The sequence below is a fragment of the Eschrichtius robustus genome, chromosome 12 (assembly GCF_028021215.1).
Source record: "Eschrichtius robustus isolate mEscRob2 chromosome 12, mEscRob2.pri, whole genome shotgun sequence".
Classification (NCBI taxonomy): Eukaryota; Metazoa; Chordata; class Mammalia; order Artiodactyla; family Eschrichtiidae; genus Eschrichtius; species Eschrichtius robustus.
In genome coordinates this window covers 85,345,284-85,622,956 of record NC_090835.1, presented here as the reverse complement: position 1 = coordinate 85,622,956, position 277,673 = coordinate 85,345,284, and the positions used below count along the sequence as shown (strand labels likewise).

General features: G+C 47.0%; 17 protein-coding genes, 1 long non-coding RNA gene and 1 other non-coding gene across 42 annotated transcripts in view; 9 read left to right on the top strand and 10 right to left on the bottom strand.

The window, feature by feature from the left end:
• LOC137772982 (HLA class I histocompatibility antigen, alpha chain G-like) overlaps positions 1–44,722 on the bottom strand; it is a 75,005-nt gene extending 30,283 nt beyond the window's left edge. The window contains 8 exon segments of the mRNA XM_068557236.1: positions 15,077–15,218; positions 15,339–15,572; positions 15,575–15,613; positions 16,671–16,946; positions 18,884–18,939; positions 18,941–19,136; positions 23,648–23,743; positions 44,672–44,722. Of these exon segments, the coding sequence (XP_068413337.1) occupies positions 15,077–15,218; positions 15,339–15,572; positions 15,575–15,613; positions 16,671–16,946; positions 18,884–18,939; positions 18,941–19,136; positions 23,648–23,743; positions 44,672–44,714 (1,082 nt within the window). The 5' untranslated portion in view covers positions 44,715–44,722.
• On the bottom strand, positions 42,902–43,040 carry LOC137774308 (small nucleolar RNA SNORA70). The gene has a single exon (XR_011075835.1). It is a non-coding gene; the product is annotated as a small nucleolar RNA SNORA70 (small nucleolar RNA).
• Positions 44,723–59,401: 14,679 nt separating the features above from the next.
• TRIM39 (tripartite motif containing 39) lies at positions 59,402–72,629 on the top strand. 2 transcript variants are annotated; one of them, XM_068557233.1, is made up of 7 exons: positions 59,402–59,925; positions 62,006–62,465; positions 63,811–63,906; positions 67,752–67,982; positions 69,166–69,188; positions 69,765–69,880; positions 70,625–72,629. In XM_068557233.1, exons 2-7 carry the CDS (start codon positions 62,013–62,015, stop codon positions 71,170–71,172), a joined length of 1,467 nt encoding a protein of 488 aa, XP_068413334.1. In that variant the 5' UTR covers positions 59,402–59,925; positions 62,006–62,012; the 3' UTR covers positions 71,173–72,629. The 2 variants fall into 2 exon arrangements, with proteins under 2 accessions (XP_068413334.1, XP_068413335.1); XM_068557234.1 differs by having other exon boundaries at positions 59,402–60,628.
• Positions 72,630–73,852: 1,223 nt separating this feature from the next.
• Positions 73,853–77,163, top strand: RPP21 (ribonuclease P/MRP subunit p21). 2 transcript variants are annotated; one of them, XM_068557242.1, is made up of 5 exons: positions 73,853–73,971; positions 74,072–74,148; positions 74,243–74,325; positions 75,335–75,460; positions 75,606–77,163. In XM_068557242.1, the coding sequence occupies exons 1-5, from the start codon at positions 73,915–73,917 to the stop codon at positions 75,701–75,703; spliced, it is 441 nt and encodes a 146-aa protein (XP_068413343.1). In that variant the 5' UTR covers positions 73,853–73,914; the 3' UTR covers positions 75,704–77,163. The 2 variants fall into 2 exon arrangements, with proteins under 2 accessions (XP_068413343.1, XP_068413342.1); XM_068557241.1 differs by having other exon boundaries at positions 73,854–73,971; positions 74,048–74,148.
• A 27,173-nt stretch (positions 77,164–104,336) lies between these two features.
• On the bottom strand, positions 104,337–116,572 carry GNL1 (G protein nucleolar 1 (putative)). Of its 2 annotated transcripts, none has more exons than XM_068556948.1 (12): positions 116,395–116,572; positions 115,813–115,978; positions 115,312–115,448; positions 114,995–115,146; positions 114,806–114,877; positions 113,617–113,824; positions 113,374–113,469; positions 112,770–112,964; positions 110,028–110,206; positions 109,787–109,949; positions 109,408–109,548; positions 104,337–107,220 (listed from the first exon to the last, which is right to left on the bottom strand). In XM_068556948.1, exons 1-12 carry the CDS (start codon positions 116,465–116,467, stop codon positions 107,171–107,173), a joined length of 1,632 nt encoding a protein of 543 aa, XP_068413049.1. In that variant the 5' UTR covers positions 116,468–116,572; the 3' UTR covers positions 104,337–107,170. The 2 variants fall into 2 exon arrangements, with proteins under 2 accessions (XP_068413049.1, XP_068413048.1); XM_068556947.1 differs by lacking the exon at positions 104,337–107,220 and adding an exon at positions 108,675–109,030.
• Positions 116,573–116,692: 120 nt separating this feature from the next.
• On the top strand, positions 116,693–122,743 carry PRR3 (proline rich 3). Of its 4 annotated transcripts, none has more exons than XM_068556951.1 (5): positions 116,693–117,028; positions 117,599–117,727; positions 118,433–118,495; positions 120,884–121,174; positions 121,459–122,743. In XM_068556951.1, the coding sequence occupies exons 2-5, from the start codon at positions 117,622–117,624 to the stop codon at positions 121,563–121,565; spliced, it is 567 nt and encodes a 188-aa protein (XP_068413052.1). In that variant the 5' UTR covers positions 116,693–117,028; positions 117,599–117,621; the 3' UTR covers positions 121,566–122,743. The 4 variants fall into 4 exon arrangements, with proteins under 4 accessions (XP_068413052.1, XP_068413050.1, XP_068413053.1 ...); XM_068556949.1 differs by having other exon boundaries at positions 116,693–117,112; XM_068556952.1 differs by lacking the exon at positions 118,433–118,495 and having other exon boundaries at positions 116,693–117,112.
• Positions 122,744–126,396: 3,653 nt separating this feature from the next.
• Positions 126,397–139,420, top strand: ABCF1 (ATP binding cassette subfamily F member 1). Of its 4 annotated transcripts, none has more exons than XM_068558006.1 (25): positions 126,397–126,518; positions 130,186–130,232; positions 130,432–130,530; positions 130,690–130,816; positions 130,967–131,004; positions 131,089–131,199; positions 131,872–131,946; positions 132,028–132,141; positions 133,095–133,199; positions 133,462–133,584; positions 133,963–134,063; positions 134,161–134,246; positions 134,562–134,701; positions 134,787–134,935; positions 135,234–135,317; positions 135,518–135,642; positions 135,833–135,945; positions 136,069–136,240; positions 136,343–136,417; positions 136,501–136,571; positions 137,814–137,846; positions 137,931–138,099; positions 138,301–138,365; positions 138,460–138,532; positions 138,678–139,420. In XM_068558006.1, the coding sequence occupies exons 1-25, from the start codon at positions 126,446–126,448 to the stop codon at positions 138,842–138,844; spliced, it is 2,535 nt and encodes an 844-aa protein (XP_068414107.1). In that variant the 5' UTR covers positions 126,397–126,445; the 3' UTR covers positions 138,845–139,420. The 4 variants fall into 4 exon arrangements, with proteins under 4 accessions (XP_068414107.1, XP_068414105.1, XP_068414106.1 ...); XM_068558004.1 differs by having other exon boundaries at positions 135,189–135,317; XM_068558005.1 differs by having other exon boundaries at positions 130,687–130,816.
• A 5,798-nt stretch (positions 139,421–145,218) lies between these two features.
• On the bottom strand, positions 145,219–181,842 carry PPP1R10 (protein phosphatase 1 regulatory subunit 10). Of its 3 annotated transcripts, none has more exons than XM_068558479.1 (20): positions 181,822–181,842; positions 160,957–161,480; positions 154,563–154,681; positions 153,799–153,885; positions 153,517–153,652; positions 153,051–153,102; positions 151,155–151,232; positions 150,833–151,006; positions 150,509–150,614; positions 150,296–150,408; positions 149,707–149,807; positions 149,303–149,450; positions 149,068–149,226; positions 148,719–148,965; positions 148,493–148,556; positions 148,192–148,386; positions 147,962–148,037; positions 147,617–147,730; positions 146,745–147,455; positions 145,219–146,471 (listed from the first exon to the last, which is right to left on the bottom strand). In XM_068558479.1, the coding sequence occupies exons 3-20, from the start codon at positions 154,667–154,669 to the stop codon at positions 146,362–146,364; spliced, it is 2,778 nt and encodes a 925-aa protein (XP_068414580.1). In that variant the 5' UTR covers positions 154,670–154,681; positions 160,957–161,480; positions 181,822–181,842; the 3' UTR covers positions 145,219–146,361. The 3 variants fall into 3 exon arrangements, with proteins under 3 accessions (XP_068414580.1, XP_068414579.1, XP_068414578.1); XM_068558478.1 differs by lacking the exon at positions 181,822–181,842 and adding an exon at positions 162,019–162,058; XM_068558477.1 differs by lacking the exon at positions 181,822–181,842 and adding an exon at positions 161,703–161,749.
• MRPS18B (mitochondrial ribosomal protein S18B) lies at positions 162,287–168,297 on the top strand. Of its 2 annotated transcripts, none has more exons than XM_068558851.1 (7): positions 162,287–162,414; positions 163,592–163,700; positions 163,808–163,905; positions 164,346–164,414; positions 165,748–165,814; positions 167,082–167,141; positions 167,728–168,297. In XM_068558851.1, the coding sequence occupies exons 1-7, from the start codon at positions 162,337–162,339 to the stop codon at positions 168,021–168,023; spliced, it is 777 nt and encodes a 258-aa protein (XP_068414952.1). In that variant the 5' UTR covers positions 162,287–162,336; the 3' UTR covers positions 168,024–168,297. The 2 variants fall into 2 exon arrangements, with proteins under 2 accessions (XP_068414952.1, XP_068414953.1); XM_068558852.1 differs by having other exon boundaries at positions 162,298–162,414; positions 167,833–168,297.
• On the top strand, positions 168,810–181,025 carry ATAT1 (alpha tubulin acetyltransferase 1). 7 transcript variants are annotated; one of them, XM_068558274.1, is made up of 13 exons: positions 168,810–168,933; positions 169,409–169,469; positions 169,583–169,674; positions 169,795–169,855; positions 169,979–170,092; positions 170,281–170,382; positions 175,051–175,096; positions 175,216–175,284; positions 176,878–176,949; positions 177,119–177,362; positions 180,157–180,233; positions 180,325–180,367; positions 180,721–181,025. In XM_068558274.1, the coding sequence occupies exons 1-13, from the start codon at positions 168,827–168,829 to the stop codon at positions 180,893–180,895; spliced, it is 1,263 nt and encodes a 420-aa protein (XP_068414375.1). In that variant the 5' UTR covers positions 168,810–168,826; the 3' UTR covers positions 180,896–181,025. The 7 variants fall into 7 exon arrangements, with proteins under 7 accessions (XP_068414375.1, XP_068414374.1, XP_068414376.1 ...); XM_068558273.1 differs by having other exon boundaries at positions 180,154–180,233; XM_068558279.1 differs by lacking the exon at positions 168,810–168,933 and adding an exon at positions 168,954–169,222 and having other exon boundaries at positions 180,154–180,233.
• On the top strand, positions 181,349–185,039 carry C12H6orf136 (chromosome 12 C6orf136 homolog). Of its 2 annotated transcripts, none has more exons than XM_068558480.1 (6): positions 181,349–181,526; positions 182,847–183,248; positions 183,533–183,621; positions 183,797–183,997; positions 184,586–184,655; positions 184,734–185,039. In XM_068558480.1, the coding sequence occupies exons 1-6, from the start codon at positions 181,455–181,457 to the stop codon at positions 184,845–184,847; spliced, it is 948 nt and encodes a 315-aa protein (XP_068414581.1). In that variant the 5' UTR covers positions 181,349–181,454; the 3' UTR covers positions 184,848–185,039. The 2 variants fall into 2 exon arrangements, with proteins under 2 accessions (XP_068414581.1, XP_068414582.1); XM_068558481.1 differs by lacking the exon at positions 181,349–181,526 and adding an exon at positions 181,806–182,056.
• Positions 185,040–185,088: 49 nt separating this feature from the next.
• On the bottom strand, positions 185,089–200,536 carry DHX16 (DEAH-box helicase 16). The gene is made up of 20 exons (XM_068558476.1): positions 200,164–200,536; positions 198,344–198,594; positions 198,085–198,247; positions 197,712–197,768; positions 194,060–194,314; positions 193,667–193,870; positions 193,396–193,587; positions 192,645–192,755; positions 192,357–192,472; positions 190,490–190,700; positions 190,200–190,298; positions 189,935–190,087; positions 188,160–188,300; positions 187,806–187,968; positions 187,592–187,710; positions 187,412–187,479; positions 186,526–186,688; positions 186,259–186,420; positions 185,834–186,007; positions 185,089–185,317 (listed from the first exon to the last, which is right to left on the bottom strand). Exons 1-20 carry the CDS (start codon positions 200,368–200,370, stop codon positions 185,189–185,191), a joined length of 3,138 nt encoding a protein of 1,045 aa, XP_068414577.1. The 5' UTR covers positions 200,371–200,536; the 3' UTR covers positions 185,089–185,188.
• Positions 200,537–203,052: 2,516 nt separating this feature from the next.
• PPP1R18 (protein phosphatase 1 regulatory subunit 18) lies at positions 203,053–211,700 on the bottom strand. The gene is made up of 4 exons (XM_068559292.1): positions 211,634–211,700; positions 208,923–210,562; positions 204,618–204,828; positions 203,053–203,949 (listed from the first exon to the last, which is right to left on the bottom strand). Exons 2-4 carry the CDS (start codon positions 210,534–210,536, stop codon positions 203,930–203,932), a joined length of 1,845 nt encoding a protein of 614 aa, XP_068415393.1. The 5' UTR covers positions 210,537–210,562; positions 211,634–211,700; the 3' UTR covers positions 203,053–203,929.
• LOC137774164 (uncharacterized) lies at positions 211,282–215,481 on the top strand. The gene is made up of 3 exons (XR_011075780.1): positions 211,282–211,556; positions 214,270–214,353; positions 214,958–215,481. It is a non-coding gene; the product is annotated as an uncharacterized lncRNA (long non-coding RNA).
• On the bottom strand, positions 212,541–215,594 carry NRM (nurim). 2 transcript variants are annotated; one of them, XM_068559295.1, is made up of 4 exons: positions 215,340–215,592; positions 214,583–214,779; positions 213,801–213,977; positions 212,541–213,445 (listed from the first exon to the last, which is right to left on the bottom strand). In XM_068559295.1, exons 1-4 carry the CDS (start codon positions 215,470–215,472, stop codon positions 213,164–213,166), a joined length of 789 nt encoding a protein of 262 aa, XP_068415396.1. In that variant the 5' UTR covers positions 215,473–215,592; the 3' UTR covers positions 212,541–213,163. The 2 variants fall into 2 exon arrangements, with proteins under 2 accessions (XP_068415396.1, XP_068415397.1); XM_068559296.1 differs by lacking the exon at positions 213,801–213,977 and having other exon boundaries at positions 215,340–215,594.
• Positions 215,595–218,103: 2,509 nt separating this feature from the next.
• MDC1 (mediator of DNA damage checkpoint 1) lies at positions 218,104–233,051 on the bottom strand. Of its 4 annotated transcripts, none has more exons than XM_068559288.1 (16): positions 232,935–233,049; positions 230,852–231,530; positions 228,422–228,563; positions 227,485–227,865; positions 227,330–227,399; positions 225,560–227,034; positions 224,982–225,047; positions 224,727–224,816; positions 223,525–224,322; positions 223,372–223,415; positions 220,915–222,873; positions 220,714–220,833; positions 220,406–220,588; positions 220,058–220,183; positions 219,849–219,959; positions 218,104–218,882 (listed from the first exon to the last, which is right to left on the bottom strand). In XM_068559288.1, exons 3-16 carry the CDS (start codon positions 228,558–228,560, stop codon positions 218,715–218,717), a joined length of 5,730 nt encoding a protein of 1,909 aa, XP_068415389.1. In that variant the 5' UTR covers positions 228,561–228,563; positions 230,852–231,530; positions 232,935–233,049; the 3' UTR covers positions 218,104–218,714. The 4 variants fall into 4 exon arrangements, with proteins under 4 accessions (XP_068415389.1, XP_068415392.1, XP_068415390.1 ...); XM_068559291.1 differs by having other exon boundaries at positions 224,101–224,322; XM_068559289.1 differs by lacking the exon at positions 224,727–224,816.
• A 123-nt stretch (positions 233,052–233,174) lies between these two features.
• On the top strand, positions 233,175–237,643 carry TUBB (tubulin beta class I). The gene is made up of 4 exons (XM_068559293.1): positions 233,175–233,412; positions 234,824–234,932; positions 235,202–235,312; positions 235,599–237,643. Exons 1-4 carry the CDS (start codon positions 233,356–233,358, stop codon positions 236,654–236,656), a joined length of 1,335 nt encoding a protein of 444 aa, XP_068415394.1. The 5' UTR covers positions 233,175–233,355; the 3' UTR covers positions 236,657–237,643.
• Positions 237,644–238,424: 781 nt separating this feature from the next.
• FLOT1 (flotillin 1) lies at positions 238,425–249,748 on the bottom strand. The gene is made up of 13 exons (XM_068557542.1): positions 249,586–249,748; positions 249,197–249,253; positions 248,822–248,897; positions 248,644–248,734; positions 248,274–248,417; positions 248,017–248,136; positions 247,833–247,928; positions 247,475–247,627; positions 240,812–240,993; positions 240,609–240,654; positions 240,350–240,487; positions 239,936–240,100; positions 238,425–238,814 (listed from the first exon to the last, which is right to left on the bottom strand). Exons 2-13 carry the CDS (start codon positions 249,237–249,239, stop codon positions 238,785–238,787), a joined length of 1,284 nt encoding a protein of 427 aa, XP_068413643.1. The 5' UTR covers positions 249,240–249,253; positions 249,586–249,748; the 3' UTR covers positions 238,425–238,784.
• A 482-nt stretch (positions 249,749–250,230) lies between these two features.
• Positions 250,231–251,534, bottom strand: IER3 (immediate early response 3). Its single transcript, XM_068558984.1, has 2 exons — positions 251,271–251,534; positions 250,231–251,171 (listed from the first exon to the last, which is right to left on the bottom strand). Exons 1-2 carry the CDS (start codon positions 251,478–251,480, stop codon positions 250,911–250,913), a joined length of 471 nt encoding a protein of 156 aa, XP_068415085.1. The 5' UTR covers positions 251,481–251,534; the 3' UTR covers positions 250,231–250,910.
• Positions 251,535–277,673: the final 26,139 nt, after the last annotated feature.

The following is a 277,673-nucleotide window of genomic DNA, read 5'->3' as shown; positions in this document are numbered from 1 at the left end:
GGAATTGCTAGATCATATGGTAGTTCTCTTTTTAATTTTTTGAGGGATCTCCATACTGTTCTCCATAGTGGTTGCACCAATGTACATTGCCACCAACAGTGCACAAGGGTTCCTTTTTCTCCACATCCTCGCCCACACTTAAAGAAGATTTAAGTAAGTCCAGATTATCAATTATTTCTTTCATGGATTGTGCCTTTGGTGTTGTATCTAAAACGTCATCACCATACCCTAAATTCATCAAGGTTCTCTCCTATATCATCTTCTGGGTGTTTTATAGTTTTACATTATACATTTAGGCCTATCCTCCATTTTGAGTTAATTTTTGTGAAGCGTGTAAAGTCTGTGTCGAGACGGACATTTTTTAATATGGATGTCCAGTTGTTCTAGCACCATTTGTTGAAAGAGGTTATCTTTGCTCCATTGTATTGCCTTGCTCTTTTGTCAAAGGTCAGTTGACAGTATTTATGTGGGTCTATTTCTAGGCTCTTTATTCTGTTCAGTTGATCTACATTGTCCCTCAGCATCCACAGGGGATTGATTTCAGGACCCCTCAAAGATACCAAAATCTGTGGATGCTCAAGTCCCTTTTACACAATGGCATAGTGTTTGCATATAACCTACACACATCATCCTGTGTACTTTAAATCATCTCTAGGTTACTTCTAATACCTAATACAATGTAATTGCCATGCAAATGGTTATAAATACAATGTAAATGCTATGAAAATAGTTGCTGGTATATAGCAAATTCAAATTTTGCTTTGGGGAACTTTTTGGAATTTTTTTTTTTTAATCTTGGGGGCAGTAGTTTGCCTTGTTTCCTCTCCTCTTTTACGAATCTGAGAAGAGTTGGTGATTTTTCAGTCTGTTCAGCTTTTTACTTGGTTTAAGGACAGAGAGGTGATTTCCAAGCTGCTTATGTGTAGAACCAAAACCAGAAACTCCCCAAAGATCTTTTCGCTGAACTATTTTGGCTTAAATTTTCCATTTCTAGAAAAGATTGGCTATAGTATATGGACAAATCCTTCCACTGAAAAGAGGTACAAATGCCATGTAAAACTCAAAAACCATCTTCTTAAAAGCATCAAAGAGTTGACAAGATAGTAATAAATGACCTAGCTCCCCAAAGAAGGGAAAGATCCTGCTTGGACTTCATAGAGAACAGTGTCCTGAAAATGGAGAAACAGCTCTGTAAATTTATTGCCCCAGAGCCCAGACATAGCAGTCCTGCACTTCCAGCTCTTTGTCCCAAACTCCTGACTTTTCTACCCATCTGCCTTCCCTTTAAAATTTTAAACCAAGCTTTTAAAATTCTGATTATAATGTATATGGATAGTGTATAATATATGATAATGTATATTCACTATAGAAAATTTACAAAATGCTGAAAATAATAAATGACAGTAAAAATAACTGTAACCCTCACACATGGAAATATTTTGTTGCATTTTCTTCTAGTTTATTATATAACCTGCTGCTGCCCAAGTGCTGAAACTCTAAGTTGATGAGCACAGACCTCAGTGGCCCCAAGCTCTGTGCCTGTATCTCTGCCTTCCAACCAGTTATGATGGATGGTCCCACTCCTATCTAAGGTCACCCCTCAGCTTGGGCATAAGATTGGGCCCCTGCTTCCCCCGAGAATCAATTTCCTAGTCTCTACTGTATCATTCATTCTTTTTTTTTTTTTTTAAAGAAATCTCCATTTTAATTTTTATTTATTTATTTATTTATGGCTGTGTTGGGTCTTCGTTTCTGCGCGAGGGCTTCCTCTAGTTGCAGCAAGCGGGGGGCCACTCTTCATCGCGGTGCGCGGGCCTCTCACTATCGCGGCCTCTCTTATTGCGGAACACAGGCTCCAGACGCGCAAGCTCAGTAGTTGTGGCTCACGGGCCCAGCCGCTCCGCGGCATGTGGGATCCTCCCAGACCAGGGCCTGAACTCGCGTCCCCTGCGTCGGCAGGCAGACCCTCAACCACTGCGCCAGCAGGGAAGCCCCTCATTCATTCTTGCATACAAATGTGCTGTAATACCTCTCATTAAAACAAACAAAATGGGGCTTCCCTGGCGGTGCAGTGGTTGAGAGTCTGCCTGCTATTGCAGGGGACACGGGTTCGAGCCCTGGTCTGGGAAGATCCCACATGCCGCAGAGCAACTAGGCCCGTGAGCCACAACTACTGAGCCTGCGCGTCTGGAGCCTGTGCTCCGCAACAAGAGAGGCCACGATAGTGAGAGGCCCGCGCACCGCGATGAAGAGTGGCCCCCGCTTGCCACAACTAGAGAAAGCCCTCACAGAAACGAAGACACAACACAACCAAAAATAAATAAATAAATAAATAAAATTTAAAAAACAAAAAAAAAAAATGAAACTAAATAAATGAAAACAAAAAACAAATCATTCCAGGACTTCCCTGGCGTTCCAGTGGTTAAGACTCCGCGCTTCCAGTGCAGGGGGCTCAGGTTCGAACCCCGGTCAGGGAACTAAGACCCGCATGCCGTACGGTGTGGGCCAAAACAACAACAACAACAACAACAGAAAAAAAATCATCCCATCAAAATCCACCACCTGATCCCACGTCCCCCACCCACCAGTGCCCCATTTCTATGACACTCCTTATAGAACAGTCCCTGAGTCCATTCTCTCACCTACTAGGTTGTCTTTTCGTTTTATCAGATGCATATACGCACATATCTTGAAAAGTAAATACCTCTACAAGGCTCGTTAAGGAGACATACATCCCCAGTCTTCCATGCATCCCATTTCCGATCCCAGAGCCAACTTCTGTCTGTTTCTCTTATTGTTACTTCTGTTGTCTACATAGCACGTTTGTAGTGCTCCTTTTTTTTTTTTTTTCAGTTTGTGTATCATTTTAGTGGATTAGCTCTCTTTAACATACCACAGTCCTCCAAATAGTTATTTTATAATTTTGATTAGCTCAGTGTTCAATATCTACATTATTATAACCATGTAAATGCTATTCACAACTAAGCATTTAGTAGACTATGATTATTTTTTTCCCTTGAATTTTTAAAAAATTTTTCTGGAGTAAATAAATGTCTTATTCCTTCATTTGCTTAGTTTCTGCTGTATTCATTACGAAATCATTCCCAAACTTTCCTCCACCATCTAAATATTTATGAATATATTCAAGCACATCGGATATTCATTCTACCAGCTTCGTCTCTTTGCACAGACTCTCCCATAGACCTCGATGCTGCCACACGGGGACTGGTTCCCTGCACACCTGGGGCAGGGCTGACGTCCCACATCTCCTTCACCTCATCCTGGGCAGCCCTCTGGCCTTTCTCTCCTACTGGCTTCCCTGTTGCCTGGATCCCATGTGTTCCTCTTTTTGGTTTTCTCAAACATTTCCCCCCTACTTCATCTAGTTAGTATCCTGAGAAAGGGAACATGTAAAGTAAAATATTGAAACCCTTAATATCTAAAAATGTCTTCAGGCTATGCTAACACTTATTCACATAGTGACTTGGTATAGAATTCTGTGTTGGAAATAATTTTCCTCAGAATTTGGAAGGCACTGCTTCAACATTTTCTAGCTTCTCCAGAGCAGATTTTCTTGCCTCTTGAAGTTTTCAGGTTCTCTTCTTTTCCACCCTTTTCCTGAAATTTCATTTGTGATGTATCTTCATGTGTATCTGTTTTCATCTCCTGTGCTGAGAACTTGGTTGGGACCACTCAAAATGTAAACTTTTGTCTGTCAAACTCTGAGAAAATTTCTTGAAATTTTAAAATTATTTGCTACTTTCCATTCTTTTTGAAACTTGTATTATTGATGTGTTGGAATCCCTTGATTGATAACCCAGAATTCGTATAGTTCTTGTCTCCTTCTTGCCATTACTTTTCCATTTGTAGCACTAAATGGAAGTACAACTTAATTTTCCAATTCATCTATTGAATTATTTATTTCTGTGATATTTCTAATTTTAAAGAGTGCTTTCTTCTTCTCTGACTGTATACAATTGTATGTAATTCTGTTCTTGTTTCATATGCCGTATCTTTTTTACATCTTTTAGATATTATTGATTATAGTCATAGGGAATCCGTTAGTTCTCCTGGTTATCTGCTTTCATGATTTCTGCTAAATGTTCATTTCCCTCACAACAGTGAGATCTCCATAGCACCAGGGCCTTACTCTTGTTCTTCACTCTGTCTCCAGGAACTAGCAGATCCTGATCCACTGGAGGCCTCAAAGCATACGCTGGATGATGGACTTTAGTGTGGCTTGGGCAGTTAAGTCACACTGCCGCTTGATGACCTCCTGAGTTCTGAGCCTAGCAGTTTCCTATCACAGAACATTCTGGAACACTGCAACAGTTCATTTGCATGGGATGCAGAGTCATGCCTGCCACCTGATGGACAGGGAACCAAAGGAAGATGGGTCACAAAGGTCTCTGAGAGAAGATATCCTGGGTTCAACCCCAACTCTACCACCTCCTTAACCTCCCTGAGTTTCCCTTTCCCTGTCTGTACAAAGGGATCACAAATTGGGTGCTTCATGGGTTTGCTCCGAGGATTAAATTTGACTCTCCATGTAAATCACATGGCATTATTGCCTGAGAAATGTGTTCCTTTATTCACAGTTACCATCATTACAGCATTTAGATAAGTTCCACTGTTTTGCTTTTATAAACCACAATTCAAGAAACATCCTTGAACACATTTTTGAGACATGTGTGATTATCTTCTTAGGATAAATTCTTTTTAGGAATTAGTTATTCCTTTTCTTTTTTTTTTTTTTTGGCTGCATTGTGTGGCATGTGGGATCTTAGTTCCCCAACCAGGGATCGAACCTGTGCCCCCTGCATTGGAAGCGCAGATTCTTAACCACTGGACTGCCAGGGAAGTCCCAGGAATTTAGTTATTTCTGCATTAAAATGTAAGCATACTTAAATTGTTGAGATGATTTGCAAAAGTGCCCTTTAGAAATTTTACACTACTTATCTTTATTTCAAAGCTGAAAAAAGCCTAACAGTTTATTAAAACTTAATGTACTCATTAGTTCTATTATTTTCCCCCCAAATTCTATACTTCAGGATAGAGATGAGCAAAAGACTCTGGATTTTAGACGGCTTTCTTTGAATAGTTAAGAAAGTCAGCTTTGTGCTTAGCACACTAAAAAATAATTTTATATTATATAATCTTTTGGTATCATTTATATTTAGACCATGTCTGGGGAATCTAATATTCAATTACTAAATTAAATGTTCTCTTTACTACTTACTTTGTAACCCTATAATATTCTAAGAGTAAACACAAATTAATAGAGTTGGTAAGAAGAGGAGAAAAAAAGAAATTTTGTATTCCAGTTTTTAATCCCATCAAGCTTTATGACCAGTATATTTTTTCCCTATACTGGCAATATCCTCCTCATTCATTTTCATCTTTGCCAAGCTGATAGATTTTTTCATTCTTTTTTTTTTTAATTAAATAATTTATTTATTTTTGGCTGCGCTGGGTCTTTGTTGCTACGCGCAGGCTTTTCTCTAGTTGCAGCGAGCGGGGACTACTCTTCGTTGTGGTGCGCGGGCTTCTCATCGTGGTGGCTTCTCTTGTTGCAGAGCACGGGCTCTAGGCGTGCGGGCTTCAGTAGTTGCAGCACACGGGCTCAGTAGTTGTGGCTCATGGGCTCTAGAGCAGGCTCAGTAATTGTGGCGCACAGGCTTACTTGCTCCGCAGCATGTGGGATCTTCCAGAGCAGGGCTCGAACCCGTGTCCCCTGCATCCTCAGGCAAATTCTTCACTGCGCCACCAGGGAAGCCCCCAAGCTGATAGATTTTAATTTTTATTTCATTTCTTATTCCACATTCTTGTTTTTGTTCACATTTATTGCTAATATATTTGTTTGACATTTAACCTATGTGTCAAAGAATTTACACAAATACTTGCACAAGATAAAGGAGCAGCTTGGAGCAGGAGATGTATAAGTACAAGTGGGCAAAAGACAATACAATTGAGAACCACAAGAAACAACAGATAGTACAAAGAGGCTCATAAAACTTCAATATTGTAATTATAAAACATAGAAAATAAAACAACCTGGATTATTTTGTATAAAGAGAAAAATGACAAGCTTGAAAATGCCATGATGGAGTATCAAGGATCAGATTTACTCTCCTGTCTTAAACAACGACAAATTCAGATAAATATATGAAACAACAGTATTCAGACCTTGGGCATCAGGCAGCACAAGAACTGTGACTCCTATGAGAAGGGAAACGAAAGCAGCAAGGCCTACAATTGTCCAGCTTCCTTCCTGGAGAGAGTTTCCAGGACACAGCGCGGGTGGGGAGGAGCCCTAACACAGCCCAGCAGTCTCAGTGAGTTAAGGGGACAGAGTTATGAACTGTGAGGACTAGGATGTTAGAATTAGCAGACAGTGACATTAGAAGTTATTATAAATGTACTCCTTATGTTCAAAAAGTTATATAAGGACATGAAAGGTATATAAAAGACCACAATCAAACTTCTAGAGATGAAAACGTCTGAGATTAAAATACAATGGATGGGACTTCCCTGGTGGTGCAGTGGTTAAGAATCCGCCTGCCAATGCAGTGGACACGGGTTCGATCCCTAGTCCAGGAAGATCCCACATGCCACGGAGCAACTAAGCCTGTGCGCCGTGCCTGCGAGCCACAACTACTGAGCCCACTCGTTGCAACTACTGAAGCCCGTGTGCCTAGAGTCCGTGCTCCACAAGAGAAGCCACCGCAATGAGAAGCCTGCGCACTGCAACGAAGAGTAGCCCCCACTCGCCGCAGCTGGAGAAAGCCCACGCACAGCAACAAAGACCCAAAGCAGCCAAAATAAATAAATAAATAACTTAAAAAAAAATACACTGGATGTGTATTGGTAGATTGGTAGATTGTGTTTGGATGTGTAATGGTAGACTTGATATTGCAGAAGAAAAGATCAGTGACCTTGAAGGCATAAAAATTATACGAAGTAATAATTAATTATTACAGTGTATTACTAAGTTTGCAACATATGTTCAAGCAACATTATTCATAATAACCAAAAAAACAGAAATAACCTAAATGTCCATGAATAACACACGAGGTGACTATTTTCCATGGAGGGACCCAGAGGATACTGTTTATCAGGCAATAAGGAATGTGCAGGCAAGGGGAGTATCAACCTCATTGTGCCTGTGCTTGGTAAGCCGGGCCTGACTCTAGGAGATGATATTACAGAACCTGGCTCCTTAGCATTAATGGGGATAATAGGATCCCAGAAAGCCAGAGGACAAGTGACAGCAAGTTAGAAACAAAGTGGGCAGAATTGCCAAAATAGCCAGCAATGTCAGAACTGAAGCCAGAAAATTCTGACTGCAAGGAATTTTGGAAATGGGTAACAGACCATTGTACTCCTAGGGGCAAGATAAATGGGCAGCCTACAAGAGTGTTGCTTAATATTTTAACCAATAGAAGAAAAATGAATAAGCTGAAGGCTGAGATTAATGGCTCCAATACAAAGTTATGATTCCTTGGGACTTCCCTGGCGGTCCAGTGGTTAAGACTCCATGCTCCCAATGCAGGGGGCTCGGCTTCGATCCCCGGTCAGGGAACTAGATCCCGCATGCCACAACTAAAAGATCCCGCGTGCCACAACTAAAAGATCCCGCATGCCGCAACTAAAAGATCCCACATGCCGCAACTAAAAAAGATCCCGCATGCCGCAGCAAAGATCTCGCATGCAGTGACGAAAGATCCCACGTGCCGCAACTAAGACCCAGCACAGCCAAAATAAATAATAAATAAGCAAATAAATGAAAAAAATTTTTTTAAAGTTATGATTCCTTGACCAGTTTCCAGACCCAAGCCAGATCTCAGACACAGAATCCATTAATTAAAGGAGAGGCCAGGTCCCCTGTTGAAGTCCCGTGCAGCACCATGTCAAGTGTACATCAGTAATTCCCCAAGCCCATTACTAAAGGAATCAATGGCCATTTATTCATACACTGAAGAAAGAAAATACCCTGATCCTTGCGAGGTTTATTAGACACAGGATCCAATTTGACACTAATTCTTGGGGAACCAAAGCACCATCATGGACTCCCATTAGGGAGAGGCATATGGGGACCGGGAAATAATTTGTTTCCTGTCTCAGGTGCACCAATATCTCAGTGGGTCCTCTGTGTCCACACATCCACTTGGTGGTTATTTCCCCAGTTTCCAAATGTGTCATTGGAATGGACATGCTTAACAATTGCCAGAACCCTCACATTGTTTCTTTGACCTGTGGAATAAAAGCCTGGTAGTAAGAGAGGCCAAGTGGAAGCCCATGAATTAGCCTTTGAACCTCAGGCAGGATAGAAAATTAAGACAATATTGTATCTTGAGGGCAATTAAAGAGGTTAATACCACCCTCAAATACATAAAGGATGCAGGCGTGGAGGGTAGTCCAAACATATTAAGTTAATTTGCTGGTCTGGTTCTTGCAAAAATTGGATGGATCATGGTAGATGAGAGGGAACTGCTAGAAATTTAACTCAAATTAGCCTAATTGCAGCAGATGTGCTGAATGTGATATGTTTAAATAGAGCAGATTTATGCAGTTTCTGGTACATGATATAAGGCTATTGAATACCTAAAGGGAATTTTACCTCAATTCAGTTGCATAAACAAATGGCTCAGGCCTTCATGTCACCTACCACTGTTGTGCCTTTCTCTTTTCCTCATTTCTCACCTATGACCTAACGGGGAGTTCCTATGACCAGTTGACATAAGAGGGGAAAACCTGAGCTTGGGTCACAAATGTGGCAGCTCAGTATGTCGGTGTGAGCCAAAAGTGGACTACTGCTGTGCTGCACCATAGCCCCACTCAGGGATGACCAAAGACAGTGCTGAGGGGCCGTCCTTCCAATGGGCAGAACTTCAGGTGGTGCTCCTACTTACCCACATTGCATAAAGAAAAAGAAGTAGGGCTTCCCTGGTGGCGCAGTGGTTGAGAATCTGCCTGCTAATGCAGGGGACATGGGTTCGAGCCCTGGTCTGGGAAGATCCCACATGCCACGGAGCAGCTGGGCCCGTGAGCCACAACTACTGAGCCTGCGCGTCTGGAGCCTGTGCCCCGCAACGGGAGGGGCCGCGATAGCGAAAGGCCCGCGCACCGCGATGAAGAGCGGTCCCCGCACCGCGATGAAGAGTGGCCCCCACTTGCCGTAACTAGAGAAAGCCCTCGCACGAACCGAAGACCCAACACAGCCAAAAATAAATAAATAAAGTAGCTATAAAATTTAAAAAAAAAATAAAAAAAGAAAAAGAAGTGGCCTGAGGTAAGACTATGCACAAACTCAGGCAGTGGCGGTGGCTTAACTGGAGGGGCCTGGGAGGGACCTAAAAGGAGCAAGATTGGAAGATCAGGACAAGAATATTTGGGAAGAAGCATATGGTAGGCACAAAGTGTTAGGATAAGCTGTATCACATGTTAATGCCCATCAAAAACTATCTACTACGCAAGAGACACTAAACAACCAAGTGCACAGAACGACTCAGCCAGTAGACATTAGCCAGCCTCTGTCCTTAGCTAACTCAGTGTTTGCACAACAAGCTATAAAAGGAATATCCATGGTTGGGCTCCCTTTCACCCAGGCTGATATAGTTACTGCTACAACTGAACAGCTGATCTTCCAGCAGCAAATAAACTCCAATGTGGTATTATTCCTTGAGGAGGGCAACCAGCCCCTTGGTGGCAAGTTGATTATGTTGTTACTCTTCCACCTTGGAAAAATCAGGGATTGATCTTGATCTAGGCTGACATGTATTCCAGGTAGGATTTTGCCCTTCTTTCCCACAGAGCATCACTCAGAACTATTAACCTAGGGCTCACATAGTAATATAAGTATCCAAGGCTATACTTCTAGTCATTAGACTAGTCATTAGACTAGTCATTGGGTGATGAAGAGAACACTAAATTCTGCTGGGCTCTCATTAAAAAATAACAATATTTGCATCATTGTGGCAGGACTCCTTCAGTCACAAGTTAACAGTTTTAGCAGAACAGATTGAGCATGTTGATCTACCTGAGAGGGCAGGGATGAGGCTGACTTGAGACATGACTGGATCTAGGGAATCAAACTTGTCATCAGCTCTCTCTCTCTGTTCCTAAGGAAGGTAGCCAAGATCATCTCTAACCTCCCTCACATTGCGCCACTTTAACAACTTAAGCAGAAAAATAAACATCTTTCTCACAGTGTCCATACATAAAGTACCAGAGAAGGTTACCTTTGGACCAATCCCTGTTGCCAGGCAGATGTGGTACAATGTGGTACACCCTGATTGGTCAGGTCTGGGTCATGTGCCTCTCCTGGTACATCATAATATTTCCTAAGCTATTTAAGGTCATGCTGATTATTAAACCATGTAACTATAAATAAAAAGAACTTTCAGAATTCTTTGGGCCACGAGAAAAATGAGAGAACATTAGCTATTAGCAAAGTTGGCTTTCCTTTATGTTTCTTTTTAAAATTAATTAATTAATTAATTTGGTTGTGCCAGGTCTTAGTTGCAGTTTGCAGGCTCCTAAGTTGTGGTATGCATGTGGGATCTAGTTCCCTGACCAGGGATCGAACCCAGGCCCCCTGCATTGGGAGCGTGGAGTCTTAACCACTGGACCACCAGGGAAGTCCCTACCTTTATGTTTCTAGCTAACAAAACTGACTCTTTTAATCACAAAACTGATTCACCTTTCTAGGTGGTAAACAGACAGACTCTCAGATATTCCCAAAGATCTTCATCTCCTGGCATCCATGCCCATGTATAACCTTTACCCTTAGAGCATAAGCTGGAGCTAGTGACTCACTGGTAGCAAATAGAATTCGGGAAGTGAGCGATGGAATATTTATTTTGGGATGACCGGGGACAGGATATGAGGGAACTGAGGTCAGTTGTCTCAAGTTCAGCTGTCCAAGCCAGGCTGGGGAAGCACAGACTCCCAGTGAAAACCAATGTCAAGTGGCTCTGCATTCCTTTTCCACCTGAGGAGTTTCTCCTCTAGATCTCAGCCTCCACAGTCACTGCCTCGAGACAGGAGGAGGAGGAGGAGGAAGAGACCACCAGCAGTGATTCTGATGCTGGCTAGGACCGTTGTAAATATATTGGTTTGAAATGATTTCAAATCCACTTGTTTATACCTTAAGTGGAGTTGTTTTAATCCACTTGTTTATGGTAAGGACCAAAAAAAGTTGTTCTTCAAAGTAAAGTTGTTTTGACATAAGAATGAAGTAAGTTGTGTCAGGATGTCATCATGTCCTCTGCTGTTGACTGATAAGCACTTAGCAGCCCAGCTGCTGACGGGGGCCCTCTGGGGGCTTATCAATAAGAACATGTGGAGAAGCAACTATGGCAAAGGGACATTTACAATATAAAAAACCAACAGTTAGGGAGGAATATCTGAGAGTTTCAGTCAGGGCAAAGCTACCCTTCACGGATCTAGCTCTCTGAAGATACTGAGACACTTGCTCCTGCCCTGGCCAAGGCAACTCTTTGGTCAGCAGCGATGTTCAACCACGCAGCAGTCTCAGGAAGGGAAGGGACACCTGTTCCTGCTTCACCGAGGCCCTCCTGGTTGGCAGTGACATGAGCCATGCAATGGTCCCTGGAGTGATAACCCTCGGAGCAGCCTCGCCTGCCCACCAACACAGGCTCCAACGTTCCCTAGCAACATGCTCTAGCAAAGCCTTCTCTCCCGAGAAAACAAACTCCTATAAAAGATGCACCTCAAAGTACATTTGGACATTATTTCTGTAATCTCCCCTTGCCCAGAACAACAGTGCAATTAATCATTTGTTTGGAGTATGTTATTTCTTTATTAGCTTATTAAAAGACATTATCCTGTATGCTATTGGCTGATGAAATTATTATAATTTCCACAGTGAACCTGTGTTAAATAAACTATTGGCAAAGACAATCTCAGTCTCTGAGCACAATTTGCTGCCTCCAAACCAAATCATAAAACAAACAAGGAATCTGATCTGTAGTGAAAACAGGAAGTGAAGAAACAAAGACTCCCAAACCTAGCACGTGGTGAGCCCCATGGCTAGAAAGATGAGCACCAACATTTCCAGCCTGGACACTGCACTATTTCCTACAGTTTCCACTGCTGCATTGTTCACCCTTCACTTCTCGATTCTGTTCTCAGCGCAACAGCCAGACTGATGCTTCTAAAAAGAAGTCATACCAGGTCCCTCTTCTTCCAAAACTGTCTTGGAGTGCTACATCTTCCTCAGAGAAAAGTCAATCCAATATTCTCAAAGCCCACATGATCTGGCCGGACACTGGATTTCATCCCAGTTCCTCTCTCCTCCAGCTACGATGGCCTCCTCACTCTTCCTTGAGCACGCAGACACTCTCCTGCCCTAGTGCGCTGGCACTGGAGGCTCCCCTGCCTGGAGAGAACTTGCCCCAGACATCCTCGTGGACATTCCTTCATGTCCTTCGCATCTTTACTCAAAGGTCACCTTCTCAATGAGGCCCACACTGACAATGATGCCCTAGTAAAACAGCCACCTTCCCTGTCCCCACACACTTACATGCTGGGTCTCCTTCCTCAAAGCATTTACCAACCTCTAAGGTAAACACTTCCTTTATTACTCTGCTTATAGTACCCACTCTGCCCCTTCCCACCAGAACATGCTCCACAGGCCAACAACTTTGCCTGACTTTAGTTTTCTGAAGTTTCTTAGATGCAAAAATAGTGTGTCATGTATCTGACACACAACATATATATCGGTTGAATGAATGATCAGTGGATAGCACCTCCGTATTCTAAAGGCAGTATCTTTATTAATGTAGCCTAAGGCCACATGTTGTTCTGTGGCAGCTACAGCACGACATCTACTCTCACTGGTGTCAATCCTGCCTTGCTTTTCTCACAAGTGCTGCTCTCCCTCCCTCCCTCCCTCCTTCCTTCCTTCTTCCCACACCAACCCTCCTGCACACCACAGCACACAACTTCTTTCCCTCTTGAGAAAACAATGGTCCTTGACCTATGCGTCCTATTTTCCAATCCACTGTAAAGCTAAATTAGACTCAGCTTCATAAATCCATGAGTCTGGCCTGAAGCCAGCACTAGCACTACTAGAGCTAAGGGCAGGGAGAAGGAGTAGTGAGCAGAGAAGATAAGAGGAATTTCTAAGATGAGAAACTATCAGATCCCTCCTCTCTACTAATTCTGGGATCTGGTTCCTTAAAGAAAGGTTGGGGAAAAGACGGAAAGAACAATCCAGAAAATAGCCTTAGAAGGAGGGCAAGAGCTGGATGAGTCAGAAAACTCATTTCTGCAGACCACTGACACTACAGTGAGCAGGGAGCTCCTAGGCCTTGTGGGGACAATGACAGGCAAAATCACTCCTGCTCCTGTCAAGAGATGGGGGACACCCAGAGTAAAATGAGACTAGAATTCATACCCAAGAACAAGAAGAGGCGTAATTCTCTATAGAAACAAATAAAAAATAATAATAAACACCCAAAAGATGAGGGCTGAGGGCCAGACCCAGTCCTGAGTCCTGGCTGACCCAACCAGGTAAAGTCCTCACTGCCCAGAGTCCAGAAGACAAGACAAGGTCCAGGTGATGTCCGAGTCCCTGTGATCACAAGTCCTGGTGGGACAAGGTTCTACTGAAGGGACAAGGACAAAGAAGCTGAGAAGATGTGACCAGGAGTGACCACATCAAAGCCCACAATGCAGTGAGCACGGAGTGGGCACAGGCCGCGTCCACGCTCGGCTCCGCACAGCCTCCTCCTGTCCCACCTGCAACAGACAAAGCACAGCAAGCACACGGATTCTGGAAGGTTCTCAGCACTTCCACTTATTTCTCGCAAAATTTAAGAATCTTCCTATCTTTTAATTAACCCACCAACCCCACCTCACGACAAGAATCAGAAGAAACAAATTAATATCCAGATTCCTATTTTCAATAAGGAGTAAGAAGCTGCAATTCAGTGCAACGTGAAGTTAAGACAGGGATGGAGGTGGCCCAGCCCCACCTCTGCTGGAACAGGCAAGTGGATCAGGGAAGAGAACACAGGTCAGGGTGGGGAGGGGCCGTGGTGGGCAGGGGTGGGCCAGTCTCCCCACCTCCTCACATTATGCTAAGAGGAACACAGACACATTCAGATGCCAGCTGCAGAAACAGAAGTCAGGGTATCCAAAGTCACAAAGGAGGGGGGTGGGGCATAAACAAATCTTACATCACTCAGTCCCACACAAGGCCATTCTCTCATACTGTGAAAGAAAATAATCATGAACAAATTCAGGTCAATCACCGTTAAGTGGTCCATTCTTAACAGCCCCCCACATGCTCAAAATGTCCCACTCAAAGAATCTCCATAACCCAGTGCGTTCCCTCTGCCCCAGCCTCTCTCCCATTTTGGGGCCTTTAGGGCCTCACCTTTAGAATCAGTGAGAGCATCAGAGCCCAGAGCACTGTCACTGCCTGGGGGAGAACAAAACAGAACGTGGCCAGAGCCCAGAGATGTGACTAAAGAAGGAATCATGGGGTGGGTGAGCTCCCCCATCGGCTCCCGTCTGCACTATCCCAAGGATCTCAGGGTTCACCCTCCACCACCACCTCTGCTCAATACTTACTTGCAGCCTGAGAATAGCCCCCTCTTTTTCCACTTGAGGAAAGAAACACAATGTCCTGTGAGAAGCCAGGGAGAAGGCAGGTCATGAGGCCCTAAAGGAACCCCCTAGTCCTGAACCCCAGGGAAGTTTCCAGAACTGTGACTGAAAACCCAGGGCAGGATCCAAAAACATGAAGAAAGTAGATGTGCAGGGACTGGACCAACCACCCTCCCGGAGGCCTGTCCTCAGTAGTGACATTCCCTGACCTTCAAATCCTAGGAATCATGTCCCCGTCACCAGATTCATCACGTTGATATTGGTCTCGATTTTCACATGTGCCTTACAAAGAATAAGTGAAAGCAAAAGGTCCCAAACTTACTAAGCACACATGTGTGGATGGTACTTCCCAGTAACGAGGCAGGCAGACTTCTACGTGGGCTTGAAACCCCACAGCGGGACAAGAAAACTCAGATTCCCTCCCTCCCTTCCCTACCTGATTGATTCTTCCTGCACATCAAAACCACCAACCACCACAGCTCCAGCTGCCACAGCTCCAGCTGCCACAGCTCCAATGACCATAAAGAAAACCACACCAGCAGTGTTGCCCTTGATGGAGATGGGAAGGAAAGTTGGCTCTGGGAAGGAAAGAGAAGGGAAGGGGCCCAGACCTCAGTCTTTAAGTCCTGACCTTGATGAAGTTCTCCAGAAGGGCTTCTGCTTCCCTGAGAATCTCCCCGCTCCATTCCCCTCCTTACCCCATCTCAGCGTAACGGGTTCAGGCAGCCCCTCGTGCTGCACATGGCACGTGTATCTCTGCTCCTCTCCAGAAGGCACAAGAACAGCTGCCCACTTCTGGAAGGTTCCATCCCCTGCAGGTCTGGTCTCCACAAGCTCCATGTCCTGGGTCTGATCCTCCCCATCACGCTGCCAGGTCAGGGTGATCTCTGCAGGGTAGAAACTCAGGGCCCAGCATCTCAGGGTGACCTCCTATTAGGGCCGGTGTGTTGGGCCACGTGTGTTTTGGGAGGCTCTGTGGTAGACAAAGCAGGGAGGGCTCAGGCAAGGGCTCACTGAGTGGCATCGACTCCAAAGACCAAGACACCACAACTCCTGATGGTTTGGCTGCTGACCAGGGGGAGACAGGGAGCTTCCTCTATCTGAAGGTAGAGGGACCCATATTAAGCTGAGCCAGGTTAAAGACAAGGGTGTGGGAACTCAATCTAACATTCTCCTCCAGGATAAGAGCCTCTTCAAAGACTCTCCACTCTTATCAAGCCTTTGGTCAATGTTTCTAGATACAGGTGTGTATCTAGTGAAAAAGTGCCAAAAGGGTGAAAAACCTCCAAGGTTCTATGAAGTAGCTCTGTGCCCTCCTGAGAGTAGTTTCCTGAGCCTAATAAGAATGGGTGGGTCGGGACTTCCCTGGTGGTCCAGTGGTAAAGAATCCATCTTCCAATGCAGGGGACGTAGGTTCAATCCTTGGTCAGGGAACTAAAATCCCACTTGCCACGGGGCAACTAAGCCCATGTGCCACAACTACTGAGCTCGCACGCCTCAACTAGAGAGACTGCATGCCGCAAACTACAGAGCCCATGCACTCTGGAACCCGTGCGCCACAACTACAGAGCCCATGTGCCCTGGACACTGCGTGCCACAACTAGAGGAGAGAAAACCCGCCCGCCACAACTAGAGAGAACCCCACGCACCGCAATGAAAGATCCCACATGCCTCGACGAAGATCCCGCATGCCACAACTAAGACCCAATGCAGCCAAAAAATTAATTAATTTTTTAAAAATCGGTGTTTGAATCAAAGCTTTAAAAAAAAAAAAAAAAAAGAAGAATGGGTGGGTCAGATGGCACCGTCCAGGAGACTCAAGATAGGAAGCCCCCCAGTCCACATCTCTGGCTTGCAGGGAAGTCATCATCAGCACATTGGCCCCAGCCATCCCACACTAAATATCTTACACCCCTGCGCTGGATCAGTTCTGGAGGAGACCCCCTCACCTCACCCACACTCTGGAGAGAGAATGGCCCAAGCTGGGGATGGGGGAAGGGCTGAGTGGGTGGGCTGTGGGAGGTCATTACCAGTGCGGTTCAAGCTCTCCCCTCCAAATTTCAAGTATCTCTGCAGCCACAGGACGCACTCTTTCTCCAAGTAGTTCTTGTCTCTCTCAGTGAAGTTCCCACCAGCCTCCCATTTTCATTTGGTGTACCGAGCAATGAATGGTGCTGCTGTGTATTGCAGAGAGTCCGTATGCAAGCTCAGGTAGTCCTCACCATCATAGCCATACTGCCAGTGCCCCGTGGGCCTGCCGTCCTGCTGGAGCTCACAGCCGAAGGTGAAGTGGAGGGTGTGGGGACCTGCCCACCCCCAGGGACCAAGCAGTGTCAGTCAGGCGGAGCCTGCCTCCAAGGCCTCCGCATCCATGGTTCCAGCTCCCCCACGCCTTCCCATCTTATCTCTTATCTTCTCCTTAGAGGCCATTCACATTCTATAGGCAAACTAGTTTTGTCCTGATACTGATCTCTTTTATTGGCTGTCAGCTCTGCTGTGGGGAGTGGCCTATGGTTGGTTCCAGGAGGTACTGAAAAAGCCATGGATGGGGAGTTACAGATTTGGACTTTGCCATGAACTGTGTTATTTGGGCAAGTTATTCAACCTCCAGGGTTCCACATTTATCTTGTGTAAATGGAGGGTTAGATTATGACCTTACAGGTCTCTTCTGTGCTAAGAGTCTCAGATTCTAAGCACAAGTTCCTGAAAACAGGATCACACTACACAGCATTAACACAGGAGGGCACAGAGTGCTAAGTACAGTTTTCCTTGAATGCTATGGACTGAATTTTATCCCTCCAATATTCATATGTTGAAGCCCTAAACCTCGATGTAACTTTATTTGGAGATTCTAGGAGGTAATTAAGTTTAAATGAGGTCATGAGCATGGTGCCCTAATCCAACAGGGATTAGGGGGATAGGGAGATCTCTCACTCACTCCATGTGCATACACCAAGGAAAGTGAGAATGTGGCTGACTGCAAGCCAGGAAGGGAGCCCTCACCAGAAAGTGAACCCTGCTGAATCTTGGTCTTGGACTTTCCAGCCTCTAGAACTGTCAGAAAATAAGTTTCTGTTGCTTAAATCATGCAGTCTGTGGTATTTTGTTATGGCAGCCTGAGCAGACTAATACACGAGGTACTAGAGAATGCAAATAACATCAATAAGCCCAAACTGCTGAAAAATTTCTTGAATGAATTTCAAAGTCAAATATAAATAAATCTGAGATCACTGCAGCCTGGATTCACCACACTCTCCTCTGGGTTCCCACAGTCTCCCAGCTCAAACTCCTAGTCCAACACTGACATACTCTAACCTTATTGTGTATCATCACTCTCCTCTTATGCTGTGAGCCCTTAGATGGCAGGTACTATGTCAGTGCCTGTGAAGTAACCATCTGATAGACCTTTGTTGAATTCATGCTCCTAGAAGGATCAACTGGTAAAAGCTGAGCAGCCTCAGTATTCAGCTTGAATTGTACTTCTCACGGGTTTATGCCTTGATTTGGCTTCAAGGCCCTTTACAAACTTGTTTCAACAGAGCTAAACTCTCAAGAGCCATTAACTAGAAATGATTAAACTTCAGTCTATCCCCTGAACTCACTATGCCAAATCCCACCCCACACCTTGCTGCACCCTAATTTCCTACTGCTTGAAACATCTTTTACTTTCTTCATAGACCTAAGTAATACACATCCATCAGGTTCTATATAAAGTTCCGCCTCATTCAGGAAACTCTGACCACTGGGGTGTGTTGCCTATGAACCTCAGTAAACTATTTCTCTGCTTCTCGTTTGGCATTTAAGGAGGTTCCTGTCTTTGACATCTCTGGGTATGCATCAAAGGGTTAATAAAGTTTTCACAGAAGTGTGAGTACCCTCCCATATTAATTGTAAGCTCTCTGAAGACAAACACCAGGTTATACTTTTCTGGATCCCCACCTCCAGCACCCAAAAGGGACATACTAAGCATATGTCCATGACCCAATAAAACTGCTTAATTCATCTATTTATTAATTATTAAGTCATGTCAAACAGACCCTATGCCATTGTGACCAGACTAGCCCAGCTTTCATTCTCAAGTGTTAACTTGTACACGTTCTCCTGCCCCAGCCTGATCCTATGGGAACACTTGTAGAGAGGGCCTTTCACCCATGGGGATTGGTGTGATGTGATAACCACCACTTCCCTCTGCTTTTTCTGAAGCACCTACCTGTTTGCTTTTGTGCCAGCGCTTTGTTCAGACCATCCTCCATGGTTTGGTTGTAATATTGCTGCACATTCCTCAGATTTAAGTGGAAAATCTTCATCCGACTTGGTCTCATCCTCAAAGTAACTCGGCTCCTCCATCAACCACTGAACAGAAGACTTTGCCTTCATCTCCTCACTGTCATAGCGAATGAAGGGCTGGTCATCCACGAAGTCAAAAGCAGTAAATGAAGGGACTACTGGAGCTGGCTCAGACACAGCCGAGTAGAAATAATGCAGAGAGTGCGATCCTGAGGTAAGAACAAGAGACAGTGGGTCAGAGCAAGCTCCAGAATTTACTGAGTGAGGATCTAGGGAATGAGCGTGTGTGCACATGTGTCTAATAAGAGACACACGGCACACAACATAAAACAATGAAACAGACAATTACAACACTCGGCATAAGTGAATTCAAATCCCACACAGAGTACGCACTGAGAGAATTTGAAGAAATAAATATATACACACACATATGTATACACATACAAATACATATGTATACACATACAAATATATATGTATATATATATTTACATACATACAGAGTAAGAGATTGATTTACTTTAAGGAATTATTAGCTCATGCAGTCTTGGAGGGCTGGCAAGTCCAAATCTGCAGGGCAGAGCTGCATGCTGGATACCTAAGGAAGACTCGATGTTGCAGTTTGTGTCCAAAGGCAGTCTGGAAGCAGAATTCCCTCTTCCTCAGGAGACCTCAGTCTTCCCCTTAAGGCCTTCAACTGATTAGACAAGGCCTACCCACATTATCACTAGGGTAATTTACATTACTCAAAGTCTACTGATTTTTTTTTTCTTTTGGCCATGCCATGTGGCTCACAGGATTTTAGTTCCCTGACAAGGGATCGAACCTGGGGTCCTGGCAATGACAGTGTCGAGTCCTAACCACTGGACCACCAGGGAATTTCCAAAGTCTACTGATTTACATGTTAATTTCAACTAAAAACTAACTTCATAGCAAAATCTAGACTAGTGTTAGACCAAATAGCTAGGTGCCAGGATCTAGTCAAGTTGACACATGAGATTAACCATCGCAAGCACTTAGCACAAATACATAATTACATAGTACATATACAAATGTATATATAAAAATATATAATATGTGTATTATACATATATACACCATATGTATATGAGAGGGAGAGGAATAAGTGAAAAATCCATATACTTTACAAAGGTACCAGGAACATAAATTCATGTATAGCAGATATATAATATAGAAAGTACAAATGCCCCATAATAATATCCAAGAGAGAACCACTATTAACTATTTGTTCTATATTTCCCCCCTTTTTCCCCTATTCATACATTAGTAAAGATGGATGGAAGTTTGAAATAAATGTTTCTTCCAATTCAGATTGTTCTACAACTTTTATTTTTAATTTATCATGTGGACATGTTTCCTGTCCATATATATAGACTCTTATCTTTTTTCCTAATGACAAGTGTGGCATTGCACTGTATGCACATAGCATATTTAACTATTCCAGTACTGTTTTTCCCAATTATTCACTAATATACATAATGCCTCAAAAGTATTCTTGCACTTATTTCTTTGCATACTAGAGAAAGTGTTTCTATGAATTCTTAATTTAAGTGGAAATGTTGAAACGAAGCTTATGAATAGTTTGAATATTAATAGGTAGTACCAAAGTGCTCCACAAAAAGATCGTCAATTTATACCCACATTAACAGGAGAATTTGCAATATATAGTTTTTTGTTTGTCACTCAACAGATTATTTAATAAGCAAGTTTCACTCAATAGATTATTTAAAAAGTCAACAAAAACTTGGGAGGGACTTTTCTACAGAATTAAAGTGTGTTTTTTGTTTTTTAATTGAAGAGTTGCTTTACAATGTTGTGTTAGTTTCAGGTGTACAGCATAGTGATTCAGTATTTTGGCAGATTATATTCCATAATAGGTTATTATAAGATAATGGGTATAATTTCCTTTGCTATACGATAAATCCTTGTTGCTTATCTACTTTATATATAGTAGTTTGTATCTGTTAGTCCCATACCCCTAATTTGTCCCTCCCCTCTTGCCCTCTCCTCTTTGGTAATCACAGATTTGATTTCTATGTCTGTGAGTCTGTTTTGTATATACATTCATTTGTATTATTTTTTAGATTCCACGTATAAGTGATGTCATATAGTATTTTTTTTGTCTGACTTATTTCACTAAGCATAATATTTTCTAGATCTATCAACATTGCTGCAAATGGCAGTTGAAATATATATTTTTTAATGTACTTATGTTGTAATTAGAGAGGTTGAATATAACTTCATGTTTACTGGGCAACTGAATTTATTCTTCTGTAAATTACTTATTCATATCATTTATATGCTTTTAACGGAATTGTTTTTCTCTGTTAAGAAGAACCTCTCCATTTTTACCCCTTGGTGTGGTCTCCTCCTTTGATGAACAAGTCCCTCTCACCGTGAACTGACTCTGACCCCACTCAGATCTAGACTCCATGAAGAAGCACCTGCTGAGTCAAGTCAAGAAGTCCTTCCTGAGGAACCAAGACAGTGGACATGCAAGCCAGCGGTCCCTCTGTCTGTTCTCTGCCAATCCCTACTGTGGCCCTGCACCTGAACAGGGGCTATGCAGGGAGCAAGGCTGTTGTTAGATGTTCAGAGACACTGAATTCCAGGGAATGATGGTGAAGAGAAAGAAAAAAAAAACAAGAGCAAAAGAAAGACGAAAGACACTGCATACAAACTCCCCTTTATTCTTTCTAAGGTTCAGTCCAGCAGCCATATCCTGGATGACTTGGTCCATTCAGGCAGACAGGAAATGTACAAATATGGAAAAGTTCACACCTTACTCCCATTAAACACCCTCACCAAACCAGTTAGGTTTGCACAGAAATAAAGTCTGTTTCCTAAATATTATCACTGTGTTGGAGCATTTCCTCTGTGGTCTGCTATTATTTCTTTGTTTTATTTTAATTCTTTTAATAACTGTATGAAGTGACATTTAAATTCCACGTTAGAGGTGAGAAAACTGAAGCTTAGTAGCAAAGCTTTAATTAGAACACATCTCTCTCTCTTGCTCATAAATAGGTGAGACAAAAAAAAAAAAAGAGTGAAACCGACATCACATTCATGCTGCCAGATATGAATGTCAAAAATTTGTTTCATTTTCCATCGAGTTTTTCCTTGCTAGTCCAGAAACATTTTAATCAGCAATTAAGTCATGAGCCTGGCTTTCTATCTGGTTTTCTTAGCACACCTCTAGACTCTGAAGTTTAACAACAGCTGCTGAGCAACCATGCATAGGACACCTGAGGCTGGAGACAACGGTTTCTCATTAGTTTGCATAAAGGAAAATCCAAAAATAGCAGCTTGGGGTGGGGAGAGCTTTACATAGTTTCGGGTCGGGGTTTTCCTGGATGAGTCATATTTAACGAGTACATCAGTGAAGCACTTCTTCCAACTGAATAAATGTGAATGTGCGTGTTCTCTCTTTCAACTCTGTCATTAACCAAGCTTCTGATAAATAAAAAGAAGTTATTTAAAATATTTTATCCCATCTTTTTAGATTTCTGTTTTTGTAAATTTTTATAATGTGCATAATGTATTGGTACAATGGAACATCTACATACTTTATAAACACACACTTTAAACTGTAAAGAAAGATGATTTAAAACCTTGGACACCATGGATCCCAAACTCTTGCTTCTGGCTGTGGCTCTGCCCTTCGAAATATTCAACAAGCCTCTTTTCTAAGTGGCTTTGAAGAACCAGAAACATCTATTCTGAGGAAGAATACATAATTCGTAACTTCCAGCCTCGTTCAGAGATCTGCCAGCTTCCTTCTTGTTTGCACTACATGCCCTTCTTTGACAGAGCCCGCACAATAGTAAGCCTGTGACAGCCTGCACCAAGATTTTGGAAAGTCACCCTTGAGCTTCCAGTGCTCTAAAGTTCCATTCTGGAGTTCTCCTCTGCCGGATTCGGTTTCCCCTGCAACTCTTCCCAGCCCGCTGCCCCCAGTTCCCCACTCAACGGGCTCGGGTCTCTGGCAGGAAGGTCAGGAAGGACAGGAAGGAGTGAAAGAGGACAGGGGCCCACAGCATCGCCTCAGCTGTTATGATTGGCCCCAAGGCTCCCCAGCACAACCGGGACGGGGCACTCAGCGCCGGGGCAGCCAGCTTCACTCCAGCTCTTTACCCAACAGGGCGGGGCCTTAGAGGTACAAAAACTGCTGAGGGCGAACAGGAAAGGGTTGGGGAGGGAAACTAGAGCACCAGCCAGAGAGAGATAAGCACTGCAAAAACGCTCTCTGGAAAAGTCCCGCTGGAATTGGTTTCGGAGAAAGTCCCAGATGAACAGGAAACGCTCCCGGTCCCGCATAGCCAACGCCACACCAAGTCAGCCAGTAGCTCAGGGCTGGTCTAGAGGCACCCACCCCCTTATTGGACTTCAGATCCTAGGCAGGTCTCTCAGCTTAGGAGCCTTGGTTCCTTCCTCACCCAATGTAAATAATGTTCATCTATACATGGAAAACCACAGAGAAGTTAAAAGAGTGATTAGCAACTTGGAAAAATATAGCCATATATGGAACGTAATAAACATACAATTAAAATTGAATTGGACTTCCCTGGTGGTGCAGTGGTTAAGACTCCGAGCTTCCAGTGCAGGGAGCACAGGTTCGATCCCTCGGCTCGGGGAAGTTCCGCAGGCCATGGGGTGCTGCCAAAACTTAATTAATTAATTTAAAAAAGAAAAAACAAACCTGGGGACTTCCCTGGTGGCGCAGTGGTCAAGAATCCGCCTGCCAATGCAGGGGATATGGGTTCCATCCCTGGTGGAGGAAGTAAGATCCCACATGCTGCAAGGCCACAGGGAAAAACAAAATTACATATTTAGGGGGAAAATCGGCAATAAATACACAAAAATAATGTTCTGATTTGGGGTGATTTTTTTCCCTCCAGTTCCAAGTTTTATGGAATGCACTGCCTTTGACTTATAACAGCTAATTAATCAGTCACATTGGCAATCATTTCACAGTACATACATATATCAAATCATTATATCCTACACCTTAAACTAATATAATGTTATATGTCAATTTTACCTGAAAAACTGGGGATAAAAATAAAATGTCCAATTCAAATAAGTTCAGCAGGAGCATTGTTTGTATAAGACAGAAACTGTTATGAGGAACCTGGGAGGGGCAGTTACCCTGCCTACTCCGGGCAAAGTGAGAGGACTGCTGGGTCACAGAGTTGCCTCAGAGGGTGAGGGAAGCTCTCCTCCCTGGTTTGGCGGTTCAAGTGGACCAGGTTCAGACCCCCACAGTGGGTTGCTGGGGGTGAGGGAGGTTGGTAAAGCTTGGGACAAGGACGTAGAGCCAAGAGAAAGATTAAAAAACAAAAACAAAGGACATCCCCTTTCCCTTTCCACCCGGCTTCTCTTTTGCTCACATCTGGATGGTTGAAAGCATACCCTGACAGGAGCCAGCAGGGACCAGAAGTCAGGACTTCTACCTTCTGTTTCTCTAATCTCCCTAATCCTGCCTCCCATAAATCACCACACCCCCACCCTACCCTATCCCAACGGCCATACTCACTGGCAAGAATGGCCTTCAGCATTCCCTGGAACAGCAGCAGTAGGAGGTGAGCCCTCATCACTCCAATTCTTATTATCAAGCGCAAGGTCATTCAGGGGGACCCAGTACAACACAACCTGCAACTTGTAGCTAAAGCCAGGGGAGCAGAAGGAACAAAGATGTGGGCTAGTCCTCAGCAGAAAGCAAAGGGTTTAGCAGCCAATAGTTCCTGTGATATATAGTTCCTGTGACTATCTTGATAGCTTCAGCTTTGTAGTAAATTTTGAAACCAGGAAGTATGAGTCTTCTGATTTTGTTCTTCATTTCAAGATTATTTTGGCTTTTCTGGTTCTCTTTCATTTCCATATGAATTTTAGAATTAGCTTGTCAATTTCTGCAAAAGAAGTTAACTGGGATTTTATAGGGATTGCATTGAATCTGTAGCTCAGTGTGGAGAATATTGCCATCTCAACAATATTAAGTCAGGACTTCCCTAGTGGTCCAGTGGTTAAGACTCCGTGCTTCCACTGCAGGAGGCATGGGTTTGATCCCTGGTCGGGGAATTAAGATCCCAAATGCCACACCGCCAAAAAAAAAAATATTAAGTCTTCTGATCCTTGAAAGTGGTAAGTCTCTCCATTTATTTAGATCTCCTTTATTTTCTTTCAGCAATATTTTTTTTCATTTCAGAGTATAAATTATACACTTAATTGTTATATTTATTCCTAAATATTTTATTCTTTTTGATGCTATCACTCATGGAACTGTGTTCTTCCGTTTATTTTGAATTGCTCATTGCTACTGTATAGAAATACAACTGGGGGGACTTCCCTGGTGGTCCAGTGGTAAAGAATACGCCTTCCAATGCAGGTGACTTGGGTTTGATCCCTGGTTGGGGAACTAAGATCCAACATGCCCCGGGGCAACTAAGCCCGAGCACCATAACTACTGAGCCCGCATGCCGCAAACTACAGGGCCCACGCGCCACAACTAGAGGGAAGCCCGCACGCTGTAATGAAAGATCCTGCCTGCTGCAACTAAGACCTGTCACAGCCAAAAAAAAGAAAATAAAATAAAATGTCAAATAAACTTTTTTCAAAAATACAATTGATTCTTGTATATTAACCTTTGTATTTGTTTTCTGTTGCTCTGTAACAATATTATCACCAACTTGGCTGCTTAACACAACAGTATCTTATCTCACACAACTTATCTCACAGTTTCTGTGGGCCAGGAGTGGAGTATGATTTAGCTATGTCTACTCAATTTTGGACCATCCCATCCAAAATGGTGTCAGCAGGGCTGGGGTCTTATCTCAAAACTTTACTAGGGAAAGACTGGTTTCCATCTTACGTGGATGATGGCAGAATTCAGTCTCCTGTGGTTTTGGGGCTCAAGGTTTCAGTTATTTGCTGGCTGTCTGCTGGAGGCTGCCCTTGGCTCCTAGAAGCTGGCCTCAGATCCTTGCCACATGAACCTCCCAACGTGACCACTTGTTTCATTAAAGCCAACAAGGGAGGAAGTGTCTTTGCAAATTTGGGATCACAGTCCTATGTAACAAGGTGTAACAAGTGACATCACATCACACATGCTGTATTCTATTGATCAGAAGCAAGTCACAGGTCCTGCCCAAACTCAAGGAAGATAACGCAAGAGTGCAAATGCCAGGATGTGGGGCTCATGGGGGCCATCTTGAAGTCTGTCCACCAGTCTGTCATCTGACCCCTTATAATTCATGTCCATCCCATATGCGTAATAAATTCACCCCCTCCATGAACACCAAAGCTCTCATCCCATTACAGTATCAGCTCAACATCCAGAACCTCTTCATATAAATAAATCAGGTCCAGGCATGGATCAAGTTCCATGAATATAGTTCTTTTCAATCTGTCAATCTGTAAAACTAAAAACAAATTATCTGCCTCACACACTCCAACATAAAATGGTAGGACAGGCGTCGGATAACAGCTGTAAACATTCCCATTCAATATGGGGAGGGGGGATAATGGAGATACTATTGCATAGCAATTCTGGTATTCAGCTGGGCAAATGTTGGACGGGATGGTCCTGATTAAGTTTCGAGACCTGAGAATAATTCTCAGGGTTTTTGGCTCTGCACTGTGGACGCTTGATTCCACCCTCTTAGTCATCCTTCCTTTTTCATGAAAGGCAGCTCTTGTTTTTACCTGAGTCATTTTAACAGCTTGTTTCCTACCAACAGAATCTGGGGGGGTCTGACAACAACCTTTCCTTCCCGTTCTGCATTCTCTTCATCCTTTTCAGTACGAACTGCCAGTGATTTTATTGACTAACCTTCTTATAAAACACTGTGGGCCTTCCATGGATTTCACTGGTGTTCACAATTAGACAAAAGCCACAAACACAGATCTTTTCAAGATCTTGGGCTCTTGCTGAGATGGCTGAGGGACAAGATATTTAAGCTTCCTAGAATTGCTATGGTTTAACTGAGAGGTTCTATGAGGCATACACTTAGTATTTTTAAAGGGCCTGTTTAACTGAGAGGTTCTGTGAGGCATACACTTAGTATTTTTAAAGGGCCTGTTGTGTGACTGAATTTTACTTGATGCTTAGGTCTTTCTGAGGTTATTTATTTATTTATTTACCTATTTATTTATGTCTGTGTTGGGTCTTCATTGCTGCACGCGGGCTTTCTCTAGTTGCATCAACCGGGGGCCGCTCTTCATCGCGGTGCACATGCGTCTCATTGCAGTGGCTTCTCCTGTTGCAGAGCACGGGCTCTAGTCGCACGGGCTTCAGTAGCTGTGGCACGCAGACTCAGTAGTTGTGGCACACGGGCCCAGCCGCTCCGCGGCATGTGGGATCCTCCCGGACCAGGGATCGAACCCATGTCCCCCGCATCGGCAGGCAGACTCCCAACCACTGCGCCACCAGGGAAGTCCCTTTCTGAGGTTTTAACTAAAATTGTAGAGTCATACCCTCAGCTTTTTCTCTATGCCATGCTTTCCTGATAGTGCTGAAAATTCATTTCTAATTTTAATGCTTTTTGTCATCTGGAGAGGCTGAGAATTTTCAAAATAATCAAACCCTGGTTCCTTTTTTCTTTAGCTCTTCTTCCCTCAATTTATCTTTCTCCTCTTACATGTTACTATAAACAGTAAGAAGAAAGCAAGCAGCACCTGCAACACGTTGCTCGGAAATCTCCTTAGCTATATAACCAGGTTCATTGCTTACAAGTTCTGCTTCCCACATAACTGTAGGAGATAATTTAGCTAAGCTTTCCACTACTACTTAACAAAGACTTCCTCTTCTTCTAGTTTCCAATAAGATGTTCCTCATTTCCTTCTGAGCCCTCATTGGCAGATTAAAGCCCAGGTTTCTACTAAGTGTGTTCACAGAAATGTAGGCTTTCTCCAGCATGCTTCTTTCTTTCTTTCTTCCTTTCTTTTTTTTAAATTTAAATTTATTTATTTATTTTTCATACAGCAGGTTCTTATTAGTTATCTATTTTATACACATCAGTGTATACATGTCAATCCCAATCTCCCAATTCGTACCCCCAACCATCACCACCCCCACTTTCACCCCTTTGTGTCCATACTTTTGTTCTCTACATCTGTGTCTCTATTTCTGCCCTGCAAACCGGTTCATCTGTACCGTTTTTCTAGATTCCACATATATGCATTAATATACGGTATTTGTTTTTCTCTTTCTGACTTACTTTACTCTGTATGACAGTCTCTACATCCATCCACTTCTCTACAAATGCCCCAATTTTGCTCCTTTTTATGGCTGAGTAATATTCCATTGTATATATGTACCACATCTTCTTTATCCATGCGACTGTAGATGGGCATTTAGGTTGCTTCCATGACCTGGCTATTGTAAACAGTGCTGCAATGAACATTGGGGTGCATATGTCTTTTTGAGTTATGGTTTTCCCTGAGTATATGCCCAGTAGTGGGATTGCTGGGTCATATGGTAGCTCTAGTTTTAGTTTTTTAAGGAACCTCCATACTGTTCCCCATAGTGGCTGTATCAATTTACATTCCCACCAACAGTGCAAGAGGGTTCCCTTTTCTCTACACCGTCACCAGCATTTGTTGTTTGTAGATTTTCTGATGATGCCCATTCTAACTGGTGTGAGGTGACACCTCATTGTAGCTTTGATTTGCATTTCTCTAATAATTAGTGATGTTGAGCATCTTTTCATCTGCCTCTTGGCCATCTGTATGTCTTTTTTTTTTAATATTTATTCATTATTCTACCTGTGTGATTTGTATCATTGTATTTTTTTTTAATTTTATTTATTTATTTTTAGCTGTGTTGGGTCTTAGTTTCTGTGCGCGGGCTTTCTCTAGTTGTGACAAGCGGGGGCTACGCTTCATCGCGGTGCATGGACCTCTCACTATCGTGGCCTCTCTTGTTGCGGAGCACACGCTTCAGACGCGCAGGCTCAGTAGTTGTGGCTCACGGGCCCAGTTGCTCCGTGGCATGTGGGATCTTCCCATACCAGGGCTCAAACCCATGTCCCCTGCATTGGCAGGCAGATTCTCAACCACTGCGCCACCAGGGAAGCCCCCATCTGTATGTCTTCTCTGGAGAAAAGTCTATTTAGGTCCTCTGCCCATTTTTTGATTGCGTTGTTTGTTTTTTTACTATTGAGCTGCATGAGCTGTTTATATATTTTGGAGATTAATCCTTTGTCCGTTGATTCGTTTGCAAATATTTTCTCCCATTCTGAGGGTTGTCTTTTCGTCTTGTTTATGGTTTCCTTTGCTGTGCAAAAGCTTTGAAGTTTCATTAGGTCCCATTTGTTTATTTTTGTTTTTATTTCCATTACTCTAGGAGGTGAGTCAAAAAAGATCTTGCTGTGATTTATGTCAAAGAGCCTTCTTCCTATGTTTTCCTCTAAGAGTTTTATAGTGTCCGGTCTTACATTTAGGTCTCTACTCCATTTTGAGTTTATTTTTGTGTATGGTGTTAGGGAGTGTTCTAATTTCATTCTTTTACATGTAGCTGTCCAGTTTTCCCAGCACCACTTATTGAAGAGACTATCTTTTCTCCATTGTATATCCTTGCCGTCTTTGTCATAGATTGGTTGACCATAGGTGCGTGGGTTTACCTCTGGGCTTTCTATCTTGTTCCATTGATCTCTGTTTCTGTTTTTGTGTCAGTACCATATTGTCTTGATTACTGTAGCTTTGTAGTATAGTCTGAAGTCAGGGAGTCTGATTCCTCCAGCTCCGTTTTTTCCCCTCAAGACTGCTTTGGCTATTCACAGGCTTTTCTGTCTCCATACAAATTTTAAGATTTTTTGTTCTAGTTCTGTAAAAAATGCTATCGGTAATTTGATAGGGATTGCATTGAATCTGTAGGTTGATTTGGGTAGTATAGTCATTTTCACAATATTGATTCTTCCAATCCAAGAACATGATATATATCTCCATCTGTTTGTGTCATTATTTTTTTCAGAGAGAAATTTTTTTTTTCACACACACACTGTATTTTATTTTTACAAGAGATAAACAGACTGACATCAAGCATTGTACACGGATGACCACAAAAAAAGCAACAATGATTGCAATTACCAAACATGAAACACACTCATACTATGTCATAATATTGACATTCAGTCCAGTAATCCTCCACTGTAGCAGCTCCTTTACTTTGCAGTGAAAACTGATTTGTATATTCTTTGCCTCTGAGTCCTTGTGGGATTTTTTTTTTAATTCAAACAGAAAGTCACAAAAATTATACTCATCCTCATGAGTTCACTCAGTCCCATGTAATTAATTTTTTTTTCATCTTGATCTTTTGTTAGCACTTTTATGAGTTCATCAGTTTTTCATTAGAGTTCTGAAAATGCTTATTTATTCAGTTCAGCAGTACAGTCAGTTACCAGAAACCTGTACTTGTCAGAGTCTTTTCCATGAATTTCTTGAAGATGAAACCCTTTTATAGGAACATGTTTGCAAAAGCATCAGAGTACACCCAGAACTGTCTGTAAATGACAAAAGAGTTTAAAATGACCATGGTTAAAGATTTGATGAAAGTTCATAATAATGCAGTTGACAAGAAAATTAGTTATTTCTGAGATATACATTTTAAAGTAATAACTAGGATTATGACTTATAACATTATACCAGAACATATAAGATTTTTAGGAATTTCATGTAATGTCTGAAACATTTATATTAACATATTTCCATACAAATAACCCAATGAAAGTTTAGTATTAGTTGTTTTGTTTGTTTGTTTTTTTATACTGCAAGCTCTTATTAGTCATCAATTTTATACACATCAGTGTATACATGTCAATCCCAATCGCCCAATTCATCACACAACCATCCCCACCCCACCACAGTTTTCCCCGCTTGGTGTCCATGTCTGTTCTCTCCATCTGTGTCTCAAATTCTGCCCTGCAAACCGGCTCATCTGTACCATTTTTCTAGGTTCCACATACATGCGTTAATATACAATATTGGTTTTTCTCTTTCTGACTTACTTCACTCTGTATGACAGACTCTAGATCCATCCACGTCTCAACAAATGACTCAATTTCGTTCCTTTTTATGGCTGAGTAATATTCCATTGTATATATGTACCACAACTTCTTTATCCATTCGTCTGTTGATGGGCATTTAGGTTGCTTCCATGACCTGGCTATTGTAAATAGTGCTGCAATGAACATTCGGGTGCATGTGTCTTTTTGAATTATGGTTTTCTCTGGGTATATGCCCAGTAGTGGGATTGCTGGATCATATGGTAATTCTATTTTTAGTTTTTTAAGGAACATCCATATTGTTCTCCATAGTGGCTGTATCAATTTACATTCCCACCAACAGTGCAAGAGGGTTCCCTTTTCTCCACACCCTCTCCAGCATTTGTTGTTTGTAGATTTTCTGATGATGCCCATTCTAACTGGTGTGAGGTGATACCTCATTGTAGTTTTGATTTGCATTTCTCTAATAATTAGTGACGTTGAGCATCTTTTCATGTGCTTCGTGGTCGTCTGTATGTCTTCTTTGGAGAAATGTCTATTTAGGTCTTCTGCCCATTTTTGGATTGGAGTGTTTGTTTCTTTACTATTGAGCTGAATGAGCTGTTTATATATTTTGGAGATTAATCCTTTGTCCGTTGATTCGTTTGCAAATATTTTCTCCCATTCTGAGGGCTGTCTTTTCGCCTTGTTTATGGTTTCCTTTGCTGTGCAAAAGCTTTGAAGTTTCATTAGGTCCCAATTGTTTATTTTTGTTTTTATTTCCATTACTCTAGGAGGTGGATCAAAAAAGATCTTGCTGTGAGTTATGTCAAACAGTCTTCTTCCTATGTTTTCCTCTAAGAGTTTTATAGTGTCCAGTCTTACATTTAGGTCTCTAATCCATTTTGAGTTTATTTTTGTGTATGGTGTTAGGGAGTATTTCATTCTTTTACATGTAGCTGTCCAGTTTTCCCAGCACCAGTTATTGAAGAGACTGTCTTTTCTCCATTGTATATCTTTGCCTCCTTTGTCATAGATTAGTTGACCATAGGTGCGTGGGTTTATCTCTGGGCTTTCTATCTTGTTCCATTGATCTATGTTTCTGTTTTTGTGCCAGTACCATATTGTCTTGATTACTGTAGCTTTGTAGTATAGTCTGAAGTCAGGGAGTCTGATTCCTCCAGCTCCGTTTTTTTCCCTCAAGACTGCTTTGGCTATTCGAGGTCTTTTGTGTCTCCAAACAAATTTTAAGATGATTTGTTCTAGCTCCGTAAAAAATGCCATTGGTAATTTGACAGGGATTGCATTGAATCTGTAGATTGCTTTGGGTAGTATAGTCATTTTCACAATATTGATTCTTCCAATCCAAGAACATGGTATATCTCACCATCTGTTGGTATCATCTTTAATTTCTTTCATCAGTGTCTTATAGTTTTCTGCATACAGGTCTTTTGTCTCCCTAGGTAGGTTTATTCCTAGGTATTTTATTCTTTTTGTTGCAATGGTAAATGGGAGTGTTTCCATAATTTCTCTTTCAGATTTTTTATCATTAGTGTATAGGAATGCAAGAGATTTCTGTGCATTAATTTTGTATCCTGCAACTTTACCAAATTCATTGATTAGCTCTAGTAGTTTTCTGGTGGCATCTTTAAGATTATCCATGTATAGTATCATGTCATCTGCAAACAGTGACAGTTTTACTTCTTCTTTTCCAATGTGTATTCCTTTTATTTCTTTTTCTTCTCTGATTGCCGTAGCTAGGACTTCGAAAACTATGTTGAATAATAGTGGTGAGAGTGGACATCCTCATCTTGTTCCTGATCTTAGAGGAAATGCTTTCAGTTTTTCACCATTGAGAATGATGTTTGCTGTGGGTTTATCATGTATGGCCTTTATTACGTTGAGGTAGGTTCCCTGTATGCCCACTTTCTGGAGAGTTTTTATCATAAACGGGTGTTGTGTTGAATTTTGTCAAAAGCTTTTTCTGCATCTATTGAGATGATCATATGGTTTTTATTCTTCAATTTGTTAATGTGGTATATCACATTGATTGATTTGCATATATTGAAGAATCCTTGCATCCCTGAGATAAATCCCACTAGACCATGGTGTATGATCCTTTTAATGTGCTGTTGGATTCTGTTTGCTAGTATTTTTTTTTAATTAATTAATTTATTTATTTATTTATTTTTGGCTGTGTTGGGTCTTTGTTGCCGCGCGCGGGCTTTCTTTAGTTGCGGTGAGCGGGGGCTACTCTTCATTGCGGTGCGCAGACTTCTCATCATCGTGGCTTCTCCTGTTGTGGAGCATGGGCTCTAGGCATGCAGGCTTCAGTAGTTGTGGCACGTGGGCTCAGCAGTTGTGACTTGCAGGCTCTAGAGCTCAGGCTCAGTAGTTGTGGCGCATGGGCTTAGTTGCTCCACAGCATGTGGGATCTTCCCAGGCCAGGGCTCGAAGCCGTGTCCCTTGCATTGGCAGGCGGATTCTTAACCACTGTGCCACCAGGGAAGCCCTGTTTGCTAGTATTTTGTTGAGGATTTTTGCATCTATATGCATCAGTGATATTGGTCTGTAATTTTTTTTGTAGTATCTTTGCCTGGTTTTGGTAACAGGGTGATGGTGGCCTCGCAGAATGAGTTTGGGAGTGTTCCTTCCTCTGCAACTTTTTGGAAGAATTGAGAAGGATGGGTGTAAGCTCTTCTCTAAATGTTTGATAGAATTCACCTGTGAAGCCATCTGGTCCTGGACTTTCGTTTGTTTTAAGATTTTTAATCACAGTTTCAATTTCATTACTTGTGACTTGTCTGTTCATATTTTCTATTTCTTCCTGGTTCAGTCTTGGAAGGAAAACTTTCTAAGAATTTGTCCATTTCTTCCAGGTTGTCCATTTCATCGGCATAGAGTTGCTTGTAGTAGTCTCTTAGGATGCTTTGTATTTCTGCCATGTCTGTTGTAACTTCTCCTTTTTCATTTCTAATTTTATTGATTTGAGTCCTCTCCCTCTTTTTCTTGATGAGTCTGGCTAAAGGTTTATCAATTTTGTTTATCTTCTCAAAGAACCAGCTTTTAGTTTTATTGATCTTTGCTATTGTTTTCTTTGTTTCTATTTCATTCATTTCTGCTTTAATTTTCATGATTTCTTTCCTTCTACTCATTTTGGGTTGTCTTTATTCTTCTTTCTCTAGTTCCTTTAGATGTAGGAACCTAAGATTGTTTATTTGAGATTTTTTTCTTGTTTCTTGAGGTAGGACTGTATTGCTCTAAACTTGCCTCTTAGAACAGTTTTTCCTACAACCCATAGGTTTTGGATCATGTTTTCATTGTCATTTGTCTGTAGGTATTTTTTGATTTCCTCTTTGATTTCTCCAGTGATATCTTGATTATTTAGTAACATATTGTTTAGCCTCCATGTGTTTGTGTTTTTTACGTTTTTTTCCCTGTAATTGATTTCTAATCTCATAGCGTTGTGGTCAGAAAAGATGCTTGATATATGATTTCAGTTTTCTTAAATTTACTGAGGCTTGATTTGTGACCCAAGATGTGATCTGTCCTGGAGAAGGTTCCGTGTGCACTTGAGAAGAAAGTGTAATCTGCCGTTTTTGGATGGAATGTCCCATAAACATCAATTAAATCTATCTGATCTACTGTGTCATTTAAAGCTTGTGTTTCCTTATTAATTTTCTGTCTGGATGATCCGTCCATTGGTGTAAGTGAGGTGTTAAAATCCCCCACTATTGTTGTGTTACTGTTGATTTCCTCTTTTAGAGCTGTTAGCAGTTGCCTTATGTATTGAGGTGCTCCTATGTTGGGTGCATATATATTTATAATTGTTATATCTTCTTCTTGGGTTGATCCCTTGATCATTATGTAGTGTCCCTCCTTGTCTCTTGTAACATTCTTTATTTTAAAGTCTATTTTATCTGATATGAGTATTGCTACTCCAGCTTTCTTTTGATTTCCATTTGCATGGAATATCTTTTTCCATCCTCGCACTTTCAGTCTGTATGTGTCCCTAGGTCTGAAGTGGGTCTCTTTAGACAGCATATATATGGGTCTTATTTTTATATCCATTCAGCGAGCCTGTGTCTTTTGGTTGGAGCATTTAATCCGTTCACATTTAAGGTAAATATCGATATGTATGTTCCTATTACCATTTTCTTAATTGTTATGGGTTTGTTTTTGTAGGTCCTTTTCTTCTGTTGTGTTTCCCACTTAGAGAAGTTGCTTTAACATTTGTTGTAGAGCTGGTTTGGAGGTGCTGAATTCTCTTAGCTTTTGCTTGTCTGTAAAGCTTTTGATGTCTCCGTCGACTCTGAATGAGATCCTTGCCAGGTAGAGTAATCTTCCCTTTCATCACTTTAAGTATATCGTGCCACTCCCTTCTGGCTTGTAGAGTTTCTGCTGAGAAATCAGCTGTTAACCTTATGGGAGTTCCCTTGTAAGTTATTTGTTGTTTTTCCCTTGTTGCCTTCAATAATTTTCCTTTGTCTTTAATTTTTGTCAGTTTGATTACTATGTGTCTTGCCGTATTTCTCCTTGGGTTTATCCAGCCTGGGACTCTCTGCACTTCCTGGACTTGGGTGGCTATTTCCTTTCCCAGGTTAGGGAAGTTTTCGACTATAATCTCTTCAAATATTTTCTCTGGTCCTTTCTCTCTCTCTTCTCCTTCTGGGACCCCTATAATGCGAATGTTGTTGCATTTAATGTTGTCCCAGAGGTCGCTTAGACTGTCTTCATTTCTTTTCATTCTTTTTTCTTTATTCTGTTCTGCAGCAGTGAATTCCACCATTCTGTCTTCCAGGTCACTTATCCATTCTTCTGCCTCAGTTATTCTGCTATTGATTCCTTCTAGTGTATTTTTCATTTCAGTTATTGTATTGCTCATTTCTTTTTTTTTATTATTCTTTAATTCTTCTAGGTCTTTGTGAAACATTTCTTGCATCTTCTCGATCTTTGCCTCCATTCTTTTTCTGAGGTCCTGGATCATCTTCACTATCATTATTGTGAATTCTTTTTCTTGAAGGTTGCCTATCTCCACTTCATTTAGATGTTTTTCTGGGGTTTATCTTGGTCCTTCATCTGGTACAGTCCTCTGCCTTTTCATTTTGTTTGTCTTTCTGTGAATGTGGTTTTCGTTCCACAGGCTGCAGGATTGTAGTTCTTCTTCCTTCTGCTGTCTGCCCTCTGGTGGATGATGCTATCTAAGAGGCTTGTGCAAGCTTCCTGATGGGAGGGACTGGTGGTGGGTAGAGCTGGGTGTTGCTCTGGCAGGCAGACATCAGTAAAACTTTAGTTCGCTTGTCTGCTGATGGGTGGGGCCGAGTTCCCTCCTTGTTGGTTGTTTGGCCTGACCCAGCACTGGCGCCTGCAGGCTTTTTGGTGGGGCTAATGGTGGACTCCGGGAGGGCTCACGCCAAGGAGCACTTCCCAGAACCTCTGCTGCCAGTGTCCTTGTTCCCACGGTGAGCACAGCTACCCTCCGCCTCTGCAGGAGACCCTCCAACACTTGCAGGTAGGTCTGCTTCAGTCTCCTATGGGGTCATTGCTCCTTCCCCCAGGTCCTGATGCACACATCACTGTGTGTGTGCCCTCCAAGAGTGGAGTCTGTTTCCCCCAGTCCTGTCGAAGTCCTGCAATCAAATCCCACTAGCCTTCAAAATCTGATTCTCTGGGAATTCCTCCTCCCGTTGCCAGACCCCCAGCTTGGGAAGCCTGACATGGGGCTCAGAACCTTCACTCCAGTGGGTGGACTTCTTTGTTATAAGTGTTCTCCATTTTGTGAGTCATCCACCCAGCAGTTATGGGATTTGATTTTATTGTGATTGCCCCCCTCCTACCGTCTCATTGTGGCTTCTCCTTTATCTTTGGATGTGGGGTATCTTTTTTGGTGAGTTCCAGTGTCTTCCTGTCAATGGTTGTTCAGCAGTTATCTGTGATTCCAGTGCTCTCACAAGAGGGAGCCTTCCCTTCCTTCCTTCCTCCCTTTTTCTTTTCTTCCCTTTCTTTCTCTTCCTTCCTTCTTTCCTTCCTTCTTTTTCTTTTTCTTTCTTCCTTTCCTTTCCTTTCCCTTCCTGTGAAAGCACTGAGTCCTAACCACTGGACCACCAGGGACTTCCCTCCACCATGCTTTTTTTTTTTTTTAATATTTATTCATTTATTTGGTTGCACCAGGTCTCAGTTGCAGCAGGCGGGCTCCTTAGTTACAACTCACAGGCTCCTTAGTTGAGGCATATGAACTCTTAGTTGCAGCATGCATGTGGGATCTAGTTCCCTGACCAGGGATCAAACCCGGGCCCCCTGCATTGGGAGCACAGAGTCTTAACCACTGCACAACCAGGGAAGTCCCCCACCATGCTTAAAATTCTCCTAGCCTCTACCAACTGCCTGGTTCCAAACCTGCTATTCCATTTGTAGGTCTTTGTTATAGCAATATCCCACTTTCAGGTACTAAAATACATATTACATTTCTACTAATGCCTAACAATATTACCATCAATTCAATGGCTAAAACCATAAACATTTATTATCTTGCAGGCTTTGTGGGGCAGGAATCTGGGCACAGATTAGTGGGTCCTCTGCTTAGGGCCTCACAAGCCTGCAATCAAGGTATTGGCCATCTCAAGACTTGACAAGAGAAGGATCTGCTTTCAAGCTCCCAAACTGTTGGCAGAATTCAATTCCATGTGGCTATAGGAAGAAGGGCTTCAGCTTGTTGCTGATTGCTGACCAGAGGCCACCCAAGCTCCAAGAAGCAGCCCTCAATTACTTTCCATATTCCTCCCAACATGGCTGCTTGCTTCATCAAAGCCACTAGAGAAGAAAGCCTCTTTCTTAGACGTGACAATCCTATGTAATGTAATCACATAAGTGATATCCCATAACCCTGGCCATAGTCTATTGGTCAAGAGCCTCAAGTGTAAGTTATCACACAAATGAATGAACACCAGGAGGCAGGGACTATAGGGGCTACCTTAGAATCTATCTGCCACAATCTTGTACTGTAGTACCTGGCTGAATTAATTTATTCATTCCAGTAATCTGTGTGTTTGGGAGGGTACTTTAGGGTTTTCAAAATGCAGGATCACATTATTTTCAAATAAAGATAGTGTTATTTCTTCCTTTCCAAAGTAGATGTCTTTTTTTTTTTTTTTCTAATTGCACTAGCTATAACCTCTAGTACAATGCTTATAGAAATGGTGGCAGCAGACATACCTTGTTCTCAATCTTGGGGGAAAGCATTCATTCTTTCACCATTAAGATGTCAGGTTTTTCATAAGTGCTCTTTATCAGGTTAAATAAGTTCTCTCTGTGGCAAACTCTAAGATGACCCCTAATGATCCTCATTTTCTAATATTTATGCCCTTTTATTATAACCCTCCCCTCGACTGTCTCTGGGACCTTTGACTTGTTTCTAACGGAGAGAATATGGCAAAAGTGATGGGATGTCATGCCTATGATCACATTGCTACAGAGTCTGTTTTGCTAGTAGACTTTCTTGAGACACTCTCCTGTGCTGGCTTTGAAGCAGCAGCCATGTTGAGAGTCTCATGTGACAAGGAGCTGAGGGTGGCTAATAGGAGCTGAGGGCAACCTCCAGCCAACAACCAGCAAGAAGTCAAGTCCCTCAGTCTTATAACCACAGGGAACTGAATTCTACTGACGTCCTTAGTGAGTGTGGAAGTGGATCTTACAGTCAATCCTCCAGCTAAGAACACAACTGACACCTTAATACAGCCTTGCAGAGAACCCAGCTGAGGTATACTTGGAGTCCTGACCCACAGAAATTGTGAGATAATAAATGTGTGTTGATTTGGGGGCCAGGTTTGTGATCACTTATTATGTAGCACAGAAAACTATGTATGTTTAATCCATTCACATTTAATGTTATTTTTTATCTGAGTGGATTTGTTTACCATGTTTTTTTCATTTTTTTATGTATCTCATGTCTTTTTGTTCCTCTGTTCCTTCTTTATTGTCTTATATTAGGTAGATATTTTGCTATGAGCCATATAAATTATTTTGTTCATTTCTAAGTGTAATTCTGAATTATTTTATAGTGGTTTCTTTAGGAATTACAATCTCTACCTTAACATATCACAGTATACTTCGGATAAATACTAATTTAATTCCAGTAAGCACAGAAACCTTGCTCTGATATAGTTTTGTTATGACTCCTCTCCTTCGTGTTATTGTCATATATATTACATAGCTATATTAGTAACATAGCGTCATAAATATTGAGTTATGTAATTTTCTTTTAAAGAAGTTGAGAAAACAGAAAAAACATACTTGAGCCTTTCATTTTAAACTCTGTATTTAGCATTTCCAGTACTCTTCCTCTTGTGGATTCAAATTACCATTTTTGTCATTTCCTTACTCCAAAAGAGTTCCATTCCTTCCTCCATCCTTTGTCCAATTATTCACATGAATATATATTACATCTGAAGATGTTGTAAGCCCAACGCAATAAATTTATTATTGCTTTATATAATTTAAGTCAGATAAGAAAAGATAAAAATAAATTTATAATGTTTTTCATAATTATGTTCATATTACCTTTCCTGGTGCTCTTTGTTTTTTTCATGCAGATTGGGGTTATTGTCTGGTGTCATTTCTTCTCAGCCTAAAGAACTTAACTATAGTATTTCTTGTAAAACAGATCTGCTAGCAATAAATCCTCTCAGTGTCTTTGGGAATGTCTTTGTCTTCAGTTTCAAATCATAGTTTTGCTAGATATAGGATTCTTTGTTAACAGGTTATTTGGTGGTTTCTGTGTTTTTGTTTAGCTTTATTTTGCTTTTCATTTTGAATGTATCAATGCTTTCTGGCCTCTATTGTTTCTGATGAGAAGTTAGCTGTTATTCTTATTGTGTGTGGGTGTGTGTTTAATATGTAATGAGCTTTTTCTCCTACTGCTTGCAAATTTTTCTCTTTTCTTTTGTTCACGATCTTTTGACCATAATGTGTCTTGGTGTGGATCATCTTACTTGGAGTTTGATACATCTCCTGAGTGTACAGATTCAAGTTTCTCATCAAATTTGGGAAGTTTCAAGCCTTTATTTCTTTATTTTTTCTGCTTTTTCTCTTTCCTCCTTTTCTGAGACTCCTATTATGCATATGTTGGTATTGATGTTGTCCCACAGTATCTGAGGCTCTGTTCATATTTTTTTATTCTTATTTCTTCCAGTTCTTCATACCAGATAAACTCTATTGAACTATCCTCAAATTCTTTCTTCTGCCTGCTCAATTCTGCTATTGAGTCCTTCTACTGAACAGGTTTTATTTTGCTTTTTGGGGTTTTTTTTGCTTTGTATGTGTATTTTTTTTTAATTTTTTAGAAGATTTTATTGTTTTAGAAAAGTTTTAGATTTTCAACAAAATTGAGAGGAAGGTACAGAGATTTTCCATACACCCTCTGCCCCCACACTTACACAGTCTCCCCCATTATCAACACCACTCACCAGAATGGTACATTTTTTACCAAGGATGAACACATCATAATCATGAAGTCCATAGTTTTCCTCAGTGTTCACTCTTGGAGTTGTACATACTATGGTTTGAACAAATGTATGATATATATTCATTATTATTATAGCATACAAAGCATTTTCATTGCCCTAAAAATCCTCTGTGTTCTGCCTATTTATCTCCCTACCTCACCCCACCCCACCCCACCAGTTACCACTAGGTTTTCTTGTCTCTGTAGTTTTGCCTTTTCCATATGTCATATAGTTGGAATCAACCTTGCATCATTTATATTCCCACCTAGTTCTCCCCACAGTACATGCTGGATATTTTAAACAAAATTATAGATATATCATTTCATCTGTAATATTTTTAATGTATCCCTAAAATTAATTTTATAAATTTCATAATTACAGTATCATTTCTAAAAATAACAATTCTTAACATCATCAAACATTCAGTGCATGTTCACACTTCCCTAATTATATTTTTTTCTTAACAACTGAGGTGTTTAAACCAGGATCCAAAGAGATGTACTCATTGATTTTGGTTGCTATGTCTCCTAACTTACTGATTCCCTCTCTTCTTTTTGTTTTTTTCTCTTGAAATTTATTTGGTTAGAAATCAGCCTTCACTTCTAGCACAGCTTACCTACAGCTTCCTGTTTCCTGCCCTTTGAGGTCACAAAATTACTTCTTAGTTAAGATACTGACATTTTCTTCGAAACTCCTTTCTCTTAAGTTTATTTAGTACCTTCAACAACTCTTTCTCCTCATAGTGAGATTTCAAGTGTCTAGAAAAACACATCCCTACATAAGGGGGTCTATAACCCACTGTCCTAACCTCATTAATTCACTCTAGTGTTGTTCTATTATCTTTATGATGCAAGAAGCAGAACTGTCTGAGAATAACACTGCGAACTCATGCTGGGTAGCCTGAATAATAAGCTAATTAGAATCTGGGGTTCCTTCTTCTCCCAGCGAGTGGGGCTGCAAGAAATCACCATCCAGTTGGATCAGTGGTGTTTTTAACACTTGGCAAAGGAGTCTATAATTTGCCATGGGCCCCCAGGCCTCCAGTTATTGGGCAGCTGGCATTTCCGTACATCTGCAATATATTATCTATTACTGCATAACAAATTATCCCAAACAAGAGGATCTCACAGCATCTCACAGTTTCTGTGGGTCAGCAATCCAACCACAGCATAAGCTGGGTCATCTATTTCAGGGTGCCTACAAGGCTGCAATCAAGGTGTTGGCAAGAGTGGGGCTCATAAAAAGAAACGAAATTGAGTTATTTGTAGTGAGGTGGATGTACCTAGACAGAGTGAAGTAAGTCAGAAAGAGAAAAACAAATACTGTATGCTAACACATATATATGGAATCTTAAAAAAAAAAAATGGTTCTGAAGAACCTAGGGGCAGGACAGGAATAAAGACGCAGACGTAGAGAATGGACTTGAGGACACGGGGAGGGGGAAGGGTAAGCTGGGACGAAGTGAGAGAGTGTCATGGACATATGTACACTACCAAATGTAAAACCGATAGGTAGTGGGAAGCAGCCGCATAGCACAGGGAGATCAGCTCGGTGCTTTGTGACCACCTAGAGGGGTGGGATAGGGAGGGTGGGAGGGAGATGCAAGAGGGAGGAGATATGGGGATATATGTATATGTATAGCTGACTCACTTTGCTATAAAGCAGAAACTAACACACCATTGTAAAGCAATTATACTCCAATAAAGATGTTAAAAAAAATGCAGATGATGTCCAAATAAAACTTTCTTTTCACTTCAAAGTTTGACTCAGCTTATCTTGGGAATGTGAGGAGGGTGTTGAGGAAGAGTCTGTTAGAGGTTCATGGGAGAGGCAAGTGGAGGGGGCAGGGGGAAGAGGTGGTGGGGACAAAGGGAGAGACTGAGCAGACTGGACGGTATCCAACAGTGCTCTGAGACTAAGGAGGGAGCACCATGAGCGGTGTTAGGTGCCATAGAGAAGACTAAGGAAAGGCCTCTGAGGACCACTGGAAGACAGTGTAAATTAAGTGGCGAGAAGAAGTGGGACTGCAGAAGTCAAAGAAAGATGAGAATTTTTTTTTTGACAGGAAAGTGGGATTTATTGGTGGGCATGAGTAAGGAGGGGACAGCGCCAAAGCTCTCAAGAGTGCAGGGCCCACCATTTGTCCAGGGGCCACAATTAGGGATGCATTTGACCACACAGCTATCCGGGATGAGCCACTTTTCTGCCACCATGTTTTCAAATTCATCCCCATTAAACAGTAAATCCCCACTTCTTGGAGATGTGGATCTTCTCGTGGCCAGGGAACTTGAACTTGGCCCTGCGGAGGGCCTCAATCACATGCTCCTTGTTCTGCAGCTTGGTGTGGATGGACATTATGATTTGGCCAATGTGGACCCTGGCCACTGTGCCCTGGGGCTTTCCAAAGACACCGCACATACCTGTCTGGAGCCTAGACTGGGGACAGCATGCCAGTCATGAATGTCCACTGGAAAGGGCTGTCTCCAAGGTCCCTTAGGGCAACCCATTCAGGCAACAGGCTGCATACACTACCGAGGAGGCTGCTGTTTGCAGCCATTGCACACTGGGCCCCCATGGGGAAAGATGAGAATTGAGGAAAGTAAAATAAATGCAGACCACTTCTCTCACTGCAGCAAAGGGAAGATTGTTGCTACATAGGTCAGCCGGGCCAATAAAAGCTTTGTTAAATTCTGATTTGAAAGCAAAAAAGAGGAAGCACTATAAAGACTGATAAAAGAAAAAAGACTATGAAAACAATAACTCTAAAGGAGTTACGAAAAAAATAAAAAATAAAGGAGTTATGATCAAGACTACAGTTAGTTTGGAAGTGGCTATATCTCTGGAGAAACATTCTGGAATTAGCTGTCTCTTTTCCCAGCTATGACCTCAGATTCCTGAAGGGACTATGTCTGTCTTGTTCACTGGTATCCATGGGACCTAGCACAATGCCTAACACAGTCTCTCAATAAAAGTTTGCTACTGATGGACTCTTCCTTCAATATTTGATGAGTACATGCTTAATAAGTGTCCTCAGTGGTCCATGGCCCACCTCTACTGCAAAGAGAAAGAGTAATTTCCATGAGCAGTTTGCAAAGATCTTGGCTTCCCTAGAAAGTGCTCAGTTTGACAAACGAGAAGGATCACTTTGCTCCTTTCACCAGCCAAAACAAAGACTGTAGAAAGCTGTTTTAAACTTTCTCTCCTTACATTTGAATGGGACCACATATGGAATCCCCCATATACCTAAGTGCACAAAGATGCAGTGTCTATTTCTCTACAAGTGGTCTGTTCTTCCTCACAAATCTCCCACCTATAAAGTTAGGACAGCCCATTGGACAAGATCATAAAGAGCCTTGTAAGCCATTCCAGAGAGATTTAGGTCTTACCCAATCAGTGAAGGATAAAAGTCATCATCAAAGATGACTGAGTAGGGGAATACTACAGAGTTCTGAGTCAGAAATATCACCGAGGAGGCAGTACAGAGGAAAGACTGGGAGTGAGGCAAGGGAGTGAGACCAAATGCTCAGATAAAGGTAGGGAGTCAGCTGCCACAGTATAGGAAGGGCCTGAAATAGGACAGTCAAAGTGGAAAAGGAAGGAGGGGACAGCTAAGATGTTTAGAAATGTCAGAAACTGGCAATTAATTAAATGGGAGGGATACAGGAGAGGAATTACAACATAATTAACAAAGCAGTGAAGCACTGGATATCAACAGCAAAGAAAATGCCCTTTAAAAAAAAAAAGGAAGAAAAAAAAATCTCATCCCAGTAGTTTCACATCCTAAGGGTCAGGATCTCCACCTGGAATCTTTCTGCGGTGCTCTATGGGAACAGGGAGAGGATTTTAGAGGCTATCACTTTTGGGTCACTTCCTAAGCAGTGGAATTCTTAGGATGGGAGGGAGGACATTCTAGTTCCTCAGGGATTCACTGAAGTGAATCAGGGCATGATCAGTGACAACACTGTGTTGCTCCCAGAGTGGACAAAGGTCTGAGTGTGAGAGATACAGAGCTCCTGAAGTCTCTCTGACAGATAAACCCATCAGCCTCTGGAACCTACCTAATTCTTCTCCAGTCCTAATCTCCTTAATCCTAAATCTGAGCTCAGTTCTGCCAGCACCTCTAGAGTAAATCATAAGGTCTGAGACCTCAGCAACAAGAGAAGCAGAGTTGGACTCACTGAGGCAGCCAAAAGAAAGAGGGAGAGATGGAGAAATGCAAAATAACAGAAGATCTGACTCTACCACCTGGGTAGTGCCTTTCATTCTCCTGTGTTTTCCAGTAAGTCATTAGCAGGTCATCTGCCATCTTCTTTTTCTTCAAGAACCAATCAAAACTCAAATTTGCATTTGGGAAACAGAAACTTTCAGAAAACCCAGAGACATCTTTTCAGGACCATGGAGAGCAGAAGGTGGTCGCTCCTGAGGAAACGTTCCATCGCAACATGAAGATGAGGGAAAGAAAGAATAAAGGGTAGTGGAGTCATTAATGGAGAGCATTCAGGTGAGGTAGAAAGACTTGCAATATAAAATCCAAAAGGGCCTTATAGAGCACCTAGTCTGAACTCCTCATAGGAGGGATACTCTTGAGCCAGAAAAGGAAATTCTCCATACCTTCATTATAGCCAACAGTTCTCTTCAGCGATTTATCTTAAAAGGTATCGATAGGGAGTTGAGACTTTTTCAATTTCCTTGGAAGAAATGCATACAAAAAGAACCTTTGACTGATGGTCCTAAAAAGAGCATTACAAACAAGAACCGAAATATTGATACCATAAAGGTAAAGAAGCTCACCTAGGTAGGATGACACAAGAGCTGCCAACTCAAGGTTAGTCCTTGGGTCTCCTGACACCCGTGCAGTGTTTTCTTCTTTCTAGTTCTTGAGTGGTTAAGGATCTAGATTCTCCTCTGGCTCTGCCATACACCAGCTGTGTGACCTCAGGCAAATTACTCATTCATTCCAAGCCTTGATCTCCTTCTTTAAGCTAAGGCTTCCTGTGTGTCAGACACTGTGAAGCAATGGGAAAACAAAGACAATTTCTGCTCTCAAGTAGCTCCTACTCCAGTGGAGGACAGATGTAAAAAACATCAATAGTTCAAGAACACTATAAAAGTACAGAAGTTTTCCAAAGAAAAATATTAACAACTTGGAGGTGGGAGCAAGATTAAGAGGAATCCAGGAAAACAAAGGCATCAAGCTGTGAAATAGGGCACTAGATTTAGGGAACTACAAATAACAAAAACTTAGTTCTGATGGATGATAATTTGGCAGTGGGGAGAGCTGGAGTAATAAAACCTTCCACATACTAATGTTGTGGAAGTCAAAGGAGACAAAGCACTATATAGATAAATATTAGCTATGTATTATGCCAACAGCTACCCCTATGAGAAAAAGATTCTTTAATTCAACAAACATTTATAGAATACCTACTACATACTCACTGTACTAGGAGAAGCCACTTCTCCTTTTGGTCCCCTCCCTAAAATAGAGCCAGCTTGAGAATCAAGAAAACCAAATTCTGCAATCTTTCCTGGAGGTAAAAGTGCCTCTTCTATGCATATCAAGCAAGGGGAGTGGAGGAGAGCTTGACAATCCCATGATTCCTCTACTGAAGTGTCACTTAGATAAGCACATCTTGCACTTGTGTGATTTGAAAAAGGCTTTGCCTACAGACCAAAGAATACCAGGGATGACCTCTGGTATGATCCCCTTGGCACCAAGTAATCAAGCAAGGTGGTATCATGACACAGAGTCAGATGATCAAAAGTGGCAAATTTCCCAGGCTCAGCTGACAATGAGAGCATACGTAAAAGTGGTTAGAAAAATCATCTTTATGCCAGTTACTATTTTCAACTTCTCCTACTTAGTACTAATTCTCTTAGCTTCCCATAACCAAATATTTGCATATGAACAAGTAGCAGCCATGGTTCTACAATCTGACTAGTCCACTGACCAACTCAATGTCTACATCAAGGACATCTGGATATTGCAGTGTCATGTAAACTTCTCTCTGGTGAAGTGTCTACAGACACCAGTGAAATTTAAAATTTATACCCTATATTGGGTTGAATAGTGTCCCCCCAAAATTCATGTCCACTAGGAACCTCAGAATGCAATCTTATTTGGAAATAGGGTCCTTGTAAATGTAATCAAGTTAAAATGAGGGCATACTGGATTAAGATGGGCATTAATCCAATGACTGATGTTCTTTTTTTAGAAGAGGGAATTTTGGACACAGACACAGACACACAGACACACACACACACACACACAGAGAACACCATGTGACAGTGGAGAAAGAGACTGCCAAGGAACACAAAGTATTGCCAGCCACCACAAGAAGCTAGGAGAGAGGCATGGAACAGATTCTCCCTCAGAGCCTCCAGAAGCAATCAACCTGACCAACACCTTGATTTCAGTCTTCCTCCAGACCTGTGAGAGAATAAATTTTGTTCTTTTAAGCCACCAGTTTGTGATACCTTGTTATAGCAACCCTAGGAAACTAATACATACCCCCCTCCCAGTACATGTTTTCCTTCTATGTGCCCTAGGATTTAGGATTTTTTTATCTTCTCAGACAGAAAAGGATAGATATCAACGCTAGTAACTGTATTAGCACATGGAAAGGGGTACTCGTGAGAGCAACAGAATGACTGAGCAATTCAAACCAAAAGAGCACCTTCACAGGTGATGTAAAGGGCAGGGAAATTTACTTCTGAAGGCTCTATAAATTGAGACCCTTTAATCTCTGCAGTAGTTTTTTAAATACCTACAAGTTCTTTGATACTCTAGGGAGGGAGAGAAGGGCAGCAGTTAAGAAGAATTCCTGGAACTCAGTAACACATTAGCTGTGAGTGAGAGGGAAAAATCTCAGTTCATACATGTTGAGCTCCAGATGTGTGAGTTTCAGGAGAGACATATAAGCCAGAAACAAATTTTGAGAATCTTTAGCATACAGATTAGCAGATCTCAAATGAGCTTCTCTGGCCAAATGCACAAGAATTGTCTGGGGAAACCTATGAAAACACGGAGTGCCAGTTAATACTTAAATGAACTCTATAATTAAAAATTTACTACTATTAGTAAGAGATTGTGACGGGGGTCTAGATATAAGAAATAGTCAAATATCAATTATTTCTTACTTCTTTATCCAAGCAATGAAGCACCTGGTATGCTTATCAGAAACTGGGGGAAAATCTCCACTCATAACAGCCAAAAAAATGCTAAATGAATCTGTTTTTTAAAAATGAAGATTTTGGGACTTCCCTGGTGGCACAGTGGTCGAGAATCCACCTGCCAATGCAGGGGACACGGGTTGGAGCCCTGGTCTGGGAAGATCCCACATGCCGTGGAGCAACTAAGCCCATACGCCACAACTACTGAGCCTGCACTCTAGAGCCCACGAGCCACAACTACTGAGCCCGTGTGCCACAACTACTGAAACCCGCTCGCCTAGAGCCCGAGCTCCACAACAAGAGAAGCCACCACAGTGAGAAACTCGCGCACCACAATGAAGAGTAGCCCCCACTCGTAGGAACTAGAGAAAGCCCGTGCACAGCAACAAAGACCCAGCACAGCCAAAATTAAATAAATTTTTTTTTAAAAATGAAGATCTTACTGAAGAAATAAAACAAGACCTAAATAAATGGAAAACAAACCACATTCTTGGCTGGGAAGACACATAAAAAATACCAACAATACCCAAGTTAAATTATACATTTAATGTTTTTCCGTTTAGAATCACAATAGGTTTTTCTCTTTTTCTTTCACGGGAGAGAACAGTAAAAAATGATTTCAGAGTGTATAGGGAATACATGTCCAAAAACATCTAAGAAAAAGTATAAAAATAACAGGAAAGAGAGACTTGCCTGTCTAGATTTCAGAAAATACTATAAAATCAATGAAATAAAATCTATGGTGTTGGTGTAAGAAGAGATAAATAGAAGATTAGAATATAGAATCAAAAATCCAGAAACAGATCTCACTATGAAAGAATTTCAGATATGACAAGTGTGATAGTTTAATTCAATGAAAAGAGAATGATTATTTAATAAATGTAGCTAGTACAACTAGCCATCCATCTAAGCCATCTAATGCATGCTATTCAACAGTAACAACTAGCCTCATGTGGCCACTAAGCACCTAAAATGGGCCTAGTCTAGAATTGAGATTTGATATGAGTGTAAAATATACATTGGATTTCAAAGACTTAGTCTGAGAAAACATAAACTATCCCACTAATAATTGTTTAAAATGGATCACATGTAAAAATATTTTTGATATAATGGGTTAAGTTGGTGAAATAAAATATTATTACAATTAATTTCACTTCTTTTTACTTTTTTTTAATGCAGCTTTGACTAGAAAACTTAAAATTACATAAGTATCTTGCATTTTATTTCTACTGGACAGCACTGCTCTAGAGAAAAATAAAGATCTTCTCTTTACATCATATTTTAAAAAACAAAGATAAAGGGCTTCCCTAGTGGCGCAGTGGTTGAGAATCTGCCTGCCAATGCAGGGGACACGGGTTCGAGCCCTGGTCTGGGAAGATCCCACATGCCGTGGAGCGACTAGGCCCGTGAGCCACAACTACTGAGCCTGCGCGTCTGGAGCCTGTGCTCTGCAACAAGAGAGGCCGCGACAGTGAGAGGCCCGCGCACCGCGATGAAGAGTGGCCCCCACTCGCCACAACTAGAGAAAGCCCTCGCACAGAAACGAAGACCCAACACAGACATAAATAAATTAATTAATTAATTAATTAATTTTTTAAAAAAACACAAAAAAACAAAGATAAAGACTTAAATGAAAAAAATAAAAAACACTGTAAGAAAACCTAGGAAAGTAAATTAGAATCTGAGGGTCAGGCTAGATTTCTTAATGAGGACAGTATGTCAAGTGTGTGTATGCATGTATGTATAAATTGATAAGCAAAAGACAGACAACCCAACAGGAAAAACAGGCAAAAGACAGGATTGGAAATGCACAGAAAACAAATCCCAATAACAAACAAACAAACAATAACAACAAAAAGATATTCAAAATTACTAAGTAAGAAAAAGTGTAATTCAAATAACCAAGACATTTTTTACTGGCCAGAAAAAAAATAAAAACAGATAATAACTCTCTCTCCTGGGGACGCGGGAAAGGGGAAAGCTCATACACTGCTGCCAAGGTAAATGTAAAGAATAACAGCCTTCTTAAAAAGCAGTAAGGGGGTTTCCCTGGTGGTGCAGTGGTTAAGAATCTGCCTGCCAATGCAGGGGCCACAGGTTTGAGCCCTGGTCCGGGAAGATACCAGATGCCACAGAGCAACTAAGCCCATGCACCAAAACTACTGAGCCTGCACTCTAGAGACCACGAGCCACAACTACAGAGCCCAAGTGCCACAACTACTGCAGCCCGCACACCTAGAGCCCATGTTCTGCAACAAGAGAAGCCATCGCAGTGAGAAGCCCACACACCACAATGAAGAGAAGCCCCCGCTCATCGCAACTAAAGAAAGCCCACGTGCAGCAACAAAGACCCAACACAACCAAAAGAAAAAAAAAAGAAAAAAATGCAGCAATGAAATATCCATAAAAATTAGTACTACAGTTGTTCCACACAGATACCAAAATCCACTGATGCTCAAATCCCTTCTAAAAAATGGCAGCCCTCTGTATCCACAGATGCAGAACCTACAGATACAGAAGCCACAGATACAGAGAGCTGATTGTAAATAATACCCTTCAACCCCGGAACCGTTTTCACAGTAATGAATCCACTAGCACATAAGGACAAATGTTCAGAGAATCTTTAGTCTAACACTATTTATGCAGCAGCAAAATAAAATAAAGAGGAAACTAAGGCAAAAGAAAGGAAACTAAGTAACAACAGGAAACTAAGTAAATGCCCATCTGCTAATAAAAGACTGGAAAATGTATGTCACCTGCAGAACAAGACCTGTTATGCAATCATCACAATTTTAATGAAAAAAATAAGCAAAAATTTTTAAATATGAAAATGTCAACAGTGGCTCCACTGTAAGCAAACAGACTATCTCATAATATGCTGGTGTGGGCAGGAATCGGTACAACCTTATGGGAAGGAAACTAGAAGACAATTAGAATTTTAAATTTCCATGCCTTTTGACTCAGTAGCTCAGTTTCCAGAAATCTGTCCTACTAATACAGATGGTATGACAATTTAAAGACATACGTGCAGAGCAGAAGCAAGAAGAACTACAATTCTGAAGCTTGTGGACGGAAAACCACATTCACAGAAAGATAGACAAAATGAAAAGGCAGAGGACTTTGTACCAGATGAAGGAACAAGATAAAACCCCAGCAAAACAACTAAATGAAGTGGAGATACGCAACCTTCCAGAAAAAGAATTCAGAATAATGATAGTGAAGATTATCCAGGACCTCGGAAAAAGAATGGAGGCAAAGATCAAGAATATGCAAGAAATGTTTAACAAAGACCTAGAAGAAAGAACAGAGATGAACAATACAATAACTGAAATGAAAAATACACTAGAAGGAATCAATAGCAGAATAACTGAGGCAGAACAACGGATAAGTGACCTGGAAGACAGAATGGTGGAATTCACTGCTGCAGAACAGAATAAAGAAAAAAGAATGAAAAGAAATGAAGACAGTCTAAGAGACCTCTGGGACAACATTAACTGCAACAACATTCACATTATAGGGGTCCCAGAAGGAGAAGAGAGAGAGAAAGGACCCGAGAAAATATTTGAAGAGATTATAGTCAAAAACTTCCTTAACATGGGAAAGGAAATAGCCACCCAAGTCCAGGAAGTGCAGAGAGTCCCAGGCAGGATAAACCCAAGGAGAAACACGCTGAGACACACAGTAACCAAATTGACAAAAATTAAAAACAAAGAAAAATTATTGAAGGCAACAAGGGAAAAACAACAAATAACTTACAAGGGAACTCCCATAAGGTTAACAGCTGATTTCTCAGCAGAAACTCTACAAGCCAGAAAGGAGTGGCATGATATATTTAAAGGGAGTGGCATGATATATTTAAAGTGATAAAAGGGAAGAACCTACAACCAAGATTACTCTACCTGGCAAGGATCTCATTCAGATTCAATGGAGAAATCAAAAGCTTTACAGACAAGCAAAAGCTAAGAGAATTCAGCACCACCAAACCAGCTCTACAACAAATGCTAAAGGAACTTCTCTAAGTGGGAAACACAAGAGAAGAAAAGGACCTACAAAAACAAACCCATAACAATAAAGAAAATGGTCATAGGAACATACATATTGATAATTACCTTAAACGTCAATGGATTAAATGCTCCAACCAAAAGACGCAGGCTCACTGAATGGATACAAAAACAAGACCCATCTATATGCTTGTCTACAAGAGACCCACTTCAGACCTAGGGACACATACAGACTGAAAGTGAGGGAATGGAAAAAGATATTCCATGCAAATGGAAATCAAAAGAAAGCTGGAGTAGCAATATTCAGATCAGATAAAATAGACTTTAAAATAAAGAATGTTGCAAGAGACAAGGAAGGACACTACATAATGATCAAGGGATAAATCCAAAAAGAAAATATAACAATTTTATATATATATATATATATATATATATATATATATATATATATATATACATATATATATATATATGTATATATATATACATACACACACACATATACATATATATGTGTATGTGTATATATATATATATATATAAATATACATATATATATATATATATATATATATATATATATATATATACGTACCCAACATAGAAGCACCTCAATACATAAGGCAACTGCTAACAGCTATAAAAGAGGAAATCAACAGTAACACAATAATAGTGGGGGACTTTAACACCTCATTTACACCAAGGGACAGATCATCCAAACAGAAAATTATAAGGAATCACAAGCTTTAAATGACACAATAGACCAGATAGATTTAATTGGTATTTATGGGACAGTCCATCCAAAAACGGCAGATTACACTTTCTTCTCAAGTGCACACGGAACCTTCTCCAGGACAGATCACATCTTGGTCACAAATCAAGCCTCAGTAAATTTAAGAAAACTGAAATCATATCAAGCATCTTTTCTGACCACAACGCTATGAGATTAGAAATCAATTACAGTGAAAAAAACATAAAAAACACAAGCACATGGAGGCTAAACAATACGTTACTAAATAACCAAGAGATCACTGAAGAAATCAAAGAGGAAATCAAAAAATACCTAGAGACAAATGACAACGAAAACATGATGATCCAAAACCTATGGGATGCAGCAAAAGCAGTTCTAAGAGGGAAGTTTATAGCAATACAATCCTACCTCAAGAAACAAGAAAAATCTCAAATAAACAATCTTAGGTTCCTACACCTGAAAGAACTAGAGAAAGAAGAACAAACAAAACCCAAAGTTAGCAGAAGGAAAGAAATCATAAAGATCAGAGCAGAAATAAATGAAATAGAAACATAGAAAACAACAGCAAAGATCAATAAAACTGGTTCTTTGAGAACATAAACAAAATTGATAAACCATTAGCCAGACTCATCAAGAAAAGGAGGGAGAGGACTCAAATCAATAAAATTAGACATGAAAAAGAAGAAGTTACAACAGACATGGCAGAAATACAAAGCATCCTAAGAGACTACTACAAGCAACTCTATGCCAATAAAATGGACAACCTGGAAGAAATGGACAAATTCTTAGAAACGTATAACCTTCCAAGACTGAACCAGGAAGAAACAGAAAATATGAACAGACCAATCAGAAGTAAGGAAATTGAAACTGTGATTAAAAATCTACCAACAAACAAAAGTCCAGGACCAGATGGCTTCACAGGTGAATTCTACCAAGCATTTAGAGAAGAGCTAACACCCATCCTTCTCAAACTCTTCCAAAAAATTGTGGAGGAAGGAACGCTCGCAAACTCATTCTATGAGGCCACCATCACCCTGATACCAAAACCAGACAAAGATACTACAAAAAAAGAAAATTACAGACCAATATCACTGATGAATATAGATGCAAAAATCCTCAACAAAATACTAGCAAACAGGATCCAACAGCACATTAAAAGGATCATACACCACGATCAAGTGGGATTTATCCCAGGGATGCAAGGATTCTTCAATATACGCAAATCAATCAATGTGATACACCATATTAACAAATTGAAGAATAAAAACCATATGATCATCTCAATAGATGCAGAAAAAGCTTTTGACAAAATTCAACACAACACCCATTTATGATAAAAACTCTCCAAGAAGTGGGCATACAGGGAACCTACCTCAACGTAATAAAGGCCATATACAATAAACCCATAGCAAACATCATTATCAATAGTGAAAAACTGAAGGCATTTCCTCTAAGATCAGGAACAAGATGAGGATGTCCACTCTCGCCACTATTATTCAACATATTTTGGAAGTCCTAGCCACAGCAATCAGAGAAGAAACAGAAATAAAAGGAATACAAATTGGAAAAGAAAAAGTAAAACTGTCACTGTTTGCAGATGACATGATACTATACATAGAGAATCCTAATGCCACCAGAAAACTACTAGAGCTAATCCATGAATTTGGTAAAGTTGCAGGATACAAAATTAATGCACAGAAATCTCTTGCATTCCTATACACAAATGATCAAAATTCTGAAAGAGAAATTAAGGAAACACTCCCATTTACCATTGCAACAAAAAGAATAAAATACCTAGGAATAAACCTACCTAGGGAGACAAAAGACCTGTATGCAGAAAACTATAAGACACTGATGAAAGACATTAAAGATGATACAAACAGATGGAGAGATATACCATGTTCTTGGATTGGAAGAATCAACATCGTGAAAATGACTATAGTACCCAAAGCAATCTACAGATTCAATGCAATCCCTATCAAATTACCAATGGCTTTTTTTTTTTTTTTAAATAGTTGTTTCATTTCCCCAACTCAATCGTTTGGGTTATTTTACTTTTTTTGTCTTATTTTTTTTTTTTAATTTTATTTATTTATTTATTTATTTATGGCTGTGTTGGATCTTCGTTTCTGTGCGAGGGCTTTCTCCAGTTGCGGCAAGCGGGGGCCACTCTTCATCGCAGTGCGTGGGCCTCTCACTATCGCGGCCTCTCTTGTTGCGGAGCACAGGCTCCAGACGCGCAGGCTCAGCAACTGTGGCTCACGGGCCCAGTTGCTCCGCGGCATGTGGGATCTTCCCAGACCAGGGCTCGAACCCGTGTCCCCTGCATTGGCAGGCAGATTCTCAACCACTGCGCCACCAGGGAAGCCCCCCAATGGCATTTTTTACAGAACTAAAATTAAAAAATCTTAAAATTTGTATGGAGACACAAAAGACCCCGAATAGCCAAAGCAGTCTTGAGGGAAAAAAACGGAGCTGGACGAATCAGACTCCCTGACTTCAGAGTATACTACAAAGCTACAGTAATCAAGACAATATGACAGGGCTTCCCTGGTGGTGCAGTGGTTAAGAATCCGCCTGCCGATGCAGGGGACACGGGTTCGAGGTCTCGTCCGGGAAGATCCCACATACCGTGGAGCAACTAAGCCCATGCGCCACAACTACTGAGCCTGTGCTCTAGAGCCCGTGAGCCACAACTACTGAAGCCCGCACACCTAGAGCCCGTGCTCCACAACAAGAGAAGCCACTGCAATGAGAATCCCATGCACCACAACGAAGAGTAGCCTCCACTCGCCACAACTAGAGAAAGCCTGCGTGCAGCAATGAAGACCCAACGAAGCCAAAAATAATAAATAAATAAAAATAAAATGAAAAAGAAAAAGAAGACAATATGGTACTGGCACAAAAACAGAAATATAGATCAATGGAACAGGATAGAAAGCCCAGAGATAAACCCACGCACCTGTAGTCAACTAATCTACGACAAAGGAGGCAAGGATATATAATGGAGAAAAGACAGTCTCTTCAATAAGTGGTGCTGGGAAAACTGGACAGCTACATGTAAAAGAATGAAATTAGAACACTCCCTAACACCATACACAAAAATAAACTCAAAATGGATTCGAGACCTAAATGTAAGACCGGACACTATAAAACTCTTAGAGGAAAACATAGGAAGAAGACTCTTTGACATAAATCACAGCAAGATCTTTTTGATCCACCTCCTAGAGTAATGGAAATAAAACCAAAAATAAACAAATGGGACCTAATGAAACTTAAAAGCTTTTGCAAAGCAAAGGAAAGCACAAACAAGACGAAAAGACAACCCTCAGAATGGGAGAAAACATTTGTAAACGAATCAACGGACAAAGGATTAATCTCCAAAATATATAAACAGCTCATGCAGCTCAATGTAAAAAAAGCCCAAACAACCCAATCAAAAAATGGGCATAAGACCTAAATAGACATTTCTCCAAAGAAGACATACAGATGGCCAAGAAGCACATGAAAAGCTGCTCAACATCACTAATTATTAGAGAAATGCAAGTCAAAACTACAGTGAGGTATCACCTCACACCAGTTAGAATGGGCATCTTCAGAAAATCTACAAACGACAAATGCTGGAGAGGGTGTGGAGAAAAGGGAATCCCCTTGCACTGTCGGTGGGAATGTAAATTGATACAGCCAGTATGGAGAACAGTATGGAGGTTCCTTAAAAAACTAAAAATAGAACTACCATATGACCCAGCAATCCCACTACTGGGCATATACTCAGAGAAAACCATAACTCAAAAAGACACATGCACCCCAATGTTCACTGCAGCACTATTTACAACAGTCATGTCATGGAAGCAACCTAAATGCCCATCCACAGTTGCATGGATAAAGAAGATGTGGCACATATATACAATGGAATATTACTCAGCCATTAAAAGGAATGAAATTGGGTCATTTGTAGAGAAGTAGATGGATGTAGAGACTGTCATACAGAGTGAAGTAAGTCAGAAAGAGAAAAACAAATACCGTATATTAACGCATATATGTGGAACCTAGAAAAATGGTACAGATGAACCAGTTTGCAGGGCAGAAATACACAGATGTAGAGAACAAAGGTATGGACACCAAGGAGGGAGAGTGGCGGGGTGCGGGGTGGTGGTGGTGGGATGAACTGGGAGATTGGGATTGACATGTATACACTAATATGTACAAAATGGATAACTAATAAGAACCTGCTGTCTAAAAAAATAAAATAAATTTCAAAAATTCAAAAAAAAATAAAAGATGCATTCCTTATTGAGAAGTTAAAAAAAAAAAAAAAGACATCGGGGCAAATATATCAAATCATTACATTGTACACCCTAAACTAACACAGTGTTATACGTCAGTTATATCACAATAAAACTGAGGGAAAAAGATATATGTACAAGAATGTTCACTACAGCCTTTATTTAATAAGACTTGGAAAAACCCTAAATGTCTTCTCTAAACAAAATGGCTGAATAAATTATACGTCTACACAATGAAGCAGTGATATAGACTTGAAAAAGAACAAGGTAGTTCCAATGTTACTGAATTGGGAAGATAAAAGACAGCCAGTATAAAGTATAAAAAGCACAGTGTGTAAAGCATAAAAAGCACAGGATAAAGTATAAAAAGACTGACGACTGTCTTTCTGCAGTTTAAATTTTTTATAATTTAAAAAAATGGTGGGGGAAAATTAGATGCTTTGCCTTTTTCTGAGGAAGCATTTCGGAAGTCTGGACAGTTGAACCCTCTCCCTCCCCAACCTACCATATCTCATATCTGACCTCAACCAGTTTTCTACCTGCACTGCTAATACATCCTTTTCCTCTATATGACTCAGTGGTTCCAAGATATCTTCTGATATAAAAGATATATCAGATATATCTTTTACTGATATAAAAACAATATTAAAGTGTATATTTAATTTTTTTTAAATTATCATTCATATGACTATTATTCATTTTTGCATATTCCTACGTTGGAAATCCCTTGTTGATATAAATCAACATCACAATTCAGTGTTATTCCACCTCTCCTGAACTGCAATCCCTTTTAATTTTAGACAACGAATACCTTTCCTTGTTTAAAGAATGTACTTGTATCTTAGTATATTCATAAATCTCAGCCGACCAAGTTTCACAGGTCATAACAAATTTGTGTTAAGATTTCAAATTTCCTTTATTATTATTTTGTGTGTTATTATATAGACAGATGGGAATAAGAGATCATAGCATTGTGTTCACCCACTTTCCCAGGCATTCTCTCTTGAAAAATATTGGGTACTTCATTACTGTTCTATGTCAGGGGTCAGCGAACTATGGTCTGCTACCTGTGTTTGTACAGCCCACAAGCTAAGAAATGTGTTTACATTTTTAAATGATTGGGGGTAAAATCAAAAGGAGAATAAAATTTCAAGGCAAGTGAAGAATTTATATGAAATTCAAATTTCAGCAACGCTCACTCATTTAGTATAGTCTAACGCTATTTTCATACTACAAAGACAGAACTGAGTATGGGCAACAAAGCCAAAAATATGTCCTATTTGGCTCCTTACAGGAAAGGTTTGCCAAACCCTGTTCTATGACATAGTACATGCCCTTCATAATTTTATAGTTTTACCTAGACATTCTCCCCCTTTCCTTCCATACTGAGCATAAAGTCATCTTAATAATCTATTAGTCTCCAGGCCAACACATTGTTCATATTCCTCAGAAATGCACTTCCTCCTGGAAATTTGCTTAATATTACCACCCCTGGCCACCTACAAACAGAAAGCCAGAATGAAGTGCTAGCCAACACCTTAAAAGTTACAAATCATAACCAGAACCAAACCTCACCACGCTCCCTATAAAGTAAGGATAAAGAGGCTGACCCCTCAGTTTGTGGCTTTCAAACTACCCTACCTTAGAACTGAGGCAGTCCGTGAACTAGAAAAAGTACTGCTGCTAAAATTCCCAATGGTCAAATAACAATGAGGGGAAAAGAAGTTAATAAATGTAATTTTATCAAGTTTAATCCTCTTCAAATCACTGCTACTGAAAAAAAGTGAACAAAAAGCAAAGAACAGTGAAGAAAAAGCAGACCAGCTGTATTTAGCATGCCTGACCCTAAATCTTTATACCTCCCACACGAGATATTTTCTGCAAATAAATAGTTCCTGGCTCCCAGGATGAGAGGTTAAATACTGCACAGCGTTTATAAACAGCACCACAACTTACACAGGAACAAGTAGGGCCATTGGGCTATTTCACCTGGAAGGGTACACCAAAATGTGCTCATTTCTTTCGGTTAGCATTCTGTATGCCAAGTGTTGGCAGAGAGAAGGCGGGGCGAGCTGCGTTTCCTACCAGCAGTGTCCACTCTTAGCACTAACTCCTGCCCAGCCGCAGCACACCTTTCCCCAGCCCCAACTTCTCCCCAGTCCCACCACCCTTTTACCCAGCATCCACTCCTCCCCAGCTCCATCAACTCAACTCAGCACCTCCTCCCAGTCTCATCACACCTCTGTCCGCCGACTCTTCCCCAGCCTCATCATCTCGCTCTCGTCCTCCAAAGTCACAGGGCTGCGAAGCTTCCAGCAACAGGAGAGGAAAGTAAGGAGGCTATAACGCAGGAGTCCGGAGTCCCCGCACAACCACCATCTGCTCTTGAGGAGAAACTCAAGCCAAAGCCACAAAACTGGAAAAAGACGGGATTGGCTCGCACCCAGAACGGGTGCTCACGGCGCGCTCGCTGCGGTCGGGCACCGAGCGAGGAGCTGAGGACACAAAGGTGAGCAGCAGAGTCACAGTACCAGCTCTTTCGAGGCTTCCACTCCATCGGAGAAGGTAGATTATTTCCGTAAAGCTCGCCTAGCAAGGACAAGGTGACCAGCATCCTAAGTCCACGGCAGGGAAAACTGAGCTAATCCTTGAATGTTAAAAGGCTTAAACTCAACTTGTCGGAAGTGACGTGCCAGCTTAGACCCGCAGGTCCACCACGTAATTGGCCGCCGACTCGGCGAGCCACCTTCTCCCGGGACTGGCCTGGAGAGAGGAGCAGTGTAGCTCAAAGTCCGCAACCCGCCCTTGTCCCGCCCCCGGCGGCTCCCAGCCCCAACCGGGACCAGCCCGAGCCGGGTCAGAGCCCGGGCCCACACCCTGGGCGGGACGGTCCCGCCTGCCCCGGCGCCCGTAGACGCCCTGTGGGCAATGGGCTTCAGCGCTCCGCCACGCGCATGCGCGGCCCTCTTTCTCCAGAGTATTCCTCGGGTCACCTGGACGACCGCATTTCAGCCACCTGCCCCTCCGGGTCTCTTCTCGCCCTTAACTCCTGCTGCTGGTTTTCCCCTCCGGCCCCCCGCCTTCTCCTTGTTCCGCAGGCGCCGCTAGGCCTTCTCGCGGCCGCCCGCCGATACCCGGCCTTCCACTGACACGAACCTCTCAGCGCGGCTTCCGCTTCCGGCGAGTATTGTGTGTCGCGCTGCGGGGCGGGGGCGGGGGGAGGAGGAAGGAGGGAGGCAGCGCTCCGGCGGCTCTGCGCCCCGCACTCCCGGACCCGAAGCCGGGAAGGTAGGTGCTGTCCCGCCGCCGCGCCGGGGCCTTGGGGCCTGTCCCCGCTGACCGGCTCCGCAGCCGCGTCCTAGCGCCCCGCGACTGCGTCACCGGCCCCCCGCACGTAACCACAGCTGCCTCCGCCCGCCTCGGGCCCGGGCGGACGTTTTGCCGCCCCGGCGACGTCAGCGCGTCCGGCGTTGCTTGGCTACCCCGCCGTTCCCCCGTCCCGCTGCCGCTCGCCTCCCCGGGTGAAACTCTTACGCCGTCACCGCGGCTCTCGGCTGCGTCATAGCGGCGGGCATCCCACCTTCACGTCACACCTCCTCCTCACCTGGACACACATCCCTCCCTCCCTGCCAACAACGACGTTTCCTCTCCCCCCACTCCAGTCCCCCTGCGCCAGATCTGGCGGGAGAAGATGGAGACGGGGGTGGGACCGAGTTGTGGACCACGCTCAGGAAAGGGTCGCAAGGTGGGACCCCCGACAGTGGTAGAAACAAAATGAGGACGGCTTTGAAGTTTGCCCTTCTACTGAGACACGAGGAATAGAAGGGAAAAAATGACCAACCCAGAGACACCGAAGGCCTCACTAGTGCTGTAGCTCCAAGTCCTCTCCCCATACCTCCCTAACCTTTCCCCGTCTCTCTTTCACACTACTTCTTTGCTAGTCTAGATCCATCCTGCTCCCTAACTCTGCAAACAGTTCAACTCACCCCAGGTGAGGAAACCACCTAATTTCTAGAAGATTAGGGAAAGGGAAGGGTTACGCGTCAAAGTTGGATTCCCGTAGGTAGAGAAAAATCGTCTGACTGAACTTCTCTCCTGGTTGAGGGAGGAAATTCAGATCCAAATAGGTTATCAGTTCCTACTCCAAATTAAATACTTTTCACGTGTGCCGTCAACATACACAGGAATAATCATTGTTAACCCAACTCATTACATGGCCACTTCTCTCTCAATACATAGACTTACTAAATTTCCTTCTGTTGGGTCCCTTAGGGAGGGGGTTAAGGGGATAGAGAAGTCAGCTATTTCATGGATAAAAGTGGTGATGTATTAAGGATGGAATAGAGGACCAGCCTTCTGCTTTATAAATCTCTTAGATGCATTTCCAATTCTTTTGAGGCTTCATTAGAAGTTTTTGATTGCCTCTTTACTTTTCTCTCTCTTAATTCCCAACCACTCCAGAACCTATTAGTTGGAGGTACAGTACATCCAAGGAATTAGTTATCGATAACTATTTCAAAAGACTCCAGTCACTGCTGAATACTTAAAATAGACTTGTCGGCTCTCTCTTCAAAAAATTATTGCCCTGGGCTCAGTAGTAGACTTTAGTTGCCGTGAATTTATCACTTTTCAGCAGTTCCAGATGTCCAAATGCACACAAATAGAAATGAGTTGTTGTATGAATCATTTCATTCCAAGAAAAGGGCACACTTCCTCTAGGCTAGCCTGATAAAAGGAAGAATAATTTCACACTTTCTGAAAAGAAGAGGTTGTCACCCTTGCCTAACTCATTCTATTTATCACCCTTTGAAAGACTGAGAGAACAGTGGCAGAGAATCAAGCTTAGGCTCCAATGGGCTATTGTGGTAAAACTCTTCTGTAATATTAAACTTTAAAATATACTTAATTTAAGAAATCGTAATTAATGTTTTGACTTTTGTGGCACTCTTCGCTTTCCCATACTGTTTTCTCATCTATTAGAAGAAGATGTCACACTAGGAATACATTGGTCTGAAACTCTTGGTTCTAAGATACAAGTGGAATGAACCTGGATCAGGAGAAGTACTCAGCTAGAGTTGAAGGAAGCCTCTGTTTCTAGCAAGAGAAAGCAGTGGTAAAAGACAAGATTGAGGGTTGTGTGTCATTTTGCTGAAGAGAAAAAAAAAAATTGATGGCTGGGAGTCAAAAGTTTTGGAAATGGAGAAACAAAAGAGGTTGATGTAGTGGAAGAGAAGATGTAAAATACCATGATGGGGCTAAATCTGGACTTAGGATTTAACATGGGGGTAACTGTCAGGCCAGGGATGCAAAAAAAACTAAACCTCCAACCAACATTTTTTTTTTTCTCTTCTCCCATCCTAACCTCAAGTTAAATAATGGCAGAGACAAGCCTGTTAGAGGCCGGGGCCTCTGCAGCCTCCACAGCTGCAGCTCTGGAGAACTTACAGGTGGAGGCAAGTTGCTCTGTGTGCCTGGAGTATCTGAAGGAGCCTGTCATCATTGAGTGTGGGCACAACTTCTGCAAAGCTTGCATCACTCGCTGGTGGGAGGACCTAGAGAGGGACTTCCCTTGTCCTGTATGTCGAAAGACGTCCCGCTACCGCAGTCTCCGGCCTAATCGACAGCTGGGCAGCATGGTGGAAATTGCCAAGCAGCTCCAGGCCGTCAAGCGGAAGATCCGAGATGAGAGCCTCTGCCCCCAGCACCATGAAGCCCTCAGCCTCTTCTGCTATGAGGACCAGGAGGCTGTGTGTTTGATATGTGCAATTTCCCACACCCACCGGGCCCACACCGTCGTGCCACTGGACGATGCCACACAGGAGTACAAGGTAGGGAACCAGACACATGATGCCAATGCAAGGCAAGAGGGAGGAGCACAGAGGATGGGAGACTCCCTGGGTAGAGGATCGTAAGTTCCTGAGGGCAAGACGGTATCTGATCCTCACTCTATAGTCCCTTCAGAGCTATGTACACCGGGGCACACAGTATGTCTGATCAATTATCCTCAGGCATGAAGAAAAGCAGTAAGGAGTACCCCCAAAACTTCTGTCTGACTTTTATAACACATTTGAGTATGTGTGGTCTTGGAATGTATCATATTTTTCATAAATGAATGAAACCATGTGGAGAAGATCAAACTTAAGAACTGAAAAATGGCCTGGTTTCTTCATTCTGTCCCCCTGCTCAGCACACCCCTTGTTTACCCACTGGTATTGGGAACAGGTAACCTCACTTTAGAATGATCCCCACCAGGCTAAGCTGAACCAGTCTGTTTGCATCTTCCCCCAATAAAGGATAATACGGCATCTGGTTTAACTTACTACTGGGACACAGGGTAAATGTTTGAGTAATAGGAACTAGAGATTTTAATGTCTTAGCACTTTATCAGGTACTTTGCCTAATTAATAAATGTTAATAATGTTAATAAAATCTTGGAAATAAGACTTTACGGTAGTTTGAAGAATAAGTAATAAAGATTTTATTATATTTGCAAGTGGTTAGAATTGGATAGGAAAACAAGTTTAAAGAAAGATATCAGGGTACAGGAGGTCACTTTGACAGTAACAAGCAGTTCCTTGAGTTAGAAAATTAATAGGGCTGGGGAAGGACAGAAAGTTGGTGACAGTGGAACAGTGAGATTCAGTGAAAGGAAGGTTTCAGAGCAAGGAAGGTGATGGAGACAGGCTGGTGGCAGGAGGAGGGACCTGTAGGAAGCTGACACCTCAAATGACAGGCCAGGAAGGGAGTTGGATCAAGAGGCAGTGAGATGGATAGGAAGCAAACAAATGGTTTAAAACAAATAGGTTAGGGCTTGCCTGGTGGCGTAGTGGTTGAGAGTCTGCCTGCCAATGCAGGGGACGTGGGTTCGAGCCCTGGTCTGGGAAGATCCCACATGCCGCGGAGCAACTAGGCCCGTGAGCCACAACTACTGAGCCTGCGCGTCTGGAGCCTGTGTTCCGCAACAAGAGAGGCCGCGATAGTGAGAGGCCCGCGCACCGCGATGAAGAGTGGCCCCTGCTCGCCGCAACTAGAGAGAGCCCTTGCACAGAAACGAAGACCCAACACAGCCAAAAATAAAAATTAATTAATTAATTAAAAAAAAATAGGTTAGCCTCTGAACGTAGGATGTACTAGCCAACTCCAAATGCCATTTTCCCACTTCTCACCCCTCAGGAAAAACTGCAGAAGTGCCTGGAGCCCCTGGAGCGGAAGCTGCAGGAGATCACCCGCTGCAAGTCCTCTGAGGAGAAGAAGCCTGGGGAGCTCAAGGTAAAGGCAGGCAATCCCATTTGGGCTGCTCTGCAGGCAATTAACTGAACATTAACCACACGTTATTTAATCCACCAGTTCTGGTTTATTAGAAAAATGCTGTTCTCTCAAAAACAATGATATTTTATTAAGCTTGACTGTGATTAAACATTGTACTTAAATTGTCATGGATTAAGAATTGAGGAGAAGGATGTAAGAGGTGAAGGACAGAACATCTTATATCTGGCGAGTTGAGGGAGTTCATGCCCCTTGGCCTCCTTTTCTTTGTAAAGCAGGGAAGGAGGCTCTCTGCTGAGAGATCCTTAGAGGGATTGAGGAAAGGAGAATGTGGAAGGTGCACTGGGGAGGAAGAATGAAGGAGCTGCCCAACAGCGCCCAGAAGAACCCCCCAGCGACATTAGGACCACATTCTCTTAATTCAAGTAAGCTCAAGTATGCTAGATGATAATGGTTCCTAGAATGTTCTTACCCTCCTCATCCTCTACCTATAGGATCCTGTCCATCCTAAGATGAAAACCACTTCCAATGTAGCCTTTCCTGACCCTTTAGAAATTAGCTTTCTTAATTTTCATACAGTTTCACATCTCTTCCATAGCATTACCATATTTGTAGCATGGTATTTTGGTATCTGCCTTATTTCTTCTGTTGGACAGTGAAACATGTGTTAATTATAGTGGTAATAATACCTAGTATTTATTGAATCCTGTGCATTAATTCATTAGGTGTCCATGACATTCCAAACTTAGAAGATTGTATTAGGTCTTAGGGTTCTGCCCAGTTTTAAGTTCTAAGAGTTCAGGCTATACTTGGCCCAAGTGGGACATAGAGGAGGTACAAGACAAGGAGAAGGGAGTCCAGGAAGTCATATTTGACAAGAGTGAACTTAGATACCCTGTAAGGTAAGTATTGTTATCCCCAGTTTACACAGTAGGAAACAGAACTTGGATAAGTGTCTAGTCCAAGATCATATAGCCAGTATGTGCAAAAATCAGAGATACTAATTCTGCAGAAATCAGTTAATATTTACTAAGCTTCCAGTATAGGCCAAACCCTGTCTTTGACACTGGGGAACAATGATGAGCAAAAGCACAGTCCCTGCCCTCCTTGAGCTTACAGTCAAGTAGAGAAAATATAAATGACATGGCACAAAAAGCACAGTTGCAAATTCCTAAGAAGACAGCAGAGAAACTTGATGTCATTAAAGGCTTCCAGAAGAAATAATGAGTTTTTGGAGTTGAGATTTAGGGATCACCAGAAATTAAACACAGGTTTGAAATCCATAGAAACACTAATTTTTTTTTTTTAACAATGACATTTCAACAGGAAGCAAGTATTATTACCTTAGTCCTTTATACATTTTAACAAACAAACATTTGAATTTTTTTAAAATTTGAACTAATTTTGATTGCAAAGGTGAACGTTAAAAAAAAAAACGTTATTTGTCCTTTTGGAGGGCTCCTGAAGAACTTAAAATATGTGAAAATGAAGCTTATTCCCAGTCATTAGCTTTCCTCTTCCTGTTGATCACCTTCTTAAAGGTAAAGGATGGAGAGGGGAATAAAAATTTTAAAAACCTGCTAAATGCTTGAACAGAACTGTGGTGTGTTTTTTTTTTAAATGTAAATTATCATTTCAGTGGTCTCGGAAACTCACCAACCACCAGCATTCCTTCAGTGACCTTTTGAATTCTCTCCCTCATCCCCACCTCCAGACCCAATGCCCCTTTTAGAAATAAATAATTTGTAATTAATCATGCTGAAATGAAAATTATGGATAAAATGATCTATCCACATAATTTTTAAAAGAGGCTATCATGCCCAAATATAGTATAATACAATATAACATAGAAGTCATTTATAATAAAATCTGGTATGTAAACATTTAGGCATGACTACCCTGAAAGACACAACAGTGTAGTTTTATCCTTGCACCTATATCAACAATGCAACAAATACAAATTCAGACTGACGGAATTGTGTAGTACTGTTGACTCAAATGCCACTAGCAGTTTAGCTGTTGGTGCCATAATTTTTCAAAATGATAAATAACTTACAGTAAAGTTCTAAGAAAAACAAAATACAGTCTTAATGAGTTTTCAGCCATTCCTGAAAAATTCAGGTATATTAAAACCATATAAGAATTACTCTGTGTTTGTATATAAAGTGGCATTCAAGTCCAGGACTCCATTTTTTTAATATCCAGCAGAACATTAGAAAATGGTGCAGTTCATCTTACTGGGTTGTCTTCACACATTGGAGGAGTGTTAGCATCCTTCCCAGGAGCTCCCCGAATCATGGCAAACAGAAATGCCCCCTGTTTCCAAAACATCCCTAGAGGGAGGTAACACTCTGATTAAGAACCACTGCCCTACAAAATAGAGGGAAAAAAAGAGAAGGGATTATGAGATTATAAGAGAGCCCTTTGCTTTCTTTTTACCACAGTTACTTACCTAAATTCTACCCATACATCACCCCTAAACACACAGACACACAGGAAGAAAGGCTGTGTTTTACTTAATGGTAATTGTTGTGAGAATAGATTTTGTTCCAATATGCTCCTGAGGAGGCAGCAGTGAAATGGGAAGCAGCAAGCAGCTCTAGAACTGGAGCTAGTCCGCCTCTGCTGGAAACTAGCTTGAAATCCAGAAACACAAGCTTGTAAGGCCCACCTGGCTTTGCAGCCCCACTCTCTATTCACCCTCAACCCTGCCTTCCAGGCCCTATCTACTTCCTCCTTCCAGAGTCCCAGTCTCTGCTTCTAACTTAGCTTTCCTCTTGGGCTGATTCCTCCCCATCAGACACGTGATGCTTAGGGAATCCTTTGGGGAGATCACTTCTTGTTGCAGTTGAGGTGCAAAAGGGAGGATATGTCTGCTGATAACTCTCAGAATGTGTTATGGCTGGAGTTTGAGTCATATGTTATCCAATTTCAGAAATGTTAGAGGTTTAACTGAAAGAAAGCATGTTTCAAATTTCAAGCAAATAATTTACTCACAAACTTCTATAACCTGTTCCTGGGGTGTGAACTGTCAGTCTCTGAAGTGACTTGAAGCTGTTTAACAGGTTCAGCCCTGAAATCTACATTTGTATTTTGTAACAACCCATTTCTAAAATATTGTTGATTCTGATATTTTTCCAGTTGCTTCTCTGATTTTTATCAAGTAAATGTCTTGCAATGTACAAATGATAACAATCTCTGACTTTCCAGTATTTGTACTTTCCTTTTCTTGACAGATTGCATTAACTAGAACTTTAGAGTAGGCCATAGCAGAGGTATCTCTGATATCTGTAATAGTACATGTCATATTATTGGGTTCTTATGTCTTGAATATTTTTACTAAAATATAAAAGTGTAGCTTTTTTAGAAGCTAATTTAATAAAGAAGATAAATTTTTTTAACATTGGTTTATTTTCTTATCTCCCCAATGGTCTTCATCCCATCATCAGTAGGGGTGACAATGAGGATGGAGCCATTCTTTTCTTTTCTTTTTTTAAATTTTTATTGGAGTATAGTGTAGACTATTTTGTTCATTTCTACTGTACAGCAAAGTGAATCAGCTATATGTATATATATATATATATCCCCTCTTTTTTGGATTTCCTTCCCATTTAGGTCACTACAGAGCACTGAGTAGAATTCCCTGTGCTATACAGTAGGTTCTTATTAGTTAGGGATGGAGCCATTCTTTACAAAAGGAAATTCCAATGGAGAGAAACATGCGTGTCCTGTTAAGCTCTTTCCAATGACGCTGGAAGTCTGTGTGAATTCATACACATGGTGGGTGGGGAAAGGCACTTTATGCCCCACTGGCCCTGTTAAACATAATACCCACCCTCTGTTCTCAGAGACTAGTGGAGAGTCGTCGACAGCAGATCCTAAAGGAATTTGAAGAGCTTCATCGGCGGCTGGATGAAGAGCAGCAGGTGTTACTTTCACGACTAGAGGAGGAGGAACAGGACATTCTACAGCGCCTCCGAGAAAATGCTGCTCACCTTGGAGACAAGCGCCGGGACCTGGCCCACTTGGCTGCTGAGGTGGAGGGCAAGTGCTTACAGTCGGGCTTCGAGATGCTTAAGGTTCGACCTTTGCCCCTGCATAGCCCCTCAGGCCAAGCGCAGTCTAGCTTTGCACAGGCCATTCTGTCAGCCTGCAATGCTCACTCCTCCGCTCTGCCTCTCTAAATCCAATTCATTCTTCCAGACATGCTCAAAGGATCTTTCTCTACAGAAAGCCTTCTCTGATTTCTCCCATCCCCTTCTGATCATTTCTGTGTTCTTATGTCTTGTCAACGATTATGTGCTTAACTTGTACCAAAGAAAAAATTCACTCTTTTGAGAGGAGGGCAGTCTAGTCTGAATTAGTGAAAAAACTATGCATTAAAAATTGTGTAAATGCAGTAACCGTTACTTTTAAGTCCTGGAACTTGATTTACCTAGTGCACAGAAAGAATAGAATCATAGTTTGAAGGACACTTGAAATAATGTGTAAGTAATATATTGCTTTTGATATGTAAATGGTGCCTCTTAAATGTTTGAAATAATCTGTTTTCTTAAGCAAATGAATGGTGTTAGCAAGGCTGTAGGAAACATATTTCTTACCTTAGAGATCACATTACCAGCATTTGAATCAGTGAGGCTTCGTTGTACATTTATCTGCATGTTATATATTGCTTGGTATTTACTCTTGTGTCCTTTCATGTATGTGTGTTCTGCCTTCCACATTAAACTGGGAAATCCTTGGGGGGCAGAGATTTGTCTTCTTTGTCTTCTGGACCCCAAGTATTCACAAATCAGGATTGGCACACAGTTACTAATATTTATTAACCAATACTAGGCAAGGGATACCAAACCACAACGGGAGAGTGTGATTCGTTCCTATGCCAGCAGTCTGGAACTATCTGTACTGATCCTCAAGGAGACAGGTGTGTGGTTGGTACTTGGGGGACAGAGTAAAGAGCAGACACAATCCCTGTCCCTGGCATTGAGTCCCAGTGTTCTTGAGGAACAAAGACAAGCACCCAAGAAACTATTTGGAAGTGATATCAATTACCAAGCTTCATGATGACTGAGAGTTGAAAGTGGGGGTTAGGTTGGGAGAGATGTACTCAGATCCCTCTGGAGCTCGTCCCCTTGCACTGTGACCCATAGTTTGCCTTATGCCTATTTAATAGATCTAGAACTTTTGGGAGGAGGGGAACCTTTTGCCTTTAGGACCCTTGACTACCAGGACCAATATTGCTTTCTTTTCTCCTTCCTCTAGGATGTCAAAAGTACCCTGGAAAAGTAAGTGATTCTTGTATCTCTTTGAGTGAGTTAGGTCTTGGCTTAAAGAGTAGGGCTACAATGAGGAGCTGGGGGAATAAGGATGGGAAAGTCATGCAGTGTCTGGGTAGAAAAAGGGAGAAGGTTTATTGCATCCATGAAGCCAGTTAGCAAATCACTGGGAGTACTAGTCCCTTACCTTTTCCCCTTTGAGCATCAGGACTTCCTAGATACAAAGATAATGAAATAGAACCAGATTCTACCTGGGCCTATGGGTGGAATTGTGTCCAAACAAGATGGAAGGAGGAACTGGTTGGGGGCGGCGGGGGGAGGTGGTTATCTATTTGCATGAAATATAACAGTACCTCCAAAAAGTTCTAAGACTGATTATTAAGATAAGGGTTTGTCTAGGGGACCATATGGCTTTCCATAGATAGGCAAAAGAAAGCAATAAGCAAGTACTTGTCTTGAGGGAGGAGAAAGTGTGAGGATGGAGAATTTTAGTTTCTCCCTAGAGATGACAACATCTGAATACTCACTAAGCTGGAGCTTCCCCTGACCCTGCCCTTTCTTCCCCTATCTTCCCATCCCTCCTAGATGTGAGAAGGTGAAGACCATGGAGGTGACTTCAGTATCCATAGAGCTGGAAAAGAACTTCAGCAATTTCCCCCGACAGTACTTTGCACTAAGGAAAATCCTTAAACAGCTAATTGGTGAGTTGTTCCCAAAAGGAAACTAGCAGAGGGAATTGACAGAGAGAAGAGAGTCTTTAGGTCCTACTTTATCTGGACTTCAATTATCCCCTCTGTCACTTTTCATGTCCATATCCACACCCACTCCTTTACCTGGTTTTCAATCTCACTCTGAGTCACAGAACTAAAAGTGAGAAGCTTCAGGTGTCATCTACTCTTAGTCCCATACTTTTCTAAATAGGGACCCAGAGAGGTTAAATAATTTGCTGAAACTGGTCCCCTCTTGAGAGTGAAAGGGAGTCTTATTAATACTTACTTGGAAAATAGTCATAAGCCAGACTGTTCCAGGAAAACAGACACATGGTCACCCTATCGCTAGACTATAATGCTATCTTGCTCTGTACCCTTCTTAACATTTTTATTTTTTCTAACCGTTGGACTGTGCCTTGTGCTTCTCCACACAGTGAGATGGATGATGATGTCAGGGGGGATGGAGGGAGGCCTAGTCAGGAGCCTAAACCACCAGCCCTTGCAGAGTCAAGAGATCATTACCTGTTTATTTTAGGGCCAGGATGAGAAGTGAAGCCATTGTTCCCTCCCCTCCTCTCCCTTAGGTGACACCGAGGATTGAGAAAGTTAAGCAAACCATGGGGTTCTGGGGGCTTTCAGGGAGCAGGCTCTGCAAAGGCAGGCTGGAAGAGTGAGGCAGGGGCGTTTAGCTATTCCCGTCCTCATCTAGCTCCCCACTCTGGCTTCTCCCGCCAGCGGATGTGACCCTGGACCCTGAGACTGCTCATCCTAACCTAGTCCTGTCGGAAGATCGTAAGAGCGTCAAGTTCGTGGAGACAAGACTCCGGGATCTCCCTGATACACCACAGCGTTTCACCTTCTACCCTTGTGTCCTGGCTACTGAGGGTTTCACCTCAGGTCGACACTACTGGGAGGTGGAGGTGGGCGACAAGACCCACTGGGCAGTGGGTGTGTGCCGGGACTCTGTGAGCCGAAAGGGCGAACTGACCCCACTCCCTGAGACTGGCTACTGGCGGGTGCGCCTGTGGAACGGGGACAAGTATGCAGCCACCACCACACCTTTTACCCCTTTGCACATCAAGGTGAAACCCAAGCGGGTAGGCATATTCCTAGACTATGAGGCCGGTACACTGTCTTTTTACAACGTCACAGACCGCTCTCATATCTACACCTTCACTGATACTTTTACTGAGAAACTTTGGCCCCTCTTCTACCCAGGCATCCGGGCTGGTCGGAAGAATGCTGCACCACTTACCATCAGGCCCCCAACAGATTGGGAGTGACAGGTAGGGACATGGGAATAATCAGGGTGAGGCAGGGTCAAGAGCTACGGGCCTTCCTTCCTGTGACCTGCTGGAACGTCTTCGTGTCTGCCTGGTTCCAGTCCTGAACCATCTGGGAGAACACCTTGGTTTCTAGAATGGTTTATGGGGAGGAGTAGTTAGGACTGGGCTGGGACGAGAGCACTGCAGTGTCTCCCTCCTCACTGTTAGGGTGGAGAGCTGGTTCCCAGGGGGTAGTCTCCTCTGAAGTCCATCAGGTTTTCTATTGCACAAGGATGGGTTGGAAGGAAGGAGAGGCTTTTCCAGAAACAACAAGTCTGTCGGAGGGTCTGACTTGCTCAAACCAGAGGAGGAAACAGAAACCCCTGTACATCCTTTTAGGGGGTTTTTTGACCCAAAATAGTCTTGTTTTTTTAGGAAGATCACAGGGGTCTTTGTACCTCTAAATTGAAATAAAGATGAATGACAGTTGCTCTCGTGGGTGTAGAAGTTGAGGAGTTATTTTCAGGGCAGAGATTGGGCATCAAGAAGGTTAGAAAGAAGGTCAGGAAAGGGGGCTAAATGAACAGATTCCTAAAGACTAATGAAGGGGAGAAGGGTTTCTTTGGTTGCCATTATGAGTAGGATTGGCCAGAGGTAGGAATGTGGGGAGGAGGGGGTTGGAAGAAAGAGAACCCAGGTCCCTGCCTTAGCCTTCAGCAGAGATGGCTCATCGCCCACCTGCTTGTAGTTGCTCATCTCCAAGAGCTGTTACCTTGCTCATCTGGAGAGGCAAGATGCAAGAGATCCTGCAAGACACATCTACCCTTTCACTGCTTTCCCAAGGGAACTTGGAAAGGAGAGAGTCAGGTATTAGAGGAAAGAGAAAAGTATTCCTATCCAAAGCCCTGGCCTTAAAGAATGCTACTAAGTAGCTACTCCCAAGTTGTCAGCCTTGTTACCTGGCTAAGGTGTCCAAGCCAGACAGGGAAAAAGAAAACGGAGTCTTCCTCACCCTGGGGACAGGGTAGAAGAGGGTGGTATGTATAGGGAAGGGCCAGATAGGCAACTTCCTTTGGCCTGTGTGCATCTGGCCTGGAACTAGTGTTCCCAAGAGCCGGATTTTGTTTGTTGCCATCCTTCACCTTTTGCCATTTCTCATATCAGAGAATGTAAATCATTTTAATGTTAGGCCAAAATAAATAACCTGTAGGGTACATATGTTGTCAAAAAAGGTAAAGCAATGCATGCCAAACCAAACTAAAATGACTGGATTATCTGCTACTTGGGTAATCAGGGGTTCACAGAAGATTAGGACAAGAAACTGCAGTTCATTGAGGGCATTTCAGCTCCTCCTACCACCTCAACAGGACTTTGTCCAGACTCTCCTCTTACCTTTGTGCCTTGACTGTGGTTCTTTGTGGCAAGATGCTTTGGTTGGTAAAACATAATATGGAACAAAGGATCCACTGAAGTGATCTATGTGTCCTGTGTTAATTTGATGATAATCTCTGTTGATGTGTAAGAAACGGTTAAAAATGCATGTTCCTTGGAATTCCCTGGCGGTCCAGTGGTCAGGACTCCACGCTCTCACTGTCAGGGGCCCAGGTTTGTTCCCTGGTCAGGGAACTAACATCCCACAAGCTGCACGGCGTGGCTAAAAAAAAAAGTTGTGTGTTCCTGGGGCTCACCTTCAGTGATTGATCGAGGTCTGGAGTGGGCCTGGGCATCTACCTTTTAAACACTCCTCATTTGAGCCTGAAGACCCTTGTGAAACTAATCTGAGAGGAAATTTCAGCCATTTCCTTCAAACTGGAGGCCTGGTTGGTTCCCTGTCCAGCCTGATGGGGGGCGGGGAGGAGGGGGTCTGGGAGAGGAGAGAACCCTCATTCTCCCCTGACTTAGTCTGCCCTCTCCCCATCTCAGGATTTATTCATCCTCTACTTAACCTCAGGAACGAGTGGTTATTAACTATGAAGCAGAAGTGAACACAGGATGTCAAACAGAGCAAAGGAGAGACAGAGGTCTAAGGGAGGGATGTGAGGAAAGCATGTGAAACACTACAACGGATATTTTTTCGGGGGCTGGGGATGCTGTTGACAGGTTTCCTCCAGTACCTAAGACCAGGAGTTAGTGAGGATCACCTACTTACTGTGTGTCCAGCACTGCATTTTGGTAAGTGGAAACGATTGGGAGTAAGCTGTGCTTTCTAAGGGGCAGGAGCCCTCTTCCCTCCCTCCACTGCCCTCAAGATCCTTTCCAATTTCACTGGCACTGGCACTAGTGGTTTTTTTGAATGTATAAACTGCTCCTTCAGTCTGTAGGTCTTCCAGGCATCTGTCTTTGGCTTCAGGAGCATAGGGCAGGAAGTCTAGCTGGGTATATATTGCACATAACCATCTCCCCAACCTATCTGCGTAAAGAGACCAGTCTTCTGTCATGAAGATGTTTAGCAGTTTAAGATTCTCTCCTGCTCCACTAACCTCTCCAGTCTCTACCTAATATAATCATGGGCTTGAGGAAGACTAAAAGGAAGCCAAAACTCATAAAGGAACCCCTGGCTTGGATTGCAGGGGATGGTGTGGGTTTGCAAATAGATGGGTCTGTGAGGCCGCAGGGTGTCGCCAGAGTAAGGACGGCACGGGAGCGCGCACGGCCCCAGGAACTACAGTTCCCAGGAGGCCTTGCGCGGACGCCCGGGAGCGGGGCTACCCCGGGGTGGGGCCTGTGGACTGCGGCGTGTGGGGAGCTAACGCGGCTCGGATGGCCGGGCAGGTGAAGGACCGTGAGGCCTTCCAGAGGCTCAGCTTCCTGTACCAGGTGAGTCCGCGTTGCGGCGCACGCACGGGGAGGCGGCCCAGTGCGGAGGGACCCCAGTGACGGCTCCTTTCCTCAGGCTGCTCACTGCGTCCTCGCGCAGGACCCCGAGAACCAGGCACTGGCGAGGTTTTACTGCCACACGGAGAGGACCATAGCGAAGCGGCTCGTATTGCGGCGGTGAGAGGGGTGGGGAGCCCGGCGGCGGGCTGGACGGGGGAAAGAGGGGAGAGGGAGAGCGGGCGTCCAGACCACCACCTACCTCCGCCCCCAGGGACCCTTCGGTGAAGAGGACCCTCTGTCGTGGCTGCTCTTCCCTCCTCATCCCGGGCCTGACCTGCACCCAGCGCCAGAGACGTGAGTGCTCCCTCCTGCCGAGGTGGGAAGTTTGAGGAACACCTGTGGGCTGGGGGAGGGCACGGGCAATGATCCCTTCCTCGATGTAGATGGGTGCCAGGTGTGGGATTTGGAGGCGTCGGCTTTCTCCAGCTCTGAGTTGATAACTTAACTCCACTTGGACAAACTAGGTCTGGGCAGTAGAGAAGTGACGTTGCCATGAGAAGCAACCTCGCCCGTGCATGATAATAGATGTTATTTGACATCTTGGAGGACATGATTCCCATATTCATTCATTCATTAAACAGTTATTTTTCTGAGATGTGTCAAGTATTGCTTTAGAGTCATTATTCTCATTGAAATTATAGTCTGATGGGACAGACTAAGACAGAAACAATTAGAATAGCATAGAAAAATGCTTTAATTAGGGAAGTAGAATACTAAGTTACTTAAACCAGTGATGGTGAGGTTCATTATAAGGGAAGGGAGTGGGAGATGGAAATCCTAGGCATTTGTGAGGCCGCAGACAAGAGAGCTTGTGGTGCTGTCAAGGAACTGAGAGCCCAGGAGGCTGGCTTTGATGTGGGCAAGGGCAAGTCAGGAGGCCGGAGAGGGAAACAGGGCAGATCTTGAAGAGTCTTGTTAAGGAGTTTGGACTTTATCTTAAAGGGTACCAAGAGGGACTTCCCTGGTGGTCTAGTGGTTAAGACTCCGCACTCCCAATGCAGGGGGCCCAGGTTCAATCCCTAGTCAGAGAGCTAGATCCCGCATGCAGCAATGAAGATCCCGCAGGACCGACCCGCACGCAGCAACAAAGATCTCACGTGCTGCCACTAAGACCCGGCACAACCAAATAAATAAATAAAGGGTACCAAGAAAATGACAGACTTTATGCAGAGACCTGACACCATCAAATCAAAGTGGGGAGGGAGTAGAATCCCTACTGGAAAACGGTGGAGGCAAAACTGGGTGCAGGAGACCTTTTCTTCTCCTAAACCTGGGCACTCTCTTTTCCCCACATGCACCCCAGGCTGCAAGGCTCAGCGCTGGACTGTACAGACCTGCCTGACATGCCAGCGCAGCCAACGGTTCCTCAACGATCCTAGGCATCTGCTCTGGGGAGACCGACCTGAGGCCCAGCTGGGGAGCCAGGCAGGTGAGAGGTGGTTGAGAAAATGGGGGGTACCCCAGGAGGGTAGGGACAGTGGGTAACATAGAGCTGCAGAGGACACATGGGTGGGTTCTGGGTTGGTGTGAAAGGTGCCACAGTCTTAAAAAACTAATTCTGCTCATCTACTCAGATCCCAAACCACCACAACCCCTGCCAAACACAGCCCACCGCGTTCCAGCCCACCTTCCTGAGGAGAAAGTGCAGCCTCAGAGTTCCAATCGCCAGTGATGGATTCACCCTGTCTTCCAAATAAATTTTAACTCTCTTTAACTTTGCATGATTCTGTTCTGTATTTCAGCTCTTAACTCCATTTTCCTCTGTTTCTGTCTGTATTTCTCTGTCAGCAGCTAACCTCTTCTTTGTCCTTTTAGTCCTTTGTCGTTATCATCCTCATACTCCCACCATTCAGGGAGATCCCAATTACCACTTGGCCCCATGAAGCAGCTCCCATTTCCAGGACCCTGCCTCCAGTGCCCCTCCACCCCTGCTTCCTCAGTGCAGTGCCACGATTGGAACTCAGGCTCCGGGCTTGTCTGCGAGGCCCTGATCCTTCTTAAGGCAGTCCATTTTTAGGTAGCCCTGACTGTTGACTAAAGGGCTGGACAGACAGACTGCTGATGCCACTGATGCTGTTTTTAAAGGAGGGAAAAAATGTTTGGGTGAGGTTGGTGGAGGGAGGGTTTAGATTCTCCAGGCCCCCTTCCTTTTGGGTCTTTTCCCAATCTCTGTGTTTTCTTCTATAAAATTCTAATAAGAGTAGTGTACAACCTGAACTAATAAAGTCAAAGGTACTAACAAACGGACACTGGCAGATATTACACAAGTAAGTTCTGTAGGTAAACCTTCAAGGTTTTCTTGAGAATCAGTAAACAACAAAAATTGTTTTATTTGATATCCCTGGACAATTTACTCGAAGTCAGAATTTCAGACTGACCTCTTTGCTAGGTGCCAGCTAATCAGTTTACCCCAAAAGTAGAAAAACAAAACTCACTATTCCCAGAATGCAGTTTCCTCTCTTCCCTTTCTCTTGTAAATCCTGGTTGCACTTATTCATTGCTGCATAAAAATCACTGCATAATGTTGTAGCTTAAAACAACAATGATGTGTTATTTCCCCTGATTCTGTGGGCTAGACTGATTGAGGGCCTGTCTGGGTGGTTCTTCTGTTCCGTATGGCATCAGCTGGAATCACTCAGCTGCATTTAGCTGGAGGCTGGTACCTGGTCTGGAAGACTCAAAAAGCTTCATTTGCATGTTTGCACCTCATTGCTTCTCCATGTGGCCTTGCTCTGTAACTGGCCTTGACGTCCTCACAGCATGGCTGTCTCTGGGTGGTTGGACTTCTTACAAAGCTTCTGGCTTCCACAGAGAGTATTCCAAGAAGACAAGCTCCACGGTGCAAGTGCTTATCAAGCCTCTGTCCTCGTCACGCTTGCTAATGTCACCTTGACCAGAGTAAGTCATGTGGCCAAGCCCACGTTCAGTGTGGAAGGGGCTACACTGGGGCGTGGATACTGGGAGGTTCATTGGTTCCTTGAGGACCACCAGTGTAGCAGTCTACCACATCCTTGTTTTGCCTTTGTCCCTGACTCATTCTCTTCACTGATTCCTTCACATGCCAGTACGCTGTTTGCATGGAAAATACTTATCAGTGTGCAAGTAACTAAATGTTTCTGAGTTATTCTTTGATGTTTATTTCTGGAGATAGTATTCAATGGGTCAACTGTAGCAGCCAACACAAACATGTAGCCTGAAGATGCACCCCATGCAGGCCTGGACCCTTTGTGTCCTCAGCTCACCTTCCTTGGTTCCCTCCTTGAGTGTCATTTCTGAGCTGGTTGGTTCTTACGCACTAAATCTGATTCTTGGCCAAGTTGTTTTGACTGTGATTATGATTGCACATGACTGAACATGTCCACAGTGGGATAGCACTGGGGTTCCTCTAACTAGAGATCATAGCCCTCTTCCTCCTCCCAAAACTCTGTCCTTTTTCATGTTTACTTATTATGATACAATAGTTGTCAGTATGTGCAAAAATGGATTTCCTATAACAAAGAGGAAATCAAAGCCCTATTATTCAATAGTCAGTTTTCTTTAATGTTTCTAAACAATTCAGTAATTCAAAATCTGTGCTCTTTTAGGACCTGTTAGATAAAATTAAATAGAGGAGAGAGAAGAAACTTATGTCATCCCAACTGAATCAAAAAAACAAGGTCTGGGAATCCCCTGGCAGTCCAGTGGTTAGGACTCTGCACTTCCACTGCAGAGGGCTCGGGTTCCATCTCTGGTTGGGGAACTAAGATCTGGCAGGCCGCATGGTGTCACCAAAAAAAAAAAAGAAGAAAAAAAGATTTGGGGAAGGTAAGGGATCTAGTCATTGTTGGTTCAAAACCTCAGGAGCTTCCTAGGTAAAATCTGAAACCAGCCCCTGTACATGGAGAGCAAGGAGAGATCAAAGAAAGAGGCGGACCACTCCAGATTGGTAGGTGGCAGGTTTAAAATAAGCAAGGAAACTTACATACGAGGCTTTGTCTTGGGCAGCAGCAAGACGAGTAGACCTCCACACTCACCCACCAGAATCTTAAAAAGTTTATATAGAGGCCTTAATAGGGTTCAGTCATGCCTTCAGTCCAGATGGTCTCAACAACACCTTGCTCTCTCAAAGTTGTGCCCTTGGAACAGCTCCCACTGTGGGAACAGTGGGCAGAACTCACACTCCAAGGACAGGGGAGTGGGCGAGGAGCCCCTGATTGCCCGGGTCCAGTTCGAGGGTCAACCAGTAGTCATGTCCTCATGATTACCTCCTTCAACAGTCATGCTGATATCTGGGAGAAACTTCCAGGCAGAGGGAACAGCTCGGGCAAGTGTCCTGAAGAGGGAGCCTGCGCAAGAGCCTGCGTATTCATAGTTCGCAAGAGGCCAGTATGAGTGAACAGAGTGAGCCAGGTGGAGAGTAGTAAATGTGGCCAGGAGATAATGGGAGACCAAGGATCTCTAGGCCATCATAAGGAAATTGACTGGTTCATTGGGAGGCCATTGGAGGTTTTTAGCAAGAAATGACATGATCTGGCTTAACATTTTAAAAGGATCACTCTGATCTAACAGTAGACTAGGAGAGCAAGATTGGAAGAAAGGAAAACAGGGAGCTGTTGTGGTCACCCATGTGAGAGATGATAGTGGCTTGGACAAGGGTCTTCACAGAGGGAGAGCAGTGTTCAGATTTTAAATCTAGTTTGAAGGTAGAACCCATAGATTTCCTGATGGACTAGCAGAGGGATGTAAGAAAAAGGACAAACAATTCCACAAAACTAAAGTTTAAACGGTCTCGTGATATGTGCTATAATATATTCAGAACAAGATATTGGTCTGTACTTTGAAAATATTCTCTGTAAAGGATATTTTATGAATTCCTATTTGATCCAAATGTACAGAGTCCAATATATCTCCAGCCCTGATGTGTGTATTAGTTTCCTAGGGCTGCCATAACGAAGTGCCACAAAATGGGTGGGTTACAGCAACAGAAGTTTATTCTCTCACAGTGCTGGAGGCTAGAAGTCAAGCCATCCACAGGACAACGCTTTCTCCAAAGGCTCTGTAGAAGGAGTCTTCCTTGCTTGTTCCTAACTTCTGATGTTTATCAGCAATCCTTGGTGATCCTTGGCTTGTAGATACGTCACTCCAGTCTCTGCCTCCAACATTGTATGGCATTCTCCCTGTTTGTCTTCAGACAAACAAGGACATCAGTCATTGGAGTAGGGCCCACCCTAATCCAATATGATGTCCTCTTAACTTGATTATATCTGCAAAGACCCTATTTCCAAATAAGGTCACATTCACATGTTCTAGGTGGACAAAAATTTGGTGGGGGACATTATTCATCTCAGTGCAGGGTGGAAGTTGGGTTTGGAATTCAATCTAATCATTCCCAGGGCTTCTGGAAAGTACACTGTATGTAGAATGGAGAGACATGCCATCACTTCTGTAACTCTCTATGAACTTTTCTCTCTGTAATGTTAATGCTATAAGGTTCTTAGCATATATCCTCTCATTATAAAGATAAAATACCTGATGCTGTCCATTGAGCCTTTTGAGGATCTGTTTTATAAATCAGGGGGAATATTTTCTGATTTCAAAGAAGAATGAGACAGAACAATAATTCACTGTGTTAATGAACTAAAAGAGAAAAAAAAAATCATATAATTTCAGTAAATGTAGAAAAAGCATTTGACAGAATCTAACATTTATTCCTAATAAGATCTCTCAGCAAATGAGGAATAGATGAAAAGTTCCTCAACCTTAAAAGGACATCTATGAAAAAGCTACAACTAGCATCACATTTAATGGTGAAAAAATGAATGCTTTCCCCCTAAAGTCAGGAAAAAGACAAGGTTGGCCACTGTCACCTCTTCTACTCATCATTGAACTAGTGGCTCTAGCCAGTGCAACAAGGCAAGAAAAAGAAACAAAAGGCATCCAGATTGGAAAGGAAGGAGTAAAATTGTTTTAGTTTGCAGAAGACATGATCATCTATGCAGGAAGTCTTAAGACATCACTTGAAAAGCTCGTACAGGGACTTCCCTGGTGATCCGGTGGTTAAGACTCTGCACTTCCACTGCAGGGGGCGTGGGTTTGATTCCTGGTCCACATGGGTTTGATCCCTGAATGCTGTGCAATGCAGCCAAAAAATAAATAAATAAAAATAAAAAATAAAAAGCTCGTACACCTAATAAGTGAGTTTAGCAAGAGTGCAGGATATAAAAAAAAAATTGTATTTCTACGTACTAGAAATTGTATTTCTATACACAATTAGAAATTAATATTAAAAACCAATACCATTTACAATAGCATCCAGATATTAAATACTTAGGGATAAATACGACAAAAATTATGAAAGGCCTATATACTGAAAACTACAAAATATTGTTCCAAGACCCAAATAAATGGAGAGATATAACGTGTTCATGAATTGGAAGACTCAATATTATTGAGATGTCAATTCTCCCAAAACATGTCTCCCTAGATTTAAAGCAATCTCAAGCCCTTTTTTTTTTTTTTACTCTGAAAGTCATAATAGCCAAAACAACTCTGAAAAAGAATAACAAATTGGAGGAATTAAAGACTTGAGTTCAAGACTTATAAAGCAATAGTAGACAATATAGTCTTGGTGTAAAGATAGACAAATAGATCAATGGAGCAGAATAAAGTCCAGAAATAGATCAATACATGTATGGATAACTTATTTTGGGCAAAGGCAAAAAGACAATTCGGTAAAGAAATGACATTTCTTTACAACAAATGATGCTGAAACAATTGCTTATCCATATGCATAAAAAGGTAACTTCAATCCACTGGTCTCCTCAGCCCTCCGCTCACCCATCTCCTAGTCACTGCCTTTCTCTATCTTGCTGCCCCTTTTCTGTCTCAGGAACCCCTTCACCCCCTACCCCTTCCCTGCCCCATCAACCTTGGACCCCAGGAAGGAGGGTCAGACAAGGTATCAGCTCCTCCCTACCCCCAGGAGGTATTTCTACAGAATCTGAGGATGGAGCCTTGAGCGCAGGGTGGAGCGGGGAGGGCTGGAGTATTGAAACCCAAAGACCACAGATCTTCAAGGGTTAAACCTGAAGCTCAGCACCTTTCACCTTCCCTTCTAAGAGCTGCTTTCCTGGCCTGTCATATCCAAGACCATCATATTCCCTGTGCGAGTCATTATCCTCCCACCTATGGGACTTGCCTTTATCTTCTTGCTGTTACCTTGATGCTTGTTATAGGGAAGAGAAAGAGTCCAGGTAGGAAAGAGAGCCCCCATTTCCTTATGGCTTCCCCACCCTAAGTGGCGGAATTGCCCCATTTTCTGCCCCCGTTACCGCTGGGCTAGAAATGACTACACCTAGATATGCAGCAGGCTGTAGGAAGGAGACTGGCTCTCAGGTGGGCAAGGCCTTAGCCTAGTTGAGCAACCACTGCCTGGGGGGCCGAAATCTGCAGGGAGCCAGGCTCGCTGGGACTGGGTACTTGGGGTAGGAGTTTTCTGCATTAGAAGCTTGATTGTCAGGTGGGCAGACTGAGAAAGTTTAGGCTAGAAGCGGAGCAGGGAGGCTGCTGCCTGTTGAACCATAGTCCCTGCATCCCAGGACTTTCTGGGGTCAGACTGCTGCTTCAGCAGAGCGGGCCACTTCGTGATGTTTACAGGCCACAGAGATCTGTTTGAAGCCAGATTTCCCCTGCTATCCCCTTGAGGTCTCTGCTCAGTAGGTCTGGGGTGTACCTGAGAGGTACCCAGGATGCCTGGAAATCAGATTTCCATAATACAGTTCACCCTCCTATAAATTCTGTCCTTGGTTTTTATAAATTTTTTATATGAAGTTAAATGTTAGCATAACAGATATGTGAATAAGTGAGAAAATTTGGTGAACGTGTGTACGTAGATGCCTCGCAAGCTTAAGCATTAGGTGAGGATGGCAGGTTAACTGTAGCCAGCACAGGTGAGGACAGAGGAACAGAGCTCAGGCCACCAGAATTGGGTGTCCTCCCTGTTTTAAAAGGTACCTGGGATTTTGCTTCTACTCTGGTATGTATGGTGACGCCAACAGATCAGGAGATGATTACCATTGAAAAGATAGTTTTACTCTGGTTCCCAAGAAGTGAGGAGGGGGCGTTGCACACCACACTGAGCAGGGCCACAGGCAGAACACTGAGGTCGAGGTCAGTTGCAGATAGAGAGCAAGCGGAACAGCAGGAATGCCTGTATTGTGGTTTTTGTGGGAAGGAACTGGTGAGGCAGGGCAACAACGGGCCGACTAGGTTTGGCATTGCTAGTTTGAATAATCTTAGCGAGCTCCAAGGTGTAGCCCTAGTTGTCTGATGCCTGGTGCTGGGGCGGTTAGGGCCTAGGGTTAATGTCTCACAAGCTTAAGAGGGAATAAAGCAGGCGGGTGAGAGGGTGCAGGCTCCAGATTGGTTAGTTTGCATGTCAAAGGGTGAGCTCCTGGGAGAGTTGATTGCTATCTCTAAGAGTAGGCTAGCCCCGGGAGGGGCAGTCCCTCCCTAATCTGCAAGGCCCAACAGGTCAAAAACTTCAGAAACTAGAAAATATGGTTAACATACTCACACCCAGAAGTTACAGGTCAGAGGCCTAGGGTCTCTGCCGCAGTATAGGCTTCGGGAGAGCAGCTGACTAGTCCCAGTGAAACAGGAGGGAAGGGGGCAGGGCACAATCTTTAAAAGAATGATAGAGCCCGAGGACATGACATAAACTGATTAGAACCAAATAGGTCCAAGATGGCAGACAAGTTGACTTCCACTAGACCTTGAGCCGCAGTATATGCTCACTGTAACACACCAGCAAGCTAAATGACACACTCACAGGTGCCATGGCAGTTCCAACGCCGACCATCAAAGGCCAAAAAAGTGGGTGGTGGCCCGATTTCTGGAAATCCCCACAACAGCTGGAATACTCCTCCCACTCATTAGCCTATGAAATTACCCACTCCTATAAAAACTGACAACCCCATACCCTGGTGCCACTCTCACCTTCTGAGATGGGCCACACTCTGTCTGTGGAGTGTGTTTCTCTCTAAATAAATCCACTTCTTACCTATCACTTTATCTCCCACTGAATTCTTTCTGCCATGAGACATCAAAACCTGAGCTTCATTAAGTCCTGAAACCAGGTGTTAACCTGAGATCAGGCCTTTTACCTAATCTCAGATAAAAGACCGTGGGGGCTTCCCTGGTGGCGCAGTGGTTAAGAATCCACCTGCCAATGCAGGGGACGTGGGTTCGAGCCCTGGTCCGGGAAGATCCCACATGCCGTGGAGCAACTAAGCCTATGCACCACAACTACTGAGCCCTCATGTGGCAACTACTGAAGACCGCGCACCTGGAGCCCGTGCCCCGCAACAAGAGTAAGCCACCACAATGAGAAGCCGGCGCACCGCAACGAAGAGCAGCCCCCGCTCCCCGCAACTAGAGAAAGTCCATGCACAGCAACAAAGATCCAACACAGCCAAAAATTTAAAAAAACAAATAAATTTATTTTAAAAAAAGACTGTGGGTTTTGGTCAGGTTCAAGTCCCAATCTGGGTTTAGGCTGGGTTCGTGTCCCGGCACGTGGGTTCAAGTCCCCATCTGAGGTGCACGGTTTCACCAACACTTCCCTTTCCCGTATTGCTTCCTGATCCTGCCCTAGTCTGGACTGAGATAGTTCTGGAAACTCCACTGGGGCCCAAGACTAGCAGCTCCTTAAGAGTGTTCACCCTGGCATCTCACAGGATGTTTTCTCCTCATAAGGGGTAAAGACTGGGACTTTTTTTCCCTGAAACTGAGTAAGTAGGTAGGAGGGTCAGAGAAGGAGCCTTAGGATGAGGGAGACAGGAGTCCAGAGGAGGATTCTGTCCTCAGAATCTGTAGGCTGTGACCAGATTTATTTACAAGTTTCTGTTTGAACACCTGTTTTCAGTTCTTTGGGGTATATACTTAGGAGTGGAATTGTGGGATCATATGGTAGTTCCGTTTTTTGGGGAACCACCAAACTCTCTTCCACAGCTGCTGCACCATTTTACATTCCCACTAGCAATATACAAGCATTCTAATTTCTCTCCATTCTTGCACTTGTTATTTTGTTTGTTTATTATAGCCATCCTAGTGGGCGGGCATGAAGTGCTATCTCCTTATGGTTTTGATTTGCATTTCCCTAAGACTAATGATGTTGAGCATCTTTTCCTATACTTGTTGACCATTTGTATATCTTTGGAAAAATGTCTATTCAAGACCTTTGCCCCCCCCCCTTTTTTTTTTGTCACTCTGCAAGGCTTGCAGGATCTGTCATAGCGCTTGTGGGTGTGTCATTTAGTCTGCTAATGTATTACAATGAGCGTATACTGAGGCTCAAGGTCTACTGGAAGTCAACTTGTCTGCCATCTTGGACCTAGTTGGTTCTAACCAGTTTTTGTCATGTTCTATGTCTATGTCATTCTTTTAAAGGTTGTGCCCTGCCCCCTTCCCTCCTGTTTCATTTCCACTTGTTTCTCCCAAGGCCTCTCGCCTTCTGAGACGGCCCACACTCTGTCTGTGGAGTGTGTTTCTCTCTAAATAAATCCACTTCTTATCTATCACTTTGTCTCTCACTGAATTCTTTCTGCAATGAGACATCAAGAACCTGAGCTTCATTAAGTCCTGAGACCAGGTGTGTGATCTCAGTTAAAAGACCATGGGTTCAAGCCCCAATCTGAGTTGCACGGTTTCAGTTCCTCACAGTCCATCAGTGTTCTGGCCTCTTAAAACAATTGCTCATGTAATAAGCACTCAAGATTGTCTTGAAATTCTGACTTGGTTTTTGTTTGTCATTTCTTGCATCATTGCTGTTTTCCTGATGTGTTTCAGCACTTATCTCATTACATCTAGATTATTAAGCATGTGACTGATCCTTGAATTTCTGTCTCAGCTGCTGCCTTTGGGTTCTGCCCTTTCTCTCTGTCTTATTACACAAGGATTAGGAAGCATTCCCTAAACAAAAGAATTTTCCACCATCTCAGGGTTGAATATGAATTGCTATTAACATCTGAATTTATATTTAGAGAAGGTGGGTGTTGTACAACCAAGCCTCTTAAACTTGCAAGCTCTCCAAGGTCATCTAAACCACACTGTTGATCTTCCTCCAGTGTACAGTTACCCTGGGGAGCCAATGACGTCATAACATCCATTCCAGAGATGTGTTTTTGCTGAAGTGAATGATCCTGAAGTGTTTTGGGTTCTGATAAGTATATAGCCAAAGTGGATACTGACTCCAGGAATCCTGATCTTGTAACATTCTCCCATTAAAAATCACCGGGAGCTATCTATGATTTAGGCATTTAGAGGTTTTTTTCATCAATTTCTGTCCTCTTCGGGGCTTCACAGCGTTGTTGAGTCTTCCGCTTGGCAGAGCCTTGCCAAAGCAGGGCAGAGCTGCGGGCTGGGAGAGGCGGCTGGGACGGGCCCCAGGCGAGCAGGGACGGAGGCCTCGGGGTGCGCGGATCCACCTGCGGCTGGCCGCGGTGCCAACTCCGCGACACCAGGTCGGTGTCTCTGCACGAGTTCCTGGAGTTTTGTACCCGCACAGTCCAGCATCGCGGCTGGCGGATAGAGGATGTTAAATAACCGTTGGTTGATTTAAGGAATGAGCGACGCAGTGATGCGTCTGAGCTGCACAGCCGGCAAGCCGCAAACACTCCCGGGCCACTTTTGGGTCTGGCTGTCTTTTCCAGCTGCTGAGATTCTTCCTTTCCCTTTCACTTCCACTTCTCGACTTCGCTGGGAGGTCCTGCTCTGACTCCCACCTAAGAGCTTCCGCTGGTCTCCCCCTATTGTCACGCTTCTCAGACACCGCTCCATCCCCGCCACACACACAGAGATATGGGACTTGTCTTGCGAGGTTCACGGTTCTCCCAGCTCAGATGTGTTCCCCAAGCTTGGACATGCCTTTTGCTTCCCAGAGGTGTAGGGAAGAAGCAATTCGACTTTGTCCTTTGAGCTTCTTGTTGTGTCTGGGAAGCGTGGGACGCTGTGGGTTAGTGAGAAACCAGAGGAGACTCAAGGGACAGAGTTCACGGTCCTTATTGTCCCTTATTGGAAATTTGCAATATCTCAATAGGAGGATTTTTCCTCAATATGAGGGAAAAAGTCAAATTGGAGAAAGAGCCGAGAGGAAGAAGAGAAGATGATGGGCTCCGGTGCTAGAAAATAATTCACGAGAAACCTAACGCAGTCTAAAACCCGGAAGAAAAGTGGCTTTGCAGAAGTTCCTTTGCAGTTGCATTGGTCACAGATTGTCAGTTTCCCTCGCCCAGAGTCCGCTCCTTTGGCGCCACCTTGTGGCAGCTCCACCCTGCCTGAATTGCGGCTCTTGTTCTCCGCTGATTGCGCGGCCCTTCCCTCACACAGGGCCCCTCAGCTACCCCAGCTCATTCCAAGTACACAAATAGCACTCAAACCTGATTTACGCAAGTGCCCCAACCCAGGAGATCCATGTCCCTTTCGCCTCGGGACCTCTGACAGCGCGGGCTTCTGCTCTAGCAGAACCAGAGACCGCTGCCCTGGTCTGTTCTGCCTTCCCTTCTACCCTTTGTGGCTGCTTCATCTCAGGCATTTGCCCTTGGCTGGGATGCCAGTCTCAGTGCGTGGCCACTGGCCTAGCTGAGATCGTCATTATCTGTCCCTGAGATTTCTGCCAAGTTTTCCTAACACATTTCTTTTCTTCCAGTCTTACTCTCCTCCAAAGACTCTGCCAGCCACCAGAGAGATATTTGTAGAGCAAGATGTCATTTGATCCTTCCCCTACTTAAAAATCTTCAGTGGCCCACACAATCATTTCGAGAAAACATAGCCCTAAATTGCATATAGTCTTGAATACATATAAAGCAAAAGCTATCAATATGTAGTATACATCTGTAAAGCATTTTAATTGCAGAAAATGTATGCCAAAGTCACAGTAAATAACATTGCACTACAAACTATAGGATGTCAATAATTTGCTTCCCTTTAATCATTCTACTTACAAATTACTACTGGCCGTAGGCTGACTAATGGCCCCTAATCACATCCTAATGCCTGAAAACTGTGAATATTGCCTTAGATGGCAAAAGGGACTTTGCAGATATGATGAAACTGAAGATCTTGAAAAAGGGGGGTTATCCTGAATTTGCAGGGTGGGCCCAGATGTAATCATAACAGTCCTTATCAGAGAAGGAAGGAGGAGTCAGAGTCAGAAGAGAAGGTGATGTGATGTGGAAGCAGAGATTGAAGTGATGTACTTTAACGGTGGAGGAAGGAGCTACAAACCAAGCAACATAGGTAGACTCTAGAAGCTGGAAAGTGTAAGAGAATGAGTTTTTCCTTAGAGCCTCCAGCAGGAACCAGCCCAGCTGACACCCTGACTTCAGTCCACTGAAACTAATTTTGGACTTCTGACCTCAAGACCTGTAAGAGAATAAATTTTTTTGCCCCTCAGGTGAGCCCCTAAGACTTGGAGGATCCAACACAACTTTTCCAATTCAAATATATGGTTCTGACCTGGCTAGAACAATGGTCTTTCAGGATCATTCTTGAGTCATACTGGGGAAAATCAAGAAAACCATGAGTTACCTTGACACATCATAGCTACCAAAAATGTTTACCGAATTTATGGGGACTTCCCTGGCGGTCCAGTGGTTAAGACTCTGCACTTCCACCACAGGGGTCACGGGCTGGATCCCTGGTCAGGGAACTAAGATCCCACATGCCACACAGTGCGGCCAAAAAGAAAAGAAAAAAGAAAAAAAGTGTTTGCTGAATTTAAATGGATCTCTTAAATACATCACTGGTTTACATCAGCTTACAGAACCTTTGCTTGTCCACCAGGGGCCAGCCCACCCTCCTGCACTTGCCATTATTAATCAACGTGCAGAATTGTATCCTACCAAATCAGCAGCCCCACTTCTAGCACGTCTGCAGAAGAGAACCCAGGGAATGTATGTCCCAGCATCCCCATAGCTCAAGTTCAAGTTTTCCAGTGGGAGAGACTTGCATGAGATATGGGGCCCAGAAGAGGGAGATCTCGCTATCCATCAGGCACATGAGTGAGCAGGCACATGTGAAATTCTCAGCAGCTACTGTACCAGGTTTGACACCCACCTGCTTTGCCTTGCAGACTGAGACACAGGATGGGAGTTTTCTCACAGGTTCTAGAGAATTACAGCAATCTCCCAGAAAGCTTGTGAGAACCACCCATCAGTGCTTTGAGCTGAGATCTCCAGCATTTGCTTCCCTAACCTTTCAACTTCAGCTCCTCAGAATTTTAGTGGTGACTGGTATTATTTTCCTATATCTGCCATAGCAAATTACCACAAACTTAGTGGCTTAAAACAACATGAATTTGTTATCTTACAGTTCTGGATGTCAGAGTCTGAAATAGGTTTCACGAGGCTAAAATCAAGATGTCGGAGAGGCTGTGTTCCTTCTGCAGCCTCTAGGAGAGAATCTGTTTCCTTGCCTTCTCCAGTCTCCAGAGGCTGCCTGCATTTCTCAGCTTGTGGCCCCTTCCTCCGTCTTCTGAGTCAACAATCAAATCACTGTGACCTCTGACTCTGTCGTCGAATCTCATTCTCTAACTCTAACTCTCCTGCCTTCCTTTTTTACTTGTAAAGAACCCTGTGTTACATTGGACCTGCCTGTATAATCCAGGATAGTACTCCCATCTCAAGAAGCAAAAAGTCCCTTTTGTCATATCAGGTGACATTTTCACATGTTCCAGGGATTAAGACATGGGCTTCTTTAGGAGACCATTGTCACGCCTACCACATGACTTCACTGATGTTTGCTCCCCAGATTTTCAACTGTGGTGGAAACTGTTATTCCTGTGTTAATTTTTTTATTCCTGGAATACCAGAGTAGGGCTGTTTTTCTGAAAAAGCCTACACTGATACAAGAAGAGCTGAAAAATTGTGCTCCTATTATCCGGACGTCTCCAAATGGTGCTGATTTCTTAATATGCAATAGGTATAAATTAGGCAATGATCTTGCCGGGGCAATGGAAGGAGGAAAAAAAGGAATCATCAGAAAGCCCCTGTCCCTTGTCCATGGTGTCTGGTCCTCTTGGGCTCTGGGCTGCAATTTTCCTCTCACATTGACCCCAGCCAATTCCTGACTGAAAGGGCTTTTCACATGATTTGTGTTCAGTTCTTGGATTTGTCATCTTCTCTCTGTCCTCTCGTGTATCTTCATGTTTGTGTTTTTCTTCTCTTCCAACACTGTAGTCCTGCCTCGATTCTTATCATTGTACTCTTCCTGGCTTGCACACAAGTAAGCCAATTCTCCAAGAAGAAGAAATTCCAGTCACCTCTTCATTATTTGTTAGTTACTGTTTTTAGTTGGCTGCAGAGTTTACGGGGCAAGCTCTCAAGTTTCTTAACTTTCTATTTTACAAAATTGACTATAGGGCTTCCCTGGTGGCACAGTGGTTAAGAATCTGCCTGCCAGTGCAGGGGAGATGGGTTCAAGCCTTAGTCTGGGAAGATCCCACATGCCGCGGAGCAACTGAGCCCGAGCGCCACAACTACTGAGCCTGCGCTCTAGAGCCCATGCTCCGCAACAAGAAAAACCTGTGCACTGTAATGAAGAGTAGCCCCTGGCTCGCCACAACTAGAGAAAGCCTGCGCACAGCAACAAAGACCCAATGCAGCCAAAAGTAAATAAATAAAATTAATTAATTTTTAAAAATTGACTATAAAAATAATGCATTCACAGGAAATGAAACAATCAAATTTGTATAAATATATTTTTAAATCTCTGCCATCACTAAACCCACACCCACTTTATTGAGGTAATTAATATTATCAGTCTACTCCCTATATTTTCGATTTCTCCATTTTCATAAACACTTGTATTGAGGGACTTCCCTGGCGGTCCAGTGGTTAAGATTCTGTGCTTCCACTGCAGGGGTCACAGGTTCAATCCCTGGCCTGGGAACTAAGATCCCGCATGCCACATGGCGTGGCCAAAAAAACAAAAAACAGAAAGCAACAACAACAAAAAAACTATATTGGGTGTTTTTCTCTCATAGCTTCTGTTTTTAAGCAAAGAAACACACTAATTTTACTTGACACAATCATTTTTAACAACTTGAGATATAAATCACATACCATACAATTCATGCAAAGTGTACAATTCGGTGGTTTTAATATATTCACAGAGTTGTGCCACCGTTAGCACAATCAATTCTAGAACACTTATCACCCACGAAAGAAACACCATACTCATTAGCTGTCACTCTCCATTTCCCCCAAGACCCCAGTCTTAGGCAATTACCAACGTATGTTTTATTTCTACAGATTTCCTATTCTGAATATTTCATATAAATTAAATCATACAATATGTGGCCTTTTGGGTCTGGCTTCTTTCACTTAGGATAATGTTTTCGAGGTTCATCCTTTTTGTAGCATTATTAGTACTTCCTTTCTTCCCTTTCTTCTTCCTCTTCTTCTTTTTCTCCTCTTCCTCCCCTCCCCCTTCTTCTTCCTCTTCTTCTCCTCTCCTCCTCCTTCTTCTTCTTCTTCTTCGCTGAATAATATTCCATTGTATAGACATACTACAATTTGTTTATTCATTTATTATTTGACAAACGTTTGGATTGTTTCCATTTTTTGCTATTATAAATAATGTTGTTATAAACACTTGTGTACAATGTTTTTGTGTGGACATGTGTTTTTATTTCTCTTGAAGTGCTTACTTTAGTCTAAATGCTGTTACACTGTAGGTTCACTGTAGATGGGCTGTCTGGCAGAACAGAGGCTCAGGTGACTTATTGCCTCTGTGAGTCACTTCCTCTTCTGCCCAAACTGGCTCTTCTATTATAGTGACATCACAGTTAATGATGTATTGGAAGCGGGGTAGATTCAGAATTTGAGACTGTGATTAATGACTGTGTTTAAAATCACAATTTCATGACCATTAGGGTTTACCTTAAACTTTCCTCTCTGGTATCCCATTGTATCCAGTTTAGAGGGAACTACAGCTTCCTGTACACTAGGACATGTAGATCTGTCCACAGTGCTGAAAGTCTTAAATTGGCAGATTCCACCAACTCCATGAATGGCCTTCTTATTGTGGAAAATTGCTCTACGGTTGAATTTGTACATTCGTTATTTATAAGTTTAGAGCATCTGGGTTACTGAAAAATCCAGCAATAAGTTGGGAAGATAACATACAGAAAGATCCACAAAATATTATCTTATGCTCTATACTGAAATGTACAGAACAAAACAAAAATAGACCACATAATGAGTGAGAAGTTTATCTTTAAGTTTTTTATCAGGATATAAATAAGTTCAGTATTATTGTGGAGGAAAGAGAAAGAATTCAGATTTCAATTAACTTTGATTATCCCCTCCCAATTTATATCCTTTTTAACCTCACAAGACATTTCAATTTTTTCCATAGTTTATCTTCATTCAATGTTATGCACACACTTACCCTTATTTCTTGTTTATTTTTTATTTAAACTCACACCCTCCTCCTGAGACCTCTCCTTTTGCCTGAAGTACATTCTTCAGGGTTCCTTTAGTAATGGTCTGTTTGTGTCAAATTGTCTGCCTTTGGAAAATCCCATTGAAATTTTAGTTTTAATTATTGTGGTTTTTTAAATTAATTAATTAATTTTGGCTGCGTTGGATCTTCGTTGCTGCTTGCAGGCTTTCTCTAGTTGCAGAGAGCAGGGGCTGCCCTTCGTTGAGGAGCACAGGCTCTAGGCGCGCGGGCTTCAGTAGTTGTGGCTCGCGGGCTTAGTTGCTCTGTGGCATGTGGGATCTTCCTGGACCAGGGCTCAAACCCGTGTCCCCTGCATTGGCAGGCGGATTCTTAACCACTGCGCCACCAGGGAAGTCCCTGTATTTTCATTTATAAAATGTTGTGTATAATTCTTTTCAAATTTTCTTGGATATTCTTTACAATTTCTTATTAACTGAAAATATTTAAAATTTTGTCTTTTATTCACAGTAAGAATATGCTATTTTATAACCTATTTTTATTACTCTAATTTCAAAGTTACAGAATTCTGTTGTTTGTTTTTTTTCTGTTTCTTCTTTCAAGGTATCTTGTTTCTTGTGAACATATATTTTCTTTTTTAGTGTTAAGTATTCATTTTGCTTATGAAATGATTTTTGGAATTTTCAAAGCATGGATGATAGTAGATTCCTCCAGACCTCTCTTGTGTTTGCTTTCACCAGATTCCTTGGAGTATGGCCTTCTTAATGTTGAATTCATGGCATGGTAATATTCAGAACATCCATGTAATGTGAACTTGGGTTGTCAATCCATAAGAGAGAACACCTGTGGTTTAAACTTAGGCTGTGGTATTATTCTGCTGCCTGCTTGGGAAATCAGTATAGGAAAAATTCAGACTCTTTATGCATCAGGAGAGGGGCCACCTGTACTCCTTGATGGGGATCTTCCTGTGACACACTTGTTCCTGCTGGGGGTGACCATGACTCCCAATTCCATCCCTGTAAAACAGTAAAAAAAAAAAAAAAAATCAGACATGAGAGCATCTAAAATTTTCCTGTGAACCCCTTTTTGGGAAGTAGAGGGATGTGCTCCAGGAAGAGGAGGGCATATACCAAAAAAGAGGAAGATGTGGGATCTGGGAAAACAGGGCATCAACCTATGAGAAGGGAAAGGGAGTCAACAGGAAGGCAGAGGGGAGCCTTAACCAAGAAAATTACCTAGGCAGCAACCATCATGGTTTTGAAGGGATTGAGAAGGGATTCCCTTAACTGGGGGGAGTGTTGGGGGGATACATTTATAAAATTAAAACATCATGGAAAGTAAGAAAATGAAAACATCAGGCAATTATTAAATCCCTGACAAACACCAGTATGTGTGGAAAGGACAATTAAGAGAGTTTTACATGTGGCTCAGGCATGAGTAGCATTCCCATAAGTAAATAATTGTAACTCTGACTCTCAGTCCAGTCAGCTGGACTACCTACCCTAAGAGGATGAAATTACATTTATTGGGGGGTGGGGGAGTTGAAAGTGTGGGAGGAAGGGATGTTGGCATGTCAAAGATAATTTCTATCAATAAAACTGAAAAATCAAACGAAGCACGAATGTATGCTATCAAGAGACATGGAGGTAACAAACAAAACGTAAGCTAAAAGGCTTGAAAATAGTTGTTTTCCAGAAAAGGGGTAGAAGGGAATGGTTGGGAGAAAGTAGAGGAGAGATGGTATTTTGCTACTGGCAAGGCACTGTGTAACTTTTTCTGTTTTTTCTTTTTTGCCGAGCCACTTGTGGGATCTCCCTGACCAGGGATGGAACCGGGCACTCGGCAGTGAAAGCGTGGAGTCCTAACCACTGGACCACCAGGGAATTCCTGAGGCATTGTGTAACTTAATGAAGGGGGAAGTGGACAGGGCAGGCAGCCAGCCTCACTCAGAGAATAGGGTTCCAAGGAGTGGTGACGGGTCTGTGGGTTCCTGAAACCTCTTCTTCTGAGCCCGAGCACGAGCAGGACTGCCCTTGGGGCTGAGGCCACCAGCACCCAGGGCTAGCAAGGGCACTGAAGCTGCTGTAATATGGAGAGAGGCAAGAGGAGACTCCAACCTTTTGACCTGAGTGGGTCGGCATACTCTAGTCTCCCTGGTGTCTCCATTCCTGGAGTTAATATGACAAATTGCCTCTAAATTCATCCACTTGGATGGAACTCCTCCCCCCACTTCCTATACCCCTCACCACCACCATTTCCTAGAAGGGTTGTTCTGCACGTTGTTCATCGATTTGTTTTTGCCTGCTGGAGAAAGGATAGAAGGGAAGTCCACCCAGCACAACCAGAGGGAGGCAGCTCCGAGGACCCCTGCTTGAGGTGCACAGTGAGATTTTTCATCTCCAGAGGAGAAATCTCTTGTAGGGCCCCAGGAGAGTCAGTGCTGTGACGGGGGCGGGGGGCGGGGCGCGGGGCGGGTGGCCTCCGGCCGCGCATCCCGGCCACTCTCTTTCTGGTCTCCCGGCGTTTCAAAATAGTGAAATTGAAAGGACTGGGATTCTGCCGCTTCTGTCCAGGCCCCTTTCCCCTTTACCTGAGCGTGAGGTCATCACTTGGGGCGAGGCAGGGCGGGGGGTTCAGGGTGTGGGCGGAAGCTCGGAGCTGGGGATTGTCCCCAGAGACAGAAAATAAGTACCCTCGACCATTGTAGTCAATTTGGAGTGCATAAGCTAAATTTAGATTCCTCAAAGCTTGGTTCGGAAAAAAAAAAAGGTTTAGTTCACCAACAAGAGCCCCCTTTCCACCCTTTCTCCACCTCCTGGCTGGCTTTCAAATAGGGGTCTGGCTGGCCGGGGGGACCTGGAATGAGTCCTTTGAACGGAAGTCCAAAAAAGTCGTGAGGGCGAGTGAGATTACACGTGAAGAATGGGGAGACTTGGGGCCGCAGGTCTGGGCTCCTGGAAGGGATGGGAAGCCTCCCCCGACTCCACCGAGAGTGACTAGGCTACGGGCGTCACCAGCACAGAAACGCCGGCGCCCAGTTGGAGCCTTAGCGGTGCAGTTTTATTCCGTAACTGACCGCCCGAGGGTCAGCAGTTCTGTCCGCTGCGAGTTCTGGCTCCTTCGGGGGAGAACCGAGCCCGAGATACTTTATTTCTCCGGAAGAACAACGCTCGAGGCAGACCGCTCTGCGTCCAGGCAAGGAAGCCTTTGAAAATAGTTACACGAAGAAAAAAATCAAATTCAGTTTTGCTTTGCCTTACTGAGTACAGCTTACCTCTTAACTGGTCCCAAGGGAGACGGTGCCCGGACTAAAATTGATCTTCTGGGTTTCCATCCAGCGCCTCCCCATAAAGCCGGGTCTCCCCTCTTCCTCTGGGAAAAAAGTGACCGCACCCCCCAACCCCCCTCCCCCGCCCCACGGGAATATCAGTGGCGTGGCCCGCACGCCCCGCACCGCCCATGAATGGAGAATCACACCGGGCGGAGATTGTAGTTTAAAAATCCCTGAACTGCGTTGCGGGACGCGGTGAGTGCAGAAGGGTACAGGCAACTGTTTGGCACCCGGGACGCAGTTGTCTGACGCAGACTGCCCTGCAGCTCCTCATGGGGCCTATTCCAGAGCAGAAAGGACCGCCCTAGGAGGACAGGAGAGGGCAAAGGCGAGTTTGAGGTCGCCTGGACTTTGCTGTATAACAGGGCAGGGAGGTGAGAGGTGAGGAACAGTGACCCTGGCAAGGAAACCTAGACCACGGTGGGGTAAGGGAACGGGTGCGTTTGCAACTCAAGGCTTTGGGAGTCTAGACAAGCAAAGCAAGGGAGTGAAGAAAAAAAAAAAAAAAAGCTGGAGAGGGGATTCGAGCCGTAGGCACCCCCAGTGAGGCCAGCCAGTTGTCAATTGTGGGCTCTTCCGGAGGCGTCCCAGGCCCAGATGCCTCCGAGGCAAGTGACTAAGGGTCCTCCTAGGCATTGTATCTAGGCGCTCTAGAGAATCAGACCTTTATATTCTGGGGAGCACTGATCGCGCCCTCTGCTAGTGGTTGGGACTCCAGACCCTGCTTGCCCTCTCAGAGTCCAGGCTTGGAGCAGTGCCCCTGCAAAAACCCCTGGACATTCCGCAGAGGGGGACGTCCGGCCTCTAGATTTTCCCATAGACGAAAGAGTATTCTGTTCACGCAGAAACATACTCTCCTAATAAATAACTTTGAGGCTGGAGGGAATGACAGTCTGGGAGGGGGGGAATTTGCACAGCGATTTTTTTTTTTTTTTTGAGGTTGTGCTACTCTTTCTTTGCTGCTGATTTTTTTTATATATACAAATTTATTTATTTTTGGCTGCATTGGGTCTTCATTGCTGCGCAGGCTTTCACTAGTTGCGCGCGGGCTTTCTCTAGTTGCGGCGAGTGGGGGCTACTCTTCGATGCGGTGCGCGGGCTTCTCGTTGCGGTGGCTTCTCTGGTTGCTGAGCGCGGGCTCTAGGCGTGCGGGCTTCAGTAGTTGTGGCTTGCAGGCTCTAGAGCGCAGGTTCAGTAATTGTGGCGCACGGGCTTAGTTGCTCCGCGGCATGTGGGATCTTCCCCGACCAGGGCTTGAACCCGTGTACCCTGCATTGGCAGGCGGATTCTTAACCACTGCAGGCACCAGGGAAGTCCCTGTTGCTGATTTTTAGTTTTGTTTGTTTACAGAGCTGTGGCAAAAACTAATTCAGTTGTCTTCCTCTCTTAAAGTATTGCTGTTGACAACACACTGTGCCTTAGTATCATTAGTGAGGACCAGTAAGAGTAGTACCCACCACAGAGGGGGGCTATGAAGAGAAGATGAATTAATATTTATTTGGCTCTTACACTGTTAGCCTTACAAATGATTTTAAATATCATGAAACACAGTTGATTCTAAGTTTTGATTCTGTGGGGAGGGGGAGGGGGGCAATGAATAGATGGGGAATCAGTTGTGCAAACTGGGTAAGGTTCCTGTTTGGTAAATGTGCTAGGAGACTGTAAAGTACATTTCTACTTGATGTGATATACTAAGCCAGCTGCAGTTCACATCGAACACTTTAGAGCCGTATTTGACACTCTAAAAAAAATTTTTTTAAGAAACTATACTTTTGTTCCATTAGCATTATGCCATGCATGTCCAAAGAAACTTGAACTATATGTACCATAAAGGACAATTTAGGTATCTTCTTTTTTATATTTTAATAGGAAATGGAATGATACTGTGTTACTCCAAAGAGTGCCCAGAAAATATTTTAGAAATAGAACTTCCAGTGGATGAAGGGGGTCAAAAAGTACAAACTTCCAGTTATAAAATAAATAAGTCATGGGGATGTGATGTACAGCATGTTGACTATAGTTGATAATACTGTATTACATATTTGAAAGTTGCTAAGAGAGTAGATCTTAAAAGTTCTCATCAAAAGAAAGAAAATTTTATAACTACGTAAGGTCACAGATGTTACTAGACTAGTGGCGATCATTTTCCAATGTATACAAATATCAAATCATTATGTTGTATACCTGAAACTAATATAATGCCGTATGTTAATTATACACCCATATTTGAAAAAGAAATAGAACTTCCATTTAAAATAGTCAAGTAGTTGGGGTTACACAGAAATGCTCCCACAAATAAGAATGCCTTTCAAAGGGGGCAAATCTGCTTTAAATCGTGTTGTTTGTATCTTTTCTTAATGCTATGTCAAAATGACTGCAGATGTTTTCATATATTTAATAATCATTGTCTGTAAAAATCATATGATCATTTCAATAGATGCAGAAAAATCATTTGACAAAATTCAACATCCATTTGAAGAAACCTCTCAACAAAGTGGGTATAGGGGGAATGTACCTCAACATAATAAGGGCCATATATGACAAGCCCACAGCTAACATCATACTCAACAGTGAAAAGCTAAAAGCTTTTTCTCTAAGATCAGGAAGGAAACAAGGATGCCCACTCTCACCACTTTTATTCAACACAGTATTGGAAATAATTGCCAGACCAATTAGACAAGAAAAGGAAATAAAAGGAATCCAGATCATAAAGGAAGAAGTAAAACTGTCGCTATTAGCAGATGACACCATATTATATATGGAAAATCCTAAAGTCTCCACAAAAAACAAAACAAAACAAAACAAAACAAAAAACCTGTTAAAACTAATCAATAAATCAGTAAAGTTGTAGCATAAAAAAATCAATATACAATCTAATCTCACTTAAAATTGCATCAAAAGAATAAAATACCTGGGAATAAATTTAACCAAGGAGGTGAAAGATCTTTACACTGAAAACTATAAAACATTAATGAAAGAAATTGAAGTCACAAATAAATGGAAAGATATTCCATGCTCATGAATTGGAAGAATTAATATTGTTAAAATGTCCATACTACCCAAATGCAATCTATAGATTCAATGGAATCCCAATTAAAATTCCAGTGGCATTTTTTACAGAACTAGAATAAACAATCCTAAAATTTGTGTGGAACCACAAAAGACCTCAAATAGCCAAAGCAATCTTGAGAAAGAAGAACAAAGCTGGAGGTATCACACTCCCTGATTTCAAACTATATTACAAAGCTATAGTAATAAAAACAGTGTGGTACTGGCATAAAAATAGACATGTAGATCAATGGAAGAGATAGAGAGCCCAGAAATAAACCCACACATATATGGTCAATTAATTTCTGACAAAGGAGTGAAGAATATACAATGGGAGAAGGACAGTCTCTTCAACAAATGGTGTTGGGAAAACTGGACAACCACATGCAAAAGACTGAAACTGGACCACTATCTTACACCATATACAAAAATTAACTAAAAAATGGATTAAAGACTTAAACATAAGGCCTGAAACCATAAAACTTCTAGAAAAAAAACATAAGTGGTAAACTCCTTGACATCAGTCTTGGAGATGGTATTTTGGATTTGACACCAAAAGCAAAGGCAACAAAAGCAAAAATAAATAAGTGGGACTATATCAAACTGAAAAGCTTCTGCTCAGCAAAGGAAACCATCAACAAAATGAAAAAGCCCAGAAATAAACCCTCATATATATGGCCAAATCACTTTTGACAAGGGTGCCAAGACCAGCCAATGGGGAAAGGACAGTCCTTTCAATGAGTAGTGCTGGGAAAACTGGATAGCTTCACGAAAGAAAAAAAAAAATGAAGTTGGACCCTTATCTAACATGATATACAAAAATAAACTCAAAATGGATCAAAGACCTAAACATAACAGCTAAAACTATAAAATTCTTAGAAGGAAACATAGGGGGGAAACTTTACAACATTGATTTGGCAATGATTTCTTGGATATGACATCAAAGGCAGAGGCAACAAAAGGAAAAACAGACAAATTGAGCTTCATAAAAATTAAAAACTTTTTGTGCATCAAAGGACACTATCAGTGGAGCAAAAGTGCAACCCATAAAATAGGAGAAAATATTTGCGAATATCAGATATCATATATATGATAAGGGATTAATAACCCGAACATATAGAGGACTCCAAAAACTGAACAACATAAAAGCAGACAACCCAATTCAAAAATGGGCAAATGACTTGAATAGACATTTCTTCAAAGAAGATATACACGTGGCCAATAAGCACATAAAAAGATGATTAACATCACTAATGATTAGGGAAATGCAAGTCAAAACCACAATGAGATACCACTTCACACTCATTAGGATGGCTACTAAAAAAAAAAAATAGAGGACTTCCCTGGTGGCGCAGTGGTTGAGAGTCTGCCTGCCAATGCAGGGGACACGGGTTCGATCCCTGGCCCGGGAAGATCCCACATGCCGCAGAGCAACTAAGCCCGTGCGCCACAACTACTGAGCCTGCGCTCTAGAGCCCGCAAGCCACAACTACTGAGCCCACATGCCACAACTATTGAAGCCCGCGAGCTCTGCAACAAGAGAAGCCACCACAGTGAGAAGCCTGCGCACCTCGAGGAAGAGTAGCCCCCGCTCTCGGCAACTAGAGAAAGACGGCGTGCAGCAACGAAGACCCAATGCAACCAAAAATAAATAAATGAAATTTTTTTTAAAAAATAGAAAGAAAGAGGGGGGGAAGTGGGGAGCGGTGGTGGTGGTGGGATGAATTGGGAGATAAGGATTGACATATATACACTATGTATAAAATAGATAACTAAAAAGAATCTGCTGTATAAAAAAAATAAAATTTAAAAATTTTTTAAAAAAGAAAATAACAAGTATTGGCAAACCTGTAGAGAAAGCAGAACCCTTGCAAACTGCTGGTGGGGATATAAAATTGTGCAGGATAATAGAGTACAATTTAATGAGGGGATTATTTTAATAGATGTGTGTGTGAAAAGGGTGTGAGCAGTTACCAGTTCTCTTAGAAAGAGCGGGGACTCCGAGCTTTCACGGAGGGGCCACGGGTTTGGTCCCTGGTCGGGGAAATAGGATAGCCGCGTGGCGTGGCCGAAAAGATAAATAAATAAATAAATTTTTAAAATAATAAATAAATAAATGGGTATGTGTGGTTTTATAAAACACTGGCAGAGAGGCTATACCTTTTTGCATTCCCACCAGCAACGAATGAAACTTCCTGTTGTTCCATGTCCTCACCATCATTTGGTGTTATCAGCGTTTTGGATTTTAGCCATTCTAATAGATGTGTAGTGGTATTTCATTGTTGTTTCAATTTGCAATTACCTAATGATATATCATGTGGAACATATTTTCATATACTTATTTTCCATCTGTATATCTTCTTTGGTAAGGTGTAAAGTGTCTGTTCAGATTTTTTGCCCATATTTTATTGGGTTGTTTGTTTTCTTATGGTTGAGTTTTAAGAGTTCTTTGTATATTTTGAGCACCAGTATTTTATCAGATATGTGCTTTGCAAATGTTTTCTCCCAGTCTGTGGCTTGGCTTTCATTCTTTTTAACAATGTCTTTTACACAGCGGAAGTTTTTCACAAGTTCAAGTGCTTAGCAGACTCCAAGCAGGATAAATACTGTATGATATGGCTTATTATGTGGAATCGAAAAAATACAACAGACTAGTGAATATAACATAAAAGAAGCAGACTCATAGATATAGAGAACACGCTAGTGGTTACCAGTGGCGGGGGGGCAACTTAGGGCTGGGGGATTGGGAAGTACAAACTATTGGGTGTAAGATAGGCTAAAGGATGTATTGTACAATGTGAGGAATATAGTAATAGTTGTAAATAGAAAGTAACCTTTAAAATTTTTATAAAGTAAAAAAAATTTAAGAAAATAAAAACTTTTTTTTAAAATTTATTTATTTATTTTGGCTGCATTGGGTCTTCGTTGCTGTGCGCGGGGCTTTCTCTAGTTGCGGTGAGCGGGGGCTACTCTTCGTTGCGTTGCGCGGGCTTCTCATTGCAGTGGCTTCTCTTGTTGCATGCAGAGCACAGGCTCTAGGCGTGCGGGCTTCAGTAGTTGTGGCATGCGGGCTCAGTAGTTGTGGCTCGAGGGCTCTAGAGTGCAGTCTCAGTAGTTGTGGCGCACGGGCTTAGTTGCTCCGAGGCATGTGGGATCTTCCCGGACTAGGGCTCAAACCCGTGTTCCCTGCATTGGCAGGCGGATTCTTAACCACTGCACCACCAGGGAAGCCCAATAAAAACTTTTAAGTCTGTATAATGCTACTCTTTGTATAAGAAAGACTAAAAAATATTTATAACATGTGTGTTTATTTTTGTAAAAAGAAACTCTGTAAGAATAAAACAGAAACCAATAAAAATGGTTACTTAAAGGGAGAAGGAAGAAACTGATGGGGAGTATACGATAAACATACTTCTCTGAGTACTTTTTTTTTAAATTAATTAATTAATTTTTTGGTTGTGTTGGGTCTCCGCTGCTGCGCCCGCGGGCTTTCTCTAGTTGTGGCGAGCAGGGGGCTACTCTTCATTGCCATGTCTGGGCTTCTCATTGCAGTGGCCTCCCTTGCTGCAGAGCATGGGGTCTAGGTGTGCAAGCTTCAGTAGTTGTGGCTCGTGGGCTCAGTAGTTGTGGCGCACGGGCTTAGTTGCTCCATGGCATGTGGGATCTTCCCCGACCAGGGATCAAACCCATGTCCCCTGAACTGTCTTTTTTTTTTTTTTAATTAATTTATTTATTTTATTTATTTTTGGCTGTGTTGGGTCTTTGTTGCTGTGCGCGGGCTTTCTCTAGCTGCGGCAAGCGGGGGCTACTCTTCGTTGCGGTGCGCGGGCTTCTCATTGCGGTGGCTTCTCTTGTTGTGGAGCACGGGCTCTAGGTGTGCGGGTTTCAGTAGTTGTGGCTCGTGAGCTTAGCTGCTCCGCGGCATGTGGGATCTTCCTGGACCAGGGCTCGAACCCGTGTTCCCTGCATTGGCAGGTGGATTCTTAACCACTGCGCCACCAGGGAAGTCCCATGAGTACATCTTTAAAATCTTATTTCTACTTTTGAACTTTGAAAGTATTTTACATATTTTAAATGAACTTAATATAAAAAATCAGTCTAAAATTGAAAACTAAAACATATGAACCTATTTATTTGCATATTTTGAGGTAACCATTAAGAGAAAATAATTATTTCAGGTGACTTTTGAATACAGTACTCTGTACATCCTTCATGGTAAATATTCTAAAGACTAAAAGAACAGCTAGTAAATATTAAATTTCACTTAGTAATTTTGTTAGTAGTATTAAATATTGCAATTTTGAAATTATTTTATGTATATTTTAGGATAAAGCGAAAAAATACATCAAAGTTATTAAGATTTTCAATTATCCTGATAAAAGATATAAAATACAAAATTAAAGAAGTTGAGAGAAAACTACAATGTAAAATTTGAATTGGAAATATCAGTATGAATTCATGATTTCTCTAAACACTAAAAGTGTCTTAAAGCAGTGATACCTCTGTAGCAATGAGCTCTCCCAGAACCTAAACAGTGGTTTCCATATACCATTCTTCGTTAAAAGAACCAGTGCTCCTTGGAGAAATGGCCGATTCCATGTCTGAAGCTTGGGAAAGCAAAAACTGAGCCTGGGACATCATCATGCCAGAAGCAAGAAAGTGGTCAAGACAACTTTGGGGCATGTCAAAAGGACACAGGAGTCAGCTTAAAAGGGCTCTTACTGGACACATTTGATACAGTTTGAGCACAAAAGGAATAATGACTGTAACTGATTATAAAATACTAAATGGATTAAAAACCCTGGATCTATAGTTTAAAAAAAAAGACTATAACTTTCTACCCTTGTAGATTAATATACCACCACCTTACTCTGAAAATTGGTAATTAAATGGAAATAATTAAGCATTTGTCGTGGCTTTTTAGAAGGAACCCTACTTTTCCAGTTGATGAGGGAAAGCTCCTCTCTAGATTAACATCCCCTTATAAATGGGGGAGTGGGAGAAGTCGAAAAGCACCATTTTGTAATTCCTGATGAAATAACTCATTCAGGCAAGGATCACTATGGATGCCAATTATTGGGTGAAAGCTTTTTTAGAATATTCAGTGTCAGGAATTCCCTGGTGGTCCAGTGGTTAGGACTCCATGCTCTCACTGCCAGGGTTTGATCCTTGGTTGGGGAACTAAGATCCTGCAACGTATGTAGTGCAGCCAAAGAAAAAAAAAAAAAAATCACAGTGTCAAAGAACCATGCAGATGACTTGCTAATTGCAAAGGGGAACACTTTACTAGGACAGATCGGACAGTATCCACCTTAACCAAGTGATTACATTTAGCATCATTAGCTGCGGCATGACCTCGTATTACATGCATTCCAATGTGAGGCAATGTGAAGAACGCAGAACTTTTGAAGAATTAGTCCCAAAATTGGGTAACTAGAATCTTATTTTTTTAATTAAAAAAATATGAGCTAGAGGAACAAGTTAAATGACAACATAGAAACAATAAGACAAATCCAGAATGTAAGACATTCTATAGAAGAGACTGGCCTAGTCTCTTCAAAGAGTCAATTCTATGAAGAAAAAGACTGGATTCTTCTGGATTAAAAAGAAAAGGGGAGGGACTTCCCTGGTGGTCCAGCAGCTAAGACTCCGCGCTCCCAATGCAGGGGACCCGGGTTCGATCCCTAGTCAGGGAACTAGATCCCACATGCCACAACTAAGATCCTGCATGCCACAACAAAGATCCCACACGCGGCAACTAAGACCCAGCACAGCCAAATAAATAAATAAATAAATAAATATTTTTTTTAAAAAAAGAAAAGGGCAAAGAGGAGGACATAATCACAACAAAAGGCAATCTGTGGAACTTGATTCCTGGTTTGTTTCTTTAATGCTGTAAAAGACATTTAAATTGGGAAAGCTTGAATATGATATTAGATTATATTAGGAATTATTAACTCATTAGACATGATAATTCTAATGTGGTTGTGTAAGATATACACTGATGACTTAGGGATGAATGAGCATGATGTCTGCAACTTGCTTCCAACTGGTTCAGGAAAAAAAAAGGATAAGTAGACAGACAAATAGATGGATAACAAGATAGAGACTAGTAAAGCAAACGTGGCAAAATTATAGGATTTGTTGAAACCTTGTATGAATGTTTGGCTGTTTACTGTCCTTTTTTTCAGTTTGTGTGTTAGACAATTTTCAAAACAAAACGTTGGAAAGAATTTCCATATTATTCTTTTTTTTTTTTTTAACATAGTAACAGAAGACATTCCAGGCAGCAGCTCATTAAATTATTTCTTCTTTTTTCTCCCGTGGAACCAAAAGCTTCTCATTTATGATATTTCTGAAGGCACATTAAGAAACATGTTCAAACTTTGTTATCTCTTTATTCAAGTTTGGCTTTAATATTTTATTAAAAATTCTTGAATTTGTAAATATTAAAACACTGCAGTTTACTACGGACACAAGAGTGACAATGAACTAGCAATAAAATCAAAGTAGAAGCTAAACTACTTAGAAGCAATAGCAACTCCATAATTCAAAGATAATTTAGACAGGTAATTTTAAAGAGTTTATTTAATAAGGCTCAAAGCAGCCGCTCAGCCTGCAGCGATGCTGCTCTACCGGCAGATGGCGCTGCAAAGCGTCTCAGGTGCAGCGGGAAGCCCGTTTACCAATGGCTGTCGCAATCTCTTAATTACTTGAACTGATGAGTTCATATTATAATGTTTTATTAATTATTTTTACTGCTTATTGCAGTTACTCTTATACTACTTACTAACTGGTACAGAAGTGTTTTAACAACTGGTTGAGCAGTACCAGTGCAAACCGGCTGAATGTCAGCGCTGTTTCCTCCTATTACGACAGAAGCCACCAGGCTCCTGCGGGAGAGTAATCCCTGCACCGGGACTGTCAGTGCCACCCCCGCCTGCTCTCCAGGGCTTGTTCCATCACTAATCCCCACTTTCCTGCATTTTCAGCCTTTCCTCCTCCACTTGACCCTTGTAAACAGCCCGTGAAAATGTTCAAAACTTTAAAAAACTGTTTTCCTCGATTTTATATACTCTGCTCTCTCCGTTTTTCTCTCATTGCAAACACAACCAAACTTCTTGAAAATTATATCCTTTTCTCCACTGCTTCCACTTCCTTCCTCCAAATTATTCCTCAATCCCCTGACATCTGGGAATTCTGACCTCACCTGTCCAGTGGAACTGCTGCCACCAAGATCAGCAAGGCTTTTTACTAAATCCAGTGGACACTCTTCATTCTTGTCATCAATCCTCAGCAGCATTCTACACTGCGCCTTTCCTTCCTCCTTCCCTTAGCTTTCAATGCACCACACTTCCTAGGTTTTATCCTGTCTGCTGGTTCCTCTTTCCCTGCCCTCCCTTTTATATTCTCCATGTCCTTCCTCAGCCCTCTTCTCTTCTCATGCTACACACTTTCTGTGGATGATCTCAGTTACCCTCCTCCCACCTATATGTTACTGACGCCCAAATCTCTGTGTGCAGCCGCACCTCTCTTCCCCCAAACCCCTTAATTCCAGTTTCCATTCTGTCTCTGGGATCTCTGCAAAAGCCTCTGATCTCTCTCCCCTTTCCAAACCAGTCTCCACACTCCAATCAAAGTGACCTAAGGCACAAATCTCTCCTTCTTGGTCTCAGTGCTCCTCTGGATAAAGCCTTAATGTTTAGCATGGTTGACAAGGCCCAGTGAGAGCTGACCCAAGCCTACCTCTCCAGCTTCACCTTTCGCCACTTCTCCCTTGAACCCTCTGCCCCAGCCACGCTGAACGTGTTAGTCTTCCAAAATTGTTACGTGCTGTTCCTTGTCCTTTGCTGTCCCCTCAGGAATGCTCTTTCCCTCTCAATGCCTGGCTTACTCCTGCTCAGTTTTCAGGCCTCAGCTTGGACCTCTGTTCCTCTAGGAGGCTTCCTCTGACTCACCAAGACTGGCCCCTGCTGGGTGTTCCCATAGCAATTCTTTACCACAGACCACTGATTTTTTCTCAGTCTTATATAACTTGCTATACAATCACAGCTCCCAGCCCTGTCCTCCACTCCTTTCTGACCAGCATCACAAGACCCTTCTATATGGAGCCACCACTATCCCACAGGACCCTATTCCACCCTTCTGACAGCACTTATCACACTTTTTTGGTAATTATCTATTTAATTGTTTCCATAGTCCAATAAATTGTGAGCTCCACAAAGGACCATTTCTGTCACTTACCACTTAGCAGTGACTGGCAAATAGTAATTGCTTGACAAATGGACAAATGTTCGATTGGTGAATGAATCCTTGGGGTGATTATAGTTCTACCCACCTTACTTAGTTACAACTCAATAGGCTCATTTACAGCAATTCTTTTATAATTTACATATGCTATGGAATTACTGTATTAGTGTCTGGCTGTTCTATTCTTGGAGGGTAAGGTCTATGCCTTACTCAATTTTTTTGTCCCAGAACTCAGCATGCCTGACACACATTGTTTTCAACCAATTTCGTTGATTGTATCAATGATAATGAGAAATAAAGAAACAGAGGCCCAGATAATTGAACTACTCTGGACCACACACAGCTACCTTGTCCCAGAACCAGGACTGGAACTCAGGCTAGAAAAATGGAAGCTCGGAAGAAGTTGTGCAGCATCTAAATAGAATTCCAGCATGAATGAGAAGCACTAGTTTCTCACCATCAAGAGACTGGCCAGAAGCTGTGGGAACTCCCACAGCCCGAGACCTCCATGGTCAAGTATCTCCATAGTGGATGCGACCCAGGAAGGGCGTGAGGACAGGGGTCCTGGGTATTTCATCATGGTGGGGAGACTGGACCCCTGGTTTCCTTTGTCCTTTTTAGTCAGTTTCAAGCTCAGCCTCAGACAGTGGTCTTTGGTTATTATTTACCCTTCTCCTCCCAAATCTATTTGTTGCTAAGATAGTTCTTCTCCCAGTGTTACTTTCCTACAGAGTGAGTATTGACAGGGGCCTGGGAAGAATCATTTAGTCTGGCCCCTTGGGGATGTTAGAGTTGCCTCCTTCCAGGTCTTCAGCATGAAAATCCCCCTTCTCAGCTTCCCCTCCAGCACCAGGTCTCAACTTTCACCCCCACCCCCAGATCTCCCAAATGCCCCTGGTGAAACTCATGAGAGCAAAAGATAAAGACAGTGAAGAGAAGCAGCACAGAGGCAGGTGTACAAACAGAATCTGATTTTTCTTTTCTCCACTTTTTGAGATGATTCCAACGTCCCCAACCCACCTCTAGCAGCAAAGAAGTCCCCTGTGCTTCCCTGATCATCATGAACCTTCAGAGGATGCTGAGTCGGGGTCCTCTTTCTTCCATCAAAAGACCCAGCCCTGAGGGTAAAAAGCCCAAGATGGGAGACAGGTGGGTTTTTCTCTCCACTGAAACTTTTTCTCTTTTACGGCACATTTTGGGCAACCTTCAGGCATATTCACATGCTGGTAGTATTTAAACTTTGCATTGGAGTGCAAATTCCAGGATTTATGCCCTCACTGGGACCAGTGGAAGGGGGAACTGGAGGAAATGTGTGGCCCAAACACCTCAGCCTCTTTTGCTCCTGGGGTGACAGGGTCTCTGCTGGAATTACAGAAACTGACCCAAGACCCAGAACCTGAATAGAATGCTTTAGAGTGAAGCGAGGAATCTGGCACGCCCTCTTCTCCTCACCCCTACACCTAACGGCTAACCTATCAAACAACACTTTTTGCTACCACCTGACCCAGACAACATTGTGGCATCCAATAAACCAAAGCCCATTCTTCCTTTTCTCCAAGAATTAAATCTAGGAGTCCAGCTGCTTGCTTGACAAGGGAGAAGTACAGCAAGGCCTAAAGTGCCCTGACTCACAAGAGACCTGACCCCTGCTGAAATGTGCCTGACACTGTAAGCCAGCTAAGAACCTGCACTGGGTTTCCTTGGCTCCATCTCTAACCAGGGTAAGTGGGATTCAGGAAGCTGGCTCTATGCCCTCCCCTATGAATCTAGTACCCCCTAGTGTTACAGGCTTTTAACTAGTTAAACTTGACACTGCACTCAAAGGGCTCTTCTGCTCAAATCATAAATGTGCATGCTACTTTTTTGCCAGTAATTAAGACTACTCATACACGTTTAAGTAACATTTTCACAAGCATCGAGTCTTAACTAAATACCTCCATCAACAGGAAGTTCTAGAGTTATACTATATGAGCCCTAAGGATTTGGAGGACATTATACACCCATCTTAATCCAAAAAGCTAGATGCCTGATTAATGGGGTCTTGATCACGGCCAGGCAGTATATTTAGGTCAGGCCTATTTGTGCAGCTTTATATGTTCAGTGTTTAGCGTAAGTCCAGACACACAGTCAGACCTCAATAAATATTTGTTGAATTTGAATAAATCCTGTAAATATCTCACTTGGAGACATCAGCTGTGACATCTTCTCTTACTGCTTCTTCTCCCAGAAGCTCCTCGTATAACCCAGGTCTGACAGCAGGGGGGGCACAGGGGGCTGCTCCAATCCCAGAGAGACTGACACAAATTCCCAAAGGGGGCTGAATTTAGACCAGGCCTCAAAAGCCTGAAGTGACCTCCCCTCCCCATGTTGATGACGGGGTTCGTAAGGTGCAAGTGGGAGAGTGAGCAGAGGAAGCGGGTTTCAGGCCTTAGAACCCACTGAATTAACTCCTAAGAGAACTCTTCCTTTGCAGAGAGAATGCACGAAAAAAGAAGGGAGAAAAGCAGCGGAGCCTCCCACAGCTGTCAGCCTGAGACAGCTGCTCTCACCTCAGTCCATCTGGGGAAGGGGCTACAAAGCAGACAATCTTTATTCACAATTGGGGTGGCAGACGGGAGAGACCCCCAGGTCAGTCCAAAAGCAAAGATATGGGCGGGGAGGTGGGGAGATGGAGCAGGGCAGGGACTCAGCACTCGTCCTCGCCCAGCAGGGCGTAAGGGTTTCGGGCGGCCAGGCTGGACCCTGGAGCTGAGGTTGGGGTGTCCTCATCCCCTTCCCCCTCCTCATCCGCATCCCGGTCCTCCTCTCCCTCCTCCTCACAGGAGCTGCTCAGCTCTTCCTCCTCCTCCTCCTCCTCGTCACCTGCTGGCCCCACCCTGCCCTGCAAAACCACCAGCTCCATGGTCTCTGGGTGGGACTCCCAGGTGCCTGGGGAACCAAAACAAGAAAAAGAATGGAGAGTTTTGAGCAAGAAACTAATGCCAGGCAAAGGTGGGGAAGAGGCAAAGACTAAGAATAACAATAACTTTTATAGCTGCTGGCATTCATTTGTTCACACATTCATTCAACCTCTCGTGTACTGGGCACAGAACAGAAGCTCTGCACACATTAACTCCAATCGTGACCACCACCTTGCCAGGAGGCAACTAACCACCCTGGTTCTGTAGAGCAGGAAGTCATCTCAGAGCTGCTTAGTAACACAGAGCTGGCCTATGGGTACAGAATCTGAATCCTCACACCTACAAAGCCCACACCTTTTTGCCTCCATCACCGCAGGGGCTAGGGAAGAACACTGGCTGACTGACCTTTCTGCTCGCTGTAGCCTGGGGGCTGAAAACACAGGCTGAGGCGGCCATCCAGTGCCAGCCGCAGGAGGCTATTGGCCGCTCTGTACACATCATTTCGGGCCGCCTTGGCTGTCTTGTAACCACGTTTCTCTGCCCAGGCTGGAAGGAGAAAAGAATGGGGAGGGAAGACCATCAACCAGGTCCAGTCACAATCATCCCACTCTCCTAACACAGTCCTTCCAGTTTCCCCCAGAATATTCCAGGCCCGAGATCTTGCTGGCCCTGAGACAGAAGCCTAGGGGTGACTGGCTAGCTGCCCCATCGATGGCAGGACCTCTGAGGAAGGAGAGGAAAGGAGATAGGGCAAGGGGAGGAAAGCCAGGCGTGTGGAGCCCACCTTCACAGATGTCCCAGGCACACCACGGGTGTTCTGCGGAGGGGTCCTCGGCCTCTGGGTGGCGCAGGTGGAGCAGGGCCTGCACAGGGACCCGGGAGGCCAGGTAGCCCACAGCGGTGTATGGCTCCTGGATTTGGGCGATGGGGTAGACCCCTGCCAGGACCTGAGGGGAAACAAGAGCACTCAGCACCTTCCTCCATCTCCTGCCTTCTCCCCGCCTCTGGCCCCTCTGCCCTCATACCTGCAACTGCCTGGGCAGAAGCGAGGGGAATATGAGGCCTGGACAGTCACAGAGCTTCACGGAGGGGGTCAGAAAGTAGGTCTGAAAGTATCGGGTGTGGCCCGGGGTTCTGGAGACACTCACGACCTTCCGCCCCACCAGCCCGTTGATCAGCGAGGACTTGCCCACATTGGGGAAACCTGAGGAAGACAAGGAAAACTAACACCTGACAGATCCTTACTCTGTGACAGGCAGGACGCCGTGCTATAGCTATAGATGAACGGAGAACTAAGGTGCAGAAAGAAAGAAAGGAAGTGGTATAACATCACAAGTTACGAATCAGGCTCTGGGCTGCCAGGGCTGAATCCTGGCCTCCCCATTTACCTAAGCTTTGTGACCTCGTGGCAATTTACTTAATTTTCTGAGTCTCTGTTTCCGCATTTTACAGAGCAGATACCTCCAACCTCAGAGCGGTCAGGATGAAATGAGAAACAAATACAATCGCGTGGCACTGTGTCTGCAGAAGTCTAAGTGAGACATGCATCTCGTGATTATCAAACTTCTCCAAGGAGAAGACTGAGAGCCCAGGGGCTCACTGCCACTCTCTTCATGACCACCACCTTCCACCACACATCTCCGCTACAGCACTCTGGCCTCCCAGTGCCAGAATCTCCCTCCCAAAGGTTTCTTTCATCCCACCTCTGTGGTCTTACCCTGGACCTGTCACTTCACGCCTTGCAAATCTCACCTGCAAGCACCCCTCTCTCTGCCCTGACATCTCGTCTTTCCAGCTCACTTATTCTGGTTCCTCCATTCCAATAAGTCTCTGACACTGACTAGCTTGGGAACACTATTCAATACCCGACTCATGTCCTCACTTCCCTTCTTATGCAACTTAGATTCCGTGATCCAGCTCTACAGCCAGTCCCCCTCACAGACCTTCCACTCCCTGGTCCCGCCTCTCCCCTTCTTCTTAGTCACCTGGCAAAACTCCAACCCTGTAAAATGCAACTCTGGCCATTCAGCAGCTGACTGAGGCTGGGCAAAGATGCACCATGGTGCTGACTGCACTCTGTTTACAACCCACTCAAGTACAGTTGGCCCTTGGTATCCACAGAGGATAGGTTCCAGGAGCCCCTGTAGATACCAAAATCCCTGGAGGCTCAAGTCCCTTATATAAAATGGCGTAGGGCTTCCCTGGTGGCGCAGTGGTTAAGAATCTACCTGCCAATGCAGGGGACATGGGCTCAAGCCCTGGTCCAGGAAGATCCCACATGCCGCGGAGCAACTAAGCCCGTGCGCCACAACTACTGAGCCTGCGCTCTAGAGCCTGCGAGCCACAACTATTGAGCCTGTGCGCCACAACTACTGAAGCCCGCGCACCTAGAACCTGTGCCCCGCAACAAGAGAAGCCACCACAACGAGAAGCCCGCGCCCCGCAACGAAGAGTAGCCCCCGCTCACCTTGACTAGAGAAAGCCCACGCGCAGCAACGAAGACCCAACGCAGCCAAAAATAAATAAATAGATAAATAAAAATTTAAAATATAAATAAATAAATAAATAAAATGGCATAGTACAGTCGGCCCTCCGTATCCACAGGTTCCTCGATTGTATCTCCTCTCAAAAGGGGGTGGGGGGATAAGACTCTCCTTTGACAACCCCCGCCAGCCTCATTCCTCTCTCCTCTTTAAAAGAGTTTTACTGTAAAGTGCCACAACTAGAGAGAGAAAACCCGCACACCACAACTAGAGAGAAGCCCACGCACCACAATGAGAGATCCCGCATGCCGCACCTAAGACCCAACGCAATGAAAAATAAAAAAAAATTTTTTAAATAATAAATAATAAAATATTTTTAAAAATAGGGAAGATTCTCCTTAAAGAGTTAAGACCCAGAAAGAAACTGACACTTCTAAGCTACTACTATAATTTAATGATCATTCTATGATGGACTAATTACTACAACTAAAAAAGTTAATATGTAAATCATATAACCGTGCCTGGTTCACAGCAAGCATCACATAGATGTTAATTTTTAACAATTATTATTATTACTATTATCACTATCTGTCAGGCTTTGTTAAGCTCTCTCTACACTATTCCCTCCATTCCTCTCATCCATTCTTTTTTTTTTTTTAATATAAATTTATTTATTTATTTATTTTTAATTTGGCTGCGTTGGGTCTTCGTTGCTGTGTGCGGGCTCTCTCTAGTTGTGGCGAGCGGGGGCTACTCTTCGTTGCAGTGCGCGGGCTTTTCATTGCGGTGGCTTCTCTTGTTGCGGAGCACAGGCTCTAGGCGCCACGGGCTTCAGTAGTTGTGGCACGTGGGCTCAGTAGTTGTGGCTTGCGGGCTCTAGAGCACAGGTTCAGTAGTTGTGGCGCACTGGCTTAGTTGCTCCGCGGCATGTGGGATCTTTCTGGACCAGGGCTCGAAACTGTGTCCCCTGCATTGGCAGGCGGATTCTCAACCACTGCGCCACCAGGGAAGTCCTCATCCATTCTTTTAATTGAGCATCATTGTCCTCATTTTTCAAATCAAAGTCACTAAGACTGACAGTGGGTAAATAACTTGCTTGAGATCAATACGCTGAGAAGCAGAATTTAACTCAGGCGTGCCGTGATCCTTCCACGACAGCAGACAGCCTCCTCTGCCCTCAGAGACCCTGGAGCCTAATGGGACCTCACCACCTTCCCTCAATTCCAAATATTGAAACCCTGTGCCTCCTAGGAGGCCGCCACGCGTGGGCCGCCGCTTCCTTACCCACACAGCCGATGGTCACCACCCCATCCTTGTAGCGCTCCCGTGTGGGGCCTGCTGGCTCCATCGCTGAGTCAGTCTGCTGCTCCACCAGGACGGCTGGCCCATCCTCCTCTTCCTCCTCCTCCCCGGAGCCATTACCCCAGGTGGCTCCAGCCACATCCCGGGCAATCTTCTCCCGCCAGCTGCTCAGGTCCACTGCGCAGGGAAGGAAAGAAGAAGAAGGTTCTCCCCAGGGCCACTGTATACGATGGCGCAGACCATGCACTGCACAGCTGGTGTAAGTGGCGCCCTCTGGATTGGGTAGGGCCAAGCTGCGCAACAGCGACTCGCCCCAGCCTTCACTTGACTCCACCCCGGAATCAGGTGCATTTCTGAGTTTCTGAAAAGCACTGGCAACACTGAAGGCAGCAAACCACTCAGGCTCCTGCCTCCCTGCTGCCTCTCTTGTCCCACCAAGTCAGGCTGCTCCCTCTCCCACCCCACCCCATGGCCTCTCACCTGAGTCCATAATAGAGGGACTGAGTTTGGGAAAGGTGAGCAAAATGACTTGGGGCTTTGGGTCTCCCCCACGGCCTCCCACAGCTCCCCTCTAAGGGGCACATACCTTTCCCCGCAGTGATAGCTTCACAGGCTCTCAGCAGCTGCTCCGGCCCCAGAGCCCGAGTCCATCCTCTCCCCCGCCTCCGACTCTTCTTCAAGACTGAGATCAGAGGGCACAAAAGCGTGAGCACACCCCATGGGGCCTATGTACCCCCTCTCTCCCACCACCCTCAGGCCCTAGATCAGGTCCCCCTTTGTCCCTTGCCACCCCACCTCTCCCACGCTGCCCTCCTCATTGCCCACTCACCACTGCTAGGGTCCTGTGGGGTGCGGGGATCCCGAGGAAAAGAGGTGAAAAGAACAATGTGGAGCTGGGGATAGTGTTGATGGAAATAATGCTTCCAGGCAACCACGAGAGCTGGCGGGGCCAGATCCACCTTGTTCAGGACCAGCACCAGGGCCAGCCCTAGCTCTCCAGTCACGTACTCATAAAGTGCTGGTGGGAAATTCACAACCTGGAACAGGGATGGTAAGAGGAGGGAGTGATGCGAGGTCAACCCAGAGTTCTCTGCCTCCAGCTCCCCACACAGCAGGCACAGCTTGGAGACAAGACCCTGGTGGAAGCAGATTCTGGGACAACAAGGATAAATCAGCCAAACTGAACTAGGAAGACAAAGCAGGCGTAAGTAACACCTATGTGTTTGTCTCTGGGGGGCTTCCTGTAAGGCCTGATTAGGAATGGAAATGAGCTAAAAAGAAGACAAGGAAACAGAGACCCCCAACACAACTGGGCTAAAGGCTGGGATCACTCACAGGGCTGGGAGTTGGGATAGAAATTAATATCTATTTTCACATGTACGCAACTGTCTACATGTGTACACAAACGTGTGTGTGCACGCACACGTGTGCATGTTTGTGTTGAGCACGTGTAGCTGCATAAGTGAGCATGTGAATGCACATGTATGTCTGTGAGTACGTAGGAGTGCGTGTGTACATGTTAAGGACCTCCAACCTAAAGGTCCGCACAGACTCCAGACCTCCCTTTCTCCCACTGGAGGACAACAGTGAAGTGGCACAGCCAGGTCACACAAGGGCTGCCTAGCAGCAGAGTCTAGAGCCTTAACCACTACCCTAGCATCCCAGGTGAGAACGAGTTCTGTAGTAACCGATATGGCAGGGAAGCCCCCTTCACAGAATCCCCTGGAGCTCCACACTGGGACTTTCTATTTAGCCCTAGTGGGCTAGGAAACAGGATGTGTATGCAGTTTTCCATCAAAGAAATAAAGGAGAGGAGAGGCAGTTGGCCAGGGGAGGAGTGACAGGCTCTGACGCTGATGAATAAAGACTGAGTTCCTGACTGCAGACACCAGGATGGAGTAGAGGAGACTGGAAAAGAAGAGGTTACCTCTCTGACTCCCAACTCCTGCCTCTGCCCTTTACCCGGCAAGAATCTTCCCCCCTCCTGCCCCTTACCCACCCTCATCCCCAGGACTCACTGGATGTCGGATATCAGTAATTAGCAGAACAATGTCAGACATCTCTAATACTCGCCACAGCTGCCTCCACGTCTGAAAAGACAAGGTCAGTGGAAGAGAACCTGAGCCCAGAGTCGTTCTCCTGCATGACCCCAGACCAATTTGACCACGGGTGACTATGCCCCACTCCTGTCCCCACTCTAGTCTCACCTCCAGATTGTGCTCAAAGTAGCTGAGTTTCTCAGAGGTGTAAGCCCCATGAATCTTCCCAAGATACTCCTGGAAGCTCCGTTCCTCCTGGCTCATCAGTTGCTCCTTGGACATCTCATAGCTCCAAGGAGGACGTCGGGGAAAGTCCAGGACTGAGAAATCAAGAAAAAATCCAAATAAGTCTGAGGATAGTTTCAGGACTCAAGGGTGCATCCATCCCAGACCCCTTCTTCCTCCCGGTCAGCTCTTACTCTTCCAAACTCCTTTCCCCAGCCCACTGCCTGCCCCAAGCAACCAGGCGTTGAGCTCTCACTCACCGGAGCCGGGCTGATAGACCTCCCAGATGTCCAACACCAGCAGCTCAGCACTGATGGGCTGTAGCACTTGCTCCCGGGCTGCTCTCTTTCTCCTCTCCACCTCCTCGCGGCTGTCTCGTTCAAAATGCAGCCGGTATCTACAGGACAGGGACCACGCCATCCATCACAATCCTTGGCCACGAATTCCCCTCTTGGGCAGGCAACTTCGCAAAGCTTTCACTCCAGAGTTCAAGTTTCCCCTCTGAGTCGGCCCTCTCCCAAATCTCTTTCACGCAACAGCAGGCCTTCCCCTAAGTTTCGCCCTTCTGAAAGCCAAACTCTCTCCAGCCCCTCCAGAAGGGAAGATTGTGGACCGCTCCGGTGACCCGGCGGCCCGCGGAGAACCGTGGCAACCCAGCCCCACCAGTTTCAAGCCTCCCCCAGCCGCAGCAGGTTTCCCCCAACGCTCTGACTTCCGGGTAGGCGGGGAAGCCCGGGCCAGAGCCCCCTGTCCACTCTCACCGATTTGGGTCATAGCCTCGTGAGCCCAGCGCCTGGGAAGGCTGCTGGTTGAGCCTGCGGATGTGATGGGTCACAGACTCCCCGTCCGAGGTGTCGGTCTGCTCCTCCCGCCGCTCCCGGCTCCCGCTACGGCTGTTGGAACTGGATCGCAGCCCATCTTGAAGCCCTGCGGGGAGGAGCCGGTGACGCCAGGGCTGGCCAGCTCTCCTGGGCCAGAAGACCCCAACCCGGTCGGCCTGGCTCCTCCCCACACCACCCCAGTCTTTTGAGGCCGGGCCCTCCTACCTACTCTGCTCAGGACCCTCCCGGATGTGCGTGGGGGGAGGCACTCCTCCTCCAGGGATCTACTGGGATGACGCCCCGTTGGAGCTGGAGGGATTCCCCTCCCCCAACTCTCCATCCTTCCCCACCCCTTCCAGATGTAGGGGGCTGGGGTGAGGGAATCCCCTCCGCGGTCGCCCACGCGCGTCGGCGCGCGGCCGCCACCCCCTCTCACGCCTCCCAGAGGTGAGGCAGGCACACCCCTCCTCCCAGATGTGCGGGAGTCCGAGCCCCGCCCCCTCCTCTGGCTCCCGCACTGACCTCGCTTCCGCTCCCGCTTGTCCTGCAACTGCTTCTTCTTCTGCTTCACGCTGAAAGGCTTCTTCCTCGGCATGGCCCGGACCAGTCACCTGGCCCGCCCTTCGCCGAGCTCCCGCCGCCTCAACTGACTCCCCCCGGGCCAGCCCCCGCCGCAAGGGCCCGGGACACTGGAGGGGGCGGGACTGGAAGGTGACGTCAGCGGGCGGGCCAGGCCGATGCGCCCAGGCGGCCCGGGTGGAAGGCAACCAGGGGGAAATACAGTCACTTCCCACTGGGAGCGAGGCGAGAGGATGATGCGGGGTGGGCTACCCGCACGTGAGAGCCAGTGGAGCTGAGAGGGCGCAGCGGCGGCGAGGAAGGAGGCGCGCGTGGGAGGGTCGGGCTAACTTCGTCACGGACGCTACCAAATCGCGTTTGGAGGAGGGGGGACGCGTGTCATCACTACCTTGCGAGCCGGGGAGAAGCTACCACTCACCTGGAGGGGACGGTGGAGCGGAGGGCGGGTCCTACCACCTGTGAGATAAAGGGGCGTGGACGAGCAGAAGCTACCAATCCTCCGGCTGGACATTAGAGGAAAGTCGCGACTGTGCGTCCCGGGAAGGAAGCCAAGTTGATGGGCTACACTGGGGACAGGGTGAGAGGTCTTGAGGGGCGAGTGGTGGTCTGGAGAGCCCTGGGCACCGCCCTGCTGGGACCCAAATTCCTCGTGGGAACGATGGTAAGCAGCAGGTTTACAGATCCTAAGTGCAAGCGCGCGGCCGAGGAGGGAAACCCAGGTGGAACAAGGATTTTTGGAGGGAGGTCATAGGGCACGAAGTTGTGCCTGCAGCTGTTACCATAGAAACCGGGGACCGGATGTGGCGATCTTAGGGTGCGACAGCCGTCTTTTCTCAGGCCTTCTGGCCAGAGCCTGTCGACTCTATGGCACACTATGAGGAGCCGGCTGTAGGGTTTTCTAAGCGAGGGGAGGAGCGAGCAACTTTTTCCAAAGCTTTTATAGAAACGCAGCAAAGGAAAGGTTTGAGATTGCTGCCATGCCTGGCAGAGACTGAGGGAGGCGGCTGATCTGAGAACAGCCACCCAAAGTTTCCCCGCAGCCTTCCGGAAGTGAAATGGCGGGAGCCTCAGCCTCACTGTCCACTGCCCCCCCGGAAGCGGAAACAGAATCTCATTGTGCCCCTTCCTCACTGCCCTCCAAATCCAGCTGCAGCCATTGCCGCAACCACGATGCCGAAACGAAAGAAGCAGAATCATCAGCAGCAGCAGCCGCAGCAGCAGCCCCCACTGCCAGAGCGGGAAGAGACTGGAGATGAGGAAGATGGGAGTCCCATCGGTGAGGAGCCCGGGAGTTGTGTGCACATGCCTGTCAGCCGGCCGAGGCGAGGGGTTGGGGGCTGAAAAGGTGCGGGGGAGGGGGCTCCAACGGAAGGAGGAAGGGCGCACGCGCTGGGGCTGGGGCTGGGGCTGGGATGGAACACTAAATGAGTTCTCTTACTTGAACCCTCAACTTCAAACCAGCCACTAAACCTTTCTAAAGAAGGCAGGGGAGAAGATAAAGAGCTTGTGTGCGCAGCCGCAAAACGACAGGGGAGAGGGGCCCTAGAGAGGTTGTAGGTTGCGATGACTGGGATGACAATTTGTGACCAGACGTTCACGGGGAAGGTGGAAGTGCAGACTTCTGTAAACTACTCGGAGGTGGGGTGGGGGGGGGGAGCTATCTGACTGGTCAGCAGTGAAAGAGAGGAGTTGGATTACCTCTGGAATCACTTGGGATCTTTTGGGTAGCAACAATGTAAGGGAAAGAGAAAGTTTGTAGGTATCCTTCCCTCATTATCCCCCTTGACTTGGCTGAGTCTCCACTTTGCAAATCCTGAAAACGCTTTGGAAATAGATGGGGTGAGAACTCATAACACTGCTGAGAACATACCTGGCTTTGCTGGTTAGATTAAGAAATGAATAATAGAAGAAAAACATATAAGAACAGGATCATCAGTTTTTTAGTTCATTCTGATGACCATGTTTTCATGTCTGCTCTTAGGACCACCCAGCCTTCTGGGCCCTCCCCCCATGGCCAATGGAAAGCCTGGTGACCCCAAGTCAGGTGAGGAGGAAGGGGCCCTGATCCTTTGATTAGGTCCTGAGAAGGCAGCAAGGGAGGGACTAAAACCCAGAAAGGACTTAAAATTAAAAGATCAGGAATTTTGTACTTAAATGAATGGAGAGATGTGTATTGACAGCCTGGAAAAACTCAATGTTGTAAAAATGTCATTTCTTCCCAAACTGACCTGTAGATTCAGTGCACTCCCAATTACAATCCCTACAGTGTTTTTGTAGAAATAAACATTCTACATTATTGTATGGAAATGCAGAGGATCAGGGTGAGAGACTGCAAAGATAATCTTGAAGTGGAAGGGCTTACTCTGAATATCAAGACTTATTGTAAACCTGTAGTAGTTGTAACAGTGTGGTATTGGCCCAACAATAGACATATAAATCAACAGAACGGCATAAAGAGTCCAATAACAGGCCCACACATATGTGGCCATTTCATTGTTGATGAAGATGGAACTGAAATAGTGGTCTTTTCAGTAAATGATGCTGAATTAATTGGATATTCATGGGTAAAGAAATAATTCTAGAAAACAAATGTATTTCATGGGCTTAAAGTAGATGAGAGCTTTTAAACAGACAAGAAACACACACACTAACCATAAAGGAAAGATAAACTGAACTATGTTAGAAAATATGAACTTCTGTTAATCAAATCACACCATTAAGAAGTTAATAGGAAGCCACAGAGTAGAAGATACTTGCAACAAATATAACCAATAAAGAGCTCATATCTTGAATATATAAAAACTCTCTGACAACCTGTTAGAAAAATGGGCAAAAGACCAGAACAGCCACCTGATAAAAACCGATCTCTAAATAGCCAAAAACATGAATAAGAACTCAACATCAGTAGTCATCAAATAAATGCAAGATAAAAACACATAAGTTTGAAACTGAGCCCTTTGTGTACTGTTCGTGGGATTGTAAAGTGGTGCAACCACTATGGAAAACATTATGGAGATTCCTCAAAAAATTAAAAATAGAACTACTGTATGATCCAGCAATTCCACTTCTGGGTATTTACCCAAAAGAATGGAAAGCAGGATCTTGAAGAGGGATTTGCACACCCATGTTCATAGCAGCACTGTCCACAGTAGACAAGAGATGGAGCCACCCAAATGTCTGTTGATGGATGAATGGATAAACAAAATGTGGTATAATCATATAATGAAATATGATCCAGCCCCCAAAAGGAAGAAAATCCTGTAACATGCTACAGCACGGATGAACCTTGAGACCATGCTAAATGAAATGAGCCAGTCACAAAAAAAACTGCTCTATGTTTCCACTGATCTGAGGTATCTAAAGTAGTTAAATTCATAGAAACAGAAATTAGAATGGTTGTTGCCAGGAGCTGGGTGGAGGAGGGGGAAAAGAGAGTTGTTGAGTAGCTATAAACTTTCAGTTTTGCAAGATGAAAAATTTCTGGAGATCTGTTTCCAACAAGATGAATTTACTTAACACTACAGAGATGTACACTTAGAGGTAGTTAAGATGGCAAATTTTTTGTTAAATGTTTTAACCACAATTTCAAAACAAAACACTGCTTTTCACACTCACCAGAATGGCAAAAATGAAAAAGATCTATATTACCAAGTGTTGTCAAGGAACAACAGGTTGTCTATGGAACAGCTGCTGGTGGGAGTGTGAGTTGGTACAACCACTTTGGAAAAAAAAAAGTTTGACTTCCTTAAACTTGAGTATACATACACTTGAGGACCCAGTAATACGTCTGCTACGTATACACTCAACAGAAATGAATCCATGTGTGTACCGAAGACATGTATAAAAATGTTCATAGCAGCATTTTTCGTTATAGCCCCACACTGGAATCCACCACAGTAGAATGGCTAAATAAGTTGTTGTATGTGCATGCAATGGGATACTACACTGCAATGAAAATGAAGGAACTCCTGCTACAGGCAACCTGGATGAATCTCATAAACATGATGTTGAGCAAAAGGATCCAGACACAAAAGAATGCAGACTGTATGATTTCATTTATGCAAAGTTCAAAAACAGGCTAAAACTAACCTATGATGCTAGAAGTCAGGATAGTTGTTACTTTTGGGGAGTAGGGTGGGATAGTGGGGGAGGAGGGGCACAAGGGGGTGGGGCTTCTGAAGTGCTAAAAAGGCTCTATCCCTTCTCTAGCCTGTGTTAGTGGAAACACAGGTGTGTTTACTTTGGTGATGATTGAGTTGTGCACTTAAAATTGTGTATTTTTTGGTATGTATATTGTACTTCAATAAAAAGTTTTTAAAAAATCAGGGCTTCATTATCTGGATTAAGCTGGCCATTGATCACCTTTCCATGTTTCTCTCTCTCTTGCTCTCTCTCTCCCTCTCTCCCTCTCCCTCTCTCTCTCTCTCTTCAGCTCTTCACAGAGGTCCTCCGGGATCAAGGGGACCAATGATCCCACCACTGCTGAGTCTCCCACCTCCTCCCCGGGGCAGAGGCCCAATTCGGGGAGGCCTAGGCCCCAGGTCTGGCCCATATGGTCGTGGTTGGTGGGGGGTCAATGCTGAGCCTCCTTTTCCTGGACCAGGCCATGGGGGTCCCTCCAGGGGAGGCTTTCACAAAGAGCAGAGAAATCCTCGAAGGCTCAAAAGCTGGTCTCTTATCAAGAATACCTGCCCACCCAAGGATGGACCCCAGGTTATGGAAGGTGAGGTCCATTTTTTTATGCCTGCACACATTGAACACCCATCACTCCCAAAGTGACCTCATGTCCAGAATGCCCATGGCTCTTCTTCTTTGGGCTGTCCTTTGTCCTTTTGAAGTAGGAGTAGCCCTGGATGTTTTTTCTCCCAGGAGAAAGACTACCATTCCATCATATCTGGAAATGGTAGTGAGTAGGAAATCTGACTGCCTTCTCTATCTCTGCTTTTTGTTACATTTGTTTTCTTTCTTACTCACATTTTAAACTGCCCGGTTTTCGCTTGTTCACAGACAAATCTGACCGCCCCGTCTGCCGACACTTTGCCAAAAAGGGCCACTGTCGATATGAGGACCTCTGTGCCTTCTACCACCCTGGCGTAAATGGACCTCCTCTGTGAGACTGTGCCTTCCCATCCAGACTGGAAGGAGCCCTCTGACTTGGCTGCCATATACTTCCCTGTGGCCCTGTGATGGCTACCGCGAGGCCGTTCACCTGCCGCCCTCAGTCAGTGATGCCCAGCTCCATCGCCACCTCCCCCACTCGGGGTCCAGAGCTGTGTTCCGTGACTGGTGCACGGTGTGCACTCTTCCTTCTGATGCAGCCTCCAGAGACTCGTCTCCGGGACCCCATCTTTGCTCCATTCAACTGCCTCCTGGATCCTCTTCCCCCTCGCCAGCTGACTGCAGAACAGGAAACCTCTTTGGTGCTGTTTCTTGTGCATCTGTCCACCCAGCCCCGGGTAGCGCCCTGGATTCCTGAGAGCCCTGGAGCAGTTTCCTACCATTCCTTTCTCGCTGCTTGTTTTAAGTCCTTTTTATGTGACACCCCCTTCCCCCAGTGTTGTCAGCTGCTCTGTGACACTCACCAGCTTGTCTGACCCGGGGTCAAGTTGGGATGACTGGTGCAGAGTCACTCCTGAGAGGCCACGTTCCCTGCTTTTGGATTTTGTAGTTTCTGTGTCAGTAGCATGATCTCCACCGCTATGGTCTGTGATCACTGTGCTTTGTGAGACTGTGCATCCCCTCATAGCCTTTCTCAGTGTCCATGGCATTTTTGTGACTTCCCAACGCTAGAGTGAGTTTTTCTGCCAAAATGTGTGGGGCCGTTGGTGCCCTCTAGACTTTCCCCACCTCCCGACGTGGGAGAACTGTGAAACTTCCACAAGGCTGCCTGCCTGGTCCTCCCCATTCTCCGGGTATCGGTTTCTCTGGGTTTGACACAGGCCCGAGAGACGTCCTCTACCCTATCTCCTCTCCAGCCCGTTTTAGTTAGACTATGTCATTGTGAGGCCACCAGCCCTTTCGTTTGAATTCTGTGAATCTCCACCTGGTCTACCTGTGGGTGGAACTTGGACAGTACTGTCGCCCTCTTCCAACCTTCTTCCCCTGCATCCCTGGCACTGGTTGTTTTCTGTGAAAACGGCAGTGAACAGGTTCAGTTTTGAACTGGCCCTGGGGAAATGGGTCAGGAGTTGTGTGGGCAAGAGGAAGGGATGAGAGCCGTTGGAGAACTGAGAATGAATTTTTTTTTCTTTCTAACATGTTTTTATATTAGTAATAAATGCAGCGGAAACAAGCATTTTCTTTAATCCCTGTGTTCCAGTCATCTCCGGAGGTGCAGGTGAGGCTGTTCTTGTTGGAGTCAGTTTATTCTTCATTTAGTTCATACGCAGTGTTGCTAGAAGTTTCTTCCAGTCTGAGGAAACCGGTGGCGTCCCATTAACCTATGGGAATCAACCCGACCAGGTTGCATTTTGTTCAAGGGTAAAGTTTTGTTGAGAGAAAGGAAAGGCCGGGTATCCATGGAGTAATTTTTAAACATTTTACCTGCATTTATGGTTTGAGGTTTATGGAGTGGTAATGACAAAGCAGTCTTTCAGCAAATATCTGTAGCGTGCGTGTGGGCCAGGCAATGTACTAGACGCTAGAGAAAATGGAGAGCCGAAATCAATGAATTTACAAGAGGAGACACGTTAGTGAAAAAGTCACCAGTATGCGTGAAGTACCTGTCAGAAGTGCTATGAAAAAGCGAGACGGGGACTTCCCTGGTGGCACAGTGGTTAAGAATCCGCCTGCCAATGCAGGGGACACGGGTTCGAGCTCTGGTCCGTGAAGATCCCATACGCTGCAGAGCAACTAAGCCTGTGCGCCACAAATACTGAGCCTGCACTCTAGAGCCCGCGAGCCACAACTACTGAGCCCGCGTGCCACAACTAGTGAGCCTGCGCGCCTAGAGCCTGTGCTCTGAAACGAGAAGCCACCACAGTGAGAAGCCCCAGCTCGCGGCAACTAGAGAAAGCCCGCGCGCAGCAACAAAGACCCAATGCAGCGAAAGATAAATAAATAAAAAATAAATACATTTATATTTTAAAAAAAAGCGAGGCATGGTGGGGAAGCATGTAATAAACGGAGTCTGGGGAGATGGCAGGTGAGACAAGCTCTGAGCACAAGCAGGAGGTGAGGTGGGAGAGCAGAGTCCAGGCAAAGGTGTTGCTAAGAGGAGATGGGGAGAATGAGAGGCGAGGAGAAGGAGAAGGAGCTAGACCACTCGGTGGTGGTATAGACTTGGGTAGCAGAGTGGAAGAAACGTGAACATTTGGAAATAAAGAGACCAAAATGAAAGTATTTTAGGCTTCCCAGGGTCGGGTCATTCTGGCTCGCATAACCAAATGCTGTTTGAAAAGGTATTAGAAGAAAACAGGCAGAATGCCACTAATTTGCTTTTGGAATGGTTGCATCTGAGCTGCCTTTTAAGACATCCAATGAGAGATATAAAGTAAGTAGTTGGATATACAGATTTGGTACTCAGATTAAAACTAGAGACATAAATCTGAGTTACCTGCATATAGGTAGTGGTTGAAGCTATGAGCGTGGATACATTCATTCACTCTAAATATTAAGCACCTATTATGGCCCAGTTATGAGTTTTAAGTTCAGTTGTAACAAACCAAAATTAGTCTTAAAGCAAGATAGAAGTTTATTTCTCTCACAAGTCAAGAAGTAGTACAAGGCATGTGTGACAATCATGCCACCACAAGGTCCCCAGGCATTCAGAACCCCTGCTCCCCCCAGCTCTCAGCTCCATGATTCTTGGGGCCAGACCCTCCTACTCACAGTCTGCAGTGAAACTCTAGCTCACTTATCCATGCTCCAAGCCTCAGGACAGAGGAAGGGCAGAGGAAATTACCTCCAAGCTAACATACCCTCTTTAACTTACACATCACTGGCCATAACTTGGCCAATCCTTGGCCCCAGTGAGGCTTGAAAAGTACTCTTTATTCAGGCAGCCATGTACTAAGCAAACTCTTGGCCCTTCAGCAGGTAAAAACATTAGAGGAGGATGAACATCCTCTACCAGTGCCTCCCTGCTAGAATTTGGACATGAAATAGAGAATAAGACAGTAAAAGTGTCAGTGCCCTCCAACCAAAGACCACACAGGAACCACCTCTAGTTAAACAAAGTTGGGTTTATCACCTGCAGAGATCTCACTAAGAGACGGTTAGGAGTGACAGGATTAGGGTTTGTGTTAGGTGATTTGGGGGAAGATTCAAGGAAGTGGGGAATCTAGATTGAGTGCTCCCAGGAAGTGGGAGCAATTCTATGATTTCACATTTTAATAGTCATCCCTCGGTATCTATGGGGAATTGGTTCCAGGACCCCCTCATGTGCCAAAATCCAAGGATGCTCAAGTCCCTTGTATAAGATGGCATAATATCTGCGTATAACCTGCACACATCCCCTCCTATACTTTGTCATCTCTAGATGACTTATAATACTGAATACAATGTAAATGCCATGTAAATAGTTATAAATACAATGTAAATGCTATGTAAGTAGTAGCTGGTATGCAGCAAACTTAGATTTGCTTTTTGGAATTTCCTGGAATTTCTTTTTTCCCCTAATATTTTGATCCTAGGTTGGTTGAATCCGAATATGTGGAACCCACAGATAACGGAGTCTCCTCTGGGGGGGAGAAATGAAACATGGCTGAAGCTGTAATTGGCAAAAAAGCAGCCACTACTCATTTTAGCTGAGAGGGACCTGTTTAGAATTTATGGTTTGCATAGTAACCTTGTTTTTGTCTGCACTTACACAAGATTATAGACTCTGTCTTACTTCCTCACAGTCACAGATTGGCCTTGTCTGGCATGGGTGTTCTGAGGTTATGTTCAATGTGAGAGCACTATGGCCTAGATGTGAGGGCCAGCCCAGCTCTTAAAAACACCAAGGCCGGGGGGTGAGGGTGACGGGGTGAGGCTGGCGGGGTGGGGTTGGCGGGGCCAAAAAAAAAAAAAAAAACACCAAGGCCGGACTTCCCTGGTGGCGCAGCGGTTAAGAATCCACCTGCCAATGCAGGGGACACAGGTTCAATCCCTGATCCGGTAAGATCCCACATGCCGCGGAGCAACTAAGCCCGTGCGCCACAACTACTGAGCCCTTGCGCCTAGAGCCCACATGCTCTGCAACAAGAGAAGCCACTGCAATGAGACGCCCACACACCGAAACGACGACCCAACACAGCCAAAAGTAAAAACAAACAAATAAATACATTTACTAAAAAAAAAAGTCAGGAAGTTCCAATGAATCCAAGAGTCACACACACACAAAAAAGAAGTGACCCAAATATTGATTGTGGTGGTGATTTAACAGGTGTGTACATGTCAGAACTTATCAAAGTGTACACTTTGCAGTTTATTGGCTGTCTACTGTATATGCAGTTTATGGTAACTCAATTACACCTCAGAAAAGCTGTTACCAAAAAAAAAAGGTGAACTGAAGCTCCACCGCACCGTGATTTCTGTTTGTTAGGCTAGAGTTCCTCCTCGTTTACACCTCTACACCTCGGGATTTTGTGACACATCTCAACACTTGACCGACAAGGCCTCTGCCTGAGTCGGTGGACTGCGCCTTCCTGCTCCTAACCAGACATAAGGGGCTGGTACAAGGTAGCATTCAGTTTCTTAAAAAAAGAAAAGACAAAAGATGACTTCACTCTTTCATACTAGTCGGAAATTATTATGTTCAGTCGTTAGTCACGCGGCGTCGCGGAGTCACTGGGTTGGGGTTCCCCAACCGTCATAAACTTGCTGTCGCGACCCGAGCGGGCGGACCCGCGCCGCAAGCGCTCCCGGGAGATGAAGGCGCGGCACGCTTGTGGGCCGTCCGGGGGCGGGGTCGACAGCGCAGGCGTAGAGAGCCCGCCTGGTTCCGGGCCCCAAGCTGCCGGAACCGGAAATAGCACCCGGCGTCGCCAAGATTGCCGTAACTGCCACCGCGATGCCGAAGGGGCCCAAGCAGCAGACGCCGGAGCCCGAGTGGATCGGGGACGGAGAGACCACGAGCCCCACAGGTGAGGCTGGTAGGCAGAGAGGGAAGGAGATAGGAAAGAGAAGAAGAGAGAGAAGTGTGTGCGTGTCTTAGGAGAGGGTCACGGGGCGCGAGATTGACCGGGCCGTGCGAGGGCTACTGCGCATGCGTTCAGTGGGGCCGGGAAGAGTTTGCCCTGGCAGGAGGGCTTTTGGGGTGCCGGCGAAAGAAGAGGTGCCGGGGTGTCACGCAGGAACTTCAGTAAGACTGGGAAAGAGACGAGGAAGAGCGTATGGTACCGAGGGAGAGATGGGGAAAACTGAGAAAGTCCTGTTTTCTTCTCTTTTGGACATCTTCCCCACCACACGGTATTCCACATCCAGCACTTACATATTGATACAAGCTGTGCCTCGACCTCCTCTCTCTCTCTCTCTCTCTCTCTCTCTCTCTCTCTCACTTTCTCTCTCTCTTACTTTCTCTCTCTCTCTCTCTCTCTCGCGCACACACACACACATACACATTCTCACACTCACACTCTCACCCGTGGAACCCATTATCCCACCTGCTTCTTAAGAGAGGATGACTCCTTGCGCTCTTTCGTAAGACATCTTTCTGACTCAACTGGAGCAAGAGCATAGATACTGGGTGTTGGAATGGAGGATTAAGGTTTACTTAAAAGCAGCGGATGTTTATTGAGTACCTGTTTTTAATTATGCAGTGTAAATGCTGTGCTTTGGGGAGGGGAGAAAAAAATACGAAGACATCCTACCAGGCTTGAAGGTACTTCAAGAGGGAGATAAAATGGACACAAATAATTATAGTAGGTATACAGTGACTAACTTTACAGGCATTTATTGGATGCCTACTTTGTACCTGGTGCTGTGCAGAAGAACTGGAGGTGTAGGGATGAAAGATAAGCCTTGCCTATCGAGAAGGGGCAAGTGTAGTGGAGGGGACAGAGCATTAATCAGGCAGAGGCTGACAGAGTGTGATGAATGTCTTGAGAATGCTATGGGACTAGCATAGAGAGGGGCAACATCTATCAGATAGGGCGGGAGTGTCAGCAAAGCCTCCCAGGAATATGTGATAGCCGAGTTCGTTCTTGAAGGATCAGTGTGAGTTAGCAAGGGGAAGAACATCCTAAGTAAGCAGAGGGTGCAGTTAGTGCAGAGGTAGAGATGTAGTTGAGCCTGGCTGGTTCCCAGTATTGTGTGACTAGTGTTATGGGGTTGGGAAGACATGCGGGAGACAGATAATGAAAGGCTTTATACACTACTCCAAGGAACTTAGTCCTAAAAACATTAAGAAGGAGGACCCATTGAAGTGCATAAGGAATGGTTGGAGAGAGGGAGACCATTTAGGAGGCTCTGGTAATGATCCAGGTGAGAAGTGGTAAGAGAGTAAGCCAGGGCATTGACTAGAACTGGGAACCAGCTAAATCAAGGGAGAAGAATTAAGGCTGACACTCACTTGAATAATGCAGCGGTTAGTAGGCTATTCATTGAAAGCAGTAGTGGGCTGTGGAGTGGGGAGTGGGAAGAGGTAAGGTCAGCTTTTGAATGCTGAGTTGGAGATTTCTGGGGAATTTTAAGAGGAGATGGCAAGGAGAGAGTTTGTTCGGTGGCTGTGGAGAGAGCTCTAGACTAGGAGTAAGGACACAGGTGAGTGTAGTTGTACGGGGCATCCCCTAGAGAGTGTATGCAGATTGAAACGAAAAGACGTAGAAGGTGGGAACCCAAAAGAACCTCAACAATTAAGGGAAGTAAGGTAGAGAAGGAGGCTGAGGAGATGAGACCGAGAAAGGCGAGCAGCCAGAGAAACTAGAGGCAGACCAGCAGCAGCAGGATCCCTGACACTAAGTAGCAACAGGAAAGGAGAATTAAAAGGATGAGGAGGTCGGTAGCATGGAATGTTGCCAAGTAATCAAGCAAAATAAGGACTACAAAGAAACCTTTTCGGGTTGAACAACTAAGGGGACAGTGACAACTTTGAGAAAAGTAGTATTCATTAGAAGATGACAGCTGAATCAGGTTGCAGTATGTTCAAAAAGGAACGGGAGATGAGCAGGTGGAGCTAGTGTGGACTGCACTTTTGAGACTCAGTGAAGACAAGGATAGAAACAGTAATTGGGGGAGGAGATTGTAAGGTTACGGAAAGTGCTTTACTTGGCTTTGAAATTAGGAGCCACTTCAGTGATGTACTTACTAAGGGGAGGAGCCGTTAGAGGGGGAGACGTGGAGGATATAGCATAGCTTTAGCCACACTTAGCCTTTTCCTGTTCCTTGCTGATAATACTTTCTCACGCTTGAACCTGTGCACAGGCTTCTCTCCCGATGGTCAGGAGGTGTGGTTGTGTTAGTCCTTGGAGATACATTAGTGTCTGAGTCACTTCTCAGTGTTGTCAGGGTGCGCTGATCATGTCATTCCTTCTCGTGTACTGCAGTGAGTCCTCCTTCTTAATGGCTTTAGGATTAGACTCCTTGGAATAGCTTATAAAACCTTTCTCCTGCACATCTTTTCAGTTCCATCACGCTAGTCACCCAATATGGGGATCAGATTTTGAAATGTGTTCAGGATGGAGGTCACAGATTAAGCAAAGACAGGCACAAGCATGCCTGGGAGTTAACCAAGGAGCGAGGAGAAGCCAGTGTCCAGAACACGGGTATGGATAGGGAAACAGAGATAGACAAGATAGGATGCGCCCTTTTAGTCTGTGAGGCCCTAAGTTACAGGGATTGTCCTTTATTATCTCCAGTTTTTGACACTGTAGATGCTCAGTATCTGAATAAATGATTACTGTGGACTAGGTGGAAATCTGGTCTGAGAATACTCAATGTGGTAGATAGCAGAAAGCCTTTGTTTTGGGGTTTTTTGGGGAAGAAAAACCTAAGTGATTGCAAGAGTGCTTTTGGATAGAATTGGGTAGCAGTGGGTGGATGGGATGGTTGGGAGACGAATGTGATAGTGGATAGGCCTGGGCGTGGAGAGAAATCACGAGGCTGCTGGCTGCCTCCCAGTCTGATGTGGGAGGGAGTTAGACCTAGTCCCCTGCCTTCAGGGAAATGGGGATGGACAGAAAGGAGAAGTCGGAATTTGTTCAGTCAGTAAACTTTTATCGACTTCCCACTTTGCTCCCTGGGAACACAAGTTAAGCAGTCTCTCAGGTTGCTCTCTAGGATGAAGGACCGATGCCCAATTAAGTACAACAAGCGTGATTTGTGCTAGAAATGCGAGTGGAGCAGGTGCGGCATAGACCCAGGTGTCTGTTGACTTACCAGATGGCTCTGTTTCCATGGCCTGCAGGTTCCAAAACTGACATATCCCTAACTGAATTCATATTTTTGTCCTACCTTTCTCCCCCATGGGTGGTAGGGGTGGGGAGAGGGGTCCTTCTCTTCCAGTATATCCTGCGTTAATCAATGGTACCAATAGCCCAGCTAATTTTGCCAGCTAAAAACATTGGAGTCATCTCTGAATACTCTTACTTCTCACCTCTGCCATCACTCTGTGAATTCTCCTTCTCTGCCTCTCACTGCTAGCCTAGACCAGCCACCATTGTCTGTCTTGTGGGACAGTGCCAATGTCTAGGGAGCGGTAGTTGAGCTAGAAAAACAGTAAATAGGGTGGGGACCACTGAGAGCTTGGCAGGAGAGATCAGGGTGCTTTGGAATTTGCAAATCATCATTCACAATGTCTGCTTAACCTTCTAGACAAAGTGGTGAAGAAAGGGAAGAAGGACAGGAAGACCAAAAAGATGGTGAGGAGAGAGGACTGTGGGTGTTTCCGAGCAGAAGGTGGCCCTTTGAAGGCGGTGGGGGCCCAAGGGAGGGGACGAGGTCTTGTCAGGAGAGGGAGCAAGGTGGGATGGAGTGGAAGGTCCCTGGGCTCGTGTGTGGTGGTGAAGGGCTTGGTTGGTTTCTGAGCCATGTTTACCTAGATCTTAACTCCCGTTATAGTTCTTCGAAGAGCTGGCAGTAGAAGACAGACAGGCTGGGGAAGAAAAGAAAGTGCTCAAGGAGAAGGAGCAGCAACAGCAGCAGCAGCAGCAGCAGCAGGTACAGGTGTCCGGGCCCCACCGCTACATGGAGGCCTCCATGGGTCCGCCAGCCCCTCTGCAGCCCGCACTGGGTCACTCAGCTGACGGAGAGCTCTCTCTGGAGCAGAGATACAGCAGCGGCCTGGGCTTCATTCTCTCACTGTTTGGCTTTTAGCAGCAAAAAAAGAAGCGAGACACTCGAAAAAGCCGTCGGAAAAAGGATGTGGATGATGACGGAGAGGAGAAGGAGCTCATGGAGCGTCTTAAGAAGCTCTCAGTGCCGGCCAGTGATGAGGAGGAGGAGGGTAAATGTCCCGAGGGGAAATGGGTACCTGGAACCCTTTAGTCATGAAGAGTCAGGAGCCTCATTCCTTGCTTTTGGAGCTGGATTAGATTAAGGAGCAGGACATTGTAATTCTCCTTTCCTGTCTCACCTTCTCCCCTTGTCATTTCAGTACCTGCCCCAGTACCCCGAGGAGGGAAGAAAACCAAAGTAAGCCATCTGTGTGGTAGACAGAGACCCCAGGGGTGCAGCCTTGACCATCCCGCTGACTTCTCTGGCCCTTTCATTCTCCAGGGTGGTAATGTTTTTGCAGCCCTGATTCAGGATCAGAGTGAGGAAGAAGAGGAGGAGGAAGAAAAACATCCTCCTAAGCCAGCCAAGCCAGAGAAAAATCGGATCAATAAGGTGATAGTGGTGGCTCTGCCAGTCACTCCCACCCTGTGTAGCACCTCTGGCCACAGTGTGGTAATTTCCTGGCTTCTTTTCCTGCTTTTCAGCTAGCTCTTCTAGGCCAGTCTTGCTTACACTGTCAAAGTCAGCTTTTTAAAATACTCTTCATCACTCGGAAATTTACAGTGATCCTGTTGCTTTCAAACTCAAAATATAAAACAAAGGCCTTCGGGTCTTTGCCCTTCCACTTGGACCCCTCTGCAGGGTTACTTGGGACTTCTCCATGTATACCTTTCAGATTAGCCTGATCACATCTTGGCATCCAGCTTGACTGTGTGTTGAAACCTTTGTTCTTTATGCCTTGTCTTCCCTCTTCCTAGAACACCTTCACTAAGCCCACATCCATTACCTCTTCTCGAGATTTGTCCTCTTGAGGAAGCCCTCCATTGCTAGGGCCATCTCACCCACGTGGCTCACTTGCCTGACTCACAGTCCCTTAGCTTTGCTGATATTCTCTAGTCGCCTCTTCACTATCTTTATCCAGCCGGAGACTAGGGTTTTTCTGGGTCTCATTTTCTCCCTGGCAGACTCAGTATAGTTAACTGCTACTCCTAGACTCCCTAGAAACTCTTGTTAAGCTACAATATAGCAAATTAATTTGTGTGTGTCTGTGTGTGTCTTCTCCAGGCTGTATCTCAGGAACAACAGCCAGGGCTCAAGGGCAAAAAGGGAAAGGAGGAGAAGTCAAAGGGGAAAGCCAAGGTGAGGGAGTATAGGCAGGAGGAGGGGCTGGGTCTCAGGAATTAGAGCATTTCATCAAACTTGCTGTCTTTTCCCTGGTAGCCTCAAAATAAATTTGCTGCTCTGGACAATGAAGAGGAGGAGGATGAAGAGGAAATAACAAAAGAAGAGGAACCACCCAAGCAAGGGAAGGAGAAGGCCAAGAAGGCAGAGCAGGTTTGTATTTTGGTGTTGGGGGAAGGTGGGCTGAGGGACTAGGACTCTGTGGCCCTTGGGCAGGGGGCAGGATCTGGGGGTGCTCTTACTCTCCAGAGCAGGAGTTGGCAAACTTTTTTTTTTTTTTGTCCCTGCCACGCGGCTTGCGGGATCTTAGTTCCCCAACCAGGGATTGAACCCGGGCCCATGGCACTGAAACCATGGAGTCCTAACCACTGGACCACCAGGCAAGTCCCAGGCAAACTTCTATAAAGGGACACATAATAAATATTTTTGGCTTTGTAGGCCATATGCAATCTCTGATGCATATTCTTCTTCTTTTCTATTTTTGGAAAAATTCCTTGAAAATGTAAAAACCGTTCTTAGCTCAAGGGCCATCATTGGCAACTCCTGATCCAGAGAGGAAATGATGTGGGCCTTAGCCTCAGTCAGTCTGAGTTCTGGCTCTTGCCACTCACTGTGTGACCTTGAGTACATTTTTCCATCTCCTTGGGTCTCAGTTTTCTCATCTGTGTGATCTAGTGATCTCTGAGCTCCCTCGTACCGTTAGCACTTGCTAGTTCTGATTTTGCTGGATTTCTCAGTGACTGTATGCTAGGGCTTCCAGACCTTTTCCCTGCATGTTAATGTGTAGGCCACTGATACATGAGAAAAAGAACCTCATATAACCCTCAATTACACTGTATTGGCAGTTACATAGTTACAGTACATAGTTACAGGTACACATACATTATTACATTTCATACATAAATACTCATACCATTTCTGGTGGCAAAAATGGATACAGGGCTGCAAGGAGAGCAGGGCGGGTATGAGAATGGGAGCAGATCCACCAGTGTATTTCAGGACCCTGGTGGAGAGAGACAGAGCTGACTGTGGAACTGGGGGTACGTGATGTGAAGTCTGAGTTCTAGAAGGGGTCCCTTGTTTTTACCATCCCCTGGTTCTCACAGGGCTCAGAGGAAGAAGGAGAGGAGGAGGAGGAAGAAGGGGAGTCCAAGGCTGATGATCCCTACGCTCACCTTAGCAAGAAGGAAAAGAAGAAACTGAAGAAACAGGTAAAACCTTGGGTTCTTGGTGGTCAAAGGTGGGAGAATCTGATTTTTTTTTTTTTTTTTTTCCTTAATGCTTCAAGGGGGGACATGTGAATTAGGGGACAAGAAGGAGCGCTTTGGGTGCTATGTCAAGTAGAACAGTTGGAGTAAGGAAATAATTGCGCTCTGTGAGCCTTGTCTCGGTGTCTGGTGACGTGGGGCTGTATTGTGGTGATGGGAAAGTGGCAGGCAATAGCCTCAAATGTGATTTTTCCTTCCTTCTCAGATGGAGTATGAGCGCCAGGTGGCTTCATTAAAAGCAGCCAATGCTGCTGAAAATGACTTTTCCGTGTCGCAAGCAGAGGTGTCTTCCCGCCAGGCCATGTTAGAAAATGCATCTGACATCAAGGTAAGATCTGAGGGGGCCCCTCTACCAGCTCACCCAGGGACATGCCACTTCTCACCTTCCCCTGAGTGGCCACGGCAACCGAGGAAGTGGGTATGAATGGGAAGTCCATTGGGAAGAAAGCTTGGAGCCATTCTCTACACCTTGAGTTCTGCCAACTTGAGTGAGAAGATAGAAGAACCAGCATAAGGGTCCACCCTTGGAGGGAAGCAAGGCGGGACAGGCTGGCCGCGCTTAGGATCTGGAGACTCCGATTAGAGGCAGTGGTTGGGGAAGGGGCCGGTGTGGTGAGAAGAGGGGACTTCCCTGCAGAGAGAAAGCTGCAGCTGCTGTCTGGAAGGGAGAGTTCTCATGTGCTCGCTCCTTCCCTGACAACTGCAGCTGGAGAAGTTCAGCATCTCCGCCCACGGCAAGGAGCTGTTTGTCAACGCAGACCTGTACATTGTCGCCAGCCGCCGCTATGGGCTGGTGGGACCCAATGGGTGAGGAGAGGAGGGGCTGGAGCTATGAGAGGGGCGGGGCTAGAAGGAGAAGAGACTTCTCTGAGGCGGCCTGGTCCTAAAAGCTCTCATCCCCCAGCAAGGGCAAGACCACTCTCCTCAAGCACATCGCCAACCGAGCCCTGAGCATCCCTCCCAACATCGACGTGCTGCTCTGTGAGCAGGGTGAGGCCGCTGGTGGGAGAGGGGCTTGGTGGGGAGGTGAAACCGAGGGGCCTGAGGGGGGCCGCCACTGGGGTACAGGAGCCAACCAAGAATAGAAGAAACCGTGGTTGTAGAGTTGGAAGGGTTATGTGGGGAGACTGGGCACTGGGAAATGGTGCTAAAGAAGGGGGAGAAGAGATGAGAGACTGGAGAATATTTTATTTGGAACAAGTACAAAGAGCTGGGCAGGGTCAGGCAAACCAGAAACAGAGCTGCAGGGAAGAGGGAATAGGAGGCTTGGCCCCTGGGACACCCTGACTTCTCCCCTGCCCCCAGAGGTGGTAGCCGATGAGACGCCGGCCGTGCAGGCTGTTCTCCGAGCCGACACCAAGCGCTTGAAGCTGTTGGAAGAGGAGCGGCAGCTTCAGGGACAGCTGGAGCAGGGCGATGACGCGGCTGCCGAGAGGCTCGAGAAGGTAGAGGAGATGGCGCAGGGGACATGGGCTAAGACTGGGGGCTCCTGGGACCTCGCAGCATGTGTCCCCTTCTCCCTCCTCCCAGGTGTATGAGGAATTGCGGGCTACCGGGGCGGCAGCTGCAGAGGCCAAAGCCCGCCGGATCCTGGCCGGTCTGGGCTTTGACCCTGAGATGCAGAATCGACCCACACAGAAGTTCTCGGGGGGCTGGCGCATGCGCGTCTCCCTGGCCAGGTGGGACCCCCCTCACCACCCTCCCTTCCAGCCTCCGTCCACCAGGGCTCTTTCCCTTCTTCCCGTTCTTCTAAGGCCATCTTCTCCCTCCCTTACTGTCTGCCTTGTCAGACTCGGGGTCTTTTCTCCCTCCCTGGGGGTGTATTCTGTCTCTGTGTCTCCTGCTTGGGAACTGTCTAAGGAGAGATTGGGAAGGAGTGTTCATGGTCTCAGGCTCCACTTACCAGAGGCTTCTCTGGGTTCTCTGAGCAAGGGTCGTCTTCCCCCTGACTCTGCATTCTGCTGCCGTGCCCTCTAGGGCGCTATTCATGGAGCCCACACTGCTGATGTTGGATGAGCCCACCAACCACCTGGACCTCAACGCTGTCATCTGGCTCAATAAGTGAGTAGCCCTTGATTACAGCCTTTGCATCGTTGGTTCGCATTCTGCCCTCATTTCCTCTAGCTGGTCTCCACTCTGCCCTTGACAGCTCGCACTCCAGCCCCCGCTCTTTCACTCCCTGCCCCCCATGCTCTGTCTGCTTCCCCTGACTCCACCCTAACCTGGCCATTGTGACATTTCCACACTTCTCTAAAACCCAGCTACCTCCAAGGCTGGCGGAAGACGCTGCTCATCGTCTCCCATGACCAGGGCTTCCTGGATGACGTCTGTACCGATATCATCCATCTTGATGCCCAGCGGCTCCATTACTACAGGGGCAATTACAGTAAGGAGGATCGTTTGGGGGCAAGGAAAGGGGTGGTTCCTGGAGAAAGGCCTGGGAGGGAGGGCCTGTAGGGTTGTGGTGATAATTCTGAGTCTTTCAGAATTCTAGACAACGACGCCTGCCCCCATCCTCCCGCATCCTGCTGGGGAGAGGGACAACCATCGATGCCCATTCCCCTCTCTTGCCCCAGTGACCTTCAAGAAGATGTACCAGCAGAAGCAGAAGGAACTGCTGAAGCAGTATGAGAAGCAGGAGAAAAAGCTGAAGGAGTTAAAGGCGGGCGGCAAGTCGACCAAGCAGGCGGTGAGCACCTGGGTCTTCCTGGGATGGGGTCTTCTCAAGAGAAGGAGCGAGACTCGGGCCCTGCCTGCCTTTCGAGGCCTTCTGTGAAGGGTGCGGATGTCTCCCTTTCCCCTTCTTCCCCAGGAAAAGCAAACAAAGGAAGCCCTGACTCGAAAGCAGCAGAAGTGCCGGAGGAAGAACCAGGATGAGGAGTCACAGGAGGCCCCCGAGCTCCTGAAGCGCCCCAGGGAGTACACCGTGCGCTTCACGTTCCCCGACCCGCCGCCGCTCAGCCCTCCGGTGCTGGGCCTGCACGGTGAGCGGCCGCGGCCCTGCCTTCCCTCCACGCCAGGACATTCGGGGCACCCTCGGGGGACTCTGAAGAGAAAATAAAGTGCTTCTTTTCCTGGCCTCTCAGGTGTGACGTTTGGCTATGAGGGGCAGAAACCACTCTTTAAGAATCTGGATTTTGGCATTGACATGGACTCAAGGAGTGAGTTGGCAGGGGAGGCTCAGGAGCCCCGGGGAGAGTTTCTGGGGACCTCGCCTCTTTGACCTCTGTCTTCCTTCTGGCAGTCTGCATCGTGGGCCCTAACGGTGTGGGGAAGAGCACCCTGCTGCTGCTGCTGACAGGCAAGCTGACGCCGGTGAGTCCGGGAGCCAGGAAGGGGGGACGGCGACGAGCGAGCGAAGCGTGAGCACACGGCTGTGCCCCAGAGGCTGCAGTCGGGGGCCCCTCTGTGCCGTGGAGAGTTAAATATAGAACTTGTCATGGATGGTGTGTTTCCTTGAGAGGTGCTGTAGAGGAGGACAGTTTAGATCAGGCGGGGAGAAGAGCCAGGAGAAGTGGGGCCAGGCTAGGGGCACGTGCCTCCCCCTCTGCCCCCTGCCATGTGTTTCAGTTATGCAAGAAATACATGCCCATTGTAGAGAGGTTAGAAATTGCACAAGCCAGGGAATTCCCTGGCGGTCCAGTGGTAAGGACTCGGAGCTTTCACTGCCATGGGCCTGGGTTCAATCTCTGGTCGGTGAACTAAGATCCCTCAAGCTGCGCGGCGCAGCTGAAAAAAAAAAAGAAAAATTGCGTAAGCCAGAGAAAAATCTAGAGGTCACCTGTATTAATTTTGATGGATTGCTTTCCCCTTTTTTCCTTTACAAGCGTGCATATAATTTTTTTTTAACGAAAGTGGCCTATCGTGTGAATTGTTCTGTAACCAGCTTTTTCCAGATAATGTACATCAAGCGTTTTTCCATGCCAGTAATCCTATGTGTGCATTCATTTCGTATGGATCTGCCATAGTTTATTTGATGTCAGTCGTTTAGATTATTTCTGATTTTTCACTAAAGGACAAAATTATAGTAAATGGTCGTATTATACCTGTTCATGAATTTAGTTTTCCTTAGGATAAATTCCCTAGAATTGCTTTGGGGACTTTTGCGGCGTTATGTAGTGCTTAGGTGGGTTGTAGCCATCTGTCCGCCCTCCAAGAAAGTGTTGAGAGGGCCCATTGCCTCATACCCACAGAGAGTAGATCTTCAGAAAGGTGTTCTAGATCCTCCCACAAACTGTCTCTTAATCCCCATCTGAGGTGGAACCCTGAAAACATCTTGCTGGAAGGCGGGGTTGGGGATGGGGGTCCTTTACTTGTGGTCAGTCTGCTCCTGGTTCTGAATCTCTGCTTTTTGTCTCCCCCTCCTTGATTCTCTTCTTGCTTCTGATTTCCTGGGCCTGCCTTGGTCACGTTCAGGAGCACGCCCGTGTCCCCTTTCTCACACTGGCTTGTTCCCAGCCCGGTTCTGGTGTTTAGCTCCCCTTCAGAAAAGTTGGGGTGTGGAGCTGCAGCTCCTTTCCCCTTCCCCTTAGCTCCCCCCTTGCTTTTTCCTTGCAGACTCGTGGGGAAATGAGGAAGAACCACCGGCTGGTAAGTGGCTTTGGGAATCAGGGAGTAAGAGGCCGACAGAGGAAGTATGACTTTGACCGACCACCTCCTTCTCCTCTCGGGCAGAAAATTGGCTTCTTCAACCAGCAGTACGCAGAGCAGCTGCACATGGAGGAGACGCCCACCGAGTACTTGCAGCAGGGCTTCAACCTGCCCTACCAGGATGCCCGCAAGTGCCTGGGCCGCTTCGGCCTGGAGAGTCACGCCCACACCATACAGATCTGCAAACTCTCTGGTACCAGGGGCCAGGGCAGGTGTCCCCGTCCTTAGCCTTCATACCTGCAGACTGTCCCTAGAGGCAGGAGGAAAGAGGAACTGGGACTTGGGGGACCTCACTGCGTGCGCACGTGCACACACACACACACACATTCAGGGTTTACCTGGAGAAATGTTAGGTGGTGAAAGGTGCGGTGGATCTCCTTTCCCTTTGCTACAGGTGGGCAGAAAGCCCGAGTTGTGTTTGCAGAGCTGGCCTGTCGGGAGCCTGATGTCCTCATCTTGGTGAGTGAGCTGGACTTCAGGGCTGGGGTAAGGGTGACAGAAAGGAAAGGTAGGAGTCGTAACTCTCAGTCACGGGATGCCTCCTCCCCCATAGGACGAGCCCACCAATAACCTGGACATTGAGTCTATCGACGCTCTTGGGGAGGCCATCAACGAATACAAGGGTGGTGAGTCAGCTCAGGGCGCGCCCTCCTCCTCCCCGCCTTGGGGACGGGGCTGTGGTGTCTTTCGGCTGGGCGCCCTCCTCTCAGGTTCTGATTCCCCTCTTCCTCCTTCCTCCCTGCCCTCCGTTCTCGCCATCTTTCTTCAAAGCTGTGATCGTCGTCAGCCATGATGCCCGACTTATCACAGAAACCAACTGCCAGCTGTGGGTGGTGGAGGAGCAGAGCGTTAGCCAGATCGATGGTGACTTCGAAGACTACAAGCGGGAGGTGTTGGAGGCCCTGGGTGAAGTCGTGGTCAACCGGCCCCGAGAGTGAGCTTTCCTTCCTGGACATCCCCTCGTCTCCTCTCCACTCGGAAGCCTGCTCTGGTCTGCAGCTGGCGCAGCAGCTACTCGGGTACATGAAGGCGGAGCGTGGTCTTGATGTGACCAGGATACCGCTTTGATTGCTTCCTCTTCTCTGAAAGACTTGTCTGATTGCTCTCTTCAGATAACTGAGCTGGCCTTGTCCTTGAAATCCCTCTGTACAAGCAGAGGTGAGCTTTGTTATGGGGTTCCATCCAGCCAAGCTCGTGTGGCCAGTTGTCTGAGACTCTGTCCTCACTCAGAAGCCTGCGTCTGGTCCGCCTCAAAGCTTCAGGCCCAGCTGCTGCCCTGTTCTGTGAGTGGTGCTGCTTTTTTCTGGTGGATTTAATGCTGGCCTAACTGGTACAAACAGCTGGTGCAGCTCAGAGCTGGAGGAGAGTTCTGAGGCCTGTGCTGTCACCCAGGATTTGGTGCCTGCAGTCTCTAGTCTGGTTGGGGACTTGGGGGCAGGAAATGAATGCTGCTGAACTCGAATCACCCTTTACAAGGGGAAGAAATAAAGGAAAGGAGTTGCACCGCCCTGTCACTGTTTGGAGATTTCGTGGGAGCTGGAACTGTTCTTACTCTTGATTTGCTTTGTTCGGTTTACTAGCAGCGGTTAGTATCCTCTCTTCCCCACCAGTACACGTGGGTCTGACTTGCAGTCTTACTGCACTTTAGATGGTGCTCACTGTTTGAGGGGCCTCCCTCCCTTCCCACAGCCCTTCCGACAAGGACAAGGGAAAGTGAGTCATCCCTTCCAACTAGGACACTCGGGTTTCTCACTATCCAAGCTCCGCCCTGGTATCAGGGACCAGAGAGCTGATCCTCCCAGACGTTACTAAATCAGCCAACATGTACAGCACCGTGCGGTATGCAAAAAGGGAAGAGACGAGGTCTGCCTTCATGAATAGTCTGGATAGAGAAGACTTAGAAAATAAGACATGAGTGTATAGCGTGATACGATTAATTGCCAAATGTGTGGTGCTCTAGATTCTAAGTTGCCTTGAGCTCATAGAAGAGAAAGATTATCCAGAACTTGGTTATTTGGCGGGATGACTTGAGGGTGGACCTTGAAATAGTAAGGATTCTTTTTTAAAAATTTATTTATTAATTTATTGTTGGCTGCGTTGGGTCTTTGTTGCTGCGCACAGGCTTTCACTAGTTGCGGCGAGTGGGGGCTACTCTTCGTTGTGATGCGCGGGCTTCTCATTGCGGTGGCTTCTCTTGTTGTGGAGCACGGGCTCTAGGTGCGTGGGCCTCAGTAGTTGTGGCACATGGGCTCAGTAGTTGTGGCTCGTGGGCTCTAGAGCACAGGCTCAGTAGTTGTAGTGCACGGGCTTAGGTGCTCCGCAGCACGTGGGATCTTCCCGGACCAGGGCTTGAACCGGTGTGCCCTGCATTGGCAGGTAGATTCTTAACAACTGCACCACTAGGGAAGTCCCAGGATTTTAGTAATGAGGAACAGGGAGCCATTTTTGGAATGTAGGAAAAGAGCAGGTCTAAGGCAGATCTAAAGAAGAAAAAACTATTTGAGAGTTAATGAGAGAACATGGCTGGTGTGGCCACTTTTCTTATTAGAGTTAGATTGGAGAGATGGGTTTGGAAAGTAAAACCCAAGTGGCAAGTGGTTGGTTGGTAGTGATTTCAGGTAGTGATGGGCGAGGTGGACTTTAGAGACTTATGGGACGGGCCCCAGAACTTTCGTTATGGGGATGAGGTAATAAATCCTGAATTAGGATACGAGAGAGAGGGATAGAAGGCAAGGACAGATGGAAAGAGCCAGGTGTGGGAGTTGGAGAGAGGATGGTCAGATGTGTGCAGTTCCGGGGGAAATATGAAGAACCATTTAAGATTTACTAACTTGGGATGTCTAATTTTGGGAAGTTATTTTCTGGCCAAATAATACTGGACCTCAATTATGAGTCTTACGCTAAAAGTGAAGGTTTGGTGTGAAGACGATTGCAGAGGTGCCGTTGGGTACATCTCCAAGTTAGATATAAAGGAACACCCCTCATGGAATTTGAGGGAAAAGCATCAGGGTCTTGTGCCAAGTAAGATGTTACATGTGAAAGTATTCTCCAGAATTCCACGAAGTTGGTCTGTCGTAGAACAGTGGGAGCAGGCTTCAAGTCCACTACTAACGGGGTGACCTTGGACTTAGCCTCTTGGTGGTACCTGTTTCCTCATTTGTAACATGAAGGTGATAAAAAGCACCTACCTCACAAGGTTATTAAGGGATTAGATAAGTATTTGTGAAGTGCTTTAATTTTTTTTTTTTTTACTTTTGTTACATGTACTTCATGTACACTCTACACTTTGCACTTAAATTTTTCAGTTCCCTAGTCTAGATGAGATGTTACACAAAATAGCTGGGAATGTTGTTTATAAAATGAACACCAACATTTTGCATTTTAAGTGTTTGACCGCTGATTTCACTACAAATACTTCAGATGCTCCAAAATAACTTCCATCCATGGACACAAGTTTTATTTCTTTCCTCAATATATATACTATAATAATGCACTTTAAATATGGGCAAAAGAATGCCACTTCTTCAAAAAGAGCAGCATAGAAATGGAACTCGAAAGGAAAAAATTACACATTTACACAGTAGTACAGTATGTGGGTAACCCAAAGCCTGAAAACTGGAATTTAGTTAACAATTAAATATTTTTATTCACGACAGTCTTTGTCACCTACAAATCATGCACTAAATGTGGTTCATAATGAGCACCGTAGAAGTGTTTAAAAAAATTAGTTACTCTTCTCCACACCTTCCTAATGAGGAAACAGACTCAGAGACGCTGACGTGCCCATGGTCACCCAGCCTGGAAAGGAGAGTTCCTGGGCTGGGGGCCCTAGTTTTCTGATGCCAGTGCCCTGGGCGTTCTCACTCATCTGTAGAATGTGGACAGGATGGCCAAAGGATGAGTCCTTGAGGGGCATGAGAGCCAAGGCAGGACTGTGTTTTAGGAACATGTGAGAGACGTTTTAGGGAAGACTGTCAGCACTACAGTGGGAAAGATGAAAGTCGGGAAGGAGCCCTGTGGCCGTACACAACTCAGAGGAGGCCTGGGAATGTGAGAAGTTGCCCTTGTGCTGCCGGTGCTGGTGCAGCAGCTGAAACGCTTGAACGGGTGGCTGCTCTCGGGCAGTGGTTCTCAGCGTGTCCTAGACCAGCGGCAGCATCACCTGGAGTTTGTTGGAAGTGCAAAGGTAGGACTCAGTGGTGCCTTTGGAGCATGTCACAGGAAACATGGTGTTAGGAAAGAAAGGGTAGGGGTCACCTTTAGCTTGAGTGATTAGGGAAGACTTCTCAGAGGAAGTGACATTAATTAAAACCAAAGCCTAGGTGGAGAAGGAACCAACTAGATGGGTGAGAAAGAGCCTTCAGGAAGGCACCAGAATGTGCAGAGGCTCAGAAGCTGAAAGGAGCTTGACTTGGTCAGGAACATGGCTTGAGCTTAGAGCTTGAGCAGCGGCCAGAACACGTGGGGTCTTACAAACGTTGATAGGGAGTTAGGATATGGTTCTAGGAGTAATAGAAGGCAGTGTGTACGCAGGAGTGTGAATTGACCTGGTTTTCATTCTCACAAAATTGCTCTGGCTGCTGAGTGAAGAGTGGTGGGTGGGAGGGAGACAAGGAGAGGAGATGCCAGGAGAGGCGAGCAGGAGGAGATACCCTCCTTCCTCTAAGAAAGGAAAGGAGATAATGTAGACCCAGGTATTTTCAGGTGAAGAGAAGGGGAAATGGTGCTCACATAGGATGGGTCTCACTTTCTCAGGAGATTTGGTGCCAGAGAAGGGAGAGGAGTTAGGAGTTGCCAGGCAGCAGTGAATGTTGAGTCAGTGCTAGTAATTTGTACTGGGCAAAGATGGTAGGATTTCGTGGTTTTTCAACATTATGTTTACTGCCTGGGAGCAGGAACGGGAGAAATAGAATAATGGTGATTCAGAATTGGAGATTGCACTGGTGTGCTTGGGGAAGGGTTGACAGAGAAGTCAGAAGTTAATAGGGGCTTCCCTGGTGGCGCAGTGGTTGAGAATCTGCCTGCCAATGCAGGGGACACGGGTTCGAGCCCTGGTCTGGGAGGATCCCACATGCCGCGGAGCAACTAGGCCCGTGAGCCACAACTACTGAGCCTGCGCGTCTGGAGCCTGTGCTCCGCAACAAGAGAGGCCATGATAGTGAGAGGCCCGTGCACTGCGATGAAGAGTGGCCCCCGCTTGCCGCAACTAGAGAAAGCCCTCGCACAGAAACGAAGACCCAACACAGCCATAAGTAAATAAATAAATAAATAGTAAGTACGTTAATAGGTTATTTAGGGGTGGGGGTGGAAATGGAATAAGAGAGGAAGAACAGGGCTTCCCCTGGTGGCGCGTGGTTGAGAATCTGCCTGCTGATGCAGGGGACACGGGTTCGAGCCCTGGTCTGGAAAGATCCCACGTGCCGCGGAGCAACTAGGCCTGTGAGCCACAACTACTGAGCCTGCACGTCTGGAGCCTGTGCTCCGCAACAAGAGAGGCTGCGATAGTGAGAGGCCCACGCACCGAGAGGAAGAGTGGCCCCCGCTTGCCACAACTAGAGAAAGCCCTCGCACAGAAACGAAGACCCAACACAGCCAAAAATAAATTTAAAAAAAAAAAAAGAAGAACAGACCAACTGAAGCAGTTGGGAGAGGTGTGCCTGCAAGGCTTGGTGAAGAAACAGAAATGGGTCAGTGGGTACAGTGAAATGGATGAGATGCTCCAACTGTCTCCCTGCCTAAAAAAAAAAAAAAAAAAGGAAAATCTAAGTAACAGGTAATTTGGATTTTCATGGAGAATTTGAAAGAAAATGGCTGAACTCATTTTTAAATTAAAATAGAAAAAAGCTCTCTGTAAAGGTTCTTGTGGCCTGTTGCAGGAGGTGGAGGGAAGAAGATGAGAAGCAGGCAGTAGATGGAACCAGAAAGAAAGAAACACAAGTTAAAGAATTTTTTTTTTTTAATTATTTTTGGCTGCGTTGGGTCTTCGTTGTTGCGCACGGGCTTTCTCTAGTTGCGGCGAGCGGGGGCTACTCTTCGTTGCAGTGCGCGGGCTTCTCATTGTGGTGGCTTCTCACTGCCGAGCCCGGGCTCTAGGCGCGGAGGCTCAGTAGTTCTGGCTCACAGGCTTAGTTGCTCCGCGGCATGTGGGATCTTCCCAGACCAGGGCTCGAACCCGTGTCCCCTGCATTGGCAGGCGGATTCTTAACCACTGCGCCACCAGGAAGACCAAGTTAAAGAATTTTAAACTTTTTTTCACTTGAGTTGTCTACTTCGTTGGTATTTCACCTCTTAGCTTGGCCCTTAGATTACATCTTTTCAGGACCTCTCCGAGTGTGAAGAGCAACAGTAGGCTGACTGAACACCCTCTTTCCAGAGAAGGGGCAAAAGGGAAGATAAAATTAGCACCACTGGCCTAAGTGTAGGTGGGGCCTGTGAGGTTTAGGAAGTTGCTCCCCTCTTGTGGCCAATCTTGGAAACAACAGCCAAGAAACGTGTTCTAGGGCCGTGTCTTTTCAGTGTTTTCCAGATCAGCAGTCAGCAACACCTGGGAACTTGTTAGATATGCAAAATCTCAGAATTCATCCCAGACCTGATGAATCAGAAAGTTTGCTGAACCCCACCCCCAATCTCTTTTAAAAGCCCTTCAGATGATTCTGATGAATGCTGCAAGTTTGGAAACCACTATTCTCAACCTATACCCCAATATCCCTACCCTCCCTTTCCCTCTCCCCCCAAAATGTAATCTCCTAATTTCTAATTACAAGAATAGCAGAGCTTCCTATTTAAAGTTAATCCTCTCCCTCCATATTCTGGACTCCAAAACCTCCTGTCTCCCCAGGAATCTTTCTTTTTTTAAAATATATCTTGATCCTACATCTTCTAGCAGCAGGCCTATTTCTCTGTACCCTGCAGAGCCCCTTTTTTGGGGGACAAGCAGGATCCACCTGTTTTTCCTTCCTTCCCCAGAAACTGCTCTTAGATTTTTCCTTTTTCAGCCACTCTTCCCTACTCCTCCCTTCTGCCCACCCTCACCTCACGTAAATCCCTTCCCTAAGCTACTCCACGGGGCTGGTAGGATCAGCTAGAATGGATGTGCCTGCACCTTCTGCAGCTCAGGTGATCTGTGAGCTCTGCCTTCCCCAGCTGTGGCATTGTATGTTCAAAGTACTCCTTCACCAGTATTTCACTTAACGCCAACAAAGGATTGAAAACCACATTCCACAAAGGTTTGTATTAATGAACTTTCAACAACAGCTGATAATGGCTTTTTTCTTTTTTCTTTTTAAACAGTCCAAGCACACCAGGGGTTAAATACTTCTCTTTCCACTGTTTATTATTAATGTACAAAATATACAAAACCAAAAGAAAAAAGAAAATACTTATCCTCAAATCCATTGTGGCTCTAACCCGAGACCCTGCACAAAACCCAACCAATCCAGTTTTCATAGAAAACAACTGATGCTGAGACAGGTGAAGGAGAGAGAGGGCTGGGAGAGGGCAGGTCATCTTATTGAATCCACCCAGGAAGGCACCTGGTGGGGATTCAGAGGTGGCTGACAGGGCAAGGGAGCTGGAGGCTTCACACCCACAAGGTTCCAGGTGGGGGCCAGGAGCGTGCTAACTCCCAGAGGCAGTGCATGTAGTGTGACTGGCATGCCCAGCACGCCGGGCTTCAGTTGATGAAAAGCTGGTCTCACTGAAGTGTTTTAATTTCCAGAATGAGCTGCAGGCAAGGGTGGACCACCACCAATGGCCTCACCTATGCCAGCTAAAACTTTTCACCAGATGCCGATGTGAATTTGCCATCATTAAACCTAGCAGACCCATGATGCAAACTTGGGTGTTCACGGAAGGTTGCAACGTCTTACTTGAGAAAGGACTCAATGTAAAGCCTGTGTCAGGGGAGGAGTGGGGATGATGTGTTCCAGAACTCAAATCCAGCCTGATTGAGTCCTCTCAGTGCAGTGGGATACACAATACCCCTTTTACCATCTCCCCACCCCATGAGGAAGCATGAACTTGGCTGGGATGATTTCATAAGTGCAGTTGATCCCGTGTCAGAGTTCTGTGTGCATGTGGAGGACCCACAAGAGGAGAGTAGAGGTGTTCTCCAGGATAACCAGCTTTAGGTTCTCAGGCATAAAGGGTAATACCGGAGAGGTGCTTGGCATAAAGGGCAAATCTCCTCAAAAAGTGAAGCCAACAGGGTCTCCTCTTCGGCAGTCCAGGGTACAGAATGTGTCCAGTCTCTCTCCTCCCCAGACTGGAGGAAAATATGTACATCAATGCGCACCAGTGATCAGAAAACCCCCAGGAACCCAGGCAGGTGGGCACTGAGGGGGCCGGCTCCTCATCAGCTGGGGAAAGGGGAAAATGGGCCTCACAGAAGCCATAAAAGGGCGGAAGGAGCAAGGCTGCAGTCCACAGGGGTGTGGGCGGGGCGGGCAGGTGGTCCCTAGGGCAGGGGGGGCCCATTGACACCCGGGTGGTAGAAGGCACAGTTGTTCTCATAGCGGCAGTTACCCTTCATCATGAAATGTCGACAAACAGGGCGATTTGACATGTCTGTGGGAATGATGGTGGAATAGTTAGATAGGAAATGGCCAAGAGGTCAATGCCACCCTCATCCCACCCGTCCAAGGCATCCTGAGAACTGTCTTTGAGAGAGACCTAGTCTTGGGGACCTGGGGGAAGGGCTAAAGGAAGGAACTGCCATGCATGCTGGGAACTGGGAACGAGGTGACCTCATGTTCTGCCTGGCAGACCCGGGGTAGTGACATTCCCCAGAAAGTTGTGTGGGACACCAAGAGCCATGTGGGGGACAGGGAGCATCCTCACCTCCTCCATGGCTGTGGCCTCCATCGTGCCCTCGGTGGCCCCCTCCGCCATGGCCAGGGCCATCATGGCCACGGTGCTCATGAGGGGGTGGCCCTCGATGGTCGTGGCCTCGGTGACCAGGGCCATCATGAGGCCGGTGGCCATGGGGCCCCCCATGTCCAGGGCCTTCATGGGGCCGATGTCCACCACCAGCACCCATTCCTCCACCAGGGCCTTCATGAGGACGATGGCCACTGCCACCACCCATGCCACCGCCAGGGCCTTCATGGGGGCGATGTCCCCCACCCATGCTACCACCAGGGCCTTCGTGGGGGCGATGCCCACCGCCCATGCCACTGCCAGGGCCTTCATGGGGACGATGTCCGCTGCCACTGCTCATGCCCCCACCAGGGCCTTCATGGGGACGATGCCCACCACCTCCAACCATGCCCCCACCAGGGCCCCCTCGTCCATTTGGAGGTCCTCCTCCAGAGCGCCCTCCTCTGGCCCCTCGGAATGGAGGAGGAGGAGGAGGTGGTTCATTTCCTCCTCGGCCACCACGGCCTCTATGGTATGGCCCAGGACCCGGTCCTGGGCCCCCACGCATCGGGCCACCCCGCATGGGGTCACCTGGGCCATCCCAGAAGGGATCTCCCCCCCGGGGAGGGGGTGGGGGACCCAGGAGACGTGGACCCACTGGCCCACCAGGGCCCCCAGGGCCTCCATGGGGACCTGTTGGGGGAAAAAAAAAGGGAGAGAGTATCAGCTACCTGTTGCACCCAGGGACCGCCATCTCCCAACCCAAACCAACCCCCGGCTTTGGTCAATCCTGTACTGTTACCAGGCCGAAATCAAGCAGACAAGCCCATTCCGACCTCTCACTCACCACCTACCTGGCATAGGTCCTCCAGGTCCAGGGGGGAAGTGCTGCATGCCCTTGGGGCCCCCGGGGCCTCCCGGTGGGAAACCATTGGCTATGGGACCAGGGCCTAAGAGTCCATGAGGCACTGTTAATGAAAAAGGAGTGAAGCAGTCAGCAAGATGATTCTAGAAGAGCGGCATGACGTCTTCCCGCTTAGGTGTGCCCAGCTGACCCCCTCAGGCCAACGTGGCAGAGCACTGCTCTCTCTGTCCAGTCTTCCCCTCCCATGTCTTGCCGTCTAGTGGCAATACCCCTGCTCCCCCAATTCCACTGCAGGCCTCCTCGCCCAGGCCCCGGGGCCGGCCCTGAGGATTACCCAGCATCTGCTTGATCTTGTCTGAATAGTCTGGTTGCTTCAGCAGTTCCTCTGAGGGATGACTGTTAGGGCTACCCTGTGAGGCAAGGTCATTAAGGGACAAGGTCAACAGAGAATAAGGGTGACACCCGGCAGAGAAGGGAGAGCCCGAGGAGAAAGCAAGCGGGAAGGTGAGCAGAATGGGAGTAAGGAGAAATGGAGACAGTGGGGAAGAAAAGGGAGGCTCGTACCATGATGGAGGTGAGGATCTCCTGCACATTGATGCCTCCTCCTCCAGGACCCTGGGGGCTCTTCCCGGCACCCATGCTTCCCATAAGATTGGCCAGAACAGGAGGTAACTTGGAACCGCCTGCCCCATCGGGTGAGCCACCTGTCCCCCCAGGCTCCAGGGTCTCAACATACGGGGTCTCATCCATGGAACATTCCTGAAAGGACAGGAGAGAACAATCAGGACCAACAAAGAGTAAAGAGACAGTCTCACATGAAAGATGCATTAATGTCAATCACAACCTCCATCACCACATAACTCACCTCATCTAGGGGGATGAGTTTTGGGGGGATAGGCTCATAGGGCTCAGGATCAGGCTCGTGAGGACTGTCAGGAATGCAGAAGGCGATAGAAAAAAAAAGAGTGACAGTCAAATTATTTATTCAAGCCCTTGATTTTCTTCCTAACCCCCACCCCACTTCTAATTACGCCAGGGCACATTCCCCTCAAGGGCTCAATACCTCAGGAAGTGAACCCCATTCTGCTCACCTTTCCTTGTTGAGGAAGAGCTCCTGAAGGATCCCCTTCTCCCGCTCAGCCTGGATGTACCGCTCCTGGCTGTTGCTTCCAGGGGTGACGAGAGGCGAGGGCAGCACAAGGGGCCGGGGGCACACCCAGGGCACCTTCTCCTCCATGTTGTCGTGGCTCAGACGCCGGGCTGTCTCAAACGCGTGTCTGTCTGACAGTATCTCTCGCTTAGCTGCCTCGCCAAAGTCCTTGATCTTATTCACATTCACTATTGCCAAGGAGAAAAAAAGCAAGAGGGAAAGTAAGCCCAACCAAGTCCTTTTTAAACTCTCTATACCCCACCTACTATAGAGGAAACTGGATCTCTAACCTCGTTCAGTTTCATCCAGTTCAAAATAGAAATACTCTCTCAGTTTGCCCTCCTCAGGCCAGGTCACAGTTTTCCTCTTCCTGCCTTTCCGGGTCAGCTGGCTAGGATCTCCGGGACTCTCCACTGGCTTTGCATCCAGAGCTCCTGGCTCCAAAGAGGCTGTAAACAGAAGTAGTTTCAGACCAGATCCTTCCTTTCAGAAAACCCTGAAACCTGAACCAGTTTCTAGACTTACCAGTATCCATGAGCTCTGGGACTTCAACAGGGGGAACTGGGGTCCCTGGACGTTCTGTGTCCATAGCCTCAGAAGGAGGTGCTGGCTCTGGGGAAGAAGGTTTGGCTGTGCTCGGTTCTGTGCTCGTTTTCCCTTCAAATGGGCTTGGCTATTGTGAACGAAAAAGAAGTTAATGAGCTGACAGGAAAGGCAAGGTCAAGGCAAGGCAATTAGTCCAGGGTCCTTGGCAGGATCTCCTAACAGTTCCTATAAAGGAAGACTGTCTCTAACAGTGCTCTGCTGCCACCAGTCTACGTCTGAGACACAGCTCCTCTTGTCCTCCCCAAGCATCCTAGCTGCTGGGCCCTTCCTTCACCTGTACCTTTTCTACCTGGTCACTGGCACCTACTGCACAGCACCCATACCTTGGCAGCTGTGGGTGACAGCACCTTCTTCTTCTTCTTAATTTTGATGCCTGGAACAGGGGCTGAATTGAGCGCATCCAGAAAGCCCAGGCCCTCCATAGCTACAAAAGAAAAGAGCATAAAATGGAATCATCAGACCTCCTTAATAATCCTATTCCTATAGACAAAATCTGGGCAGAAAATTGGCCAGTAGAGACCCTGCCTCAACTCTGGACACAATAAGCTCAAGGTGACCAGGAAGCATATGTAGGAGGATTCACACAAGAAATTCTTGTCATTATTCTACCTTTCTTTCAAAGGCAGGCAAGCATGGCTTTGGATAGGAATCAGAGCTCAGGTAACTGACAAAGCCAGCCCCCATGAACATGACGGCTGGGAGCGTACCCACCAGTCACTGAACAGCACACCTCCCTACTTCATCTCTAAAATCACTCCTAAGCAATCCTACGAAGGACTCCTATGAAGGGAGTTCCAGGGGCGTAAACATTAAAGGACACCAAGAAACCAGATGAAAATGGAGGAAAACACTTCATTTCCATGAAAAGAGTTTGCTCTCAATGCAAAGCACATCCCCCCAGTTTAGACTCACGCTGTGGCGGGATGATCTTCACTTTGATCTCTTTGGTGGCGTTGGGTGTTGTGTTGAGTGGCTTGTATTTCTTCTCTGCAGGGGGCGCAGCATCTCCTGGGGCAGCTGCGGAACTGTTAGAAAGGGACCGGTCAACAACACCTGACTCGCCCACTCTTTTCCCCTCACGTCCACAGACCCAGCCCATTCAAAAACCAAGAACGTGGTCCATACCTCTGACGCTTGAGGGGGATGGGTTTAAGGTTGTACTTGTCAGAAACCACCACTGCACTGGCATTCTTCTTCACAGGCACCAAAGATGGGGTCTCCAGCTCTAGTCCTGGGGCAGAAGACATGGTGTTGGGGCTGGACTCACTCCACACTCTCCTGACTCTTCCTCCCTTAACGTTCATCAAGCCCTATAAACTCCCACAACGCTCCATCCACTAGTCTTCCCTCTCTCCAGATTTACCGTACCATTAAGTCCAACTCTTCCACCATAAGGCCCGGGCTGTGCACCTACCCACAGACCCTCCAGAGGCCAGACGGCAGCCTTACCGGTAGAGCGGAACTTGGCGTGACTGGGCGCCGTGGTTCGGAGGGACTTGGGCTTCTCCCTCTTCTTCTCTGGGGCCTCCTCAGCCCGAGTCTCAGCCTTCACCTCAGTCAACGGTCGCTCAGGAGGGGTGGTTCGATTCTTTCCCTCTTCTTTCCGTTTCTTCTTATCTTTCTCTGTTGTGGAAAAACAGAGCAGAAAAGGATTTTATTTAGATAAAGAAAAAGACTGTCAGTCAGAGGTAGAAAGCAGGTTAGAGGCACGGAAGGCCACATCCCAGTGGGAAAGAAAGAAATACAAGGGATAAAGGGCCAAGGAACTTACCAGCAGGCTGGGTACTGCTCTGGGAGCGGATGACAGCCATCCAGTCGCTGACAAGGACTGAGGCCAATTTCCGGAGCTCTGCAGGTGAGAGAAAGGGGAAATGCCTAAATAATGTAAGAGACACTGAATCATGGAATTTTCCTCTATTCAGATAACTTTCAACCCTGATGCCATTGTAACACTGGGGGCGGGGGTGGCAAAAAGAAGGAACATTTATTGAAGTATGTTGTAAAAACTACACTAGTTGCTTTGCATACATCTCATGTAATTGTTATTACAACCTGAAAATTTTTAATCTCCCTTTATAGACACAGAAGCATGGAGATTAAAGTCACAAAACTAGAAGATGGCAGAATGAACCTAGTGCCTATGCTCTTCCCCTAACCACTTATTACAATAAAATAAGGAGAAAGGCAGAGGGGTTCAAGTATCCAAAGGGCTACCAGATTTTAAAAATTTCAAGGAGGCAGATTTAGATCCTCGTAAAAAAAGATCTTCTAGGGAAACTTTTTTCCTAGAATGTCACTAGTGATGACAGCTCTTAAAAAAAATCAAATAAGTGTTGCAAGAGTGAAAAAAGAACTTAAAAACAAACCAATTTAGGATGAAGGAAGCAGAGTTTATCTAGAGAAAAAAGATGGTCAGAGAATTTAAAGATAAAAAACAGAATTTATTTCTAAATATATGGAAAAATGCATTTGTAGCTCTTTCCTTCTGTACTTGGCAAATAATATCTCCTATATATGGGACCTCTCTTCTTGCCAACATTTCCATTATGCGCTGATTTAATAATGAAATTGTTGTAGAATATTAAAACTTAACTTTTTAAAACAGTCACACAACTACCAACTCCTATACCTAATGCAATATGAACCCCAATGCCCAGTGGGGGAATATCCTGAAACCTCTTTGGCGCAATCGATACTACGGTCCAGTAACACTTAACTACAGTCAATAAGGAATGTACAAATTTCAGTATCTAAAGGAAGCACAGAATAATAATTAAACCTATACTCAAAGAGAGCAACACAATTAAGCCAGCTGGAACAAGGACCAATATACCTCAGTGAAGAAACAAAAGATAGGCAATGATTTAATGGGATCTTCTGTGTTACAGTTTATCCTACAAAGCTACTCTGAGATGTCAGAAAAATAGTGAAGTGCTCATTATATAAAAGGACCTAAAAACAGAATTAATACGACTAAAAGAACGGAAAGCTAGGGAATGTTTTTCACTTAAACAATACTGTGAGTTAAAACAAAATCGTGATCCTTTATCCTGGAAAATGTTCCCAGTGTTTTCTCCTCTAGCTAAACTTTCCAAAGGGACCTAGCATACCATTCCCCATAGACAAAGAGCGGGGATCAGCTCTGCTACAATACTGCTCACTTGCGGGAAACCAGTGTCTTGTGCTCCCTGGTTTATGCCTTGGGTATAAAATTTTTGGGTTAACTCTTGGATATAAACCCTTTTCTTCTCTAAAGAAAAGCCTGTGACTTTCTGGAGCCAGGCTTTGTCTTCAAGCCAGAACTGTATGGCCCTTGCCAGGAGCTCCAAAACCCTTTGTCTTAGCAAAGGAAAGAATCTGTTGCTATCAAAGCTATGATATACTCCAGCAGTCAGGATTCTGCCCATGCCCTACAGCAGGGTGTTTATTGGTAGAACAAGCATACTGTTGTTAGGAAAATAGACATTGAGGGTCCCAGAATATGCTCTATTTATTGATATTTAGAGAAACAGAAGTAAATGATGACGAGACATTCTAGGATGACACTATTTCCCCCAAAGAATTTTAAGTGTATGCCTTTTACACCAAGAGAGCTTAAGAAATGAAGGTAACTGAGTGGAAGTAACGGAAGAAGGCCCAGGACACAGAAGAAGGGACTGGCCCCTACCTTCATCCTCACTTGACTTGCTCAGCTGCTTCACCAGTTTGGCTGTGTTGTTCTACGAGAGGAAGGGAGCAGCAGGATGGTAAGTGCCAGAAGGAAAAGCAGCCCACTCAGAGCTAACCACTCCCACAAACGCACAATCTCTTAACAGCCACTAACACTGAGATAGACCTTCTCTCTTACAAAGCCCTTGGAGACATTCTTACTCCTTAAAACAACCCAGTTAGGTAGGTTCAATCATTCCCATTTTACAAATGAAGAAACTGAGGCTCAGATATATAAAGTGCCCCACGTCACACACCTATTAAAGGACATAAATTTGAACCAAATCTTGATTCCAAACTCCTATTTTTTTCTACCATTCTACCTCACAGGCCCAAGACTGTAGCCACATCAGAGTCGATATGAGTTTTTCATCTGTTAGCCTAAACCAAAAAGGAAGAACCAGGATTATAAAGACTGAAGGTACCTGCTTGAGATGGTCAACAGTGAGTGGTAGGTGCTGCAGGGTCAGTAGAATTTGCTGCAAGAGGGGAATGTTGTTGGTTGTCTTTGAATATGTCAGCCAATTGTTAAGAAGCTTGTAACCACCAACGTCAATAAACCTGCAGGCAGGGAGGAGGCTCTGTGATGCCCTTCCTGGGTCTTGGGAGTATACCCCACCCTCCTAGTCCCCCATCAACAACCCAGGAACCCCGTGCCTCACCTCCCTCCGCCTTCGAAGTACCCAGCCACCCAGGTCCCCACTTACTTGACCAATATTTCTGGTGAACGGGTCTGCAGGAGAATGTTCAAGTAAGTGCACCGACTCACCATCTTTCGTGCTTCCTTCATCAGACTGTAAGAGATGAGTCAAGGTTAGAAATGTAGCAGCCCGAAAGCACCTCTTCTTTGAGCAGAAGTCTCTAATCTGCGGGAGTACCTCGAGATCCCTGATGACTTGGGACTTCGCTACTGGGTGGGGGGATCACACAGGCCCCTAGGAGGATGGGGTGGATCAGGATTGATGTGGAAGCACCCAGAGGGATGGAACACAATGGAGGAGATGCACTGAAGTCTCCGATCTGAGGAGGTAAGTGTCACTGCTTCTCTAACCCACAGGACACATTTGATTCTGCTTCCAGGTGAAGAGCCCTAGCCTTCAACTACCATCTCTTCGGACTGGCTTAGTCACTCGCTTTCTCCTGGAAAACTTGAGGATCCCTGAAGGAAAATGACATTTGCGGCATGCAGAATGCAACCCAAAACAGAACTAAGAATCCTGTCACCTGACTCCCCTGCTTGCTTCCTTCCTTCCCTTGGGACTGTGGGTCTCCAAATATCCAGATGCCATAATGACCAGGGATCAAGGGGTCATCTTTTCCTATCACTAGTTCTAACATAATTGGATTTGAATCCTATTCCACTGACTCCCATTCCTCTTAGGGAACATTTTTTGCTATCTGCCTTAATTATAGTCATATTACAACACAAAATATTCTCCACTCACAACGAATTCAAAGGGTACAGACTCACCTGAAGATCTTCGAAATCCCATCCACACTCTTGACTTCCCCATCTCGGTTAAGGAAGCTATCCAGGCCCTTGAGAAGCTCTTTGGGGTCTATGGGACCCGAACCCATGGTTGAGGTTTTCTAAGATAAGAGGATAAAACAAACCCACAGAATAAATGGGTGGCAAGGACAGCCCCAGTTGCCCTCTAATAAATTCCATCTCTGTGTTTGACAAATTATTAGTGATTATTTAATCTACATTCAACTGCACTCACCATTATCTAGATAAGAAAAATCAACACAGACCATTGTCCCTACTGAGAAAACAGCCCTGGCAAGTGAAGCACTGTGTTAATACATGACTGAAGGGGACGACAATCAGACTGGAGGACTAAGGCAGCATCTCTCCTCTCGCTCCCAGTTACATCCTTCCTAGGACAGCTGAACTTCACCAGATTGTATCAGAGCTAAGATTCACATTCCCAAAACAAACACTCAACTCTCCAAGTCATTTTTGCTTATTAGGTCCCGTTTCTCCTTAGTTGCTAATGAATCTAGCTCAAAAAAAAACACCAAACCCATAGCTTGATAAGAACTGGGCCAATCATGGATGTTGGGCTGTCTTCCAAGAGTCAACTCCTTTCTATCTTAGCCCATGAAGAGTCAACCGCTTGGGAGATTGGGATTGACATATATACACCAATATGTATAAAATGGATAACTAATAAGAACCTGCTGTATAAAAAAAAAAAAAAAGAGTCAACCGCCACAGGTAGCAGGATATGTTCTGCTTGCACCAGTAGACAATCGTCTAAAGTTGTAGGTGAAAAAGAAGGAAACAAAACTTGAAAACAGAACCTCTCCCCTACGGGAGTTAGCAGTGGCTCCCAGAAATAGAGACAAATGGAGCAAAGAAAATCAAGCAGGTCCTCCTAAGCCTTGAAAAAATGTCACTCATTAACCAAACACTGCATGAGTTTTTATTGTTTCAAAGTTAAGGGCAAGATTGGTTTGTGGTTTCAAAAGCAAAGATGCGAATCTGACTCCTACTCCCCACCTAAATCATAACACCACCCAAGATCCCCAAGGAGGGCCTGAAATTAGAAACCATGGAGCCAAAAAGAATGGAACAAATAAAACAAGAAGCTGGCAAAATGCCATTAAATTTTAAGTAGCTGCTTTAGACTAGGTTAGAAAATGAGTTAATTAAAAGCTGAACACAGCTGTTACGGGACAGAGACATGTGAAACAATTTCTAGGCCAGAACTGAAGTTCGAGAGAGGTAATTTAGAATCAATATGGTTCTGATTAGGATTTTTATCCACAATGCCTCTAAACATTGGCTTCTGAGAAGCAGAAAAGAAAGCCACCTTAGTAATATCGACATTTGGGAAATAAGACGAACACTGGGTAGGAAGGAGGCAAGAAGAAAGCCTCCTGAATCCCACATCTAGTACAGAGATGAAACACATGAGCCAGGCAGAAGGGTGGGAAAAATCAGTGTTTTACAAAGATGGTTATATTTTCTGCAGAAAACAGGTTCCTTATAAGATCATGTTAATTAGTTCTATTTGTTCTCAAGCCAAAAGAGAAAAACAAGCATAACACTTTCAACCTTTTAATTCTCACAATAAAAATGTCAATAAATTTCTACATTTACAGGTCCTAACAACCTAGGCCAAGAAGAGGCAGAGGCACGGGGGGAACTTGGTTCCTGAGATCATAACCTGTGGGCTGAATACAGGGAGAGGAGGTAAGGTAAGAAATACTGAGAGGTGAGCAAGTCTGGGTTAACTGTGCTTTGCTGCTGCCCTGGAATCTCCACGAGGACACGTAGAACCTAAGGTCAGAGGAAAAAACATTCAAGTCCAATACCAGATAAATTAGAAGTCCACAGGCCAAATCCACTTAAGTGTGGTGATTCTTATACACAGAGACAGACATGGGGATAAAGGAATTTTCCCCATGTAGTAAGACACTATAAAGTGAAATATAGACACTATAAGGACAGAAATACAACAAAGGGATACATAAAATAGATTCCCCATTTGCTGGAGACTGGAAAAGCAATGAGCGAATCCAAAGTAATAAAATATTATCATCAGTAAAAAAAAATATATGCAATTTGACAAAAAGCTTTCAATTAAACTAACTTCACTTCCAACCAATGCCCCCTAAATACACCTGGCCCCTCAGATTCAAACCCAGTTGAATACACAGCACCTTGGAAAAGTCCCTTTTGCACACCCACCCACCAGTTAAGTCAACAGGCCTGCTCCCCCTACTTCCTTCAGAAACAAAAACTGTCATCTGAGCTCAAATGTTCCTTTGCTTAAGAGGGTAGCAGACAAGAGAGAATAACCATCTTTAGAGAGAAAAGAAACCAGTGAGTACACAGCTAAACTCTGTCCAGTGCCTTCTGCTGGGAATGGGACCCAGGGACAACTTTTTAATTCCCATTCACAACAAGCAAGAATAAAAGACATTAACAGTCAAGGAAAACTAGAAGACAAAGCAGAAGAAATGTTAAATATTCATTTTCCACTGCAGTTTTCCTATTATTTACATTCTGGAAATATAATTAACAAAACTATAAATTTTGTCTCACAAGCACCAATCACGTGGTTTTAAAATGTAAGGGGGTTTTCTCATGACGGCTTCCTCCAGGCAGATTAGTTTTCACTCATTTAAAATTAAGGACCCCAAGTGTTTTACAACCTATTTCCTTATTTTGAAGTCATTACGTTTAGAAAGAAGTTCCAAGGCACTCAAGTGGAAAGGAATGAAGAGCCTAAATTCTCGGCACAGCCCTACAGGAGAAAAGGCAAACGACTTTACCAGGGAAAGAGGGGCAGTGACCAATTGTCATTAACATATCTGGAGCCTGGAACGAAAGCTTAAGGAAGCTTTCTGAAACCAAAAATAATCCAGGGCATGATATGTTTTAATTTCCTTGAAGGCAGAACATACGGGGTGGCCGGTGGGGAAGCAACCCCTGGCATCATCTCCACCTTGTCCTAAAGCTGGGCTCTCCTTATGGAGGATGTTGCCGGCAGACACAAGGCACTGGGGAATTTTCTTTCTTACCAGAGATAAAATTAAGTCCAGAAGTGACACCAACTCCTGCCTCCAAAATAAATAAGGTGAAAAATATCTAGCTTGGCTAAAGTTACTCCATACCCATCACCAATGAAACAGAACTGAACTGGTTCAGGACAAAAATTCTAGGCGAGTTTAAAAACAATCACAACAATCTTCTAACAAAGGAGGAAGGTGTCCAAGTTTACCTTCACTTGGAGGTCTTAGCACTTCTGGAAATGAAGTGCTTTGTAGCTTACATTCCCCCCTTCCTTTCCACGGTAATTGAGGCATTTCCTAGTCTGACTCCAGAGTGGACTGAATTATGTCTCTCAGGTGATTCACAAGGTCGCACCTCTCTTCAAGTAGTAAGCCCCTCCCCCTCAAAATCATTCCAAAACCTGGTAGCACATGCCCTTCCCAAACGCTTATTTGCCTTTCAATAAGGGTGTAAAGTCACCCCCCACCCCTGCCCTCACAGGACAGGATCCCAGATAGAACTGTGGCCACAAACTACAAGGATCGGGTTCTCCGAAGTTCTCTGGATGGATGTGGTTTCCCTAGAAGACTTTTTTTCCCATCTCCCATGTTAATGCAGATCTTCTTTATTATAATCCCCTGCTCACTAGAGCTCAGGAACCCCAGTGGGTAGAATGTTCAGCTCCCAAGGAAGGTATGCTGCAGAGGCACATGGCAAACTGCTTAAAAGATAAAAAACTTGTGGTCAGTAGGACATGTGGAAGAGTCCCTCCCATCCAATCCAGAAGTAATAGTTTGAGAATCCATACCCAGTAGAAAATTAGCCCTAAAGTCTCACCAAGTCACCACAGAACAGTTGTACAAAATGGCTTTCCAATTCTGCCTAGAACCTTCACGCTTCAGGGCAGGACTTTAAAAAATGACAAGTATATGGAGAGTCTGATAAAGATTTGACTTTGAAAAAGTTGGAAGAAGAAAGGTAAGAAAGGGACAGGACACCCAATACCACCCTCAGGTAGGGCACGGCTTTCGAACATGCACCAACTGCTACACCGCTGCACAAGTTGAAAAACGCAGAGGACATTATTTCCCCATTGTTTTTAAGGAATTTCTTTCAGAAGGGAAGGAAAAAGAAATTCAAAAAGGGTGGCTCTTTGGAAAAAAGAAATGAAGGTTGTGAAACGTAATACCAGAAAGGTTTTGCTTACCAGAAACCGTAGCTTGAATCCCCCTGCCTTGAGTTTACAACTGCCGCCTCCTTTCCTAAAGATTCACTTCTCATCCTAGTACCAATGTACAGGAGCTAAGCAACTGGAGAACGTGATACAGCACTGAACACAAAGAGCTTACCCCCAAACCCAGAGGCGGGAATAAGGGCGATTTAGAAGAAAGTCCTAAAGTACCCACCCTCCCCCAGATTCTCATCGTACAAAGCCACCAAATGCAAGAGGCCCAAGGACTGATTCCTGAGCAGAAACGGCACATTTCAGTGTCATTAGGCCCCAGTTGTCTATTCCAGTTACTCATTCACAAGCCCTTGTGTCTTCCTCCAGTATCCCCCAACACACAGATAAGACACACACACGCTCACACACACTCCCCTCAAAAGCTTCCAGTCCTAGTATAGCTGTTTTGACTGGTTTCCACCCCTGGCAACTGAAGCGGGGAAAAATTCCAAGCAGTAGTGATGAAAGAGGGTGAAAATAAAAGCAACAGACTCGGGATCGTTAAATACAAAAACTAAAGCTGCCCAAGGAGACGGACAGCTTCAAGACCTAATTCCTATAAGCTTTTTTCCTTTTAAGATAATGGCTATAAAAGGTTATAAAGAAAATAAGGAATGGCTTTTCCTGTCTAGCAGCAGCGTGCACAAGAGTCCAGAAGGCATCTGCTCGGGGTGGAGTTTAAAGAGGGTGGAGAAAGGAGGAAGAAAGCTGATTACATCACCTTTCAATGCTGCTCCTCCCCCTTGACCAAGTTTCTAGGGCGGCCCTAAGCTCTGGATGGCAAAAGGGGGAGAAAAACAACAAAGCAGGGACGCCATCTTGTTACGGAGAAGAGGACTCAAACTTAAAAAGCTATCCCGGCTCTGCCGGTAGCTTTTTACATTAAAAAACCTTTTAGTAAAAAAAACCAAAAGACAAAAAGCAGCCCCCATCCTGAATAGTCTTTGACCTACTTTGAATAAGAGCAGTGTGAAAATAAAAGCAATTAAAATATTAAAAAGAACAATTTTCTGCGGGGAAGAACTGAATTTCCAATTGAGGTTCAACTTGCTACTGTCGACCACCCCCCATCCTCCCTATAAAGGGAAAGGGGGGAGGACTTGGACCCCCCTCAACAAATAGGGTTGAGGTGGGAGGACAGGAGAAAAATGGGTCAAGACACAACCTGCAACGCCGCTTGGAAGACAAAAGGACAAAGAAAGTCGCCATATTGAAGCAGGGAAGAAAAAAATTCCTTTTAACGACACAAATCTTTTAGAAAGCTAGCATTCAATTGCACTAAATGGCTTTTAAAATTATACTCCTGAATTCCACATTTCCCCAACCTTTCCACCCTCTACTTAACTGTATTCCCACCAAAAAGTATCAAATTAAAATGTTAATCACTTTTTTTTGCTTTTAAATAACCTACGCAATCTGCAACAATTACAAGACATTCTTTACCTCCCCAGTATCTTGTATGTATTGGCACTAAGATTATATTTTGCCCTGAATTAAGTGTCTTGCAATCTTTATTCCTAGATTGCCACCTATATTAACCACACAAATATACCCCAAACAAATTACATTAAAATTGAGAGTTAACAATCATTTAAAAAGTCATAGCCACCTATTTCTCTCTGCCCATCTCCTTACCCTGCAATCTTTATGTACAGATTGCTTATTAATCTGGCAAATTGAAAGGCGCCCTGCTTGTCTCACACACAAAGAAGTGGGACTTCTGGGCCACAAAATCCACCATCTTTTGTATGTGAGCTCATTAACCCTTTTGAAGACTGCTGCTAACGAGAGGAAGGTAACCATACCTCCTTATAAAAAGCAAACACTTATGGCTTTGGCAGTCTGGAAATTGGCTGGATTACCAAGGGTTAACCATCAAAATCTTAACTTGCGGGCCCTCCCTCCACCCTCTCCTAGCCTGCAGCAGAGCAGGGAAGAGGCAGGTGGTAGGGGAGAGAGAACACTGTTTAGACCCAAAGGCCCTTTTTAATGGAGATTAAGTGACCGGATCGGTCCTTCTCCAGTTCTCTATTTGTTCTACGGTCTCATTTCTTCCTCTCATTATTTTTGGTTTCACAAAGGGAAACGTTGATTTCTTGTTGCAAGGCTGGTTTTTGAAAATTCGACACTTACTATCCAATTTTTTTGCGACGTCAGCACCTCAGGCTCAGGGGGGGAGGGGGTTAAAATTTTGGAGAAAAAAAATAAAACCACCAACCAGGACCCAAAACTCAATTATTTGCGGGGCCTCATTGGATCAAAAAGTCTCCTTAAAAAAAATAAAGGCCAACTCAGTATTCATTTCCCCCCCACCCAACTCCATGTAGGGAGGGGGGTCGTAGAAAAAAAGTTCTGAGTGGATTAAAAAAAGTAAACGCTGGATGAGTGAATTTGGGTGGGTTTGGGAAGGGAGGGTGGTTGATTATTTTTGAAGTTATGTGGTGACGGTCCTTCGGCCACAGATTTCAAGTCCCAGGCAGCGTGGGCTGGTGGGGTAGGCAAGATAGGTGGGAAGGGGCAGAAGACACAAGTGGTTGGGCTGGTGGCTGTTTTCCCTTTCCCCCCTCTCTCAGGATCCTTTCAAGGGCTTAGATGTTGCTGCGGCTTGTTTCTTTTCTCCTCGTGGCCGGCCCGTCTTTCTCCGAGAAAATTCAAACCTGGGATAAAAGGAACACAAGGGAGAAAGATATAATCAGTATGGGTTGCTCTTAAACACCCAAAAGTACAATCTCTGTTGTCCCCAAACTCCTCCATGTCCCATCCCGAACACAGCCACTTAAAGAGTCACGGCTCTCAACCGAGTCCTCGCCTAACCCATTTCCTAGGCCAACTGTCCCAGCAAAATTTTACCCTCCAACCGACAAAATGACGAGACTTACCTCTAAACGAACCCCAGAATGGCGGCTGCCCGCTCGGGCTGAGTCTTTTATATTCGGACACCGCCCAACGCGCCCAAACGTGCTAGTGAAACGCCCTTGCGGCGAGAGACTGTGCGCGGGGCGTGAATTCATTGGTCAACCAGTAAGACAACTCGCCAGCTGATTGGCTATCCTGCCTTAACCTTCGCTCAGCCCCTTCCCCCGGGTACCCTCTTCCGCCTCCTTCCTGGCCCCCGAACGCGTGCGCTTGACCTAGCGGCCTAGCACCTCCCTTTCCTCTGCTTCCACCACTTCCGCCCTCGAGATCGTTTCTCACCAAAGGTTGGTAGAATCGGACCGGCGCATGCGCAGTGAGAGGATCTCGGTCAAAATCGACTTAAAAATTGCTTAAAATACAAACTGTAAGAATGGGATCTAAGAGTCGTAGTGGCTGGTTCAGCAAAAACGCAATTTTGAGGCCGAATTCGACAGTGACGCAGTTGAAATTGGCCTCTCCCTACGGCTCCCCTTTCGCGCTTCCGTCCTGACGCAGATGCGCTGCCGCCTTCCGCACTGCGGGGTCGTCCTTGGCCCTACCCTAATCTATTTCCTGGAGCATGCGCAGTCGCTTTTCCTGCTTTGTGCGTATGTCAAGATGGCTGCCTCCATATTGAACGTGTTGCTGAGGCGCCTTCCTAGCATTTCGCCCTTCAGAGGTGCCTACGGAGTTCAGGTAACTCCTTGGGGCACATTTTGTACAACCCCAAATTTGGTTGTACCTTTTCAAGGTCGTCGCTCCACTGCTGGGAATCCAGGAGCGGAGGCCTTCCCAAGTGCTTCTGCCTTGGCTGTCAAGGCAACGCTTTGCTTCCACCACCCTCCTCCTTCCCTTCTCATTCCTCAATACAGCGCACGTTTTCTAATCTCGAGTCGAGGGTAAAGAGCAAGGGTTGGATGTCCTCCTCCCAAGTTTCCATCTCGGCTGAATAATTAGGCGGTGGAATGGATTTCTTGGCCATACACAAACCAACTGTCAACTGTACAGGTGGTGTCTAAATCTTCGATGCCAGGGAGTGTTCTTGGGTTGAGGGACACTAACTTCTACCAGCCCTACTATCTTCCAGTAAAGCCAGGATACATTCTCATGACCTGGGACCAGTTACTTGGCTCTTTATCTCACTAAATCGGTTTCCTATCAAAGCATACATGAGAGCTTAACTTTGGATTGAGTTTTCCCTCCAGCCTCACATACTCACCACCCTGGAGGTTATGGGCAGGGCAGATTCTTGGTGGGGCAGGGTGAGATGGGAAGGCTTGCCCAACTGCCAGTCCCTAAAGTGGGACTGAAAAGTGGTGACAGGGGTCACCACAGAGTTAACTACAGGTCTGGTAGCTTTAGAGGTAGTGTTAGGACTCAAGTTTGTTCTGCCATATGGAATGTTGACCTTCAACTTCTTAGAAGGCTGGGCAACTGAGTGATTGGATTGGATCGAGTTGGAGACTCGCATGTCCTTTGCATCCCCTTCCTGCCACACATCTTAATTCCAAGAAGATGGACATTCTCCCTTTTCCTCCAGTAGACTGAGTTCATCCCAGAAAACATGAATGCCTTATACATGCCAGGTTTTTTAGTTGTCTTTTCAAATAAATTTGCTTCCCAGTCACCTGTGCTAGTTTATCTTGTAATGTTACCTTTTCTTTCAAGATCCAGTTGGAGGTAGGGATAGTCGTTGTTGATGTAAACTTAATCTCCCACAAAATACTACCTCCCATATACAGCATATTCCTGCTGTATTTCATTTACACAGTGGGCGTGCCTTCCCCTTTCTCCCTGAAGTGTGGGCAGCAAACCAATCAGGTCTTGTCCTTGAACTCATTGTCTCATTTCGCTTCTGCTCCTCCTTTTATAGGTTCCCCTCCAGACTCTTTGCACCAAAGCCCCCCCTGAGGACGATTCTTTGCCCCCAGTTCCCGTTTCCCCTTATAAGGATGAACCCTGGAAATATCTGGACTCAGAAGGTACTTCTAAATGGGGAAGGGGAGGGTCAAGTGAGGTCTGAAATAACTGGACAGAGACCCGCCCATCACCACCACCCAGGAATAACTTGTATGGTCTTTCATTTCAGAATACCAGAACCGCTATGGTTCTCGCCCTGTCTGGGCTGACTACCGTCGCAACCACAAAGGTGGAATACCCCCACAGCGGACTCGAAAGACATGTATTGTGAGTTTCTGAGTGTGGCACGTGGATGTGGAGTGGGGCTGGAGGCCATAGTGATAGCGGCAGCAGCACTCTTTTTTTTTTTAATTTATTATTTGTTTTATTTATTTTTATTTTTGGCTGCGTTGGGTCTTCGTTGCTGCATGCGGGCTTTCCCTAGTTGCACGGAGCAGGGGCTACTCTTTGTTGCAGTGCATGGACTTCTCATTGCAGTGGCTTCTCTTGTTGTGGAGCACGGGCTCCAGAGTGCAGGCTCAGTAGTTGTGGTGCACGAGCTTAGTTCCTTGGCATCATGTGGGATCTTCCCAGACCAGGGCTCGAACCCGTGTCCCCCTGCATTGGCAGGCGGATTCTTAAGCACTGTGCCACCAGGGAAGTCCCCAGCAGCACTCTTTCTGACAGGGCTTTGAACAGCTTCACCTGCCAGTTTCTTCTCTCTACAGCGTGGAAATAAAATTGCTGGGAATCCCTGCCCCATCTGCCGGGATCAGAAGTTGCACGTTGACTTTAGGGTAAGGAGAATCTTTTCTCCAGGATAAAGACTTGGAGACTTTTTTGCAATGCTAAAGAGATTACCTTAGGTGCCCCGCTCTTCATATCCTGGTGCCCCTAAAGTCCATTTTGTATTGACTGTCTGGTAATATAAAAACATTCTTCCTTCTAGCCTTTTGCGCTCTACTATGGGTTTTACCAAAAAGTTTCATCTTTTGTCTACGAAATTTACAGTCTAAATTGGCAAGAGAAATGCTTGTTTCTAATGTGAGGGCAATGCCCAAAGGTTCATTTATATCAATCACAGTTGTTAGCAAGTAGATTGGACTAGTTTTTTCCTGAGATTTTCTTTATTTCGTTGTCATGTTGATGTTTGGTGGCATGCTGAGACTTGGGGCTGGAGGGCAGATACATGAAGCAAGGTATAATCTAGTTATTTTTTCAAAAAACCTTCATTGTGAGAAGGACAAAACTTGTTCCTTAAAGGATTCAAAAACCTTATAAAGTTGATAATGGAAAAGTGCCCTTCCGAGCTTGCAGTATTACAAGGTATTAGGGCAGAAGCTGAATGGCTGGTCATCAGGGAAGTCAGAGGGCATTCATGTGTCAATCAATCAGCAGATGGGGGTGTCTGACTGCTCTCAGGCTCCTTCTGATACAGGTTGTAGAGGAGTCCAGAAGATACTTCTCAATTTCAGCTGTGTATAATTGGTTACCAAAAAAAGGCTATAATCATTTGTATACAGTTTATAACAAATTACATGACTAAGGGAGAGAGAAAGATTACAGATTGAAGAGTGAAGATGATTCTGCCTGCCATTCCACTCCACAGATATACCTGCTTTTTCTTTGGGAGTCTTACCACCTGTGATTAATTACTGGCTGGGAGTCATTCTAATAATTAAATCTCTAAAATTGATTTTAGTAAACATATACATTACATATACCATGCTTTTATATAAGTTAATCATTTGTAAATGTACATTATAACACGTACTACATTTTCTGGGTGATTTCAGGGATTTTCCAACAGACTGTCCCTAATTTGTTGCATGAAGGGCTGACTTTAGAACCTAACCCCTGCAGAAGAGAATTCTATGTGAGTCTCAGTGACAAAACGCAGGATGTGTATGTGAAATGGTTGGAAAGCCAGGAAAGGGAAAAAGTTTGCAAGAATGTGTTCAGTAAAGGGATGGGGCTAAAACCAGGACCTGAAGGAAAGTAGCACCTGGAGAGATGTAGACGGGTCAAGGTCATTTGTGTGGGTGTGCAGAGATTGTGCACTTTTAGTCTCTAATCGTCTTGCTACCTTCCCTTCCCTCTCTCTTGTTTCTCCACCACTTTTTCCTACAGAACGTGAAGCTCTTGGAACAGTTTGTCTGCGCCCACACGGGTATCATCTTCCATGCTCCATATACAGGTCAGCCCATCATCCCTGTCACCACTGGAATAGCTTTTCCTTACAGCACTTCTTATATTTATTAAGACAGACAACAGGTATTTATTTGGTGGTTCCTACTAATGGCCTAAAAAATGTGATGGAACCTTTTGGAAATCTTGGCCTAATGGGGATACTCACACGCTAAAACAGTTACATGTGGACAAAAGATACAGGCGAGTACCAGTATAAGGAAACTATCTAAATGGAACTGTTAAAAGGTAAATGGTGCTGATTGTTTCCTTTCTATAGGGTCTGTTCACTTTTACGGAAGGCTTTCTCATAAATTGACCTTACTTTTATTCCATTGACAATTCAGTTAGATTCCCCAAATTTGGTGTAAGCTCACTAATTCAAGATTACATCTGTTCCCTAACTACAGTCACAGGCCAAATCTGGCTCACTGTCATGTTCATTTATTTTCATATTGTCTACAACTCCTTCCAGGCTACAATGGCAGAGTTGAGGAGCTGAGACAGACTATAACATATGCCTAAAACATATGCCACATTGCCTCCAGTATATGGCCCTGTACAGAGAACATTTTGCCAACCCCTGCTCCAAAGCAAGATAAATTTGCAAAGAATAATCGGAGTCCACCCTTTTGTGGCGTGGTAGCATGATCCGTGGAGTTTGGTTTGTCAAGGAGTTTGTTTTTGTTTTGGCTTAGTTTGGTTTTTTGTGGGTTTTTTTGGCCACACCGCACGGCTTGTGGGATTTTAGTTTCCCAACCAGGGATTGAACCCCGGGCTCGCGGCAGTGAGAGCACAGAGCCCCTAACCACTGGACCGCCAGGGAATTCCCAAGGAGTTTTAAGAACAATTCTATAGTCAAGCTGTAAAAGGCTGAAGGGACTATTTTGCTACTTTCTCAGATCGTCTTGCCCAGACCTGAAATCCATTCTTCCTTTATTGAATCTTTCTCTGTGGATTGTCCAATTCAGCCCTTTAACTAACCACACTTGCCCTTTGAATTGTGTTCTGCTCCCTGTCTTGAAACCTTTACCGTTAAGTGGCTTCTCTATAGTGGCTAGACCCTCCTAAGTCTTCATCCTGGTTCTCAGAGAGAGAGAGAAGGTTCTTCCCACTGGGCAGAAGGGGAAACCGAGCCTTGCGGAGGGGTCAGGGGAATGGGGTCATTAGGTAGAGCTAGGTCTTCCAAATCTAAGCCTCTATCACCATGTAGAAGCAGTTGTGTTCTTTATTTACTATGACTTATAAAATGATCTCTGAGTTACCTTTTTTCACAGGGGTCTGTATGAAGCAACACAAGAAGTTGACCCAGGCCATCCAGAAAGCCAGGGATCATGGTAAGCATGAGAAGGGGCACAGGGCAGTTTTGTCAGGCATAAGGAAGGTGACTTAGGGCTGTAGGGTGGATATAAATGCTTCCACTTATCTGAGAAGGTAGCACCCATGTTCTTCCAAAGAATCTCTTCTTTCATCACTCCACTGTCCCTTGTTTCCTCTCCTGAGTCTCTTATCTTGTCATTGCCCTGTCCCCTTTTTCTTCCTCTTTCTCTGCCTTCTTATTTTATAAATGTTGTCCCAATGCCATGTCTAAATCGTAGGAGGAGCTTTGTATAAATTTCTGACCCTGGGCTCCATGACACTTTTGCACAAATTAGGAAAAGGTACCCCTCTGTTAAGGGCAGATGCAGCTTCAGAGCCCTGTCACAGGCCTGCACAGCTTGCCAGGCAAGAGCCTGGGCAGCATGTCAGCCCACACTTGCCCCCTTGGCCAGTTGCTTCTATGCAGCATACCACATGCATAAATGTACCCAGTGGCTCTGACTGGTCCCTCCCTCCCTTTATAGGTCGTTTTTCTTATTATCTGTCTTAATCTGAAGTACCTTTCCTCCCTTCCCTGGCATTCTCTTTTCTTTAATCCCCCAGGTCTCCTCAGTTACCACATTCCCCAGGTTGAACCCCGGGACCCTGACTTCAGTACCTCTCATGGAGCTGTGAGTGCCACTCCGCCAGCTCCCACTCTGGTTTCAGGTGACCCCTGGTACCCATGGTACAGCTGGAAACAGCCACCAGAGAGAGAGCTGTCCCGCCTTCGTCGGCTGTACCAGGGCCATCTCCGAGAAGAAAGTGGCCCTCCGCCTGAGTCAATGCCCAAGGCGCCCCTCACAGCCCCAGTTGAAGCCTCCTCCACTGAGCAGGCGGGCCCCCAAACTGCTCTGTAGGAGCTGTAGACTAGGAAGGGAGCCGGAGGGTCCCTTACACAGTATTTCACCCTGAAGAGCTGTCTACATTGTGGCCAGTGGCAGGCCCAGGGCCAGAGAAAGGAAATGATTGTTGGTGAAAGGGATAAATACATCCGAGGCTGAGGGAGGGCAGTACAGATGTGTATCAGAAGCCCCAGCCCCTATATGTTGTCAATAGATGGGCTATACATTCTGCTACTGTTTCAGACCTGTGCCAACTGGGTTTTTCCACAATAAAGCTGTATCCTGTCTCTGGGCTGCATTTCAGATGAATGCTATGGAGGATTGGGGGGCAGTGGGTGCTGCTGGGGGGAGAGGAGTGGTCAGGCTTGAGCCAGTCCGACCAGTGCACTCGGGACCAGAAGCCACCTGGGATGAGCAGTTGTGCCATTATGTGATGATCGCTTGTGCCCCCCTGTGCCCGATGCACAGTGTTCCCACCATACCCAGCTGTTCACTGAGGGGCTAAAGGGTTGGAGAATGAGACACTAGGCCTAAGAAAAATGCGTTGCTATGGCACCCGCTGCCGTGGGAGGCCCGGATGGGATGAGTGGCGTTGCTAAGTGACAGCTGGTCTGGCAAAAAGAACGGGGTCTCCGGGCCGGCTGCCGGGATGCTGGCAGGTGGTGGGTGGGGGGCGGTGGTGGTGGAGGGGGGGTGGGGCGACCCCCCTAGGGACCCGGGGGAGCGGCAGGGGAAGTAAAGATTGCGGTGGGCGGGGGCGGTGCCCGAGGGGCGGAAGTGACGTCGCGTGGGGCGGGTCCGGCCGCGCACAATGGGCCATGGAGTTCCCGTTCGATGTGGACGCGCTGCTCCCGGAGCGGATCACGGTGCTAGATCAGCACCTACGGCCACCGGCCCGCCGACCCGGAACCACAACGCCGGCCCGGTGACATCTCAAACCTGCCCCCACGGCCCTTCTCTCCCGGTTCCTCTCGAAACCTGGTCCAGGCACCACGCCCCCTTCTCACTGACTAGTGTCTGCTCCTTTTGATGTCCTGGCTCGCCTTTTTGGTGACCTTTGATCCTAGAACTAGTGGGGTTGATTGGGGCTTGAATCTGTCACCTTTCATCCCTTGGCCCCATGGTGGTCCCAACCAAAGGATGTGGTTGACCTGCCCTTCCTGCTTCCCCACAATAACTTCAAGGGAGGAGGGAGTGTACCACACTGAAAGGAAGTGTGGCAAAAGTTTGGGTTCCAGAAGAGTGGGGCGGGAAATCAGGTTGGAAGAGTCCAAGGTAAAGGCAGAGGGCCTGAAGTACTGAACTGGGGTTGCGGTTATCGCCCAGATTCCCAGGGAGTGAGTGCCCAGGACCCTCTAATTCAGTGAGTATCTGACTCTTGATCTCCTCTCTTTCTGTAGTGTTGATCTGCAGCAGCAAATTATGACCATTGTAGATGAACTGGGCAAGGCTTCTGCTAAGGTAATGGGGAGTCTACATGGAATAAAGGGAGGCCTCTCTGGGGACAGTTGGTAAGGGAGGCCTGGGTCCTGTGGAAGGGACTTGTAGAAAGTCTGTCTTCAAATTCCTGGCAGGCCCAGCATCTTCCTGCTCCCATCACCAGTGCATCAAGGATGCAGAGTAACCGCCACGTTATGTATATACTCAAAGATACTTCAGCTCGACTGTGAGTGCCAAATACCGTTCTACCCTATACTTAATTCCTCCCTCTCCCAGCCCCTCTCCCTATTTTGACTCTACCTCTTCCAGATAGCTGCTCATTATTGTTATTTTCCCCATCCTACAGGGCTGGAAAAGGAGCCATTGTTGGCTTCCTTAAAGTTGGATATAAGAAACTCTTTGTACTGGTGAGTGTCATTGGAAACTGAAAGTTCATATGCCTTGGCTCCTGAGAACAGAAGTGCTGGAGATTGGAAGGTGGCAATGATGTCTGGGTCCTAGAAGGTCTTTGTTGTTCTTTTACCTCTTAGGATGACCGTGAGGCTCACAATGAGGTAGAACCACTTTGCATCTTGGACTTTTACATCCATGAGTCACTTCAACGCCATGGCCATGGACGAGAACTCTTCCAGTATATGTTGCAGGTATTATTTATCTCTTCACCAGTTCATCCAAAATGGAGATCAAAGGCCCCTTGTCCTGAGTCCTTCCAGAGGCCCTGCCTCCCCACCCTCCCACCCCCCATGTTCCCATATCCTTCCCAGGTGACTGGGTTCCTGTTGGCCTGCTTTGCCCATGCCTGCTCCTACCCTGAGTCTCCTGTTCCTTGCAGAAGGAGCGAGTTGAACCACACCAACTGGCTATTGACCGACCCTCACAGAAGCTGCTGAAGTTCCTGAATAAACACTACAACCTGGAGACCACAGTCCCACAGGTTAGAGGTTTCAGAGAGTAGACCCCACTGAGCATTCCCACTGAATTTATTTATTTTTTGCAGGCAAACAAATGGCACCTTCCAAGCACTCCTTATTCCCCATTATATAGGACTTATTTTATACAGCTAAGTTCTGGGGGGCAGGGTACCATCTCTCATCCTGCAGCTGTTTCACTCTCATCTATTTTTATTCTTCATCATGGGCTGTTGTGTACACCCAAAAGTCTGTTTATGCCCCAAACATAGTCAGCTCATTTCCATCTCCTTGTTTTCACATAGACCATTACCTAGTCTATCAAGATTTAGTAAGGGCTCAGAATAATACACATTTCCTGTCCTCAGGGAGATTTGGTCTATTTTGGGCAAGGTGGTTTGTTTATAAGTAGATGCAATATAATGGTGCTAATGCTGTCCATTCATTCAACATATATTTATTAGAGTAGCTGGCACTGTTCTGGGCTCTAGAAAGACTTTATTCAATGAAACAGATAAAAGTCTCTGTTCTCACGGAGCTTATATTCTACTTGGGGAGACAGACAAACATAATAAACAAGTATATACTATGATTGATGATAAGTGCTCTAGGAAAATGAGAGCAAGTAAGAAGGCTTGGGAGTGCCATGGTGAGGATGGGAGTGTGTGGGATTGCAGGTTTAAATGGGATAAGCAGGAAAGGCCTCACTGAGAAAGTGTCACTTGAGCAATAACTTAAAGAGGTGAGACTATGAGCTAAGTAATATCTGGAGGGGGAGCATCCCAGGCAAAGGGAACGGCTAGTGCAAAGGCCACAGGTGGGAGTGCGCCTGGAAAATTGGCTGGTGTGCCTAGAGCAGCATGAGTGAGGGGGGAGTCTGGTAGATGAGATCAGAGCAGTAATGGGGGAGGAAAGACATTTAGGATTCTATAGGCTATTGCAAAGACTTTGGCCTTTACTCTAAGTGAGAAAAGGAGAGCCATCAGAGGGGTTTGAGCAGGGGGAGAATATGATGTGACTTAACTTTAAACCAGAGCACTTTGCCTGTTAAGAACAGGTAGTAGAGGGGTGAGGGTACAAGCAAGTTAGGAAGCAACAATCCTGCTGAAAAATGGTGGTGGCTCAGTCTAAAATGGTAGCAGTAGAGATGGTAAGGAGTAGTCAGATTGCAGGCATTTTGAAGTTAAAGCAAATAATTTTTCTTGATAGATTGTTTGTGAAGAAAAAAGAGGGAGTTAAGGGTGATCCCAAAGTTGTTGGCCTGAGCACTTGGAAGGATGGCATTGCATTAACTGATGGAAGGTGGAGCAGCTTTGGGGGAACATAGTAGGAGTCCATCTTGAATATGTTAATTGGAGATGTCCGTGATGAGTCCAGGTTGGTTACTTCCCTGGAGTTCAGAGAAGAGGTTTGGGGTGGAGAGTTTTCACCACACGTAGGGTACTGAAAGCAGTGAGACAGGATGAAACCGCCATGGAGTGAGTATCTATAAAGAAGTGGTCCAAGGACTTGAGCCCTTGGGCACTCTTGGAAAGTCAGGAAGGAGAAGCAAATGCAGCTGAGGAGTGACTAGTGAAGTAGATGCAAACTTAGAAGTAAAGTGACCTGCAAGGCCAGTGAAGAAAGTGTTTGCAAAAGGAAGGAATGGCTTACTGAGTCAAGTGCTACTGATCACTGAGGTAAGAAGAGGTCTGAGAAGTGACCATTGGATTTAGCTGCCTGAAGCCACTGGTGTTCCTGACAAGCGGTTTCAGCACACTGGTGGGTGGAAGCCTGGATGGAGTGGCTTTAGGAGATTGAGAAGCTCAGAACTGGAGGCAGCAAGAATAGGCCACTCTTTTAAATGCTGCTTTAATGTGAACAGAAATAGAGCAAGAGCTAGAGGGGGTTATGGATCAAGAGAGGGTTGATTCTTTTCAGTTGCATAAAAATGAACAGCATAAGAATGACTCAGTAGAGAGAAAATCTGATGATGTCAGAGAAAGTGGGAAGAATTGCTGAAGCAATGTCGTTGAGTGGGCTTGGGATTGGGTTGACAAGCGAGCCTTGGGTAGGAGCACGGACAGTTAATCCCTTGTAACATGATTAATTGGTGTGCTTACAGAGGGGGCATAAAGTGAGTTAGGCTTATCTTAATCTTGAAAGGTGTTCATCAGGTGGACAGAAGTGGGCAGGCTAAGGTGCTTTTCATGTAGGAACCAGCACGAGCAAAGTCAGAGAGATATTAATCTACCTTTCAGGGCACTGCAAGCAGCTTTGTTTGGCTGGAGTGCTGGGCATATGCTTGTTGGGGGAGGATGAGGGTGGGTGGGTTGGTAGACACTACAGCAGGGTGAAGGCAGGAGATAGACAGGGTCTCCTTAGAATGTGCTCCCAGAGTAGGACATCATTTTTCCATTAAGAGGCAGCAGAGAGCAACGGAAGGAACACAGTATCCAGCATCAAATGCATTACCCAGGTAACATGTAAGAGCAGGGCAGTATAGAGTGTAAGTAATATTGGGTTGGCCAAAAAGTTCGTTCCAGTTTTTCTGTAACATCTGTCTGGGAAACCCGAACGAACTTTTTGGCCAACCCAGTAACAACTGATGTTTCATGAGCTCTGTGTGGTATCTACATGCATTCTCTCTGTTGATCCTTGTACATGTCTTTGAGGTAGTTGCCATTATTGACCCCATTTTGGGTTTATACAGATTAGTGACTTGACCAAGTTTGCACAGCTAATAAATGGTAGAGCTTGAATTTGAACCTATAGCCCCCTCTAATGACTACACTGTATTCCTGGCTGAAATGCCTCAACTAGAATCAGGAGTCTGGGATTTGAGACCCAGTTCTGCCACTTGTAGCTACTAGACTTTGGGCAAGCCATGTCTCCAAGCACATATATTTCCACTTTTCCTGGGTATATACCTAAGAGTAGAATTGCTGGGTCATATGGTAATCCTGTGTTTAACTTTTTGAGGAACTAAGAAACGGTTTTTCCACAATGACTGCAACATTTTACATCTCCATCAGCAATGTGTGGTAGCTCTGGTATCTTGACATCCTCACCAAAATTTATTTTTCTTTTTTCTTTTTATAATAGCCATAATAATCATGAAGTTGTATCTCTTTGTGTTTTGATTTGCATTTCCCTAATGACTAATGACGTTGAGCATCTTTTCAAGTGCTTATTGGCCATTTGTATATCTTCTTTGGAGAAATGTTTATTCAAGTCTTTGCCCTTTTTTTAAAAAATTAATTATTATTTTATTTTTGGCTGCACTGGGTCTTTGTTGCTGCATGTGGCTTTCTCTAGTTGCGGTGAGCGGGGGCTACTCTTCGTTGCGGTGCGCAGGCTTCTCATTGCGGTGGCTCCTCTTGTTGTGGAGCACAGGCTCTAGGCACACGAGCTTCAGTAGTTGTGGCACACGGGCTCAGTAGTTGTGGCTTGCGGGCTCTGGAGCGCAGGCCCAGTAGTTGTGGCGCACGGGCTTAGTTGCTCCGTGGCATGTGGGATCTTCCTGGACCAGGACTCGAACCCATGTCTGCTGCATTGGCAGGTGGATTCTTAACCACTGTGCCACCAGGGAAGCCCTATGCCCATTTTTAAACTTATGTTTTTTGTCTGTTTGTTCTGGAAGAGTTCTTTATGTTCTGGATACAATACCCTTATTAGATATACGATTTGCAAATATTTCCTCCTATTCTTGGGTTTTCTTTTCATTTTCTTTTTTTTTTTTTTAATTTATTTATTTTTATTTTTGGCTGTGTTGGGTCTTCGTTTCTGTGCGAGGGCTTTCTCTAGTTGTGGCGAGTGGGGGCCACTCTTCATCACGGTGTGCTGGCCTCTCACTGTCGCGGCCTCTCTTGTTGCGAAGCACAGGCTCCAGACGCGCAGGCTCAGTAGTTGTGGCTCATGGGCCCAGTTGCTCTGCAGCATGTGGGATCTTCCCAGACCAGGGCTCGAACCCGTGTCCCCTGCATTGGCAGGCAAATTCTCAACCACTGCACCACCAGGGAAGCCCCTCATTTTCTTGATAGTGTCTTTTGACGCACAAAAGTTTTTACTTTTGATGAAGTGTAATTTATTTTTTCCTTTCGTTGCTTATGCTTTTGGTGTCATATTTAAGAAACCATGTCCAAAGTCATCAAGATTTTCCTCAATGTTTCCTTCCAAGAGTTTCATAGTGTTAGCTCTTACATTTAGTTTTGATCCATTTTTAGCTATTTTTTGGTCCAAATTAATTATCTTGCGTGTAGATACTCAGTTATCCAAACACCAGTTGTTGAAGAAGTTATACTTTCCCTATTGAATGGCCTTAGCACCCTTATTGAAAATCAATTGACCATAGACATGGGTTTATTTCTGAACTCTATTCATTCCATTGGTCTATATGTCTATCCTGTGCCTCTACCACACTATTTTGATTACTGTAGCTTTGTAGTAAGTTTTGAAATCAGGAAGTGTGAATCCTCCCCAAATTTGTTATTCCTTTGTTAATCTTGAAGATTATTTTGGCTATTCGAGGTCCTCTGCAATTCAACTTTAGGATCAGCTTGTCAGGGTCTGAGATTTTGACTGAGTCTGTCAACAAGGACAGGAAGGCTGGCTTTTGTTCCTCCCACTGTGGTTTTTCTAGCACAGGGTTCTGTACGCAAGTATGTGCTGAGTGGCTGAATGGACAAATATATTTCACTTGTTTCATCTTACAGGTGAACAACTTCGTGATCTTCGAAGGATTCTTTGCCCATCAGCATCGTAAGTTTTCTCACCTTGTGTGTGTTGGCCAAGCAGTTGGGGTGAGGGGAAGGAAGGAGGTGGATTCTTGGTCCCATTGGACCCCTCACTGAGGGGCGCCACCGCTTCCTTCCTCACAGGGCCCCCTGCTACCTCTCTGCGGGCAACTCGACACTCTTGTGCTGCTGCGGTTGATCCTATGCCTGCTGGTAAAGCTGCATTGAATGGGTGGATCTGTAGTGCTGTGATGGCTAGTCACTCTGGAGGCCACTGGGAACTCAGTGCAATCTGTGGGCAGTTTAGGAGAATTCTAAAGTAACCCAAGTCCCCAGCAGACATTACCCATGTCCTCTGCCCTCATGGGAGCTCAGTGTATTTATACTTGGCAAGACTTTCAACTAAGCAAGCTCATTGGGAGCCTGTTTGACAGTTGACATTGATGGAGCCTCTTGCTGCTTCAGGCCCATCAAAATAGGCCAGAGTCATGTTCCTTCATAAACTCCTCAGGCTTCTGTCAGCCAGTGAGGGACAGGCAAGTGCAGTCAGCCCTTCCATTTCCAGTCATAGAATAGTGACATGAATGGTCCAAAGCTTAAATACTAGTTTTAGAAGATAACACTCAGAATTTATAACATTTCCAACCAAATAATGAAATTGATCTGGAGAAACCATACCTAGGAGGTACTGAAATGCTTCCCAGGTTCCGCATTCCATCCTCATCCACACACATGCTCCCTGCCGGGCTGAGCCCCACCCCTTTCTCCTTCTCAAGGCCGAGGGGCACAGCCTTCTGCTGGCCGAGCTGTGCGCACTTACACAGGAGGGCCCTTTCCTGAAGGAGCTGGCTCTCTGGCTAGCTCTCTCACCTCCTCCGTGGCCAGGAAACAGAGTAACCACCACCCAGACAGCAATCTGTCACCAGTGATTAGCATCTACCAGTGTCAGGCACAGAGAGGCAGTTCATATCCGTGACCGGCTCTGATTTCCAAGGCTTCCCCCATCTAGCTCCTGCTGACCAAAGCTGTGAGAGGGAGAGAGAGCCAACAAGGACGGTGAGGACCAGGTCCACACGGGAGGGGACCCTAAAGTTTAAGTGGATCCGCTGGGCAGTCTCTCATTTGCCACGCGTGATGGAGAAAGAACCTCTTGAGAGGGAAAGGGAGGGGCAAGTGGAGAAGTGAGGAGGCGGGAGGCAGGGCTGGGACAGTCCGTGAGCCTCCCATTTACTCTGTCTAGTAACTCCTTTCCAGGTGTCTGTGTTTTTTCCTCATCCTTTTTTTCCCCTTATAAAACGTAAATCTCTTTTCTATCTTTGCTCCGGAAGGGGAGGTTCTGCCCCACCCCAGCCTCCCCTGACCTCTCCAAAGCAATTCCTGATTAACCAAGGGCTTTGTCCATCTTGTCTAGAGGGACCTGGGGTCCTCGATGGCCCAGCTGGGACCATTCCACTGCCCCAGAACCCCAGGGGGGCCTGACAGCGCCCACTGACAGTAAGAGCTCGCCTCCCTTGGCTGCCCTTCTCTTGCGTCTCCCAGGCCCCACAGTCTCCCCCAGATCTTTCCCCCCAACTCTGCATTCAGCCTACTCCTTCTGGCTCTCCTCAAAATGCTCCAGCCTTCCCCCCGAATTCCCTTTTGGTGTGATGGCAGTGCCACAGAGCTGCTTCTGCGGTGGAGCTGAAGTCTCCTTTCCCCGGAGGAACTGTGGTGTCAGGGATCAGAGGTTTGGGGTTGTGGGGGTAGTGAAGGGGTGCACAGTATGCCTCCTAATGCTTACCTTGCCTGTGTCCTCTCCACTGCCAGCTCCAGCAAGGAAGCTGCCACCCAAGAGAGCAGAGGGAGACATAAAGCCATACTCCTCTAGTGACCGAGAATGTAAGACTGGGGTAGCGGGTCTGGGCCTGGGGGGGCCTTAACCCAGGGGAAAGATTTGTTTTCTCTAAAGGCTCTGATTTCTCTTTTTTCTACTCTAATCTTTGCTGTCATGACTCTCTTCCCTTTCCTTTTTCTTCTCTGTCTTGCTCTTTTTTCTCCTTCTCCCCAGTTCTGAAGGTAGCTGTGGAGCCTCCCTGGCCCTTGAACAGGGCCCCTCGCCGTGCTACACCTCCAGCCCACCCACCCCCGCGCTCCAGCAGCCTGGGAAACTCACCAGAACGGGGTCCCCTCCGCCCCTTCGTGCCAGAGCAGGAGCTGCTGCGTTCCCTGCGCCTCTGCCCCCCGCACCCCACCGCCCGCCTTCTGCTTGCTACTGACCCAGGGGGCAGCCCAGCCCAGCGTCGCCGCACCAGGTAATAGGAGCTGGAGGGTTAGGGAATGTCACGACTGTCAGACAGGGTGTTAGAAATGGCAGAGGGCAGTGTAAATCCATCAGAGACATGAAGCAATAGGACAGGAGGCCTGGAGAGTCCTGAAACCTTTCAAGAAGAATATATTGGAAAATATTTATGGGAGTGGTCTGGAAATAAATTACAGTGAAGGAGCAGAATAGGACTTTATGTAGAGTCTAGGGACTCTGGTTTAAGTGAGAGCTGGGAGGAAGCGTAGGAAGAACACAGATCCGTTGGGTGGGTGACTGAGCCTTTAAGATTGGGGAAATCATGGTTCAGCATTTGCTGGGAAGGGGCAGGATCTCTGACACAGTTTGGGGAGCCACCAGCCCTGGGTCAGTGCCTTGTGTGGCAGGAGCCCATCCCAGCAGGCAGAGAATGGGCCTCTCCTTTTTTTCTCTCCCCAGCTTTCTCTTCACCTCTGACTTCTCTTTCTGTTTTTCTCTCCCCCCCATTTCCCCTCTCCCCTCCTCCTGTCCATAACATCCTTCCACAGCTCCCTTCCCCGCTCTGATGAGAGTCGATACTGACAGACAGCTAAGCCCCTCCCCTCCCTGGGAGACCTGGTGAGGGCAGAGACCCCCTCCCTGAGAACCCCAGACCGGATCTTCCATTGTATCCCCCAACATCCAGGGGAACCTGACAGAGCCCATAGGATTCCCTCTTCCCCTTTCTTGGACAACTGGGTTGTCAGGGTCCCAGATGGCCTAATGCTTTGTAGCTTTTCTTACCATAGAAAGCACCCCCTCTCTCCTAATCGGGCTCTGAACACTCTCCCACAGACAGCCCATTTGCTGCCAGACTTCTTGGTTGGGCGGCTCCTACTAATTATCCAGAGAAGCATAGTCTTGCTTGCAGTCAGATTCTAGAACACCATGGAAGGTCCAAGGGCCTCCTCTACCAGGGAAACCTTTTAAAGAGTCTTGTCCATGGAATGAATCCTATAGTCCCACTACACTGTCTCCCGGTAGCTCTAATACTGCTTCGTGCTACTGACCACAGCTACCCTATCAGCCTGCTGACGCCAGCCAGTGAGTGAGCTCTGCTTCAGAGCAGTCCAGTCAGGTAGGACAGGGACTTACCAGCTCCCCAGGGGATCCACTCAACATTGCCAAACTCTTTAATTTCCACATGCTGTGTGTATGTGTATCTGTCAGGGGACCCCCAAGCTGATGTCTGCTTTGAGGCTCTAGACTCGCCCCACTTCTACAGACACCACCACTTCCCCTGGGTCCAGGTTCTGTGAGGGAGTTTGTTTCTTGGCCGTAGATCCCAGCAACCACCCTAGGATCACTCTTAGCCAAGTTTCAGAAGCTAAGCCTGAGTCTCAAGGCTCTATTAGCTCCTGGAATACCCTCTCGCAGCCATCCCTCCCCGGTCGCTAGATACTGATAGATTCCTGTCTTGTGAGATTGTCTTGAGATGATGGGGGAACTCCTCCTCTGGCCTTCCTTTCTTCTTTCCTCCATAGCAAGAACCTTCTTCCCTGCTCCATACCCAGGGTATAGAACATCCTTCCCCCTCCCTACCCTCTGGATGTGTGCTAGTTCAGATACCCCTACTGTATTCCCCCAAGCCTTGGGAGCAGGATCTCCCCCTCTTCTGACTCACTCCTTTTTCTTCTCCCTCTCAATGTTGTCTGAATAAAGTGTGAATTCTTTTGTGTTTTTTAAATGGACATTTTCAGTGAGAAAAACTACAAAAGAAAAAAGAAAAACACCAAACAAACCTTAAGGTCTCAGCCTCGTTTGTGCATCACCCCTTATTTTCCTGGGATCTCAGGACCTCTGTCCCTCTCTCTCCCTCACCTCTGAGATCTGCAGATCTTCCAGCAAGGAGTCTTAGAGCTCCCCTTGCAGGATCTGGTGTCTGCCTGTCCCCATCTTCATTGTGGGATCTTCTGCGGATTGTCTCCTCTCATGTAGTCGCTGGATCCCTCTGTGTAGCCTTCTACATCTACTCCTCCATTCTCTCCAGAAACCTCTAGCTCTCCCTGGTCATTTCTACCCTTTACCCCAGGCCAGCCCTTGCTGAGATGTGAAGATTTACTAACATCTCTGGGACCCACTAATTGCCTCCTGATAACAGTCCCCTAATTGTTTCCTGAATTCCTCTTCCCGATGATTTCCTGGCCTCTCCCTCACTAAACCCTTGGATCTCTTTCTCAAGACAGTCCTTTTCCTAAATTCAGCCTTACCACTCCCTATATCCCTCTGGCTGAGGTATCCTAAAATTAAGGTAATCATGTTTTCCAAACCAAGCATCAGGGCACCTGGTCCAACAAAATAATTTTTTTTTGCATATACGTGAATCTGGTTGTGTGTGTGTGTTTGTTTTTGGCCGAACCACACGGCTTGTGGGATCTTAGTTCCCCGACCAGGCCCCAACCAGGGATCGAACCTGGTGCCCCCTGCAGTGGAAGCATGGAGTCCTAACCACTGGACCGCCAGGGAATTCCCCTGAATTTGTTTTTATGACATGATTTGGAGCACATTTGGCCTTACTTTTAACACATTACCTCAACTGGGAGTAATAAAGCAGCAAGTCAGGACTGCTTCAGAAGATCTTGGGGTATAAAATGAGCTCCCTTCCCTTTTCTGGGGCACAACTTAGATTAAAATCCCATAGGAATGATAACTACCCCTCTCTCTGTTCCTGTGCTGTTCCTTTTATTATTCTCCTCTGATTCCTCCATACCCACTCATCTTTCATCCCGTAGCCTTTTCCCCATCATCTCACATTTCTTCTACAGCAGGACTCCCCCAGGGCTGGTAGCCCAAAGCTGCAGCTATAGCCGCCATGGGCGGTTGAGTTCCTCATCCCCCAATACAGGTAAGTTATTCATCTCCTTATCCTCAAACCAAGTAGGCCATATTCACTACCTACTCCAGCCTTCCCATGCACATGCCTGGTATTTCCACAGGCAACCAAGAACTGAAGCAGGGGGAGCAGGAAACAGAGAATAGGTGAGGTCTGACCCCTCCCCTACCAGCCTCGCACCACCTCTGACTCCTTTCCTAACATCACTCTCAGCTACTTCCTCCTCCTAAATCTCACTCTCTGAACTGGACACCAGCTCCTCCCGCAAAGCCTTCCACCTAACACCCTACAAGCCTCTTTCCCCATAGGTTCGACTCGAGTGCTTCCCTTTGGCAGTCTCTGAGGGGTTTCAGGTTTGGACATAGCACTGATTGTTCCAGCCTCATACCCCATCATACGTCCTCTACACAAGAGCCAGTCAGCCCTTTAAGAAGCTGTGATCTTAATTCTCCCTTTAGTACCCCTGTAACCCACTCTCCATCTCCCTCCCACCTACTAGGTCTGCCAGTGAGGAGCAGGTCTTGTCACAGCATGGGTCTGGGGAGGAACCCATGCACACAGTTCCTCCACAGGCCCAGGCTCCACCAGCCCAGTCCTGGACAATGGGCGGGGACATGTTCAACGCCAGGTTCATTCGAAACTTGCAGGAACGTCGCAGCACCAGGCCTTGGTGACCGCAGCCCCCTGTCACACTTTCAAAGTCAGTATTATTTCTCTCTCACACAGGACCTAGCCAAAGCCCGCCCTCACAATGGATGTATTCATTCATTCATTCATTCGACAGGCTTTCTTATCAGTACCAAGTCATTTGTATCTTATTTTTAACCACAGCAATAAAGTATTTATTTTTATCACGAGAGTTACTGAAAACCGCGATTGTCATTATTTCAATCCCACCCGTCACTCTTCGCGCGCCCCGTTCAGCCCCATCATCGCCCACTTTTGCGCAAGCGCCACAGGTGAGAGCAGTGCTCGAGGCCGCTAATTTACTGCGCAAGCGCTCTAAGGCAGCCTCCGATCCGGCGAGCGCAGGCGCACTTACTGCGGACCCAGCGCCTCACCGCCTCCCTGGAACCCGCCGCAGTGCGCAAGCGCGCAACATCTCCGTTTCCCTCCCCTCAGCCCTTCACCCCCCCCCCCCTTCCTTTCCCCTTCAAGAAGCCGGCTCCGGGGCACGCTCACCCCTGTGAGGAGGCCGGACACGGGAGGCGCTCTCTCCATTCCCGGAAGATCATGTACCAGCCCAGCCGGGGGGCGGCCCGGCGCCTCGGCCCCTGCCTCCGTGCCTACCAGGCTCGTCCCCAGGTGAGAGCAGAGGGGAAGCGGGAGGGAAGGAGAGGGGGCGGGGAGAGACCCTCCCCAGAGTCGGCGTGTGGGGCGGAGCGCGCGCCCCGTTTCGCGCAGGCGCAATGACGTCCCACCGCTCCTTCCCACCTGTGCGGGGCGGCGCGTTTAGGGGTTAGGGGTCGTGGGGATCGGAGGGCGGCGCCGCCTGCCCTGTAGAGCACGGGACGTCGGTCTCCCGGGCCTGCGGGGGCAGGGGGGCTGGAAGCTGGGGCGGTGGGGCGCGTCCGCATTTCGCCCGCGTTTCCGCGGTTACCTGTGCCTGGAGGTGATTTGAAGGGCAGGGGGCGGAGAAGTTCGCGGCGCCTCCCGGGAGCCGACCAGACAGACCTGCGGGCCGCGCTCTGCAGCCCGCGCATCTTGCACCCGGATAGCGGTCCCGGCGGGAAGGCCGGCCCGGGTGGACCCTGTTCGGGCCCCTGTGCCCGGGCGGGCAAGATGGCCACGCCCCCGGCGGAGACGGCGCCTCCGGGACACCGTTGGGGACAGAGGTACCCGCGCGGCCCGCCCGCTCTCCCGATAATGAGTCCCCTCGGGGGGGTTCGTTGGAAACGGAGGGACTCGGGTCAGGCCTGGCTTTGGGTGACCTCTCCCTCATCGCAGTTTCGACATCAGTAAACCAGGGGCATGAGGTCCAGCCTTTAACAGTCTCCTGGGCCTTTTCGTGTCATTAGAGGAGCCCGAGTGATGAGCTTACTGCTTAACAGGTCGCAAAGTTTTATTTACAATTATTATCTCATATAGTCCTCATAACAACTCAGTGTGGTTTCATCGTCCTCGTTTATAGGAGGACATTTATGGGAAACTCAGGCTGAGGGAATGAGAGTGCCTAAGGTTACATGATAGAATTGGAACTCAAAAGTCTCCTGGTTCCAGTTGGATGTTCTTTTCTCTATATAACCTCTGCTTCACACACTCGTGGAGTTGTGTTAGAGGCCACAGTACAAGACCTGTAACTTATTCATTCATTTGTTCATTCTTCAAATATGCACTCTTATGATTCTTGCTGTGAGAGAGGCAGACCTGCCCCCAAACAGGTTTGGAATCTTAAACAAATCTAAAAGTATTTGCTAATGTTTGCGGGAGGTATTTGTACTTTTGTCACAGGAAAGTGTTTCCTTCTGTTTTAAGTAGAGATGGAGATGAATTTTCCCTCTAGTAGTTCCATCTCTCCTGTCAGAAGGACCAGGTGGGACTGGAAGCGTGTTAATGGGCAGTTTGGATGGCAGGGCATTAGGCAGCTGGATTCTTATCTTTTTCCCTTTTGTTCTTCCTCCTTAGGACCAGCTTTCTCCACGGGCCCTACCATTCCCACCTCTTTGGCCTCACTCCATGACAACCACTTCTCCACCTCTGCCTCTTTTCTGGTCTCCCCCACCCCCAAGCCCTCCCACCCGGCTGCTTCCCCGAGCTCCCCCACTACCTCTCCCTCAGGTTCAAGCCCTCACCTCACCATGGGTGGTTCTCCCCCCAGGAAAGGGGGAGGAGGGACCAGGACCTGAGTTACACAGCGGCTGCCTGGATGGGCTCAGGAGCCTATTTGAGGGACCTCCCTGCCCCTGTCCTGGGGCTTTGATACCTTTCCAAGCCTCTGGGACTGCCCACTCTTCCCCTGCCACTCCTTCAGGAGATCCGAGTATGGAGGAGCACCTGGCTGTCATGTATGAGAGACTGAGACAAGAGGTAAGTCAGTTCAGAAGTGGCCTTTGTCCGAAATGGGAAGGGATGTAGGTAATTCTTAAAAATAGGGAGTCAGTCAACTGGATTCTTTCTGGGAACCATGAGACGGGCATCGAAACATGTTATAAACATTTCCCAAGGAAAAGATGCCCCTCAGTTTGGATCAGAGAAGTTAAACATGGGATGAGATGACCTTTCACTCGTGAATAAGGAGACACTAAATATAGAAAACTGAGAAATAGGATCATCTTTTCTTTCCTCCTGGTCTGATGCCTTCTTCCACCTAGCTTCCCAGTCTCTTCCTTCACTCCCACGACTACACTCTCTACTCATCGGATGTGGAATTCATCAATGAGATCCTGAACATGCGTACCAAGTGAGAATCCACGAATGGGTAGGGCCTTGGGGAGGAAAAGGACCCAATGCTATTTTCACTTATTAGAGAATGTCCTAGGCTGCTTCTCACTGCTGCTCCCCATCCCATTGTCAGATACCAGTTTGGTTTTCTGATTCTGCCATCATGAGATTTCTTTCCCATTCCTTCCTCTCAGAGGCCGGACATGGTACATCCTGTCACTGACCCTCTGCCGCTTCCTGGCCTGGAACTATTTTGCACAGCTTCGGCTGGAGGTTCTACAGCTGACCCGCCACCCTGAGAATTGGACCCTGCAAGCCCGCTGGCGGCTTGTGGGGCTGCCCATCCACCTACTCTTTCTGCGTTTCTATAAGCGTGACAAGGAAGAGCTTTACCGGTAAGAGAAGTGAGAAAAGAAACACACTACAATTTTCCTAATCTTACCCTTTTGGGAATCTATGGTCTAGTCTTCTAGACAATCCTGGATCTACCCTGACTTGACCGCAGGCTCCTTGAGGGCAGGATCTTTTTTTTTTGTCTACTTTAATCTAACAAAAAATAGGGACTCTGAATATATTAGGAAGCTTCTGAACTCAGTTTCTTCACGTACATTACCTGGCACATAGTAGGTACTCAAATACTTATTGAACAGGTGAAAATTCCTGTCTTATAAGTGGTGCCTCACAACCTTAGGTAAAGTACCTGGTAAATTTCTGGCACAGAGTAGAATCCCAAGAAATTCTTAGGCTCAGCCCAAACCAGTGGTTCCCAAACTTTGCTGCACAGTGGAATCATCCAGGAATCTTTTTAAAATATCGGTGCCAGACATTCTGATTTAATTGGGCCAGGGAACAACCTCGGGATTTTTAAAAGATCCCCAGGTGATATAATATGTAGTAAAGTTTAGGAACTACTAAACAAATGTTTGAATTAAACTTTGGGACCAGTCCCCTTCTCCCTCAGTGAGCCTTTCTCCCTTCACCAGGACCTATGATGCCTATTCCACCTTCTACCTGAATTCCGAAGGCCTCATTTGTCGCCATCGCCTAGACAAAGTGAGTCCTAGGGCTGGGTAGGGGTGGGGTGATGGGGTAGAACATCCCACCAGCTGGCATTAACCTTTCTCCCTGCAGCTGATGCCTTCACACTCACCCCCAACGCCCGTGAAGAAGCTGCTAGTGGGAGCCCTGGTGGCTCTGAGGCTGTCGGAGCCAGAACCCAACTTACACCTGTGTTCCAAGGGCTGATCAGGAACTGGGGCAGAGGCAGCACGGAAGACTTGCTACGCACAAGAGGAGGAGGTGGAGGTGGAGGTGGCCAAAGACCTCAGGAGCCAGCTTCCTCCCCTCTTCTCTCTCCTTCTTTACTTTCCATCTCATGCTGTGTAAAGCTGCTGTGTAATTTAACTTGTAAATAATAAAATCTAAGTGAATATATGAGATGGAATTTCCATGTCACTTTCTCTGAATCTCTAAAGTTCCCCATAGCTTTACTCTAAAAATATTTTTATTAATAGATATTAAATAATGTACAGAAGGAAAAGGAGCTGGTGTTAACGTTCTGTTTGTTCTGTTATGTTCTCTGCTCTCTACCCTAGCTCTTCTCGTGTCTTGCCTACTTTTTTGGGCATTTTCTTAGCATGGGGATCTTCTAGCTCCTTGGCCTTGTAATAGTGCGGAGCCACCTCCAGAAGCCAACTGCTCTCAATCTCCAATACCTGGAAGGGAAGAGAACAAAATCAGCAGGGTTCCCTTCCGTCCAACCTAGTTTCTGCTGTGTGTGTGTGATTTAAAAGAAGGTTCTCTTCTTTCCCCTTTGACTGCAGGGCTAGGGGGAAGGGTACCTGGCTCTAATACTCTGGATCCCAGGGGCAGACACACATCTCTACATGCTATTCAAGAGCACAAGTAAGCTAACCCTAAACAAAAGCCTGAACGTAAAGACAAATACACTCAGGACGGAGCTTATATCTGCTTTGTTCATTATCACCCCAGCACCTGAAACACTGAGACAATGGGCATTCAAATACTTAGTGAATGAATAAACAGTTCTCAGATCTTAGTAGATGCTGAGACAGCTGTTAGAAAGGATGCATTTCTATCTTATCCTACCTTAAACCAAGGTGCTTTCCTGTTTCTCTGCCAGTCCCAGCAACTTGAACCTGGGTTTTTAGCTTGCCAGGATACCATCTCCCACACAATCCACCTGCCTGGGCAGGGCAAGGTCCCCTCACCTGTCTCATGAACTCTTTGGTGGTCAAGACAAGTTCGTGGTAGAGCAGCCAGCGTGGCTGTTCCTCAAAGAGGGAAGAGTTGGGATGAATGAACACCGTCTGCTGCTGTTTCACTGTGCGGTAGCCACTGCGAGTCAACCGTGCTGTGTGGTAAAAGTAACCAGCAGTGATGGCCTACGGAGCAGGCGGGAAAGGAAGTCAGTGGGAAAGGCAGGCGTCCAGGGACCCTCAGCACTCACTGCCTTTTTAGTTCAGGCTTTGGGAGAACTAGAAAGGTAAGGGCCTTTCAGGGGTCCGGGAAGAAAGCACAGGGAGAGCACACCTTCCACAGGGGAAGGGGCATGTTCTCAGGCTGCTGGCCCCAGGGAGAAGCTTGCTCCTCGGGAGATACTGGGTGGACAGCAGCAGACTAAAGAAACGCTGACCTTTCGGACACGGATATAGTCCCCCTGGCAGGAACTGAGACTGACTTCCACGCGTTCCAGGAGCCCCTCCAGCTGTTCCCGCACATCCCGGGCTCGGCGCATCGATCTGAACTGTACAAAGTTCTCATAGCACCACTGGGAAGAGTAACCACTCTCAGCCCACTGTGAAAAGGGTTGAAAAAGAGGGGGGAAGAGGGGGTGTTAAGTATACAGCGGGACCAGAGTCCCCCACGTCCCCCTCACTCCCACTCACCCAAGCCCAGTGACCTGCGTATAAACGTTCAGCAGAACCAGGTGGTCCCCACCAGGGAGGAAGAAGTTGACACGAGCATTGTCGGCATGGACGACCTTGTCCTTGGGTCGGTAGAAGATGGAGTTGTTGACAGAGAGCATGGCAGCCACTGTCAGGATCTCCTCTGAACAGCTGTACCTGGGGCAGGAAGGGAAAGGCATGGGAGTTCAAAGCGAGACACAGCAACAGGAACAGGCGCAGTGAGGAGGGAAGGGATCGCTGTGCGGTGGAGGTCCTCACGTGGGGACAGCAAGTTGGGCTAACTGCTACAAATCAGAAAGTAGATTGATTTTGGTGGCAGAGGCAGCGGTATGGGGGTCAAGGAGGTGAGGGTCGGGTTATAGATAAAACGGTAACAGGAGAGATAACCAGGGAGGCAGGGGCAGGAAGGCACCGGGGCCCTCTGAGGGTTCTGCAGTAAGAAGGTGCACATTATAGCAATCCCTTTAAGTTCACGTAATGACCTTTAACCTCAACCATAGCAGAGGAATGGCATTTAAAGGTGGTCCCTCCACAGCTGTATCTAAATGCTCTAGTCTGAAACCTTAGGAATGAGTAAGTCCCCAAACCAGCCCTCACTCAGCACTCCTCACGATGGAAAATCTTTCACTTTCATTCATGCCCCCAAATTTTCTACATGCTTGTCAATCTCGCCCATTTGATAATCATAACCAAAGACAGGACAGTGTCTTACTGATCCCTCTGGGCCTCAAAAGGGGCAATAAAAGGTATCTAATAACTTGTTATTTGTTAAAGAATAATGTGGTGGAGAGAAAAAACAAGATCACAAAGATGGCCCCAGAGATAGAAAGAGGCAGGGCCAGCGTGTGTGCTGGGGGCCCGGCCGAGTCAGGGGCTTACTTCTCAGAGGCCAGGATCATTTTAGACAGCATGGGGTCCACCGGCAGCTCTGCCATCTTTCGACCAGACTAAGGAGAGGAAAGAGAGAGTTGAAGCCACTCCTCCCTCAGGTGTCCCTCCAACTCTCGAGGGGTCACCCCAGCCTTCCTCCTGCCCCAGCCTGCCGCCCTCCCACCTCACCGTGGTGAGCTCCCCAAGGTGGTTGAGGGCCCCCAGCGCATACAGCTGCTCCAAAGCCAGCAGCAGGGTCTCATATGGCGGAGGGTCCAGGAAATCAAAGTGCATTAGGTCGTGGATCCCTGGAGAAAGATGTGAGGGGGTAGACAGAGTCCCTTTACAAGGACCAGCTAGCCCCACCCCTTCTGTCTCAGGAGGACTGGGGGACCCCAGTCACCTAAACTCTTGAGCAGCAACACGACGTTGCCCAGGCTGGTCCTCTGAATCTCGGGCACTGTGGTTTCTTCCAGCTCGTGCTGATAGGCCCAGGCGGTATACAGGCGGAAGCACTTCCCTGCAGCCACCCGACCCGCCCGACCAGCTCGCTGACTGGCTGAGGCCTGGAAAGAAAGGACAATTTGTCAGGCCCACGGACAATCTGGTGATGGAAAAGAGAAAGGGCAGTATTTCTGCAAGAAATCTGGGAGGGTGTGGACCGCTAATCCCCCTTGCTCTAAGCAGCCTCCACCGCTTCTGAGCTGGCCTGTTCTCCCCCTCGCCCCATGGAGACCCTGCTCAAGCCCAGGCCAACCTTGCTGCAGGGTGTGACGGTGAGCGATTCCATGCCCGTGCGCGGGTTGTAGCTCTTCTGCTTACAGAACCCCGGGTCCAGCACGTAAATGATGCCCTCGATGGTGAGCGAGGTCTCGGCGATGTTCGTTGCCACAACTACCTGAATGAGGGGATGTGGGATCGCCCGTAAATCCCACCCACCTAGTTACCCAGAGGAAGTAATTCTGGAAGACGTGGAGTAGACAAACAGGTGCAAAGGAGCAGGAGCTGAGGGGATTTGCGGCCAAGGTCGGGAGAGGGGGACAGGCCAGTAGAAGGGTGGGGGAGATGTGGGGATTAGCAGGGCATAAGGCGGAAAGGAAAAGGAAAGGAAATGAAGGGGGTTCAGGGTTTTTTTCAGAGGTGGGAGCTGGGGGTGTCAGGTTCTGGCCCCATCTTCCCCACTGTCAATTTTTTTTTTTTTTTTAATTTGTTTTTTAGTTTTTGGCCGCACCGCACAGCATGTGGGATCTTAGTTCCCCCAACCAGGGATCAAACCCGCGCCCCCTGCAGTGGAAGCGTGGAGTCCTAACCACTGGACCTCGAGGGAAGCCCCACTGTCACTTTCATATTCACCTTTACACGTTACTTCCTAAAATAGCCCCCTGATGAGTCTCCCTGCTCTACTCCTAGCCCTGGTTACACGGCATCCAGAATGGTCCTTTTAAAATGTGAGCCTGTCACATCACTCCCCGCATCCATCAGTGGCTTCCCACCTTACCTGAGAATCACATCCAAGCCCCTTCAGGCCCCGAGTCCTCCAGGCCCTGGCTACTTTTCTGATCTCATCTCCTAGCACCAGGGCTCCTCGCTCCACCCCTGCCCACTGCTGAGCACGCCTCACGCCCATCCTCACGCCCGCCCTCCGCGTACGCTATTCCCTCTACTTGGCGCGCTCTTCTCCCAGATGTCAGCCTGGCTCCTTCCCTCACCTGGTTGAGGCCCCAGCTTCACTCTCACCTTATCAGAGAGGGAGAGGCCTTCCCTACACCCTAAGGAAAATCCCTTCCTGCCATTCCTCTCCCGACATCCCCGGAGTCAGCCTCCGTCCTCCTGTGCCGCACTGTACCTCTTCAGAGCATTTGCCACAAATTGATGTTAGGTATTTATGTGTTCATTGTCTCCTAACTTATATTAGACTAAACTCCATGAGGCTAGCGACTTGTTTGACTTGTTTTGTTCATTGCTGTGTCCTCATCCCCTAGAACAGTACCTGGAACGGAACGTGGGAGGAACTCTTTAAATATTTGTTGAATGAAAAGTTACCTCTTTGCTCAAAATCCTTTGATGGCCACTCACTGGTCTAAAGTCCACACTCTTCCACCTGCCATCAAAGGCCCTCTCTAATCTCCATTCAAAGTTGTTTTTAACCTGTCTCCCACTACTTCACCATGTGAGCCTTCCACTAAGCCTGCTGGAGTACTCTGACCTCAGACAGCCCTTAAGCCTTCCTCTGATATTCCCCCATCATCTTCCCTAAAGGTCCAGACCAAATCCCACCTCCTGGCACACCAAGGGCCTCCCTTCTCCTCTGCACCTCTACCATGCTCACTTTCTGGATCACGCATTTGGCTATCTCGCCATTCCCGCTGTCGTCACCCTCTCTCTCCAGCTCCAGAGGCGAGGAACTGCCACCCAGCCTCGCAGCTGCAGCAGTGCCCAGGACACACCTTGCACAGGGCAGGCACACACTTTCCTTTTCACTACTAGTTGCGTGAACCGCAGGGGTGAAGAATGTGGGTTTCTCCAACTGACCTTCCGTGCCCCAGGGGGCGTGGGCTGGAAGATCCGCGCCTGCATGTCGGAAGGCAGGTTGGCATAAATGGGCAGCACCAGGAGCTCCCGGATTTTGGAGCCCAGGCGGCGGCAGCGATCCTGGAGCATCTCACAGGCAGCCTCAATCTCATCCTGGATTTGGGTGGGGAGAGCTGCGTGGGACCCAGAGTCACGCGAGGCTGACCTGCCAGCCCTGTCTTCCCCTGGGATACACATATCACACCCCCTCCCCCACGTCACGCACCTGTCCTGTCAGGAACACCAGGATATCCCCAGGGGGCTGGGTCACATGAATCTGCAGCACAGACACGACACAGGCCTCCAGGTAGTCCGCCTCTGGAGCCTGGCGGGGGAGGAGGCAGGGTCACAGGAAGGCCATCTGCTCAGGCAAATCTCTTCCTCTCCTCCCAGCTCGACGTACACTTTATCCCAGTTTCCCTTTGGACTCTCCATCCCGTCCTTCCCTCCTTGGGACAATTTCCTTCAAAGGCTCCACTGCCTTTACACTTAAGCCCATCCTCCCTGAGGGGGCACCTTGGTATAGAAGATGTCAACTGGAAACCTGCGTCCTGGGATCCGGAAGACGGGGGCGTCATCAAAGAAGGTGGAAAAGCGGGCAGTGTCCAGTGTGGCTGAAGCCACCAGGACCTTGAGCTCAGGTCGGAATCGAGCAACATCCTTGATCAACCCAAAGAGAATGTCTGTGTGCAGGGTCCGTTCGTGGGCCTCATCCACCATCACCACGCTGAGGAAGGAACGGGGGCACCAGTGAGCGAGGGGAGGTGGGTAATGCAGGAGGGGACACTGGGGTCATCAGATGAGAGGATATGCCCACAGCCTGGCTAGGAAGGAACAGACAGACCTGAACCACCATGATGTGAACAGCCCCGAAGCTCCCGGGGTCCTCTGGGGCAGCTGCCGCGCATCCCTGATTGGCCCTGATGCCTCTTTCTGGAGAGAGGGGCCAGGTGAGCCCTCCCACCCCAACCTGAGAGGACTCTGCAGGCTTCTTGGTCTCCTCGTAGCTTAGCTATATGTGTGCCACCTTCTTTCTCCTTGCTCTAGTCATTGGATTTCCTGCCAAGCCTGCAGGAGCTCATCCCCCACTTCAACCCTTTGTGCCTAACTGTGACCATGATGGTGAAGTCCTCAGCCATTTCACAAAGCAGGCTGGCGTGATGGGAAAACCCCACACCCTGAACACTCTTGCATTAGCTGGCCTTCCATGGGTTCTCAGAGGTTTTTCCAAGGGATGTGAAGGACCAAATCATATCTGTCCCATTGCTCCACTGTAATCTTCTAGGACCGGAAATCCAGTCTCCTAGGAGCTGAAAAGGCAAGTACTGCTCAGCTGGCCTGGCTCCACCCTCATCCCATCCATGAATCACTTCTCCCCCACAAGACATGCGCATCCAACCCCTGCTTGGCCAATGCCGGCACTGAGAACTCATTATTCACAGATCAAGCCACTCCAGACGTGGGCTTAAGAGTCAAGGCGCAAGCACTCTGACAGCCCCTGCAATCTCTGCCACTCTATGGCTTCTCGGTATTGATCTGAAATCCGCCTCCCTGTAACCTCCCCCATGGCTCCTAGCTGTGCTCTGTGGGGTCACATAAAACAAGTCTGGTCCCTTTCTCATGTAATAATAGCCCTTCACATATTTAGAGGGAACCAGGATGTCTGAGTTTTCCCCTCTAAGCTGAACATTCTAAGTTTTTGCAAGTGGTCTTCACGTGGCTCCTCAAGTCCCCACAGCACCATTCTACCATCCTGATTGTTTTCTGAACTCTGGGAACAATTGGGGAGAGACAGAAAGGCTTTCTCTGTAGCCTCTTCTACCCTCCGGGCCCATCTCAGTTCTAAGACTGTTCGAACCATAAAGATTCAAAAACTGGTAGACAGGACTTCCCTGGTGGCGCAGTGGTTAAGAATCCGCCTGCCAAGGCAGGGGACACGGGTTCAGGCCCTGGTCCGGGGAGATCCCACATGCCGCGGAGCAACTAAGCCCGTGCGCCACAACTACTGAGCCCATGTGCTACAACTACTAAAGCCCATGGACCTAGAGCCCATGCTCCACAACAAGAGAAGCCACCGCAATGAGAAGCCCGCGCACCGCAACGAAGAGTAGCCCCTGCTCGCCAGAGCTAGAGAAAACCTGCGCGCAGCAACGAAGATCCAACGCAGCCAAAAATAGATAAATAAATAATTTAAGAAAAAAGAACTGGTGGATAAATCAAAAGAGAAGACAATGGCCAAACTGGCCAGGTGGGAAGAAAGGAGGGAAAAGCCAGAGATTAAAGGAGATAAAGGAAGGTACTGAAGAACAGGAGGGCAGCAGACCGGAGGGAGGCAAAGGCGGGCAGCGCCCCCTCTCGTGGGAGCTGGGGGGCCTGTGCGTACCTGTAACTCGCAAGGTCAGGCTCAGAGAGGAACTCCCGGAGAAGCATCCCGTCCGTCATGTAGCGCAGGACAGTTCGCTCTGATGTGCAGTCCTCAAAGCGGATGCTGTAGCCGACCTGTCATGTGGGCCATTAGTGATCGACAGTTGGGCTGGTGCCCCCAGAAGGGAGGGCAAAGGGACAAGGGTGAGCACCTGGACTGATGGGGGTTGAGGGGACCTGCAGGCAGCGGGGGCTGAGTCCCAGACCCTAGGGGCTCTCCTCGTCCCTCAGTCCCCACAGATCTCACCTCATTCCCAAGCTTCACACCCATCTCCCGGGCCACACGGGCAGCCACGCTCATGGCTGCCACTCTCCGGGGCTGGGTGCAGGCAATCTTCACGCCTTTCTTTGTGTAACCCTGCATGACAAGAAGAAAGAGGAGGTTTTCCCTTTGATAAATATGCAGCTGGGGCCCAGCAATTCAGAGAAGTTGGAAATGCAGGGCAGGGGGAACAGAGAAGCAGACAGAAGCAGAAAACCAGACAAGAAGGGCAAACGGATAGGATGGCAGACCCAGGGCCCACAAAGGGTCCTCAACCAGCCCTAGGCAGTCCCAGCCCTTTGGGTCATCAAGTTCGGGGCTCTGCGAGATTCAAGCTGGAAAAGGACTGACCGGCTGGGCAGACCCAAAAGCAAGGGGAACAAGGGAAGGTAAAAAAGTAGGAAAAGTCTTTTCACTCCTCATCCCTCGGCCCTGCAGAGGAGCAGAGGCCGGGCTGGTGGAGCGGGGTCCATGTTCACACCCGTACGCCACCATCTAACCACCTATACCTCCTTCCAACGCTAAACTACAGAACACCTATCAGGCATGGACACCGTGGCAGGAAGTGAAAACAGAAGCATGAAAAGGGCGTGGCCTTTATTCTCAAGAACCTCACCACTTAGCAGTAAAGACTAAAGGACTGAAGTAGAGAAGGAAAGTGACTACTCAAAATCGCACGTAAAGGAGCTGACAGGACTGTGCTGGTCAGTGCCAGCTGAGGCTGAGGCTGCCATACCTCCTCAAAGAGGTACTGTGGGATTTGGGTGGTCTTGCCCGAGCCTGTCTCGCCTTCGATGATGAGGACCTGATGATTAGCAATGGCGGCCAAGAGCTCCTCGCGGAACGGGAACACCGGGAGGCTGCGGCGGACGACCTGGATGGACTCCTTCTGCTTGGCCTGGGTTGGAGCGGCTGGGGCTGACGGCTCCTGAGAAGGAGGAGAAGGGCTGTGAGTTTCAGGGCCGGCTCCCCATGCTCCTCGGGACATCCCGCGCCCTCCCTCTCACCTCGTCACCCTGGAGCTGAGTGGCCCGGACGAACTCGATGGTCTCCTCTTCCTCCAGCACCAGCTGATACTTGGGCTCCTGGGAGGCAGCATCTCGGGCCCCAAACTTCAGGGACGCTGCCCCGAGCCGGGCCTCCTCCCAGCGCCGCTGCTCCTCCCCAGGGGCACCGGACTCCTCCTCCACTAGATCCACCGCTCGTGCTGGCTAAAGAGAGAGGGGTACGTGGAGACAGAGCTGCCCTCTCTGCCCAGCACCCCCTCCCCAGCCGCTACCCCCGCCCATGGAGAAAGGCAAGACAAGGAAGGGGCCAGCCAAGCCACCGCCCAAACCCCGGAAGCCTTCCCTCCCCTCCGCTTGGGGACCGGGGCTGAAGCGGTGACCCCCTCGCCTCACCTGTCCTCGCGTCTCCTCGGGCATGTGGTAGCGATTGGTGGCCTCCAGCTTCTCCTGCTCCCCAGCCGCCCGGTACTCCCGGGCCAGGTCCCGCACTCGCCGCTTGTATCTGAGCTCACGCCGCTCGTGTTGGCTCAGCTCCACATCCCCAAAGAGGAACTCCTCGTCCACCAGCTCGGCCTCCAGGTCCTCAAGCTTCTCGCGCTCCCGCTTGGCCAGGTATTCTCGGCGGGATTTCTTCCGCAGCTCAGGGACCTGGGTCAGCCCAGGGCAGTCAGAGCCTCCTCTCGCTGGAAGAGTGACCCTTTTCCTCACCTACCCCTAAGAGTGACAACCTCCGACAGGCCGGCAAGAGAACCTAAAGATGTGTCCTCTACCTTCCTTCCCTCTGCACTGGACAACGCGACTGACGACATGCCCAACGCTGGGCCCACACGCTGCCTTCCAGCAGGAAGACCCAGCTGGACGTCCTTCCAGGCAGCCTGACCATCTTCGCCAATATAAATTCACTAGAGCTAAGGTGATTATGTGCATATTTTATACTGTACTCTTGCTATTTTATTTGACTTAGTGGAAAGGGGAAAAACATAACAGCTGGTACCAGCATTTGGAAGCACAGGTCTCAAACTGAAAACAAGTGAGACAATTGGAAACCACTGGGTGAGCCAAAAATAGGTATTCTTCCTCCCCAATGATATGCTCCCTGGTCTTGAACCAAATGACTGCAGTTTGAGGAAAAGGGAAAAATAAATTACACACAAAAAGGCTGGAAGCATCAGAGAGTGGTTCTGTGAGGCAAAATGTAATGAGGGATGTTTAGCTCGGGGACTAACTTCTCCCCCTCAGACAATGGGTCATTTGGCTTCTACATGTTTCCTTTCGATACAGGCTTTTCAGGACACATTGTGGATGACAGAAGACTGGCCACATGCTGAAGGCCTTTCTGGACCCTAACCCTAAGCCCTCCCACTGTGGCAACACGATCTTCCCTGTGTTCCCAACAAGCTCCTCTACTGCAGTGACAAAACCCCACTGCTGCCCTCCCCTTGGGGGCCCTGATTCAATTTAATTGCTTGGTTTTTCTTGTTTGTTCTGTCACGTCTTAAAATGGAGTTTATGCTCATGACCTGATCTGAGTACCACAATCAAATACTCCTTTGGCCTGATGGGTGGGGCAGATGGATGTCTTTTTAAAATATGGGCAAGAAATCAGGGCAATCTGAGCATCAAAAAGAAAAATGATATGCAATTATAAAACACTGAGAAATAAAAATTCACGAGTCCAACGTGACACGCGTACAAACAACGGGAAAAAAACTTCTGTCACCGGTGAGGTGACTATTACAGCAGACTCTTTACTCCGAAAATTAGTAATTAAAAGGGAACAGTTAAGCATTTGCCCTCACTTTGAGGAAGGCACTGTAGCCCATTCCTTGTTATTGAGGAAAAGTTCTTCTTTATATAAAAAGGTTAGCCGATAAATGTAGAAGGAATGTCAGAATCCAAAAATCACCACTTTGCAATCCCCCATGACATAAGTGATTCAGGAAAGGATTAGCAGTGGTTGCTAAACCATTAGCTGAGAGGCTGTTGGTAGGAAGGATACCAGCACTAACACGCACACAGCTGGACAGTGTGTCCCCCTGATATGATGTGCACATCACCACCCAAGAGGTGTTGCTGCCACAGTTGTTTAATCTGAGTCTAAGCAAGCTGTGGACCCAATTTCCACTTTAAAGTAAGCACTGGGACAGAACTTAATACCACAAGATAAGGATCAGATAAATCCAGAATGTAGGACATGGTACAACATGAGACAGAAAGAAAGAGAGAGAAGGGGGAAATAAAACAAACTGAAGAAACCTAACAACCAAATGCAATGCGTGAACCTTGACTGGATTCCAGTTTGGAAAAAGCAGTTATTAAAGACATTTTGGGGTAACTGGGGAAATTTTATTATAGGCAGGTTCTTAGTTGATATATGAGAATCATCTGCCTGGGTGTGACAATGGCACTGTGGTTTTAGAGAAATGTCTTACCAGGTACATGCTGATGGGACAAAATGCCATGATGTCTAAAACTTTTAAATGGTTCAAAAAGAGAGGAAAAGAAAAAAGCCGCCATTTACATAGGCATTGCAGGCACTTCCCTGGTGGCGCAGTGGTAAGAATCTGCCGGCCAATGCAGGGGACACAGGTTCGAGCCCTGGTCCGGGAAGATCCCACATACCACAGAGCAACTAAGCCCGTGTGCCACAACTACTGAGCCTGCACTCTAGAGCCCACACGCCATAACTACTGAAGCCCGTGTGCCTAGAGCCCATGCTCCACAACAAGAGAAGCCACCACAATGAAAAGCCCGCGCGCCACAACGAAGAGTAGCTCCCGCTCGCTGCAACTAGAGAAAGCCCGCTCACAGCAACAAAGACCCAACACAGCCAAAAATAAATAAATAAAACTTTAAATAAATAAATAAATAAAATACATAGACACTGCAAATATTGCACACAGTATTAGCGATTTTTTAATCCAAATAGTCTGGATGAACGTTCATTATACTATTCTTTAGGGCTTCCCTGGTGGCTCAGTGGCTAAGAATCCGCCTGCCAATGCAGGGGACATGGGTTCGAGCCCTGGTCTGGGAAGATCCCACATGCCGCGGGGCAACTAAGCCCGTGCACCTAGAGCCCGTGCTCCGCAACAAGAGAAGCCACCACAATGAGAAGGCCGCGCACCGCAACAAAGAATAGCCCCCCATCGCTGCAACTAGAGAAAGCCCACGCGCAGCAACAAAGACCCAACTCAGCCAAAAATAAATAAATAAATAAAATTTTTAAAAAATTGCCTTATACTATTCTTTCAATTTTCCTATTTGTTTGAAAATTTTCATAATTGAAAAAGAAAAGAAAAATTCAGGAAAGTAAAAACACTACACCAGCATCGAGAGATGTCTCAGAAGTCTCTGGCCACAGTCACTTTGTGGGGTGCTAGCTGAGATGGATATGTCAGGAGAGGCCTGATGGCCACTAGGCCATTTTCAGGACACCAAGAGTCTCAGAATTCTTTGGGGAAATCTAAGTGTGACTTACATGGGAAGACCAGGCCTTGGGAAAACTGCAACCCTACCTAGGCTAACCCCGTAACAAGTCCAGTTCATGAATTACAAGGGCTCTGTCCCTGTGCAGTGAGAAGACCAAATCAGGAAACCAGTGGGAGATCACAAGGCCCCGTGGGGCATGGAGGGATCAGGTGGTAAGAAGGTATGTGGAGATGCTGTACCCAAGCTCAGTGGTCAGCACATCCGTGGGCAGTAGGACTCCGCTCTGCTCCTGTCCTCCAGCCACCCCCTTGACCACCCAGCTGCCTTTGGAGTACATCTCTTTAAGTCTCAGGAACAGGGAAAGCTCACACTCCACTCACTAACACACAGTGTGATCTGATCCTAAGGAGTCAAAGAGGGTTTCTGGGCTGTTTTCTTCCCTCTACAACTTAAGTCCACTCTCAGCAGGCTCCTGTCAACCAAGCCCCCTCCTCCAGAGACCCAACACTCCACCAGCAGCCCCACTGCACTTCCTGTGCACTCTTTCTCCCTATCCTTAACCACACTCCTTCAGTAAGTCTTTCTTTTTGTCTTCCTGGGCACTGGGACTCACCATGGCTTTCCGGTCTTCCTCAGCCATCTTGAGGCGCTTCTGAGCCTCTTCATAAGCCTAGGAGAAGAAGGCAAGAGTGGCCAAAAGTCCCCACGCCCACAGCCATTGCCCTTCTAGAATCACAGGTATCATTCTGATGTTCCCTAGCAAAAAAAATGTTCCCCAGCACAAAGAAATGTTCCCCCTTCACTGAGGAATCTCTGGGGCTGCAGGTTCAGCAGAGAGCCACCTTAGCCCGAAGACCCAAAGACATTACCAGATCACTGGAGGCAGCCCCTTGTCTTCCCAGAGATCACTATCCGCAATCACACCCAACATCAGACTGGACCCAGGGATCTTCTGGGGACTGACGGAACGTACTGCTCCTACGCACCTTCTTGTCTGACCGCTCCAGGATGTTGCGAGTCCGGTCCTTGTCCCGCTGCCGAACCCGCTTGGCGAACGCATCGCGCTCCTCCAGGTCCTGAAGGCGCTCTCGCTCTGTCCGCTCCCACTCATCCTCTGACTCTGGCTTCTCAGTCTGCTGTTTACCCCCCCTGCAGCCCAGCCCGGAGCATTAACTAAGGGCATCCAGAGGCTTACTGTCCCATCATCCACCTGCCCCATCCTCTCTCACCCTACTTCTGACTTACTGTGTCTTCCTCTTTCCTTTCTCCGAAAACTCTTCCTCCTCTTCTTCTTCCTCTTCCTCCTGACGTTTCTTCCTGAGGTGTTTCCGTTTTTTCCGCTTCTTCCGGAGACTGCTCCCGGCCCTGCCTACAGTCTCCTCGCTGCTCTCTTCGCTGTCCTCCAGCAACCTGTATGATCGGTTCTTTTCCAGCAGGGCTCTGGCCTCTCGCTCAGCTGCCCGAGCTGGCTTTTCCACCACTGCCTTCCGTGGGACCTGTCAGAAGAGGAGAGAATAAGGGGATGTGAGCAACTCCTGATCACTGCCCACCTACTCTGCCCTGTTCCTAATTTAAGGAGTAACTTGATCTTAAACCGGCCTTCATTCTCTCTCTTCCCCAAGGCTTCACACCATGTCCGTCAGCCTGAATGGGGCCTCTCAGCTTCTAAACTTCTTTTCAGTCGTTCATTTAACAAACATTTATCAAAGCCTGTCCCATGCACCCACTGGTAGATACTAGGGATACAGGGATAAATAAAGAGACAAAAACCAGCCCTCACGGAGTTTACATTCTCATATCCAATTCTCAACTGCTCAACCTCTCTTCTTCCCAATGACTAAGTCATTCCTACCCAAGGACTGGCCAGGATTGTTGTGCAGAGGCCTGTCACAGGCCTGGCACTGTACCAGGCTCCAGGGATGCACTGGTGAACAGATTAACATAAAGTTCCTACCCTCCCATCCCTTACGTTCTAACCTCATTTCTCACCAAGCATCTTATGGGATATCCACACCAGGTTATCCACCATTCTCTGAACAAGCTCAACACTTTTAGTATTACTGGATACTTTCTAAGCTCTTATTCTGCAAGGTGCAGTTAGGTGGTAGGAATACAAAGACAAGAAATACAGTCTTGTCAGGCTTCCCTGGTGGTGCTGTGGTTAAGAATCCGCCTGCCAATGCAGGGGACATGGGTTTGAGCCCTGGTCTGGGAAGATCCCACATGCCGCGGAGCAACTAAGCCCCTGCACCACGACTACTGAGCCGGCGCTCTAGAGCCCACAAGCCACAACTACTGAGCCCACGTGCCACAACTACTGAAGCCTGCGCGCCTAGAGCCCATGCTCTGCAACGAGAAGCCACTGCAATGAGAATCCCGCACACCGCAACGCAGAGTAACCCCTGCTCTCCGCAACTAGAGAAAGCCCGCGTGCAGCAACGAAAACCCAACACAGCCAAAAATAAAATAAATAAATTTATTTAAAAAAATATTTCATTAAAAAAAGAAATACGGTCTTGTCTTCCAGGAGCTAACCTTTACACCTTTACTCTTCTCCCTTCTCTACCTGACAAATTCCAGAGAATCTTTGGGCCTGCTTTTCCCGATCCCAACTCCCACCCCTTCTGCCCTCCCACAGCACGGGCCTACACATCTATTCTATAGCCTCACTATTCAAAGGGTGGTCTGTGGACCACCAGCATCACCTGTAAACTTGTTAGATTTGTTAGAAATGAACAAACGAAGAATCCATCCCAGACCTACCAAATCGGAACCCGCATTTTAACAAAAGCCCTGGATGAATCCTGTACCTGTTAAAGTTTGAGAAACATTGCTCTATAGCGCTTAATCCAAAACACTTAAACCATCCTCAATCTTCTCCACGGAAGTAGACGTCTAGCTCGTAGGCGATCACGGACAAAGAATAAATGCTGGTGAACTGAGCTTACTTAATTTTCGGTTGGACAGTTAGCCCGACCTCACCAGGGCAAATAACCTGGGGGCGCCGCCCCTGCTCCACCCCCTCTCCTGCCGCTCCCACGCCCGGCCCCCCCCCCGTCCCGCACCTTGTTCCAGAGTCTCAAGGCGAAGTCCCGGGCCGGCCCACTGAGGTCCAGGGTATCGGTGTCTCGCAAGCGCTGCACGAACTCCTCTGCCGAGGCGCAGCGCTGCGCGGTACCGATGAGGAACTGGGCCACATGCCGCTCGCTCAGTCCCAGCACCGAGTGCAGCTCGTCTTGCACCCAGCGCTCCAGCCCCGCCGGCGTCGCCATGGCGACTCACGCTCCCTATTCCCGGCCCTGAAAGTGTCTCGAGCAGCCTCGCTGGCGGCCGGGCGGGTCACCCGGAGGCCTGAAGCTCCGGGCCGGAGCCTCTGTCCCACAAAGAAGCTGCCTTAGGACCTAGGGGTTCGGTTTCCGACAGCCCAAAGCAATCTTCCCGGACCTCGGAGGCCGGAAGTGGCTGCACTTTTCCGGCCTAAGCACTACGGTGGCCGAGCGAAGTCAAATCTTGCGGAATTGTACTCAAAGCTTGGGAAAAAGCATTTTCATTTCCTCCCCCACCGAATCTCTCTGTCGCCCTCTGTTGGTCATTCCTGGGTGTTACACTCACTCATTTCATTCAACAAATGCTGAGAGCCTAATGTGTGCTAGGCACAGTTTTAGTCCCCGGGGATATACCAAAGAACAAATCAGAAACAAATCCCTCACAGAATTTACAGTGGCTTGAGGGGGGCGGAGACAAGATACATAAAAAATAAAACATGTAAGTTCTATGGAGCCAAAAATAATGCAAGGTGTGTGTGTGTGTGTGTGCGCGCGCGCGTGGCTGGTGGGGCAGTCTTTCAAATTAGAGGATCAGGTCCATGCTCATTACAGATTCGGCCGTGCTGATTAGAAGTGATCTTTGCTAGGACTGGTACTTTCCGCAGAAGTGAATACAGGTTAGGCTTAAAAGAGGACTCCAGGCAGGAGCAAACTTGGGATGTGGAGAAAAAATAAAGGTGCCCTCTTTTTTTGGCGCTGTCTCTGAAAGTTATTTTAAAAGATCTCCAAACTAAGGAATGTGCAAACTGTATTCAGCATTTTTTTTTTTTTTTTTTTTTTTGCTAACTGCTTGAGAAACTTACTGGTGGCTGCTTAATTTTAAATAAGCAGAGTTTGTTGCTTGACTGTGCCGTCCTGTGTTTGATCCTGTTTCATACTTTTACAATTAATTGGGTTTATCAGACACTACGCTGGGAAAAGAAACATTTGTTATTCCAGTTAACAGCCACAGGTAACATCATTGACTTCTTTCTTTCTTTTTAAAAAATTTATTTGTTTATTTATTTTTATCTTTGGCTGCGTTGGGTCTTCGTTGCTGCGCGCGGGCTTTCTCTGGTTGCGGCGAGCAGGGGCACAGGCTTGTCATTGCAATGGCTTCTCTTATTGCGGAGCACTGGCTCTAGGCGTGCAGACTCAGTAGTTGTGACACGTGGGCTCTAGACCGCAGGCTCAGTAGCGTGGTGCATGCCCTTAGTTGCTCGGCACATGTGGGATCTTCCTGGTTCAGGCCTCGAACCCGTGTCCCATAGCATTGGCAGGTGAATTCTTAACCACTGCACCACCAAGGAAGCCCTCATTGACTTCTTGAATGCACTGCTTTCTATTTCTGAAATGTACTGTGGACACCCCTGGCACCTCAGAGCCTCTTGCTTCTGCTTTCCTGGGTCACAACTGATTAGGATCTTTACCTAATTAGCTACTAATGTAAGTATCCTGTTTCCCTCCTACCCACATCCTCTCTGAAGTGGCTCATTCTTTTGACACCTTGCTTGTTCCCTTGCTGGTAAATTAAAGACCTTTGGCATATGTTTAAGATCAATTTGTCTAATACACTTTGTTTTTAATAAAGGAGGAATCTCCTCTGACTAGTCTGAGAGGAGCATCCTCTAGTGATAGGACTACAACTACTTAACCATGTCTTTATTAGCCTGGAGAACTTAAAAACAAAAACAAAAACAAAAACAAAACCTGATAAGTAAAATACAGATATTCTACATTTGTAGAAAATAAAAATTCATTGAAATGGGGAAACCTCCCAGAACCAACTACACTTGGGCCACAAAGCCATGAATTATCCCATTGTCTATCAGAGGAGACTCTTTTGAGGAATCTGCACTTCTGTATATACACTATACTTGCAGCAATTTCAGGAGACTTATTATTTATGGTCCTGAGTCTTGGAGTAAAATCCCCTGGATTAGCCACTACTGATCACACACTATCTGGCTGCTTGCATTGCACTAGGCTTCTGAATAGCAGAATCCTTCAATTCAGAGTGTCCTTTGCCTCCAAATTTTTAGCTCTTTTCATCTTTTCATTCATTTGTTCAGTCATTCATTCTAAAAATAAATTTTTGTATCTACTAGGTGCCAGGCGTGGGGAAGCTGCAGTAAACCCAACCAACACAGTTCGTCCTCATGGTACTTCCAGTCTACTGGATGCTTCAACTGCCCTTTCTCAAACCAGCCCTAGACTAAAAAAAAAAATTTAAGTTAATTAAAAAAAAAAAAAAAGAATTAAAAAAAACCAGGGAGTTCCCTGGTGGTCCAGTGGTTTGGATTTGGCGATTTCACCGCGGAGGCCCAGGTTCAATCCCTGGTCGAGGAACTGAGATGCTGCAAACCGTGAGGCGCAGCCAAAAACAAACAAACAAACAAACAACAACAACAAAAATCCAGTCCTTCACTTGCTAGTCCTTTGAGAAACCAGTGCCAGGCTCTCCCAGAGCCCTTTCTACATGTCATTGCTGAGTTCCTGGTTCACCTTCGTCATTCTCCCCTCCCACAGCCGTGGCTGCTTCCTCTTCACGGCTAAGAAGAAGATGGGAGGGAGAGGCCTGGAAGGAGGAGCCCAGAGCCCACCCCACCCCCAACATGCACTTTTTCTAAAGAAGAAGCAGCAGGAGAGTCGGAGAGAGCTCCACTTTATTATGGAAAGTTAAAAAAGACAAACAAAACCAAAAAACCAGGCAATTGAGAGGGAAGGAGAATTGGGGGAAGAAAGTTGAGGCGCCTCATTACTCACCCCACACCCTCGCAATTCAGTTCAATTGTGAACCACTAGGAGGAACAGAATTAAATAACTAGAGGGGGACACAGAGTTAAGGTTCCCAGCCTTCCCTCTTGGGGAAAACTGAGACAGTAATACTGAGCAAAGGTGGAGGAAGCCATACCCCCAGGTCACCCCAGTGAGGTGGCTTCAGGGGACAGGGGAGAGGATTCTATGTGGACACACAAGTAGATGTGGCTTGTAAACCCGGGACTTTGGCAGGTGGGGCTGGGAACTGGGGGGTTTTGTAAACCAGGCTGTGGTCAAGAGAGGAGGCGGGCGCTGTAAACAAAGGGGCAGTGACCTAAGGAACAGGAGGGAGAGGTGCCTGTAAATGCAGTGTGGGCCAGGTCTCCCAGGGACATGGGTACTTAAATCCCGAGAGCCCCAGGGGGTGGTGGGGAGTCAAGGAAGGCTGTGGGGAGAGTTACCCTGCCCACGGAGATGGAGAGGGTGCTCCATCCGTACCCCCACACCGCGCCCCGTGAGCTCTGTGCTCCTCCCCAGGACTTGATGGGGATCTTGGGTCACCTAGGATGCACCAGCATGTCTGATAAGGGTGGAAACTGTGCGGTTGCCTCCGCCCCCAGAAACAGGATGAGGAAAGCAAGTTGGAAGATGCTGGTTGCCCTTCCCTGCCAGGCTCATATTCAGGGTCTGTCTGCTCTGAATCTTCTGGGCTCCAGGATCTTCAGTTCTGGGAAGGAGGAAGGTACATCCCAGTGTTGGAAGAGGGTCACCTCCGACAAGACTCATCTGTGGGAGAGGAGGCAATAAGGATAGAGAATGAGTGACGGTCTCTGCTTCCCGCCTTCCCTACCCACTGCCCACACTGAAGGCCAGTTGGCATGTAGGAAATCTTATAATATCTTCCACATCCTGAGTGCCTGTTACTACTAGTAACAGCAGCCATCACTCATTTAGCCTGGATTCTGTGCCAGCCATTCTCATAACTTGCTTAATCTCACACTAACCCCAGGAGAGGTTAAGTAATTTGATGTCCAGCCATAGTTCCTAGGTGTTCTACAAAAATTACTTAACCCTCTCAACAATTCCAAGAGGTAGTTATTATTAACCCCATTTCACAATAATGAACTGAGGCCAGAGGTCAGGTGATTTCCCTGAGGTCACACCACAATTAAGAGACAAGATGGAATTCAAACTCAGGCCTGTCTGATCCAAACCCTGTGTTTTTAACCACACTGGAGCGCTCAGAAAGAGGCCTGGTTTTGAAATATGGAGACCTCACGTGCACTTCGCTTCCCAGGACCTCCGTTTTCCCATCTGTTAAAGGAGCAGTTGGGCTAGAGGCCCTGCCAAGACCCTTCCAAGCGCCAACATTAAATCCTCCCCCTCCCTCCTGGACCGCAGTGTCCATTCCGAACACCAGGGGGCGCCGTCGGGCCGGCGGAGGCCGCACTCACCCACTATCAGGGCCTTGGTGCGCAGCCCGCCCTGGAGCTCTGGCTGCAGCAGTAGCAGTTCCTCCTCATCCTCTTCGTCGTCGGGTTGGGCCGCTGGCGGACTGGAGGCACTGGGGGCCTCAGGCTCCGGGCCCAGCTCCTCCAGCACCGAACTCTCGGAGGGGTATTGGTACGTGGTCTCCAGGGCTGTCTCGCTGAAGGAGATCTTGAGCTGAGGATGGGAGAGAAAGGGGGGAGGAGGCGAGGTCAGCAGGGGGAAGACTGCAGGGTAACAGGTGCAGGATGGAGAGTGGGGACTGGATTTGGGCACTCGCTGATTTTGTCCTCCCCAGCCACTCTGGAAGCCAGTTTTCCTTTCAGTACTCTCTCTCCAATCCCAGATTTTCCCTCTTCAATCATATCATTTCAAAAACATTGACTTTGACCTGAGCTTAGGCAGGGGACTAGGTGGCAGAAGTGAGTAACACAGGACCAAGGTTCTGCTTTTAGAGTGTGGGAGGCAGAAGGGTAAAAACAAATTTAAAACATGGAGGTAAGTCCTGTGATCAGAACTGAGTCTTTGGGCACCCTGGGAGCAATCAGGACGGCTACCCAGAGGAGGTGAGATTTGAAAAGAGCTGGAAAGAGCTGGCTGGGAGGGATCCCCACCAAAAGCAAAGACAGGCACAATGGTTTCCATAGCCTCGGCCCCTTGCTGTTCAGGGGAAACCCAGGACCCTGGTCACCAGCCCCTCCCACCCCCCTCACTCCCCTCCTCCAGCTGGAGTGGACCCACAGGAAAGGGTCTTGGGTCTGAGAGGGGAGCGGAGACCAACAGAAAAGCCCAGAGGAAATGAGACTCTCCCCAAAACACAGGGAGAAGATGAGCCCAAGTGCCTGAAAGGTGCAGCTGGGGGAGGTGACAGGGGCAGAGAGGAAAGTCCGGGCAAACATGGGATGGGGGTGGAGAATGCACCAGAAGGGACGTGCAGAGACAGAGGCAAATGACCAGAAGGGATCTGGACGGGGCAGAAAATCCTTCCTAAACATACTGTCTCAAGAGCAGGCGAGCCCCAGCTGCTCTCACTACCTTTTTACCCTTCCCCTTTGCCCTCCTAAGAAGCTCAGGGGGAAGGGGCAGGGTGGGATTAACTCTGGGAGCCAAAGCGATTAAGGAGACATACAGGAGGATTCCATGTGAACTGCTCAGAAAGGTCCAGATGATCTCCCCAGGCCTCCTCTGGCGTCTGTTTGGGAAACTCGGGGCTGGAGCCCTGCACCCCTGAGTCTCTGCAGGGACTGGGGTATGAGAAGAGAAACCAGGACGGTGGCTGGACAGGTGGTTGCTAACACCTGGGTCCCTGAGGGAAGCTAGAACTCAGAGACTGTGTGTGTCACTCCCTGGGTCCAAACCTGGCATTGGCCCCCACCTCACTGGGAGCAAAAGCCAGAGACTGGCCAAGGCCTACAAGGGGCTCCCAGTGTGCCTCTCCCCACTCCTCTCCAGCATCCTCCTCCACTCCAGCCACATTGGCTGTGATTTCCTCCAGCCCCACCAGGGGCACTCTTACCTCAGGGCCTTTGCACTGGCTGTTCCCTCCGCCTGGAACACTCTTCCCCCAAATATCGCTGTGGCTCCCTCTCTCGGCATCATGCTATTATAAAGTTGTCATATTTGCTCCTCCTACCTCCTGGCCCTCTAGGTTCCACTTGTCCCTGTTCTAATGTTTTCCCATAATCACTTACCACCTTCTAACCTAACCAGAGAATTTACTTATTTGTTTACTTATTTGTGTCTGCTGTCAATAGAAACGTGGAAGTTGCCACAATGGGCAAGGAAGGCTTCATCCAGACCTCAGATGTGGTCCCAACAGAGGACCAACACTGGGGGAATACTGGGGGCGGGGGCAGTCCAGTCTGTACACAGTCAACCCCCAGTCTGTGTCTGTGGAACAGCTGGCTGGTAGAATCAAGTGACAGGAACCAGACCCCTTATATCCCAGTTTCTCAAAAGGAACTACTTCTATTGCTGACAGATTTACCCAAACTTCTGGGAACCCATTTCGGTTTTCTTTTCATATCACCTTTTGAGATAACAAGCTGCATAGTTTATTATCTGCTCTGGAAAAGGATCCACTTTATTTGCTCTCCCTCCACGTTTGTCTCTCTCCCCCCACCCTGCTTCCCTCCTCACCACCAGCCCCAGCTTCTGACTGGGCTTCTCAGGAATGCACAGCCTGCATGGGGCGTGTGGGGTGGGGGGTACGGAGGGGGTGACTCACTCCTCTCATCAGCTATATAAGGTCACAAGGGGGCTGGAGAGGGGAGGGGCTGGTCTCCCTGCCAGAGGGGCCTCTGGGGAAGGGCACCAGCCACAGCCCAACCCCTGGGCTCCAGTGGCAGGGCTGGGATTTCTCTCCCAGTGGCAGGGATACATTTGATGGAATTAGCCTGCAAAACAGGAGTTATTTAGGGAAGGGGGGGGAGTGTTGGGTGGCAGGGTCCTCATATTCCTGATCTGGAAGCTGGGGACAGAACATGCCTGTCCCTGATGAGCAGGGTGCTGGGCGAGTGGAGAAGGCCTGAGGGAGGGCTGAGGGGAAGGTGTCTGGGCCTAGAGAACTCTGTGTTGCTTCTTCCCCACCCCCATCCCGAGCGGCTGCTTCCTTATTCTCTCACCACATCCTGAGCACAGTTCTGGCAGGCCCATGGCCCTGCATTTGCCACTCAGCCCCACCAGCCTTCCGGTCCCCACCACAGGCTTCCTGTTTGGGCGATCTGCTTCCGGCTCCCCTGCTCCCTGACCTAGGTATGGTCACCCTCACAGGTCCTGCCCTGCGCTCAGACAGTCCCCGGGCTTTGGGCCCCCAAATTCATGCTTTCTCCTCTTTGCTTCTCCCCAGAGGCACAAGCCAACCTCTACAGTAGGAAGTGACTTCTCTGAACACCTCGCCCTGGTCGTTCCTCACCTACTTCCTTGCATCTGCCCAGCCTGAAGGGGAAGGGGCTGGTAGCAGTCAGAGAGCTCAGGACAGACTCAGGGACCATGGCTCGGGGATGGGAGCTTAAGCTTCATGTGAAGATGAACTGGGGTCTCAAGTGACCCCGAGCTTTGGTCCCTGTGCTTTCCCACTGATACTGAGGACACAAAAAACAAGTCTGAGGATGTCACACATGAGATGAGGACTGGAGACTAGGAAGGTCTTCCCAGCCTCTGGAGAGATGAGTTAGATGCAGAGCCCTCTCTTTCCTTAGAGTTTTTCAAGCTGGAAACTGGTGTATGGGGAAGGAGTTGGGCCAGGGCCAGGGGAAGAAGTCAGCTTGGCTGTTCCCAGCTTCCCTGCGCTGCCTTCTTCTGCTGGCCTCGGCCCCCACCCCACCCCGTCCTTAACTCCCATTGTACTCCCTGCTCTCAGCTCAGTGCCTCCAAATTCACTTCTCTTTCTTTCTACCCCAAGAGGAGGGAGAGGCAGGGATGGCAGGAAGAGAGGGGAAAACCAACTGCTGAGCCAGTTCTGGGGAGGGAGGGGAAGCCCAGGGAGGAAGGACAGGGAGGGAGTGGCGAGGGGGTATTTTGGAAGAGGAGAAGGCTTTTCTTGTCCCAAGAGAGAAGGGAGTACTGTCTGAAGCAGCGGCCCAGCTGGGGGTGTGCAACCTCGAGGTCACCCACTTCAAATGGCCTCTGTGTGCGTCTCTCCCATGGGGCAGACTCGGGGTTCAAAAGCCTTCTCTCTGCTCCTCGGCCAGCCCTGTTCCACTCCCCTCCCCCTGCTATCCTAAGGTGTCCCTACTCCGCTCTGCACCCCTCTTCCTCGGGTCTGTGAGACCCTCCTCCACTCACTTCTCCCTGCAAGCCCAAAGCTACCCCCTCCACCTCCCCAGCCTTCCCACCCCGACATTCTCCCCGCTGGAAGGCTGGAAGTGCTTTTGCCCTGCGGACCCTGCCCTCATAAGCTCCAGGCTGTGGCCTCAGCTCAAGTCTCCCACCAGACGGCCTGGGTTGGGTCACAGACTCCGCAATGGAAAGAATTGGGGGGCTGGGGGCTCAGAGCCTGAGGGAAAGGAGGGTGAGCAGCCTGGGCACAGCCTGAGAGGGACACACCCAGGACGGCGCTTGGTTGCGGGGCAGGCTCCTTGGGCTGGGAAGTGAATGGATAAGAAGGGCTACGAGAAGGAAGGGTGTGTGTGCAGGGGAGGAAGAGTGGCGGCAGGAATTAACAAGAATGCATAGACCAAGACAAGAATACAGGCATATGAAACAGAGACAGGAGCCCACAGAGAGCTGACAAGGGGGCTTCTAAGGAGTCTGACTTGGCTGCTCCCTACCTGTTTGTGGTGCCTTTCAGGGGACCCCTTGACAAGGCAGCTGCGGCCGAGGCGGAGGTAGCCCCCCAGAACCAAGATCTCCTCGGCAGTTGGGTACCGCTTCTTCCCAGCCCCAGGGACTGCAGCGTCAGCTGTGGCTGGGTTGGCCGGAGTGGCAGGGGCTGCAGGGGGCACGGACCGCCGGGGGTTGACTGTGAAGGTGTGTCCGCTGCGGCGGGGGGCCCCCACCCCTGGCCCTGCCTTCACCCCATAGAACAGACGGCTCATGAGGGGATCCCCAGGGGACTGGGGGGCAGGTGGGGCTGGGGGTGGGGGAGACAGTGGGGCTGCTGGTGGGGGCCGGAGTTCCCCTGCTTCCTCTTCCTGCTGTCTAGAGCCTCCAGTCCCAGCGTCCTCTGGTGGGAGGGGGGAGGGCACAGAGCAGCGGTTCTGCAGGGCGCTCAGAGGCCTGCCCTGAGCCCCTGCCTCCTCCTTCTCAGCTTCCCCTTCTCCAACCTCTGCAGCAAGAGGACTCAGGTGCTTCTCGGCAGACTCTGGAGGGTCTGGTTTCTGAGTTTGAGTCTCTGTGTCCCTGGGTGTCCAATCTCGAACCTTCCCAGAGTTCAGGGTCCATTTCCACCCTTCTGTCAGCCTCAAGCCCCTCTCGCCATCCTCCGCAGGGGTGGGCCTCTGTTCTGCTGCCTCCACTCCTCCAGAACTGCTGTCTGGAGCCTCCCTTGTCAGGGTCTCTGAGGACGCTGTAATCTCTTCTGGGACCATCCTTGGACTTGGCCTCTCTTCTTGTCTCCCACATTCCTCTGAGCAGTCTTTTCTTTCTTCTCCTGAGCTCAGCCTCCACTCTGATGCCTCCGGTTGTACCCACATCTGTTCCTGAGACTCTCTGGAATCAGGCCTCCATTTATGGGCCTCTGTCAGGCCCAACTTCTGGTTGTCAGACTCCACTGGGCTCAGTCTATTTTCCACCACCTCTTTTCTCCTGGGGCTTTGTTCTTGAGGCTCTGCCAGTCTCAGACTCCGCTCTGGAGTTTCTCCAGGGCTCAGCCTCCATTTCCTCACCTCTGACAGTCTAGAGCTCCTGTCTCCAGCCTCTCCTGGGCTCTGCCTCCAGTCTCGAGCCTCCAAAGGCCTGGGGCTCGACTCTCGAGCTCCCCCTATCCCCAGCCTCCTCTCTCTGGCTTCCCTGGGACTGAGCCGCTCTTCCCTTGACTCTCTTCCCTTGGGGCTCTGATCCCGCATCTCCCCAGGGCTGGGTCTCCGCTCCCAGGCCTCTAAAGACCCAGGCCGTCTCTCTGCAAGTAGCTCTTCACTCCGCTGCTGTTGCTGCTGCTGGCGCTCTTGCCGAATAAATCGGTTCTGGTGCACTGGCCCAATGGCCTCCAGGAGGACAGCAGACTCGCCTGGGTCTGGAGGTCCAGCCTCCGTAGTCCCAGGCGCAGGGCTAGGCTCCCCGGGAGACAGACCAAGCTTGGCCCGGCGGCGCTCCAGAAGCCCCCGCTTCCAGGCTGGCATCTGGGACAGCCGCTCCTGCTCTGCCTTCTCCCGGCCGCGTACGGCTGCCTCCTCCTGCCGGCGCCGGGCTAGCAGCTGTAGCTTCCAGTCCGGGATGGTGGCCATGGTCCCCTTGGGGAGGGTGGGGAACGCTGGGGGCAGAGAACAGGAAGGAGAGGCTCCAGAGAGGCCCAGGGGGTGAGAATGGGGGTGGGAGGGGAGGAAGTGGAGCGGAGAGGTGGGACACAGAGGAGGGCAGAGGAGCTGAGGGTGAGGACAGAGGGAAAGAGGGGGGAGCAGGGAAAGGGGAAAAACTGAGAAAGTGAAGAGGAAACTAAGAGCCAAGTTGATGGCGGTCGGGGGATGGGTTGAGAGGAAGAGTGGAGATTCAGGGCAAAGAGGCAGGAGTCAGATTTGTCAGTACAGGTTATTGGGTATCAGAGACAGTCCCCAGGATGTGAGAAGAGAGAAAAACGAGAGAAGTTGGCGCGAGGGCGAAGAGAGAAAAGAGAGGCTGGGCGTGAGAGGGACAGGGTCCAGGCGAGGTTGCCTCACCGCTACCCCAGGAGCCGTGAGAGTGGGAAGAGAGGTCAGGGAATCCCGCCGGAGAGGGGGCAGTGGGACCTGAGGGGGTGTCGGGGAGGTGGGAGGGCGGAGAGTGGAGAGGTCTAAGGGAGAAGGGGAAGTCAGGGGGCAGAGGGGCGAGGGGGTTCCGCGGCTGCAGCCCGGCGCGTCTCAGCGTGGGCCCCGGAGGTCCGGGCTCCCCTTCCAGCTCTACTCGGGCCACGCCTCTCCGGCCCCCCAGCCCCCACCCCTCCGCCCCGCACTCCGCCCCGAGGCGGGTCAGGGGAAATACCCTCCCCCGGGGACTTTCGGAACCCGGGTGTCGGAGCTGCCAGCACGTTCCCAGAACCCTGGCGTCCACCCCCACCCTAACGCGGTCCCGGCACCACCGCCTGCCTCCCCCACCGGCGGTGCCCCGAGACCCAGACGTGCGGAGCACCGGCCCTACACCTCTTTTTTCCGGAGCCTGCCAGTCCCGTGCCCGGGTCTTGGCTCTCACGGAACCCCGACATAGCCGGCCATCCCCACCCGGCTCTGACCGCACAGACAGGCAATCTCGGCACAAAGAGGAGACAGCCCAAGGTCCGGGCCGGGGACGGGAGCGGGGACGGGAGAGGAGACACCCCCTCCCCAAGTCTGAAGCCCCTCAGTCAACTCACACGCCGCGGGGCTCCCAGGGGAGGGGGTGCGAAAGAGCCTGACGTCCGGAGAGAGGAGGAGAGAGGAAGAGGAGGAGAGAGGGATCGAGGGAGATCCGGAGACAGGAGGGAGGGGAGGAGGGAGGGAGAGGAGGAGGGAAAGAGGGAGCCAAGGAGGAGGGACGGAGACAGAGACCAGGGGGCCGGGCGGGGGGAGACGGCCGCTTTGTCTGAGGACAATGGGGAGAGGGAAGGGGGCGCGGGGCGGAGCCGGGCGAGGGGGCGGAGCCTCGCTCCCTCCGACCCCGCGTGGGACTCGGCTCCGGGTCTCCTCTCTTCCCGCCGCCAGCCCTGGCGCTCCGCCGTCTGTCCCCAGGGCCTCTCACCCGGCTCCCGGATAACCCAGGTGTCCAGACCTCCGCCCCCAGCTCGCCAACCCAGGGCGGCGGCCCGTGACTCAGGCCCCTCGAGGGACTTGGGGAGGAAGCGGCAGCTGCTCCGAGCCGGGCCCGCCCTTCCCATCTCCTGCCACTCCTCCCCACGCGTTTGCCTTCCCGGGCCAGCCTTTGTTACCGTGGGGGCCGGGGCGGCCGCCGGGCTGCGGGGGACCCGTAGGGAGGGGGCGTCAGCAGGAGCGGCGCTCGGAAGCCAACGGTTTTGGAAGCTAGCTCCCTTACCGGAGCCGCTGCCCCACTCTTCCGCTTCAACCTGTCTGCCGTGGGTCCCCAGGTCTGCAGCGAGGAAACTGGGGGACTTGGAGGAAGGGGGACCGGGTGCTCCGGGAAGGGGGGGGCGGTCCGCGGGGAGTGGCCGCCACCCAGCGGTCACCAGAGGGCGCGGCCGATGCCCAGACTCGAGTCTGGCTCGCCTGTCCTTCCCAGAGTCAGCCCTGCAGCTTGAGAGACACTGACAGACTGCATGCTACACGTAGAAAAACCAGGCTGATTTTTATTTTCCTGTAGCGCGAGTTACTCGGGAGAGCAGGGAGCCCTTAGTCCCCCGAGTTAAGAGCAGGAGAATCCGCTCAACTAGGTTCATGAATCTGGAGCCCAGGGCCAGGGCCTAGGGAGCTGGAAAGGCCAGACAGTGGGGCTGGGCTGCAGCTTCAAGGTGTGGAGCCTGATGGGGCAGCCACTATCATCAAACTTGGCAGACCTTGGTCCAGCTCCTAGGAGGGGAGCTAGACGTGGAGAAGAGGATCCTTGAGGCGCAGAGGCCAGAAATAGGACCAGGGGAGTGGTCAGGCCAGACCCTTCTCCTTGTGAGGAGGTTGTTAATGGAGGATCAAGCCCTAAACTCTGAGGAGACAGATAAGTTCCCCACTCCCTCTTCCTGGCTGGTGAGAAGCGGCCCTTGGAGTCCAATGGCTGAAACTCAGAATTTAAGATATGGAGCTGGACCCAAGGAGTGGAGGCTCAAGCAAGGGAAGGGACAGCTCCTTCAGTCCATGGATTTGGGCCTCTGGTCTGAGGCAGCCAAGGCCTGGATGTTAAGGGGATTTGGAATTGGAGGGGAAAAGGAAGTACAGGGCTTGGAACCAGGGCTAGCCCCTCACTCGGCCTCCCCGTCCTGGGGCCGGGAGAGCAGGTGGAGTTTTCTTTGCAACTGGGCCCGGAGGTAGCGGAGATCTTGCTGGTCAAGTCCGTGAGCCAGGCCCAGGTAGAGGGTAAGGAGGAGAGCAAGGAGGAGGCGGTCAGTGCCCAGGGTGGGCACCACCCATAGCACAGTCAGCAGCTCCACACACACTGGGTGGCGCAGGTGGGAGAAGAGTCTCAGAGCCCGGGGAGACTTCAGGGCCAGAGGCTCACCCAGCCCCAGCACATGGTAGTACACCTAGGAGAGGGAGAATGGCTTAGAAATGGAGTCAAGCCCTTGTCGCAACTTAGCTGCCTCTTTCCTCCCCTTCCAGGCACCCTCCTTCTATAACGCAGGCCCAGGAACCACCCTTCTGAGACTGGGGTCCCTGACCCTCATCTCTGGTCCATAAAACTTCCCCAGGCCCAGGAAGCCCATGGTTTCTGGCCTTTGAGGGAGGGCTGAGGGGAGACTATCTTACAAGAAAGGGAGGTGAGGGAGTCAAAAGCAAGAGGCAGGTGGAAGAGTAGGGGAGGAGGAGGGACATCCTTGGAGGGGAAAGAGGTATTCTAGAAAGGATCAGAGGTCTTGGGTAGGGATCTGGGAGCCTCACCTGTTTGAGGCCCATGAGCTCTGCGTAGTCAAAGACGAGAAGGATGCTGAAGATAAGGAGCCAGGAAATGACGTGGAGCACAAAGCAGAGGAGGGGCACCCAAGTGGCCCATGGCTCGGCTCGAGCCTCCCACAACACGGGGCCCCTGGGCACGGGCTCCCAGTACCGCATCACCAGCTGAAGGAGGATGAGGGACTGGGTATCCCAGCAGCCCACCCTTGAAAGACCTAGACCCAGAGGCTGCCCCCACCCCAGGCTGGCCTGCTGCTCTCCCCGCCTCTACCATGAGCATGTTCAACATGTGGAGGGTACTGGATGGGGTCCCAAGTATGTAAGAATGACTTGTCTCTACTCTGAGGACTTAAAAGAATGGATGAGAGTCACCAGATAGGTACACAAAGTAGCCTAGGCCAAGCACCCACTGAGAAACAGATGAGTACTAACTGGGAAGCTTTCTCTTGCGCCCTAGGGAAGTGCTTTTGAAGAAAGGATAGGACTGAAGAGGAGTTAACAAGGGAATCTCAAGCAGGACAACATGAACAAAGTTGCAACGGTGAGAATGCATATATCATGCTCGGGGAATGACAAGCAGTACACCATTCCTGATAAAAAGTAGGATATGTGCTGTGGAGGAATGGGAGCTGAGATTACAGTCCTGAACACCCTTAGTTCTCCTCCTAAACCCATGTTTTATCAGAAGCCTAAGGTCCTTGCCTCTCCAATCGATGGAATCCTTCCCACAGACTGTTTCCCTTGAGGACTCAGCTGCCAGGGCTTCATACCTGCAAGGCCAGGGCAGTGCATGCCACGTACAGTGACCTCTGAAGGACCCCAAAGTACCGGGACATCCATGACTTCACTGTCTCAGTTGCCATGAGGCTGTGCTGCCCCACAAATAGTAGCAGGAGCCCCAGATCCCAAGCCAGGGGGACAAGAATGCTTTGGTCCTGCAGGGCAGCCAGCCATCCCTGGCGGGCATCTAGCGGGAGTTGGAGAAAGGGACAAAAGATCAAGAAGACTGTGGGAGAAACGCCCTACCCTTATCTCCTCTTGGGACCCCAGGCCATGTCCCTTAATGCTTTCAAAAGCCTTAATGCTTCCTCTCTAGGCTTTGCCCACCTCACTTTTCTATTCCCTGTTTCTTCCCTCTTCCCCAGGCCTCCTTCAGAGCTGGGGAAGAGAATTCATGCTGGTCAGTCACGAAAGGCATGGCTGGAGTGCCCTTCTTGTTTCGGTTCTCCAAATGCTCCCTCTTTATAACACTCTCCATAGTCCTCTTTACGAAGCCTTTCCTTAGAATACTCTGCTCATCGCCCTTTCTCTCCCCCTCCGTCCTCACTCTCCCGCCTCTCCAAACCGCTAATCCCTGAGTACCTAATTTAGCCCTCTGGTCTCGCCTGCAGCGTCTCGGCGGCTTTCACGGTTCTAGTTCCCTCTCCTGGACTTCCCCTGTCATTTGTCTCCAAGCCCCGCCCCCGCTCCCTCTGCTCCGGCTCCACCTCCCTACCCCAGAGCTCATCCTCGCTCCCTCCCGCTCACCCGGACCACCAGACTCCGAGACTCCTCCAAGAAGTGGCCGAAGGGAGGTAAAGCGCACGAACTCCACTCCAGTGCCAAAGGCCAGGATGAAAGAGGCGAGGGCAGCAGGGACGAGTAGCAGTGCAGGGGCCATGGCGAGAAATGGAGGGGTGGGGAAAGGGGCGGGTTTGGGATTCCCGCGGCCGTAGGCTCCGCCCCGACCCCGCCTCCCGCCTGGGACCCTGCCCAGGAGGGCGGGGCTCCCGCGCGCCGACGCCCAGGCTTCCGGCTGGCGCGCGCGGCTCTTTCACAGCGAGCTGCAGGGCCGATCCCTGAGTGCCTTTCCCCGGTCTGCGATCTCCGCGTCACAGAAGGGAATGTTAGAATCCCAAGTGAGAGGTGAGAAGGGCAGCGGCTGTTCAGTCAGTCACGTGGTTTGAATCGCAGCTGGGCTAGTTTTCGCATCTAAAATGAAGACAGTTCCTCTCTTGCAGGGTTCTTGCAGAAACAGCATTATGATCCCACTTTCCTTTAACAGCTTTGACTAGAAAACAGCCAGAGTCAGAGGTTACAAAGCCTCAGTTAACACTTTAATAATGAACGGTGAGAGAACGGAAGACTGTTGACCCAGGCTGAGAACCCAAAGCTCTGAATCACCCATTACAGCTTGTTAGATGAAAAAGAGTGACTATTTTACCACAAATTAACGCTTAGTCTGTAATTTATTATAAAGTTGAGTTGTTGCCTCTCCACTTGCTAAGGGGAGAGAACTTGTCTGTAACACTGAAAGATTTGTTCTGTTAATGCCAAAGGCTGTTACTTTGTAACCATGAGAGTAACAATATGTTAAAATATTTGTGATAGAAAACTTTATTACAGTTGTGAACTTTGTAGTATGTTCATTTTATCCAAGCTTGTGATAATTAACTACCTATACAACCTCATTAGTTTGACTCCACTTACTAGTCAGAAAGCACTAAGATCTTTTGTCCAAAATTTTTCCTACAGACCTGTTTGTAATACCTACAGACTAACATTCACATCTAAAAATCAAAGTAAAGTAAGGTTTTTCTCCATTAAAGATCATGTAGCTAAGGACCTGGTCACAGTAGCTATGACCATAGTAAGGAACTTAGAGATCATGAAGCTAATTCCCTCAGCTAATAGATAGAAGAAACATAGGCCTAAAGAGATCAAGAAAATTTCCCAAGATAAGAATTAAGGAGCTGCCAGTCCTGTGGGCTCAGGGATGACAAAATTGCCAAACAGCATCCTACAGGCTCTACATTCCTTCTCCCTCCTGGAGGCTTAGTATTCCCATTCTCCTCTGAATCAATGCTATTTTATACTGTACCAGACATCATTATGTTTTCCCTCCTGATTCACTCTCCATCCTGCTTTCTGCCTCAGGAAGTTGTCCCGAATGGACTACATCAAAGAAAAATCACAGCATTTGAGGGAAGCCTTTCTATGTAACTGTTCCCTCCTCTCAACCTTTTGGGTTTACAGGTGGCCATAACAGAGCTGTGGGTACTGGCAATATTCTTTGTGATTTCTCTACACTCTGCCTACTTCTAATTTTCACTTCATTGAACTCTCTCCAAATTATCCTAATTTGACTGTGCCATAGTTTCCTCTTAGGATCCTGACTGAGACATTTATTACACAATGTGCTATGAGCTGTAGGATTCATTGGAAGTGTAAGAAAAGATCTCTCTTCTCTAGAAATTTAAATTGGGGCACTTAAATTGTACCAGTCATGGAGTGGGTGTGCACATGAGTGCTGAGTGGGGCTATAGAGACAGCAGGTGCTGTAAGGAATCCAGTGGACCTCAAGGACACAGGCAGCTTCACACAGTACAAGGCTTTGAGCAGTGCAAGGGGACTAATATTTATCTGGGTCCTACTGTGTGCCACACCCACTATGGCTATGCTTAATACATATTGTGAGATTAGGTATGTTTAAAAGCCAGCACAGTGTTTGGCAAAGCTCATGCTGTTTCTACTACACCAAAGTTTTCCAAACTTAAGTATAACTTACCTGCAGAAAACTGCCCAAAACTAATCAGTATTTTTTTAAATTGAAGTGAAATTCACATAACATGAAATTAGCCACTTTAAAGAGAACAGTCCAGTGGCATTTAGTACATTCATAATGTGTGAAACCACCACCTCTCTCTAGTTCCAAAGCATTTTCTATTCACCCCAAAATAAAACCCTGTACCCATTAAGCGGTCATTCCCCATTTTCTCTCCCTGCCAGCCCTGGCAACCACCATCTACTGTCTCTATGGATTTACCTATCCTGCGTATTTCCTACAGGTGGAGTCATACAATGTGACCTTTTGTGTCTGGCTTCTTTTACTTAGCACAATGCTTTTGAGATTCATCCTCAAAACACTGTAGCACAATTAGTACCTCATCCCCTTTTATGGCTGAATATATTCCATTGTATGGACATGCCACAATTTGTTTATCCATTCATCTGCTGATGAACATTTGTGGTGTTTTCATCTTTCGGCTCTTGTGAAAGTGTTGATATGAACATTTGTATACAAGTATTTGTTTGAACATCTGTTTTAATTCTGTTGGGTATATACCTATGAGTAGAATTGCTGGGTCATATGGTAATTCTATAATTAACTTTTTGAGAAACTGTCAAACTGCTTATCACAGTGGATGAATCATTTTACATTCCCATGAGCAATGTAGATGGGTTCCAATTTCTCTACATCCTTGTAATCAACCAACTTCTAAAATTTACAAAATAAAACTGTACTACACCATAAGGCACATAGTGAATATTTATTTATCACAGAGGTTAAGCCTAAGCTAACTTTATAAATACTGGAAAAGCAGGCCAGAAAAAAAAAAAAGGGCAGAGATTTGCTCAACGTCAAAGCTAAAGGATGCTTCTAACGAGATAGGGCAAGGAGAGAGGAAAATATTTTAGTAGCATTCCATAACTCCACCTTCAAATTTACTCACTCCAAGCATTCTTTCAAGTTCAGGACACTAAAATTGTTTCCACTATCTTTTGCAGGATGAGTAAGAATCCCAGTAAGAAAAGAAGAAAAGAAACAAATGGTTTCCAAACAGGAGGCAGGACACTGTGCGTGCCATAGAGCAATAAGCACATCAGTCCAGCTAAATATGAGCAGCAACTTAAGATATCTGAGCATGGGATCGGCCAACTTTAAATGGCCATTTAAGAAAATCTGTGGCTCCCAATCTCCCTGTCTTTGTTTACCAACAAGCCTTTTCGGCCCCACCCATGTTCCAAGACAAATCAGATCAGTACACCCCAATCCTTTCTAAAGCCCTAAGTTCTTTCTTCCAAATATTTCTAACACTTTATATATTGGTCTGGGAGGAAAAGCATACTGGGGTGGGGTTTTCAGGTGGATGACATTTCCAAAGTGGAGAGGACAAAGGCCTCTGGCTTGGCTTCCTGCTTTAGTACTCCCGTGAGCAAGAACTCAGGTGAGAGGATGGGCAGCCCAACCCGAAATGGAATGGCACATCGAGGGAAGTCCTGGGAACATGTGATCACAACTCTCTGAGGCTGGAAGAAAGAGAAAACAGAAAATCAGGGGTGAAAAAGAATCCTAGAAATAGGTTCGGGACCCACTAATCAGTCTTAGCAGCACAAAAACAGTACCTCCTGATGGGAAGCCGTATGACACACACTGTGTATGAAGAACTCTTGCCACAAAAGTTGAACCTGAATTTGTTCAACCTTTTAAAGTTAACTACGATTTACAGGAAATATAAAAGATAGAAAAACAAGATAAATGACACAACAAGGGAGCAAACAGAAAAATCCAGACTGTGTAACATTCTAAAGGACAAGTGACCTAGTTTCTGCAGGAAGTCAATGGCAGGAAAAAGGCTAGGTGGGTTGGGGGGTATGCCCTAGAGTAAAAGCAAATTAAGAGATACAGCGCCATTGTGGGGATACATGGACCTTGTTTGAGTCCTGATTTGAACTGTAAAAAGACATTTTCAGATGACTCGAGAAATTTGATTAATGGAGTAAGACAAAGTTACCAGGAAACAATTGTTAATTTTGTTATTGACCAATAACGGCATGTGATTATGTAAGAAATGTACATATTTCTTAGAGATGTATATTTTAAGTATGTAGGAAAAAATAATAATGACCTTTGCAGTTTCCCTTAAAAATTTCAGCAAAGAAAATGAAAGAAAAAGGAAAAAAAAAAGGGATAGAGCAAATGCAGCAAACTCTAAATTAACCTGTTGAATCTGAGTGATTGGTGGTTCGCTGCATTATTCCCTCTCCCTTTGTGTATATTTCAAAAAAAAAAAATTGTAAATACAAAAATAAAAATAAGTCCATTTGGTATCAGCAGACCTCTTCCTTCTCTATCCCTCTCTATACCAGAGGTCTTCCCCCAGCCTCTCACTACTCCGTGTTCCCATCTGTACCTCCATTTTTCCTCTAACCTGTTCCCATTCCAGCCACCTCTCTAACTGCCACCTCACCAGATCCTGAACACACCACCCCTACCTTATAGGACCGGGGCATGCTGGGTAGGACAGTGCCTCCACAGCAGCTGATGATCTCTCCCATCTGAGGTGGTGGTGGCTGGACTCCTGGGGTCACGTGAATCTCATAGCCCTAGGAGGAAGAGAATGGCGGAGACAGTAGATGATGCACTGAGAGGCCGTGGACCGCTGGGAAACAGCTGAAGTGTGGGGCAGAAGATGGCCTCTCACCTCCAGCAGCCTTCGCTCCCGAGCCCGGCTCAGGGCCTCCCGAAGGCTGAAGCCAAAGTTCTTCTCCTGCTCAGGATCAGTCACCACATATTCAGCCGGGGGCAAGAAGCAACCTGCCTTGCGGGACTAAGGACGGTAACAGTATCAAAGCTCAGCCCAGCCCTTCACCCAGCTCTTCTGTCTAGCGTTTACAGGGAGCTCACGAGGTGTTTTCAGAATTAAGCCTTCTGCTTCACTAACCTCGTCTTCCTGTACCCACATTCCTCCCACCGCTTTCTAGAGCCCCATGTGAGCAGCCTTCTCCCGTCACTATCTCTACGGGTCTGTCATCATCTCCTGGCCTCCCACCTGGTGCAGCCAGTCCAGGGAGAGGATGGGGATGCCCCGCCCCAGGGCACACAGGAACTTGACTGTCCGGCGGATCCGATCCGTCACCAGGTGGGAAGCCTCAGCCACTGAGCTGGCCATACTGCCCCCCAGGGCCAGCACTGCCCGCTCTCCATGAGCATCTACCACGCCTGTGAAGAGCACCTGTGAAGGGGGTTAGCCTGAGCTGGTCACGGCAACCAGCGCCATCGTCTCCCAAATCCCCTGGGTCTCCTCCCGTCCCACCACATCTCCACCTCCCACAAAGCCCCAGGGCCCTTCTCTCCTACTTTGGGGGCCGTGGACTCTTGGATAGGTTTGGTCCGTCGCAGGCTGCGGCTCGGTATTTCCCGGGGCTCCTCCTCTGTCTGCTCTCTCTTTCTCTTGCCTGGTTCTGGAATCACTACATCCTGGGATTGAGAGAGAACTTGGTGGGAGTTTCCAAGCCCCCAAGCTCTTTCCAAACTAGGTGACTCCAGCCCCCTCCTCACCTCTATCTTCCTCAGCTTCGCTGCAGGATTTTCTTCTTCTTCCTTAAGGAATGCTGTCTTCTGGGGAACTTCTCCTCTTTGGAGCCGTTTTTGAAGTGGAGGTGAGTCCACAGTAGCTAAAGGCCTCTTGTGATTTTGAGAGGCCTCAGGCTGGGGCTCTGGGGTGAAGCCAGATCTATCTGCTGCCTCCCCCTTTGGGATCTGGGGAGCATGAGTGGGTGCCTCGGGAAGCTGGGCAAAGGCAGGCTCAGGAATGGTGCTAAGGGACTCGGCTGCTCTCACCACCCCTCGTCTCTGGTTCCTTGAGGACCGGGAGTTAGGTTCGGAGGGCACAGAGTAGGGTTCATGAACGTGAGCTGTGAGAGACCCAGGTTTCCTAGTGGCCCTTGGCCTCCTGCTGCAATTGGCTTCAGGGATGGGCTCAGGGGGAATAGGCTGTTCTGTGGGGACTGGAGAGTGGAATTCAGGGGTGGTAGGAACTGGCACAGCACTTACTGTAGAAGACCTTAGTGTCCTGCTCTGACCACCCTGAGCTATGACTTTGGGGGTGACAGGCTGGTCTGTGGGGGACGAAGGTTCAAGGTCAGGAGCTGTGGGTTCAGTTGGCTGGGATGTCTTGACAGAGGACCTATGTGTCCTGCCCCGAGTGGCCTGAGATGTGGGCTCAGGGGTGAGAGACTGGTCTTTAGAGGTGGAAGGCTGGGGCTCAGGAGTTATGGGGACAACTGGTTCAGGGGTCTTAGCAGAAGACCTAAGTGTCCTGCCCCGAGGGGCCTGAGATGTGGGTTTGGGGGTGACAGGCTGGTCTGTGTGGGCAGAAGGCTGGAGCTCAGGAGCTGTGGAGACATTTCGTTCAGGGGTTTTGACAGAGGCCCTAAGTGTCCTGCCCTGAGTGGCCCGAGATGTGGGTTTGGGGGTGACAGGCTGGTCTGTGGAAGTGGAAGGCTGGGGCTCAGGGGCTGTGGAGATAACTGGTTCGGGAGTCTTGACAGAAGTCCTCTGTGTCCTGCCCCGAGATGTGGGTTTGGGGGTGACAGGCTGGTCTGTGTGGGCCGAAGGCTGGAGCTCAGGGGCCGTGGGGACATTTTGTTCAGGGGTTTTGACAGTGGACCTAAGTGCCCTGCCCCGAGTGGCCCGAGATGTGGGTTTGGGGGTGACAGGCTGGTCTGTGTGGGCAGAATTCTGGAGCTCAGGGGCTGTGGAGACATTTCGTTCAGGGGTTTTGACTGAGGACCTGAGTGCCCTGCCCCGCGTGGCCCGAGATGTGGGTTTGGGGGTGACAGGCTGGTCTGTGTGGGCAGAATTCTGGAGCTCAGGGGCTGTGGGGACATTTCGTTCAGGGGTTTTGACTGAGGACCTGAGTGCCCTGCCCCGAGTGGCCCGAGATGTGGGTTTGGGGGTGACAGGCTGGTCTGTGGAAGTGCAAGGCTGGGGCTCAGGGGCTGTGGAGATAACTGGTTCGGGAGTCTTGACAGAAGCCCTCTGTGTCCTGCCCCGAGTGGCCCGAGATGTGGGTTTGGGGGTGACAGGCTGGTCTGTGTGGGCAGAAGGCTGGAGCTCAGGGGCTGTGGAGACATTTCGTTCAGGGGTTTTGACAGAGGACCTAAGTGTCCTGCCCCGAGTGGCCCGAGATGTGGGCTTGGGGGTGACAGGCTGGTCTGTGGAGGTGGTAGGGTGGGGCTCAAGGGGTACAGAAGAAACTGGAGAGGACCCTTGGGGCTTGACTTTGGGTTTTGGGTGGAGAGCGTCCAGCTCTGAGGAAAAGGGAGTCTCCAGAGCTTCCTGACTCTCATTTTGTCTGGTCCTGGGAATGGGCGGTTCTGAAGGAGGTGGAGAGGGCGAAAGGAGGGACTGAGGGGCAGGACGTTTGGGGCTCTGAGAGATGAGGGGGTTCTGGAGTGGCGCGGAAGCTTCCTGCACTGCCGGAGGCCGACAAGCAGCTGGGGATTCCTGATCACCCTGGGGAGAAATGGAAGCCAGTGAGGGAGGAGGAGACAGAGAGAAGAGAGACAGGACTTGGATACTGTTCTTGATCCTTGTTTATAGAGTGTACTCGTGGCATTTCTCTTTCTGTCTGTTCCATTAGACTGGGAATTTCCTCTTTCCCAAAGACCTCTCCCCAAAATGCCAGTATAGTATTCTCCATATATGGATGATGCTAATAAAGAGGACGGTTACAAGAAAGAGGGAAGGGACTTGAAAAAAGGAGCTTTCTGAGTCAGGGAGAGGGAGACAGAACTTGGGGAACAGATATGGAAAACAACAGGTGTCAAAGTAAACGGATAGAAGCCAACTAAGAAGCCAGCTAAGAAGCCAACTAAGGAGCAGTGAAAATGGAAGAAAAGTTAAAAACATGGGGAAAGGAGTAGATGAAAGCAAGGTCAGGGGAAGGGGCAGTGGAGGAGATGCAGAGATGACCTGTGGAGTGGGGAGGTGGGTACAGAAAGCAGCTCTCACCCTGGAAGCCTTCTCAGCAGGTGGCATCTTACAATTCAAGTAGCCTAGACAGAAGGGAAAGACAAGTAGCTGAGGTCTAAGCAGTCAGTCACTTAGGGGTTGATTATCATGAGGGCTGTGTACCACCTTAGGCTCCCCTCTACCTTCACTTACCTCTCTGCTGCCTCCTGGGTCTCACTGGGGCACCCCTTCCTCCACCTGACTGGCTCCCAGAAGCTATGGGGTCTGAAGCAAGTCCCTGAAGGTCTCCCGCCCCCGCTCCAGGCTCTGGTGTCGAACCTGAGGCCTGGCCTTTCTGGTCCTGGCCCCCCGCCTCTGTCTCCCCTGTCTGTGGGCCTCTGTCCAGCATCACTTTGGGTACCTTCCCTTCTAACCCACCTGCCTCACACTCTCTCTCTGCTACTGGTTTCTCTGCTTCTCTGTCAAATATTTCTCTTGTAAGAGTCTGCTTTTCTCTCTCTTTCTCTTGTATTTCCTTAGGTGTCTCAATTTCTACCTTCAAACTCTCCATATCCCTTTCAGTACTTGCACTTTTTACTCTTTTGTCAGACTCTTGTTTCTGAGTATCCCTAGCTAACACCTGTTTTTGTTCTCTGTCCTGTATCCCCCTGGTTGATTCTTCCTCTCCCATCACATCTTCCCTCTCTCCTTCCGAGGGCAGTTTCTCAGTTTCCCTCTCCAGTGGCCCTCTCTCAGGGGTCACCCTCTCTGCTGTTTCTCTTGGTGTACCCATGTCTTCCTCCACAGTCTGCATCCCTCTGCCTTGAATCCCCAGTGACTCTGCATGAACTGGACTTTCTGGATGTTGCTCTTGTGGTGCTGCCGTAGGTGGAGAGGGGCAAGGTCCATGGGCTTCAATGTGGGTGGCAATGGGCTGGGTCTCAGAGGCTTCAGACTCTCTCGGACAGAATGGCTGTGTAGCCAAGACCTCCCATGGCTCATCCAGGGAACCTGAAAGCAGAGTGAGTGAGTGAGAGAGAGAGAGAGAGAGAGAGAGAGAGAGAGAGAGAGGAATGTAGGTTGAAAAGGTAATAGCTTGAGAAAAGATGAAGACAAATTCATGCATAATAAATTTAAATGGGTTATTAAAGGAAAGCTGGGAATAAGGAAGATAGTCATAACATTTAACATTTGTCTCAAAAAGTAAGCCCAAACCTTCATATAAAAGCTCTCTCAGTAGCCTCTTAAAAACTTATGCTAGACTAGTTGCTCTATGGGTCTGACTTAATATGGCATTTTTTTCTGATGAGATGGAGAAACATCAGCAAAATGTCAAGGAATATAAAAGAAACGTGTAGAGGGGGAAAATAAGGATGCCAAGTTAGGGACACAGAGGAGGGGAGAGTTTCTTATACCTGTGGCCTGGAAGCTGCAACGGGAAGGGCCAGGCTCTTGGGGCAGAGTAAACAGGAAGGCCTGGGTGGGTTCATCCTCCATGCTGGGGACTGTTGCACACGAAAGCATGGCCTGAGCACTGCTCCACAGAACTCCGGGGTCCCATTCTTAGTTTCCCACCCTGCCCGTCCCAGCTTTCACACCCTTCAAGGACTACCAGTCTGATCTCCAAGCTCCTGTTTGTACCAGTATCCACATGACACAGATGTCCTCACCTTCCAGGCTCTGATTCTCTCTCTCCACAAAGCACTGGGTAGCTTGTAGGTCCAGATCTTCAGAATCTGGTGGGGGAGGAATATAGGATAATTAAAAAATCACAGCTGACCCTTAACTCCTTCCTTTTTCTCTACTATTCTCTCCTTAGCCCCAACCCCATGCAATAGACTGAATCTCTGTGTCTCCCCCAAAATTCTTACATTGAAACCTAATTTCCAATGTGAGGGTATTAGGAGGTGGGGCTTCTGGGAGGTGATTAGGTCATGAGGTTGGAGCCCGTGTGAATGGGATCAGTGCCCTTATAAAAGAGACTCCAGAGAGCTTCCTTGGGCCCTTTTGCCATGTGAGGACATAGTGAGAAGATGGCTGCCTATGAAGAAGGAAGCGGGGCCTCACCAGACACTGAATCTGCTGGTATCTTGGACCTCCCAGGCTTTAGAACTGTGAAAAATAAACTTCTGTTGTTTATAAGCTACCCAGTCTATGGTATTTTGTTATAGCAGCTCAAATGAACTAAGATACCCTAGAAGCATTTTTTATTGCAGGGGTTAAGGGAAGAAGGAAGGCCAGCACTAACCATCGTGGTTGTCTCCAGAGTTCATGGTCCTATCCACATGTGGTTCTCTCTCCCTTTCTGTGGGGGTCTGGGCCCCCTCTCTCTGTGGCTGGGTGGGTTCCCCTGGAGTGCCTGTGTCCACCACCAGATGTGCTATGTTATTCCTTGAGACAGGGAGAAGGTCCTGCTCCACTTGGGCCGTGGGTGACCCACCCTGGGCCCCAGCCATAAAAGCTCTGCCCTGTTCAAGAACGGCTGCAGCCCACTCTGTCCCAGTATCTTCTTCTGCATGAAGCTGGCTCTTTCTTACATCTGCCACTGCTGAGGCTGCTAAGGATGTGTTCTCCTCCGCATCTGGGCCACAGTCCCCAGCTAGAGGAGGCTGGGCTTCTTCTAGATACACCACAGGCAGCTTTGCTGGGCCTCCTTCAGCTTCCACATCTGTTTGATGTGTCCATGCTACAGGTACTTGATGCTTCTCCAGAAGTATAACAGCTGGCCCTGGTGGGACTTCCTCCACCACTTGTGTGTTGACATGCACTGTGGCAGAGGCTTGGCTTCTCTGCAGGTGGAACCCCAGTGAGCTCTTCTCTTCCATCACCTCTGTATCACTGTCCCTGAGAGGAGGTTGACTCTTTTCCGAATATGCCTTGCCCGTGTGACCCCTGGGAACAGTTCCTGTCTTCTCCACTGGGAGCCCCTTTTCCTTCACGTCTGTGTCACTGTCTCTCCCAGCAGAGGCTTGGCTTTGCTCCAGAAGGGCCACCGGTTGGGCCCTATCCTCTTCTGCATCTGGATCTCTGTTCCACGCAACGGCCCGGCTCTCTCTTAGATGTGCCAGTGTGAGCGCTGCTGAGACTTCTTCCTTGTCATCTGTATTGCTATCGATCACGACAGAGGCTCGGCTTCTGTCCAGAGGGACGGTCAGGGGGGCCTCCCTCTCCTCTATATCTGTATCACTACCAGCCGGGCTCTCCTGCCGATGTGCCACGCCAGGTGCCCGAGGACTCTCTGTACCAACTTCATGGAAGATGTGCCTCTTCCTCACAGGAACTACTGCTGGGGTCGCAGGGATCCCCTCTTCTTCCACATCAGTATCACTGTCTATGAAGCCACAAGGCTGGGCCCTTTCCAGATGGACCCCAGTGAGCCTTCTCAGAGGCCCGCTCTCATCATCCACGTCTGTGTCACTGTCCTCCCCAGCAGGCTGGCTCCTCTCCAGAATCACTCCAACTGGAACCACCCCACTCCTCGCATTCCTCTCAACTTTCGTGTCATTGTTCTTCTCCTTCACTGAACACTGATCCTTTTCAAGCTGGATTTCAGTTGTGACAGGTTTAGGCTGTTCTGTCTCTGCAGCGGTGACTCTTCTGGCAGCTGAGGAGGCCTCCCCTTCTCCTGGTTGCTGACTTTCTTCCTCATCTGTGTCACTGTTCAAGTTGAAGGCAAAAGGTGGCCCAGGGCCATCCAGGGCAGACGAAGGTCCCTCCTCATCGCTGTGAAGGGAAGAGAAGAGAGAGTCTATAGAATCTATTTCCCCAGAAGGGATACCCCACTCAACTAGGAGCTCCTTGAGGGCAGACATGAGGTAGTATTTTCTTTTCTATCTCCAGCAATTAGTTTTCTACTTGGCACATCAGAGGTGCTCAATAAAAATTCAGTTGATTGAACAAGTATGTGTAGTTCCCCAGCCCGGACTTTAACGGTAATAAGTTCTCATAGAGATGGATCCTCCAGCCCCTGATTCCTCCTTCTTTTGAAGACTCAGGTGTCTGGCCCTTTGGCACTCACCTCTCTGGAACTACTGTTGCCCAAAAGGAGGTCCTTGGTCCTTTCACCACACACTTTTCAGAAAGAGAATCTGTCAGTTGTAGAAAGGAGTAAGTTGACAGTTTTAAACTCACAATCCCCATCTCCTCACCCGCCCTCCCAATACACAAACTTACCTACTTCTTCCTCTGAGTCCTCAGCCAACAGAAGCCTGTGGGGTTGAGTTCCTCCCTGTACCCTGGGTGTCTCCTCTACAGTTAGAGGGCCCCGGGAGACAAAGGGCAGGGGGACATCCAAGCGATGGTACTGGCAGGGCAAGTCAGCAAAGAGAATCAACTCCCGGTCCCTCAAACGATGACTCACCCCAGGGCCCAGGACCTTAGGAGGCCTCAGGATTTGAGTACCATTGAGGCTCCCACAATCCCGGAGGACAGGTGCCTTGTCCCAGGCCAAGATTTCAATCACCGCATGTTGTTTGGAGATAGATGAATAGGGCAGGGCCACAGAGCAATCAGGCATTCGGCCTACCACATTCTTCCCGAGGTATAATGGGAAATCTAAGAATTAGAGAGGTAGATGGTTTCCAAGGCCAGAGTCCTGACCTGCTATTAGGAAAACGTTCCTGTTAAGTACCTCACTACTCACTCAAGGTCCCCCCATGCATTAGAAAAATAAAAGGCCCCAGGATAACTAGCTAATAAAGAATATATGCAATGCATTATTCATAATCAATACCCCATCCATCCACACTGGATTATTTTCTATTGTGGTAAAATATACATAAAATTTACCATTCAGCCAACTTTTCAGTGTACAGTTCAGTGATGTTAAGTACATTCACATTGTTGTGCAAAACATCACCACCACTCATTTCCAGACCTCACTGGATTTTTATCTGAATCCCTTCATCTTCTCCTACCAAAGTAAAATCACCCCCATTGAGTCCAGGGCACTTGCCTGGAGCAATCAGATCAATCAGCCCCCTCTTCTCCATTCCCAGTAAAACCTTTTTTCAGATCTCCCAGATGCGTATCTAAGCTTACAACCCTCCAACTACCTCCCCACAGAAATAAGAGGCCTATACCAGTACTTCAGCACCCAATAACCCCTGACCTTTTTCTGGTCCATAGGAACTACTGAAGATACGCAGTCGCCCAAGGGGCTCCGAGCTACACCCCAAAGATTCACTGGGTCTCTCTTCAACCTCCTCCTCTTCTTCAACTTCCCAGTTAATAACCTGGGTGTCTTCCATGATCTGAGAAAAAAACACATTATTATCACCTCTTTCAGTGGGTCACACACACAGCCTCAGAGAGGAGACTGCTAACTGCTGTAAACCTGGATAGCTATGGAGGCTGATGTTTCCCTTTCTGCCGATCATTCTGTCGTTATTCTTCTGAAGCACTTAAGAAATATCTTTGACCATGATACGGAATAAGAAATAAATATTATAGAGTCCCCAGTACAGAAATATATATAAAAACACATGCTTGGGACTTCCCTGGTAGTCCAGTGGTAAAGAATCTGCCTCCCAATGCAGGTGACTCAGGTTCGATCCCTGATCAGGGAACTAAGATCCCACATGTCGCAGGGCAACTAAACCCGTGTGCCACAACTACTAAGCTCGGGCACCTCAACTAGAGAGCCTGCGTGCCACAAACTACAGAGCCCACGTGCCCTGGAGCCTGCGCGCCACAACTAGAGAAGAGAAAACCCGCACACTACAACTAGAGAGAAGCCCCCGCACCGCAATGAAAGATCCCGCATGCCTCAACGAAGATCCCACGTGCTGCAACTAAGACCCGACACAGCCAAAAATAAATAAATAATAAATAAATAAATAAATCTTTAAAAAAACAAAAAACAAAAAAACTCCACATGCTTATTTATAGATAAATGTTTTGAGAAACAATGTTAAGCCTTTATACAACACACTGATAGTTGTCATTCTGTTTTTTTTCTCTTCTCAATTTTTTAAACGCCGACTTGCAATCCACTAAATTGATTTCACTATCCACTATTGGGATAACTTTCGCCAAACATCAACTATGTATCAGGCATAGTAGCCATGAGGCAGGCGTTTAGAACACTAAGGCTAAAAATATTCAATCAGGATAACACAGCAGGTAAATGAAAAGGGTAGAAGTAATTGTGCTTCTGGCTGCAAAGCCCATGCTTTTTACACTTTATCAGATCATCTCAGTGTGATCAGACTAAACTGCAAAAAATCGTAACAGCCAAAAGAGAGGCTTGGTAGGTGTCAAGCACTGCTCTAATTACTTTATGTTCACTGACTTATTTAATTATCACAAGAATCCTGTAAACTATTATTATTACTTTTTGTTTTTGGTTGTTTTCCTTTTGGACACGCAGCATGGCATGTGGGATCTTAGTTCCCTGACCAGGGATCGAACCCCTGGCCCCTGCAGTGGAAGCACGGAGTCCTAACCACTCAACCGCCAGGGAATTCCTTATTATTACTTTCTATTTCTCAGATAAAGAAACTGCAATACAGATGGATTAAGGAATTTGTCCAGGACCACCCAGATAATGTCTCTCCTCTGTTTAATATTCTTTGATGGATTTCCATGCCCATAGGATAAAATAAAATCTAAACTCCTTAGCAAGACCCTCCACAATCAGAACCTCATATCCTCAAATGTATGTCCCACCCGCACCTCACCCAAGCCTATGATTCAGCCACATGGACCTTCTCCCCAGTCTCTGAACACACTGCTCCTGCTGTCCCTCTCATCTGCAGGCCTTAGCCAGCTCCTTAGCCCTTTGTTCATAGTTTTTCTGGTCCAAATCCTACCCATCCTTTACAATTCAGTTCAAATGTCACTTCCTCAGCAAAGCCTTGCCTGGAGTCTTCTCTGCTTTCTGGTGTTCCCCATGTTCCTAAGTGTTTCACGGTGGTTGGTGGACTTGTACTTATCCTGATAGTTCTCACCATAGTGTAACTATAACATTCCATTTCTGCCTCACACCCCACCTCGAGAACTGGACCAGGCAGAAGAACTGTGTCTTTTCCCCAAGGGTCCATCATATTCATTCAACAGTTATTGCGCACCTGGTACCGCTGTTAAGTATTCGGGATACATTCCTGAACCAAAAGTAAAACTAATTCTGCCCTCCTAATTAAAGAACAAATAAGATGAAAACTCAAAACGGTATGAAAGAGGCTACTCTAAAGGGAAACTGTTGACAGGTTGGGAAAGTAGGACACCTCCATGGAGATAGTGTTAACTCCGTTCTTATGACTGGCGAACTCAGCTGGTGCCCATGACCCTCGGCTCCAATCCATGGGCCACCACCTTTGATCTCCCTCCATCCCATGGGTTCCCTCCTAGCCCAACGTCTCCCTGTGTCTTCATACCTAAGGTCAGGAAGGGGCGTCAAGTAAGGATGAGTATTATAATTCGAGAAGCAAATTTCCAAGTATCCTCCGCCCAGTCGTACCAAAGGCACGCCCCTCCCGCCCACCGGGGAAAACCAAGATGGCACCCGGGGAACCGTGGGCGAGGCCCCCTCAGAACTCACCTACTTTGAGTCCCCGCGCGCGCCACCAGTAACGGCCGCGACCGGGATGGCGCGAGTGCCTGAGCGGGGCGAGGGCCGATTCGCTGATTGGCTCCTGCCGCTGTCTTTCACAGCCCGGCTGCACGCCGACAGAGCAAGCCGCCAACTCTGAGGCACAGCCAGAGCCCCGCCCCGTCCCCGCCCCCTTACAGCTCAAAGGGGCGGCTTCTCCGGGGAGGCTGAGATCAGTTGGCTGAGGCTGTAATCAGAGGCCGCCGAAGGCGCACAGAATAGTGCACCTCGATTGGGCAGCTCCAAAGGACAACCCACCACCGCTTCACCGCACCGCCCACTCCCCGCGCAGATTTCCAAATCGCGACCACAGAGTCTGGCCGCCAGCGACGGATAGAGGGGCTTATCATAGTCGTCGCCCCAAGCATCTAGTGCGGCCAGAGCGTCCTTCCCCGGTCCTCCCAGACATGGTGTCCGCTGACTCATGAAAAATGAAAATGGGTTGCGGGTTGTAGTCGTGGCTGAAGGCTGCAGTTTGGAAAATATCCCGTAGGCGTGGCGCTTGAGGACTCATTGCAATGGAAGTTCATTTTCTTATGAGTTAGCTCGTCTTGAAGTCATGTCATTTCCTCTCTGAGAATACATTCCTGATGAACATTTTGAGGTCATTCTCCAAGAGTAAAGATCCCTAGGCAAACAGAACTGTTTCGTTAACCATCTTGAAGGCGACCGAGGTCTTTGAAGGGTTCAAGGATGATAAATATCATTTATTTCATTAAATGTCATACTAAGACAAGAATAATAATTTGACATGAATAATTTAGGAAGACCTTTTGCATTCTTATCTCACTTCATTCTGACTACAATAGGCAGAAATAGGTTTTATAGAAAGAATCGGAGCTCTGCCGATAACTTGCCTACAACTAATGTAAGGTAGAGACAAATTGAAACCAGTTCCCTAATTGTAAACCCTGAACTCTCTTCACTACCACAAAATACGTAATTACTTTCATTGTGATCATGCCCTAAAACATGAACATTCTATTTTAAGTGGGTAGACGGGTCTTACACAACTTGATGTTCTCTTATTTATAAAATGACTGAGAAATGTGTGTTGAATCCAATGTGAATTAACAATGATGACCTTGATATCACATGTCCTTTATCACAGTGCTTACCACACTCAATTATTGTTTATACACTTCTCACGAAATTGCAAGATCCTGGAGAACAGTGAGCTATTTCTTAATCATTTTGGTATCCCTAGCTCCTGGTTTGGTGGACACTTAGTATCTCTCAAGTTGAATTAATCCCTGAGATGAAACATGCCACTCAGACTTCAGCTCATCCAGTTTTTTCCCCATCACCTTCCTACCCCTTTTATTTCAATCCTGAGGCTCCTGGAAGGTTGCCATGGTCAGCCACCTAGTCAGTGAAATCAGTGAACTGAAAAAACACTGACTTCATCAAAGTGTCTAGAGAGGCAGGCTGGAAGACACCGAAATTCTATCAGGTATCTCACCCCATAGTTCTCCGCTGGACAATACAGGGTGTTAAACGCTGCTCTAAGGCCCAGACCCCCCACATGGACAGACACTTCTGGCATATCAACTTCTCTAAACCAGTCAACTTATTCTTGAACATACCCTTCACACAATTACTTCTCTATCTTGAAAAGCCCTTGCTGCAATTTTGTTTCTAAACATTATCATTAGAAAACTCCCAAGGAAATAGCAGGAGGGCAATCCCCTCCTTCTTCCTGAGGTATCTGGGGGAGCAGCAGCTTACTGAAGTCCATGCCTTGGGTCACCAAAGGACCAGCTGTTAGATAGCAGATCAGGGTGCCGCATTTCTCCCCAGTTTTCGCTGAGCTAAGCAGTCCTGTCTTCTCAAGAGCTACCGCAGCGGGGAGCTTTCAGGGCGTGCCCCCACTCCACCTTCCAACGCCTGGCACCCCCGGGTTCCCAATTTCTGTATCCGTAAACTACTCTCTTTTTATACCAGAAAAGTCCGGCATAGAGGAAGGAACCCTTGCGCAAGGTCATTTTTCATTAAAAACTCCCAAACCCAAACCCCCATACCCAGTACCCACCCATTTGTTCTTTCATCTTGCAGCGTGGACAACAATAGAGGACTACAACTCCCAGGGAGGACTGCGCTCGTCCTGCAGAGCAGGGACCAATGGACGTCTGATACATGACCAGCACGGACTAATCAGGGCCAGCCTCGGTGAGGCTTTGTCTCCCCACCACCTCGCGGGGCTCGTTCTCCCGCCTCCCGGCCCCAGCGCACGCGCGCCCCGCCCTGCCCGCCTTTCCTCCCGCGCCCTCCCCTCTCCTTTCTCCCTCTCAGAACCTTCCTGCCGCCGAGTTCGGACCTCGCTGCTCCAGCCTCCGGGCCCCGTCCCATCCTTCCAGCCTGCGACCAGCAGCAGAGAAAAACTAATTACATATCATTTTCTTGCCCCGTACACACTTGTGAGGCGAGCAAAAAGATTACAATAAATTTTAAAAATGAGGGAAATCGTGCACATCCAGGCCGGTCAGTGTGGCAATCAGATCGGTGCCAAGGTAAGGATTTTTAACCTCTTTTGACTATATTTATTTTTGAGAAGAAAAAAATCCAGGTAAATTATGACGAATGGCTCTGGGACATTCGCATCCTCCATTCTTAGTCAGGCTTTGCCCCTTAAAAGTTGTATGTATATATAATACACGTTTGTATTATGCAAAGCTGGGATTTGCTTTTGAAAAATGGGGAATTTTTCTTGGCAGGCTCATTTTGGGGAAGCTGTTAAAAGCACCCTTCAGGTTTAGGGGGCGGGAAAACCGAGTTTCTGTAAAATTTTACTTAAAAAGGGCATCTGCTAACGGTCCGAGGACCCGGGAGCGAGGGAGATGCGGAAACGGCCCGAGACAAAGCGAGATGAGGTTTTCCCCATGTGCATCCCCCTTAGCGGGGCTTCGGAGGGCTAAGCCGGAGGGGGAAGGGGCGAGGCTGGCGGGCAGCTGCAGAGAGGTCAGATCCAAATGTGGGGGACACGATGCGCCAGGGTGGGCTGCACTACGCGATATCCTTTACAAAAGATCAGGTGTCTCCGGGCACCCGCGATCCCCAAGGGGCGGTCCCCCAGTTTTTCGTGCATGGAAGGCTAATATGTGCTGGACTAATTTCAGTTTCTTTCATTTGCCCTTAACCGAGACCCTTTTAGGGCGTGAACAGATACGGAGAAAGAGCGAGGGGAAAGGGGGAGTGCTTTCTTTAAAAGGGCTCCTCAGGGCCAAAGAGTAGGACAAAGGAAGAAAAACCTCATTTAAAGCAAGGGGGTTAAAATTAAAAGCTAAAGAAGAAATAAAATTCCGAGGCCAAGGGGGAGGTTTTTTTTTTTTCCTTTGCGCGCGGTTACAGTGTAGCGGGGGAGGGGCGGGGAGGAAGCGCGGCTGCTACGTTAGAGCAGAAGGGCGGGACCCTGGCGCGCTGGGACAATGCGGCCGGGCCAGCCGGCTGGGGGCGCGCGAGCCCGAGCCAAGTCCCGCCCTTACCGCGCGGAATTCGCGCTTCGGCCCCGCCCACGCGCGGCGCCTCCCTTTGTCGGCGGCTCGGCGCGCGCCTGCGCCGTGGTCACGTGCCGGGCGGGGTGGCGCCTGCGGCAGTGGCTCCTTTCTCCGGCCCCCAGCTCTTTGTGCCCTGCGAAGGGGGGGGCGGGGAGGTGGCGCTTCTCCGAGAAAGTCGGCCGCCTCCATGTACCAACCTCGGTGCCTGCGATCGCCGGGACCTTCCACAGCATCTCACATCCCAAGCAGTGAAAGCTGCAGCTTTCCCGCGTGTGCAGGTGTTTAGGCTAAGGGTGTGGTAGGCAGAAGGAATGCCAGGCCCTAGGGGAGGGCCCGCCACAGGCGTATCTGGAATTAAAATGGCGGTAGAGGGCGTATAATTGGCTGGAACCTGAGCTGTTGAGGACCCATTGCTCTCCCCCGGCAGTTCTGGGAGGTGATCAGTGATGAACATGGCATCGACCCCACCGGCACCTATCATGGGGATAGCGACCTGCAGCTGGACCGCATCTCCGTGTACTACAATGAAGCCACAGGTGAGGGCAGGAGGCCGTGAATCACGGGTCCCATCACTCCCGCTTTTCTGGGGTCTCTGCCTCCCTGGGAAACCCTTTATCCCCTTTGAATGAATCCATTCTCTCCCTTTGGAGGCCTTTCATTTCCCCCATCGGGGCTCAAAAGTGGCTCTGCTGCCACCTGGTGGCAGTGCCTGGAATCACTAGTTTGGGTCCCCGGCTGCCTCCCAGCCCCCAAATATTTACCTTTATGTCTGTCAGTTTTTACAATGCTACTTTATTCTCTGTAGGTGGCAAATATGTTCCTCGTGCTATCTTGGTGGATCTAGAGCCTGGGACCATGGACTCTGTTCGCTCAGGGCCTTTTGGTCAGATCTTCAGACCAGACAACTTTGTTTTTGGTGAGTTACACACACAATAGTAGATACTTATTCAAGTTATTTGGGTGCAGCAAGAGTTAGGAAATGATTGTACTGAAGAACTTATACAGGGCTGTGTTTTGAAATCTAACGGAGGATGGAGGTAGTGACTGCTTTAAATAGTAAATTGTGGGGGGGCGACAGGTGTATCACAGGAGAGGGAGAGAAGATACATCCACTGGCATTACTCCAAAAGTTGAAAGGTAGAAATGTGGCCATGTATCTTCCACACTTTACTAACCAAGCTTGCCTTCTGACCCCATTGCAGGTCAGTCTGGGGCAGGCAACAACTGGGCCAAGGGCCACTATACAGAGGGGGCCGAGCTGGTTGACTCGGTCCTGGATGTGGTTCGGAAGGAGGCTGAGAGCTGTGACTGCCTGCAGGGCTTCCAGCTGACCCACTCACTGGGCGGGGGCACCGGCTCTGGAATGGGCACCTTGCTCATCAGCAAGATCCGTGAAGAGTATCCTGACCGCATCATGAACACCTTCAGTGTGGTGCCCTCACCCAAAGTGTCCGACACTGTGGTTGAGCCCTACAATGCCACCCTCTCCGTCCATCAGCTGGTGGAGAACACTGATGAGACCTACTGCATTGACAACGAGGCCCTTTACGACATCTGCTTCCGCACCCTCAAGCTGACCACGCCAACCTACGGGGACCTGAACCACCTCGTCTCGGCCACCATGAGTGGTGTCACCACCTGCCTCCGCTTCCCTGGCCAGCTCAATGCTGACCTCCGCAAGCTGGCAGTCAACATGGTGCCCTTCCCACGTCTCCACTTTTTCATGCCTGGCTTTGCCCCTCTAACCAGCCGTGGAAGCCAGCAGTATCGGGCCCTCACTGTGCCGGAGCTCACCCAGCAGGTCTTCGATGCCAAGAACATGATGGCTGCCTGTGACCCCCGCCATGGCCGGTACCTCACCGTGGCTGCTGTCTTCCGTGGGCGGATGTCCATGAAGGAGGTGGATGAGCAGATGCTCAACGTGCAGAACAAGAACAGCAGCTACTTCGTGGAATGGATCCCCAACAATGTCAAGACGGCTGTCTGCGACATCCCACCCCGTGGCCTCAAGATGGCGGTCACCTTCATTGGAAACAGCACAGCCATCCAGGAGCTGTTCAAGCGCATCTCAGAGCAGTTCACTGCCATGTTCCGCCGGAAGGCCTTTCTCCACTGGTACACAGGTGAGGGCATGGACGAGATGGAGTTCACCGAGGCTGAGAGCAACATGAATGACCTCGTCTCCGAGTACCAGCAGTACCAGGATGCCACCGCAGAAGAGGAGGAGGATTTCGGTGAGGAGGCCGAAGAGGAGGCCTAAGGCCGAGTCCCCATCACCTCAGGCTTCTCAGTCCCTTCCGCCTTCTTCCTCAACCGCCCCTTTCCTCTCCCTCAGAATTTGTGTTTTCTGCCTCTTTTTTTTCCTTTTTTTTGGGGGGGGGGTTCTAGAACAGTGCCTGGCACATAATAGGCGCTCAATAAATATCTGTTGTTTGTTGAATGTCTCCTCTCTCTTTCCACTCTGGGGAACCTAGATTTCTGCCATTCTGGGTAACCCTGTATTTCCTTCTGGTGCCCACTCCTCCCATCTGTCCAGTTAACATTTCCCTCTCTGTTTTCAAGATAAACTCTCAAGAAGCTGGGTCTCATCAAATCCCATTCAGAACCATGTGCTGATAACCCGGATAGATGACCACCATCCTAGGCCCATGTGGTAGCCCAGGGGAAAGGAAACCAAGCAGCAGGTAGAAGTCCCTACCGGGAAGGGGTGGGGTTTTGGAGAGGGGCATCCAGGCTATTGAAGTCCTAGTTTCCAGGTATCTCTCTGCTCCTCTCTCAGCTTCTGGGGAGGTGTTAACAGTATTATCAACATTTTCAGTCTCCCTCCAAGCTCTGTCCTGGGCTCCTTCCCTCTTCCACTTTACCTCCTTCATAATGTTGGATTCCTTCCTTTCCCCTGGTCAGAAAAGGGGATCAAGAGGAGCAAGAGAGACTAGTCTCTAAGCCTCCAGAAAGCCCCTCCCCAGCCCTGCCTTTCTTACAGAAAAAAATGACTATCAGCCCTTCTGTACCTATATGGAAAGCTATGTGCTACCACCTAGATGTCATTCCCCAGAGAGGGGACAGGACACCCTCCATCTTTTGGCAACACCTCATCTCTTACTTTTGCTACTGCCTTCCCCCCTACCCTTGGTTTTGTCCTATTCTACACTTCAGATTTCTATTGTGTTGAACTTGCTGCTTTTTTTCATATTGAAAAGATGACATTGCCCCAAGAGCCAAAAATAAACGGGAATTGAAAAAAAAAGTTGCGAGATGTGTGCTCATTCAGGGAAAGATCGCTGGTGGAGGCATGGGGCTCAAGTTCAGTTATATAATATATTCTACTTCCCATAAACTGATGAGAAGAATATCCTTACACCTTAGTCCCTGGTACCCACCACCTGTACCTGTCTTAGTAACTGGGGTAGGTATAGGCCCAGATGCAAGATCTAGGGACAGAAAAGGGAACTGAGATGAATGTCACATGGTTGCAAGATCAGCATCCCCTTGAACAATCCTGCCCAGATGTACTGAACCAGAATGGGTTGGACCCCAGCAGTCTGTTTTTAACAGTGCTCCAGAAGAATCCCGAATGCAGACTGCATCCAGGGTTCCTTTCTGTTATGGGTAACGCTGATGTCTGTAATCCTGTGGATTTTCTCAGCCTGAGGCAAAAAATCACTAGTGAGGGATGTCACACCATGGTCCCATTCTAAACTATGTTCCATCTAATACCTCATGCTTCAAGGAGCACAATGTAATAGTCTCAAAGCTGCCCTGGAAATTTAACAAATGTAACAATTTCCCTTGGCCGTATTTTCAGTAATTCTAGGGACTAATGCAATTATTGATACTGCTTCCACTTCAGCATGCTTTGCTGACTATAAGGAACTTCAGGGTTGGGAGGGGGATTAATTCTATAACAACATACAAGTAACTACTGCCTCTCTCCCATTGTAAAAAGCCTATTGAATGCAAAGGCGAAAGCTACATTCTAGCATTCATTTTGAATTAGTTCTGCTGTATTAACTGTTCATAAGTATCAGTACTTATTAATAGCAATTTATTTGACAAAGTTGAGAACCTGCAGACCACCCCTCAAGGCTTGGTCAAGGAAGAATTCTGGACAACAGGCTCAGACAGTAGATTAAGTTAAATAAGTTGGGGGTGGGATCATCAGAAGGCTGGCATGGGACCCCTGCGGGACTGGCAGTCTGCAGTACGGGGCTGGAAAAGGGAGCAACCCTTCCCTTCCAAGGCAAGGGACAGGCTATTTGGCAAGGAGAGACAAGCGGTGGAACTCCGCTGTCAAACGATGTGCTTGGGGAGCCAGCTGAAGTGCATGCAATATTGGGACCATTCAGGCAACTTGAGTTATGAGGCTGGGCATCGCGAAGGTCGAGGGCTCAGGCTGTTCTCAGAGGCTTGTGGTTCACCTGGCAAAAGACAACAGTGATGACTATGGGAACCAGGTGCCCTGCTCTCCCAGGCTCCCATCTGGATGAACAGGCTGCAGGGAGGACGCATACTTCCGTGAGTATTCTAGTTTTTTCTGGTACCCGACCTCACCCCCTTTGCCAAGCGGTCATTTGGATTCTTGTATAATAATGAATGAATTACTGCAAAGGGGTGAAGGGAGCCAGATCCCTGCTTGCACAGGCCCTCCTTAGCTCCCAATTATCCACTACAGACCTCAAGGAGACTCCAAGGAACCCAGCTCGAAGGTAACTGATTCAGTCTGGTGCTTTTATTTATATATGCATTTTTTATTTAACACACTCTTTGTTTTGTTTTTGTTGTTGTTTTGGCTGTGCAGAATGCGGGATCTTAGTTCCCCGACCAGGGATCGAACCCACACCCCCTGCATTGGGAACGTGGAGTATTAACTACCGGACTGCCAGCGAAGTCCTTTAACACGCTTATATAGTACTTACTACATGCTAGGCACTGTTCTAAACACTGCAAATATCTACTCATTTAATCCCCTTAACAATTCAACAGGGTAGTTACTTTTATTAACCCAGTTTTAAGGTGAAGAAACAGGTGCAGAGAAGATTAACTTTTCCAAGGTCACAGCATGCATTGGGGCCACGATTCACACCAAAACAGTCTGGCTCTAGGTCCTACTCTCTGATCTCTACCATAATCTACAGGTGAATAAACAGGCACCAAGAAAAGCAGTGATATGCCTTGGAATTAATTGTCAACAGGCTGCAGCTAGTTCCTTCTACTAGTGGGGTGACCAAGAGCACAGGCTCCAGAGATAGCTGGCCTGGGTTTGAAGCCCAGCTTCACCAGCTGTATGACATGGGCTAAACTGGAAGTTCAGTTTCTTTACTTTGTAAAACCCTACATACCCCAAAGGAAGTTTGATTTTAAAAAAATTTTAAACCATTTGTGTAGAAGCTTAGCACTGTGTCTGGCACACAGAAAGCAATTAATAAACGTCAGCGGCCCCCAGGCCTCCTGGGTGCTGGCCCCATGCTAGGCCTGCTGCATCACATGCCATAAGAACCTGGCGATTCGGCTCCACAGCCCCCACCCTAGAAACCCTCACCTGGGAGATGCTGATGCCTGTGAGTCTCTCCACGCTCTCCGGCAGGCGGCTCAGGATGTCCAGCACTTCCCCGGTCACTTTGGCCGCCCCCATGGCCCCACTTCCACTGGACACCAGTGTGATCTTATTGGCCGAGGTCAAGGGACCACTGATCTCCTCTGCCACCTGGTAGGTAAGATGCCCACTCAGCACCTGCAGTCTGACCACACCCATCCTAAGACTCCTTACTCTGGGTTTTAAGATCCCTGTCCTTCACTTTTGTGAGGATCACCCTCCCTCACTCTGGTCACTGGCTTGTAATTCTCACCCCGAATTTATGGCCCCTAGCCTGGTTCTCTCCCAGCCCCTCATTTCCCCCACCCCTCATTCCCTCTTCCTGTCCCTCCGCTGCTTTTGTCCACATGACCCCCAGACCTGGGGCAGCTTCTCCAGCAGCATGTCCAACTGAGCAGCCTCCTGGTACAGCTGGAATGCCTCTGCCTTCTTGGCCATCTGCTCAGCCTCGGCCCGGGCTCGGGCCCCTACGGCAAAGGCCTCGGCTTCCCCACGCATCTGAGGAGGGTACAGGACGCCTGGGGTACTGATGGCGGTAGTTAAGGACAAGAAATCCCAGCACAATCCCAGCACAATCCCACTCCCTCCACAAGCCGGCAAGAGCCACCTGCTGACTCACCCGCACAGACTCGGCTTCTGCCTCTGCCTGCATGATCAGCTGGGACCTGGGCAGAGAAGGGAGTGGAGGGAGGAGCTGAGGAAGAGCCCTCGCTCTGGGAGAAAGACTCCACAGGAGGAGTACAGGTAAAGAAGGCTTCAGCAATTCGCCTGGGGGCGCCCAGGTGGTGAAGGAGCCGCAGGGGGCCAGGAAGGGGTGTTTACTTCTCTGCCGCTGCTAGGCGCTCCAGCTTGTAGCGCTCGGCTTCCGCCGGCTTCCGCACGCGGGCCTCCAGCTCCTTCTCCCGGCGGGCGATCTCCTGCTCCTGCACTGCCACCTGCTGGGCCCGCTCCACCACCTGCACCTGGACCCGCTGCTCCTCGATCTGCTGCTTCGTCTTGGCCACCTGGGAAGGAGGGATGCTCAGAGTCAGAGCTGAAGAGCAAGCGTCGAGGAAGCAGGCAGGGAAGCTAGGGCCGGGGCTCCAGGGCGGGATATAAAAATAGAGCAGGGGGACTTCCCTGGTGGCGCAGTGGTTAAGAATCCGCCTGCCAATGCAGGGGACACGGGTTTGAGCCCTGGTCTGGGAAGATCCTACGTGCCTTGGCCACAACTACTGTAGCCCACGCACCTAGAGCCCATGCTCCGCAACAAGAGAAGCCACCGCAATGAGAAGCCCGTGCACCGCAACGAAGAGTAGCCCCCACTCGCCGCAACTAAAGAAAGCCTGCACGCAGCAAACGAAGACCCAGTGCAGCCAAAAATAAATAAATTACTTACTTAAAAAAAAAAGACTTGATATTGTGTCAATTCAAAAACATTAAAAAAAAAAAAATAGAGCAGGCACATGAAGGTGGTCCCAGTGGGTTCAGCCTGCCCAAGGGAGTCCATTTCCCGTACAGATCCAAGGCATGGCCTGGGGGGCGAGGGGGGGTGGCCTGATCTTCCCTATCAGAGCCAATAGCAACGGTTAGGGCTGTTCCCCACGTAGTCTCAGCTTCAGGGCTGGATAGGGCTGGAACCCAGCCGCTGTTCTCCCTCAGGCCAGGTGAAGTATCCCTCCACTGAACTCCTATCACCTTGTTTCTTCACCAAGTCTCCCTCTAGAGTATGAACACGTGGTGGGCACTGAGTGCATGGTGGCCATCCTCCACCTCCAGTCACGCTCAAATCCATGCACTTCTCTCCATCTGTGTGGCGGTTACCTTAGTGCAAGCCACTGTCAACTAACTCCTGAAAAGTTCTCTCACCAACTTTTTTTTTTTTTCCTCTCACCAACTATCTTTTTGGGGGCTGTGTGTGTGTCATTTTTATCTTTTGTATGTGGTTCAAATTTTTAAAAAAAGTAAACAGTGATAAGCAAGCCTTCCTCCCACCTATTTCTCAAGCCACCTGGTTGGTTCACTTCCCCTGAAACAACCACCATGACCAGCTTGTCGTGTATCCTTCCCGGTATACTGTAAGCAACTACAGGAATATGTATACATAGACTTCCTCTTACTTAGGCAGATTTCATTTTCTTATCCCTTGCAGAGTAGAGGGATCAGAAGGCTCTTGCCAAGATGTCAGTGAGGAGAGGTTCGGGGGAGGAACACACTTCTTGCTTCATTGCTCTGGCTCAGATGTGCACCATCTTCCCTGTGGGGCTCATCAACACAAGAGATGGTGCCCCTGCCTTTACAGTGAACACCCATCTGTTCACTCCAGAGGAAGGGTGCTTCTGGATGTGGCACCCTGTACTGTCTTTGACCCTAAAAGTTCAAACCTGTTCCAAACTGGACTAGTTGCTCTTGGCCCCCATGTGAAGCATCACGGTGTTCCTGTGTTGGAGCCTACCCACCCCTCCTTCTCTCTCTTCTTCAGACTCAACCTCCGGCAGCTCCCTCAGAAAGAGTATGTGGAGGACTTCCCTGGTGGCGCAGTGGTTAAGAATCCGCCTGCCAATGCAGGGGACACAGGTTCGATCCCTGGTCTGGGAAGATCCCACATGCTGCGGAGCAACTAAGCCCGTGCGCCACAACTACTGAGCCTGTGCTCTAGAGCCCGCGAGCCACAACTACTGAAGCCTGCGCGCCTAGGGCTCGTGCTCCACAACAAGAGAAGCCACCACAATGAGAAGCCCGTGCACCGCAACGAAGAGTGGTCCCTGCTCGCCGCAACTAGAGAAAGCTCGCGTGCAGCAACAAAGACCCAATGCAGCCAAAAATTAATTAGTTAATTAATTTAAAAAAAAAAAGAGTTTGTGGGCAATAAGTTTTTTCAGATCTTGCTTCTCTGAGATTTTCACTCCACTCTTTTTTTTTTTAAACTATATTCTCAATTTCTTTTTTAAAATAAATTTATTTATTTATTTTTGGCTGTGTTGGGTCTTCGTTTCTGTGCAAGGGTTTTCTCCAGTTGCGGCGAGCGGGGGCCACTCTTCATCGCGGTGCGTGGGCCTCTCACTGTCGTGGCCTCTCCCGTTGCGGAGCACAGGCTCCAGACGCGCAGGCTCAGTAGTTGTGGCTCACGGGCCTAGCCGCTCCGCGGCATGTGGGATCTTCCCAGACCAGGGCACGAACCTGTGTCCCCTGCATTGGCAGGCGGATTCCTAACCACTGCGCCACCAGGGAAGCTCCACTCCACTCTTCTATTTGAATGATGATTAGGTTGAGTACAGGTTACTAGGTTGTTATTAATCTTCCACCAGAATTTTTAAGGCATTGTTCCAGGGTCTTCTAGCTTCTTGAGAAATCTGAAGTCATTCTGATGCCTGACCCTTTGCTTGAGATCTGTTCATTCTCTCTGGAAGCTTTTAGTTCTTTTCTTTATTCTCAGTGTTCTGAAATTTCACAGTGATGTTCTTCAAGGTAGATGTTTTTCATTCACTGTTTTGGGCACTTGGTGGACCATTTCAATCCAGAAAGTCAGATAAACATGTTTGAATCTTTTCACTGATGATTTCCTTCTGATGTTTCCTTCTGTCTTGTTCTATTTTCTGGGAAATTTATTAGAATTTCTCTTCCACTGTGATTTTTTTTTCTTTCAGTTCTTCCATCTTATTAATTTCTAAAAGCTTTTTGTTTTCTATGTCCTGATTTCCTAGATGTGAATTACTCTCTTATCACTGAGGATATTAATTTTTTTTTTTAAGCTTTCTTCTCCCTGCGTAGTATGTATCCTTCAAATTGTTTTGCTCTGCTTGTGGTTTTGGCCTGTCTTCCATGTTGCAGGATCCCTCATATGTCAGGGATTCCTTGCTTGTCTGCTCACAGGGAGGAAGGTCTGAAACACTGAAGGGAAACTCTGGGTATGTGGGTGAGGCTCATTGGCTTTGAGCTTCAATCTAGGCTTACCTAGGCAGTTCATCTGCTGAGGAACCTCAGATTCAGGATCTTCAAGTCATTCATCTTGGATTGGTCATGTTCCCCAGAGCAGTCTTCTGATCTCTTCTTTGGAAGATGGGGGTTCTGAGAGGCATGTGGGGTGAGTGGTTAGGGGAAGTGGTCAGTATTCAGCATTCAATAGGCAGACAGTCTCTTCATGCCTGTTACTGGTTAAGTACTTAGGCCCTCACCTGTGCCTGGCTGGCCCCAGGTCATGTCCTCTGGTCTACTCTCATCAGATAATAAACCTCCAGAAGTCTACTGGGGCAGAGAAGGGAGCATTACCCAGAGGCAGGGAGCCAGAGCGCTCTGAGAAGTCACTTTTCACCTGTTTCTCCTTATTTCAACAGTCTTCATCACAGCTCCAGAGGCCCCTGGTGCTGCCAGCTCCTGAGCCTCAGATCATTTCATTGTTTTCTCCCCTGCAGCTTTGGGCTCAGCTGTCTCAGACCTCCTTGGTCAATTACCACGGCTTTCCAGCGTCCAAAATGATGCTATGGTTTCTGTTGCTTCTGTTCCTATTCTTTCCATCTATTTTTTTTTTAATCACCTTATGTGGATTTAGTGAGGTTTTAAGAGGGAGTGCAATTAGCTGCATTTATGCAATCCATCATCTTTGAAAAACCTTCTAACTCATCTCCCTGCTTCCTCTTTTTTTTTTTTTAATTTATTTATTTAATTTATTTATTTTTGGCTGCGTTGGGTCTTCGTTGCTGTTCTAGTTACAGCGAGCGGGGGCTATTCTTCATTGCAATGCGCGGGCTTCTCAATGCGGTGGCTTCTCTTGTTGCGGAGCACGGGCTCTAGGCGCGCGGTCTTTAGTAGTTGTGGTTCGCGGGCTCTACAGCGCAGGCTCAGTAGTTGTGGCGCACGGACTTAGTTGCTCCACGACATGTGGGATCTTCCCGGACCAGAGCTCCAACCCGTGTGCCCTGTGTTGGCAGGCGGATTCTTAACCACTGCGCCACCAGGGAAGCCCCCTTCTCTTCTCTTTTGACAATCAATTCTCCACGTAACAGCTGTACTGATCCTTGTAAAAATGTAAATTAGACCAGAGCACCTCCCTGCTTAAAGTTCTCCAATAGCTTCCCATTGTGCTTTGAATCTTCTAAGTCTCCATCATGGCCACCCGAACCCTAGGAGACCTGGTCCCGCCTGCCTCTCTCTACTCACAGCACACCAGCCATACTGGATCAGAAACCTCCTTTCTGTTCCTGGGACACGCCGAGCTCTTTGCTACATCAGGGTCTTTGCATGTGCCAGTCCCCTGCCTAGTCACTTGCCACATATAGCTATTTAAATCAAAATAAAAAATTTAAAAATTCAGTTCCTCAGTCACACGAGTCACATTACAAGTGCTCAACATCACAGCACAGATATAGAGCATTTCCATCATTTCAGAAAGTTCTATTTGAACAGCACTGGACTAGAATGTTCTTGGCCCACAACTCTTTACATCATTGGCTCTTTCTCATCTTCAGGGTTTATCTCATGTATCACTTCCTCACCGAAGCTTTCTCTGATCACCCCCGACCTAATAGAGTATCCCCCCAGTAAAGTACCACCCATGTATTTCCTTCATAACACTTCATGTAATTAGAGCCAGTGAAGGTTATTTGCTTATTAGTGGTTTCGTGTATTATAATGTAAAGCTCCATGAGGGCAGGAATCTTATTCTGTCTCATTCATACTTATATACTCACCTCCAAAACGATGCCTGGCACATAACAGGCATTTAACAGATACCTGTTGAGTAAATCCTTATTTCCCCAGCACCTAGCACAAAGCCTGGCTGGCACAAAATGAGGAACTAATAAAAGCTGAACAGAACCCAAACCAGCCCAGCCCTTTGATGTGCAGACAAGGAGAGCCATGTTGAGAAGAAGATTAAGGACCTTATCCTTGGGTGGGTTAAGTCCCACCCAAGCTGGTGGTTTCCACTATGTTAATGCTTCTCAAACTCCCATGTGTATCAATACATGAATCACCTAGGGATTTTGTTAAAATACAGATTCTGACTTGGTCAGCTGGGCTGGAGCCTCAGATTTTGTATTTCTAACAAGCTCCCCAGGGATACTGATGTTGCTGGGAGGCAGACCACACTTTGAGTAGCAAAGTACTATGCCACACTCAGGTACCTGTCAAGCCATCCAGGGATTTAACATCATAACTAAAGATGTGTTGCATTTCATAATTTCACCCTGCACCAACTCTTGGCAAAGATGAATTTCATAATATTGCTACCCTTTGGGTAAAGGTCTCAGAGTACAGTTGATTCTCGTTATTTATGGTAGTTCTGTTTTATAAAGTAGCCATAAACACTGAATTAACAAAACACTTATTTTGCTCCTAAGGGAAATACAGGTTTAGGTTCCTGTGAGCCTCTGGTCATAACAGATAAACAGATCAATATATATCCTTTTTTTTGGCCGAGATGTGCAGCATGTGGGATCTTAGTTCCCCGACCAGGGATCGAACCCGCACCACCTGCACTGGAAGCACGGAGTCTTAACCACTGGACCGCCCGGGAAATCCTATATATCCTTGTTTTATGTGTTTCTGCTTAAAGATACCATATGTAACATATCTGTTGATTCATTAACAACGAACTCATGGCCAGCAGCACTGTAACTCATACCTAAAAGAAGCTTATCTAACACACATATCTTCTCCATCAGGCACATCACAGCCTTCTTGCACTTAGGAACACTAGACGGCACTTCAGCACTACATTTGGGGACATTTTAAACTGTGAAATCACCAAAAAAAAGCACAAAAGCGCAAAAAATGTGGCAGTGAATATACTATGAAAATGACACTGTTTACAGTATGAGCCGAAACAAGAAGGCAGAACATCTTCTTGTTCAACCTCAACTGGGAGGCACATATCAGGCAACTCAAAGTTTTCTCCACTCTGCGCATGTTTGCAAATGGTCATCAGTACAAAAAATACTGGTTCTGAGATAACCAATAAATTTTAGTGATGAGGCAAATTCTCAAATATGGGATCCACAAACGATGAGGATCGACTACACCTCCCTGCATTTTCAAGGGCCCCCATGTCTCATTTTGTGGGACTCAAAGCCCAAGTCCACGTTTTCCTTCCTCACGCACTTCTGTGATCACCAGGGCTGCTGTGGGCCCACGGAGTACCCCTGTGCAAATTAGAAAAAGGCACCCCTTCCTCTGGGTGGATGCAGACCCATTCACCCAGGCCCGATGTGGAGCATGGTTGGACCTTAGCTCTGGTTCACCCCCTCATCCAGGTGCCCTGGCACAGGGCACAACCTGCCCCAAGCCCATGATCAGCCCTATCGAGCGCATCCTTTCTAGGCCTTTTCTTTGCTTTTCAGCTGAAACGTTTAGGTCTTTTAAATCTTCCTCATAAGGAGGAGTGGGGTCCGAAATGGAGGGCCAGAATAAGGGGATCAGAGTTAGAATATGAGAGACAGTGGTGGCCTGAGAAGAACGGGGAGGGAGTGAAGTCCAGCCTGGCCACCGGGCCAGCATGGGGGCTCTGACCTGAAGCTGATAGGCCAGGTCAGCCTGTGCTCGGCGGGTGTTGACCTCAATGTCATATGCAGCCTTCTTGAGCTCGTAGTCCCTCTGCGCCTTGGCCATCTCGATCTCACTCAGGTACTGAGCAGACACCTTTTCCTGCTTGGCTTTGGCCTCCTGTCCATGCAGGCAGGGAGTCAGAGTAGGGAGGGGAAGGCCCCAGGGAGAGAGCCTGCTCTCCACCAAGCTCCTCTGTCTTCACCCCAGGCCCGGCCTCATTTATATCTTCTGCCAACCCTGCTCCACCAGCCCCCATGCCATCCCCTCTCCCACCAGGTGCACAATAAGCCCACGGTGACCAAGCAACCCCCAGATCTCTCACCCGGATCCCAGCGTCTCTCTTGGCCTCCGCTTCCCCAATCCGAGCATCTTTTTGGACTTGAGCTGTTCGAGCCTTCCCCAAGGAGTGCAAATAGTCCTGTGGGAGAGTTGCAGATATCACAGTCCTCGGGAAGGTTTAACAGATGGGAGCAGGAAAGCGGGGAGAAGCAACTGCCTAGGTTTACCTGATCGTCGTGAATGTCCTTCAGGGTGTAGCTGACCACGCTGATGCCCATGTTGACCAGGTCTGAGGAGGCCACTTTGAAAACCTGCTCTGAGAATTTCTGCCTGTCCTTATAGATTTCCTAGGATAACACGATGGAGGGAAGAAGGAACGTAAGCTCTCAGATCCTCTGACCACTGTCTCCTACAGACTAGCTCGGTCCTTAGGCCCCTCTCACTCTGGCATCCCTTCCAGATCTTTCCCTGCCCTCAGGCCCACCTCCACAGTCATGTGGGCCATGATAGCCCTCTGGTGGCCCTCCAGCGTCTCCAGTGCGATGTGGGCAATCTCAGCCTCCGTCTTGCCCAGGAACATCTGGCAGGCAGCTGCCAACATTTCCTTGTTCTGGCCCTGAATTTTCACCTGTAGCCAGAATAGGATTAGGGAGGGTGTGGTGAAGGTCTCATGAAGACAGGGAGGAAGCAGGGAGAGTCAAGTGCCTTGGGGATCCCTGGAGAAGCTGAGACTAGCAGAGAAATTTCTCCATAGGCAGAGGTAGGGAAGGCCATGGTCAGAAGATTCTTAATGTCTGGGGACAGAGAAGGTGATGGGGGAGTGGACTTTGGGGGAAAGGCTCTGAAAGCCTCACCTGGGCAATGCCAGTGACTGAGATGGGGACCCCATGGCGAGTGTAAACCTTTTCACTCTTGACATTGAGGGTCAGTGTGTTGAGAGAGATCCTAGGGGAAAAAGAAGGGGTGGACAGTGTGAAAAGGAGAAAAGAGAGGAAAGGGGGGTTCCCTTTCCCTAGTTCTCTTGTTACCTACCTTTGGATTTGCTGGATGCAGGGCAGGACAAAGACACGTCCTCCAGCCACCATGACTGGGGGGCTCCGGCAGAAACCTGCACGGTGAGGAGGCAATGAGCTGTGGTGGCCGGTGGCCACAGTGGAGCTGGAATGTGGAAGACAACTGGGGAAGGGAGGGGGGAGCAATCCCCACGAAGAAATCTGGGCGCTGGCAGGAGCGGCGGGCAGTGTAGGCCTTGGAAGCATAGCGGCAGGGAATCACCACAAGTGGGTGGCTTGCAGCCATGGGGGTGGGGTGGGCAGAAGGTCTGGTGCTGGGGAGCTGGTGGGGAGAGGGGGAAGAGACCTCTGCGGGGACTTGGGGGTCACTGGCTGAGCAGAGAACAATACTTACCGGAGACCACCATGGCCTCGTTTGGGCCACAGGTGAAAAACATGGCTCAGGCTGGAGCTGGAGGAGGAGGAGAGAAAGCCTTTGCTGATAGCAAGGGGCACTGTGGAGTCCACAGGAGTGAACCCTTTCGCTTTCCTGTCAGTCCCGCCCCGCCTGCAGACAACGCGGCCCAGTCCCTTCCGCGCCCACGGATCCGCTAAGGCTTTACCCTGTGAAATTTCGCAGTCACCCAGCGACTCCCAGCCCCTTGCCGCGCCCCACCTTCAGTGACGACGGTTTCCCCCTTATCTGATAAAGCTCTCCCGGCCCTTGGAGACCCCCAGACCCTTGCGCCACCGTCCCTGCTCCTCCACAGCCCGATTCCATCTCCCCACCCCACCCCCACCTACCTTCCCGGACGCGGGCAGCGGCCTGGCCGGGGTCCGGGGCAGGGTTGGGACGCGCAGGGGACCTGTGAGCCGAGCAGGGGCCGCTCGCGCACAGCCTGCCTGGGAGCTGGGCCCGCGCTGGCGCCCTTGCCCCCCACCAGGCCGCACCCTGTCGCTGCGGCAGACGCGACCCCGCCCCCGCGGCGGACCAACCGCCCCCCCTCGGCCCGCCCCTTTCCCAGCAGGCCGCGCTCCGGTCCGCAGCCCGCCCGAGCGCCGGCTCACCCGGGCTGCCGAGCCAGCCCGGGGTCGGGTGGAGCGGCCCCCAATTCGCCGCCCTTCCGGGGTCCGGAGCCCCGCCCAGACCGCTCCACGCCCCGCCCTACGGGACGTGACCTCAGCGGGTCTGGCACCCCGGGGCAAGGGAGATTGACTCACCTCGGATTTGCCCCTCGAGAACAAACTGGGAAAATCGCAGACTGGGCAACGTACGACAACATCCGATTACCGGATGCTGGGTTCCGTGACTCGGGAAAAAGGGGCTCAGGGGCCCGGGGAGGAGCGCTCGCTGGTGACTTGGCCGCGGCTCTTCCGGCCGGGCCCAGGCGCTTGAAGGCCATGAGGAATGGGGGACCATGCCTTGCAAAGAGACACTCACATGACTGCTGACGGTAAATCAAGTTTATTTGTGTTCACAGAACATACCTGGCGACCGCATAGCCGCCCCCTGACAGCCCACCGACCCCGCAGCCACCCCTTGGGGGCAACTTCGAGGAGATCGAAGGCCAAGGACCTTATTCTCAACGGTCCGCCGAAGCCTCACACAGTAGACCCGCGAGTTGAGATGCTGGAGGGCTGAGTATGTCACCCGCTAAACCTACTACGACCCACCACCGTCCTTGACTCCCAGCCCGGGCGCCTTCTCGGACCCGGGTTTCCTCCATCCCTCTTCCCAGCCTCGCTCAGTTCTGGGCGCCGGCCTCCACCAATCCCCCAGAGCCCAATAAATACCCAGAGATCTGCATTTGCAGCAAGGAGCACGTCTCGCACTCCTGCATAAGTTAAAATAAATATTACATACACCCCTCCATCACCTAGGGGGACATACATAAATACATATAAATATTATTAGAAGCAATGAGAAATAACGACGCTCTCCTTCCCCACCCGGCCTAGCCCCGGCATGTCGGTGCCTGTCTCTCCTAGGCTCGGGCTGGCATCTCCGCTGTAGTGTTCTGAGTGCGAATTGCCTTGGGAGTCCCAGTTTGGGATACGCTCTCTCTCGCACCAGGTACACCCAGTGTTTCTTGGTTTTTCAGATTCTTCTGGGGGTGTAGGGAGTCCGGTTAGAAGGCGGCCGGGTGTTGCTGGAGAAAAGTGCTTAAGTCCAAAGCGTAGTCCGAGGGCTCCGAGGTCAGATTAAGGGGCTCGAGGACCGGGGACGCAACGGTGGGCGCGGGGGACTGCGCGCTGGGGGTGTCCTCCGGGACCAGGGGTGTCGACACACCCTCTTCAGCCATCAGGATCTGGCAGAAGATGATGGTGAGCAGGAGAAAGAGCAGCCTTTTGGCAGGGTTCGGATCCTCGACTGGCAGCTGACGCCGGACCTGTGGGGAGATAACAAAGGCAACAGGTCAGGTCGGGGCCCCGGCGTCCGGCGGTTCACCCTGCTCTTCCCCCGGGCTGTCCACTTCGGCGACACTCACCACTCGTGGGTAGAGGACCCTACGGCTGCGCTTTCGGTGCCCGCGGGAGGCGCTGGGGCGCGCAGCGGGGGCCACCGCAGTCTCCGGGAGAGGGTCGAAGGTGAAGATCTCGGGACCGGAGCCTCGTTGGGGTCCCGGGCTGGTGGAGGGGACCGGTGTCGGAGCCCGCAGGACGGTCATGGTGGGAAGGGAGCTTCGAGAGTGACACATTGTGCTCTGAGCTGAAGGACAAGTGGCCGCGTAGTCCTGCAGAGCTAGTTTTGTACCCCGAGAACTGGGCGGGCCCTTCTCAACTCCACCCGCTGCTGGGAGCGGTTGGCCGGTCGGCTGGAAATTCCGAAGTTTAAGCAAAGGAAGGGGGGTGGAGACTTGGCCAGTGCAACCGTAGGCACCCAAGTGTGTGTCGTGAGTGTGTGAGTTGTGAGTGGAGGCGGGTAAAATTCCGGACTGCGGGCACATGTCGGGACATGTGGCAGCTGGAGAGGGGCTCACAGACAGTTTGAGAAGGTTCAGCCACAAGCCCCATCTCTGGAGAGGCAGGAAGGGTTACATAAGGAAGTCTGCCCATCCTACTACAATACTGACCCAACAAAGTCAAGGAACCACAGTTACAGGTGCACATTCACAAGTTTGTAGGAGCACAGAAAACACACAGCCTAGGAGGGAAGTCACTACAGAAATAGCCAAGATGCCTAAGAGAAGTGAACACACTAGCACACACAGACGGACACAACCCTGCCTGCTTTAGCACACACACACACACACACACACCACATTGTAGAGGCGGAAAAATTTCTCCTTCTAGTTTCTTTGGCTGGTCTAATAATTAGACATAAGACAGATTAACAGGAGAAAACAAATTTAATTGCGTACTTACAGGAGCCCATGAAGACTTGAGACTCAAAGGCAGTCAGGCAATTGAGGCTTACATGCCATCTTGAGCTAAGGAATGAGAAAGAGGCCTGGGGCTTGAAGGGGAGGTGGGTAATTCACAGGAAGATGATAAAAGCTGATGTTTGCTAATTAGATGTTTGCCCTGCTAAGCAGGTAAGTCTTTCAGATGAAAGCTATCTCTGGGCCAGGCCCCATGCCTAAATTATTTAGGCAGTTGTCTGCGGGGGTCTTGATTTCCTTCAGCTCCAAATAATCCACATGCCAAAGTGGCACATTTTGGGGTGGCATATTCTGCTCCCCTTCAATATGCACATCACACACACACAGAACAAAGGTGCAGAGACTGCACAGGGGCAACCCAGCAATGTGCAGAAATGTTCATACATGGCTGGAGCAGAGGACCACAAAATACAAAGGTGAGAAGTTAGCAGCCATCTGGATTTAAGTTTATGTGAAGAACATTTAAACTGTGAGACATTATGCAAATGTTGTGGTAATGATAATTACACAAGAGAGAATTGACACATTTTCATAACTGCCTTAGAGAAAGCTGCTCATGGACACAGAATTTAACATCTTTTGAGCACTCAACAGGGCCAGACACCCTGTTAAAAGGTACTGTTGAGTACTGAGGTAGGTTTCAGCATGTATGCTGCTAAGCGAGCCAAGTGCTTTATCTAAAGCAAGCACATCAGGTTCCAAGAAAATGGAAGACTAAGTATAAGGGGAACCCAATAGAGCTGCTGTTCCTGTCTGTCTAATCAATCACATGAGGCATCAGGGAAGAATGGCATTTGAGATGACCTTAAATGGTGGGTGGGATACCACAGAGTCAGATGTGGAAGATGACTGAGAAAGAGAATGGAATCAGCAAAGGCCTTGAGCTGGAAAAGTACAGGATGTGTTTGGGGAATCACAAGAAAAACAAATCTCAGGACAAGTTTCCCGTAATGGAGTAGTGTTGAAACCCAGCAGGACCCTGTGGGGCCCTCCTGGGTACCAAAGCCTTTCCATGTCCCCCCTAGACCTTCCCTGGGTTCCAAAGGACAGATTCAAACAGTTGCTGATTAGGGAAGGAAGGGAATGCAGAAACAGGAGGAGTAGTCAAGAAACAATAGTGCAGGACTTCCTTGGTGGTCCAGTGGTTAAGACTGAGCTTCTACTGCAGGGGGCGTGGGTTTGATCCCTAGTCCGGGCCAAAACTTTTTAAAAAAAGGAATGTTGCAGATAAAGCAGGGGCCTGGTTCCTCCTCAAGGGATATACATAACAATATATCTTTGAGTTCTTCTCCAGGAACTAAGGCCCTCACTCAATTGGAGGATGGTAACTTCAGGCTGAGTACAAGATTCCTGGAGCACCACCCTGTTACCTCACCACCAACCAATCAGAAGAAAGTCACACACCCTGCAGCCCACACCCCAAATTTTACCTATAGAATCTTTTCCCCAAAAAACTGTCAGGGAGTTTGGGGTTTTTTGAGCACAAGCCACCCATTCTCCTTGCTTGGCCCTGCAATAAACCTTTCTCCGACGTTTCAGTTTATTTGGCCTCACTGTGCATTGGGCACATGAACTTGTTCCATAACAGTATCTTCAAAATCTCATTTCTTCCTCTCCAAACTCATTTTTACCCCTCTTCTCCTCTTGTGCTGTGCTCCAGCCACCCAGGGCCTCCTCCTTTCAGTTCCCAGGACTTGCCAAGCTCTTTCTCACCTTAGGTCCTCTGCTTAAATTGCTCTGCCCTGGCACTTGCAGTTTTTGGCAACTTCTCATCCTCATCATAAACAGGAGGGAAGGGGGCAGGGCGCAACCTTTAAAAGAATGACATAGCCCTTGAGGATCCAAATTTTGCCTTTAAAAACTCTTCCCTGAAAACCATCAGGGAGTTTGGGGTTTTTGAGCAAGAGCCACCTGTTCTTTTTGCTTGGCGCTTGCAATAAACCTTTCTCTGCCCCAAACCCAATGTTTCAGTTTGTTGGGCCTCACTGTGCATCAGGCACACAAATCTGGGTTCGACAACAGTGGGAAGTGATGATGGCTGGAAAGGAATTAGGCAGTGAGGAGAGCTTAGCTGTCAGGCAGGGGACTGGGTTTGAGCTTGTGGGTCATGGAATGACATCAAAGGAGGGCAAGTTCAAAGCTGGGAACTGAGTGGGACAAGGAGTATGCTCTGGATGGGGAAACACTGAGGCAGAGACAGGATACTATTGGAGAGGCTTGGGTAGGAGGAAAGGGCCTGAAATGGGCTATGACATAGGGAACACAAGGAGGGGTGGCTTTAAGAGACATTCTTAGCGTAAGATTACCAGAATTTAGTGATAAGACAGGTAGCATTAGAGTCAGGGAGCATGAAGGGACCAAAGCTGTCTCCATGGATTTGAAATGCATCTGCCACAGAGATTTGTACCAGATCATATTATGCCTGGTGCAGAGGATGAGAACACGTATGAGCTCTTTCATTAAAGGCTGTGTCACACATGTCTTTGTGTCTTCCACAGAGCCTAGCAGGGTGCCTTGCATGTACTAGTTGTTCAATAATCTTGATAAATGAAAGATGAAAATGCAGAACTAAAAAATGCACATATAGTATACATACACTGGCTGGATCACCCCAAGATTTTGAGACAGGCATACACTCCTTCAAATCCCACATATGAATTTATAACCTCTTAAGAAAAGTTGGGACAAGTCTTACACAGACACCAAACAAAGAACACCTAAGGGCATTTCTCAGCCAAGGATGTGCGGGGTTGCAAATAAGGGGACAGCCCACAATTGGGCTATAAATAGAGACATTATTGCTGTATATACTATTGCTTCCTGGGCTTATATGTTGCTTTATTTTACACCCACCACTCCTGTTTAAGCACACTAGAAACTTTCAGCATTACACACTTCTTCCTGATGAGGCATAAAACACACCTCCTCTACAAACAAAGGCACATCCTTTTCCCACACCTGCCTTTCACATCTGCCATCATCGTTACATTTACACCCAAGCACAGTGAGCCTACCCACCCACCTACACCCTCATTCCAAGGCAACCTGCACACTACACAACGATCAACATAAATACATGACAATTTACATGTGTGGACAGGCTCACATGCTCACACAGACATAAACTGGGGATGGGAGAGATAGTGATGATGGAAGAAAACTGCTTGGTGGGAGAAGGGGAGAGTCACCCAAGGTTAGGAATGCATAACTTGTTTATGATGGAAAATTTCTCCAGGGCATTAGGCGGGGAGGGGAAATGAAGGGGACGTCAGGATCCTGTTTCACACTACCTCCTATATCTGGAATCCGGGCCCCAGCTGGACCTAGTTATCCTCACTGTCCTCCTGGCACAGAGAGACCTTTCTTTGTGGCAAAGTCAGAATGGGACCAAGAGAAAAACCAGAGAACCCAGACGGCTCACCATTCCTTCTCAACCAATCCCATCCCGATTCTGGGACTCTCAGAGAGCCAGGGCTCTGCCCCACCCCCTCCCTGCCGCACAGGAAGCTGGGGAAGGTTGAGAGTGAATCATTAAGTCAATGACAGGGTGCAGGGGTGACAGCTGGGGGATGAGTTAAGGCCAGAAAGGGCCAGGGGCTGAGACCAGCAGCTGCACGGGTTCTCACTGCCCTAATACTGGGGAAAGGCCTTTGCCCCTTTCCACTTCCAGCTCTCCTCATATCATCCCTATCTGCCCAAGATCACCAAGTTCCTTCATTCCCCTTCTTTGACCTGTGTTCTTGACCTCCCACTAACCTCTTTCTTAACCCCTTGTTTGTTTTCTTGTTAATGCTCACCACGGTAGGGAATCATTTTACGTATTTGTTTACTTTTTGTTGTTGTGTCTCTCCCCCACTGGAATATCATCTCCTCGAGCATACAGGACCACATCCTCCCTTTTTCCTCATGGTATCTCTGTGGTTTCTCTAGTACTTGGCCTTTCACCCAGTAGGGGCTTAATAAATATATATTTTTAATTGAAGTATAGTTTTTTTACAATATTATATTAGTTTCAGGTGTACAACATAGTGATTCAATATTTTATAGATTGTACTCCATTTAAAGTTATTACAAAATAATGGCTGTATTTCCCTGTGCTGTACAATACATCCTTGTCGCTTATCTTTTTTTTTTTTTAATTTTATTTATTTATTTATTATTGGCTGTGTTGGGTCTTCATTTCTGTGTGAGGGCTTTCTCTAGCTGCGGCAAGCGGGGGCCACTCTTCATCGCGGTGCGTGGGTCTCTCACTGTCGCGGCCTCTCTTGTTGCGGAGCACAGGCTCCAGACGCGCAGGCTCAGCAATTGTGGCTCACGGGCCTAGTTGCTCAGCGGCATGTGGGATCCTCCCAGACCAGGGCTCGAACCCGTGTCCCCTGCATCGGCAGGCGGATTCCCAACCACTGCGCCACCAGGGAAGCCCGCTTATCTTTTTTATACCTAGTAGTTTGTATCTCTTAATCCTATACCCCTATCTTGCCCCTCCCCCTTTCCCTCTCCCTATTGGTAACCACTAGTTTGTTCTCAACATCTATGATTTGGTTTCTGTTTTGTTATATACATTAGTTTTATTTTTTAGATTCCACATGTAAATGATAACAGAGTATTTGCCTTTCTCCATCTGACTTATTTCACTAAGCATGATACTCTCTAGGTCCATCCACGTTGCTGCAAATGGCAAAATTTCATTCTTTTTTATGGCCGAGTAACATTCCATTGTGTGTGTGTGTGTGTGTGTGTGTGTGTGTATATATATATATATATATATATATGTATATATATATATATATATATATGCCACATCTTTATCCTTTCATCTATTGATGGACATTTAGGTTGCTTCCACGTCTTGACTATTGTAAATAATGCTGCTCTGAACATGTAGGTGCATGTATCTTTTCAAATTAGTGTTTTTGTTTTCTTCAGATATGTACCCAGAGGTGGAATTGCTGGATTATATGGTAGTTCTAGTTTCAGTTTTTTGAGGAACCTGCATACTGTTTTCCATAGTGGCTGCACCAATTAACATTCCCACCAACAGTGTACAAGAGTTCCCTTAATAAATATTCTTAAATTCATCTCCTCTGAGGAGCTACCCCTCACCCCCAGAGGTGTCTGTTTATACAGCTGTGTCTCCTCAGAGGCCTCTACGTTTCCTCTTCAAAGGGGATACTCAACTGTGGCTCAGGGTGACCTGCCATTGAGTCAGGAATAACTGTGCAGTTGATGGATGGCAAAGCCCTGGCTCTTACCCTTTATAAGTAACATAAGAGTGAGTCATGCCTACTGCCCCACCTGGAATACTGCTGCATTGCTAACCACAGGCTAGAATGGGGGACAGAGCTAATGGGAAGGAGGCAGAATCGGCAGAGGAGAGGGAGACAGATACTTGGAAGTGGGCGCTTCTGAGAAAGGGAAGCAGGGATAGAGGGATGGAGCCAGGGCCTTGGGGTCAGGGAATGAAAATTGAAAACTCTCAGCTGCAGCTGGCATTTAGTAGATGCTCAATAACTATTTATTGACTTGAGGTGGGTTTGAGATAGAAGGGAAACATGGGGTAGCAAAAAGAGTATATTATCATCTAGTGGCATTAGAGGAAAGTGGGTTTAAATTCCAGCTCTGGTACTTATCAACCACAAGGTATTGGGCCAGCTACTTAACTTCTCTGAAAATGTTTCCTTAATTGAAATATGGGCCAACTGGCCTTAAGGTTGTTGTAAGGATTAAGAATATGAATAGGCACAATGTGGGTGTTTTCCCCATAGTGGCCATTATTATAATTATGGGAAGAGGGGCTGCTTTGGAGCAGATGTGGACAGTAGTGAACTAACCCAGGAGTAGGAGACCAGGATGATAAAATAGCCTCCAAGTGCTAAGATCATCAGGGGATACAATTTCTCTCTTTTCGTCCTCCCTTCTCTCCCTCTCCATTTCAGGTAGGTTTTGTGGCTTTTTCTTTTCTCCAGAGAAGCAGAGACTTCTGCATTCCTAGTTCTTGTTCAGCCAATGAGAATGACTGTAAACAACTTTCCCCTGGCCCCCATATACACACACATTCTAGCCAGAACAATTCTTGCCAGAGGCATGGGGGGGGGGGGTGGCGGTGGTGAGTTCTATGCAGCAAGTTAATAAATGACCCCCAAAGACTTTCATCTGGGCCTTAGGAGGGCCAAGATCAGGCCCTGGCAGTTTTCCCTGACGCAAAAGGATGGCAAGGGTGCCTGGAGGCCCAAGGCAAGGTCACAAAAGAACATGATATCCCCTGCCCTGGATTCAGCCCAGCCTGGCCCGGCCCAGCCCAGTCCAACTCAGCCAAACTTCCCCAGAGGCTGCTGAGAGTGGGGAGCTGAGAAAAGAACCCAGCATCCCTGTTCTAGTCCAACACTGGCTTCCTAGGACCCCAGGGTTGTGGCTCCTCCCTCTGGCCTCAGTTTCCTTCTCACCAGATTATAACTCCTTGAAAGCAGGACTTTATCCATCTTGTTCATCGTTCTATTTTCAGTGTCTAGAGCATACAGACTGCCTGAAAAGGCTAGAAACATAGGGCTCTTTAACTCATTAATATTAGAGGTGTTCGTGTGGGAGTCTCTCTGTAGATTGCTCCAATGTCAGCATTGGAGAATATGACTGCGATTTAATTCAAAGCGTAATGTGGGGGGTGGGCAGGAAGGGCAACAAATAAAGCATTTCCCCTTTTGTCCTGCCTTTTCAGACACCCTGTATTTACTGAATGAGTTGATCTGTAAAGTCAAGGGCTTAGATTAAAGGCTCTCGAATGGGCCTCCCTCCCCGGCAGCTCCTTGATTCAGCAGCGTCACCCCTGTGTGTTCAAAAGTTAGCCAGTGCCTCCCTCCTACCTCCAAAGCAGCTGCCTGCATAGGCCCTTTTCTTTGAAGGTTGGGAGGGGCCCAGCCTCCGCCCAGAGAGGCCTCGGGGGCGGGGCGGGTGCTCCCGGCTGGCCCGCCTCCAGCGAGAATGGGGATCGCGTGTTAGGACTGGAGCTTGATCGGCTGCCCCGGGGTGAAACCTAAGGCGGTCTTCTGGGAAGGGTAGATGCCCTGTGTGACTCAGAACCAAGTTAGGGAAAAAACAAGCTCAGTCAATCGCTGGCACCCTCCCGGTCTGGCCTGGCTTTGACCATGAGCTCATGAAAGAGGAAGCTGGGCTGGGCTGGCCAGTAGCCCTGCTTTCCCTCAAGTTCTCTCTCCATCACTCATGGATTCCCTAGAGTGTCTGGGCCCCATGCTACCGTCATCCTGGCTCGGGCGGCCCTGGCCCTTTTATGACACTCTCTCTTCCCAGACCATTGGTCAGTTGTTTCCCCAGGTTGGAAATACCACCCGACGCTGAAGGGGATTGCTCACAAGGGGAGGCTGGAAATATCATGTGTCCCTTGGCTCTGATGATCTTCTCCACTGCCAACCATGACCATTTGGGTTTGCTCCTGTGACTGCTGCATCTCCCACACAGACCAACTGGTGGTAACCCTGGGAGCCCGAATGAAGAGGTTGCTTGAGAGCTAGGGTTCCCCAGTTCAGGAAAGAGACAGAGGGTCCCAAAGTACTGGGCAGCTGAGCCACCTTCGGGGCTGATGTATCCTAGTTGAGACCTACTTACCTAATACTTTTGGTATTCAGAACAATACACCACCAGAAAGGCACATTTGATTTCAATGGAAACAATGACAAGGATGGGACACAGAGAACCTTCCTAACTCTTCTCCCTCCATTCCATCTTCTATCTTCTATGCCTTCCCCAGAGCTTTCTTTTTTTTTCTTTTTTCTTTTTTTTGGCCGCGCTGCGTGGCATGCAGGATCTTGTTCCCCTGAACCCGTGCCCCCTGCAGTGGAAGCGTGGAGTCCTAACCACTGGACCACCAGGGAATTCCCTCCCCAGAGCTTTCTTGTTAAAAGATGGACTTGACCAAGTCAGTGTCTGGGTTGGTAACTTCAGTGCCTCTAAACTCTCTAGTGGGGCTGACACTGGCCTCCCAACCCGAATCAGGCAACTTTACAGGCTTCTCTTTCAACTCCCTGACTGCTTTCCCTGCTCCCTGAGCTAGGGTACCATATACGATTTTGTACTTTTTCTCATTCATGCCAAACTCTTACCCGTTAGACTCTTCACATGCTGTTTTCTCTCCAGCCTCCTGGGGAAACCGTGCCCGTGACTCCTCCATGTAGAATTAGTCCATCTACTTTGTACGTAAATCTCTTGAGGCACCAAACACAGTATTTTATAGATATTTGTCTGTTGATCTTTCTGATTGCTTAGAAGTGCACATGGCATTGTGATGCAGCCATTTTGATGCCAGGGACCTTTTGACAAGGCCCCCTAAAGTTATTGAATTGTCAGCATTTAGGGACTTCTCTGCCAGTCCAGTGGTTAATGGACTTTGTGGGCACGGGTTTGATCCCTGGTTGGGAAATGAAGATCCTGCATGCCGCACGGAGGAGCCAAAAAAACAAAAACAAAGGAAGAGAAATGTACAAACCAGATACTCTCAGCCCATCCCTGTGGGTTGTGCTCATCCTCTCTCCCTGACTCCCACGCTTTCACATAGAATTTGGTAGTGCTTGGTGATATTACATTTTTTTTTTTAAGCCAGGTATATTGGGGAATTCCCTGGCAGTCCAGTGGTTAGGACTCCACGCTTTCACTGCCGAGGGCCCAGGTTCGATCCCTGGTCGGGGAACTAAGATCCCACAAGCCTTGCGGCACAGGCAAAAAAAGCCAGGTATATTGAAGTATAGCTTATATACAGTAAAATCCATCCTTTTTAGGAGTACAGTTTGATGAGTTTTGACAAATTCATATAGTTGTATAAATGCCACTGCAATCATGATATAGAATATTTCTGTTGCTCCAGAAAGTTCCTTATGCCCCTTTGGAATCAATACCCTCTCTTCGCTCCTAGCCCCTAGTGACCACTGACCTGATTTCTGTTCCTGTAGTTTTGCCTATTCTAGAATGTCATATAAATAAAACTACAGTAGACACTCTTTTGTGTCTGGATTCTTTTGCTCAGTATAATATTTCTGTGATTCATCCATATTCTTGCATGAATCAGTAGTTCTTTCCTTTTGATTTCTGAATAGTATTTCATTGTATAAATATGATACAGTTGGCTTATTCATTCACCATTGAAGGACATTTGTGTTTTTTTCTTGATTTTGGCTATTATGAATAAAACTGCTGCAAAGAGTCATATACAACTTTTTTTGTGGACGTGTGTTTTTCTCTTGAGTAAATATCTAGGAGTAGTATAACTCAGAATATATTTAACTTTATAAGAAATGGCCGTGGTTTACCATTTTACACTCTGACAGGACTGTTCTAAGGAGGCTGCATCAAAATGTCCCTGTTGTAAGTTCCTGCATCAAATCTGTCAAGTCAAAATGTTTTCCTTGTCAGAGAACAGGTTGACATGCAGGTTACCTCAGGGGACAGGGATAGGCTGGAATCCAGCAATCTGCACCCTGCAGAACTGGCATGTCATGTCTTCAGGAGGCCATAGCGGTCTCAAGCCACCCTGCTGTTCAAGCAGCTCCAGGAGCACACCTCACCTCCCGGCCCACCCAGCCCACCCTGTGGCTCAGTATCTCTCCATCTGCCGCTCTCCCCAGCCTCAGTGTCTGCCGCGTGGCCCTGCATGGGCCCCGGTGCATAGTGTGAAGTAACACAGGCCCACGCTGCTTGGGCACACACAGTGCCCTGTAGGCACTATCCTGAGCACTACCCAGGAATCAATCCATTAAACCTTCACAAACCTCCACTGTCATCATTGTCTGTATCTTCATTTTACCAAAGAGGAAAATGAGAAGTTCCATGAGGCAGCTCACTTTCTCAAGATTACATAGCGGGAGTTAGATTCGAACCCTAGTCTACCTCATCCCAAATCCAGCAGTGTACCACATCGGTCAGAGAGTGGACGCTGGAACCAGCTCACTCTGGTTCAATTCCATGTTCTATTCATCTAATTTTCGTCGTAAGTCTCTGAGAAGAATGCCTTTACAACACCCCTTTCACGGGTGAGGATACAGCACAGAAACTTTGCACGGCAGCAAGGGCTAGAGCTGGGATTGAATTCCAGGAAGTCTGGCTCCAGAGACAAAGCAACCAACCTCTATGCTTCGCTGCCTCTTAACAATCCTCATTATTAACATTATCATTTGGCTCACTGCCCTAGCTCGTTGCCTTTGGGGTTTTGCGCTGCTCTGATATTTGCGTCCTTGCTTGTGTCTCACTTTCAAACTCTGAATGGGTTATGCACACATGCCCCAGGGTAGAATAACCTTGTTGGGCAGCCCTGTTGGGCATTCTCTCCTCTGGTCATATCGCTGGACTCTTGCCAGCCCTTGGGAGCTGCCTCTAGCTCAGGCAAGGATCCTAATCCAGCAGGGGAAGTCGGGGAGGTAAGGACATCTGCAGGGTGACCCATGCCTAAGAAATCTCCAGCTACTTTTTTCAAGAGGACATGGTATAGTCAGAAGACAAATGAAGGTCTTGAGGTCATCTCAAAATATCATTTGTTTCCTCAAACAATTTTTTTGCCACGCCACATGTGGGATCTTAGTTCCCTGACCAGGGATCAAACCCATGCCCCTTGCACTGGGAGCACAGAGACTTAACCACTGGACCACCAGGGAAGTCCCTTCCTCAAAGAAATTTTGAGCTCTTTCAGATGAGAGACTAACCATTGAACCCCCTGTCAGGGCTGAGTACTGTGCCTAACTTATATTAGGTACTCAGTAGGTTTTGATTGAATGATAAATGAATGAATGAACAAAAAGACCCAGATTCTCTAAAGTTAGCTCTGTGCTGTCGCATATGGTAGCATGTGGCTATTTAAATTTTAATTGATTAAAATTAAATACAATTTAAAATTCAGTTCCTCGGGACTTCCCTGGTGGTGCAGTGGTTAAGAATCCGCCTGCCAATGCAGGGGACACGGGGTTTGAGCCCTGGTCCCGGAAGATCCCACATGCCGCGGAGCAACTAAGCCTGCGTGCCACAAGTAGAGAAAGCCCGCGCACAGCACCAAAGACCCAACGCAGCCAAAAATAAACAAATGAATAAATTTATTTAAAAAAAAATAATAATTAAAAAAAATTCAGTTCCTCATTCGCATCAGCCACATTTTAAGTGTACAAAAACCTCATGTAGCCAGTGGTTACTATATTGGAAAGCGCAGGTATAGTGCATTTCCGTCATCACAGAAAGTTCTATTGGACAGCACCGGGCTAGATGATGAGTGGGGTGAGAGAAGGAAAACTGCTGCATTGTGAAAACATTCACTGTGAGCTGATGGCTTTCATTTGCTTTCAACACTTTTAAAGCAGTCAAGATCAGTCTGCTCTAGTTGGATGAGGTCTCCTACCGCCCATTCAGAGGTCTAGAAACAACTTCTTCAGAAATCTATTACTGAAAAAGGGAAACGTGTTTCTGATCATATCCATGACCCAAACTTCTGTGAAAAGGAAGACAAGAGGTTGAAGGGGGAACTAAGAGAGGTTTTTCTGTCATAGGCCACACGGAACCAACCAATCCAGGGTGCTCTGCACCCATTATCTCATTCAGTCCTCCTAGCAGCCCTGTAGGACCCAGGAGGGCAGTGGAGATAAGTGGCTGAAAGTCATAGAAATGATGGAGGCTAGTCCCTGCACTCAAATCATCAGTAGATTGACTGTCAAATGTGTTCCAACTATGATCAGTGGAAGGTAGAAAGATGGATAAATGGGCCTCAAGAAGTTTATAACCTAGTTAAGGGAAAATAAGAGACATATAATAACTATATAACTGTAACTGTACATACATATACACATATATGTACAATTATATGTATATATTTTATACATGTACACACTAATATATGCACATACACAATAACATAATAACTAACATTTGTTTGGTATGTTAGAGCTTAGCAAGTACTTTTCCTCATATGAAGACCCAGCAAATCACCGTATTGAATGTCAAATGAATGGAATGTTGAGACAGAAAGCGAGCATTTTAGGAATTCAGAGCAGGGTGAGATCACTGCAGGAAGGGGTGATGGGGAAAATTTTGGTTGAGGCATAGAACTAGCAGAAATGCTGGGCAGTCACACAAACCCGAATACAACTCCTGGCTTCCCTACTAGAAACCTGCCAGGCTCTCTACTGCTAATAGTTTTAAAGGAGATAATTTTAAATGCATCTTACTTTCTAGAAGATAAAATGCTAACTAAGAGTGCTTAGTGGTCTGTGTTTTCTCTCTGGTCCTCCATCCAAATGATCAATATAAAATACAATAAAAAAAAATACTCCCATCTGTTTCATAGTGATTCTAAAAACACAGGGTAACCTGGGTACTTTAGATGTGAAATGGTTTGAGTTGCCTTTACTTAATAACCCTGTGATTATTAACCCAGGGCACTTCCCTGGTGGTCCAGTGGTTAAGACTCTGCACTCCCAATGCAGGGGGCCCGGTTCAATCCCTGGTTGGGGAACTAAGCCCTCATGCTGCAACTACTGAGCCCACGAGCTGCAACTAGAGAAGCCCGTGCGCCAAAACAAAGAGCCCAAGTGCAGGAACGAAGACCCAGCACAGCCTAAATAAATAAATAAATAAATTTACAAAAAAAAAAAGCTTAAAAAAAATAATAACCCTGTGATGAGCATCTGATGGTACAGCTCAAACACCTTATTAACACCCAGAGTTATATAAGGTCAGCTCTGCCCATAATTTCTGCAGTGAAATGCATGAAAATCCAGCCCTGAATTTTGAATGGGCTTTCCTAGGTTCTCCTTACATTATTGTAGCCATTTCTCTGCCAGTAGTGATTTAGAAATGCCTTTCTAAAGCCCTCTGCATTTGCCTCAGCTTCCTTTAATTTTTCTAAAACTTTTACCTTCCTTTCTTAGCATTTGGATTTCTTTGGTTTCAAGCCACAGAAACTCATTATGGCTAACTTAGAAAAGCTGAGCATTGGGAGGATATTGGAGCGCTCACAGCCTCAAAGGAAGGCTAGAGAGCTAGGCTCAGGGAACACAGGAACCAGGGCAGCTCTGGGGACTCCATAGCAGGAATCAAGTCTTGCCCTCACTACCTGCTGAAATGAATGAATGATAGCTAGTTTTTTTCCATCCCTCACATTCATGTTCATCATTCAAAGCTCCAGCAGAGAGAGTCTAATTAGTCTGGTTTAGGTAGGGTCCTGGGGAAGAAAGGACATATTAACTGAAAGCTTGATAGGACTGCGTACAGGTAATTCCCCAAAGAATCCAATGACTATTGTCAGAGGAGGAGGAGAGAGTCATTGCTGCATTGTCAAAACCCAGATAATATCCACTATACCCTAGTTTTCCTTCCTAACCTCCATTTCCTACTTTTTCTAATTATCCATAATAGGAATGACCAACACATCTTCCAGGGTTGTGGAGAAGATATATAAATATAAATCCACATGTATTGGGATTTTCCCCAAAAGATTAATGGTTGGGGAAGTTTGGCCTTACCCCTCAGTGTTGCGTGAAAGGATTAAGGAAGATAATATATGCAAAATGGCTCTCACAGTGCCTGGCACCTAGTGAGGTTCATTACATGCATTGCTATTTCAGCCCTCCTCACCGCCCCCTTTTGTGCTGGAGCCAGCTCATACCAGCTCAAACCAGCTCATGAGAGCAGATTGTGATACCTTCAGGAATTTTGTGAGCCAACTGACATAACATCGATAGCTTGAAGTTGACCTTGTAGGGAATATTTACACCACGGAAACTGGAAATGCAGCTAATTAGACTCCCCCCAACCTCCAGGGAGTTGTTAAATATTTCTCAGCTCAGCACTGCATCCACTTCTTTCTTTCCTTCACAAGATGTGAGCAGAACCAAAGTACAACTCAACCACCTTATTAACACTCAAGAGTTATATTAGATCTGCTCTGCCCATAATTTCTGCAGTATACAATGCATGAAAATCCAGCCCTGCATTTTGCCTGGGCTTGCCTAGTTTCTCCTTACATAATTGTAGTCACTTCCCTGCCAGTAATAACTTAGAAATGTCTTTCTAAAGTCCTGTGCACTTTGCCTCAGCTTCCTTTAATTTTTCTAAAGCTTTTACCTTCCTTCCTTAGCATTTGGTTTCCTTTGGTTTTGAGCCACAGAAGCTCATTATGGCTAACAAACAGAAAAGCTGAGTATGTGTGTCAGGATTAGATTCAGCTGTGAGAGATAAAAAATTAGAATAGTGGTTTACTAGATATAAATTTATTCTCTCTGATAGAAAGTCTAGATCAAGGCTGGCAGTTCAGGCTTGGCTAGAAGCTCATTTTGTTGCCTCACATCCTCAGTATGTGGTGTTTACTTCATGATCTAAGATGACTGTCCAAGCTGCACATTCCAGCCAGTAGGACAGAGAAGGGCAAAGAAACACATCCTTTCCTCTTAATCCATTGACAGAAGTAATGCACAGCATTTCTGCTTACATGAAATAGGCTGAAGTGAAGTCATTTAACCATATCCAGCTGCAAGGGAGGCTGGGATATGTGTTATTTACTCCAGGCACCCCTGTGCCCAGCTGGAAACTGAGAAGAAGAGAAGGGTGGATACTGGGAGACAGCTGGGTGGCCCTCCCACTGATGGGCAGGGTTTAGGAAAGTGGAGGAGAGAGGGGAAAGTGGGGCTGGTGTGATGGGAATAAGTGTGCTTTGTGGAATTTTGAAGGAGCTGTCTGGAATAGAAAATTAGAAATACTGGAAAATGAGGTTAAGTAAACAAGGTGAAAGCCAGATCTCAGTGAGGGTCCAGGAAAGCAGACAAAAGAATCTTTATCTAGTGCCATTAGAAACAGGAGGCATTAAACTTTTGGGTAGGGGAGCTGTATGATCAAAGGCATTAAAGAGATTTTAATCTGGCATTTACGTGCGAGTCATGTTGGGTGGGGGGAAGGAAAAACAGGAAAGGGCAGTGAGGTTGGAGAGGAGACCGATTTCACAATCCAGGTGTGAGGTGATTATGTGGGGGCAATGGGAACAAGGAGGAAGAAATAAATCTGAGAGGCATTTGCTAGAAAATATGTTAGGATTGATGGCTGGCCTGATAGGGAGTTTCAGGTTGGAGCGGCCAAGAAACAAGTAAACAAGTGAACCCGCCTTGATAGGTGTTTTAGGTTCGGTCACCTAGAGGCAGAGCCTGGCACAGAACTTTTGTCCAAGGGATTGATGCGGGGAGGAGAAGAAGAGCAAGGGGAACAAGATGGCAAAGCCAAGAAGCTAAGCAAGGATGTGGGCTAAGCTGTAATCCGAGGCCACAGGGAGATTCTCAGCGCAAATCACACCAGAGTCCGCTCCACCTTGAGGGAAGGGGGCTGGTGTTTTACAGCTGCGCATCAGGCAGTCAATGGCTGAGATCTGTCCAAAGTGCGTGTTGTGGGGATGGCTTGTCTCCCATTCGGTCCAGGCCAATCCTCCAGAAAAGGGGACAGCTGTGTGTGGTTATCAGACGACATGCCTGGTACCTGGGGGATGAGTAGACCAGCTGGTAAAGAGGATCTAGGTGAGGCCCAGATAGCATCCATTACAGTGGGTCCATTTTGGATGTGTTGGACTTGAGGTGGCAAAGAAATAAGGTATTGGCACATGACTAGAGGGAAATTGGAAATACAAGATAGGAGTTCACGTCGATGAACAGGACTGGTTATGGAGGTATTGGAGTGGGAGACTCTGTACACAGGTGATAGTTTCATCAAGAAGGAGTGAGCCCGGGACTTCCCTGGTGGTCCAGTGGTTAAGACTTCGTGCTCCCAATGCAGGGGCCCTGGGTTCAATCCCTGGTCAGGGAGCTAGAGCCCGCATGCCACAACTAATGAGCCTTCATGCCACAAGGAAGATCCCGCATGGCAGCAACAAAGATCCTGTGTGCCGCAACTAAGACCAGGTGCAGCCAAATAAATAAATATTAAAAAAAGAAGAAGAAGAAGAAGAAGTGAGCTCTTTGAGGGCCATGGTTAGAGAGAGGGGAGCAAGACTTTGGAAAGTAAGTTGGTTACAGTCTAGTGGGAAGGTGGGAGGGAGAAGAGGAACCAATGAGTAAAGCAAAGCAGAGACCAGTAGAGAAGCATGTCCTTGTGGTAGTTGACCTTATATTATGACTGGAAGTCAAGGAAAGAAGTTGACGGAGAATGAGTATGGAGAAAAGGGTGAGGTGTTTTTGACTTTAGTCAGTTGGGAGGTTGTTGGTGGTCTTTGAGGGAACAATTTCACAGCAGGACAAGGTTAGAAAGCACATGGTCGAGGCTAGTAACGCTTTCCACGTTTAATGTCATTCCATCTGACTAACTCAACTCGTCTAGGGCACTTTCTCCTTCAGTTTCTATGCTGCTCATTCTTGCTCCTCCTAAGGTCACTCTATGTTCTGGTTATCTAATGTTGCCTAAAAGATTACCCCAAGACTTAGTGGGCATGACACTCTTTGTTACCTTTATGGGTTCTGTGGGTCAGGAGTTTGGATGGAGTGCAGTGGGGATGGAGATGGCTTGCCTCTGCTCCATGATGTCTGGGGTCGAAGCTGGAAGACTCGAAAGCTGGAGACTGGAACCATCCGTCTGCAGGATCCTTCATTCATACGTCTGGCAGTGGATGCTGGCTATTGGCTGGGGGCCTCGGTTCCTCTCCTTTGATCTAGATTGGGCCTCTCTTGCATGGTGTCTGGGTTACTGAGAAAGAGAACCAGGCATGAACTATATACTTTTTGTGACCTCACTTTTTTATGATCTACATTGCTTTCCCCCTACTCCATTGGTCACGGCAGTCACAGCCCCACCCAGATTCAAGGGGAAGGAACATGATCCCACCCTGGCGTGTCAGTCACAGGATAAGAAGAGTATCGGAGGAGGATACCCATCTTTGGAAAATATAGCCTTTCATCCTCTGTCAGAACTCTCCATTTGCTTCTTATGAGTGGCCCCATTTATTCAACAGTCATCAGTAATAACAGCAACTGGAGGAACTTCCTGAGGGCAGGGGTCTGGCCTGTTACGATTGTCTTCTTTATCTTTATATCCTGAACATTTTGAGCAGTGATAGGCTCACAATAGATTCCTGTGGAAGGAAGAACTCCTTTCAAGTCTATTTTTCTCAGACACTGCATCGTTTGATCCTAAACTAGCTATCATGACCATTTCACAGTTGGAGAAACTAACGGGCTTAGAGGGGTAAGTGGGCTACCCTTCAGATGACTTAGCTAACAAGAGCTCAGCTGTGACACGAACCCAGGTCTTCTGGGTTGAAGTTACTTTTATTAAGAACTTGATGCCTCCAAACAGCGGGACTGTTCCTTCAGTGCCCCTGTCTCCTCCATCCTCACAGTAGCCCAGGGCCAATTCCGGGGCAATGGACAGTGATCCCTCAGCTGCTAACTGACCAATCCTGCACTTGATACACTGATTTAACATGGTGATTTAATATCATCATTTAATATGATTTTGCCTCTGTTTTCTCAAGAGAGCAGGAGAGGGCTAGGGCACAGAATCTTGTGCTGCACTCCGCTTCCGGGCTGGGTAGAAGGCCAGGACGAAGTTGGTCCTCATCTCTCTGAGTGGGCAGCACCCATGTCAGGAGTGTGGGGTGAGAGGAGATGCCAAGAAGAGTTCTCTTGGGGCAATCAGATGGTGATCTGAGGGAACCACATGGGAAGAGGGGGGAAAAGCCTAGAAGGGAAGTGGCTGAGGTAGTTCCTGTAGGTTCAGCTCAGCGGGGAGAGGGGAGCCAATTTCCGCCCCCTCCCCAACTCACATCACAGCTCTAAAAATGCTTCACAGCCTCAGGAGGAAATCCTGGCCAAGTATCCAGTGTGGGTGGCAGGGGTGCTTATCTAGATCAGGAGTGGGTGGGAGGAGATCTTAGAACTTATATCAGGCCCCAATTTTCCAAATCCTGCCTGTGCCCTGCCACCTCTGCCCCCGCAAACCAATTTTTGACTTTATCTCTTTAGAAATGTCCCCAGGCTAGCAGTTTATTTCTCAGGAAGGACCTTCAGAAACCACAATTTCCACTTCCACTGTGGGGCAGAAAGCATAGGGCAGCCTAACCCCTTGATGCCCGGGAAGTAACAAAGGACCAACTACTCCGTGTTGTAGGACTACTGGCCTTAACAGGTCCCCGCTCTCCCCCACCAGCCCCGAAGGGACCTCTTAGAGTCCTTCTCTCTCTGGTTTCTCCCCATCCTGCTCCCCTTTGCTAAAATGCTTACTCTCCCTGCTCAGGCCCTTTGAAAGTAGCTCACTATGACTTTTCATATCACCTCCAACTCTTCAGCCTCACCTTCATGGACCTTGGCAGCCCAGCTTCAACTGTATCATTCATGAGTCACCCCTGCTCCTTTGTTCTAGCCCCATCAACATGCTTGTTGCTCTCCCCCACGTAGGGATTACTCACCGCTTAAGTCACCAGTCCCTCTGGAATGTGCCCCCTCCTCCATGACACCCATTCTCCCCACATCCTTTATTATTTTGTTTAAACTAACAAAGTTTCCCCCCCCCCAATGATTAAAATAATGTGTGTTTGTTGTGGAAAATCTGTGAAATGCAAAATGTATACAGACAAAAGAAAATAAAAAGTACCCAAAATTCCACAATCCCAATGTAGCTAACGTTACCATTCCAGCGGATTTCCTTCCAGTATTCTCATCAGAACTCCGTCCTGCTTCACGCCTTCATGCATGCTTATTATTCCTTTTTATTATTCCTTATTATTCCTAAAAGTCTCTCCCTCTGTCCCCCTCTCTTTCTCTCTTCCCTTCCTAGTTCTGTGAGTCAATCAACTCATCCTTATTATAATAAAGGTCACTCTCTCAGTTAGGTCTCCCTATTACACATTCACAATACCCAGTACTTTTTCTTGTAGCACTTGCCACAACTAGAAATAAACCATAATTTTTGTCCTCGTGTGTTTAACGTCTGTCTTGGCCACTTGACTTGACGTAAGGTCCATGACTGGCTTTCTTGTTTATTCAGATGACCCTAGCATCCACCACAGTGCCCTGGATACAGAAAAAACACAATACATGGCACCAAGATGCCTTCTTGAATAACTGTGTGTCTGTCCTCTCAGCACTTTAAAATAGCCAATTTCAGAAATACAGTGAATCAATTACCATATGCCTGACCTGGTTCCAGGTACAGGATACCCAGTTCTTGCCCTCAAGGAGCACTTAGCCTTCTGAAGGAGACAGACCAGTAAATGCAACATTTGAGTACATCTTTAAGTATATGATGATCAATGGTATTGAGTAACACATAGAGGAAGGGTCCCTAAACCTTGGGGGGAGGTGACACCATTGTTTTATTTTGTCCTTGGTGATGCATTTACTTTGTAGAATCAGAGGATAGTAGAATTGAGTGGTACCATAAGATCAAACAGGCTTTATCTCGTCCTACAAGATGATGAAACGAAAGCAGTGAAGGGCAGTAAAGTGACTTGGCCAAAGCCATTGGGTAGTTGATTGGTGGTTGATCTGGCATTAGACCTCGATCTTGAGATTCCCAGCCCAGTGCTCTTTTCCACTGTGCCTTGGGGGCCTCTGGAGCACCCCCTTCCTTCATCAGCCCCCAAGTCCCATTAATTTTCCCTTGTAAAGATCTCTCCAGTCTGTCCATTTTCCCTCACCTCCCTGTCACCACGCTCCAAGTCTCCATCACCTCCAGTATGCGTGCCTACCCCACCTCCTACCTTATCTCACTGCCTCCAGTCTTGCCCTGCTCAGATCCCTTCTCCGAGTTGCAGCCAGAGTGAGCCTTCCCAGATCTGAGTGTGAGCATGTCTATCCCTGGCTTAAAGCCCCAGAGGCTTGCCACCAAGCTTTTAGGAATATGTTGAAAAGTCTTCTCTTTTTCCCTTCCATTTTATTGAAATATAATTGACACACAGCACTGTATAAGTTTCAGGTGTACAACATAATGATTTGACTTATGTACGACATGAAATGATTACAATAGGTTTAGTGAATATCCATCATCTCATATAGATACGTTAAAGAAATGGAGAAAAAAAATTTTTCCTTGTGATGAGAACTCTTAGGACTTTTACTCTCTAACAACTTTCATATATAATGTACCATAGTGTTAACTGTATTTATCATGCTGTACATTACATCCCTAGAACTTATAACTGGAAGTTTATACCTTTTGACTGCCTTCATCTGATTCCCCCTCCCTCCCACTCCCTGCCTCTGGTAACTGCAAATCCGATCTCTTTTTTCTATGAGTGAGTTTGTTTGGTTTTGACCTATAACTGACCTATAACACTATGTTAATTCCTGATGCAAAGCATAGTGATTTGATATTTCTATACATTTCAAAATGATCACCATGATAAGTCTAGTTGTCATCTGTCACCATACAAAGATATTACGTAATTATTAACTATATTCTTCACGCTGCACATTTATACCTGTGACATTTATTTTGTAACTGAAAGTTTGTACTTTTCATACCTCTTAGTCTCTGTCACCTATTCCTCTTATTCTCCCACCCACCTCTCCTCTGGCACCTGCTTGTTCTCTGCATCTATGACTCTGTTTCTGTTCAGTTCTGTTTGTTCATTTGTTTTGTTTTTTAGATTCCACATATAAGTAAAATCATACAGTATTCGTTTTTCTCTGACTTATTTCGCTTAGCATAACATACTCTAGGTCCATCCATGTTGTTGCAAATGGCAAGATTTCATTCTTTTTTATAGCTGAGTAATATTCCATTGTGTGTGTATATATATATATATATATATATATGTAAAACACATCTTCTTTATCCATTCATCTATTGATGGGCACTTAGGTTACTTCCATATCTTGGCTATTGTCAATAATTTCTGCAATGAACATATGGGTACATATATCTTTTCAAATTAATGTTTTTGTTTTCTTTGGATAAATTCCCAGAAGTAGGATTGCTGGATCATATGATGGTTCTACTTTTAACTTTCTGAGGAATCCACACTGTTCTCCATAGTGGCTGCACCAATTTATATTCCCATCAACAGAGCACTAGGGTTCCCTTTTCTTTACATCTTGGCCAACACTTGCTATTTGTGGTCTTTTTGATAATAGTTATTCTGACAGGTATGAGGTGACTGTGGTTTTGATATGCATTTCCCTGATCAGCAATGTTGAACATCCTTTCACGTGCCTCTTGGCCATCTGTATACCTTCTTTGGAAAAATGTCTATTGGATTCTCTGCCCATTAAAAAAAAAATTTTTTTTTGATGTTGAGTTCAAAATTCTTAATATGGTATATTAATCTGCTCAGGCAACATAACAACATACCACAGACTAGGTGGCTTAAACAACAAAAATTTATTTCTCATAGTCCTGGAGGCTGGAAGCCCAAGATCAAGGTGCCAGCAAGGTAGGTCTAATTCTGAGGCATATTCTCTTGACTTGTAGGTGGCCACCATCTCCCTGTGTGCTCATATGGCCTCTTTCTTCTCTGTGCACACATGGGCAGAGAGAGCTCTCTTATGTCTTTTATAAGGACACCCATCCCATCAGATTAGGGCCCCACCCTTAGGACCTCATTTAACCTTAATTACCTCCTAGAGACCCTATCTTCAAATATAGTCACATTGGGGTTTAGGGCTTCAACATATGAATTTTGAGGAGCACAATTCAGTCCATAGCATATGGCCTACCAGGTCTTTCTTGATTAGCCCGTCTCACCAGCATCCTCTAAGCCCCACTCTTCTCTCTGCCCCCATGCTTCTGTAACTTGAATTTCTCTTGGTTCCTCAAACTTGTCCAGATCTCTTGCAAATCTAACCCCTCCATCACCTTCCTTTCGTCCTCTGCCTGCCCCACTGCTATTGGGTCTTTGTAAGAAAAAATCTATCTAGCTTTAGAAGAAGCAGACATGGTTTTGCCCCCTTTTGACCCGAGTCCATCGAGGCATCACAGTACCTGTCTTGGACCTCTTTGAGAATCACCTACTCTTTTGAGAAATGAGAACTGAGAACTGAAGATGGTAGAGTGTACAACCCCCTTTGTGAGCCGGAGACCAGAACTCAATTCCTGCTTTATTGGTGAGCTTCCTCCTTTTGGATCTATATTTTGGCCTTTCAGTTTCTTCTTAGGGAGACCCACTGGACTCATTTCTTGAGGGACATGGCTCTCCCTTGCTTGTTAAGCAATAAACTCAGCTTCCCCTCCCCCAGCCCTGATGTCTTTCTATTTTGGTTTGTCACTTGCCAGTCTCAGTTTAAAGGTCTGTCTCCAAGGGAGGTCTTCCCTGATACCCCATCCTGTGTTTAGTTCTCTGGCTCTGCATTCCTATGGCAGCCTGTACTCTCCCTTTTTTAAGAGTTACCACCTCGTTTCTATATGTTTCACGGCTGTCCTTATGAGCTCTGTAGGGCAGGAAGCATCTCCATCTGGTTGGTTGTGGTATCCCGAGGGCTAGTACGGTGCCTGGCACCTAGTAGGCTATCAGCAAATATTACCTTTTATTAGTAGATGCTCCATAAGTATCCATTGGCCTGCATTGTCCTCAAAGAGTTTCTCAGACAGTGTATGCATTTTGTTTTCTAAAGTGGACTAAAATTTCTCAGAAGAATCTTCTTTTCCTTTCTTTAAATCTCCCACACTATGACCATTATGGGTTTCTTCATCCAAGAAACATTTCATCAATGATTATTAATTGATCTCCCTACAATAACTTTCCCAACAGGCATCATATTTGAAGAAATAAGAAAATTTAAACAATATGTTATATAGCAGGACCATTTATTATGAATTTATTGTAACAATAATCTATTGAGAATTAACAAGGAATAAAGGAATTCTTCTCTTCCTCTTCTGCGTAGTCAGGACTTTGTGTCCTTGAAGTTGTGGGTTTCCTGACCCTTGAGCAGTTTGGCTTTTTTGTGTGTTTTAGAAAGAAAGGTAAGAATCAGACTGGGTGGGGGTTTATAGGAAGCCCACACCAACGTAGGCCTTGGTTTTGGAAGGTGCTGGATGTCTGGTCTGAAAGGGAAGGATGAAGAGGCAGGCAGTAACCTACCTCTTGGATGGCGCTTGGACCTCTGGGGACTCAGAGAAAAAAGAGGGTATCCAGTTTCTCCAGGACGTGTGGAGAGGTGGGCCTTTTCAAGAGCAGCCTCTCGGATGGGATTGGCTGCCAGCATCCATGAGAACTGCGCCCAGGTGCTCTGTACTGGGTATTTTCAGAACTTCAACAACTGCCCCCAGGTAAGGCCAGATCAAGACTATAGAGAAAAACAGAAAATGTTATGTTGCCTCCCCAGTGTAATTAAAAATAAAAGAACTACATAAAACCAAAAAAAGCTTTAAGGATGTACTATAGATTTGTGATTTTTCCTAGATGCCTGACTACTTTGATGCCCTCCTGCTCTCTCCATCTCCTCCTCCTCTTTCTTCTTCTTCTTGAACATCAAATTTCCAAAGTTGATGTTTTTTTTTCCTCTCTCCTAGCTTTGCTGATGCTATTCTTGGGCGATTAGGAATTGCCCACGCCAGCCTAGTGATCTGTTTCTGTTGGACCCCCGAGGCCTGGATGAGGAGCAAGGCAATGCTGACCAGGTGGTCAGAGGAGCAGACTCTCATCTGTTTCTTCAGGACTGCAGAAGCCTCGACTTCCTTGTTTGATCCAAGGGAGGGAGTCTGAAAACTGTCAGACAATAGAATACCATCAGTGATGGGCAGGGTGGAAGCCAGATTTGATACGAGTGAGTCTGTAGAGAAACAGGACATTACATGTGCCCCAAGAGCTGTGGATCAATTTATTCATATCTATTACATATATAGGGATATACATGCTTATTTACACATAAATGTTTCTAGATAGACAGAGAAGGAACTAGTTACAATTATGGCTTCTGGGAAATAGGGTGGGGTCTACTTTTTTTTTTTGAGACAGTTTTTTTTTAAACAGTGAACAAATGTTATTTTTACAATAAAAATGTACTTCAAAAATTAAAATGACTCATCAGATTGCTAATATCTACAAATTTCAAACTACAGGACAGCTGGAGACTCTGCTTTCCAGGAGGGAGATCTTGTGACCCAGGCCTGGGTTGTGAAGGGGGACTAGTGATGCCTTCCAGCTGTGGCGTGTCCATAGGCAGCTGGAGAGGTAGCTAAATATAGACTAGCCTGCAAAGTGTGCCAAGATGAATCAGGGCTGGAGCTAGAACACTCCTTCACTGTGTCCATGAGCACACACCTCGTACCTAAGATCCAGGCACTGAGAGTGTAGGAGTGAACAAAGCAGATGGGGCTCCTTGGCCCCCGGATTTGGAGTCTAATCACAACTACAATCAAGATATAGAACAGGTCTACTGCCCCCAAGACTCCCCTGTGCTATTCCTCTGTATTCACATCGTCCCTCCCGCCCCCCCCCACCAAACCTCTTGCTATTTTGATCTATTCTCTGTCACTTTAGCCTTGTCTTTTTAAAATGTCACATAAATGGAATCATATAGCATGTAACCTTTTTGAGACCAGATTTTTTCACGCAGCATAATGCCTTTGAGATTCATCCAAGCTGTTGCATGAATAATTTGTTTCTTTTTGTTTGTGTGGATTGTGTGCCATGGCATGGATAAGCCAAGTAATGCGTTTACCCATTTTAACTAGTTTTTGGTAATTACAAATGCAGGCTGCTATGAGCATACAGTGTATAGGTTTTTGTGTGAACATGTTTTTATTTCTCTCAGGTAAATACCTAGGGGATTATTGACTTGTACGTAAATGTATTAACTTTATAAGAAATTGCCAAACTATGTTCCAGAGGATGATTTTGCATTCCACCAGTAATGAACGAGAGTTCCTGTTGCTGCCTTTTTGCCAACACTTGGTAGCACTGTCAACATTTAAAAAATTTTTTTGCTACTCTAACAGATTTGTAGTGGTAATTCGTCCTGTTTTTTTTTAAAAATAAATTTATTTATTTATTTACTTATGGCTGCGTTGGGTCTTCGTTGCTGCTCGCCGGGCTTTCCCTAGTTGCAGCAAGCGGGGGCTACTCTTTGTTGCGGTGCACGGGCTTCTCACTGTGGTGGCTTCTCTTTGCTATGGAGCACGGTATCTAGGCACTCGGGTTTCAGTAGTTGTGACTCGCGGGCTCTAGAGAGCAGTCTCAGTAGTTGTGGCGCATTGGCTTAGTTGCTCCGTGGCATCTCCCCGGACCAGGGCTCGAACCCGTGTGCCCTGCGTTGGCAGGCGGATTCTTAACCATTGCGCCACCAAGGAAGTCCCTTATCCTGGTTTTAATTTGCATTTCCCTAATGGCCAATAACGTTGAACAACTTTTTATATGCTTATTTGCTTTCCTTTTATCCTCTTTGGTGAAGTGTCCCTCAAGTCTTTTGCCTACTTTTTAAATTGGGTTGTCTGTTTACTTGCTGTTGAGTTTTGAGAGTTCTTTATATATTCTGGATACATATCCATTGTTGAATACATAACTTGCAAGTATTTTCTCGCACTCGGTACCTTGTCTTTTCATCCTCTTAATAGAATCTTTGG

Coding starts and splice junctions, on each gene's coding strand:
- IER3 (XM_068558984.1), bottom strand. CDS start 251,480: ATGTGTCACTCTCGAAGCTCCCTTCCCACCATGACCGTCCTGCGGGCT. Junction 251,172..251,270: donor GGGTCCTCTACCCACGAGTG/GTGAGTGTCGCC, acceptor ATCTCCCCACAG/GTCCGGCGTCAGCTGCCAGT.
- GNL1 (XM_068556947.1), bottom strand. CDS start 116,467: ATGCCGAGGAAGAAGCCTTTCAGCGTGAAGCAGAAGAAGAAGCAGTTG. Junction 115,979..116,394: donor CAAGCGGGAGCGGAAGCGAG/GTCAGTGCGGGA, acceptor TCCTCCCCGCAG/GGCTTCAAGATGGGCTGCGA. Junction 109,031..109,407: donor AGGCTACAGCGAGCAGAAAG/GTCAGTCAGCCA, acceptor TTGGTTCCCCAG/GCACCTGGGAGTCCCACCCA.
- PPP1R10 (XM_068558479.1), bottom strand. CDS start 154,669: ATGGGTTCGGGTCCCATAGACCCCAAAGAGCTTCTCAAGGGCCTGGAT. Junction 149,808..150,295: donor GAAGATCATCCCGCCACAGC/GTGAGTCTAAAC, acceptor TTTCTTTTGTAG/CTATGGAGGGCCTGGGCTTT. Junction 149,227..149,302: donor CCCAGAGCTCATGGATACTG/GTAAGTCTAGAA, acceptor TTCTGTTTACAG/CCTCTTTGGAGCCAGGAGCT.
- RPP21 (XM_068557241.1), top strand. CDS start 73,915: ATGGCCGGGCAGGTGAAGGACCGTGAGGCCTTCCAGAGGCTCAGCTTC. Junction 73,972..74,047: donor GGCTCAGCTTCCTGTACCAG/GTGAGTCCGCGT, acceptor TCCTTTCCTCAG/GCTGCTCACTGCGTCCTCGC. Junction 75,461..75,605: donor CCAGCTGGGGAGCCAGGCAG/GTGAGAGGTGGT, acceptor TCATCTACTCAG/ATCCCAAACCACCACAACCC.
- C12H6orf136 (XM_068558480.1), top strand. CDS start 181,455: ATGTACCAGCCCAGCCGGGGGGCGGCCCGGCGCCTCGGCCCCTGCCTC. Junction 183,622..183,796: donor ATCCTGAACATGCGTACCAA/GTGAGAATCCAC, acceptor CCTTCCTCTCAG/AGGCCGGACATGGTACATCC. Junction 184,656..184,733: donor GTCGCCATCGCCTAGACAAA/GTGAGTCCTAGG, acceptor TTCTCCCTGCAG/CTGATGCCTTCACACTCACC.
- MDC1 (XM_068559288.1), bottom strand. CDS start 228,560: ATGGAAGACACCCAGGTTATTAACTGGGAAGTTGAAGAAGAGGAGGAG. Junction 227,400..227,484: donor GGACTCAGAGGAAGAAGTAG/GTAAGTTTGTGT, acceptor TACAACTGACAG/ATTCTCTTTCTGAAAAGTGT. Junction 219,960..220,057: donor GGGAGCGAAGGCTGCTGGAG/GTGAGAGGCCAT, acceptor TCTTCCTCCTAG/GGCTATGAGATTCACGTGAC.
- PPP1R18 (XM_068559292.1), bottom strand. CDS start 210,536: ATGGCCACCATCCCGGACTGGAAGCTACAGCTGCTAGCCCGGCGCCGG. Junction 204,829..208,922: donor CTGAAAGGCACCACAAACAG/GTAGGGAGCAGC, acceptor TCCCATCCTCAG/CTCAAGATCTCCTTCAGCGA. Junction 203,950..204,617: donor CACCAAGGCCCTGATAGTGG/GTGAGTGCGGCC, acceptor CCTCTCCCACAG/ATGAGTCTTGTCGGAGGTGA.
- PRR3 (XM_068556951.1), top strand. CDS start 117,622: ATGCCGAAACGAAAGAAGCAGAATCATCAGCAGCAGCAGCCGCAGCAG. Junction 117,728..118,432: donor GGAAGATGGGAGTCCCATCG/GTGAGGAGCCCG, acceptor GTCTGCTCTTAG/GACCACCCAGCCTTCTGGGC. Junction 118,496..120,883: donor GCCTGGTGACCCCAAGTCAG/GTGAGGAGGAAG, acceptor CTCTCTCTTCAG/CTCTTCACAGAGGTCCTCCG.
- TRIM39 (XM_068557233.1), top strand. CDS start 62,013: ATGGCAGAGACAAGCCTGTTAGAGGCCGGGGCCTCTGCAGCCTCCACA. Junction 67,983..69,165: donor CGGGCTTCGAGATGCTTAAG/GTTCGACCTTTG, acceptor TCCTTCCTCTAG/GATGTCAAAAGTACCCTGGA. Junction 69,881..70,624: donor AATCCTTAAACAGCTAATTG/GTGAGTTGTTCC, acceptor TTCTCCCGCCAG/CGGATGTGACCCTGGACCCT.
- DHX16 (XM_068558476.1), bottom strand. CDS start 200,370: ATGGCGACGCCGGCGGGGCTGGAGCGCTGGGTGCAAGACGAGCTGCAC. Junction 186,689..187,411: donor ATGATCCTGGCCTCTGAGAA/GTAAGCCCCTGA, acceptor TTCCTGCCCCAG/GTACAGCTGTTCAGAGGAGA. Junction 186,421..186,525: donor TGCTGAACGTTTATACGCAG/GTCACTGGGCTT, acceptor CCCTTTTCACAG/TGGGCTGAGAGTGGTTACTC.
- ATAT1 (XM_068558279.1), top strand. CDS start 169,038: ATGTCCTGGCTCGCCTTTTTGGTGACCTTTGATCCTAGAACTAGTGGG. Junction 169,470..169,582: donor TGGGCAAGGCTTCTGCTAAG/GTAATGGGGAGT, acceptor AATTCCTGGCAG/GCCCAGCATCTTCCTGCTCC. Junction 175,285..176,877: donor GGTTGATCCTATGCCTGCTG/GTAAAGCTGCAT, acceptor CTCCACTGCCAG/CTCCAGCAAGGAAGCTGCCA.
- ABCF1 (XM_068558003.1), top strand. CDS start 126,446: ATGCCGAAGGGGCCCAAGCAGCAGACGCCGGAGCCCGAGTGGATCGGG. Junction 132,142..133,094: donor AGGCCAAGAAGGCAGAGCAG/GTTTGTATTTTG, acceptor TGGTTCTCACAG/GGCTCAGAGGAAGAAGGAGA. Junction 133,200..133,461: donor AGAAGAAACTGAAGAAACAG/GTAAAACCTTGG, acceptor CTTCCTTCTCAG/ATGGAGTATGAGCGCCAGGT.
- TUBB (XM_068559293.1), top strand. CDS start 233,356: ATGAGGGAAATCGTGCACATCCAGGCCGGTCAGTGTGGCAATCAGATC. Junction 233,413..234,823: donor GCAATCAGATCGGTGCCAAG/GTAAGGATTTTT, acceptor CTCCCCCGGCAG/TTCTGGGAGGTGATCAGTGA. Junction 234,933..235,201: donor GTACTACAATGAAGCCACAG/GTGAGGGCAGGA, acceptor TATTCTCTGTAG/GTGGCAAATATGTTCCTCGT.
- FLOT1 (XM_068557542.1), bottom strand. CDS start 249,239: ATGTTTTTCACCTGTGGCCCAAACGAGGCCATGGTGGTCTCCG. Junction 248,137..248,273: donor TGGCCCACATGACTGTGGAG/GTGGGCCTGAGG, acceptor GTGTTATCCTAG/GAAATCTATAAGGACAGGCA. Junction 240,655..240,811: donor CGCCTAGCAGCGGCAGAGAA/GTAAACACCCCT, acceptor TTCTCTGCCCAG/GTCCCAGCTGATCATGCAGG.
- MRPS18B (XM_068558851.1), top strand. CDS start 162,337: ATGGCTGCCTCCATATTGAACGTGTTGCTGAGGCGCCTTCCTAGCATT. Junction 163,701..163,807: donor GAAATATCTGGACTCAGAAG/GTACTTCTAAAT, acceptor CTTTCATTTCAG/AATACCAGAACCGCTATGGT. Junction 167,142..167,727: donor CCAGAAAGCCAGGGATCATG/GTAAGCATGAGA, acceptor TTAATCCCCCAG/GTCTCCTCAGTTACCACATT.
- NRM (XM_068559295.1), bottom strand. CDS start 215,472: ATGGCCCCTGCACTGCTACTCGTCCCTGCTGCCCTCGCCTCTTTCATC. Junction 214,780..215,339: donor CTCGGAGTCTGGTGGTCCGG/GTGAGCGGGAGG, acceptor AACTCCCGCTAG/ATGCCCGCCAGGGATGGCTG. Junction 213,446..213,800: donor AGCTCATGGGCCTCAAACAG/GTGAGGCTCCCA, acceptor TCCCTCTCCTAG/GTGTACTACCATGTGCTGGG.